The following is a 288,358-nucleotide window of genomic DNA, read 5'->3' on the forward strand; positions in this document are numbered from 1 at the left end:
CACGGTGCGACAACGTAGTAGCTGTCTCTGTTGTCTGCAGTTGGAAACTTTGAAGTTTTGAAAATGGCTGAGGGATGAGGGCATCGATAGCGAATTGCACATAAATGAAGTAGAAAAGAGGCCTGTATTGTTCAATAAAACTTTAAAAGATTATTCTGACGCTAATTTGAAAAGCAAACTATGGGAAGAAGTGTGTGTAAACGTGTGGAGTACGATCTGGTACAACTCCCCCCCCCCCCAAAAAAAGTAAGTTTTTATCCTACAAAGTTGCTTTTACTGGCATATTTTTAACATTGTTATTATATTACACTTCTTGGTAGTGTTTTGTGGATATAATAAGTAAGTTTTTCAATGTTGTTGAGTCATAGTGAAATCAGAGTCAATCGTAGTTACAGCGGCGCGGTTCCTTCCATCACTTTACGACGGACCTGCACCTACCTGTGAACATTGTCTCAGCAGATCATCAGTAGGGAAGCCGAGTGAAACCTACTGTACTTTGACGTGAACCAGGCTGCAATTAAAGTCACTAATCTACGTTTCGGGAGAAAGTTTTCACACGAAATGAAAGGTTGAAAATTTTGTCCTCGATTAATATATTCTGAAACTTAGGTGAACAAGTATCACTGCCAAGCCCGTGCTAGTCTTAACACAGTCACTCACAATCCCTTTCACTCACGTTAGCAAGTTTATGGTGTTGCATTTCCCGAAAACGTAATAGCTACAAAAATACGGATTGTTTTTGATTGAGAATGCTCGCCAAATATTAAGTCTGTCGGTACCAAATGCAGTCACAATTTTTAGCCAGCGACCTGCTCAATACGCCACGCGGAATTTATGTCTTTTCTTGTCACAAAATTCACTTAAAAACTCCGAAACTTTTACACACACATCGGAATAATTATGCCGTCACTTTCCAACACTTTTGATGTATGAAACACTGTTAGTTCCGGCAACTTATCATTTCCATCGGAACTACTACTGCACACGTCTGATCTCTTTCATGGCTAGGCTTCGATTCTTCTGTAGAACACTCTTAAGTCTTGAAACTTCCTGGCAGATTAAAACTGTGTGCCGGACCGAGACTCGAACTCGGGACCTTTGCCTTTCGCGGGCAAGTGCTCTACCAATTTTTTTTTTTTTTTAATCTCATTTTGTTCTCTTTCGTTCGTTGTATCTGCTCGGGACGGACGTCGTAAGACACCCGTTTTGGTTCGTTGTTGATAGGTTTTTTATTACAGAGGGCAGCTAACCCTCAGACCGGACACGCTGAGCTACTGTACTGGCATCAACTGAGCTACCCAAGCGCGACTCACGCCCGGTACTCACAGCTTCACTTCTGCCAGTACCTCGTCTCCTACCTTCCAAACTTTACAGAAGCTCTCCTGCGAACCTTGCAGAACTAGAACTCCTGAAAGAAAGGAGTCGTCTCTACCAGCAGAGAAAGGCGCGCGAAGAATATTGGTTTACCATTGGTCAGTTTACTCAACAGCCAATAGCAAAACAACATTCTCCCGCGTCAATCCGCGCTTTTCCTCAAAAACAAAGAGCAAAATACACTCCTGGAAATGGAAAAAAGAACACATTGACACCGGTGTGTCAGACCCACCATACTTGCTCCGGACACTGCGAGAGGGCTGTACAAGCAATGATCACACGCACGGCACAGCGGACACACCAGGAACCGCGGTGTTGGCCGTCGAATGGCGCTAGCTGCGCAGCATTTGTGCACCGCCGCCGTCAGTGTCAGCCAGTTTGCCGTGGCATACGGAGCTCCATCGCAGTCTTTAACACTGGTAGCATGCCGCGACAGCGTGGACGTGAACCGTATGTGCAGTTGACGGACTTTGAGCGAGGGCGTATAGTGGGCATGCGGGAGGCCGGGTGGACGTACCGCCGAATTGCTCAACACGTGGGGCGTGAGGTCTCCACAGTACATCGATGTTGTCGCCAGTGGTCGGCGGAAGGTGCACGTGCCCGTCGACCTGGGACCGGACCGCAGCGACGCACGGATGCATGCCAAGACCGTAGGATCCTACGCAGTGCCGTAGGGGACCGCACCGCCACTTCCCAGCAAATTAGGGACACTGTTGCTCCTGGGGTATCGGCGAGGACCATTCGCAACCGTCTCCATGAAGCTGGGCTACGGTCCCGCACACCGTTAGGCCGTCTTCCGCTCACGCCCCAACATCGTGCAGCCCGCCTCCAGTGGTGTCGCGACAGGCGTGAATGGAGGGACGAATGGAGACGTGTCGTCTTCAGCGATGAGAGTCGCTTCTGCCTTGGTGCCAATGATGGTCGTATGCCTGTTTGGCGCCGTGCAGGTGAGCGCCACAATCAGGACTGCATACGACCGAGGCACACAGGGCCAACACCCGGCATCATGGTGTGGGGAGCGATCTCCTACACTGGCCGTACACCACTGGTGATCGTCGAGGGGACACTGAATAGTGCACGGTACATCCAAACCGTCATCGAACCCATCGTTCTACCATTCCTAGACCGGCAAGGGAACTTGATGTTCCAACAGGACAATGCACGTCCGCATGTATCCCGTGCCACCCAACGTGCTCTAGAAGGTGTAAGTCAACTACCCTGGCCAGCAAGATCTCCGGATCTGTCCCCCATTGAGCATGTTTGGGACTGGATGAAGCGTCGTCTCACGCGGTCTGCACGTCCAGCACGAATGCTGGTCCAACTGAGGGGCCAGGTGGAAATGGCATGGCAAGCCGTTCCACAGGACTACATCCAGCATCTCTACGATCGTCTCCATGGGAGAATAGCAGCCTGCATGCTGCGAAAGGTGGATATACACTGTTCTAGTGCCGACATTTTGGTTGGTTTGGGGAAGGGGACCAGACAGCGAGGTCATCGGTCTCATCGGGTTAGGGAAGGACGGGGAAGGAAGGCGGCCGTGCCCTTTTGAAAGGAACCATCCCGGCATTTGCCTGGAGCGATTTAGGGAAATCACGGAAAACCTAAATCAGGATGGCCGGACGCGGGATTGAACCGTCGTCCTCCCGAATGCGAGTCCAGTGTCTAACCACTGCGCCACCTAGTGCCGACATTGTGCATGCTCTGTTGCCTGTGTCTATGTGCCTGTGGTTCTGTCAGTGTGATCATGTGATGTATCTGACCCCAGGAATGTGTCAATAAAGTTTCCCCTTCCTGGGACAATGAATTCACGGTGTTCTTATTTCAATTTCAAGGAGTGTAGTAAACCTAACGACTGCACTTTTTACCGACGTAATTATCTAGTATGCTGAAGTTTTGCTTATGCATAAAGTTATTTACTATTGTTATTTATACCTCAATTAACTTTCCCTTTACCATAAACTTACTTTACAATTCTATTCTACAAAAATCCCCTTTGTTCATATCCATACTTCTTCGAAATGTTCCCACACCAAATCCTACTACATAACTCGTTAAACAATTATCTTCATATTAACATTAATCCACACTCACGCATCATACATACTGCTAAAACACATTTGTAACATTTTACATACACAAAAAGACACAACAACACTTTACGAAAATACCAGAACAGTTTATGAAAAACATTCTATTATTTTAGTGCACCCTAGTGGGCACAATCGAAACTAAAATCACAGTCCCCCTATCCAGTACTGTCCTCTATCGGCTGACACATAAACTACGTGCGCGTCCAGTCTCGCGTCACCATCTGTCACTCTCCAGCTCTGCGACACATGTCCCACTTAACCGCCTCCAAGGCAGGATCGGTATACGGCGCTACGCCTCATACTGCCACAGAAGAGCTCCTCCAGGGGACGTAAAATAGGCTGCAAAATAGTTGCGTTTATTGATAGCAGACGAAGTTCTAGCCTGGTGTTCAATGTCTATACTCTGCAGTGGACATTCATAAGCCATATCTGTAAAGTTGATTCCACCTCTTCTGAGTACAAAATTGTGGAGCACACAACATACTTTGGTTACTGTATCGCAGAAATCGATGGTAACATCAAGAGGTCTATGGAAAATGCACCATTTGTTCGCCAGTATGCCAAATGCGCATTCAACCAAACGACGAGTACGGTAGTTGCATGCCCACGGTTGAAAATTTTCTTTAACGGGGTTAGCGTTTTTTTAGCAGCTGGGCGCAAAACGTGCCTCGACAAACCAAAAGCTTCATCAGCAACCAAACAAAAAGGAAACGGTTTACCTTTTGGGCCATTTGGCAATGATCGGTCGTTCGGCTTCTTCAGCAGGTCACGTTGCGATTTTTGTCCATATTCGAATTATTAAAAACTGAGGAATAACCACACATGTGAAGGACATCGATTTAATTAGTTTACATAAATTTTTTGTCAGTGTGGTGTTAGTGGTACAATAGATATGGGGAGGGGGTGGTCAGGTGGATCACATGGAGAAGAACAGCAGGTTAAGTGCAGAACGCTAGGTTAATCTGCATGTCTGTATGTAAAACGCGGTACAATAGTTTAAGGGGGCGGGGGTGGGTGATGAGCAGGAGTGCGCCAGAAATGGCGTTCAAAAGCGTGTGAAATTCGAAAAGTGTACCAGAAAATGGTGGGAAGACATAATTTGGTATCAAAGGCGGTACAATAGTTTAAGGAAATGGGGGTGACATGGAAAACCACTTAACAGAACAATAGGTTAAGTGCCAACAAAGGACCGAACATTAGGTTAAGACATCCAAAGGGCAGCGTCAAACATTAGATTATGCAACATGTTTGCCACATGTAATTACTTCTTACATGACCTACATCTTTCCAAACAGCAGAGAATGATGAGCAAGAGAAATCCAACCCCCGCAAACTGAATTTTTGATAAATGAACAACATACCCTTGAATTTGCTGTTATGAGATCCTTCCTCTCAACCACAGAGCCACCAATTTCCATATATTCCATACACTGCCATGAATACCATAAATTGTTTAAATAAACAATATTTCACATATTGTCTAAATTGTTTAAACAATATTCCATACACCGCAATCGATTTCCAGACAAATTCTTTAACTAAATAAATAATCTACGAGGCCTGTCTAAAAAGTGTCCGACCTTTGGCAAGAAAAAATATTTCGAATACCTGACGGGGTTGGGACCCTAATCCCCTTCAAAGTAGACCCCTTGTGCTTGCAAGTACTTCGTCCACCGCTCCTCCCACTGATGGAAACACCTCTGGAAGTCTTCTTTTCCAATGGTCTTCAGCTCCGTCGTCGTGTTCCGCATTATCTCTTCTCTACTCTCAAAATGGGATCCTTCAGTGCCGTCTTCAATTTTGGAAACTACCAGAAGACGCAAGGAGCCATGTCTGGAGAGTAGAAAGGTTGGCGAAAGGCTGTAATTCCATGTTTGGGCACGAAATTTTGGATCAAGTGGGATGAATGTGCGGGGCCGTTGTCGTGGAGCACTTGCCAGTTTTTTGCCGTCCACATGTCTGGTCTTTTGTGCTGAACCTGTCACCGAGTCGTTGGAGATAATCTTGATAGTACTCCTTTGTCACTGCTTGTCCTTCCGGTGCGTATTCGTGATGTACAGTTCCACAAACATCAAAGGAGACAGTCAGTATTACCTTGATTTTGCTTCGCAACTGCCACACTTTCTTCAGCCTTGAAGACTCGGGGTGCTTCCATTGTGACAACTGTCTTTTTGTTTCTGGGTCGTACCCGTACACCCATGACTCATCTCCAGTTATCACGGTGTTCAGAAACCCAGGGTCAGTGTTGATCTACATCGACATCTACATGATTACTCTGCAATTCACATTTAAGTGCTTGGCAGAGGGTTCGCCGAACCACAATCATACTATCTCTCTACCATTCCACTCCCGAACAGCGCGCGGGAAAAAGGAACACCTAAACCTTTCTGTTCGAGCTCTGATTTCTCTTATTTTACTTTGATGATCATTCCTACCTATGTAGGTTGGGCTCAACAAAATATTTTCGCATTCGGAAGAGAAGTTGGTGACTGAAATTTCGTAAATAGATCTCGCCGCGACGAAAAACGTCTTTGCTTTAATGACTTCCATCCCAACTCGCGTATCATATCTGCTACACTCTCTCCCCTATTACGCGATAATACAAAACGAGCTGCCCTTTTTTGCACCCTTTCGATGTCTCCCGTCAATCCCACCTGGTAAGGATCCCACACCGCGCAGCAAAATTCCAACAGAGGACGAACGAGTGTAGTGTAAGCTGTCTCTTTAGTGGACTTGTTGCATCTTCCTGCCAATGAAACGCAACCTTTGGCTCGCCTTCCCCACAATATTATCTATATGGTCTTTCCAACTGAAGTTGTTGGTAATTTTTATACCCAGGTACTTAGCTGAATTGATAGCTTTGAGAATAGTACTATTTATCGAGTAATCGAATTCCAACGGATTTCTTTTGGAACTCGTGTGGATCACCTCACACTTTTCGTTATTTAGCGTCAACTGCCACCTGCCACACCATACAGCAATCTTTTTTAAATCGCTTTGAAAGTGATACTGGTCTTCGGATGACCTTACTAGACGGTAAATTACAGCATCATCTGCGAACAACCTAAGAGAACTGCTCAGATTGTCACCCAGGTCATTTATATAGATCAGGAACAGCAGAGGTCCCAGGACGCTTCCCTGGGGAAGACCTGATATCACTTCAGTTTTACTCGATGATTTGCCGTCTATTACTACGAACTGCGACCTTCCTGACAGGAAATCACGAATCCAGTCGCACAACTGAGACGATACCCCATAGGCCCGCAGCTTGATTAGAAGTCGCTTGTGAGGAACGGTGTCAAAACCTTTCCGGAAATCTAGAATATGGAATCAACTTGAGATCCCCCGTCGATAGCGGCCATTACTTCGTGCGAATAAAGAGCTAGCTGCGTTGCACAAGAACGATGTTTTAATACAATATATGCTCCAAAACCCTACTGCAAACCGACGTCAATGATATAGGTCTGTATTTCGATGGATTACTCCTACTACCCTTCTTAAACACTGGTGCGACCTGCGCAATTTTCCAATCTGTAGGTACAGATCTATCGGTCAGCGAGCGGTTGTATATGATTGCTAAGTAGGCAGCTATTGTATCAGCGTAATCTGAAAGGAACCTAATCGGTATACAATCTGGAACTGAAGACTTGCCCGTATCAAGCGATATGAGTTGCTTCGCAACCCCTAAGGTATCTACTTCTAAGAAACTCATGCTAGCAGCTGTTCGTGTTTCAATTCTGGAATATTCCATTCGTCTTTCCTGGTGAAGGAATTTCGGAAAACTGCGTTCAATAACTCCGCTTTAGCGGCACAGTCGTCGGTAACAGTACCATCGGCACTGCGCAGCGAAGGTATTGACTGCGCCTTGCCGCTTGTGTACTTTACATACGACCAGAATTTCTTCGGATTTTCTACCAAATTTCGAGACAATGTTTCGTTGTGGAACCTATTAAAGGCATCTCGCATTGAAGTCCGTGCCAAATTTCGCGTGTCTGTAAATTTTAGCCAATCTGCGGGATTTCACGTTCTTCTGAACTTCGCATGCTTTTTCCGTTGCCTCTGCAACAGTGTTCGGACCTGTTTTGTGTACCATGGGGGATCAGTTCCATCTCTTACCAATTTATGAGGTATGAATCTCTCAATTGCTGTTGCTACTATATCTCTGAATTTGAGCCACATCTCGTCTACATTTGCATAGTCAGTTCGGAAGGAATGGAGATTGTCTCTTAGGAAGGCTTATAGTGACACTTTACCCGCTTTTTTAAATAAAATTATTTTGCGTTTGTTTCTGGTGGATTTGGAAGAAACGGTATTGAGCCTAGCTACAACGACCTTGTGATCACTAATCCCTGTATCGGTCATGACGCTCTCTATTAGCTCTGGATTGTCTGTGGCTAAGAGGTCAAGTGTGTTTTCGCAACCATTTACAATTCGCGTGGGTTCGTGGACTGCCGGCTGGAGTGGCCGAGCGGTTCTAGACGCTACAGTCTGGAACCGCGCGACCGCTACGGTCGCAGGTTCGAATCCTGCCTCGGGCATGGATGTGTGTGATGTCCTTAGGTTAGTTAGGTTTAAGTAGTTCTAAGTTCTAAGGGACTGATGGCCTCAGAAGTTAAGTCCCATAGTGCTCAGAGCCATTTGGGTTCGTGGACTAATTGCTCGAAATAATTTTCGGAGGAAGCATTTAGGACAATCTCGGAAGATGTTTTCTGCCTACCACCGGTTTTGAACAAGTATTTTGCCAACATATCGAGGGAAGGTTGAAGTCCCCATTAACTATAACCGTATGAGTGGGGTATTTATTTGTTACAACACTCAAATTTTCTCTGAACTGTTCAGCAACTATATCATCGGAGTCTGGGGGTCGGTAGAAGGAGCCACTTATTAACTTAGTTCGGCTGTTAAGTATAACCTCCACCCATACCATTTCGCACGGAGTATCAACTTCGACTTCACTACAAGATAAACCACTACTGACAGACACAAACACTCCACCACCAATTCTGCCTAATCTATCTTTCCTGAACAACGTCTGAGACTTCGTAAAAATTTCTGCAGAACTTATTTCAGGCTTTAGCCAGCTTTCTGTGCCTGCAACGATTTCAGCTTCTGTGCTTTCTATTAGCGCTTGAAGCTCAGGGACTTTACCAGCACAACTACAACAATTTACAACTACAATTCCAACTGTTCCTTGATCCAAGCACGTCCTATATTTGCCGTGCACCCTTTGAGATTGCAGCCCACCCCGTACTTTTCCGAGGCCTTCTAACCTAAAAAACCGCCCAGTCCACGCCACACACCCTCCGCTACCCGTGTAGCCGCCAGCTGAGTGTAGTGAACGCGTGACCTATTCAGCGGAACCCGAAACCCCACCACCCTATGGCGCAAGTCAAGGAATCTGCAGCCAACACGGTAGCAAAACCGTGTGAGCCTCTGATTCAGACCCTCCACCTGGCTCTGCACCAAAGGTCCGCAGTCGGTTCTGTCAACGATGCTGCAGATGGTGAGCTCTGCCTTCATCTCGTAAGCAAGACTGGCAGCCTTCACCAAATCAGATAGCCGCTGGAATCCAGTGAGAATTTCCTCAGATCCAAAGCGACACACGTCATTAGTGCCGACATGTGCCACCACCTGCAGCTGGCTGCACCCTGTGCTCTTCATGGCGTCCGGAAGAACCCTTTCCACATCAGGAATGACTCCACCCGGAATGCACACAGAGTGCACACTGGATTTCTTCCCCTCCTTAGCCGACATATCCCTAAGGGACCCCATTATGCGCCTAATATTGGAGCTCCCACCTACCAATAAGCCCACCATCTGCGATTGCCCGGACCTTGAAGACTGAGAATCATCCTCTGAAACAGGACAGGCAGCTGCATCTGGCTCAGCCAGAGACAGTGCCTGAAACCTGTTTGTCAGACGCACCGGGGAGGCTTTCTGATCAGCCTCCGGGGACGTCTTTCGCTGCCTGCCACGCCTTGGAACGACCTCCCAATCAACCACAGGCGAGGGCTCAGCCCCACTGCGGGCAGCAACCGGGGCAACCACAGCGGCAGACCGATCTGGGGACAGACGGGACGGGGTTGACATCCCGTGATACCCAAGTCCGGCCCCCCACAGTGGTGCCCATCGGCAACACCCTCAAGCTGCACGACCGAAATCAGCGCCGCCTGCAGGTGTGAGCGAAGGGATGCCTACTCAGCCCTCATCCGAATACAGCAATCACAGTCCCTGTCCATTCTAATCGATGTTGAACAACAGTTACTGAAACACGAGTCCGTGCCTAGATAACGCAAGGGAAACACGCAAAGAATGTATGAACTAACCTGTACAAATGCCTAACGACTGCGCTACAATTTGCCTGAATTTACGATTACACTAACTAAAACTCGAAATTACACCTCCTATACGAAACTATGTAACAAATAAGTGAGCTGGGAGTATACGACTTGCTGCTGGCAGCTGCTTATCCAAGGGCGGCAGGGAGCACACTGGCTGTGACAAACCGACACTGGCTGCTCAAAACAAAAACAGAAGCCACACGACTACGCGAATTTACACTATTCAGGTACTAAAACGCGATGCTACAACTCTCAAATACTATAATACGACCGAAATTTATGAATTAAACAATGCAAGTACCCAAAAAACACGCAAAGAAATTAAGAATTAAACTATGTAGCAAATAAGTAAGCTAGAAGTATGCGACTTGCTGCTGGCAGCTGCTTATCCAACGGCGGCAGGGAGCACAGAAGATCCTGTGCAACTTCAAACGGAGGTCATTTTGTTCCAGCGACAACTACTTGGGCACGAATTTCGGAGCCACTCGGTGCATGTTCAAATAATCATGCAAAATTGGATGTGCAGAATCTTTACGCACTCCATCCTTTTGGTCAATCTCCTGCACTGTCAAACGACCATCTGCCATCACCAAATTTTGCACCCTCTCAACAACAGCTGCACTCCGAGCAGTTTGGGGCTTGCCAGTACGCTGGTCACTCTCCACTGATGTGTGGCCATTTTTGAATCGGTTGAAACACTCCTCAATTTGTGTTACACCCATCGCATCTTCTCCAAACACCTGCTGAATTTTACGAATTGTTTCGCTTTGAGAATCACCAAGCTTTTGACAAAATTTGATGCAGTATCTTTCCTCAACACATTCAGTCCTCTTGAGAGAATCGGTAATCCGACGAACACGTTCTACATCTACATCCATAATCCGAAAGCCACCTGACGGTGTGTGGCGGAGGGTACCCTGAGTACCTCTATCGGTTCTCCCTTCTATTCCACTCACGTATTGTTCGTGGAGAGAAGGATTGTCGGTATGCTTCTGTGTGGGCTCTAATCTCTCTAATTTTATCCTCATGGTCTCTTCGCGAGATATACGTAGGAGGGAGCAATATACTGCTTGACTCTTCGGTGAAGGTATGTTCTCGAAACTTTAACAAAAGCCCGTACCGAGCTACTGAGCGTCTCTCCTGCAGAGTCTTCCACTGGAGTTTATCTATCATCTCCGTAACGCTTTCGCGATTACTAAATGATCCTGTAACGAAGCGCGCTGCTCTCCGATAGATCTTCTCTATCTCTTCTATCAATCCTATCTCGTACGGATCCCACACTGCTGAGCAGTATTCAAGCAGTAGGCGAACAAGCGTACTGTAACCTACTTCGTTTGTTTTCGGATTGAATTTCCTTAGGATTCTTCCAATGAATCTCCATCTGGCATCTGCTTTACCGACGATCAACTTTATATGATCACTCCATTTTAAATCACTCCTAATGTGTACTCCCAGATAATTTATGGAATTAACTGCTTCCAGTTGCTGACCTGCTATTTTGTAGCTAAATGATAAGGGATCTATCTTTCTATGTATTCGCAGCACATTACACTTGTCTACATTGAGATTGAATTGCCATTCCCTGCACCATGCGTCAATTCGCTGCAGATCCTCCTGCATTTCAGTACAATTTTTCATTGTTACAACCTCTTGATGCACCACACCATCATCTGCAAAAAGCCTCAGTGAACTTCCGATGTCACCCACAAGGTCATTTATGTATACTGTGAATAGCAACGGTCCTATGACACTGCCCTGCGGCACACCTGAAATCACTCTTACTTCGGAAGACTTCTCTCCATTGAGAATGACATGCTGCGTTCTGTTATCTAGGAACTCTTCAATGCACTTGTGTAGCACCTCACTCAGCGACCGACAGGCAGTGACTGATGCGCTGGAAACAATATTCCGTACACTATAATCGAATTCCCTCCAAATGACTAATCAACTGGTTCTTTTTCCCACCATTTCTGGGAGGGGGTGGGGTTTACCACAGGGGGAGGGTTTAATTAATTGATCCAATTAATTAAGTAGTCAATCAAATTGATGAGAGTGAGAGGGGCTATTCCAATAACTCAGACCTCAAAGTGTACCTGTAGCAGTGAGGGGAGAAGGAGTGAGTTGGAGGTTTCCTGAGGAGTGGGGGAAGGGGGAAGGGGCAGGGGAACAATACGTTAAGGACATGTCAATCAAGAGGAAGGATCCTTTTGGCAGAACACAAAGGAGAACAACGGGTTTGCCACTGAATGCGTACCTGCCCCTCATGTAGGCAACCTGCTCTAACAAAACGTGCTGTCATCCTTGTTGCCCTACTACTACTGTAAACTGCCTGTATTCCTTTTTCCGCCCAACATTGCTCGAAAATGAAGGCGCCGCTGAAAACCAAATTCACTCACTATACGTTGACACTGGCAGTCAGGCACTGGATCCAAAGATCATTGCAGGATGCGACGTTACTTGTCACTGGTCTCCATACAGATCACAACCTGCTGATGTGTGCCACATCACAACAATGCTGCTGGCTCTGTCAACTCCAGTGGCGTCTCATGCACAATTTCACCAAGGTGCTGCAATGTGGTGACCCATAGCCTTTTGAAATTGTGGTAAGTTCCTATGGGACGAAACTGCTGAGATCATCGGTCCCTAGGCTTACACACTACTTATCTAACTTAAACTAATTTATGCTAAGGACAACACACATCCAGGCCCGAGGGAGGACTCGAACCTCCGACGGGAGCAGCCATGCGAACCATAACAATATAGCCTTTTGGCTTACGAGGGTAGTAATTGTAATTATATTGAATATATTAATTTTACATACACAAATTGAACTGCTTAAATATATTTAAATTTTATAATTTGTTGTTTAACATTGTGAGGAATAAAATGAAGAAAAAAATATTAGTAGCAGCAGAAATCGAACCCAGGTCAACAAATTACCAAATATCGCTAACCACTCGATCACGGAGCTGTGACTTCATCCACTTATAAATAACGCCTCACAATCTGCACTTTCACAACACGTTACACACAATTTCAAAGAAAAATACTGACCTGGTGCTGTGGGCAACGAAGCACCCGTAATGCGGGAAACGATGCCCAACATCTGCGCATGTGCAGCTCAAAGCACACAGCTGCGTCCCTTCTCTGACTTGATCGTAGCGCAGCTGGCTTATCATTTCGGCATTCGACAATGTGATCCAGTTATCGTGGAGAAAGCGGTACAAAACACGTTTTCGTCCATTTTATTTGGATACCAGCATGCATTCAAAGAGAAATGGCGTAATATCGTTCGACTTCGTTTTGCATAATTTTGCATAATTTTCTTGCAATATGTACAGTGTGCTTATAACATTAACATGTGATAACCAGCCGCCTCTGGCATCTATTAACTACCCGCCGAATACGAAAACGTAAACTAACATGAACAGTTTGTTGAGAGTTTCGTTTTCCACAGAACTTACAAAAATACTTAGAGAGACAGCAATATTTTAAGATGTGCTTAATTTTAATTGACGTCGACGAATGCTGCTGTGACTTATGTAAAATTCTAAGTTCGCCACTTCCTTCTGGGACAGTGTGGCTACTACAGGGTTATTGGATGTGAGAGGGAGGAATGTTTTATTGTTAGTCTTCCAGCACTAGTAACTCACGAGCGTAGTGATCCGCCGCTGTGGAATAAATTTTGACACGGATTCGCGAATGCACGTTACAGATGATCATCTTCAAATGCGGTACTTATCACAGCAAGGAATCAAATTTAGGCTAAGTTTATGAAAACAGCCACAAGGAACACTTTGCATTTTTTATTGAACGGTTTCGTTCTTCAAATGAGCAAGAGCATTATCAGAATATAAACAGTAAAAGATTAAAACTGAGATAATACGGAAAACTTACACTGACATTATATAAAGTACATATTCTATGAGTAGTTCCAGTATGGTCATTTACGTCTAAAGTTCTGGCAGCATTAAAGATTGCACTTATAGTTGGCTGACACCCCTAAAGATTAACCTAGCTGCACTATAGTAATTAACTACGTTTAAAGAAGAATAGCAAATTGTGACATTTTAGATTTCTGTTTTTCATAACGTATTTTGTAAGATATTATAATTGTTAGAAAATGTACTCATATTTTTTGAAAGATAAGCAGATGTGTTCAGACATGAGATTTCTTTACACATGCCCATAAAAGAGGCGATTAAAATCTATATTTCGTTTTCTGTAGTAGTAAATTATCTTCAAATACACTATACTATGGACATTACAAGTACTGTAGTACAGTCACCTCCATCTTGGACGCTATCAATGTCATCATTTACTACTGTACTTCAAATGAAATGTAAGCACAACAGCACAACCAGTTTAATCTTTACAGCTATTAGCCACTATTGGGACAAGGGGGACGCTACCCCAAGTACGGTTATCCAAGATGACGGCGATTACGTCATCCAACATGGTGGCATGAAGACTTGGTAACAGCACATGACGTCAGCCAAGATGGCGGATTTTGGCGGGAAGCAACACACCTCTACTAACCTAAGAAAATGGCGGGAAAACAGGTCTTTCGGCTACCTCCACTAACATAAATCATCCGACCGCCTCCTCTTCCTAGGGGTTGGTGGGAAGTTTGAATTTTGGAGGGAAGATAGGTCAGTTAGGCTATGTCTACTAACCTAAGAAAATGGCAGGAAAGAAATGACACTTGGGCTACCTCCACTAACCTAAGCCATCCGACCGCCACCTCTTCCTAGAAAATGGTGAGGAGAGGCCTCAGACTGTGCTGGGATCCTGGAGAGAGGAAGGAATGTACTTTATTTATTTTGGAACAATTTATTTAGAGATGAATTTTGAGAGATAGTATATTTATCACAGTAATACAGAACACAGTCTCTGACACGCTTGGGGTGTCACGCCAAACAGCATGCAGACATGAAAACATCTCATTAATTAGCCATTTATAATGCTCTGCAGATGCATAATCCATCTAAAAGACTCTGCAACCATGCTTGCTAATCGTCAACTCTCTAAATCATGCACCAGTCTTTATTTAAACAATATGAGGCACTACAACCATCCAGTGTGGTCGCCATGGGGTCCAGAGCCCAACTGAGCTAGTACACAGTACTGCACCAGAGGGCACTGTTGTCCATTCCATGACATAATCCTAGATGGCGAGGGAAAATGGCGGGCAACAGAGTGGTCACCAAGGGGTCCAGAGTCCAACTGACCTAGTACACAGCACCGCCACCAGAGGGCGCTATATCTTGTTCCGTGATATAATCCAAGATGGCGGGCCCCAGGGGTGAGGGAAAATGGTGGGAAACAGTGTGTTCACCACAACGTCTGCAGTCCAACTGGCCACCAGAGGGTGCTGTCTCTGTTCCATGATATAACCCAAGATGGCTGTCTGGAGGGGAAAATGACTCAGCCTGTCCTGGGCTGCTGGAGAGAGGAAAGAGTGTGCTTTATTTATTTTGGAACAATTTACTTATGGGTGAATTTTGAGAGATATTATATTTATCACACTGATACAAAACACATGCTCTGACATCCTTTGGATCACGCCACACAGCCTACAGACCTGTATACCACTTGTAAATAACACTCTGCAGACATGCAAACAACTCCTAAATTAACGAAATAATTTCAGTACAGACATGCAAACTCCTCCTAAATAATGCAGTATACTGATGTGCAGACGTCAAATCTACTTGTAAACTGTCCAAATAATGCATAGCACAGCCCAGAGACCTGCTCACAAAATAATGCAACAGACACGCAATCAACATGCACACAAGCACCGCCTGCTGCCACCTGTGCACTGGACCGCACACAGGACGCTACCGACAGCCGCCCTTCCCCCCCCCCCCCCCCCCCCCTGTGAAGCTCCTTGGCTGTCAGCTGCCCCACGCCCGGGTTCCCGGGTTCGATTCCCGGCGGGGTCAGAGATTTTCTCTGCCTCGTGATGGCTGGGTGTTGTGTGCTGTCCTTAGGTTAGTTAGCTTTAAGTAGTTCTAAGTTCTAGGGGACTGATGACCATAGATGTTAAGTCCCATAGTGCTCAGAGCCATTTGTCAGCTGCCAAGCCACACACAGGTGCCCATTCAGCTCCCTCAAGCATGAGGTGGTGGCATCCCTTTCATACTTGACACCTGATAAATTCTTATCGAAATACGTGATCACCTAGACACCATTGCTGACATGACCAGGGGATGGAAGGGAAGACCTATTTGCAGAGCGAAGAGGCTCCAAGGGCGCACACACGTCGATGCCACTGCCAGACGCAAGCCAGCGTGAGCCATCACTCTCAAAAAATGGTTCAAATTGCTCTGAGCACTATGGGACTTAACAAAAATGGTTCAAATGGCTCTGAGCACTATGGGACTCAACTTCTGAGGTCATCAGTCCCCTAGAGCTTAGGACTACTTAAACCTAACTAACCTAGGTACATCACACACATCTATGCCCGAGGCAGGATTCGAACCTGCAACCGTAGAGGTCTCGCGGCTCCAGACTGTAGCGCCTAGAACTGCATGGCCACTTCGGCCGGCGGGACTTGACAGCTAAGGTCATCAGTCCCCTAGAACTTAGAACTACTTAAACCTAACTAACCTAAGGACATCACACACATCCATACCCGAGGCAGGATTCGAACCTGCGACTGTAGCGGTCTCGCGGCACTAGACTGACGCACGGCCACACCGGCCGGCCATCGCTCTCACGCTGCTGCTGTCTACAGCGAGCAGGTGAAAGTTGCTTCTATTTTTGGTTATACAGTTAGAGTTCTTCAAGTGTTGTACTGATGTCACAGAACTCCAAGGCACGCTCACGCCAGTCCCATATGCTAGATGCCTCTGGGCAACACGTGTGTTTACCATTGCTGGCGCAATACCTCTGGATACTGATGTCACAAAATAGCACAGGGCGCATTGACCCTAATGGAACATGCGAGCTGCATCTAGCCATGCACGCGTACCCATTGTGGTAGACGCTTCGTGCAAAATGTTCGTCCTGCTATCAATGTATGTCCTAGAAACATTAAACATTCTGACTGCTAAAAGCCTGTGCACATTCATGAAAACACCGTTAATCATAAAAGCATTCTTGTTGTTTGGAAAGGGAGCACAGACGAGGGGAAATCAGAACAATTACGGAAACAGAATTCGAAGCACTGTCTTACAGAAGAGAAAAACTGGCTGGAATTTTCGGTATCCTACAGCTACAGGTCTTGAGATGTACCAATGGCACAGTGTTGGATGAATGACGACATCCCCGCCAGAGATGGATGGTCTGCTTCAACTTGTATTTCAACACTTGCTTAATCAGAACTTTCCGTACATATCTTCCGCCCATTTTGTTCAAATCAGTTTGTAGACGCTCCTATGTCTTGGCACAAAGGAGTCTTGTGAATGAATAGAGCATTATGGTTGTATTCTGGACAGATCACCATGTTGCACCAACAATTAAACCCTGCAACATGCCCTAAGATCGTCAAATACGGAAAGACCCTTACTCAATTATACTGCTCTCTCACTTGAATATTAGCTTGAATATTAGAGCACAAAACAGTTCTCCAATCTAGTAATATATCACCGCGTACCATGTCGATGTAGTAAACATACAATTCGTATCCTGTGCCATACAAAATCAGTCCTTTTGCATAATTTGTACATACACCACGAAGACAAACAACACTGTATAAACTGCTCGCACCTCTAGACATTTCCCTGCGATGTCGGCAGTCATCCACCCCTGACGGGTGACCAGAATGCCCTCAGCAGACTCAAGTCACTCTCAAAACTGTGCTACAAATTTGGGCTCATCCGCCCTCTGCACAAACGTGTTATTGTTCTTGGTCCAGACCTGCTTGCTTGCTCTTCTACACCCATCTCCAGACACTGGGATTACAAGAACACATGTATTTTCACATGGTTTGTAAGTGGTGGGTCCTTGAGGTACAGCAAAACGCGAACACGAGATGTAAGTTTAAACAGTTTTATTAACAAAGGCGGATTATAAAACATGCACGGTACACGCTCCTATCATCACTGTGTCTGACATTTTAACACCGGCTAATTACGGTCATATCGAAAGGCTCCATGGTGAACTAAGAAAAGAGACATATTTGCGCCCGAGGCCATGCTAGTTAATACAGCCCGCTGCGGAAAGCGGCCAGTCGCATACTCCCTGTCTCAGTGTCGCCGGACGCTCGTCTACTGACCGAGCATATTGTCAGCGTTCCAGACAGGTCGGCTGGCTAGCGCGTGTTAATGTATGTATGGCTGCGCGCAGTCCGTAGACCCTTACAATTGTCTGCTTCCGTGATTCCCTTCACTTCCGTGTCGATGTTTTCTCGGATTCCTCTTCCTGCGGCATAGTTGTTCCCATGTACAAATTGTTCTATGTGAACCAGAAGATACACAAGTACTTCCTCAGTTTCCCCACATTTTGGTATATATTTGACCAATTTATACCTATCCTGCTGTCATTTTTCGCAATTCTATCGATTTTGTGTCAGATTTATCCACGTGATCATGACGTAACCTCTCGTTCTGTGTTCTAAAATTGTTTCTAAGTGTACCACACCTGCCAACACCTAGCCCAGATGCACTGATCGAGAGGTATAGTATAGCATTCTACTAGGCTGAGTCCAGTCACCTCCACATTTGGAGAGGGTTTGCTCTGTTCTCCATATGTCTGTGTGTGTATATGTATATGTGTCACGGAAGGCTCCCACAAGCCAGTCCCCCCGCCCCCTCTGGTGGACCAAACTTCAGACATAGAACTCGTTTTCATATGTAGCGCATGATTGATCCACCTGTGAGCCCTATCCAAGATGCGGTGTGTGGTGGTTCTGCCTCTGAACATCAGTCCGGATATATATACAGTGCATGGCAGATACACACTTGAACACCAACTCGGTTGTGGTATATTGTGGATCAGAACCCCAACACCGCTTCGTACACTGTGTGTGGCAGATCCACCTTCAAACCCTATTCCGTGTACAGCATGTTGTGGATCTGCATCCCAACATCCCTCCGAATATAACGCACAGCCGATTCACACTTGAACCCTAACTCAGGTCTACTATGTCTTGTGGATAGCTTTTGTGATTGCATGAAAATTTGAGAAGATTGAATATGGAGGTGTCTTTGTGCTGCACTGTTCTTACCTCCAATATAAATTGTTCAGTTGATTGCTTCTGCATATTTCGCACCTTTATTTAGCTGAGAGGAGATCGATTGTGGTGTGTGCATCTAGCATGTGGAAGACACATTTGCCTGTTCTGTAGACATGAGAAACACTTTAGTTGAATTTGTAAATTATAGGGATAATTTGGAATCTGCTACATCACCGATATCGGTATTGGCGAGTGGAAATACCAGTTTTCTCTGTTTTTTTTCGAGTTTCCCCGTAAATGTCTTCGCAGATGTGACAAGTTTCTAGTTAGTCAGTGGTCTACAGCCCGCCCCATATAACCAAAGTTGCACGAGCGATCAGTATGATTCTGCTGTGCGCTTTATATCGAGAAGTACCGTGAAAATGGTATAGTATTATGGCAAACCATGCGAAAATACATGTATTCTTGTAATCCCAGAGTCTGGAGATGATTGTAGAAGAGCAAGCAAACAGGTCTGGACAAAAAACAGTAACGTGTTTGTGCAGAGAGGGGATGAGCCCAATTTTGTAGAACAGTTTTGAGAGTGACTTCAGTCTGCTGAGAGCAATCTGGTCACCCATCGGGGGTGGATGACCGCCAACATCATGGGGAAATATCTAGTGCTGCGAGAAGTGTACACAGTGCTGCCTGTCTTCGCAGTATATGTACAAATGATGTAAAAGGACTGATTTTGTATGGCACAGGATACGAATTGTATGTTTACTACATCGACACGGTATGCGGTGATATACACTCCTGGAAATTGAAATAAGAACACCGTGAATTCATTGTCCCAGGAAGGGGAAACTTTATTGACACATTCCTGGGGTCAGATACATCACATGATCACACTGACAGAACCACAGGCACATAGACACAGGCAACAGAGCATGCACAATGTCGGCACTAGTACAGTGTATATCCACCTTTCGCAGCAATGCAGGCTGCTATTCTCCCATGGAGACGATCGTAGAGATGCTGGATGTAGTCCTGTGGAATGGCTTGCCATGCCATTTCCACCTGGCGCCTCAGTTGGACCAGCGTTCGTGCTGGACGTGCAGACCGCGTGAGACGACGCTTCATCCAGTCCCAAACATGCTCAATGGGGGACAGATCCGGAGATCTTGCTGGCCAGGGTAGTTGACTTACACCTTCTAGAGCACGTTGGGTGGCACGGGATACATGCGGACGTGCATTGTCCTGTTGGAACAGCAAGTTCCCTTGCCGGCCTAGGAATGGTAGAACGATGGGTTCGATGATGGTTTGGATGTACCGTGCACTATTCAGTGTCCCCTCGACGATCACCAGTGGTGTACAGCCAGTGTAGGAGATCACTCCCCACACCATGATGCCGGGTGTTGGCCCTGTGTGCCTCGGTCGTATGCAGTCCTGATTGTGGCGCTCACCTGCACGGCGCCAAACACGCATACGACCATCATTGGCACCAAGGCAGAAGCGACTCTCATCGCTGAAGACGACACGTCTCCATTCGTCCCTCCATTCACGCCTGTCGCGACACCACTGGAGGCGGGCTGCACGATGTTGGGGCGTGAGCGGAAGACGGCCTAACGGTGTGCGGGACCGTAGCCCAGCTTCATGGAGACGGTTGCGAATGGTCCTCGCCGATACCCCAGGAGCAACAGTGTCCCTAATTTGCTGGGAAGTGGCGGTGCGGTCCCCTACGGCACTGCGTAGGATCCTACGGTCTTGGCGTGCATCCGTGCGGCGCTGCGGTCCGGTCCCAGGTCGACGGGCACGTGCACCTTCCGCCGACCACTGGCTACAACATCGATGTACTGTGGAGACCTCACGCCCCACGTGTTGAGCAATTCGGTGGTACGTCCACCCGGCCTCCCGCATGCCCACTATACGCCCTCGCTCAAAGTCCGTCAACTGCACATACGGTTCACGTCCACGCTGTCGCGGCATGCTACCAGTGTTAAAGACTGCGATGGAGCTCCGTATGCCACGGCAAACTGGCTGACACTGACGGCGGCGGTGCACAAATGCTGCGCAGCTAGCGCCATTCGACGGCCAACACCGCGGTTCCTGGTGTGTCCGCTGTGCCGTGCGTGTGATCATTGCTTGTACAGCCCTCTCGCAGTGTCCGGAGCAAGTATGGTGGGTCTGACACACCGGTGTCAATGTGTTCTTTTTTCCATTTCCAGGAGTGTATTACTGGGCTGGAGATCAGTTTCGCACTCTAATATTAAAACTGCTGTCCTCAGTGGGCGAGAAGTGTAATTGAGTAAGAGTCTTTCCGTATTTGATGATCTGTAGGGCACATTGCAGGGTATAATTGTTGGTGCAATATGGTAATCTATGTAAAAATACAATCATAATGCTCTACTCATTTACAAAACAGACAGCCACCTTGGGTAACGTCATGGAATGGAGACAGCGCCCTCTGGTGATGGTACTGTGTACTACGCCAGTTGGACTCCAGACCTCTTGGTGAACACACTGTTTTCCACCAACGTCCCTCACTCTCCAGCCGCCATCTTGGATTACCTAACGGAACGGACGATAGTGCCCTCTGGTGACGGAACTGTCTACTAGGTCAGCTGGACTCTAGACTCCCTGGTGACCACACTGGATGGCTGTAGTGCCTCAAAGTTGTTTAGATATAGACTGGTGCATGACTTCAAGAGTTGACATCAGCATTTTTGCAGAGTCTTATAGATGGATTATTATTTCGACAATTTACAAGTTGTTTGGGTCTCTGGACATAAATGTATTTCATTATTTTACAAGTGGTTCGCAGGTCTGTAGGATGTGCAATGCATTATTTTCGGCTGTTTACAGTTACGAAGTGCATCTGTAGAGCATTATACATGGGTAATTTACGAGTTGTTTGCATGTTTGTATGCTATGTGGCGTGATTCCAAGCATGTCAGAGTATGCGTTCTGTATCACTGTGATAAATATACTATCTCTCAAAATCCATCCCTAAATAAATTGTTCCAAAATAAATAAAGTACACTACTTCCTCTCTCCAGGAGCCCAGCACAGGCTGAGTCCTCTCCCCATCATTTTCTAGGAAGAGGTGGCGGTTGGATGACTTAGGTTAGTGGAGGTAGCCCAAGTGCCCTTTCTTTCCCGGCATTTTCTTAGTTTAGTAGAGATAGCCCAATTGACCTATCTTCCCTCCAAAATTCAAACTTCCCACCAATCCCTAGGAAGAGGTGTGTTGCATTGTCCTGATGAAATTTGAACTTCTCGCCATTTTCTGGGGGAGGGGAGGGGGGATAGGTTAGTGGAGATAGTTCACTTGGATGACATCACGGCCGTCATATTAGATGGCGTCATGCACTGTTGTCAAGTCTACACACTGCCATATTGGATGACATCATCGCCGCCATCTTAGATATCGGTACTTGGGGTAGTGTCCCTCTTGTCCCGATACTTCAGCCAACTATAAACGCAATTTTTAATGGTGTCAGCCAACTTTAAATGTAAGTCACCACACTGGACTTTACGGGACATCAATGTAGTAAGTCTTCTGTATTATCTCAGATTGTACAGTGTGTATTCTGTTGACGCACTTGTTCATATAAAGAGTAGAACCGGGCAGTAAAAAATATGAAGTCTGACTTTCTATTGTTTTCAAAAACTTAGTTTTAACATTCACTCCCCCTGCAGGCAATACCTACTCATGCCAAATTTAGGCTGTTGTAATACACCGCAAGAAGTAGAAGAAAAATGACATTCAAAACATTGAGTCAACATTTGTGACCATGTCTTGTATTTCATAACGCAGTTAAATATAAGTAAAATTACTGATATTGCTCAATTAATCACCTGCTCGCATAGAAAAAAATTCCATGGCCGAGGTCGTTAACGCACGCTTCTGGGTTGGCACTTGACTTGCGGGTATCGAACCCTGCTAGTTGATAAAAATTTCACTACCAGCATTTGGCCGGCAAGGGATGAGCGGTGGTGGCGTGAAGTTCCTGATCACCAGACTTTCTCTTGGTTTATATTCCAAACCTTTCCACAATGTCTCTTGAGGTGAGGACGAACTGTTCCCAATGGTGCCAACTATTAACGAACGTTTCACATACACTCAGTACATCTTGGGGGCCGGCAGACAATTTATCACGCTCTTGCAATAGCTAATCTACTGGGAGCTCATAAAATACTAATTTATGTAGATTACCAATTAATAATAAGATCGGTACATATGTGGATGCCCCACAGTGTCAGTATCTGCTCTTAAGCAAAAAAGTTTGACGGTCAGGTCACTGCATTGAAATGTAACATTGTTAAACCCCTCTATAAGCAAAGCGATAGGAGAGATGCCAATAACTAGCGACTTGCTTCACTACTAGCATCATTTTCCAAAATTTTGAGGTCATTCATTTTAGAATAGAACACCACCTGAGCAACAGTTATATCCTCAGAAAATCATAGTTAGGGTTTAAGAAGGGCTACCCTACTGAAAATACCATTCACAAGTTCAGTCTCCAAATGTTTGCACTAAATAACAAAATAGCACCAATTGATGTTCTCTGTGGCCTATCTAGGGCATCTGACTGACATAATCACAATATTCTCCTAGATAAAATGAGGTTTTTGCAATTGATGGAACATCCTAACAATATACATACCTGACCAAAAGAAGGCAGAAAGTTGTAGTTAATAATTCAACCAATGTAATCAGGAGAGATTCTTTTGACTGGGGAGAAATAACACATGTGGTTCCCCCAAGGCACAAAATTAAGTCTGCCATTGTGTCATCTGCGTCTAACATATAAAAGCAGAATTAGTTATTTTTGCGGATGACACTAATATTGTAATCAATCCAAATGCACACACAGTAGCAGAAAAATGGTAAAAATCTTCACAACAATATCATTGACTTGCTCCCTGTGAGCGATCTCAGTGTCAATTTTAAAAAGGTGCTACATATTCAGTTCTCCGTGTACAGAAGTACTACACAAATGATAAGTAAAGCCTGTGTAGAAAAATAATAGATAGGATGGACACTTCATAATTTTTAGGTGAAGAGAAAAGACGTTTGTTACTACATCTTGCAGTTATCCTTGGCATAAAAAGGGGCATACAATGCAGCAACTCAAGTTTTTGATCACTTACCAAGTGATACAAAAAGTCTGATAGACAGCAAGGTACAATATGAAAATGAACTGAAAAGATTTCTTCTTGACAACTTCTCCTGCTCCACAGAAGAATTTCTATTATTGTTAAACGTTAAAGGTGGTGGTTAGGAATTACTAATTCAGATCTATACTTTTTTTTTAAAGAAAAAAAGGCAACTTCACAAATGTTCAGCATGTAGCCATATTTACAAATTAATAGGTCATGTGAATATAATACGACTCATTCCACATCATTACAGTTTATAATGCAAATGATCCCTGAAATATGAAACTAAACTAAACTCAGGGGTGCAGTCAGCCCTGACTTGACTTGTATGGTTGACAGTGTACAGCCGCTTTGAACAGTGCATGTGAAGGTGGAGCTCTTGGAATGAGAGAATATCTGGCAGTGGACTGGCCTATCCATTCCCCTGACTAACGTCCCGTCGAGCACATCTGGGATGCATCGGAGAGAAGTCCTGTACCACATCCACGTGCACTAATGAGTATCCAGCAGCCATCAACTCCACTGTCGGAGGAATGGAATACCCTGCCACAAGAACTCCTGACCAATATTGTCGCCAGCATGGGAGCGCACCACAGAGCACGAGCTGGCAATCGTAGTGATCGCACACCTTGTTAAAAACCAGGTCCCGGGGACCACCATGGATTGTGGTGACTTCAGTGTAATTACTGTCTTTGAATAAAAGTGCCATTTCTGTTCACCTCAAGCATGTGTCTTTCAGTTACCTTCTGTGCTATGCTGCAGCAGTTCTTTCTATGTACAGTCCCAGTTACATCGAGCTACATTACCTGGCAGTGACACGTCATGCAGCAGTTACTTCCATCCTTAAGTTTTGTACACCAGTGTATTAGGACTTAACCTAAATTTAAAAAAAGAACCTACTTCTCAGTCAAGTAGCTCCTCAATTTTCCTCTTAAGCCTGAATGTACAGTCTTCCAATAAAGGAAAAGTTGCTGGCAGGACAATTTAACCCGTATCCTCGATATGTCAGTCAGACATATTGAGCTCTTAGCTAAATATGACACATTCAAGTTAGCAGCAAAGCCATTAATTTGAAAAAGAAAAGTATTCTGTGGCTTCCCCAATAATTGCCCCTCTTATTGTCCTCATTTGCATACTTTTATGACACAACTGACTCCAGTTGTCTCATTACATATTATGAAGTCTACAACTTAATACTTCTCTATCTTAAGAGCTAGGTGCTAATCTTTACACCACACTAATATTTTGTCAAGATAGGATTCAGCATTACACAATAAAAGCTGTTGTAGTATATTCTCATAGATAATCATGTCATACCATAAACAATGAGATGTCAAGTAACACTTCATTCGATTATTAATGTGCTGTATGAATCAACACTCAAACGAAAATCACAGCAAAATTATGTGAGAAACTGTCTTTTAGATCCAAGAGTCACTTCAAACAATAAAAGAAAAAAAAAAAAACTTTATTTGACATCATAACAATATTAGGAACTGAGTACAACAGTCGGCCATTCAAGACAATGGCTGAAGGAAGAAACAATAGAAGAGAGTCAATGGACATTCAGCAAATGGTAGAAAGAAACGATATGTTTTCCTGTAACATTTAATTTTCAAGTCCCGTTTCATACACAGTTTTCTCTTATTTAAAAGGTACAGGATCACTTGCTGTGATAGCCAGCACCCCTGTCATATCTCATGTTTGTGCCAGCATATGTCACTACCTGGCTACCAGAAGCACCTCCCGACCTTCTTTCAACTGAAGATTCAATTAAAGGATGCAAATAATTCCAGTTTCAAGTCCAAAAAAACCTTGTGTTATATTTAAATTCATTTTGTTCTATTTACCTGAATATGAAGGAATATGGAACAAATCAAGATATAACTCATGGGCAAGTGCTTTAGTCACCAAGGGAAATGGAATTTTCCGTCGTGTCATATATCCAATGTTGCCAGGGGTTCTACTGGTTGTCTGCTGGTCATTTTAGTGCAGGATCAACAAGACTAACAATGTACAACATAAAACCCACCATTCCCTAATTGTGTCAGAGTAGTCCGAGGAATACATGTATGTGAGGCTATGAGAATGCTTACATGGCCACCATATCACCTGACTTAACTGTCACTGAACACACCCGTGACACCACACTTCTCGATGCACAGTCATGGTTGCAAATATGCATAGGGTGTGCTAGACATTACTTGGTAAGGATATCTAACTTCCTCAGAAGTGTACAACAAAGCGAAGCAGCAGTTAGAAACTAAACAAAGAATTAAATAATTGTTACACTCCTATCAGCCATGTGTACCTGTTGATGCTTTTCTAAATATAGTAAAAGTAACAGTAATGCTACAACTTTGAATAACTGATGCTTACCCACTTACATTAAATTGCTGTTATTTCCTCCATATTGCTGGCTTAATATTTGAACTAAATGATAAACTGAGAACTTATAACTGCATTAGTACCTTCGGCAAACACTTGGAAAAACTGCATTACCCAGGAGGAAACAGGAAGCTTTAAGCCCTAGATTACATAAAAGATATCATACATATCATTAGTACTACAAAATAGTTTATGAATTAACAGAATTTAGAGTGATGTAAGGAGGCACCTATGTAATGATCTCAGAGCCCTTAATGATAATTTGCACATTCCTTATTGCATATGACTGGTCATTGTCCTTGTGTAGCCTGGTACATGAGACATCTTGGGCTCTGGAAAGGCAACACAATAGCATGCATGCAACACATCTAGCTCACAGGAGACTACAATGAACTGTCTGTCTGAACAGGCCCCCTCTCCTTTTTGTGTTACAGTATCATTCCAACACTTGGTAAAGTTGTGTGTTTACGTTACAGCTTTCTTACTCACACAGAGCAGCCTCATCCCCCCTCCCCCCCACACACAGCTCCCCAGTTAAAAAATGTACCTGTGTGTGGGAGGGGGCAGGGGGAGGGGGCAGAAAAGAATTTGTCTGAATGCTAGTGAAGTTTTCAGTCCTGTTCATGGGTCTGTCGATGAACCAATGCCTCTACTATAGTGTGAGTTGTGAGTTTTACTCCTGAACTGTTTATATTCAACTAGAACTTTCCATGCCATATTTATATATTATCATAGCTTCTTATGGCTAATACCAGTCCTATTACTTACCAAATACTTTGGGTTTGTTTGGCAAATAAATGCAAACATCCTTTCAACATAGCTAAGGGAAAGCAGTTTCACCACTGGGTTTGATAATGGGCTGGAGAGGTGAAAGTAAAGCTCCTAAATATACAGGTGGAAAATGAGAAACTAGCATATAGTTGTAGTTCTTCCATATAAATGTTTTATTCATGCTTTATCTAAACTTAATACTCTCTTAAAAAAAATGACACACCATGAAGAAATAATCTGAATGGGATGGAAACTGGTCAATGGATGCACATGTGCAGACAAATTAATGCAATATCCCCAAGAAATTGGATGATTTATTCAAGAGAAAGAGCTTCATAAAATTGAGCAAGTCAGCAACACATTGGTCCAACTCTGGCAGTTTTGCAAGCAGTTATTCCACTTGGCACTGATTGACAGAATTGTTGGATTTGCTCCTGAGGGGATCTTGCCAAATTCAGTTCAATCAACACATTAGATCATCAAAAATCTTCAGCTGCTTGTAGGGCCCTGACTATAATGCTCCAAACTTTTTCAGTTGGGGAGAGATCCAACAACCTCATTGGACAATATAAAGTTGGCAAGCACAAAGACAAGCAATAAAACTCTAACCATTTGCAAGAGGGCATTATTTTGCTGACACATAAGCCCAGATTGGCCTGCCAAGATGTGCAACAAAATGGAGCATAGAACATAGACAACGTACTGGTAGTATGTCATGGATGAGGATCAAAGGAGTCCTGCTATGAACTGAAATGGCACCCCAGATAACCACTCCTGGTTAGAGGGCCATACGGTGGGAAACGGTCAGGTTGGGGTCCCACGACTGTTCGTGGATCTCCAGACACATCTTTGTTGGATATTGGGGCTCAGTTTGAAGTGGGACTAAGCACTGAAGGCAATTCTACTCCAGTCAATGAGATTGCAGGCTGAAGGTGCCCAGCACCACTGCAGACACACTTGTTGGTGTACGGAGGTCAATGGTAGTCAATCTGAGGGGCACTGTGAGCCAACTATTAATGGTACTTGTGGTCACTGAAGTACTAGCTGCATGTTAGTTCGATGACAATGATGAATCTGGGGCTCTGGCAATTGCTCATTCCTCACGTTCAATCATTTCTCTAGGTCGCCGTTTCCTTTTTGACGCTGTGTTTAGTCGTCGTTCATCCACTCCTGTCAACATTATCAAATAGTATAATTGTATATTAATGACCTTGCAGATAATATTAATGGCATGGAATGTTATCGGGAAGGCAACAAGAATGTGGTATGCAAATAGAATAACTAATTCACAGGATAAAGTTAAAACCACAGTCATTTGTGAAGGAAGTGTTTGGTCAGCAGCACAGGGTCAGTTCATAGTAAAATATTTATGTCACTGATAAGTCAGATATATGTACAATATTTAACAATCACTTTCTGAGAATTGCTGGTGAATTAAATAAAAACTTAGTTTCTACAGGAAATCACATAACTCTCTTGGAAAATGCCTTTCTGAGGCTGATGTTTGAAATACTCCCATGTGATACTGACTAGGGGAGATGGAGTCAATAATTAAATCACTGAAGACTAAGGATTTCCTACCTAGCAGAATATTAAAGTACTGTGCTGCACTTGTTACCTATGTACTTAGCCATATTTGTAGTTTTTCCATTAAGAATGGTCAGTTACCTGGACAATTAATGTACTCACTAGTAAAGACACTTTATAAAAAGGGAGAAAGGGATAATGTACACAATTTTATACCCATTTCTATGCCATCAGTGTTTTCTAAAGTAAATTGGTCATTTTATTTCACATAATTTGCTATCAAATATGCAGTTCGGTTTTAGATGTGGTTTAACAACTTAAAATGCTATATTCTCTTTTCTCTGTGAGTTACTGGATGGATTAAATAAAAGGTTTCGAATGCTAGATCTCTTTTTTGGTTTAATTAAGGCATTTGATCACAAAATTGCCCCAGAAGTTGGATCTTTATGGAATATGGAGAGTAGCTTACAATTGGTTAACCTCTTACTTTAACAACAGACAGAAAAAGGTCATTATCCACAGTGCCGAGGACGGCGATGATGTGGGGTCTGAGTGAAGCATGGTCAAATAGGAGTGCCCCAGGGATCAGTGCTGGAGCCTCTTCTGTTCCTTATTTATGTAAATGATATGCCCTCTAGTATTACAGGTGATTCTAAAATATTTCTGTTTGCTGATGACACTAGCATCTTAGTAAAGGATGTTGTGTGCAACATTGGCACTGTTTCAAATAGTGCAGTTAATGGCTTGTAGAAAATAAACTAATGCTAAATCACACTAAGACTCAGTTTTTACAGTTTCTAACACACAATTCAACAAAACCCGATGTTTTAATTTCACAGAATGGGTATATGATTAGTGAAGCAGAACAGCTCAAATTTCTTGGTGTTCAGATAGATAGTAAACTGTCATGGAAAGCCCACCTTATGGATCTTGATCAAAGACTTAATGCTGCCATTTTTACTATTCGAACAGTATCTGAAGTAAGTGAGAGCGCAACACAAAAAGTAGTCTACTTCACTTACTTTCACTCGCTTATGGCATATGGTATTGTATTTTGGGCAATCACAAAGGATATTTTTGGCTCATAAATGGGCAATAGGTGGTGCAAGTTCAGAAACGTCTTGTTGACCCCTGTTCACTAGTCTGGGTATTCTGACACTGGTCTCTAAATATATATATTCCTTACTATGTCTGCTTGTGTCTGTATGTGTGGATGGATATGTGCGTGTGTGCGAGTGTATACCTGTCCTTTTTTCCCCCTAAGGTAAGTCTTTCCGCTCCCGGGATTGGAATGACTCCTTACCCTCTCCTTTAAAACCCACTTCCTTTCGTCTTCCCCTCTCCTTCCCTCTTTCCTGATGAGGCAACAGTTTGTTGCGAAAGCTTGAATTTTGTGTGTATGTTTGTGCGTCTATCGACCTGCCAGCGCTTTTGTTCGGTAAGTCACCTCATCTTTGTTTTTATATATAATTACTGTAATTTCTTGTTAACAACATCAACTTATTCCCCAGAATTAGCAGCTTGCACTCAGTTAATACTAGGCAGAAATCCATTCTGCATTTGGATCACACTTCCTTGACTCTTGTGCAGATAGGTGTGCAGTATACTGCTGCACCCATTTTCAACAAACTGCCACATGAATTCAGAAATTTTAGCAGCAATCCACGCACTTTCAAATAAAATCTGGAAAGTTTCCTCATGGCTCACACCTTCTATTCTGTCAAGGAGTTTCTTGAAAAATTAAGCTGACTTCTGAGTTATATTGTTGATTGCATTTATATAAACCTATGGCTTGTCTTTGTTTGGGTTCATAATCATTATAGTTAATCTGTTATTACTTTTATGTTGAAATTTCATGTACTTGGACATTTGCTCCTCAATTTGGTCCTATGGAAATAGAAGTGTAAAATAAATACAACATCAGACATTTTGCAGATGATACAGTTACCTGTAATGAAGTACTATCTGAAAGAAGCCGCATAAATATTAACAGTCAGATCTTGATGAGATTTTAAAGTGGTGCAGAGATTGGCAACTTGCTTTAAATGTTCAGAAATGTAAAATTTCGCACTTCATAAACCAAAACAACATAGTATCCGATGACTATAATACCATTGAGTCACTGTTGGAATCAGCGAACTCATACAAATACCTGGGTATAACACTTTGTAGGGATACGAAATGGAATGATCACGTAGGTTCAGTTATCGGTAATGCAGGTGGCAGACTTCGGTATATTGGTGGAATATTGGAGACGTGCACTCAGTCTGCAAAAGGAGATTGCTTACAAATCAATCATGTGACCCATTCAAGAGTATTGCTAAAGTGTGGGGGGACCCATACCGAATAAGACTAACAGGAGATGTTGAATGTATACAGAGAAGAGCAGCATGAATGGTCACAGGTTTGTTTAATCTGTGGGAGAGTGTCACAGAGATGTGTCTCAGACAGAGCCCATCATCAAAACATCTGCCAAATAAAACTTAATCATCATAAAAATACAAAGTACACATGACACAAAGAGTAAAAATATAAAAACATTCACAAAAGCATACATCCCACACAACATGCATTAATACATAAATTTGTGTCATGTAATTACATTCTCAACATTGCTACTCAACTGACGGTGGGCTGCCACTTCAAAAACTGACTACCAGTACATGTGCCATCAGGAGGCATACTTATATGGTTGTAGTGGTATAAAAAGTGTACATAAAACGTAAACAGACAAATTAATAATAAATAGGAGCAAAAACCTATCAGGAAAATTATTAAGCAATAGTCAAACACGTATAAACAAAAATACATCAATGTATCATGTGATTCATTTGAGAGCCGGTGGGAAGGGTACGAAGGGAGTACCACGGAAGGGGAGGGAGTGGTAGGAGACAGCACACTGAAATAATCACAAACCAACTGTAATTCACATAGACGAGAGGAAAACCTACAACATATAGCAATCTTGAATCCAGTGTTATAGAAGAATGAATCACCTCAGTCCCTTTACAAGATGCCTGTAAACCAGACTGGGCACAGGAAGGAGAGGATACATAAAGTATAGAGAGAGGTGCTCTGTTACTAAAAAAAAATTACAAAACAATGAAATATTTGAAATTGCCAGATAGTGTATGGATTTACAAATTTCACTGAAAATCGCAAATAGTATTAAGCCTATAACTAAAGCACCAAGGAGACAGTCACTGTGGTTTTGTTAGGTAATGTACCATATGCACATACGATAAAAGTGAAATTAATGCAGTATCAGGATACGAGGCATGGAAGAGAACGCTCCACAAAACTGAGATGGGGGTGGCATAAGGCATGCAGTGAAAAACCTTTTTTGACTTAAATGCCATTGCAGCCACAAGGTTAATATACAGTATATTAATTTAAAAGTGGTGCAACAGACATCTGAACTGTATTCACTTCTTGCCAAGTATTTTGCAGCACTCATGAGAGGCTGGGGAAGAGGAGGGGGGGAGGTACAGATTGAGACAGTCACAATCCCACCATAATTCATATAGATGAGAGCCAGTAACGCAAAGCATAAAACTTTCTAACAGGTTAAACTGGTGTTTGGTACACTTGATTCTTGACACACACACACACACACACACACACACACACACACACACAATTCACGCGTAATGTCTACGCTTTTAGTGGGCCAAGCAATCAATGGACTACCCCCCCCCCCCCCACCCCCAATCCAGCGATCTGGGAACTTGAACTCATGATCCAATAACTGCTTAACCCAGACACCCCTTATGACTAAGCATTTAGCACCACAACAGGCTAACTAGACAGGATTAAGTAAAGCCTGACAGAAAAGGCAGTAACAAGTCAGAAAATGAGGAAAGCCACCTACATGATGAAACTTTGCCAAAATAGCAAGGCAGTACATCTCGGGACACTTTCCACAGCTGGCGGATCCCATGAGCTCGAGGGTTGAACAGTTACAGATACTCACACCAAATGTAAGCCTACCATGTCATCTCTTGGTCGGGTTAGTACCAGAACATGAGTCACTAGTTATGATAGACATTAACACTAACACAGGTCAGTCAGCATATGTACCACTGGTGAGGACACCAAGGGAGAGGATAGCAAAGATATTAAGCAAGCAATGTCAACTGGAGCCTGTTTGTTCATTGATAACACTCTCCATTCTGGTTTGTAGGGTTTTTGTAAATAACCATAACTGATTCTTCTATACTGCCAAATTTGACAGTGCTGTATGTACCCATAATATGTTCACTCTGCAGAAGTGTGTGTGTGTGCTGACTTGAAACTTCCTGGCAGATTAAAACTGAGTGCCGGGCCAGGATTTGAACGTGGAACCTAGTGCCAGTTTTGAGTCCTGACCTGGCACACAGTTTAACCTGTTAGGAAGTCTCATGCTTTATGTTACTGGCTGTCATCTGCATGAATTATGACTGGTTTGTGACTGTCTCGATCCCTACCTCCCCCCCCCCCCCCCCCCCCGCCCACCCATCACCCATTTCCCACCAACCCTAAAATGAATCACATGATTTATTGATGTATTTTTATTTACACATTTCATATGATTCATCATTATTTATTGCACATAAACAGGCCATTTAGGCCCATGGCAGAAGACAAAAATATACAAATACATGAATGTAAAATGTAATGAAATGACATACAATCCATGAATTGTATGTTTGCCCATTTACTTCTGTCTCCGTCATCCTCCAAACTAGCTGTTGGATCTGCTTCACCTCTTTGATGTCTACCAGCTGGCTGACATACTAATACTTTCTTAGGGAGAGTACCGTCTGCTCAGAGAACATTTCCTGCCCATTGTAGTCATCTAGGAATCACTTTTTCAGTATCAGCTTTCTTGAACTGTTGATACAGACCTTCATTGTGCCTTCTTTCCCTTGTTTCAGCTTCTGTATTCTATACCGGACCATAAGCTTTCTTTAACGATCTTCCTCTCAAATGGACAGATGTGCTCTTCCATTGTCTGTGTACTAGCTCATGTCACACAATCATACAACATAACTAGTTGCACTCGGGACATGTGCAGTTGTATCTTGCTTTCCTAGAATACAATGTGTGATGAGTATAGGTGGTTTAAACTGTAGTTCACCTGGTTCGGTTTTGATGTTTTTTGTCAAATTTCCTTCTCTATCTCACTTTTATTCAACAATGTTGACCCCAGTAGTAGTAGTAGTAGTAGTAGTAATCTATTTTGGCCATACACTTTTAATATAGCTACAACCATACAACTATGCCACTTGGCGGCATGTGTTGATACCATCAATTGAAAATATATGTTGAGAATGTAATTATGTGGCAATACTACTTGATGAGGCATTCTATGCTATATAAACTTAGTTGTGAGTTTTGTAAATATTTTTACTGTCAATGTCGTGTGCATTGTGCGTGGCTTTCATGGAAGTTAAGATTCATTTAGCAAATATTTTGATGACGGGCTACACCCAAAACACATCACCAAATATAATTTTTAACAGCTAGTAATCTGTTGATGATAGCCACCTAATAAAGCATTAATGTTAAGACATGCTCAAAAAATGGCTCTGAACACTATGCGACTTAACTTCTGAGGTCATCAGTCACCTAGAACTTAGAACTAATTAAACCTAACTAACCTAAGGACATCACACACATCCATGCCCAAGGCAGGATTCGAACCTGCGACCATAGCGATTGCTCGCCTCCAGACTGTAGTGCCTAGAACCGCACGGTCACTCCCGCCAGCTAAGACATGCTCAGAATTACCAACTGTTGCATCACACACTACAATGCCTGGAGGTGGTCCTTTATGCCATCCATTGTAGTAGTTGATGCTAACGTAGTAGAAGCTGCATTCATTCCTCCAGTTAGTCTTGCAATAGGCTAGCAGACTTAGGTTAAAAAGTGATGCGGTGAGAGTGGAAGCCTCAGACAGTAGCTTTGCTAATAGCCCAGCTTTCCCAATCCATCATTTACGGACATGCCTGGCTTCCTTCACACATTTGTTCCCATTTCCAACTAATAAGAGGGTCACTCCAATAGAAATGCACACTATTTTTGTAAAAATACAGTTTTCATTCTGCATGTGTGAAAGTTTTACAAGTTCAACCTGTTCCTGTGAGTGGCACCGTCACAGCAGGTCCTCAAGATGACTGCTACACTTGATGTTCGTCAGAAGCAACATGCTGTCATAGAATTCCTGTGCTGTGAAAACGAGACAGTGGGAAACATCCACAAGAGGTTGAAAAAGGTGAATGGAGACACTGCTGTTGATAGCAGTACACTCAGTCAGTGGGCAAGCAGGTTACGTGGTGAAACTGGGCACAGCAATATTGAGGATTGTCCTCGCAGCGGCAGGCCTCGTACTGCACACACTCCAGACAATGTGCAGAGACTTAAAAAATTGGTGACTGCTGACAGACGCATCACAGTGAACAAATTGTCACGCTACGTTGGGACAGGGGACGGAAGTGTTTGCAGAATAATGAAAGTGTTGGCGTTAAAAAAGGTTTGTGCCAGGTGGGTTCCCAGGATGTTGACAGTGGCTCACAAAGAAACAAGAAAAACGGTATGCAGCAAACTTTTGGAACAGTACGAGAATGGTGGAGATGAATTTCTTGGAAGAACTGTGACGGGTGATAAAACATGACTCCATCATTTTTCACCAGAGACGAAGAGGCAATCAATGGAGTAGCATCATGCAAATTCACCCAAGAAAAAAAATTCAAAACCACACCTTCTACTGGAAAAGTTATGGCTACAGTGCTTTTCGATTCCGAAGGACTCTTCCTTGTGGACATCATGCCAAGTGGAACCACCATAAATTCTGATGCATATGTGACGACACTGAAGAAACTTCAAGCTCGACTGAATCGTGTTCGACCACATCGGCAAAGGCAGGATGTTTTGCTGTTGCACGACAATGCATGGCCATATGTCAGTCAAAAAACCATGGAAGCGATCACAAAACTCAATGGACAACACCGAAACACCCGCCTTACAGTCCTGACCTGGCTCCATGTGACTATCATCTCTTTGGGAAACTGAAAGACACTCTTCGTGGAACAAGGTTTGAAGATGACTCCCTTGTGCACGCTGCCAAACGGTGGCTCCAACAGGTTGGTCCAGAATTTTACTGTGCAGGTATACAGGTGCTGGCTCTAAGATGGCATAGGGCAGTTGAGAGGGATGGAAATTATGTGGAGAAATGAAAATATTGTTCCTAAAGGATGTATCTACACACTGTAAAACTTTCAGACATCTAGAATAAAAGATGGATTTAAAAAAAAAATAGTGTGCATTTCTTTTGGAGTGACCCTTGTATAAAAGTTGTTCCACACTCAACTATAAAAATGATGTAAGTCATTTTTCTCTGAAAGAACCTCTTACAACAGGTCTTGCAAAGTAAAATTTATTTTTTTCTAATGAAGCAAACTTTGGGAAAGCAGTTATAAAATAGCAATCCAATGAAAACAAAAAACAAAGCTGTACCATTATGGTTTTGATTTTTTATACATAATCTTAGGACAATATAGAAAGAACAAAGTCAACAGAAATTGTACAATTGTTGCCCAGTGTAACTGTGTTTTGCAAAGATGCCCTTTTTATCAGTATATTCATGCATGCAGTAACTATAAAAATTGTACACTTTAAAATCTGGGCACCACTTTTCATTTTCGTGACACATTTGAATTAATACAAAATTTTGTTTTGCCTTAAATTTACACGTGAAGACACATTTGTTGTATATGTGCTTTACCGTGTTATGGCCATTTGAACTTTTTTGCTGCCCAAGTCTGCGTCTTTTACTTCTACATCTGTCAATGACACTCTATCCAAGATAACTTGCAGCATCCTCCCTATCAAAAAATCCTCAATCCAGTCACATACTTCACTTGATACACCATACAATCATACTTTTGACAATAAGCGTTGATGTGGTATTGATTCGAGTGCTTATTGGAAATTAAGGAATATTGCATTTACCCAACTCCTTTTATTCATGTCATGTGAGAAAAGTGCAAATTGTACTGCACATGATCAAGATTTTCAAAATCCACACTGGTTGTTGTGAAGGAGATCATTCTGTTAGAGAAACCTTATTACATTTGAGATCAGAATGTGCCAAGATTTACACAAATGGATGTTAGGGATGCTCAAAAGTAGTATTCTTGAAGATGAGTGTCTTCCACCTAGTAGGCACGGTTTTTTCTTCAAGCTGTCTACAGTAGATTAGAATTAAAAGAGGGGCTCATTCAGCTGCAAATTCTGTATAGAAACTGAAAGGGATTTCACCGACTTCTGGAGCTATGTTCAGTTTTAATGATTTCAGCAGTTTCTCAATGCCACTGGCACTAACATCTATTTCATCTTTTCAGTGGCATGAGTATTAAATTGGGGCAATACTCCTGCATTTTCCTTTGTAAAGGAACATTTGAAAATGGAATTAAGCATTTCTGGTTTTGTTTTGTTATGCTCAGTTTCAGTTTGTCTTGTTCATGACTGTCAGGACACTAACCTATATGACATTAACAGCCTTTAGTGAAGCCTTCAGCATACTTGGCAAGAGAATCTTCATCAATGTCCTCGTGTGACCTGGGGGAAGCATATGAGAGTGAAGATGCTAAGCCTATGGAGGAATGATGATAAGGTGTCTTAGCTCTAACTCCAGATCATAAATACCACTTATGAAGCTGAAGGCAAGGGGTTTGAGATGTTGGGAAGCTAGGAAGGTTTCCTCTAGATGGCCCATAAATGGCTTTATATAGATCAGGGTGTCCTGTAGACATTCACTGCCATACCATAAATTAGTTTCTGCAGCTTCCCCTCAAAGTAATATCTGTAAGTGAGGATGTAATTATATCTAAAAACAAAGATGATGTGACTTACCAAACGAAAGTGCTGGCAGGTCGATAGACACACAAACAAACAAACATACACACAAAATTCAAGCTTTCGCAACTAACGGTTGCTTCGTCAGGAAAGAGGGAAGGAGAGGGAAAGACAAAAGGATGTGGGTTTTAAGGGAGAGGGTAAGGAGTCATTCCAATCCCGAGAGCGGAAAGACTTACCTTAGGGGGAAAAAAGGACGGGTATACACTCGCACACCCACACATATCCATCCGCACATACACAGATGGATGTGTGTGTGTGTGTGTGTGTGTGTGTGTGTGTGTGTGTGTGTGTGTGTGTGTGTGCACGCACGCACGCGAGCGTATACCTGTCCTTTTTTTTCCCCCTAAGGTAAGTCTTTCCGCTCCCGGGATTGGAATGACTCCTTACCCTCTCCCTTAAAAACCACATCCTTCCTTTCGTCTTTCCCTCTCTCTCCCTCTTTCCTGATGAAGCAACCGTTGGTTGCGAAATCTTGAATTTTGTGTCTATGTTTGTATTTGTTTGTGTGTCTATCGACCTGCCAGCACTTTCGTTTGGTAAGTCACATCAACTTTGTTTTTAGATATATTTTTCCCACGTGGAATGTTTCCCTCTATTATATTCATGTCATTAATGAGGACGTAATTACATGGATCGGAAAAGATGCGGTAGATTTTAAGTCTGAAGTATGTCAGGAGAAGTAGCATTTGACCGCAGCAAGCGAGTGGGCATATGGGATGTCTGTGCACAGGGAAGTGGCATCAACAGTGACAAGTGGGGATTCAAGTGGTCAATGAGTCGGGACTGTTAATCTGCAAAAGAAATGGTTTGTATCTCCGATATGGGAGGCTAATTAGACCTACAGAGATTAGATTTTATCTGCAGGATTTTCTTTTTCTCATCATGGTTTTCTGACAATTTCTGTTCACTTCCTCACAAACATTCCAGAATTTATTTTTTTTTTTTCTTACAGTGGTAGCTCGTCAGGGAATCCTTTATTTTTAATCTGTTAGTGCTGGTCCCAAGGAATTGCACTGAAAGTCTCTGTTGGCTTTCGAAATGAAGCTGTCTGCTATTTTTAAAAGAAAATCCACCGATCATAATATTAATATGTGAACATGAAAACTGATATATCGATTTTTATTATTAATTAGGCAAGGATGCAAATGAAACTTACATAATTCGAAAGGTACTTTGCCACAGATGTGCACAAAGAAAAAAAAATCAAGTGTGTACGTAACCGTTAAGAGTGGCAAAAATCAATAGATGCTTTCATACTCATAACTGTGATAATACCTCTTTATCACGTGTTAAATTTCCAATAGGTAAACATCGAAAACTGAAGCACTACCACTACCCATCTGTCCCATGTACCAATCGGCAGACAAAACTAACATCATTTCATAAAATCGCATTCGAGACACTTTCGTGGTTACATGGTGCAGTTGCAGGAAAACATAAATACTGGGCACCAACAATGTAACAACTGATACATCAATAATGTTGTCAGTTGTAGAAATCAAAATATTGTAATAATGAAGTCTATAATCAATAATGTTGTCAGTCGTAGAAATCAAAATATTGTAATAATGAAGTCTATAAATAATGTTGTGTGTTGGTGTCCTTGTTTCGCTTACTTTTCTGTGAAAATAGCTTTGTGGTCATTTGCTGCCTTTACCAGAAAATCTGAAGTAATTTCCCAACTTTTAATTTATGTGTTTTGAATAACTATGACTTCCAACTTCCCTTATTATATGGCAACTATATTTTTTTAGTCTATGCCTTGAACGAGAATGCTAATGGGTCGGAGTGAAAGATGCACAGCTAAACAGACAAAATTTTTGAGAGGAGAAAATATAAGTAACAGGAATATGATTATTTCTAACGATAATGCAACTGTTTTATTTAACGTTACATTTAGAGGTGCACTAACCGTAATTCCATGTAATTTTGAAGTTACAACTGTGGTGTGATGAATCTACATTGCAGATTTTGTGATGCAAAACATTTCGCATCAGATGTTACTGTACATGACACAAAGGCATTTGCATTGTGATGTCGTAACGGAAAAATTAATTTGCTGGTGTTAATACAAAATTTATTTTTCAACACACTTTATCAAGGGCGCTCTTTGAATAAGCCAAGAATTGAAGATAAATCGAGAATTACTTCAGTGACACTGGTAGCTACTATCAGCATTTACTATGGTCAGTTCTGATACAAAAATTTTATGAAGAGTGTATGACAAACAAAGTTTCTTCATCATAGGTCAGGTCCAATGACTTCTACGTATGGTTATTTTCACCATTGTTATATGGGATTATATTCTCATGACAGGCACTTCTGTTCACAGCAGAGTACAGACTAAATGAACAATCAAACCACTTGTGCAGTAATAACAACAACAACAACAACAAAAATGTAATGCATGAAACTGCATTTGAGTTAGAAAGTTCTGATCATTTTGTGCGTTCTTTGACTGCAATGAATGATAACTGAATGAGTCTAAAATAAAAACAGAAAAATTTGTGTGGTTATACAGTTAATAAAAATTTAGATCTCTGGTGTTATACTGACACAATCAGACTGATGTGGCCTCTATTTTTAATACAGTTGATGGTGAGCCACCATTCTAAAGAAATATGGTGAGGTTTTTTTTTTAGGAACTCTGATATAGTCAAAAACATCTCTGTTTTAGACTTGTCACTGGATACATTAGCACATCCATTATTATTTTCTAATGGAGACACTGGGTGGTATGCTGATTTGTTCCACAACCCATCAGGTATGCCCACTGCAAGAGTGCATAAAAATGAAGTTATTATGTCGCGATTTGCATGCTGTCACCTCACAATTACAGCAGTGTTCAAGCAAGAACTAAGAACTTGCATATGAATAAATTTCTATTATTATACAAAAATTGGACTTGCGTAACTTCATAAACACAATTGGTCGAATATAGACCACAGGTGATTCTAGTGTGCATAATTTTCTTTAACTATGTTGGCAGTTTTTCAACACAGAATGTAGTGTGGGTGAAATTAAAACATGAAAAGAATATATTCTCCAGAACTTTAGATACTTCCGTTGAAAGTGTTAGTATGCTGTCATGTGACTAACTGCCCTGCAGGAAAACATAAATACTGGGCACCAACAATGTAACAACTGATACATCAATAATGTTGTCAGTTGTAGAAATCAAAATATTGTAATAATGAAGTCTATAATCAATAATGTTGTCAGTCGTAGAAATCAAAATATTGTAATAATGCTGCATGACGTTCATGGACTTCGGAAATCTGTTTAGTACCTTTGTTACTGGCATAGGCAATTTCTTTTGACTTAAATAATTTCACCTTTATTCAGTTTCTGTTTGCCACCAATATTTTTGGCAATCTCCTTTGTGTTTATTATACAGGCACTCAAAGCTGTTGAATATCAAATGCATATGCAATCACAAAGAACAAGTGAATTGTTGGAACGGGCATTAACTGCTGCAACCTGCCATCTCCTAAGCAGACCGAGCAAGGCTCTACTAAAATGTTAATATGCACATCCTGCTATGGCTGAATGTAGTATATCCCAGCCATTCCCAAATGCTACAACATATGAAGAGAGACCTAAATGACGTTAAGTCTACATTCTTCAAAACATTGGTTCACTGTGGTTACACAAAAGTAGGCCAGTAGAAAATAAGAATCGGGAACAGCCAGCAGCAAGAAAACTATGGAAATGTGATAAAGGCAAAGCAAGCATTGCCTTGCAAATATGCCACAGCCACTCTTTCCAGCACCTCCACTGACGACAGTTCTAACATACATGTCAGTCACTATACAACCCAATATAAGAACTCATACTTATCTTACAGGCAGCGGGACATTAAAGGTTGCCCCGAAACAACAGCCATTAAAAATTGTCTCTATTTCAATGGTACTTTAATGTTATCCGAATAAAAAGTTGTGCCAGTTATATAACACACCACAATGATTTTAATCCTGAGTGTACAGAAATGGTCCATTTTCTAAATTGAGCGGGTCCCTGTAGTAACCATCAGAGCAGAGGTAATTACTTCTTGTTTAATTTTTAGGATGAAAATTATTTTACAGTATTTGGCAGGAATAGCCTACACAGATAATCAGTCTAGTACCTAATTGAAACAGCAAAAAATTACCTTCAGTGGTGGTATCACGCAGTGCGTATCATTTTTTCCACAGGATCCAGAAATGATAACATTTTAAGAATCAATTACTTTTATTTACTTTCATATTTTATTGTTGTTACACATTTGACTGGAACAACCATTCTGCTGGCAGTGAGATCTGTAGTCGACATGATACCCAAACCATGCCGACAACGTGGCACAGTTTTTTCGAAGTATTAACACTGTAGATAATCTTAAAACTAACCGTTAAAAATGAACACACGGTACACTAAAAAGAATTGTAGGTAATGAAAAGTTCTCAAAATTTATGTAACAACAATTCTATTTTTAAAAAAATGCAGTTTTTCTTTGTAGGAATTATTATAAGCAAATTTACCATTTAAAGCTCATTTACACAAATAATTAAATTATATATATGTATATTTACAGACAGAAAGAAAAATATATACAACTTTCTACATCCTGCTGGTAGCCATTAACAGATTTTCTGAAGGGGAAAAAAAAACCCAACAACAATAACAACAACAGAAATTGACATAGCAAACCTTTTCTTTCAGGGTTAAGTTCACTCCAAAAGACCAAATAAATAAATAAAAAATAACTGTTTTATCAATACACTAGAAATTTTATGTCTTAAGCATTGCACGTATAATACACACATCTCAGGTATACTAAACAAATGCAATAACAATCATTGCTTCAGATTCTGCAATTCACCAATAAAATGGTGGCAAAATGTGAGTAAATTTCAAAGACTAGTGCGGAGTGCTTCAGTTAATGCAAAATATGAATGAAATTTTATGCTATTTCTTCATTCATCCATAATTTTTTCACGAAGGAATACATGTCGTTTCTGCAGCTAAAGTTCACTTTTAGCCTATTTACAATTAATTTCGAAGACTACAACTGTATGACAAATTGTGTATCATCACACACACACACACACACACACACACACACACACACACACACACACACACAGACAGTAAATTAATTGGACCTTACAAAAACAAGAGTAATCTTCACAAATGTACTAAGTTTTGAGGACCACTATTTATCAATGTGTTTGAGCAAATACTTTAACATCTGAGATTACTTTTTTACACTCTTGTTTACATATTGGGACACCATCTAACTGCAGTAAGTTTTGGAGTTATTGTGTACATTCTTTTTTCTCCTATGAATGATGGTAAGCAACTTACATTCCATTCCTGGAACACAAACCATTGACATTCAAGTAGTCCAAATTTGCAGCTGCCAAAAAGATTTTCCATTATAAGATTCTGTACATAAATATTTACACCTGTTTCTGTTTTTCTGCTTTCACTTTTTTGCGTGTATTTACAACAAACATTTTCATTACACAAAAAACACATGTAATAAAAAAGTTCTAAGCAATTTATTTACATTGTACAGCAGCAAAACACTGTCTGTATGGCATTCAGAGTTACCTCAACTATTCACAGATTTCTATATAAATACCACGGCACTATTTACAATAAAACATCCAGCAAGAGACGATGCATCAGTATCTACTTCCGAGTCAGTACAATACTCCCTGGTAAGCTGAATGGTCCCACACGAGAATGTATGTCAACAGCTCTCACAGCAAAGTGATATTTGTGTCCTTCGACAAACTGCAAAGAAAAAGAAATGTCTACAATAATGAAACAAATTTTTGTTACTTATAAAATTATTACTTTTCACCTATGAAATCAAGCATAGATCAAAAGCATAGACAGTGCATTTCAATCTACAAACCAAACGTGCACACCCAGCTACAACATACAGGCTTGTTGGCAACATTGACACAGAAAACGTTTTAAATCTGCTTGCAGCCTGTGTTAGTCAGATGTGCCCGATCCACATGGTGTTCACTTGGCTGTGGTGTGAAGGAAGGAGGGGGAGGGGAAGAATAAACTTCCCACAATCTGACTGCAGTTTCCCAAGCGCCACTGCACTTGCATAGTATTTACGGCCCTGCAGATCCCACTCTCTTGAACATAGATGCCAAAGTTGTATGCGCTATGTGCTCCCTTTACTTGCCACTACAACTGGAGCTGTGAAGGCTACACAGCTGTTGAGTTACAATCACCGAGTGCTCACTCACAAGGCAAGTGAGGCGAGCCGTGTGCATATCAAGTCACAGGGAAAAAATTCCATTCACACCACTTCACTATGCAGATGTAACGCTCTAAGTCTCGTGACATTATATTTGCTGAGAGAGGGATATTTCAGCATCAGCAACGGCTGATACAGATGTACTGTTTTCCTGGGTGTATTTGTAACTTTATACAGTGTTACTTATGGCACTTTATGAAACTGCTAGTGGTATTAATAGCTTCATGAACACTACTTGCATACAGCATGCCCATTTGGCCAAAAGTATAGTATGCCAGCCTTAGTTTGCACTCATACCTCAATAATTCTACATCTCTGAAAGTCTATTTTCTGGAAGTTACCCATTGTATTACAACTTCACTTACACCTACATTAATGTGTTTACAGTATTTGAGATCCATCATGATGCTATAATGCTCTTATCATCATTTTTCTTCTATCTCACTACACACAAAAGTAATACCTGAGTAAGACTAATAACAGTCCACAAAAATAAAAACAAACTATAGGAGCATCAAATTAAAACTAAACTTTTGTCATGTTTTCTTGACATTCCTAAAGTGCTAACTTTCAAATGTGGAAAATGGACGATATTCCAGCTAGTTACTGATTACTGTTTATCACATCAGCTGTCAGCATATTTTCATTTTTTACCTGATCTACAATATCTTTAATCTCAAAGTCTAACTACAGCCAACATTTTCAATCAAGTGTACCACAAAGCACAATATGTCATTTTTTCTGCACTTCCTATCCTTACCTATTACACTGATGTAGGCTGGTTCAAAAAATAAATTCTTTTCAGTCTACAAAGCCTCTTCCTATAATCTGCCCTGTCATTTCAAATTTTAGGCTGCATAGTCTTATTTAACACACAAGAAGACTGGATAAAGACAAATACATATGAGTCATGGCGTTTACAAATTATATGCAAACCTAACTCCATAAAACTGTACCTACACGTCACATGAAATTAATGTCAGGCAGATACATACCTGTGTCAACGTGCAAGCCATTGGCAATGGTAAAGCCTTGACATCTCCAACTTTTTTCCAATGTGCTGTACTTGGAGGTGATGAACTCTCCTGATACGCATACAGCTGGTAGCTGGCAATGGCTGCATATTCATTTGTCACAGGCATATTCCACGACAGAACAATACCTGCAAGACATTTAATATTAAAAACACGCAGTTGTGATTCGAAAGGAAGGTGAGAAGAAAGAAAAAGTTTGATTATGTATCATTAGAAAGAAAACTATCTTTTGGATACAGTTTGTAAGAGATCTGCATTAACCATTATTCAGGTAAACAGCTGTCTGAAAATTTCTCCCATTATTACATGTGCTTATGTACTCCAATTAATTTAAAAAGCAGATATTATTAAGGATCTAGTTCTACTTGTTCCAAAACTGTTGTTCTGCCTTAAATAATATCAATATATTCATGCTAGCCAAATTTATCCTCATACTTTGATCTCAGTGAAAATCCCTTCGAAAAACTACTTCAATAATATGGAGGCATAAACCAGAAATACAGGTAAGTACTGAAGTCTACGTCAGAGTCATCTTTATTGTTCTTCTGTCACTACTTTGTATTTTTATAAGAGTTTCAAAATAAGAAGTACCAATTCTCAAACATTATTTAATTGCATTCAAATAACATAACAGTAACTATCATGTCTTCAGTACATATTACTCCCTCATGAAAATCTATTATTTTTCCTTTTATGCAGTAGATTTGAAGCTACAAAATAATTATATAAGAAACTTCTGTGTCAGAATCCTAACTATATGTTAATCAATACTATTCTAGGACCATTCCATTCTAATGTAGCCTACTTAGTAATCCAGTCAAAAACAACCAACCATAGCACTTTTTTTCTTTATATTAATTTTGATGGGGGCTTAACTGAAAGATCTTGCTCTGTAGATGATGTAAATATGTTTCTGGTACCTGATACAGGATTTTTTTCCAAGAACTGTCTTAAAAACAAAAAGAAGGTTTCCCCAGTTGGTGCTAATAAGTTCAAAAGCAGTAAGCTTACAACAGTTCTCCCACTTCTCAATGACCATGAAAATTGACCTACTGAACTTTATAGAGTTAACATAAAAACTTACACAGAAGGGGAGCTTTTAAACAACAAGAAAACAGACAGAAACCTAGGAAGCTATAACTGAATTACCAGAAAAATTTACATATGCACAGAACAAGCAGCAGTGCACTAGTGCAAATCTCTAAATCTTGACAGGTGCTCTCCAAGTACTACGAGTACTGGTGGTACGAAGGAACATAAGTAACAAGCAGAGGTTCCAGTGGTGCAATTGACCTTTTTACAACCACCTATGTGGCGTTGCAGATTGAGAATCTGGGTATCACATCCTGAAGCCCTTCTTTACGAGTAAAAGCCGAAAAACAGTTTAGCCTACTCCACTAGAGCTTTAAATTAATACAACATTTTCAAATGACACCACAGCATAATGGATAGCGTTACAGATTGAGAAACTGAAGGAGACCGGTTCGAATCCTGTCACATGGTTACAAATTTTTTTGTTTAGTTATTTACTTCAAATGTAATGGTTTTCTAATTTTTTTCAAAGTGATTTTTAACCATTGTATTAAGTTTCTTATTTGTTCTCATTTCTCCATTGAGCTCAAAACCATTGATGGATTTGCAGTTACCAATAAGAAATTTGTGATTTTGTTGCATTTAAAATGCCTGACAACGTAAATTCATCAACCAGCAAATGTTATGACAAACGAACGGAGAAATTTGATGAAAAAGAAGGACAACTTTCACGAATTCCTTATGCAATGCATTGTCTATGTATAAGAAGAGGTTTCTCCTTTCTGCAAAACCCAATTTTAAAAATGAAAACACAGTAGCGATGAGTGAACAAATCACAGAGGAAACGATTCAACGCATGATGCAGAGTGTTATTGTTCAGGAACAGTGAGACTGATTAAGAGGGTTTGCATGATCAGGTAAGACTTTCCATAAATTTTTGGATTTCCTCATCCGCTATTAATATAACTGCAAATCCACCAATGATTCTGAGCCCATTGGAGGAATGAGAACCAATAAGGAAGTTAATACAATGGCTAAAATGACTTGGCAAAAGTTTATAAAATTCGAAACATTTCAATTCAAGCAAATAACAGAAGAAAAATAAAATTAAAAAAATAATAAATAAAAATTGTAAGCAAGTGACAGGATTCTAACCCGCCACCTTCAGTTTCCCAATCTGCTACGATATCCATTACACTATGGCAGCATTGGAAAATCTGGTATTGAATTAATACTCTAGTGGAACAAGCTGAATTGTTTTTCGGCTTCTACTCATAAATGAGGGCCCACCACGGTGAATGGCTTCACAGTGTGATACTTGGGTTCTTACCCTAAACCATCATACAGGTGGTTGCAAAAAGTCAGTTGCAACACTGGGTCCTCTCCTTTTAAGTCTTTAGCATTATTTTCAACATAGAATGCTTTCCTAAATCAAACGGGTACATTCATGATGGCCACACAAATAAAACACATCAACACGACCAGGTGGCTCACTGCTTCACAACATCAACTGCAATAGATGCCTGATGAAGCAGGCAACAGGTGAGTTGAGTGTACTGAGCAACATTTTTATGTAGCACAGCCACACAGAATCAGCTGGTGGTGTTATGGTTCTGGAACTGGCACAGTGTCATGCTTACAAAAATGTCATATAAGCCTTGTGGGCAAATGAAGGCTCAAGAGGTAGTGAGACTGAGGTCTTATCACCTTGCCCATACTATTCACCATCTACTCTCTGCTGCTTTTGTCTTGTTTGTTTAATTTTTTATCTTGTGTTCATCTCCTCTTTTCCTTATCTCAGTTGCTCCCTCCATTACCATCCCACTCTCTATTTGCCTGCATTATTTTCTCCTCAAATTTTGCAACTTGTAGTCCTTTTGCCATGCTGATATTATGTAGTTGGATGGATTAAAAAATCTACTCACCAAGCAGCGGCAGGAGCACACACATATACAAAAAGGTTTTACTTATGCAAGCTTTTGGAGCCAGTGGCTTCTCCTTCCAGCAGAGGGTTGAAAGGGATGGAAGAGGCAAAGAACTGGAGAGGTTTAGAAAAAGGGATAGAGCTCGGGAAAGTCACCCAGAACTGCGGGTTAGGGGAGACTTACCGGACAGTATTGGAAGGAAAGACACTGTTGGAAACTACAATGAACGAGATTTGAAAACATGAGAGCTTAAAGGTGTAAGACAGGGTAATATGCAAGACAGAGATTACTGCTAAAATATCATTCACAAGCCAAGAGTGAAATGCTCAGTGCATTCTATGTAACAAAGGTGGAAGCGGGCAACAAAAAATAGACAGGTCAGAAAATGAAAGACGTAGAACAGTTTCCTGACACCAGAGCCTTTTACTCAGCAGATCTGAACAGGTAAAAATTGGAACAATTCATGTTTATCTCCTGCTGGAGTGAAGGAAGGAGAAGTTACAGTGAAGAAATGCTGAGATGGAAGAAATTTGTGTAAAGTAATGCCAGGTGGGTGGCGAGAACCGAGGACATGTAGTAGCACTAGTTCTCACCTGTGAAGTTCTGAGACACTTGTGCCTGGGAGAAGAATCCAGATGGCATGTGTGGTAAAACAGGCACTGAGTTCATGACTATGTTGTAGAGCAAGTAAGTTATCAGTTAGACAAATGGGTATAGGCAGAAGGTGTATACCGGCAACACACAATATCGTGTTGCAGAGCAAGCTATACCCCAAGACATTCGTTACTTCAGTGGCTGTTTCACCACAGGCTGTAACTGGATGCTTCCCCCACACGCCAGTTTCTGAGAACTCCACATGTCCTTGGTTCTCGCCACCCACCTGGCCTTAATTTACGTTAATTTCTTCACAGTAACTACTCCTTTCTTCACTCTGTTTTAGTTTTCTACATCTTTCATTTTCTGACCTGTCTATTTTCCGCCAGTCCCCTACCTACCACTTCTGTTACAGAAAATGCACTTAGCTTTTCACTCTCTTATTAACTCATGCATGATGTTTTAGCAGTACTCTCTGTTTTGTATATTATTCTTTCTTCCATCTTGAAGCTCTCTCATTTTGAAATCTCATCCGGTGCAGTCCCCAACAGTCAGTCTTTCCTTCCCAGCCCGTCCAGTACGCCTCCCCTGACCCGGGGTTTGGGGGACTTTTCCAAACTACTCCTTTTCCTAAACCTCTTCAGTTGATTTCCCTTCACTCCTCTTCCTGCCCCTTCAACTGTTCTGGCGGAAGAAGGAGCCACTGGCTCTGTAAGATTGCACAAGGAAAACCTTTTTTTTTTATACGTGTATTCTCCTGCCGCCACTTGGTGAATAGATTTTTTATTTATCCAATTGCATTATATTGTCAAAAATTGATTATTTTCTTTTCCATGTTGAGTATCTTTACATAGTTTTATAAATTTCCCAGTTTAAATCCCCCATCCACCCTTTTACCTCACTATCTCCAAAATTAACAGTAAATCAATGAAGTCTAATACAGCTATTTCACTTTTACATTTCTGGAACTAAGGTTTTCCCAGTATTTATGACAATTATTACTGCTCCCTTCAAATTTCCTATCTTCACATTGGTAATTCTCACCCTATTTTGCATGAACATATTTATTATTATCCTGTGATTTATGCTTTACGAAAAACTGTTCGCGGAGAAAAACTGACAATTGATGTAAAATGACACTGGTATGGCACTGGATATCAAGTACTGTTTACAAATGTTACACAGTTAATGTTTCCTGACACCAGAGCCTTTTACTCAGCAGATCTGAACAGGTAAAAACTGGAACAATTCATGTTTATCTCCTGCTGTTGCCAAGCCCTATTCAGTACAGAGGCTGATGGGAGTAACTGGGTTTGTTCGAAAGAAGGTATCATGATCAAAACCATTTTCAAACTGTCTCTACTGTGTAAGTGCACATGCGGAGCTTTGTGACTTATCATCGTGACACCTTTGTTGAATCATATTAACATGTTTCGCTGTTTGGCTACTTGGAGTGCTGACACCTTTGCTCACTTTGCATTGTGCACGTTTTTGGTTTAAACATAACACTACTTCCATATTTTTTCTTGCTTAGCAAGACAGGACTACACAGAAAGAGATGCAGGACAACACATATGCAAACATCATACAAAATACTTACATAAATGCACTTGACAAGGAGAATAAATTTTTGAAATGCCTCTCGATAAGCATGAAAAAATATGTAACTGGTGCAATGTTTCACTATTTAAATAACGAATGACAGCTGCAGGATTTATGAAATTAAGTCAAATGTTTCTATTTTCCACACAGTTACCAGCAGTTTTTATTAGATAATAAACAAGCCCTTATGAGTATTTTGATGCCTATTATGTAAATATATCTTACACAAAATGTGAACATTGAAGAGAGGTACTACATGAAACGTTTACTGCTTCAAACATTATTTCCTACATTTCAGATTTTCCCACATTTCACATTTTCCCTCATTTTACACAATTTTTTTAAAAATGTACCCTGAAAAGTGAAAAAGTAGCATTTCACTGTATTTATTAACTGTGTACAATTTAATTCCAGTTATTAGCATAGTCATGCCATAAAAGTTATCATTACACATAACTATTGCAAATTTCAGAAAAAAAAATGGTTTTATACTTACGTGAATGAATATTATTTCCCTTTAGAATACACACAAATCATTAAAATGGAAAACAAAATTTAACAATAATATCTTAAAAAGTACCTACCTTGGTGCCTGCTCTGTTTTGATATTTTTAATTCGGGTCTTGGTGGCATCTTCTTTAAGTCTGGATTATTTAGATTCAAGTTTGGTGCCACAGGAAGAGGTGCAGGGTGCTGAAACGAAGAAGATTATATTGTAATCTATTTCGTAGCAGTTAAAAGTGCTAACAGGTGAAATACAGAGGCTGAAAAGATGGATGGTAATTTATATTCCAGTCTCTCTTTCTCTCAAGCACAAACTTGTTATCCTGGAGCCCTGAGCAAAACAAACTACGTAGAGTGTCAGTAAACTGAACAGTCAGTTCCTACTGAACCCAAGACAAGTATTCCGTTAGTATCTATCATTCATTTGGTAGACACCTCTTGTTCTGTGCAAGCTGCCTCCCAACTATCTCCACATGGAAGAAACATACATCTAAGCACCTGAGATTTAATACCAGTACTTGATTTATTTAAGTTTCTGTCATACGTACCAAGGTTTCCCAACTGATTTCTGAGAGTGGCAAATGGTTTCCATACTTGATTTTCTTATTTATTTTATAATAATGTACACTCTCAGTTTTAATTATTCAAACATTATCTCTAATCAAAACTGAGATTACATTTAATGCTATTCAATGTAAATACAATTTTTATCTGAAATGTACTTGCATCACAATGTTGAAAATTTCTTCAAGAGTTAGTACCCAATCTCTGTTTGAGGTCTGCATCAAATGCAATATGAAGTAGATATGTAAACAATGTTTCAATATCTTTAATGTAATGCTACCAACATATGACAATGTCTGCAACATGGGGACATAATGCACCACCCATTCAGAAATTTTGACATTTTCTTTTACTACAAATAAATGCAATAATGCACAAGTAGTCTCAGGAATGTAAGAACCTTTGGTTCAAATATGTTTGGCATTACATGCGTTGTTAAAGTTCTTACTTTAAATACTGTGCACATGCTGGAAAAACAGAAAATATCAGCTTTCATTTTTTCCAGTCATCGTCACTTTCTTCTCCCTTTTATCCAACATCAGGCCATGTTTGGACATTTATGGTACTTTTCCACTTTCCCTTGCCTATCCATAATAATTCTTCGGTAACTGCTTTTGTTCCAGTCCAGATTCCGTCCTCTTAAACTGGTCTTGAATTAGTGAATCCATCTAGCTCTGGGTCTCCTCCTTGCCCTCAGACATAATGGTGTTCTTGGTATTCTCCCATTTTCCATTTTCTTTACATGTCCAAACCTTTTAAACAACTCTTCTAAATTTTATCATTCAACTTTTACACTCCAATTTCCTTCCTAACATCATTTCCCACTCTGTCTCTCATTTCCTCTGGCACACTTCTTAGGAATTTCATTCACTGGCTTTGATTCTACTCTTCCGTCTTCGACTCATTGTCCAGGTCTCCAATGCATACATCAATTTGAGTGTAAAGTACGTTTTGTACAGCACTTTCTTGCACTTCATTGGTATCTCCCTTCCCCAGACATATTGCTGAAATGCACTGCTGTGTTGTATCCTTTTGCCAATTTCTTTCTCCATCCTTACGTCCTGCATTACCTCAGATCCTAAATATTTAATGTTGCCCACAATTTCACTTTCCGAAGAAAGAATAGAAAAATTATCAACAAAAGTTTATTAATTTATTGTAACCAAGTATCTAATTTCACTCTGTTCTTCTCCAATGGTAATGCACAGTTTCCAACTGACCGTTAACAGTAAGACGACACTTCCTTAAACACTCATTACATTCAAGTATGTATTTCATAACCACATCTCAAATGTGCATCCAATTCATATATCCAAATTATTGTTAGCAAAATACTTGTTATTTACTGTACCTGCTGCATTCAGACAGAAATATTGTGCTTTAAACACAGTGTCGAGACATTTGGCTTAAATAACTAAATTATTATTTTAACCTGACAAAAATCTGTGAGCAACCGATGAAAATGTGAGTATTGTATGACGATGAACAGTCAGTTTTCTCAGATGTGGAATACAAGCAGTCCATAAGGCTGCTTTATATTTTAACATTCCACTATTTTCCATCAGAAGCTCACAAACTAACAGGGACTCCACAAACACAGTCAGCTGTAATTAAGTAAGTAATTAGCACTTCTGCTTTCAACATTGATACTGCAGAACAGCATTTTCTTGTCAATGTCTCCACTTTTGACTACAGTATGATTCCTTGAAAGGTTACAAAACAGCTTTCTGCAAAACAGATCTGTATGTTAAAAATGGCTATATTAACAATGAACAATCTAAAGAATATAAAAAAAATTAAATGGCAAAATTTTATACTACTGTTTGTGGAGCAGATATGTTCTACAATATTATAAAGAGTTCCTGGACACACCTGAGCATGTTGAGGCAAAGACCGCGACTGAGGAGAAGCTGTTAACCCCTGTGCAGGACGAATTTGTGGCCTGCTCGGTGAACCTTGGGCTACTGATGGCTGCAAACCCGCAGGACGTGTCGATGTTGGAACCTGCTGGCCCACTGTTCCAGACCCTAGGGAAGAAAATTTAACAACACCTACAGACATACCCACAAATTACTCTAACTTTCTGTTTATCACACTTAAATCTAACGATATGGCTACATAATTCGGTGTGCACATTCCTGCACTAAAGCAATAACACATTCAAAAATGTGCACTAAAGCAATTACACATTCAAAAATGAGTACATAAAAGCTTTACATGATTACTGAAAACAGATTAGCACAATTTTTCAATGCCTTCAAGACTCTGACTGCCTTATTTCGAAATTTTTTTTTAGTTTATCTTGTCGGTTTTACACATTGTGCTGTAAGCTGTACAAGTAGTGAATACATATCCAGTCCAAGCTCTGTCTCATCAACAATCTTCATAAGGAGTGTATATGCCCATGAAAAATGACAAATAATGAGGCAAGTAGAGGAAAGTTCCCAAAACTGAATCCCCATTTCACTTTCGATTTTTAAAAATAGAAAATAGTAAGTTCATTTACATTTTACTTTCAGAAAATACACTGAAAAACAGTTGTCGAAATTGGACCCCTCAAAAAGAAATGAAAATGAAAGGTAGCAAATCGAATAAGACATAATACAGTTTCAAAGAATCATACAGTTTCAAAGCATCAATATAACTACGGATATTAGTTTTTTAGAAATATGTAAATGCATTAAAAATACAGAATAACAGTAATAAATATGTTTGGTGACAGTAATCAAACACATTCTTTAACTTTTACAGCTTCCAATTAGGCTGTTTAAGGTGTGTATGCAATTACAGTAGAACTTTACCTTTACTACGCATCAAAAGACGTAATCTTTTACTGATGTAAAATAGGCTATGACATCAAACAGTTTTGTTTTAGAACATGTAGAACCCTGAGGATGCTCAAATGTACCTGATGACCGACAAATACTCAGACCTGCCCAATATGTTTAAGACTGACGTGGGTCAAGCTCTACAGTCATTTGTGGTTCATCCCTATCACATTCTACTGTTATCTAGAAATCTCTGGTGATCTAGAAGTATCTGATTTCATACTATTTGTTTCTTTAACATTCATAGATGAAGGAATATCATTTTTTGTTTGCCTGTTCAATGCATTCAGCACCTGCAAACAGCTTCTCATTCAATGTGCTTGCACTTGTTACTTTAAACCCACAAGAGATTCACTTTGAAGTGAGGGGACAGGCAAGCCCTTTACAGTACTTCTAAACACACAATAATGAAAGAGATATAAAGATTGGACACTGATGACCAATTCCAAAGAAATGTAAATACAGAAGACTGATAACCAATTCTGCAATCTTGTACATACACATCCCTTACAGGCGCATATATGCTTAACAGATGACAAACCATTTAAGGATGAAAACCACTCAAACTGCATTTTGTCCCACTAATATACTGTATTTGTTCGACTATAAGGCAGCCCTTAACATAAGACAACCCCCTTGCTTAAGAAGTTCCTTGAGACATTTTTATTGTTAGCATACTCTGACTAATCAAAAATACAAGCTGTTTTGAAGTATCTGAAAAAAAAATTAACATACTTTTTGTAAACTTATGCAGTTTACTGACTTTTTATATTTTGATAATGCAAGCGGAAATAAAATAAAAAGAAATTGTTTACATTATTTTTTATTTTCATTTCCTTTTTCTAACTAGCTTTGTCTGTGTCGTCATAATCATCATCATCTGTAAGCCTACTAGCATTTCTTTAATCCTGACAGTCCCACATGTCACTTTCTGAACCATCCACAGCACTGGCTATAAAGCACTTTCTGAATCCTTTCATTACAGATTCACTTGAGATTCTGCACCATGCAGTAAGAATCTATTGGCCAAGTGTGGATATTGAAGGTTTCTTTAATTTCCCCCTGGAGTGGGGACATGGTCCCCTTGAACAGGCCAGCAGGTGAACCTTTAAAAAGGTCTATTCACAGTAACATATATTACTTGAAGTTGTGTGGTTATCCCACCAGTAATGGGCTAGGACTGCTGTCAGATCCTTAACTCTCTGGGTGAGGTGTCCCCTGAAAAAAATCGGATACCAATTATTTTCCTACTGTTAAGCAAAGAGCCTGGTATTCTGTTTGAAGCAACCCAATCTAACATCAGGCCTTTCTTGGCACCTAAAGTTAAGTCCTGCAGGCAGTTTTCCTATCTGTGTTACTTTCCTGCGAACGATCACATATGGGGGGTGAGCTTCCTTCCACTTGCTAACACACCCAGCATTGCTGCTATTCTGGCATTTTCATTGCTACAACTTCTTATAGGAACACTTAACACCCTTCATGTTGACAATAACATACCAAAATAAACATGCATTTGATCGGGATTGCCAACATGGCCCACAAAATACTCATGCCGTTTCCGAAAATGGATTATTTGTAGGGATGAAAATTTAACATCTTTTATTGTGTGTAAATGATTACACAAAAACATTTAGAAAGTTATCACACTACTTGACTACAAACTAGGCTTCAGTGATTTGAAATTGGCTGTTAAAAGTTGTTACTGTGGAGGCTTTTTCATTGGAATGTTTGCTTTTCCTAAAACTTCAACACTTTTTTTTATGGTCTTTGGCTCTATGTAAGATTCCAACAAATGACTTATACCTGTTGAGAAGCTGCAGCATTATCCTCTCAGTGAATGGAGTGTTTCTTGATGATTATAAAAAATTGGCAGAACATTGATCTTTACCTTTTGTGGGCATTCATAGCCACCTGACCTACACGTTGCGTCACAACAGATAGAACCGACAACGTACTTAGCAATGAAGTAGAACAGAGAATAACTAACTCTCTTCACATCATACGGGAAGATTTTCGGTGTGGCCTAAATATTGTTACATGTTTTGTGGTCTGCAGACACTATAAACTGGCACTCAGCTCGTGTGCGTAAAACTGGAATAAATAGCGCAATAGGGGAGAGGAGCAATACTGGGAAACAAGCCCCGCCTCCCTCTTGCAGGGCAACCAGCCTACACCCTTCTCAAGTGCTTTTGTAAAAGCAGAAATGGCACATGGCCATCGGGCTCACTGATCCCTTCTGCCGTAATAATCCAACTCTGATGGGACCAAGATGTACTTCACAATAAGAAAGGATAACAATGATCAACGCACAACCAAAACATTTGGTAATGGCTACTGAGCAATTGCTTGTTGAGATTGGCAGCGTCATAAACGAGGCAGTTCAACTATGACCTCTACCAGTATTTTAACTAAAGCTATCATTAATGCCCAAAATGTTAGGTCACGATAAGGCAGAAAATGTAAAATCCTGTGCTCATCGGTTTTGTTACATATCAAATATGTTGAAATATTTCGTAACTGCGTAGTAAAAATGTGTACAAAAAGAAGTTGAAATGGATAAATTACAATGCAGATGCTTGCCGCTGTATGAGAGAGATTTCAATATAAATATAACTTGAGAGCTAATTGCTAATATTACGTTCAGTTTGGCATGAATTATTATTATTATAGTTTTGGCTGTAGGGCATGTCGTTACATATTAGATAAGAGTGATGATAATCTAATTATAGCAGAACTATACAAGAGTAATAGAAGCAAAAACAGTACAGAATGAGCACATACGATAGTGAAGTATACAAGTTACACTGATGTACCACAGGGTGACGCATATAAAACCAGTACACCTCACGAACTGGTTTATCATCTCTAGCTGAATTGCTTGTGAAGTTTCAACACTTTCGAGAAAGTTGGCTGAACTGCATTTTATCAGAAAGTATATATATATAATGGAAGGAAACATTCCACGTGGGAAAAATTATATATAAAAACAAAGATGAGGTGACATACCGAACAAAAACGCTGGCAGGTCGATAGACACACAAACAAACACAAACATACACACAAAATTCAAGCTTTCGCAACAAATTGTTGCCTCATCAGGAAAGAGGGAAGGAGAGGGGAAGACGAAAGGAAGTGGGTTTTAAAGGAGAGGGTCTTTAAATATGTCTGCTTGTGTCTGTATGTGTGGATGGATATGTGCGTGTGTGCGAGTGTATACCTGTCCTTTTTTCCCCCTAAGGTAAGTCTTTCCGCTCCCGGGATTGGAATGACTCCTTACCCTCTCCTTTAAAACCCACTTCCTTTCGTCTTCCCCTCTCCTTCCCTCTTTCCTGATGAGGCAACAATTTGTTGCGAAAGCTTGAATTTTGTGTGTATGTTTGTGTTTGTTTGTGTGTCTATCGACCTGCCAGTATATATATATATATATATATATATATATATATATATATATATATATATATATATATATATATATATATAAATGGAAGGAAACATTCCACGTGGGAAAAATTATATATAAAAACAAAGATGAGGTGACTTACCGAACAAAAGCGCTGGCAGGTCGATAGACACACAAACAAACACACAAAATTCAAGCTTTCGCAACAAACTGTTGCCTCATCAGGAAAGAGGGAAGGAGCGAAGGAGAGGGGAAGACGAAAGGAAGTGGGTTTTAAGGGAGAGGGTAAGGAGTCATTCCAATCCCGGGAGCGGAAAGACTTACCTTAGGGGGAAAAAAGGACAGGTATACACTCGCACACACGCACATATCCATCCACACATACAGACACAAGCAGACATATTTAAAGACATGTCTGCTTGTGTCTGTATGTGTGGATGGATATGTGCGTGTGTGCGAGTGTATACCTGTCCTTTTTTCCCCCTAAGTCTTTCCGCTCCCGGGTTTGGAATGACTCCTTACCCTCTCCCTTAAAACCCACTTCCTTTCGTCTTCCCCTCTCCTTCCCTCTTTCCTGATGAGGCAACAGTTTGTTGCGAAAGCTTGAATTTTGTGTGTATGTTTGTGTGTCTATCGACCTGCCAGCGCTTTTGTTCGGTAAGTCACCTCATCTTTGTTTATATATATATATATATATATATATATATATATATATATATATATATATACATATATACAAAGATGATGTGACTTACCAAATGAAAGTGCTGGCAGGTCGACAGACACACAAACAAACACAAACATACACACAAAATTCAAGCTTTCGCAACAAACTGTTGCCTCATCAGGAAAGAGGGAAGGAGAGGGAAAGACGAAAGGATGTGGGTTTTAAGGGAGAGGGTAAGGAGTTATTCCAATCCCGGGAGTGGAAAGACTTACCTTAGGGGGGAAAAAAGGAAAAAAGGACGGGTATACACTCGCACGCGCGCGCACACACACACACACACACACACACACACACACATCCATCTGTGTATGTGCGGATGGATATGTGTGGGTGTGCGAGTGTATACCCGTCCTTTTTTCCCCCTAAGGTAAGTCTTTCCGCTCTCGGGATTGGAATGACTCCTTACCCTCTCCCTTAAAACCCACATCCTTTCGTCTTTCCCTCTCCTTCCCTCTTTCCTGATGAGGCAACAGTTTGTTGCGAAAGCTTGAATTTTGTGTGTATGTTTGTGTGTGTTTGTGTGTCTGTCGACCTGCCAGCACTTTCATTTGGTAAGTCACATCATCTTTGTTTTTAGAGATATATATATATCTGTTTGTGTGTGTGTGTCAGTTGTGAGAAACTCTTATAGTTAAGTTATTACAAAAATGGGGCAGTTTGCATTATAACAGCGAATTGATACTGTGCAGAATTACATAAAGACAGCCCCCAATTAAAGAATGTAAATAAAGTGAAGTATCCTGGTAAAAATTTATAAAAATAATAATAAAAAAAACCTCCTCATGAACAGAACTAGTCAAGATCTGTAAGAGAAATGGAGGGCTGTAGAACCCATTCAGAATGTGCAGAGAAATAGGCATCTGACAGTGAGGACCCCTGAAACTATAGACAGAATCCGCATGGACATTAAGAGAAGTCCCCATTAAGTCAGCAGGGAAGTTATCACAGCAGGCTGATGTATTTTGTACATCTTGTACTAAAATATATGAAATTAAAAGCCTTCCATATGACGGTGGTGCAAGACGTGAAATTTGAGGATCAGGAAAAAACAGTGCATTATTGTAACTGGATGTTAACATCAATTGCTAACAGTTACTTTGACATCTTGCTTTACACCATGTCAGATGAAGTCTGGTTGAATTTTTCACATTATGTAAATTCCTGGAATTGCAGATACTGGCCACAGGGAAACCCACATATCCTGTATGAAGAACCTCTCCACTTAGAGAAGATAGGAGTTTGGTGTGCATTGTCTGGCAGGCACTTATTGGCTCCATATTGTTCAATTATACCTTACACACACACACACACACACACACACACACACACACACACACACACACACACAAATCATTGTTCCATAGATCATGAATATGAAACGTGTCACTTCAACATAAGTTTTCTTTACAGAAAATAATTTATTCATTCATTTATTTATTTATTTACAGTTACTACTTCATATCTAAGAATTCATCTGTTGAGTAGAAGTAGTTGTAATTCAGAAATTCTTTTAATTTGCTTTTAAATGTTGGTTAGCTGACTGAAAGACTTAATACCATTTGGCAAACGACCAAAGATTTTTGTGGCACCATAATTAACTATTTCTATGAAAAAGTGAGATTTAACCCAGAATAGTGAAGATCATCCTTTCTTCTAGTGTTGAAGCTTTGCACTTCGCTGTTATTTTTGAATTGTGATGGGTTATTAATGACAAATTTCATAAGTGAATGTATGTACTGCGAAGGCACTGTAAATATCCCCGAGTTTCTTAAATAAATGTCTGCAAGATGATTTTGGGTGGGCTTCAGCTATTATTCTGATTACACTATTTTGTGCAATGAATACTTCCTCCCTTAATGACGAATTTCCCCAAAATATGCCGCCATATGAAAGCAGTGAATGAAAAGAGGCATAGTAGGCTAATTTATTGATATGTTTATCATCAAAATTTGCAATAACCCTAACAGCATAAGTAGCTGAACCTAACAGTTTCAGCAGATCATCTCAACATGTCTCTTCCAATTCAATTTCTCATCAATACACACACCAAGAAATTATGAGTATTCTGCCTTAGCAACAGACTTCTGTTCATAGCCTATATTTATCAATGGTGTTATGCCATTTACTATGCAGAATTGTATAAACTGTATTTTCTCAAAATTTAGTGAGAGTCCATTTGCAGATAACCACTTAATAATTTTCTGAAAGACATTATTTGAAATTTCCTCAGCTGATTCTTGCTTCTTGGGTGCGATTACTATACTTTTATCATCAGCAAAAAGAACTAGCTTTGCGTCTTCATGAATATAGAGTGGCAAGTCGTTAATATATATTAAGAACAATACGGGACCCAAGACTGAACCCTGTGGGATACTGTTCTTGATACCTCCCCAGTTAGAGGACTCTGTTGGTTTTTGCAGACTATCTGTATTGTTAATTTCAACCTTCTGCATTCTTCCAGTTATGTATGAATTAAACCATTTGTGCACTGTCCCACTCATACCACAATACTTAAGCTTATCTACAAGAATTTCATGATTCACACAATCAAAAGCCTTTGAGAGATCACAAAATATCCCAATGGGTGATGTTCAGTTACCCAATGCATTTAATATTTTCTGTTGAAAAGTCTATCTGAAAACCAAACTGACATTTTGTTAGTACTTCATTTCTACAAATGTGTTATGCTACTCTTGAATACATTACTTTTTCAAGAATTTTTGATAAAGCTGTCAGAGATGAGATTGGGCTGTAGTTGTTCGCATCAGATCTATCCCCCTTTTTGTGCGATGGTTTAACAATAATCTATTTCAGTCTCTCTGGAAAAATGTCCTGTTTCCGTGAGCTGCTACATATGTGGCTGAGAATCCTACTTATTTGTTGGGAACAAGCTTCTACTAATTTGTTGGAAATGCCACCATGCCATGTGAGCTTTTACTTTTGAGTGAATTTATTATTTTCCTAATTTCAGTAGGAGAGGTAGGTTGAATTTCTATTTTATGAAATTGCATAGGTACTGCCTCTTCAATATACTGCCTTGCATTTTCTAATGAATAGCTGGATCCTATTTTCTCTACAACACTTAAAACTTCTTTTAATACAATGCAGTAGTTTTTATAATGTTTCACTGTTTCAGGGTCATTACTCCTCCTAGCCATAAGATGCATTTCCCTTTTCTGTTTACAAGATTTTTTATCCCTATAGTAAGCCATGGCTTTTTACATGGTTTCTTTCAGTTATGTTTCACTGTTTTCTTAGGGAAACATTTCAAATATACTCACAAAGGTATCATGCAATAGGTTAAATTTTAAATTACCATCATGTTCCCTGTACACCTCATCCCAGTCTAGCTGTTGTAAGCTTTCCCTAAAATTTTGAATTGTTAAATCATTAAATGACCGCACTGATTTGGAGGACTGTTTTGCATTACTGTATGGAGCTACATCATATACCGTAAACTAGCTGTGCATCATGATCAGACAGACCATTCTTAACAGGGAAAGTTTTTAGAATGAGATTTTCACGCTGCAGTGGAGTGTGCACTGATATGAAACTTCCTGCCAGATTAAAACTGCATGCCGGACCGAGACTAACTCGGGACCTGCGAACCGCAGTAGAGCTTCTGTAAAGTTTGGAAGGTAGGAGATGAGGTACTGGCAGAAGTAAAGCTGGGCCGTCAGTCGTGCTTGGATAGCTCAGATGGTAGAGCACTTGCCCATGAAAGGCAAAGATCCCAAGTTCCAAGTCTCGGTCCGGCACACAGTTTTAATCTGCCAGGAAGTTTCAGGAAAATTTTTTATCTGAATAAATTTATCTTCGTCTATGAAAACATTATCAGTGTGCTGCTTTCCTGTACCACCCGAAGGATGCATTCTCCATAAATGCAATTCATGTCATTAAATCACAAATATTCATTATAAGTCCATTCATAATAATTAAATCATAATATGATACTTATTTCAGCCAGTCTTTTCTTCCTTTTGAGCCGACAGTTAGCTTCTGCACCTGCATGGGCACTTCCTAGTGGCAGTTCTCGAAACATATAAGGAAGGCGCTGTAGTTGACTCGACTCCCATTTGGCCATTTGTAATGTCACAGGAAGGATGCATGAACCATGGGCAGATGCATATGCAACAGGAAGATTGCATTCAGCATCTTTTCTCTTATGCTTCCTTGAACTCCAGGTGCATTAATGATGGATGAACAAAACATCTAATGTGTCAGAATGATATTTTAGCCATCAGTTTCAGACAACGAGTGACTGTAATAGTGATGTTATAGAGCAGCAAGTATTTTTATTAAACTTTCCACTAACAGTCATTCAGTGAAAAGTTGGAACTTGTTAAGAATGGTCAACCAACCCCATCTCAGCAATTTACAGACAGAGAACAAATCCAGGAATTTCACACAAACATTTAATCCTGATTACAACAAAAAAACAATCTGGTTATGCAGCCATGTTTGATTCTCGGAAAAGACAAATCTCCTCGTAAAAGTAAATATCATGGTTATGCGGACCTTAATAATCTACACACTGCAGGAAAAATCAGAATCTCTATTCATGCCTGGATAACCCTGGGAACACTTGGTAAAAGTAGGACTGATTTACAATTAGATGGACAAAAACATACGAGCATTTGAAAGCACAATGAACAAATGTAACAGAACCAGGAAATGCTTACGAGATTGACAGCAGCCATCCACTTTTTAAGACAATTAGAATTATACGCTACTGGCCATTAAAACTGCTACACCAAGAAGAAATGCAGATGATAAACGAGTATTCATTGGACAAATATATTATACTACAACTGACATGTGATTACATTTTCACGCAATTTGGGTGCATAGAGCCTGAGAAATCAGTACCCAGAACAACCACCTCTGGCTGTAATAACGGCCTTGATACGCCTGGGCATTGAGTCAAACAGTTTGGATGGCATGTACAGGTACAGCTGTCCATGCAGCTTCCACACGATACCACAGTTCATCATGAGCAGGGACTGGCATATTGTGACAAGCCAGTTGCTCGGCCACCACTGACCCGACATTTTCAATTGGTGAGAGATCTGGAGAATGTGCTGGCCAGGGCAGCAGTCCAACATTTTCTGTATCCTGAAAGGCCCGTACAGGACCTGCAACATGCGGTCGTGCATTATCCTGCTGAAATGTAGGGTTTCGCAGGGATCCAATGAAGGGTAGAGCCACGGGTCTTAACACATCTGAAATGTAATGTCCACTGTTCAAAGTGCCGTCAATGCGAACAAGATGTGACAAGAGACGTGTAACCAATGTAACCCCATACCATCACACCCGGTGATACACCAGTATGGCGATGATGAATACACGCTTCCAATGTGCGTTCACCACGATGTCGCCAAACACAGATGCAACCATCATGATGCTGTAAACAGAACCTGAATTCATCGGAAAAATGTTTTGCCATTAGTGAACCCAGGTTCATCACTGAGTACACCATCGCAGGCGCTCCTGTCTGTGATGCAGCGTCAAGGGTAACCGCAGCCACGGTCTCCGAGCTGATAGTCCATGCTGCTGCAAACGTCATTGAACTGTTCGTGCAGATGGTTGTTGTCCTGCAAACGTCCCCATCTGTTGACTCAGGGATCGAGACATGGCTGCACGATCCATTACAGCCATGCGGATAAGATGTCTGTCATCTCAACTGCTAGTGATACGATGAGACAAACAGCACATTGATGTGTTTGAGCTTTGAAGCTGGTGTAGGATGCTATGCATAAAATGGACCAAAAGAACAACACACCACCATTGGGATCCAGCACGGCGTTCCGTATTACCCTCCTGAACCCACCGATTCCATATCCTGCTAATAGTCATTGGATCTCGATCAACGCGATCAGCAATGTCGTAATACAATAAACCGCAATCATGATAGGCTACAATCCTACCTTTATCAAAGTCGGAAATGTGATGGTACGCATTTCTCCTCCTTACACGAGGCATCACAACAACGTTTCACCAGGCAACGCCAGTCAACTGCTGTTTGTGTATGAGAAATCGGTAGGAAACTTTCCTCTTGTCAGCATGTTGTAGGTGTCGCCACCGGTGCCAACCTTATGTGAATGGTCAGAAAAGCTAATCATTGCGTATCACAGCATCTTCTTCCTGTCGGTTAAATTTCGCGTCTGTAGTACGTCATCTTCTTGGTGTAGCAATTATATGGCCAGTAGCGTAATTTCGAGGATACTGGAAAAAGCTGTGTTTCTAACAATCGAGGCAACTACTTTGGAAAAATCACCAAAATTCGGATGCACCTGCTTTTAATAAAGCAAGGCGATTTCTCATTATGTTACGAGATTTTCAATTTAACTTCCTATAGTGTGTGTTTTGGAACTGGTTTCATGACAGCTGTTACATTTAACAGTGTGCAGTCAAATTCTTTGGAATTAAATTTGCAGCAAAGAAACTGAAGACTTGAAAGCTGTGCACGAGATACAATAGCTTTGACAATGGCTTTGAGAAAGTACAGTGCAAGACTGAAAGCAACCAGTATGTGATACTCCAAGAAAGAGAAGAACAGAAAATTGCACAGAAACATATGCAAAGGGTGAGAGAGGATTGATATTGAGATATTAGATACTATAACCAAGCACTTAAATCTCAGACTTGATTCACTGCCTGACTTAAAGTTTATTGAAATACTGAACTCAAAGAAGTTCGAGTTTTGCAGATGTGTTTCCTATGGAGCCATTTGAAAGTTTAGGAAAACATATGGGAAGTTGTTTCATATTGTTAGGTTGAAGTCTGAAGTGCAGGCCATGTTTATGTCACATCTTGTAGCCATGACTGTGAAGGAAATACAAAGTTTTCTGTATCGAAGTGAACTTCACACTAGACTTCCAGAACTCTATAAACTAAGTGAACTGACGTTAACGATACTGACTACACTATCATCAGTAGGACAATCATTTTCCTGCACTGAAAAGAATAAAGACCTTTACTGGGAATGCACAAGGGCAAAATCGTCTGTCTGTATTCTCCATCATGTCCATAGACAAGGAGCTATTAGTGTAGGTGAAAGTTTGAAACTCATTTTTCGATGACATTACTGAGGAGTTTCGCAAGAAGAACTGCAGAGTGGAGTTCCAGTACAGATAAAATCACAGTTGTGTACAACTGGCAAGTTTCATGCTGCATGCCTTACCACCATTTTCAGGATATGCCACTGATGTAAATACTTAAGAAACTCATTCTCCAAGGAGGAGGAAGGGAACAAGATTAGTGTTTAATGTCGCATCAACAGCAAAGCCAAGAAGCCATTAGGGAAGGAAACCTGTGTGCCCTTTCAAAGGAACCATCCTGACATTTGCCTGAAGCAATTTAGGGAAATCACAGAAAACATAAATGTGGATGACCGAACATGCGTTTGAACAGTCATCCTCCCACATTTAACTCCAGTATGCCGAGCACTGCGCCACCTCTCTCAGTCATTCTCTAATGAAATTCTGTGCACTGCACAAATAATATTGCAAAGAAAACTTACCCACAAGTGGTGACACAGAAACAACTGCTCCATTTTTAACATAAACAGCAGGTGCTGGATTTTTTTGTCCATTGGTCACAGTTACTACAGCATTTGGAACAACCTGTAGACAAAAATTATTTAACCCTTAGAAATCATATCCAGTTCAATTACTTCAAACACAATAACAAGCACAAATAATAAAAAAATATTTCAAAAAAATTGAAGAACAGGTAAACTAGAAATAAAATAACAAGTCTATAGTCTGTCTTTTTCTCATACTGAATTGCAAATTGTTTTAATAAATGAACTGTCCAAGAGTATAAACAGTATTGGGTTTCAACCTGTCAAAGCATGAATAACTGAAGAAAGGCATTGAAAAACCAGACAGCAGACCCAACACATTTTTAGCAACCCACTAATCTCTCATTTGGAGGATTTTTTACATTTTCTTAGCAACATCTGCAAATCCTCCCCTTTCTACATCTTATGTATGTTTCTCCTGAATAATCTAAAAGTAAAATACAAAGGAAAATTAGTTTTTAATATTCCATAAATAACAAGGTCATCAAACACTAATGGGGAAGGACTGGAAATGGCAATGACCTTTTCAAAGGAACTATCACAGCATTTGCCTTGAGCAGTAGGGAAATCCAGGCAATGTATATCTGGATGGGAATTTGAACTGCCCTCATCCTGATCAAAAGCACAGTATCTTATCGCTGCGACACTTTGCTACGTTTCCTTAAAGTTCCAATAACACAATTCACTATTTACTTGAGTCTTCTGGTTACAGTACAAATGTTTCTATGGCAGAAAAAACACTTCTGCACACAGCATTTATTATGAGTAAAGATTTTCAAAGAAGTACTTCACTCCAGTGCATCCCTTAACTAAGGTCACAGGATGTCACACTTTGAAATTAGTTAAGTGATGAAACCCTAGTGCAGCTTTTCAACATTTTAGGGCCATTGTAAACACATCACAGCCATATACAACCGTACTTTTGTTTGTGTGTGTGTGTGTGTGTGTGTGTGTGTGTGTGTGTTTGGGGGGGGGGGGGGGAGAAGAGAGAATACAACAGAAGAAGAAGAGTAATATGACAACGGAAATGATGCATCTGCAATCGGAAAATGGCCCAGAGCACCAAATGCTGTGCTAACACCAACAACTAACAATGTCATTCTACACCATGCAACTACCTACCTGAGATGGTAAATAAAACCCAGAAAAGTCACTTCAGACAGGTGTTGTCTGTATGTAAGGTTTTTATGTTTGTTCAATACCCAATATACAAAAATCTGTTTCACAGAAAAAGGCTTTTTTTCCGTTCTATAGAAAACAGGAGAACAGACCATGTATGTAGGAACTTCAGAAGTAAGTTATGTATGTTGTCCCACACTGAGATCACTACAAAACAACAGTGGTGCATTGTCAGAAAAAGAGTACATATTCTGGGCATCCTTCAAATAAATCTGCTGCCGCACATGTAATAGCTGCATCACAGTGTAACAGCAACTGGAAACATAATCCAAAGTTGAAGTACGTGACACAGTACAACTCCTGTGGGCAAAAGATCTACACTCCTGGAAATTGAAATAAGAACACCGTGAATTCATTGTCCCAGGAAGGGGAAACTTTATTGACACATTCCTGGGGTCAGATACATCACATGATCACACTGACAGAACCACAGGCACATAGACACAGGCAACAGAGCATGCACAATGTCGGCACTAGTACAGCGTATATCCACCTTTCACAGCAATGCAGGCTGCTATTCTCCCATGGAGACGATCGTAGAGATGCTGGATGTAGTCCTGTGGAACGGCTTGCCATGCCATTTCCACCTGGCGCCTCAGTTGGACCAGCGTTCGTGCTGGACGTGCAGACCGCGTGAGACGACGCTTCATCCAGTCCCAAACATGCTCAATGGGGGACAGATCCGGAGATCTTGCTGGCCAGGGTAGTTGACTTACACCTTCTAGAGCACGTTGGGTGGCACGGGATACATGCGGACGTGCATTGTCCTGTTGGAACAGCAAGTTCCCTTGCCGGTCTAGGAATGGTAGAACGATGGGTTCGATGACGGTTTGGATGTACCGTGCACTATTCAGTGTCCCCTCGACGATCACCAGTGGTGTACAGCCAGTGTAGGAGATCGCTCCCCACACCATGATGCCGTGTGTTGGCCCTGTGTGCCTCGGTCGTATGCAGTCCTGATTGTGGCGCTCACCTGCACGGTGCCAAACACGCATACGACCATCATTGGCACCAAGGCAGAAGCGACTCTCATCGCTGAAGACGACACGTCTCCATTTGTCCCTCCATTCACGCCTGTCGCGACACCACTGGAGGCGGGCTGCACGATGTTGGGGCGTGAGCGGAAGACGGCCTAACGGTGTGCGGGACCGTAGCCCAGCTTCATGGAGACGGTTGCGAATGGTCCTCGCCGATACCCCAGGAGCAACAGTGTCCCTAATTTGCTGGGAAGTGGCGGTGCGGTCCCCTACGGCACTGCGTAGGATCCTACGGTCTTGGCGTGCATCCGTGCGTCGCTGCGGTCCGGTCCCAGGTCGACGGGCATGTGCACCTTCCGCCGACCACTGGCAACAACATCGATGTACTGTGGAGACCTCACGCCCCACGTGTTGAGCAATTCGGCGGTACGTCCACCCGGCCTCCCGCATGCCCACTATACGCCCTCGCTCAAAGTCCGTCAACTGCACATACGGTTCACGTCCACGCTGTCGCGGCATGCTACCAGTGTTAAAGACTGCGATGGAGCTCCGTATGCCACGGCAAACTGGCTGACACTGACGGCGGCGGTGCACAAATGCTGCGCAGCTAGCGCCATTCGACGGCCAACACCGCGGTTCCTGGTGTGTCCGCTGTGCCGTGCGTGTGATCATTGCTTGTACAGCCCTCTCGCAGTGTCCGGAGCAAGTATGGTGGGTCTGACACACCGGTGTCAATGTGTTCTTTTTTCCATTTCCAGGAGTGTACATTGCAAATAGATTCACCTCGAAATTCTGGCAGTATATTCAATGTCATGACCAACTTGGATACTGTGGAGGTTTGGTGAGTGGCGGAATATCACTGTGAAAGCGGTGAGAAGGATAGTGGGTAGAAAATTCCTCCTTTAAGGGTATGGTGAGAGGTAGTCGAAATCCTGGCAGAGAATGTGATTTAATTGCTCCAGTCCTGGATGGTACTGAGTTATGAGGGAAACGCTCCTTTGTGACTGGATAGTGGGAATGTGTTAGGTGATAGGTGGCTGGATAGAAAGAACATAGGACACCTGCTTCTGTACAAGGCTGGGAGAGTAATTTCTGTCTGTGATGGCCTCAGTGAGAACCTTGGGATATTTGGAGAGAGACTGCTCATCATTTCAAATGTGACAGCCACATGTCGCTAGGCTATGTGGATGGATGTCTCGGTGGGGAATGAGTGGCAACTGTTAAAGTGATTGCTGGTGGTGCTGGTGATTGGCAGGTATGATACGGACTGAAGTACTGCTGTAGCTATTTTTGAGGTGTAAGCCAACATTGAGGAAGGTGGCTTGTTGGGTTGAGAAGAACCAGGTATGCGAATGGGGGACAAGGTGGTGTGGTTCTGAAGGAATATAAATAGGGTTTCTTCACCCACAGTCCACATCTCAAAGATGTCATCGACAAATTTGAACCATGTGAGGCACTTGGGATTCTGGGTGGTTAGGAAGGTTTCCTCTTGATGGCCCATGAGTAAGTTGGCATAGGATGGTGTCATGCAGGTCCACACTGCTGAAACAGATTTGTTTGTAGACGATGCACCCAAAAGCGAAGTAATTGCGGGTGATGATATAGTTGGTCATGGAGACCAGGGAGGTCAGGTTTATCAAAAATGTATGGACTATCTTGGCACACTCCCCGGCCGACCCACATTCCCACCCACACTAGGTGGAAATGTGGATTGGCTGGGGAGCATGCCGAGATAATCCACGCATTTGCAATAAACAATGTGTCCAGATGGCACAATGGTTAATGCAACTGCCTAGTAAGTGGAAGATCCCAGGTTCGAGTCCCAGTCAGGCACACATTTTCACTAGGCGCCACCAGTTTCGCACAAAGTCCCAATGCAGATGAAGGCACACATTTTCATTAGGCGCGACCAGTTCCGCACAAAGTCCCAATGCAGATGACATCTCCCTTTCCCTTTTCCCCTCCTCCAAATTCAGTTTATATAATATGTATCACAGCTGCAGATTCTGCTTCGTGTCTTTCTTCCAGGTGTGTCCACAAAAACAGATAGCATGCATTCGTATAAAATCTGTTACCATTCATGCTGCACTTCTTTCTATATGTTCTATATCACCTGTTAGTCTGATTCGGTAGGCATCCCACACACTTGAGGAACAATCTAGGAAGGGTTGCCCGAGTGCTTCATAACAAATCTCCAATGTAGACGACTGCACTTTCCTACCAGTGAAGCGAAGACTGCCACCTGCTTTACCTACAATCTGGTCATATCATCTCATATCACTACAGATAGTTATACCCAGGTATTTGTATGAGCTGACTGATTCCACTTGTGAGTCACCAATATTGTAGTCAAATAGTACTATATTATATCATTTTGTGAAGTGAACGATTTTACATTTATTAACATTAAAGTTAGTTGTCAACCTTAAAAGATTTTATTGAATATTTCTTCACCCCCTCCCTCCCCCTATCCCTCTCAAAGGCGTGTCTACATTTCCCTGAGGCACTCCTGACATTATTTCTTCATCTGGTGATGATGCTCAACCCAATATCACATGATGCAACCTCATTACCAAGATACTGTCAACAGTTCCAAAATTTCGTTTGACACTCATATAATTGTATTTCATTAATAAGTGCTAGAGTGGTAATGAGTAACTTTTTTTCACCCAATTGACCGCCTTGATCTGTAGCTTTCAGGAGATTACACGAAAAAGTGAGAGTTGGGTTTCACGTGAACAATGTTTTGGGAATTCACACTGGTTGGCAGGGAGGTCATTCTGTTTGAACTCCGAGTATATCCCAAGATTCAACAGAAATCAAGTTAGTTTCATGTTCCTTTCAGTCTGCTTTTAAATTTTAATTTGCAGTCCCTCAAATATTTTATATCACTGGGTAAGTTATCAAAAATTTTAGCTGCAGCACTGTGCATGTCTTTCTGTGCTAAAGAGAACGTTAATGTGGAGTAAATAATGCTATTTTTCCTGCTGGTACTGTAATTATGTACATCACTGTTCATTTTGAATTTTAGTGAATAATTTACAACAAGCTTCATGGCGGAATAAATATAATGTGTTGCAGTAGTCAGTATGCCCAACTCCTTAAATAGGCTTCTACACGATGGTTTCAGGTGAACATCACACATTATTCTTACCGTATTTCTTTGAGCAACAAAGACTTTCTTTCCTAAAGATTAGCTACCCCACAACATTATTCCGTACAAATTATTGAATTACAATACGTAAAATACGTCAACTTACTGATTTCTCTCCCACCAAGATTTGCAATGATGGGGCAAACAGGGCCGAACTAAGTTGTTTTACGAGTTCCAATAAGTGCTTTTTCCAATTTAGATTCTCATCAATACGTGCACTTAAGAATTTTGTAGTTTCCACTAAACTTAATATTTCTTCACCATGTGCTACATTTATCATTGCTTTAGTGCACCTAGATGTGCAGAACTGAATGTTTTGTCTTTTAAAAATTGAAGATGGGACCATTCACAAAAAACCAATCAATGATAGTTTTAAAAAGACTGTTTAACATTCCTTCTGTTGGATGTCAATGATATTGGAAAGTAGTATTGTATAACACTTCCACATACACTTTTGTAAATGGGTGTGAGCTGTGTTTTCTTCCAATAGAGGGCACTGTTTTTTGTTGAAAGGATCTGTGATATGTTATTGTTAAAAGAAGGACTAACTCAGACACAATGGTTGCGAAGGATCACTGTGAGGAGTAGGTTTGGTAGAAGTCACAATGTTTGTATAGAATCTGATATGATTAACAGTGATCACTCTCTTGTCTGATAAATGTTTAGCAAGTCAGTTCCAGTTGTACTGGACAGTCCATCCCCCCCCCCCCACTCCCTCCCTCCCCACATCTTTTTTGCAGCATGCATATTATTATTTCTGGCAACCAAGTATTGTAGTAGGCGAGAAAGGTTGGATAGGATCACTGGGATTGTGGTATAATGAAATACAGAAAAATCTCCATGTAGGGGCTTTACCAGTTCTGCCAACTACTATGCTCTGAAGAATAATGCAAGTTCATAATGTACTGCATATCATATATCATCCTAAGTTGTCATGCTCAGTTGTCATGCTCAGTGCTGAGCGTCGTGACCCCATGAACCAAAGGTCTCCATCCCGGACAGTTGCCAGCTTCTCTTAGTGCCTGAGAAGACGTAGACCTGCAATGATCTTGATTTGATCTATCCATCTACTCACTGCTCTTCCTCTTGGTCTCGTGCCCTTGATCTTTCCTTGCAAAATTATTTTCTCTTCTCACAATATGGCCAAAGAACTGGAGACTTTTATCGGTGACTCAGAAAGAAAGGTGTCTTGAGGTATTGAGTTGTTTAATAATGGACACATTTGTTGTTCTTTTGGTCCATTTTATGCATAGCATCCTACACCAGCACCAAAGCTCAAACACATCAATGTGCTGTTTGTCTCTGGCCTTGAGTGCCTATGTTTCGCAACCATAAAAGAAAACAGAAAACACGAGTGTTTCAACTAGCCGGATCTTTGTGCTGTTCGTTACTGCTCTGCTCTGCTCTGCTCTGCCTGATCTCGGTGAGCTGCCTCACAGCCACTCGCCCTAGCGTGATCCGTCTTCTTATCTTATCTTCACAGCTTCCCATGCTGCAGATGGTTGACCCAAGATAGATGAAGGAATGCATGAATTCCAGTTCCTTTAATCGACCTGTGAGCTGCATCTGTTCTCCTCTATCAATTATCATGAGTTTGGACTTGCTGAGGTTGATGTCTAATCCATATGGTAGACTAATGTCCTTTATTCTTGTTAGTAGCTCAGCAAGTTCATCTTCGATGTTGGCTAAAAGCACAGTGTCACCAACAAAATGAAGGAAGTTGATAGTTATCCCACCGATTGAGATGCCTTTGGTCCAACCATCAAGAGCTTTCCTAATGACATGTTCTGCATAGATGTTGACCAGTTGTGGGGATATGACACAACCCTGTATCACACCTTTCGATACTCTGAAGGAATCTGATGTGCCAGCACTTGTCTTTAGAGCTGTGAAGTGATTATTGTATAGACTTTTGATCAATTCTATCAAGTGGGGTGACACACCGAACTCGGCAAGCAACTGCCACAGCTTTTCCAAGTGCACACACTCAAAGGCTTTCCTATAGTCAAGGTAGCACATGAAAACAGGAACACCAAACTCTCGCAATTTTTCTATTATTTTTCTTATGTTGAGGATCTGTTCACAAGTTCCTTTCTCTTCAACAAAACCCTGCTTGTTCTGTGGATATGAGAGGCTGAATGTACAGCTTCAGATGTGGGTTCAGGACGTGGAGAAAAATTTCACTTGTGCGAGATATGAGGGCAATAGTCCAGTAGCTGGAGCAGTTCCTTATAGTCCCTCCCTTGGGTAAGGGGATGAAGAAAGACTGACCAGTCATCCAGTCACTCCCCAGTTTCCCATATTCTTTTACATAAGGAATGCAGCACATCAATACCTTCCTGTCCCATTTCTTTGATCATTTCTGCAGATATACCGTCCAAAATCCTGAAAACACAGAAACAATCAAGCAAAATTCATTCGCAGTGAAAAACAACAGTATGATAAACAGTGACTGACGGAGATCGAATCGGACTTCATGAAGAACAATACAAGAAACTTCTATAGAACGTTCAGAGAAAATATGACTAGATATCAACCACCCAACTTGTGCTTCAGAAGACCGGATGGAACGCTAGAAACCAATACCAAAAACAATTGTGACATTCTGGCAAAGTACTTCGAAAAACTCCTCAACACGGACCCCGCTATGAAAGAAATAATAACAGAAACGAGCACGTACAATCCACAAAGTGAACCTCCAACTCTAAAAGAAGTTAAAGAAATAATCAAATCACTCAAGAATCGTAGAGCACCAGCAGAAGACAGCATCATCATAGAAATGTGGAAGTTACAAGACCCAGAACTCACCAATGACATCCACAGGATCTTGGAAGATATTTGGAAGACCATGAAAATTCCTGAAGACTATAAAACTGCCCTGATACACCCACTACACAAAAAAGGTGACAAGACTGACCCGAAAAACTACTGAGGAAAATCCCTACTATCGGTCACATACAAGATTCTCTCTAAAGCTTTACTAAACAGACTAGAATGCCAGACCGACCACTTGATTGGGGAATACCAAGCAGGCTTCCGTAAAGGGCAGTCTTGTGCGGAACAAATTTGGAACCTGAAAATGATTTTACAACACAAACAGAACCTGATCATTACCTTTGTCGACTTCAAAAAGGCGTACGACTCTATCGACCGGAAAACTCACTTCAAAATTCTAGCAGAATACAAAGTAGACAACAAAACACAGGCTATCATAGAGCAAACTTTGACCAACACAACCTCCAAAGTAAAGTTCTGTGGGGAACTATCAGAGTCCTTTGAAATTCGCACAGGTGTCTGACAAAGCGATGGCCTGTAACCTCTACTTTTCAATTTAGTGTTAGATAAGGTAATAAAAGAATGGGAAACATCACAACAGGGGATAACCTTAGGAAACCTACAGATTACATGGCTGGCTTTTGCAGACAATTTGGCGATTGTCACGAAAGGTATAAACTAAACTAAAGACGCTATTGAAAAACTACATGAAATCTCTTCCAAAACTGGACTACAGATCTCTTATGAAAAGACACAGTTTGTCAGCACGATGAAACTCTCATCTCTGAACACAAAGAACGGCACGATTTACAGAAGGGCAAACTTCAAATACCTTGGTGAAACACTAAAAATTAGTGGACATAACAGAGCCTCAAGCGAAGAAAGAAAAACTAAGCTGGACAAGGCATACAAAGTAGTGTGGAATCATTACAACAAGAAGTCTATTTCCCAAAATCCCAAATTACGCCACTATGACACGGTGGTGCTCCCCGAAGCACTGTATGCAGCAGAGACCACACTAACACTAGGGCATACACATATCAGACAACTAGAAAAACTAGAATGGAAAATACTTAGGAAAATATTTGGCGCAACTAACAACAATGGAATATAGAGCAAGAAACCTACAGATGAACTATACAAACATATGGACACAATCACAGAAAAGATTAGAAAACGCAGACTACAATTCTATGGACACCTGTACAGAATGCCATCACACAGACTGATCAAACAGATCTTTGACTGGGTAACCACTAGAAACAACAACTGGGTGGCAGAGGTAAAAACCGACCTGAACCAAGTCAACATAACAGCAGACACAATGAACGACAGAATAAAATTCAGAAACATCATTAAGAAAATTAAACTACATTAGATACACTGTGACAAACGAACAGGCGTAAAATTGAGCGAAGAATGCAAGCAAGATCACAGCCGGAAGATGAAAGAAATATGGGCAAACCAAAAAGGCAATCAAGATGAAGCCGAAGACACAAAGCCGACAAGAAGCGTGGACAGAGGACCGGAAAAAGAAACACAGCGAGCGAATGAGGGAAGTTTGGGCAGCAAGGAACTGGCCGTGTAGTTTAGTCCAGCTGTGCTCTAAGGGCAAAACACCATGGCACATCTGTCATGGGTGATCATCAAGTTTGATCTATTTCTATCTTAACCACATAACTTAGTAAAATAACGTGGCTAGAGTGAGGTAATAATCATTAATGCTCTTCATTTAGTTCTCCAACCTCATGAAAACTGGATACACCAAACACATTCATAATCCACATGGAAGAACTTTTACAAGTGAAATTCACACATTTTGAATGCAAACATGTTATGTTAGACCCAAATATGACTTATGAATATAACTGAAATAAGAATACTCTTTAATTTGTCACTTATTCTATGAATTCACACTGAGTTTGGAGGATGTATCTCCGTCACATGAATTCTGTTAAAAATTTAACATAAATATTGATTTTTTGTGTTTATTATTTTATGTGCGATATGTAGCTCTTGGCTTTCAACGGTCAGAAGTTTATTTTCAGAATCATATATGCTCTGCATGCCTCACACTTAAAATTCTTAACGAATTCACCTAATGAAGAAAGTTATGATATCCCGAAATGTGTCTCAGAAAAGCAAGTGACTTGATATATAAATAGATGTTTGTACTTCACATGCATTTCTAATCATCTACTGAACAGATACTGCTCTACAAGAACCTAATTCCATACAAAGTAAAGGAGTGGTGTGTGTGTGTGTGTGTGTGTGTGTGTGTGTGTGTGTGTGTGTGTGTGTGTGTGGGCGCGCGCGCACTGACCTGTGACGGGGAGCTTGCCAATAGAACAGGTCGCTGCTGCAGCTGATTTGTAGCTGGTACAAGGTATGTTAATCTAGGCACATTGCTGTTGGTTGTAACGCCCTAAAAAATTTCACACACATCTTTAAATATAAATAAAAGAAAATATTTTGAGTATTAACCTAAAACTTAGCTAGTTTGTATCAGATGACCTACAGTCATTACAGATTTTTAGTAAGTGAGTAATCACCACCTATCAGGAGAAAGAACTGGAAAAATGGAATTATAAATAAATATACCAGAAAAATTTTCTATTTAGTAAACATCAGCAGAAAGAAGCACATAGTGATATGTTCATCAATTTTTAAAATAGGAGATTCTATCAAACAAAACAGCAGATAGTGTTCAAGGAAACAAATGAAATCAAAGAACATACTGAGTAAAAAAAAGTAGGTATCAATGAGCAGAGTATCAGATTACATATACAAGGGAGACACTTAAAATACAATTGGAAGCATCTCATATCTGGTTAAATATGTGCACCCATTCCACTGACCACAGAAATTACGTCTGTTTTTGTTTACATTAGACTGACAAATTACTTTCACTTAAAAGACAATCAAAAATTACAGTGAAAGCATTCATCTGTAAACGTTTTTATTTATTTCACACCTCTCTGTCCTCCCCCCCCCCCCCCCACACACACACACACACACACACACACACACACACACACCATCCAACAGTTACATGTTCTACGATGCAGAATGAGTCAGATTTCTCAATGGGAAATATTGCTGCATACAGTGATTTATATTGAGTGTGTTCAGTCCATCTCCCCTTCTATTTTTTCTTCTTTTCTTTTTACACAAGATTATTTATGTTTACTTGTAGATGGATGAGCAATGTCACCATACACAGAAATTTGCAAAAATTCTGAACCAGAAACGTCGGATATATTTTTCTTCCTGTCCTAATAACTTCCTCACATCATTACATTGATGTGATTTATAGATTTTCCAGTTCATGTGTTTTAAAAACCAATCAGCCACTTGAAATATGACATTTTATACAGAATCAAAATTCGCTTCTGTTGTATTGAAGGCTTATATAAAATCTACTGCAGTGCAGATTTGTAGTTGGCGAAAGTTTGTTTCTTGTGAGGATGAGCAATGGAGATCACTATTTTTTCCAGAGTAAGTTGCCCATACATCAGGGTTAGTGAAGAGACTTTGAAGGCTGAAGATTCCTGAAGTTAGCTATTATTCATCCAGCTGACTGACATATATTCTCAAAATAACACAGCTAACTACAGGACCGAAACAGTGACCAAAGGACAATTCAGCGCTGATTCTGAACACAGCTTTTGTTCTCTCTTGGTTTGGGCACACTGATCCATTTCTGAGATCACTTCAGATTCATTGCCTGCAACATGCTTTTTTACAAAAAGACAAAATTCTTATCAATAATTAATGCACTTTAGGTAACTACTCGTTCTTTCACTTAACACTCGACAGACAAATATAAAGGTTGGTTGTTAATAGTTTGCTTACACTGTAACAGGATATCCCACTATGGACTGAAATACCTGTGTAGTATATTACAGCTTCTGCTCATTTCAATGCCTCATGTCGTAGGCTTCTTTACTACTACCTATGTGTGTTGTAAAGGTAAATACAGACTGGTATCTCGACTTCAGAGGCCCAACATTAAACAAGCCGGCTTTTACACATGCAGTTATTTGAAGCCCACATCTGCAATGCCAGCATAAAACTGTGGAAGTTTGGAACCATCCAGCTATGGAAGGCAGCTAGAGAATATGGACCTTCCCCCTCCCCTGAAGTATATACTTGTGTCTCCAACCGCTATTGAAGGGCACACACACAGAGAGAGAGAGAGAGAGAGAGAGAGAGAGAGAGATGAATATCATTTGCTCAAGGAGAAAACCTAGGAATACTTACAATATATGACATTAAGCATGTCATATTTCAATAGCAAACCAGGTTTCATTTGAATTTTTGACATGGTGACAATTCTAACTCAATTTTGTAAGACAACAACACACTCCCATTTCTTGTTAACTTTGTGACAATTCTCATTCAATTTTACAAGACTATAAGGTGTGATCAAGCTTACTATAATATGTGTGATCAAGCTTCTGCAAATAGATATTACCGTAGCCAATATGTTTGCACCAGCAGCTACAGCAGTTGCAGTCACCGGTTGTGGAAGTATTCTGATGGAGCTTGTGGGAGTCATGGTTGTGGCCGCACCGACAGAGTTATTGGCTGGGGCTGTATTTGTATTGACAGAGGTCATTACAGCTGTTGTCCTTGGTTGTGCTGCAATGAGAAGTTTTTCCATGATTGTTTAAGGCTTCATTGGAAGATCATGAGTAACATGGTACATATCTGCATATTAATACTGAAAGACACCTCAATGCATAAATAATTATAACAGAAAAGTAGATCATATTTATTTGGCAACAGAACAATCCCTACAGTCTCTACAGCAGGACAGTGTAAATGTGTCAGTTGCTTTACTTAATGCCATGAAATATACATCAAGCATTTTTTAAAAGCATGAATCCCATGAGTAGTACTTATCCACAAAGAAAGTTAAAAAGTCAAATCAATGCAATAATTCTTCCTGTCTTCTACAAATATTCTGTGCATTCCCTGGCTATTTCTCGAAACTGGATTTGCACTTACTGGCACAGAAACTGCAACACATAATAAATGATATGTAAACAACCGTTTAATCGAAGCGTAGCTCTTTATCCTGTACTTTCTGACTGAATATGGTAGGGACTAGAAAAATTCACATATTGCAATAAATGCGAAATAGATGCAAATTCTGCCTCAAAATTCAAAAATGCGAAATTACTTAGAAGACACTATTTCACAGTGAATTGTATCCATATGAACGATTTTATCAGAATAGTCTGAAATACCTTTAATGTCTGCATATAAATATTGAGAATGATCTGGCACATGCCAATTGTGGGCGGCTGAATCGTCTGTTTAAGATACACGCCAAATAGTGCAACATAGTAGTACTCAGCCGTGGGACCTAGCATTTTACAACAAAGAAATGCATATGTTTGCTTGTTAGCCAATGATCAAAAGATGGTTAATGGTGGTGGTGGTGGTGGTGGTTAGTGTTTAACGTCCCGTCGACAAAGAGGTCATTAGAGACGAAGTGCAAGCTCGGGTTAGGGAAGGATTTGGAAGGAAATTGGCCATGTCCTTTCAAAGGAACCATCCCGGCATTTGCCTGAAACGATTTAGGGAAATCACGGAAAACCTAAATCAGGATGGCCGGAGACGGGATTGAACAGTCGTCCTTCCGAATGCGAGTCCAGTGTGCTAACCACTGCGAAAAGATGGTTAATGCGAAAACTTTTAACATGGGAAATTATGTGGCTGATGTATTTAACTGTGATCGCATCAAATACCACTAAAGGGAAGGGAAGGCATGAACTATGTCATTAACAATACTCTGCCAAACTCAACAAGCAACTGCGCAGTTGCTTGTTGAGTTTGGCGTCCCCGAATGCCGTGTGTTGTGAGTTGTTCGTGGTTTTCTTTTCTTACTTTGAAAAAAGTGAAGCAACTAATCCTGGACATCATGGATTTTGATTACCACCCTTACAATACCAGAAGAGCTCAGCGATCCCTGTAACTGTGTCAGTCCTGCTGTAGGCTGCTCTCCTGCTAAAGGGAGGCAGGGCTTGTTTCCCTACACCTCTCCTCTCCTCTCCCATCTGGCAGTCAAACTTCTAGTACATTTACACTCATGGCTCTCTGTTACTATAGCCAATAGTGCCTGCATTCTATGCAATAGCGACTGGAAAACAAAATTCTACGTTTTTCGACTGCGCTGAAATCCTTCCCCTAACCATAAAGCCAAATTACCGTACATTCTGTTCTACTTCTATGTTAAATAGTGTCTGTTCAATTTATAGTGTTGTGAAGCATGGATCGCATTGTTATGAAAGCCCACGAAAGCTCGAAATAGTCTACAGATTTTGTAATCATCGAATTGGGTGGAAAAAGACAAATAATGTCCAGAAACACCGTAATTCGGTGACACATTTGGTTTACTGATGGGAAAATGCTGCTGCTTTTAAACAGACAGTCATTCTTGAAAGCTTAAATACTGCCAAACCAAGAAAACAAAGGCCATTTTGGAACTAAAAGTGTTGAAGGTTTTACAAATGCAAACAATCCAGTAAAAAAGTTCCTATCAAGACTTTTTTTTAAAAGCCAATTTCAAAGAACTAAGGCTTTGTTCATCTTCACTCATGTAGCACAATAACCTTTTATGTTAGTGCATATAATAGTTTACAAATAAAAAAAAGTGAATTTTGCCAAAAATAGATGCTACAGGCTCCGGTTCCTAGTTATTGGTCTTGCTTTGTGAGCAATCAACGAAGTTTCAATCGTTTATTGCACTAGCCTTGTTTTAGGCTGTGTAACCTTAAAAACAGATTACTGGATACTCTTGTTGCACTTATCATTGTATCTTGTGTTGTTCTCCTTTCAATCACATGTTTTTGTGATATCTTTCTGTGATCATTATCAGCTTCGTAGAGTAAACATGCCATGATGCCCTGAAGACGTTGCTCTGGTGGAAAATGCTCAGAGCATGTATTACATTGCAGAGTGTTAAGAACTACATCTTCCACAATTTCCAGAATTGTAAGAAGGTACAGGGAAACACGAGCACATGTAAGGACAAAAGAGTCAGGCTTGAGAAGAGCAACGTTGGCAAGAGATTACCACTTCTTACAACTTCGAGTTCTCTCCAACTGAAACAACAACTGACATTTGAGACGGGCGAAAGTAGAATTGTTGTCATCTTGAGAAAAACCGTAGCACAACTCAATTAGAGATTGATGGTAAGCAACTGATTTCTTGCTAGTATGATTTTTTTTTGAAGTACATAGTGTTATAGATGAATAAAGAGAGAGGAGCTGAGTGAATGCAGATGCTGATGTGCAACATCGAAGAGGAAACTCCTTGGCAGAAAACCATAATCTGCAGCAGAGAAGCTAGCCACATGGAGATGATATGACACCATCTGCTTAAGCAGAACTGCTGTTAAAAGTTTGAAAAATGGCATTGTTTTGTCAATTGTAAATGGTTCCATAGTATTTTAATATGGGCTTCGTGGTTCTGAGGCTGAGCTTTCATCCTGAGCTGACCACAGTTTCAGTCAAGCTATTGATCCATCTGAATGAAGCAACAAATGCCTAAGGGGTGGATCTTGGAGCCTTAGCAGAACAGTGATTGAGTCTGTTCTAGGTAGTATTTTCAATTATAATTTAACGGAGTTCCCTTCACTAGCAATTTTCAGTAATTTTATTGAAGTGTAAAACAAGAAAACTTGTCTAATCTCGTAGCATTTGAACCCAGGATTAGGGAAGAAATAAAGGTTGAATTAACTTTAACAAGCACTTATGGATTATAGTTTTATGAGCAGCTCAATTCTGGGTTTTAGAGTGGGGTCGAAGAAAGATTATCTGAAATTGGAGGAATATCCAATTGTTATCTTGTACAGAATGGTCTGCATTGCAGAGTCTTGCCTACAAAGAGCAGTGTCTCCTTGTCTTATGACTGCAGGCTTGTGTGATTTGCCTTGAGGGCTTTTAATATTCTGAAGTGCTTTGCTGTGGGAGTAACCGGTGCTATTGTTTAGTACTGGACACTGAGTTACGGCCAGAATGATTAGATACCTTTCCTAAGAACTCATTTAGTCACATCTTTGTATGCATTTATGGAACCACTGGAAACTGAAGAACCGTTTTTAGTCACTTTGTTGAAACTGGATTGATTTTTCACAACCTTCTACACCAAATCATTGCGATAAGTCCGGTAGATAGTATCCAACACCTCAGAAAAATGAGTTTTGCTAAATTCAATAATTATACATAAAGACAGGGTAGTTATTTCAAGAGGAAATATTAACAACAACATCTGAGCTAAAATGATTAAGAATATCATTTGAAAAAGGGTAGGAATATGTATTGCTTCATGAATATCTATTCTATAGCAGCTAAAGTCAGAGACTACTAATACAGTGTAATAGTGTAACTGTTAATTATTCATCTAAAATCATATGCTTACAGTTATGCATTTTTAAGAATATGTATTCCTTGCTTTTGAATATGAATATACATAAAATTAATGATCAAAACCACAAGCAGTTCCTCCTATCAAGATAAGTGTAATACCAGTTTTGCAACCATCATCTCCAGTTAATCAGGGGCGAGGTGCACATCGAAGCATGAAATCTATTTCACCAAGTCTGAGCGGTTAATGTTAGTGAGAGAACCATCCAAAGAAGTGTGAAAGAAGCCAATCTTCAATCCAGAAGAAATGCTATGGGCCTAGAACTGGCCAGAGCATCACACAGCTTGACTACATCCCACAAGAGCAAGCAGACCACCTGTGCATCTATAAAAGCAATATATTATTTTCTGTTGCAGCAATCACAGCACTCAACACTTCAGGCATGCTCCCGAGTAGTGCTGCAGTGTCCTCTGGAGGAATCATCTCCCATTCTTTCAGGAGGGCCTCTCATAGGTCCTCTAGGATCTCTGAAGGATGCTGTGGGCCTGGCTTCCTAGCTGATCCCACAATGGGAGCAAGTGTTGTTCACTGATGAGCTGTGATTTGACCTGCAGTCATCTGATGGTAAATTGGGGTCTGAAGGAGGATTGGAGAAACGGATACCCCTTGCACATTCTCACCCAGGACAATTTTCAAGGGTAGTTCTCTGATGATGTGTGTGGGAATCAGTATGACTGCAAGAACAGATTTGATCTTTGAGGAGCATGGGAGCCCATTGTACTTGTACACTGGTATGTAGATGAAATCCTTTTGGAGGGTGTTGTGCCGTTCCCTCTCTTTACTAATGACAGTTTAACATTAAACTGAGCACATATGGGATCAGCTAGGGAGGAAGGCCCATCAGCATTCTTCAGAGACAACAGGGGAAATACATGAAGCATCCTTGAAGGAGTGGGAAACATTCCACTAGAGGACATTGCAGCACTAATCAGTGGCTTGTCTGAAAGGTTGCATGCCATGATTGGTGCAACAGGAGGTATATGCTTTTAAAGATGCGAAGGATGCCTGCCTGTGAAGTGACATGTTAAGTGTAGAAAACCAAAACAGAGGTGCATCACCTTATTGAACTTTGTCAAAATTTGCTGTAAATGTGAATCAGAATCTTTGGCACAAGAGCCATGGCATATTTAACATTATATCATCATACACTACGTGATCAGAAGTATCCGGACACCCCCCAAAACATAAGTTTTTCATATTAGGTGCATAGTGCAGCCACCTAATGCCAGGTACTCCATATCAGCGACCTCAGCAGTCATTCGACATGGAGATAGAGCGGAATGGGAAGCTCCACAGAACTCACAGACTTCGAACGTGCTCAGATGATTGGGTGTCATTTGTGTCGTACGTCTGTATGCGAGATTTACACACTCCTGACCATCCCTAGGTCCACTGCTTTCGATGTGATGGTGATGTGGAAACGTGAGGGGGACATGTACAGCACACAAGCATACAGGTTGACTGACAGACTGCAGGCAGTTGAAGAGGGTCAATAATGTGTAATAGGCAGACATCTATCCAGACCATCACACAAGAATTCCAAACTACATCATGATCCACTGCAAATACTATAACAGTTAGGCAGGAGGTGAGAAAAGTTGGATTTCATAGTTGAGCGGCTGCTCATAAGCCACACATCGCACTGGTAAATGCCAAACAATGCCTCACTTGGTGTAAGAAGCGTAAACATTGGACAATTGAACAGGGGAAAAATTGAGTGTAGAGTGACAAATCACAGTACACAATGTGGCTATCCAATGGCAGGGTGTGGATATGGTGAATGCCTGACGAGAGTGTCATCTGCCAGCACGTGTAGTTACAACAGTAAAATTCGGAGGCAGTGGTGGTGTGGTGTGGTCATGTTTGTCATGGAGGGGGCTTGCACTATAACAGCACAGGCCTACATTGATGTTTTAAGCACCTTCTTGCTTTCCCCTGTTGAAGAGCAATTCGGGGATGGCACCTGCATCTTTCAACACGATCGAGCACCTGTTCATAAGGCACAGCCTGTGGTGGATTGGTTACACGACAATAATATCCCTGTAATGAACTGGCCTGCATAGAGTCCTGACCTGACTCCTATAGAACACCTTTGGGATGCTTTGGAATGCCAACTTCGTGCCAGGCCTCACCGACAGACATCGATACCTGTCCTCGGTGCAGTGCTCCGTGAAGAATGGGCTGCGATTCCCCAAAAAACCTTCCAGCACCTGATTGAATGTATGCCTGTGAAAGTGGAAGCTGTCATTAACGCTATGGGTGGGCCAACACCATACTGAATTCCCGCATTACTGATGGAGTGTGCCATGAATTTTTAAGTCATTTTCAACCAGGTACCTGGATACTTTTAATCACATAATATATGAAGTCACATCGCAATGTCTGGCATGAGATAGCATTGGAAACACTTCTCATTACTACAGCATAGAAGAGACCAATAAGCAAAACCTATGTCTGCCACGCAGGTTACATCCTATTCCAAAATGGGAATACATGACCAGAACAGTTTAACTAAATTGTGAACCTTTCCTAGAAACCACAAGTGTTACTTGCTTAAATAGCAGGACACCCAAAGCAAAAATTTTTTACCGACACAAATAAAATGTCTTCTCACCTGAACGCCCGCGATCTCCGTCATCAGTTAAATCTATTACTTGACGTGAACTTTTGTTGACAGTCCCAACAGGACTGTTACCTGCAGTGCTCGCAACCTTTGAACGTGTCATTTGTTGGACACGTGAATTGTTTGCTGAGGATGGGCTAGTGGTAGATGTATTGGTGTTTACACTGACTGACTGCTGCCTAGGCATCAAAGTCTGAAATAAGAATACACAATAGGCATTAAAATTTGTGTAAAAGCATGACAACCTGATCTGTAACTCACTCTCCCCCCCCCCCCTCCCCCAAAACACACACACACACACACACACACACACACACACACACACAAACAAAATTTCTTACGGTTAAAAATACGCTTAAGACCTAAGCCCATCATTACCACCACTGATATGTATTTCCATCTTACTTTTAAGCCACTATTTGGTTTCGGTGGTACACGAGTGCCTGCCACTGGCACATTTGTCTGATTGTTCGTACTTGTTGCTGTTCTAGAGTACTGAGGTGATGACGTAGTTCCACGTGTAGAAACTGAAGCACTCTGTGTTGTGGGCACAGTAGAAATATTCGATGCAATAGGAGACTGAGGGCTTTGCCTCTGCACCGTATTCTGTAACACAAAAGAAATGCAAATTAAAGCCACCAAACCTTGCATTTCAACATCAGATATATATTTATGACATCAAAAGCAGACAAAATGCATTGCTCATTAGTCACGAGAAGAGTTCAAGGCCAGATACAACAGGGTGACAGCAACCAGATGGAGAAAGGCATAAACAGGTGCACTGAGGACTAAGAAGAGGAACTTAGGAGAGCTACTTAAAGGAGGAGGAAGAGCACAAAGCATCAAGATGACTGGAGGGGAATGGTAGGAGCTTAGGGAGAAAGATAAGTACTGCAGAAGAAAGAAGTCCTTGGTGCCAAAAGACGCTGTGCAGGAAAGCGGTTAGTCAGTTTGTTAAATGTTCCATAAGCCATTTGAATGATTCTTTTATCAAAATGATGTGTAATGAGTCAATTTACAAGATAATTATGTATACATGATTAATGTTAACATTAATGAACACATAATTGTGTTTAGTCCTACACAAGCACCTACATCTCATATTTTAAATTAGATTTAAAGCTGGCTTCAAACGGCCTACCCGACGGGAGGCATTTCCATACCACCCGTCACACATTTTATGTTACTGGCCAAATGACCAAAAATTTTTGTTGGTGCGTGTTGAGCTCCTTTCTGAGCCACTGACAGCTTCTCCTTGAACAGGTACCTATATGATGTCCGTGAGTGAACACCACATAATACTCTTACTGCTCATTTTTGTAGAATCAGTATTTTCTTGCTATATGATGAATAGCCCCAGATAAATACTGTAGAAGAAATTACTGAGTGGAAATGTGGAAAATGTGTCAGACAACTGATTTGCTTGTTTCAGATAGTTGATTTGTTTGTTTCAAAACTAGCAATTACATGAAGAGCAAAAGTAGCTAATTTAACTGTTTGAGCTCACTAATTGCTTCTTACAGTTCAAGTTTTCATCAATATGTACACCCAAAAATTTGGAGGATTCTACCATATTTACTGGACATGTACTACATCAATTGTTGGTATAATTCTATTTGTTATCCAGAATTGCATATAGTGTTTTTCTCCAAATTTTGGAGTCAATCAATTTCCAGAGAAACACTAAATTATTTGTAAATAGTCATTAACAATCACTTCTGTGTTTTGTTCTCTAATGGGATTTATTGTAACACTACTATCAACCACATAAAGTACACATTTTGCTTGTTGAATGTTAAGTGGAAGGTCATTCACATATATATAAGAGGAATAGGACTGGACCCAAAATTGAATCCTGTGGAACTCTTTGTGAACTGCAGTGCTCAGAGACCATAACTTCAACAGAGGGAGGCTGAAGCAGACAGCTCATCACCATGTGGAGCTCATTCCCTACATTGTCAATAGCCAGGAAAGAACAGGTGTTGGGTGTTGTGTTTATCTCAAGCAATGCGAACAAACCTATCAAAGCCACTGGGTCAGTGTCTTTTAAATTGCCAGGGCAGCAATGCAATCATATGGAAGAAGTAGGTGATCTGGATTACTTTCTGAGAACATTTTACTTGATACAAGATTTGGTATGTATTCAAGAGGCAAATACCTGATTGCAGACAATTTTGTTTCACACTTGGATTTTAGTGACAGTCAATGGACAACGCTAAGGATGGGCTTTTGATACCATACGATGAACGATGCAAGAAAATTCCTTATGGAGAGGAGTGATATTGTTGCTTCATGGCCTGTATTTTTAAGAAGAATGCAGGAGATTCGAGACAGCATGACATGTCACTCATTACTTGGACAAAATCTATACGAACCAGAATCATGCAAGGACATTGTGCTGAGAAATGAATGATGGGGTGTGGTGGTCTTACAGTTGCAATATTCAATGGTAATTGCTTTACTATTGTACTTGCAGGGTCAGGAAAGAGAAGATTTATTCGCAAAAATGAACTAATATTTAAGGCTTCAGAGTCAAACAGTTCTGTGGATTACAAGAGTGAGACGACATACAGTGTATTTAAACAATGGCTTATAAATCAGTTATTGCCATACCTCAACCAAATTCAGTTATTGTGAGGGATAACGCGAATGTCCACTCAGTGCAACTGAATGAAGTCCCATACCAGGAAATCTGGTATTATCGTTTGGATATTGGGCAATAACATCCTTCACAATCCATCTGAACTAGAGCAGAATTGATGCTGCCTGTCAATGCAAGTACCTATGAGATAGGAAAGATCGCTGAACAACATGGGCACCAAGGAATTAGCCCACCACCGTAACACTGCTATTACAATCCCATCATGATGAAATGTGGCCCATTTGAAAGTTTATGATGCATAGAATAACAATACTTTTAAAACTGCAGATGTCGGGAGTCTTATGCATGCAGTGATTGAGAGCATGGGCATGGGCAGATTGTGTAAGACACGCAGAAAAATTACAGGCCAAGGACTATTAACAGTAATTAGTAGGGACTGTATTATGGAGCCTTTTGTAATAAACCTTTGTGGGACATACTCATTACAATCTGACAGCGAAGACAATGGCATCAATTTATTGGCTTGAACTTGGTAAGTATTAAATTTCTCATTGCCTTGTCTATGTGGATGATGAATCCATGATTGCATTACATAGTTTTAATAGCAATGAACCCATCTCTGAACCAATGATGATGGAATTTTACATTTACACTTTAATCCAAGCACTTCGTTCTTGGTTTTCTGCTCTTCTTATCCCCTCTTGGCTCTTGTATATTACCTGTCTCTCCTGTAAGCTTGCCCCATATTTTCCTCAGAATTTCAACCATCTTCCACTATTTGATACTGTAGAATGCTTTTTCCAGGTCGACAATTTGTTTCTTTAGTCTTGCTTCCATTATTAAACGCAACGTCAGAATTGCCTCTCTCGTACCTTTCCTGAAGCCACACTGATCATCTAACAGTGCCTCTAGTTTCTTTTCCATTTTTATCTATATTGTTCTTGTCAGAAATTTGGGATGCATGAATTGCTAAACTGATTGTGCAATAATTCTCGCACTTGACAGCTATCGCAGTCTTCGGAATCGTGGGGACAGTGTTTTTCCAAAAGTCAGATGGTATATCACCATACTCATACATTCTACACGCCAACGTGAATAGTCTATCTGCTGCCACTTCCCCGAAATGATTTTAGATATTCTGATGGAATATTATCCATCCCTTGTGCCTTATTTGAGCTTTTAAGTCTTCCAAAGCTCTTTCAAATTCTGATTCTAATACTGGATCCCCTCTCTCTTCTAAATCTACTTCTGTTTTTCCTTCTATTATATCAGGTAAATCTTCTCACTCATAGAGGCCATCAATGTACTCCCCACCTATCAGCTCCCGCCTCCACACTTAAAAGTGGAATTCCAGTTGCACTCTTAACATTACTACCATTTCAACAAAGGTTGTATTGACTTTTCTATATGCTGAACGAGTCCTTCCGGCAATCATTTCTTTTTATATTTCTTCACATTTTTCATGCAGCAATTTTGTCTTGGCTTCCTTCTTTGTATCTATGTTTTCTTTCCACCTTTTGTCATTGACCTTTTTAGACATGTCCATCCCTCTTCAACTGTACTGTCTACTGAGTTATTCCTTATTGCAGTATCTAAAAACTTATGAGAACTTCTATCACATCTCTTCATTCCTTAGTACTTCCATATGCCACTTTTTTGTGTATTGATCCTTCCTGACCAATCTCTTAAACTTCAGCCTATTCTTCATCACTACTATATTGTGATCTGAGTCTATATCTTTTCCTGGGTATGCCTTACAATCCAGTACATGATTTCGTAATATGTCCGACCATGGTGTATCTAACTGATATCTTCCTGCATCTCCCAGTCTATTCCAAGTGCACCTTCTCATCTTGTGATTCTTGAACAAAGTACTCACTTCTACTTGCTGGAATTTATTACAAAACTCAGTCTTTCTCCTCTCTCATTCCTATCACCAAGCCAATATTGTCCCATAAGCATTCCTTCTACTCCTTCCTTTACAACAACATTCCAGTCCCCTACAGCTATTAGATTTTCATTTCCCTTTATGTACTAATTACCCACTCAATACCATCATATACTTTCCCTCTCTCTTCGTCTTCATCTACAGTTTGCAACGTCGGCATGAATACCTGAACTTTCATTGTCAGTATTGGTTTGCTGTCAATTCTGATGAGAACAACCCAACCACTGGACTGTTCACAGTAACACACGCTCTCTCATCTCCTATACACAACAAATCCTACATCCATAATAACATTTTCTGCTGCTGTTGCTATTACTGTATACTCATCTGACCAGAAATTCTTCTCTTCTTTCCATTTCACTTCACTCATCCCCACTATATGTAGAGTGAGCCTTTGCATTTCCCTTTTCAGGTTTTCCAGCTTCCCTGCCATGTTCAAGCTTCTGACATTCAATGCCACGACTCTTAGAACATTGCCCTTTTGTTGGTTATTCAATTTTTCTCATAGTCACCTCCCCCCTTGGGTGCCACCTCCCGGAGATCGTTATGACACTTTTTCAATTACAGGCCGCATGTCCTGTGGATACACATTATGTGTCTTAAATATAATAGTTTACATTGCCTTCTACATCCTCAAGCCATTGCTCATTTCCTTTTAGGGGGCATAGGGGCAGTTTCTCACCCAGTAGCCAGAGACTGCAATCGTGTGCTTGTGTCTGTATGTGTGGATGGATATGTGCGTGTGTGCGAGTGTATACCTGTCCTTTTTTCCCCCCTAAGGTAAGTCTTTCCGCTCCCGGGATTGGAATGACTCCTTACCCTCTCCCTTAAAACCCACTTCCTTTCGTCTTCCCCTCTCCTTCCCTCTTTCCTGATGAGGCAACAGTCTGTTGCGAAAGCTTGAATTTTGTGTGTATGTTTGTGTTTGTTTGTGTGTCTATCGACCTGCCAGCGCTTTTGTTCGGTAAGTCACCTCATCTTTGTTTTTATATGTAAACAAAAATTTTATTGTGACTCGTTGGAATAGCCAGTTTGGAGCTGTATTTTATTTGGAAAATTACTTCCATGAGGTTGTCAGTTTTTCCAGTTGCCAGATATGAGACACACTAGCAATAGTGGTGTGAATTTCAAAAAAAAAAAAAAAAAAAAAAAAAAAAAAAAAAAAAAAAAAAAAAAAAAAAAAAAAAAAAAAAAAATTGGCACAGAGATGTGAACACAATTCAAACACACATGGTGTTTGTTCATAATCATGCCAGGTTTGTGGATCTGCTAACATTACTTGAGGGACCAAAATATCCACATCACATGCTGTATCTTAAATTAAACAACCTAGAATTAAACTCTGCAGACACATGTGAGGGACAATATTCATACTCAACAAAAAATGCCGTGCAAATTGATTTGGGAGCAAACCGTTTGTAAAGATCTCTCTTTTCAAGTCAAATAACTTTGCCAAAAGTAAGTTTACAGCATTCTGAAGCAAGGAAAACAACTGTAAGGAACTTGGGGCTTTGGCACATGCATTTTATCTTAGAAATGTCATTTTGAATAGTGCTAAAGTTTCTCAAACTGAGACACTTCTGAGTTTCTCAACTGTAGGAACACACACACAGTGCCTAGTGGGTATGCGTGTCTCAAAAGAGACTGTTGAGAAGGAGCTGAAGGAATGTAACAGAGTTGATGTGATCAATGTTTTTATGATCATTCAAACAGAAGTGAATACAGAATGTTTGCTAAACATTGTTTGGATTTATTGTGGACACCACAAACAATGGTGACAGTGAAAGAATTCAGTCCCACTATAATACGGTTGTTTTTCATTCCTCAAACTCACTGATGATACAGTAGTATTAAATGAAGCAGTTGCCAAGAATAGGATGTAACTGTGGGTAATCAGATCATCATTCTAATTATAGCTAGAAAAATAGATGCCCATTTGGCAGAACTCTGGCACTGGTATTTACACCAAATTGTAAATATTCTTGACTTCCACAGAAGTGCTTTGCTCATGGACTTGGCTGCCTTCATAAGGAGACAAATATATAGCAGCCATCTTTGGAAGTTGGAAAATCCTAATGCAACTCATTTGTTTCACTGCTAACAGATTTGCTATAAATGTGCTGGCTAAAATTGTTCATGACGACCTGAGTGGGCCATATCTTATGCCTAACACGTTCTGTGGAGGAAATTACTGTATCTTTCTCCATAAGTACTACCAGAGATGTTGGGGAATGTCAGGTAACCCTTGTACGGCCTTGTTAGTATGCAAAACAGACATTTTGAATGCAGGAATATTCACAATTTGGTGTGGGTACCATTGGTGGGATTCATGTAACCATTGTGATTCCAGCCTGACGGGGCTCCATTACACTCACAAACTGTTGAAGTGGGAAGGATGGGGAAGTACCATGGCCATCACCATGTTCTCCCAACCTCACTCCTATGGATTTCTTTCTATAGTAGGGGATGAAGCATATGGCTGAAGCGGCAGCAGTCGTTTATGAAAACATTTGGTAGTTTTGAGTGTGTTAGAGAAGTATTAGCGCACAGGTGCCAGCTGTATATTTACGCAAATGGATGCAGTTTTCAGCAAAATCTCTAAAACAATATTCATCCACAGTAGTTTCAACAGCACCACCTACCACTGCTAGTGCCAGAAACCTGCACAGACACCTAGCAGAGAAACAGTGCACCTGTGATATTTTTGTCTCACAGAAAATATTTTTATCTCCTCTAAATGCACTAAAATTCTGTGTATGTAGCTTTTTAACATCTAGTACATACAGATACTCAGGAGGATTCAGTCTGTGTTGGATGCAAAAAAATGGGCCCGCACCATGGATTAATGTTCATACTGCACACCGACAAGTAGTACCACACAAACAGCACAACAAATCTACAATAAAACTTAATTACACAGGACAAATATTGACATTTGCTTACAGGAACTTATATCCATGATGAATATATACTAACATCACTCCCAGAACATAACATATACAATGCAACACTCGAAATGCTGTTAATAGACTTACATTCTCAGAATTTTACACTATCCCCCCCCCCCCTTCATCAATGTATCATAGCATTCTTCCAGAACTTCCATTCTACACATCTCTTCAGAAGGCTACAGAAAACTTACCACTGACGAAACTTGCTGTTCCATTCTTTTTCTTTTGTGGAGGAGGGCCCTTGAAGGGTCAGACGCTACATCCTAAAAACACAAAAAATTAAGAAGTCAATATCCATTATGTTTTCCTTTCTTCTTTCCTAAACACTACAATAAACTACCAAGTGATGAAATAACTAAACCTCCCTGACAAAAAATGAAAAATTTTAACAGTAAATGTGAAATGTTAGCCATTCAAAATGGATACGAAAGCAGAATTAGCTCCTTGTCACTGGGAAATGCCCACAAAGATACCTAATGCTAAGTGTTTAATACGGTAACAACTATCTTACAGTTACAATACCGAAATTCTTCCCATTTATGGGCATGAAAACACAGTACATATACTCACATGTACTTGGAGTCCTACTGATCTAGTCACCTTCACAGGAATCACAGGTCGATCTTTCCGTGTCTTCATATCATTCTGGTACCTTTTCATTACCAGCTCCATGTCTCTAACCTTGTAATTAGAATGAAGGCCATATTGTGTAAGTAGAGACACTTCAAACAATCTGTACAATTTTTTTTTTCAATTAGATTACAAGAGATTTTTGATACTTGTTCTCACACAGTGTTTTGAAAGGACCAGTCACAAACTCATGATACAAATAATAATAATAACAATAATAATAATAATAATATCAAACAACGGAAAATTCAGGATGGAATGTAACAATATTATGAACAGGGAAGTTGCTACTCACCATACAGCAGAGATGCTGAGTCACAGATAGGCAAAAAAAAAAAAAAAAAAACTTTCAGCCATTAAGGCCTATGTCAAAAACAGACACGCACGCAATAGCGCAGGCGTGCAATGCACACACACAAACACAACTCACACCACACAACTGTGTGTGTGTGTGTGTGTGTGTGTGTGTGTGTGTGTGTGTGTGTTATTGTTGACGAAGGCCTTATTGACCAAAAGCTTTATTTGTGACAACCTTTTTGTTGTGCCTATCCATGACTCAGCATCTCCGTTATATAATAATAATAATAATGCATGATTAACTATTACATGGTTAACAGTTTTAATGCTCACATGCCCAAAGAGGTCTGTCAACATCTTTCCAAGCAATGTTATGTATGGACAGAATTTTTTAACAATTATACAAGTTTTAAGTCACAGACAGGCACCATAATAAGACTACTAGGCATTAGAGCTTTCGGCAAAAAGGCCTTCTCCTAAAGTATGAAAACCGCACACATATTAAGTAATTGGGCTACTAATGAAGATATGTCACAAATGCAATTCAAAGTGGGCTAAAGTGCAGTGAATTTAAAAGAAGAATTCTTGAAATTCAAACACAGCATTTCCGACAAGACAACTGACACAGAGGAAACACTCTCCTCATACTGAAGACAGCAGAAAATTTGAAGAAATAGGGGGTTATTCCATACCATTGATTATTCTTTTTAAATCCATGAGGAAAAAACCCTGTCAATTTCCAAATATTTTAAGACGGGCAAACATCTCTATGAAAGTCGCCACGGGATATCTACGTAATAAGTTTATTGCAGCACATTTTCATTTTCCAAAGAATGAATTATTAAATTTAAATCTTACTGTTTACATTCAAGCAAACAATTAAGTATTGTTATTTCTGATGCAAATCAGTTACTGTTCAGATTAGATAATAAAGGACAGTTTCTTGCATAGTACCTACACTCACATTTCAGTATCTATGTCATACAGCGCACAAGAAATCAAGTTACTTCATTATGCTGTTCCACTGCAGTTTTAATATTAAGGAACTGCTTTCCAGTAGCACGCAGATTGTAGCATTAATTCTCCAGGAAACATGTTTTTACCTGCTTACACATTGCTAAACTCTTCTTTCGCCATAGCTCCATTTGATTTTCAACAGCTTGCTGCTTCTGACGCAGTAAGCCTATTTCGTGACGATAGGCTAGAGCTTCACAGATTTTTTCCACAAAAAATTCCTCCAGTTCCTGTAAAACGAGAAGTCAATTTTTAGCTGATAAGCCTTTATGTTCTTCAGTACAACACTCATGTGCATAATGCAGCATAACTGACTTTCATACTAACTTTTATGGTCTAATAATAGTATGAAACATCTTTCAATACATATAAAGAATATATAAAGAATAATTCCAAGACCTAGCCCTCATTTATGCCTGTGAATAAGCATTTAATACAGTAATTACTAATTTCACTTATGCCATACTCTCATTTTTTTCAGTAACTGACTGTTTAAAACATAAATAAAAAATGTGATGCTGTCACTAATCTTTAAGTTTTGATTTACGATACATTTCAGAGGCTTTGCTCTACCAGGTGGCAGTTCCGGTGTTTAGATCAGGTGCATTGTTCCCACGAAAACCAATTATGTCTTATCTGCAGATTCTGTGCACCTTCATTTGGTACTTACCTCAAGAGCCCTGCATTCGACCTTTACACATTCATTGTACAATACAGTTTGTAAATAATGAATGTGTAAAGGTCGAACACCAAGCTCGAGAGGAGAGCACACTACAAAAACACATAGGACTGCAGATATGTCAAAATCATTTGTTTTTCAGGGAACAAAACGTCTTGTGGTACTGCCACATGACTAAGCAAAGCTACCTAAACACAATGAAAATCTAAACTTAAATGAAAGTAAACAATTTATGAAAATACAATTGGATAGGTAAAACAATCCACTCAGGAAACAGTGGCAGAGAAAACATATATGGAAATTAAGGAAATTTCCAAGCTTTTGGAGTGTCTTGGGAGAAGGGCTTAAAAGGAATGAAGAGGGGAAAATACTGGCAAGGTTTAGGAAATGAGGAGAATTGCAGAAAGGTTACCCAAGGCCCCAGGTCAGGGGAGACTTACTGGATGGGACGAGAAGAAAACACTTTTCTTCTCATCTTCTGCCAGTAGAAAATGCCACTGGCTCCAAAAGCTTGTACATTTTCCTAACTTTTGTGTGTGTGTTCTCCTGCTGCCACTTGGTGAGCAGATTTTTTACCCATCCAATGACGACATTAAAAGTTAAACGAGTAATATTTGTACACATAATTCAACGTTTTCACTAATTATCGTAAATTTTTCCCATTTTGTGTGTACTGTACATTTATTATTTGGTATGGGCCATAGTACACATCTTTAATACTCAATAACATTGTTATACAGTGTTCTGTCAGAAAACCTGCGGTGGTATGATCATGAAATGGATACTCCGTGGAAGTAATAGAAATACCACTTCATCGCCAGGATAAAAGATATTCATTCTTCAATAGTAAGTTACCCTCTATTGTCTAAAGACAAATTTGTAGATAAAAAACTAAATGAGGCTCATAGGAGGTTTGGACCAGATTTATTTAGGACACATGCAGGGCAAAGTGGTGGACAGAAGTAGGAGGCAGCAGATGCCAACAATGAGGATTCTTTAGGGATAAAGGGATACCAGAGTTCAGCACCCCATTGGTGACAAGGTCAACAGAGATGCTGTGTGCTAATTATCTATAAAAAGTTTTAGTGCTGTTGTGAGCTGTCAATTCCTACTCATCTCCTTTTACACAATACAAAATTATAAATTATTTTACAGAGTAGAATGAGTAGTCAAGGACAAACTTAGTTTGTTTTCATATTAACTTTGCTGTCTGTTATACATTTTGATTGTGTAAGTGATCAAAAATTTTGGTGGCAGCATTGTGCACCCCCTTTTTTGTATTAAATATAATCTTAATGTGGAGTAATGAGAACAATATTTCTTCAAGTATTTTAATTATGTACATCACTGTTCCCTTTGAACTGCAGTCAATTACATAAACTTCAAGAGTGAATAAATATACAGTACTGTGAAGCAGTAGTCAAAATGCCCAACTCCTTAAACAGATGTCTACAAGATGATCATGGGTGAGCACCATATATTACTCTTACAGCATGTTCTTCAGCAATGAACACTTAGTTTTTTAAAAAAGATGTGTTACCCCAGTATATTAATCTGTATGACATTACTGAATGAAAATACATAAAATATTTGAACTTACTGATTTTTCCCCTCCCCAAGATTTACTATTTTAAGTGCACATGTGGCTAAACTAAGTTGTTTTAGAAGTTCTACAATATATTTTTTCAAGTTTAATTTCTCATTAATATGGATACCTAAATTTTGGACACATCCATGTTAGTTGTTATTTGCTCACCATGTGTTAAACTTATCACTGATGTAGTACCTCTAGATATACAGGACTGAACGTGTTGTCTCTTTCTGAAATTGAGAACGAGACTATTTGCAAAAACTCACTAAATAATACTTTTAAGAACATCATTTACCATTTTTTCTGTTGCTTTATCTATGTTTGGACTGATTCAAATACTAGTGACATTCGCAAAAAGAACTAATGTTGCCTGTTGTGTGTTAGATGAAAGATTGTTTATGAACAGCGTATTTCTTATAACGTTTAAAAATCTCCGAAGTGACTTACATGACGCTGAGGCAAGTAATATAATATAAGACACATGGGCTTGCAAATGTGAGGATATACCCCTAAAATGGATGAGAAATGTTGAACATGTGACATCACCAGATGATGTACCTTGCTGTACATGCTGTGATTAAGCCTACTCGTCTGTTGCACTTGATCATTCCAACACAAGTAAGTATTCATGTTGGTGTGGCCTTGGACCCAAGTGTGCGACTATAGCACACTGGGCTCAGGGTTCGTATGCCTGTTCAGTAAGCAACTTGGATGTGTCTAGTTTAGGAACCTTTGCCCATTTTACTTTACCACTTCTCTAACAACAAGATTATAACACAGTCACTAAAAGTATACATTGAGGACCTTAATGTACATACTAACAATACTTACAGCTACAGTTAAATTCTTTAGGTCTTTGGCTCTAATTTTCTCCAAAAATATTCGGCGATTTCCTATCTCTCCAGTGACCACACCATTTGCAACTACCGTTCGTTCAATTTTTTTCACAACTTTATTGTAATCTTCATTCAACCGCACTCTTTTTGCATCCTCTTCTGTAGATGAATCTAAGACAGGTCTCTTTGCAGATTCAGCACTTGTTTGGGTTAGTTTTTCAGGGCTGTTAGCTCCAGAACTGCTGGCCAATGAAGCTCCACGTGTACGTTTTGATATTCTATCTGGCACCACATCTTCAATTGAACGCTTCCGTCTGCGTCTCACAGCTGCATAGATAAAGGTAGAAATCATACAAAAGTCAGAAAAATGTGGTAGTGCTACTGAAACTACTTTCTTATCATAGTTAAAATCTAATTTTGCTATGAAATAAATATGAGCTACAGTGATGAAAATTTTTGTTGTATTTTCTCTCTCTCTCTCTCTCTCTCTCTCTCTCTCTCTCTCTCTCTCTGTGTGTCTGTGTCTGTGTGGTTTTTACAGAAAACAGCTCATATTTTTAAGTTTATATGTTTCAACTGAATGCATCATGCAATGCAAAATATAGTGACTGTAAAATTAGCTCTAATTAACACTCACATTCATGCAGCTTATACTAAATTTGTAGAGCATTGTAACTTAACAATTTAAAATTGTATTTTCATTTACTTAGGAATACTCAAACGAAACTACTACTTTTTCATTTCTGCATTCATAATCAGTGACTCCTCTTGTGGTGATAACTTAACACATTTAAACCACAGCTGACAAGGACTAATAGCTGGATACAAATAATTTATGGACTGATATACTAACTAGACTGTGGCTAAAATGACACAAATACCAGTGAGCACAGAACCTATGTCATTAAATGCAAAAAAGGCCGCAGTACTGGATGGGATACTAGTGAGGTTCCGAGCCAACCATATGGAACAACTGGCCTCTTTTATTATTGTCCACTGGAACAATAAAAGATCTCACATTACTTGGAAAGCTTTCAGGTTATTCCAGTCTACAAAAAGGGCTGCAGTACATATAAGCAAGTAAAGAACTAGAAAGAAACAGAATCAAAGAATCGGAAATAGAATTTTTGGAGACAACATGGATAGCAGAAAGTTAAGGGCAACACAAGAAGACGACAAAGGAATACAGGAAAAATAGGAAATGACCAAAATTGGAGAGTCAGAAGTAATGTTATTCTAGTTGGTCAATACGAAGATAAAAGAGCAAAATCAAATGTTACCACAATTTCTCAGTATTTATGAAGTTGACATACTGCCTGATAATAAAAATGTGAACAGTTTATGAGGAATTATTATTCAGTTTTTGCTTTATTCTTGGCTAACACTTCAAACATAAACTTTGTTATAAATTACTCAACAAGTTGCCTGCCACTGTAAGAGGTTACATTCCTCGACATAAATGAATATGAAGAACACAATATATAATGCAACTCTGATGACATGACAAGAAATGTATCTGTTTCTAGTAGTTTAGTGATACGTACAACATTTTATATGCTGCATAAATGCTGAACCTAATGAACAGAAACAGACTCTACCAAATTGCATGTGGGTGAGAATTCCTATGATTTCTGCAAACTATTGTGTACATGAGGTTTAACATTGCTGCCATGAGCATCACGCATACTTAAAAGATAGAACTAATGACAAGTGGGAGTACCTAAAAATAAGTACCAATTGTCAACTGGGATGAACAGCTTCCATAGTATACATTAAAAACCACCATTAAAGGTGACAGCATATGTTTGTCAAAGGAGCTTCCCATACTTTACTCCAGGTGTAATAAAACTCCAAATTATGGGTGCTTGCCACACATTCTTCTCTAGCAACACCAACAGGAGCCAGAAATATTGAACATTACAGACTTCATTAATATCAGTCCAATTACAAACTTACAAGTAATGTCGAAGTTCTTGGCTACAGAGTGAACAGTTCTACAGCCATGCACTACTATACAGGTGGCGGAGGAAGACAAAATTGTAGCTCAATAGCTAAACATTTTGGAAAGATCACATAGACTTAACATCTGGCAACCACGAAATTAATCCCTTCTGCATTTGCCACATAAGGTGAACAAGCAATGACATATATTTTCATTACGATGACAACTGTGACAGGTTTTCAAAGAATAAGCACACACAGAATCTGAGAAGATTTGAGAATACTCTGGGAACTCCGATTATGATACCATGTTTTACTACTTCTGCCTATTGAATTAAAGAAGCATTTCCATATTCTGGAATGTATTCAACTTCAATAAATGATACATTCACAATTGAATGAGGTTTAATCACTAAAAAAGTCATTGTCCATAAATTTAGCCATCTCTAAACAATTAGTAAAGGAGCTGATGTACACAGACAGAAATCTTCATAAAACTCATGTCACTGTTAGTCAACTAAGAACTGAGTGAGCCCTACGCAACATCTTTGAAGATTACAGGGTCTTAATGGGGTAAACCTCAATGTCCAAGCCACGTGTTCAGATCCACGGGAGTTACTACTATGGTGGTTTGCAGAGTACAGAGGTAGATGTACAAGACAGCCATCTTGATGGACCACTAAGTATACCAAATATGTGGTGGCTGCTCAACAAACTGAAGTGCAGATAACAGAGTAAATCAGTGTTTGTAACTATTTAGACAAATTCATTTCAGTCCAATAAAAAACTGGTAATATTGACTTGAGCTCTCTTCTGACACAATCAGAGCATGAAATGTGCATGCCGATACCAAGCTTTGAGATTCAGAAGTTTTCTGCTCAGTTTTGGGACTGCTGTGAGCATTGGTCTGTAGAGAATTACCATTATCAGCTTGTCTTGTGAAACTCTTCAATATTTGGCAAGTTAGTGTGTCACATTTATTGTTCTCAGACAACCTACTGCTATGTGCAAGTTAATGTGACATATTAAGGTCCAAGTGAAGGAATATAAACAGCCTTGGGAAAACATCCAACTACTACTAAGCCTCAATCATACTACACACAAGTCTTGCTAAATGGGTAATAATATAGAGCTTAGTAATACAACCAATTTTACTTTCTATTTAGGAGCAAATTACAGAACCCTAGGCTCCAGATAAGCTAGTGGAATTGAAAGAAGAGTTGAGTAAAATCAAAAGCTATATGTAGTTACCAGAAGTATGACAAAAGAACAAAGACCAAACTGAATCAAAATACATAATGTCATGTTCTACAACAGAGGGACAGAGCACGGAGGAAACTATGGTATATACTTTATTTAATCCAGATTATTAACAGTAACAAGATGCGCACTAAAACTGTCACAGACTACCTACACTTTTACAGGTATCTTCTTCTGAAATCATTCAAATCTATTCACCAATGTGTTCTTATTATAAAGAACAGCAAGAAACCTCTGAAGAATTAAAATGTGTTACCCAAACGCCACAGCAAGAAAACTATAGGGAATTTAACTAAAAAGGACAAAAACTAATGAACATTTGTTCAAGGGAAAACTGGATATATCAGTCACACATAACTAGAAAATGTACTTGACAAGAACTAAATGGAACCAAAAATGAAACTGCATATTTTAACACATAAAAACTAAATGTATAGGATGTGAGAGTCCTAAATTAGTACAATGCAGAGCATTCATGTACAAAGTAAAAAAGAAAAAAAAATCATCATGAAGAAAATTAGATACGCACGTTATTAAAATTAATTTAACAACAAATTATATTACACAAAATGTTCAGAATGCTACAAAATTAATATGATACATAGACAAAGATTTGCATACAAACATCCTAAAGATGTTGTAGGTACAAAGAAGGCAAACTAGAAGGAAATCTAAAATGGAACAAGGCAATTATTAGAGAGAAGACAAAAATTTCAACAAAATAATATTAGTGTCATCATAGAATATGGTTAATCAAACAAAACAATTTCTAAATGACTGGGAGGATGTGGGGTGATACAATAAGAATTTGCTAATAGAAATAAGCTAAAATAATGAGTATCAACAAAATAAAACTTTTACTGGGTAGACACTACACATCAGTGACAATGGTAGATGAAAACTCTCAAAAACAAAGCAAAATCATTTGAAGATTTTTTAAACATCTGTTCTGGATATGAAGGTGCAAATCATTACATGCTATTGCACTCTCATGAAATCGTGGAGTACATATAAATATTCACAAACCGCGAGATTACATTTTGTTTCGCGTACGATCTTTGGAGTTAATTAACAGTTAAACAAAACTTCTCTTTTATTGTATACAAACACATAAAATTCCCTTTGTGGTAGCAGAGCATGGCTGGGAGTGGTTACATCCGTTTTTGCAGTTACCATTGCACCAAGTATTTAAAAAGCCCCTAGCATGTTGTCTTTCGAGTTCATGCAAACAATATCAGAGCTATGACAGGAACAAACAACAGACAATTATGCAAACCGCAATTTGCTGAGGCAATACTGACCTTACGACTTATCTTAGAAGAAAGATTAAGGAAAGGCAAACCTACATTTTTAGCATTTGTAGACTTAGAGAAAGCTTTTGACAATGTTGACTGGAATACTCTCTTTAAAATTCTAAAGGTAGCAGGGGTAAAATACAGGGAGCGAAAGGCTATTTACAATTTGTACAGAAACCAGATGACAGTTGTAAGAGTCGAGGGGCATTAAAGGGAAGCAGTGGTTGGGAAGGGAGTAAGACAGGGTTGTAGCCTCTCCCTGATGTTATTCAATCTGTATATTCAGCAAGCAGTAAAGGAAACAAAAGAAAAATTCAGAGTAGGTATTAAAATCCATGAAGAAGAAATAAAAATGTTGAGGTTCGCCGATGACATTGTAATTCTGTCAGAGACAGCAAAGGACTTGAAAGAGCAGTTGAACGGAATGGATGGTGTCTTGAAGGGAGGATATAAGATGAACATCAACAAAAGCAAAACGAGGATAATGGAATGTAGTCGAATGAAGTCGGGTGATGCTGAGGGAATTACATTAGGAAATGAGACACTTAAAGTAGTGAAGGAGTTCTGATATTTGGGGAGCAAAATAACTGATGATGGTCGAAGTAGAGAGGATATAAAATGTAGACTGGCAATGGCAAGGAAAGCGTTTCTGAAGAAGAGAAATTTGTTAACATCGAGTATAGATTTAAGTGTCAGGAAGTCATTTCTGAAAGTATTTGTATGGAGTGTAGCCATGTATGGAAGTGAAACACGGACGGTAAATAGTTTGGATAAGAAGAGAATAGAAGCTTTCGAAATGTGGTGCTACAGAAGATTGCTGAAGATTAGATGGGTAGATCACATAACTAATGAGGAAGTATTGAATAGGATTGGGGAGAAGAGAAGTTTGTGGCACAACTCGACTAGAAGAAGGGATCGGTTGGTAGGACATGTTCTGAGGCATCAAGGGATCACCAATTTAGTATTGGAGGGCAGTGTGGAGGGTAAAAATCATAGGGGGAGACCAAGAGATGAATACTCTAAGCAGATTCAGAAGGATGTAGGTTGCAGTAGATACTGGGAGATGAAGCAGCTTGCACAGGATAGAGTAGCATGGAGAGCTGCATCAAACCAGTCTCAGGACTGAAGACCACAACAACAACAACTATTTGCAAGCCTTGACTTATTGACAATTCACATTATTTGAAAATACTCCGTATTACATTGCTTTGAAGCTTAGAAATAAAATACAGCCAGAGATCAAGGACTGCAAGCTAGAACCAACAGGAGTAAACCTTGAAATAGGTTTCAAAAGGAAATGTCACTAAAGTGTGGTTGATTTTATAAATGAGGAAGACAAGGAGGAGGTATTAAGTTTGGTTTGTTCTATGCGCATGCGTGTGTTCTTTTAATGAAGATGTAGTGTATGTTGTTCTTGTGTGTGTCCATGCTTATAAAACATGTACGGTATGTGTGTAAACTATGTATATAAGTACCCAGGTGTATAGAAATGTCCCCTTTTTATGGAGTATGTGTTTTTTTACGTGTCAGTGTCATCATAGACACACAGATTGTATGTCCATATTTATGAACAACAGAAACAATCATGAAAATTACTTAAAAAGAAAAAAAGTTTAAAACATTGCGAAAATTTTCAAAAAAGAACATGAAGAAATATAACATGTATTTATCTTTTTCTGTTGTAATGTGCTTCTGGGTACACGTGTATGCTTTCTTTTAATGTATCTTTCTTTATGTATACCTACGGAGGCATAGAATTACTCATTGATGAGTCACCAATGTTTCAATCAAATAACTGCATATAACATGTCACATGACAATAAAGATTCTATTTATTCTCTTCTATTCAATATAACCACAGCTACTGTGTATGTGGACTGTTACTGTTTTTGCATGCTTTTAACACAAGAAGACAAGTCCAAATCAAAACCAATTTTACACTGACAAACTCACCAGATGTGATAATTGTGAGAGTTGGAAGTTCACTCAGTACCAGCATATTTAGGAACATGTTGAATACTTGGACTGTTTGTGTGGGACCAACACTAAGAAAAAGAAAAAAAAAGTCAAGGCGAGATCAAGACTAATTTTATTATTAGATCCATTCAATTACGTGCCCATACCAGATGCATCTAAAAACCAAAGAATTCTGGGGAAAAATGGAGCAAGCTTTTGATGACAGCAGTTGAAACAGGTGAGTAGTATTAGCAATGGTGAGTAACCTTATTACCACTGCTTTGGAATCATCAAAAGTGTATAAGTTTACGTGAACAATATTATGTCCACTGTTCATAAATTAAGAAACATTAAATTGTATCTCCATAATGAGAGGCTTGGGAACATACGCTGGCTGGCTTGTCTGAAACTTAGAAACCAACGATAATCTGAACTGAAGGCTTGACAATAAGACTGGGACAGACCTTACAAAAACAAAGCTTTTATTAGAAGTAACAGACTGTAAGAGTTTAGCACTCTTCACAGGAAAAAGGTGTGTTCAAGAAAAACAAGTGCAAGCGCAAAACATAAAGAAAGGTAACAAAAGGCCATGGTGCTTCAATCACAATAAATGTGGCCACACTGCCAGACAGTACCATGTAACAAAGAGAAACACAGCAAGCGAATCTGAGGAAGATAAAACTTTTGTCAGAAGTTTTACAGCTACCACACTTCAATTTTGATGAATCCAGACATACAGTATGTCGACTCAGGTGCCTCAATGCACGTGACAAATCTATGTGACTTGATATATTGTAATGGCCTAAAGACAATAAAATCTTTATTATTATTATTATCTTATGTACGGAGCCCACCAATAACTACTGTAACACAATAAATACACCAAAACTTGCTACTAATATTGTCAGTTCCTGCAATGGTCACAAATGGATGCTAAGTACATTTTTCGCAAGATGGTTGTGATGATATATGTAGCAGGGGTTGAACATTTGTATTGTGCATTTAGCAACACTGATAAATAGAATAAAATTTTCACTCTGCGGCAAAGAGTATGCCGATATGAAACTTTCTGGCAGATTAAAATTGTGTGCCGACCCGAGATTCCAACTCAGGACCTTGGCGTTTCATGGGCAAGTGCTCTAACTAACTGAGCTACCCAAGCACAGCTCACGACCCATCCTCACAACTTTACTTCCGCCAGTACCTCGCCTCCTACCTTCCAAACTTTACAGAAGCTCTACTGCAAAACTTGCAGAAATAGCACTCCTGGAAGGAAGGATATTGCAGAGACGTGGCTTTGCCACAGCATGGGGTATGTTTCCACAGAAATTGAACACTGTTAAATAATTTACATTTACTAAACACACACAGAAGAGACTGCTAATCTAACATTTTCCTGTGGCATCGATGCAAAAGGCATTTGAATTTTACAGATGTAAATAAATTATCAGATTTGTCTGCTATTGGTACTTTCACATGCACAACATGTCTTGAAGTTAAGCAAACCAAATGGCCATTCAATAATGCTCAATCAAAAGCATCACAACTATCACAGTTATTTCACACTGACATGTGGTCCCATGGGAGCAGGATCACTCTGAGGTGTGGGATATTTAATTATTTTCATTAATGACTACTCCAGAAGAAATTTTACAAGTATTTTCTGAAGGCAAACTCTGTATACTGGGAGCTTTCAAAAACCTACTGGAAAATACTATGGACAAGTAATTGTATGGAGTATTCAAAGGAAAGGGGAAAAAATTCAATGTAACAATGAAACCAGTTGAAATTTTCATATGCCATTTTGGGATAACACAGTGAGATGTGTACAGGGATGCGAATGCAGAGCTGTCACCTCTGCCTAAGAAATCAATGCTGTGCCTGCAGCAGGCAAGATGGTGCTCACCATCTTTCGATGTCTGAAGTCTGATATTCATCGAATTCCTTGAGCACGGAAAAACCATTAAACATGTACTGAAAGACATTGAGTACCCTATGCATGTCCATCAAGATCATACGACCTGGGCTGCTCATGGAGGGGGTGATTCTGCTCGAAGATAATGTATATCCCCACATACCAAAGTTCACATGAAGTGTTATGGTCAAGTTCAAGTGGGGACAGCTTTAGCATCAACCCTACAGCCCAGACATGTCTCTTGTGACTTAAATGTGTTTGGTCTATTAAAGAAATAAAAAATCCCAAAGGGACGCACTTCCACTCAGACAATGAGCTGAAGGACACAGTCAAGGACTGGCTCCTGTCACAGCCACAGGAATACTGAAAACAGGGAATCATTAGACTTGTGAAACACTGGAATAGTTGTGAACTGGCCTCTGGAGATTACTATTGAGTACAGACTTCACTTAAACCCACAATGTTGCTTTGTACTTTTTCCTCTTCCCTCATAAAAATCATTTGTTCAGACAATGGTAAAGGGTATTTTACCAAGGACTTTGACATCATCTTAAACAAAAACAATATAAAGCATCAGATGATTTCTCCATATTTCCTCAACAGGATGGGTTCACATAGCTTTTTCCACAAGTGTTCTGTTCATGTGATAAGTGTATGTTATTTGATGCTGGTTTACGTAAACAATTCTGAGCAGAGGCAACAGTGACTGCAGCCTATATTATTAATTAGACACCTACCAAAGTGATTGACGGATAAGTGAATCTTTGGCTCCTAAATTATGACTAATTTTCAAGGAAAAAAGCCAAAAATGAGACTCCTATTCCAGAAAGCTTATATCTCTCAGCTAATTAAAGTCTACAAAGGGCATCATCAGACTGATTTTGACTCATACGTCATTATAAGAAGAAATTAAACACAAGAAATGAGAAGAGATGATATAAAAACAAAGACAGCTTGTAAATATACAGATGATATTTTCACCACAAGCATTAGCAATGATGATGAATGTCACTCAGAGATGATGGGAGGATAAGACATACTCTTATGAGTCCACAAAAATGTGTGTGTTTAGTACAGAGAGAAAATAAGAGAGAGACCTCAGTTTATTTTGTCCAGTTCCATATATGAATGAACCTCAAGCTGTTGAAGCTTTATTGTCTGCTCATGATCAGTGGACAAATGCGATGGATGAACAATACACCTTCTCGATGATAAATAAAATGTAGTTATTGGTAGATATTCCTCAAAGAAAAAGGTTTCACTTTTTACGTGGGTATTTAAAATTAAGTTTTGGACTCCCACTGAAGTGATTGCAAAATCTGATGAAGTCCTACTGAAAGAAGAGAGAGCATATCCCACAGACAAGCAGTAGGATATCCGCTGTATCTTGTAGAAGTGACGAGACCGGGTATTTCATATGCAGTGAAAAGTCAATACTCCAGTGATCCACCTACACTGACTCAGTATGACACTAGTTCCCAGGTAGCTTCAGGAACCGAAGGATCTACCCACTGTGTTTCACTAAAGAAAATTCTGTAGAAATAACTGGATGTTATCATGCTGACTGGGCCAATGATCCTGCAGATAGAAGGTCCTGTACTGGATAGCGAGCTGCAGCACTTTCTACGGCAGAGGCAATTTGTATTCATGGTTCTGTGGCTTCAACAGCTACAAACTGAACTCTATCAATGAGGAAATAACGCAGTAGTCACACACCGCAATAATCAAAGTTCAATAAGATGCTGTCTACAGACAGCTATAATCCTAGAATGAAACTTAAAACAATGGAAAATCGAGGATGCAATGTAACATCATTACTAAAAGGATAGCTGCTACTCACCACACAGCAGAGATGCTGAGTCACAGAGAGGCAAATCAGAAAGACCATCAGAAAGTGACCTTTCGGCCAAGAAGGCTTTTTTGATACAACATTACAAGGTCAAAAATCAAGTTTGTGCTCATGAAAGGGGGTGACATGGTCATGTAAGTCATACATTTTTATTGTAATTAACACAATGGGTATGCATTTTGGTAGGATTTTTAAGACATTAGAATGCAAATCATTACGTGATTTTAGTGTCTCATGAATTGCGGAGTATATACACGTATTCAGAGACTCCGATATTTTCAGTTCTCTGTTGGAGTAGATAAAGTTGTGTGTTTCTGCAATTACATTCAACAGTTAGAAAATGGCTTTTCTTTTATTGCACTAACTGCTTAAAATTACCTTCAGTGTGCATATTGCAAGAAACTACTAAGAATATTGTGAAGTTAACACAGAGACAGAATGGCAGCCAGTAATTCCTTTCATGAGGAGAAATTCTGAGTAGTCGTTGAGAGGGCCCCCACTTGCGACGTGTTTGTTGGCAGTACTTGGAATTTTCCCTCCTGAACGTAAGTAATGGCTAGTCATGCTGCCTACTTTTCATTTTATAACTGCCATGTGGTTTTTGTATTCTGATAATATAAATGAAAGGCAGCAAGAAAAAAGTAAAACTGTAAATTAATTTGATATTTTAAGAAAGGAAATGTGCCTAGAGATAATGGTAACTGAAAATAAATGACTAAATTTGGAAGAAATACAAAAAGAACTTGGAAAAAAACGGCTGCCGAGGAATAAAATTTCTCAAAATTATAAGCATTCCTCCACTTCACATTAAAAGCACCGGCCAGAATAAAATTACCCTTAATATGAAAGATTTATTTTCACTAACTGCTTAGGGAAAAACTAGATGGGTAAATAAACACGGATGGCAGATGCACCAGTTGTGGTGGTTAGATGACATTAGAATACGTCAGGTGGAACACTGATGCATATGTATGGAAAGTGTAGCACATGGAAAAGTTTGTACATGTTCTACATCCAGTGATGGGAGCTTAATGGCTGGTGGTTGTTGTTGTTGTTGTTGTTGTTATGGACAGCCAGTGATAAATCAATTAAGCAATCTTCTTAGATGAATAAGCACACTGTGCAAATGATAGGGACATTTTTGTTACACTGTAAGCACAGTACCTGTTCATGCAAAAGTAGGTGGAAACACAACAGACTTTCAGACTTTGCTGCTTCCCAAGTAGTTTCTTACTAAAGTTTGAAATTATGCCAAAAAATATTATGCACCACTAAATTATTTAAAAATTGAACCTGATGAAAAAAGCTCAAAGTAGTGCATCAGAAAATGTCTCCATTTCCTACTACTATGCCTACCATAGAAAGTAGACACTGAATCAGTAATTCACTGCCTATTTCCAGTCCCTACCCCTGTGACTACCTAAAAGCCTTTCTTTTCTCCCAGTTTTCAATTGTTCTGCACATCCACCTCCACCAACCACTGCCAACCAAGGAAATTCGGTTCAATTCTGGGCACCCTATCTATTGTCACTGGACAGTGATAACTGATCTTATCCACAAAAAAACTACCTTCCAGTAGCAATGTAATTTCATTTTGTGTGTGTGTGTGTGTGTGTGTGTGTGTGTGTGTACACTTTAATGTGTTTAGAGTAGTTTTGTACAAAAAAAAAAAAAAAAAAAGCACATTTGTAATTTCAATGGTGCAAATGAAGACAAGTGGTCCCTTTTTAGCTGTAGTTATAAATGCCTACAGATGCTGCCAATTTTCAAAATGGCCATACAGTAAAATAAAAATACCAATACTTTGTCAAACAAAAGCAGCATAGGGTTCACAATTTCTCTCAATTTGGGGTCAATTTACTTTGTTTTAAATTTATGTATACTGCAGCATGCTGTAGAACTGAAAGGGGTTAACCAAATAACACTTATCATCATCTTAAAAAACTCTGTACCATTTAACAAAGGATATTTTAAGGGTAACATACATGCAGAATTTGTTTCTTAAATACATCCAATTAAACAACGGCAATACAGTGAAACTTTAAAACCTCTTACACCTCTTTTCCATCACATGTCATTTTAACAGTTTAGAACACAAGAAACAATTTTAACATCCAGAAAGCAAATGCACAGTGCTATAAAAGAAGGAATACAGTGACTTAATGTTATATACTAGCCACAATAATCCAAGGAAGGAGCACATGCTAGAAGCACAATGAGAAGCTAATGCAACTGTGAATGCCATGCCGTGTTATGTTACGTATACTTCAGCAGTTCAGAATCAAAAACATGTTGCTCTATGAAAATATGTAGCTGGAAGCATTGTTTAAGGAATTAACTGCATTCCATATAGATAAAAATCAGGCCATACCAAAAGTGGCAATAAGAATAATGCATGCACAGTAAAACACACATATGCAACTCCTTCACCCCCAGAAGCTATCAACCGTCTGCCCCTACCTTCTGCTATGCCTGGAGCTTCCTGAACATTCTCAGGCTGCACTTCTTGGTCTGCCACATGAACTAAGGCAGATGTGTTGTCAGAACTCAGCATATCAGATGGTGGCAAGTTATGCACTTCCGATGGGAGTGGTGGTACTGAAGCCTCACAACCAGTGAAAGGGACACTCTCCCCATCTTGCAAAGTAACTGTATCAACAGCATCTTTTAAAGCATTAGCAACATCTGACAACGTCAGCGGTTCTTCATCTTCACAAGTACCTGATGTAACAATAGTGTCATCGGAGGTCCTTTCTGTGATACTACTATCTAGCTCAGAGTCTGTTATTTTTTGTGTGTTGTTACCTGCTACATCAGTTTCTGGTAATCGGACATGGCTTTCCACTTCAGCTTCGGTTGCTCTTGATGTCTCACAGCCTTTCACTTCATCTGTAGTTTTATTTTCCAGGTCCAACACTTTATTCGTAACACCGACTAGTTCACTTTTAGAATCCACATATTTCTCTTCCTCCACAGATCCTTCAACTTTCAACTCATCATCTACCACTTCATTTGTTTCACTCGTGTTAACATTTACATCATCAACAAGAACAGACGACTTGCTCTCTTTCATCTCCAGTTCACTCTCTCCAGCACCTAGCTCAACGGTTTGATTTATCGTCAGCACATTCTCATTATTATCTGCCATCTTATCACATTCAGAAGAACAACTTTCCTGTGCTCGCAACCCCTCTCTCTCAATTACATCTCCTATCCTGTTATCCACTGTACCATTACAAACCACTTCCTTCCCACTGACATGTATGTCACTAGTTTTTTTATCACTATTACTTTCAGAAATTGCACTGAGCATCTCCCCATCTGCTTGTTTATCTTCCAATACATTTTTACTAACAGCTTCTAAGCAATTCGACATCAGTTCTGAATTCTCTTGAGAAACATCAGTACAAGAGGAAGCAGAACCATCAAGAACAGAGACAGAGTTTGTTATAGCAATAGAGTTTTGAGGGGCAGCTGATTTGCTTTCTGCCAAGGGTAATACCATCTCACGTTCTTTCGTGTCATCGTTCCCTTCCTTGGGAACAGTGTCAGAGTTTTGAGAGAAAGCTAATTTACTTTCTGCCAAGGGTAACACTGCCTCACTGTCTTTTGGATCATCACTCCCTTTCTCAAGAACAGTGGTACTGTTTGTTATAGCAACCAAGTTTTGAGAGGCAGCTAATTTGCTTTCTGCTAAGGGTAATACTGTATCAATGTCTTTTGTATCATCACTCCCTTCCTCAGAAACATCAACAGCGTTATTTGTAGTAACCGAGTTTTGAGAAGCAGCTAATTCGCTTTCTGCCAAAGGTAAAACTGTCTCACTCTCTTTAATATCATTGTTCTCTTCCCCTGGAAAAGTGACAGACTTTGTTATAGTAATCGAGTTTTGAGATGAGGCTGATTCGCTTTCTGCCAGGGGTAATACTGTCTCACTGTCTTTCATATCATCACTTTGTTGCTCAGGAACAGTGACAGAGAAAGATTCCATTATACTAATGGAGTTTTGAGAGGCACCTAAGTTGCTTTCTGTCATAGGTAATATTGTCTCACTCTCTTTCATATCAACACACCCTTCCCTTTCATTTTTCACACAAACCTCACTTACATTAACATCACTATCAGGCTTCATATCATGGTTGTTAACAGAAGACACATTTTCCCTGTAATTAATATCTTCATCTGCAGTGCTTAACTCATTTATGTCTTCACTTTTTACTGAAAATGCTTCCAATGTCCTTGTATTATCAACAGGCTCTACCCCATACGATCTGCAGTCTTTATCTTTAGAAGTTAAATCTTCATCCTCACCATTACTACCAACTCTACTGAAAAAATCACTCTCAGCACTTGTTCTAACAACTAATACGTCTGTAACTGACTTGGCATTTTCCCCAATTACAGGACAAACTATTTTTGCAATAGAAGATGGCGCATCCTCCTCTGTGTTTGTAACAGCCACGTCCCCTGCAGTTTTCAGATCTGTTACTGATTCCTCAGAAGTATTTTCTTTACCTACAGAAGAATTCTGTGTTATATCAGAGGCCTCCTCACTTTCAGAAACTTTCGGCTCACTCACTGGCAAAACGTTATTGGTTGAGCAATCCTCTGGAAAACCAGTCTCACTATTACTGCTATTCTCTCTCTCACTTATATGACTATCTGAGGTACTTAAATTACCACTTTGTTCTCCACTATGAGTAACTGAATGTTCTGTAGTAAATTTGTCTAACTCCAATGAAATATCTGACTCAGTATGAGGTTTCAGTTTACTACCAATTTCCTGTTTTGAAACAGAAGTAGAACAAGTACTAGAACACACACCATCACAAGAACATTTCACAGTATCAGTTTCACTTGCAACATCACAGCACAGCTCAGATCTTTCTGGCTCAAGTTCTGTTGAATAACAGTCATCACTACCAGGAGATTCAGCATGTGTGTTGTTACAGTCCTTCTCCTGCATACAAGTTGTATCTGATCCACATTCTTCGTCACTTCTGAGCAGCTTCCCTGAAAATAATTAAAAAAACACGAAGTTAAGATGTAGAAAGATTGGGAAATTTCAGAAGTTAACTAGGGACTTGATGTAGAATTTATCCCAGCATATAAACTGTTTAAACAACTCTCAGCAATGCAGACGGGAGGATGCCTTCGACAACTGTGATATTTCAGCAGGTGCACATGCTGTTGCTTTTACGGCACAAATGCCATGAGAGAGTGCTGTGCCACGACTTGCATTTGTGTCTCGAAAACACCTGCCGAAATATCTGCTGCTGTTGAAGATGTCACTCGACAAGGTTTATGTAAGCTGTTTGACAAGGACTTAATACTCATTTCAGATAAATATCACTTGCAGGAGGGAGGTAAGTTTAAGTAATATAGGTAACCAGAATTTATTAGATTTTATAACTCAACAGACAGCCTCCACAAGAAAGGAATATTAAGAGTTTAACACAATGATAGTAGTAACATCATCAGAGACAGATCACAAGGAATCCCTTGAGTACGAGGACAGAAATTAAATCTTTAATAAGCCTCATTTGCAAGTGTTGTGCTAACAATTACGACAGGGAAAATAATAGCAGTTAATGACTCACCATTTGCGTCAATCAGGAGGATGAAAGAAAATGAATGTCCAGGAAAAAGAGGTGATGAGGACTTACGGAATGTGATGGCATGCAACTGAATGCAAAACAGTATGTCATGGAGCTTATTGTTAAAGCAGCTATCCTTTAAGGCATCACTGCAGATAGTGAGATAATATGTTTTATAGGAATGGAAAAACAAACATCCAGAGGCTGATTCCACGTGGTATGAACTGCAATGTCACACTTTTCAGGAGGGATAGTTTGCTCTAAAGGAGTAGGATTTTTATACGTGGACCAGGAACAGTGCAAAAGCAAGTTATTTTGATCAGCTATTGGCCGAAACAGTGCTGATGCCATAGTTTCAGTTCTCTTATGCCCATTTTCCTGCTCTTGCTTGCTATGACGTAAATGTTCCGCACTGCCCTTACAAGGTCATGCACAAAAGAAGATAAATTTCCAGCCAATTTACCATCCAGGTTTACAGTCAGCATAATTTTATGTGAATGTATTAAGCACTTAAGTTACTGATCTGGTTAAAATTCTCTTGGTACCTCTACTTTTTTGGGTTCCTTTCATATATATTTCCTCTTCAACTCCTTATAGTCTATAGAGTTTCACAAATTTCTTAGTGAATGAAGGGGTAAGTTTGTTTATCTCATCTACAAATTTTCAGCCCAATTCCGCAGTCTGCTATGCATTTTCAATTTGACACTTTGTTTGAAATTTCATTAGCTTGCACTGTCCAGTTCTGTAGCACTGTTTGAGTTATGCAACCATCCACTGATTCCCTTCAAATCACTAATCCATATCATACACACATTTTGTTGTGCCTAACATAGGAGGTGAATATCAAGCACATTCTGTAAATTATATCAAGTGTCCTTGACACATGCAAACACCAGTTTTTAAAACAAGTGCGTCTTGTCCTCCCTCAAATATCCGTAATGCACTACAAATCATATTTTTGCAGACTTATCCGAAATCTGTTCATGATTGTTTTTTACTATGCTGCAGATGACCTTCCATGTATGTAATTATATTTAGCACCTCCTCCTTGGACAAAGATTGTCCTTTACAACATTTCACTGGAAATGGGATCTGTGGCTCCCTGTCCAACAAGTATGACGAAATACATGGCTCGATGCTTGTTTCGATATCACTTTCACTTACTAACCACGTACTGTCAGACTAAGCAGTTCAACCATGCTCCATAGATGCATGCTGGGTTCATCACTGGATACCTCCAGTCTTGTTCCATTGCCACTAACAACCAATATTTTTGTGGAATGGCAGACACAATGTGGGGCATCAAATGCCATAAGCAACATTTTTCTTTTGCAACCTCACACTCAAGACGTTCCTTGTCAGACTGGACTATAATGTGCACAGGAATGATAGGTGAAACAAAATAAACTCAAGGGTAGAAAAGTAAAAGCACATTCTTGCTCTGTTACAAAAGCAAGTGATATTAATGATTTCAGCAGTTTCTTATTGCCAGTAACACAAACTGAACAAGGCCCTAAGGCCTCGTGGGACTCCTATGAACTTCTCAACAGAGTTTACAGCTGAGTTAACACCTGTTTTATCATACTACAGCCACTGATCACTAACAAAAAACTGTGTCCAGTAGCTCGAAGAAAGCTCAAGCCACATTCATCTACAAAAAAGGGTAACAGGAGTGATCCAAAAAAACTACTGTCCAATATCACTGACATCCATATGTTCTCATGTGTTCTTGAATCTTCGAAAATATTCTGAGCTCAAGCACAGTGACATATCTACAATCTCCATGCCCACCCACATCGATTTGAAAATATCCGTCACGTGAACCTAACATGACATCCTAAAAGGTACAGATCAAGGTCATCAGGTGGATGTATCACTTCTTAGGCTAAAAAGTACTTTCAACTCAGTGTCACATGAAAGCTTGTTAATGGAAGAAAGATCATGAGGGGTGGCAAAAAGAATATTTGTAAGGACTGAGGATTTCTTGGTAAGGAGGATGCAACATGTCATCTCACATGAAGCATAACAAAGATGCTGTAGTTATTTCCAGTGTTCCCCAGAGAAGGGAGTTGGGAACATTGCGTTTCATTTTGTAAACTGATGACCTGGTGTAAAATATTAATAGAGACATCACACTCTCTGCAGATGATGCAGTTGTTATTCCACGAAAGTGTGCTTACAAAGCTTCAGAAACCAATATTAAAAGAGGTATCTAGGAATATACTATGGCCTCCTATTAATCACTCCTACAGAGCTGTAGGAAGAGCAGGACAAGACTTCAGACATGGAAAGGTAAGAAACCCTTATAAATTGTGTGCAATGGCAACTACTATACCCCCATGCACTTCAAAGTGTTTTCCAGAATACGTATGTGGATGTTCAATTTACCTCAATTTTTCACAAGACACCATGCAGTGTGTAGCACTGCTTGCTTGTGCTGCTTAAAAGTAATTCCTAGCATTTGTGTGAATTTATTTAAGAAAATATCATTATCTTCAGATACCACACTACAATCTCTCTCTCTCTCTCTCTCTCTCTCTCTCTCTCTCTCTCTCTCTCTCTCTCTCTCTCTCTCTCTCTCTCTCTGTGTGTGTGTGTGTGTGTGTGTGTGTGTGTGTGTGTGTATTCGTAATATATATTTGAAGGACAATGAACAGTAAAGACAAGAATGGTATAGACTCTCTTGCAATGTGGTGTTCCACAAGAAAAATTAAAACGCGATTGATACACTGGGCAATCAATGAATAGCTGCCTAATCGAGTTGAGAGAGAGGATCTTTATAGCACGACTTGACTAAATAGGTTGACAGGAAACGTCCTGAGGCATTATGGAATAGTTAGTATGGTAACAGAGAGGAAGATGCATGTGAAAATTATCAAGAGCACTAAGTAGGTTCAAACTGATGCAGGGTGCAATAGTTATGCAGAGATGTAAAGACATCCATAGGATGGACTAGAAAGGATAACAACACTGCAGGTGCAAGAAGCATATTAAGGAAGCTTGCCTCCTCCCCCCCCCCATACATAGGTTTCTATGGAGGGACATTGTTTTAACATGGACACTCAACTATTGACAGTATGCAAAAGTGGCAAGTTTTTGCTGAATGCTTAATAATCACAAGTGAATCTACATAGATACTTAAGCAACTATGGTTCTTGATGAAAAATGTGCTCTTTCGAATAGCAACAGCTCATGAGGTACCATGCCTTCTAGAACTGACCTTACATTTAGCAAAATAGTTTACAATTACTACTACTACTACTACTACTATTATTATTATTTTGCAAAGTGATGCTGTGTATTTTGCCAATTTTGGATCTGTGTTTTTGCCACAAACTGTAAATAATCTACAACTTCTGCTCAGCCCTAATTACAACTCAAAATGTTATATACAACATCATACACAATGACAAGTGGAGGTGACCAGAGAGTGGTGCAGGAATGCCGTCATAGGAAATCTGAGCGCAGAAATTGTTAGTGAACAAGTTAACACAATAAACAGATGGTTTACTAAACTTTTATTTCTCCAAACGTACAAAGACTCATTACCAGTAGCGCAGCTAGAAACTATCACAATGTCTACGAGGATGAGGCACAAACAAAGGTGTCATAGTGAGGTGGCTCCGAGTGCAAGTGAGCCAAATCGCTGCCGTCGGGCATCCTACATCATGGCGGCAGAGGGCGCTTGTAGCCCAGAGCCAGTGGAGGGATGACTCAGTGAGTGTGTTCCAGTGGGTCTGCTGGGTCCCGGACAACCGCTATTGGCATTGGACAGAAACTTGCCATTCCATTACCTACATAACAATGCCCGTGGAGTGGTACAGATACATAACACCACACAATATTACTCATTATTCCCTTGCCATATAATTTATCCACGGTCTAAGTTGTTCTCTTTCTTCATTTTTTATAAATTATAGAGTGCAGCAATCAGTTGTCCTTTTTTTAGATTTTATTATGCAAATCTAAATTTCTGCTAGTGGCTAACCATTCTCAATGCACTATTTTCTATTCTCCCTGTTGTGACTGATACCTGAACATTTCTTTGACTACTACTTTCTCCACTGTTTCACGAAAATAAAAACTACATAACAAATCCAGTGCCTCTACTTCGATATCTTTCTCCCGGTGTTTTCCTTCTCTTATTTGTGTTGGATCTCTGTTAATTTTGTAACCACATTTCTCATGCACATATTTTATTTCTCCATTCCTCGCAATGATGGCTTCTTCAATTTTGTAAGAATCATCTTACTTTACACTTACCTTCTTCAGTTAAAATTACACCTATAGTGCCTTATAACGCTTGCATCGTTTTTGACTTCTCAAACGTTATCCATCAATAACTAAGAAGTCTGATGCGTTAGTCATCAGAGTTCTGTTTTTACAATTACCTATCTCCCTATTGACAGAGAAAAATCTCTTACCAGAAATTTAACTGAGACATATTAAAACTTTTCTAAAGATAGTGTTCCTCATTTTGTCACTTTTATATTCCCATTCGTCTGATTTCTGTGCCACGTAACGGGATGCCACGTAACGGGAATTACCAGCTTCCTCATAGTTATTCCATACTGAATAATGATTTCCCTGTCTTATATTTGAATAAATAGCCTTTTTCTCTAGTTTTGCGCATCATTTTACAACAGTATCATCCATGGCTGTTCGTGTTTTATTTAAACTTATTCACACTATATCTACTAAAATGTGGTTTTAATTGTATTTTCATCTGCTCTTGTGTAATACATTTTTGATGTCCACATATCTGTACTATGTAATAAATAAATCTTATCTCTTTCAAGGTTTTCTTCCCGATTTGTTATGAAGTATATCCTGCACTATTACACTTATCTTACTATTTGATATTTAGAAATTTTTCATACTTAAAGTTAGATTCTCCACTTACTCTGAATACATCTAATGGTCTCCTTTCACCTTTACAAGAAATTACAAATGCTCACCTGTTAGTAGTAAATATTGGTTTAATTCTGTTACTAGTGAGTGTGTCCCTGTCCTGTTTGTTGTAACCAACTACTTAGACTTTCCCATCTACACACATGCAACTAACATTTTACCATTTCTTAGTGATGAGCTTAATCTGTGACAATTACCTATCAAAAAGTAATTTCATCCTATAACAAAACTTACCTTCAATGGAATTATCCTTTTTCTCAGTTTAGCAGTATTCCATTGCGAAAATATGTAATGCGTCTTTTCTATTTATGACGGAGAGAATTCTGTCTCTCTATTGCGCACTGTTTCCTAGTCAACCTGTGATCACATATTTACACTCTTTGATATCAGTGCTTCATAATATGATTATTTTATATCAAACCAATGTTCAAATTTAGAGAGATTAAGCCACCAATTACATATCTGACAAGCATGGCCATTACAACTACGAAGATAGAATATTAAAAGATATTTAATCTCTCTGTGGACAAATTTGACTGTTACTTTTAGTTTAGAAAAATTCCAATTACCGCTGTCTGTATTCTTGTTTAAGTAAGAGGCATTTCCCATTTCACTGTTATAAAGTTTTAACCTTTTCCCCCAAAATCCTCAACATTATATGAACGATGTATGGAAACAAACAACCATTTGTTCAGACAATTATCAAGTAAAGAACCTAACCATTCAAATACATGAACACAGAAATATACACTTTGATGATGGAGTTATAACTTTAAAATATTATAATTCAATAAAAAGAATTTGTAGGCCTGCTTTGAACATGGGTCCTGCATCTATATCCACATCTTATTATGCACAGAGCAGGAGTAGTATTCTGCTTAAAAACCTCTGTGCACACCATAATTAGACTAATCTTCAATACAATACTTTGGGGGCCGAAGAAAAAATAAATATTTATTTTCTTCACTTAATACTGGTTATTTTAAACTTTGTAAGTAGACATTGTCAGCTATCTTCAAATGCCTGCCAATTTTCAGTGTTTCTGTGACACTCTCCAGTAACTCAAAACATGTGATCATTCATGCTGCCCTTCTTTGTATACATTCAACATCCCTCGTTAGTCCTATTTTGTATAGGTCCCACACACCTGAGCAGTATTCTTGGATGAGTTGTGCAAGTAGTTTGTAAGCAATCTCCACTGTAGAGAGAATGTGTTTTCTCATTATCTTACAAATGAAGTTAAGTCTGCCACCTACTATATCTACAATTGAAGCTACGAGATCATTCCATTACAAATTGCCAGAAATTGTTACATACAGGTAATTGTCCAAGTTGACTGATTCTAGCTGTGAACTGATGATGTAGTCACATGATACTATATGTCAGTGTTCTGTGAAATGTACAATATTGCATTTATAAACAGTTTAATCAGGTGCCCAATCTTTTCACCATTTCAAAATCTTTTAATCAGAATGAGTATTTGTGCAGTTTTTTTTTTCCTTCAAATAATACTTCATGAAAAATATTTCCTCACCTGCAGTTTACTATTAATACTTAACACACAACATGTATTGGGTTCCTCACTGTGCATTTCATTTCACTCAAGACACCATTAAGTTACTTTTACTTATGTTAATCTAAAATAATCAACATTCTACATGTCAAGGTATTCTCATTCAGTCACAGATTTCGTGTGATAGGCCATATGATCATACTTTCATTGATACGCATTTGTGTGGTTCTGTGCCTGATGCTTTTCAGAAGTGAAGAAACACAGTACCCACCCGATTCCCTTGATTCATGACTTTCAGATATCATGTGATAAAAACACAAGTTGAGTTTTGCATGACAAATGTATTTGGAATCCATGCCAGTTGGCATGTAGGAGGTCATTCTTCTTCAGTTAGCTCATTATGTTTGAGCTCAGTACATATTCTAGGATTCTACAACAGATGGACATCAAAGGCATTCAACAATTGTTTTATGGGTAATTTCTACCAGCCCTTTAGATAAGTATGATCTGTCCTTTCCTCCAACTATTGGGCAAAGCTTTTTCTTTAAAGGATCTATGACAGATTATGGTTACCAACATAGTCCAATTCAATCCCAAATTCTGTATAAAATCTGGTGATGACTGGGCCCCGACACTTCTACAGTTTCAGATGTTTCGTCTATTTCTCAACACCACTGAGACTCATATCACTCACCTTTGCAGTGGTGCAAGACAAAAGTGGAGCAGTGTCCCTTTACCCCTGCTTTGTAAAGGAACATTTGAAAATTGGGCTCAGCATATCTTTTTTTTTTCTTGTTTTATTAATTTCAGTTCCTGTGTCATCTGTAGTACAAACTTTATTTGTGTGATCAAATAAATTAATTGGGTAGATAAATCTACTCACCAAGCGGCAGCAGAACACACACAAAATACGTTTATAATCACGCAAACTTTCGGAGTCGTGTCTCTTCCTTCAGGCAAAAGGGTTAAAGTGGGAGGAAGAGGTGTGAAGGAAAAGGACTGGAAGAGGTCTAGAAAAAAGGGGGAGATTTCGGGAAAGTCACACAGAAATGCAGGTCAGGGGCCCATCCTTTTTTTCGCCCCTCTGCCTTGCCCTTCTGTCTGAATGAGCCACTGGCTCCGAAACGTTGCCTAATGATAACCTTTTAAGTGTGTGTTCTGCAGCCACTTTGTGATGATTTTTTATCTATCCAATTAACTTATTTTGTCAAAAATAGATTGTTTTAGTTTTTACATATGATCAGAATTTCTTTGGGTTTCTGAGAAACCTTTAAATTTCTTTCCCTGGTGCAGGACTGTAATTAATAACGATTGTAAGCACTATGTGATGAATATTTTGGACTATGGCATAAGGATGTAGACAATGTGAGAAATGGAGATTATGATTGGTCTGGAGAGTATGCACAGGTAGCCAAAATTATTTTTAGACGGCCACTCAGGATAAGCTGGAAATCTGGGTTCGAGTCCCAGTTTGGCACAAATTTTCACATGTCACTAATAGGTTGTATATGCCAAAGAATTTGCAGTCAGCAAATAAATTATGGACTATGCCATACGGCTGTGAATAGTCAACAAGGTCTGCTCTTTCAGACAAAGTCAAGTATTATGCAGCAGTTGCTGTGTCAGAGTGTTTGCAATAAAGCATCCCTCCCATCACAAACTGTTCTACTAGGTACATATATATCCAGTGCATGATCACCTATTCTTCTAAGCTTGAGCCAGACTACTTCTATATGCTCCTCCCCAAGTATAATTGTTTTTTTGAGTTCATATTTGCAATACGACAGAATGTTTCATTATCTAGCTCATTGAACATTAAGCATTTATAACTTATCAGGATGGCTGGTCATGCACACTACTTGTGAAACTAAAATGATCCAAGCATTTACTGAATCACCCTCAAACATATAGGACTTCAGCTATAATAGTAAGGCAATAGACAATGTCTTGAAGGAAAACTGCTAATGGGCACTAACTATTACAAGTTGTATTCTAATTCATACAAAGTGTGTGTTTACACAACCAAAACTTTTCCTTGGACGAAGTATTCTACTTGCTTATAGCCCAACTGTTTTGAAAATTTAAGTTTCAGTGCCTGTGAAAGTTCTTGTTGCAAAGTGATATACTAAGACCACATACTCTTGTCTTGTATCACAAGCACATGTTACATAGTAAACCAACTAATATCTAATGCAGGAAAGAGGTATTAACTTTATCCACCAGTAAACTCGCAATACAAACCTATAGCTGAATTACTCTTTTAGTAATGAATATAAAATATTAATATAATGTGTAATATTAATATATGTAATATTAAAATTTTAAGTACAGTCATTGTTGTTCCCCAATGACATAAAATATTATCCTGCTTTGGGTAATGAACATTTTTCCAATGTTGAATACTGTATATGTTTAGAAAGTTTATTAAGATAACTATTATTTCATATAAATCTGTAGTTCACAAGATACTCTATGCATTACACAAGGTAGTTCTTACTGTACCATGTATTAGGGTTTCTTTCTGTTCCATGTGCCAGTGGAGCAGAGACAGAACGACTGCTCAGTGTACAATGTAATTAGTCTTCTCTTGTTTTCATGGTCACTATGATGGCAATATTGACGACCATATAATTTAATACAAAAGAGGGAATTTTATTTCCTGACTTCATAGTAAGAAATCTACAATTACCCTTAAGCTTTTAATTGAACATGCTAATTCACGATTCACGGAAACACCCTTTCCTTTGCATTAGAAAGCCTGTAATAACATTTACACGGTCTTGTGGTGTGGCAGTTAAGCTTTTTTATTACAGAATAAAATACTGGAAATGATGTGTACAATCGCGATTTAGATTGGGTGTTGGGCTATCTATGCTCATCGGATGGAAAGGGGGGGGGGGGGGGGGGCAGTAAACTATCCGCGCTGCTTTATTTGCCCACAGCATCCGAAACTATTTTAATAAATTATTAACGAAGCCCAATAACGACTGCACCTCCCAGTAATGTTTCTACGTTTGAGCAATTGTCACAATATTATCAAACAGAAGTTTCTCACAATGCATCAAAACTTTGTTTATTTTATTATATAGAAGAAAGTGTCGCCGTCCCAATCAACCCTCTTAAGACTCAAGCCGGCTACTGTTATGTCAAGTATTAATGAACTTCCAAAATGCTTCCCACTAGTCATTCCATTTTTGATTTGGGATAATTAACAATTTTCTGTTCTAAATTCTACGATATGTGTCAACAGTCGCCAGTATTCATTGCACTGGTATTAAATTCACCCCCATTTAAAGTTGTGACAAAATGATTGTACCATTTAGAAATGAACGCTTTCCTTGCACGACGACGACGAATCAAGACTGCAATATTTTATTTGGTTTCGCCTTTCTATTCTATTTCATTTCGCTTTCATAGTGCGGTTCGGATAAATTTGAGACAACGCACATATGCAATGCACGGACAATGGTGGAATATGTTGTGTTCCCTTACATTTGAAATACGCAACCTGTAGCATTCTATTCTGCAACTCTTTCGGCACTGACATTTACCAATAACTTTTTAGTTGCCGCAAAGTTGACTGACGGCTGGCTGGAATACGCGAGACACTCGGCAACGTTGCAACGTTGCCACGCACAAGCACATCCAATGCAGTTTTCTTATCCCTGAGGAAATACATTACATACTTCAGCAACAAATAAATACGTTGCGATATTTCGCTTCTATGTAAGTTGTTTAAAAACTGCACAGTGACACGGAGGGGGGGGGGGGGGGGTTGTACCTGCACAACAGACTTTGAACAAATCGATATGGCAGGGCTGGCAAGAGTTTTCAGCAATTGGTTCCAACTCCGAGGTACATTAAAACTGACACGTCAAAATTAGCACTGTCATCAACCTGAAGATTGGTTTGAACACCACATTACCTTAATACGCATGGTCCTATTTAGAGGTAAGGTAAAGTGCGGTTGTTCCTCCGACCTCTGAACTGGCTGTCCTCACCAGGTATAGGGAGACCTACAGTTTAATGTGGACTGCGGCGTAACTCTGCATTTTTTTCAAATCAACAAAAATGCAAGAGATGAAAGAAGTCATAAGTGACCGTTCAAAATCTCAGACATGGCCGGGGATCGAACTATAAACCTCTCCTTTCGTAGTCTGCCATTTTACAACTAAGCCAAATCGTCACATAAATCAGTGTGTTCGAGTTTCATCACATGTAATGAGCTACAACTGCTGTTGGTGCCAAGATCAGCTAGCTAATGGCACGTAACAAACGCGACAGTTTCTATTGTCAAGGAATAGAAACAGACGTCGACACATTCTGCAGTTATCTCAACAGAGTTTGTAGTCCCTTTTTAATTCCCAACTGGTACTCCAACAAACTGTAATGCATAAGGTACACCTGGATTCTCAGGACCCATTTGCGTTTTGAGTATGTTTTGGGAAAAAAGGAAAGCAGTTGGATGGAATTTAAATATTAAACATCTATTAAAGATTTTTTAAAATTACATTCATCATTTTTGGGCATATCTTACGTTTAAAAAAGAGAAAGTAGAAAGACACTGTAGTGCATGAAATGCAGAATGTGAAACACATGCTTTTCCCAAGTCCTACACAACGGCTACAAGTACTAAACTACACAGCTGAAACTTCACATTTAAATACAGAATAGACTATGCTTCAAAACTTAAACCAAAAGGAAAGTTCAAATCCAGTACAAAAATTTCTTTAGGTACAATTTATGGGGGGATTTTATAATAATATTTTCAGCTGAATGACAACCTCATTTCAGAAAATAATACATAATAGCAATTGCTATACAACAATAGATTCTGGTCATTCATTCAATGTCTTCACTAATCAATTTCAATATTTTGATTCATCTAAACTACTGAAACCGATTGGCCACAATCGCTGTAACTTTCACTTATGTCATTGATATCACTGCCCAGTGATTCGTTTAGGGTATCTGTAATATCTTCCTCGTTCATTTTTCTGACATATGGTAGCGCAAATTCAAAGTACTGAAAAAAAACTTTCACTAAAGATACATCTGGGTCCTGGTGCCCCAATCACCTTCATATAAGCAAAATTGGCAAAGCCACGACTTCATCGATGTTGTGGGCTGCAACCAACTGAATTGTAGGGAAGGACAGAGAGAGGCAAGGTCCGTGTTACCACACAAAAAAGGGATTTCCCTCGGGTCCCTAAGATCCAGGTGTATCAGTAAAATGTTAAAATTTACTACATTGAGTGAGCAGTTCTTTGCTGACGACTAATGAAAAGGAAAGCTAAAGTGTTTGAAGTCCCATCGACATGGACGTCATTTGCGTTTGATTCCGTCAAGTTTGAGGAAAAGATTAGACAACGTATCATTGCGGCTTTCTCAAGATATGTATATAAGCAAACGGCATCATAAATGTTGATGGCAGGATGGGAATTTGGAAGTCTTAAGCTACATATACTCTACAAGCCACTGTTAAGTGAGTGCGTCCTATTAGGGCATTCTTCAGTTCCATTCAAGTATGGATCATGGAAAGAATACTTAAAAGTGCGTGTGCGTGACCCCATCTCACGGAAGCGACATGTAGGCGGTTGTAATATATACGTAGATTCATAACCGAGTTGGTTCTACAAACCGAAGTAAGTTTTCACGGGGCAGTTCCTGTCTACTTCAAGTCTCTGACAGATCATTTCTTTCAGCATCTTCGTGACACTCTCCTTTTGATCACACAAACCTGTAATCACTTGTGCGGCCCTTCTTCGTATCCGTTCAATATCCCCTGTTAGTACCATTCGGTACTGATCCCACGTATCTGAGCAATATTGTAGGCTGGGTCAACTTGAATGCAGCGTCCTTTGTACCATGACTGCATTTCCGTAGTATTCTACCAATGAACCGCAGTCTGCCGCCAGATTTACCTACAACTGAGACTATGTGATCATTCCATTTCGTATCCCTCCAAACTGTTACATACAGGTATTTGTATGAATTGACCGAGTCCATAACCGTGACTCTGGTACTGCATTCATAGCGAACGACGTTTTACCGTTTTGTGAAGCGCACAATTTTACATTTCTGAACGTTTAAAACGCATGGATAATATCTGCATGATTTTGAAATTTTATAAAAATATGACAAAATTTGCACAGCTTCCTTCAGACAGCACTTCATTATAGACAAATATCTAGGAATACTGCAACTACCTTACTGCCTTGATCCATTGCTTTCAGTATGTCTTGAGAGTTGGTTTTCCCATGATCTACGTTTTGGGAATCCATGCCGGATGGCATGAAGGTCATTCTCTTCAAGAAACTTTAGTATGTTTGAGCTCAGAGTATGTTCTTAGATGCTGCAACAAATGGATGTCGAGGTTATTGGACGGCAGTTTTCTGGATCACTTCTGCTACCCTTCCCGTAGACGGCTGTCATCACATACCATGTGCTACAAAGCCACTCTCTTTGTGCAAAGATCAGCTAGCTGGGCACGGTATTTTGTTCGAGGCATCTATTGTAGATTATTAGATTATAGTTAAAAGTTGGACTAACTCGCTCGCGCATTTAGTATATAATTGATAAACATTCCATTAAGCCTTGGAGCTTTTTAAAATTTCGGCTGTTTCTCAACACCACTGACATCTATTTCTCTCAGTTCTGGAGTGGTACGATAAATTGGGCAATACTCCTGAAGGAACATCTGAAAAAGGAGTTAAGCACTTCTGGTTTCTCTTTGCTACCTCGGTTTAATCTCTTGTCTCGGTCATAAGAGACGACACAACTTCAGTGTCACTAACAGCCCTTACATACGACCAGAATTTCTTTGAGTTTTGAGAGAGATCCTACGATAATACTCTGTTTCGATAGTGCTGAAGGCTTCTCGCAGTTATCACTTGATAGGCAAATGCGTTTCATTCAGCTTTCACACTTATTCTACAGTAATCTATTTCTTTAGAAATTTCCTTCTTTATAGTGACTGTATATCATGGAGGGTACCTCCCGTCATTAACTGTTCTACTAAACACACATCTACAGGTGAAAGGTCAACTATTCTTCTAAACCTGAGCCACAGTAGTTCTACATGCTCCTCTGCTGAATTCCTTTTTGAGATATAACACTTTGACCTCTCATCTAGTTAGCTGGAAATATAAGTTGTTCTACTTGTTTCAGTTTCCCTTTGTTACTTTCATGATCACTGTTGTTACAACTGCCTGATGGTCACTCATACCAGTTTCCATGTGGACATCCTCGAAGAGGTCAGATCTATTTGTTGACTTTAAAGCTTAAATATTTCCATCATGAGTAGGGTTACTAACAATCTATTTTTGGTAGTTTTCAGAGAAGGCATTTAGTGATGATTCACATGAAGTCTTGCCCCGCCCACCAATAACTAAACTATACTTTTCCCAATTGACTGTTGGGTAATGAAAGTCTCCAGTATTATTGGGGAACCTAAGTGCAAGCGAACTGAGGTTTTCGCAAAAGTTTTCAGTTACATCAAGAGGCGATTCTGGTGGGCGATAGAAGGATGCAATAGTAAGTTTATGCCCACCCCTAATGCTGATTCTTGCTCAATCTCGCATGCAGCTTCAATTTCTACATAAGAAAATTCTCTCTTCTCGAATACGACTCAAATGTGGCAACAACTCGCTCAAAGACATAAAAAAATGGTACCGGCAGAAAGTGAATGAGCTGTTCGTCAGAACGTCGTTTATTTTAATATCTGGCGCTACAAAATTTCACACGCACACATTTTCCTCTACCATCACTGAAATCAACGGACAACCCAAACTAGACTATCAATGGCTAAATAGAAGGCTTTCCTAAACCCAAAAGTTGATACCAATACACTAGTTCTGTATTTGGTGCTACCATATTAAGGATGGTATGTCCTTTTTCTACCATCTGAACTGACATAACCAGTCATCTATCAATTTCACGACATCCTGTTTCTTTCTTCTGTTTTCTCCCCTTTGAAGTATGTAAACGTTCAAGTACAACTAATGAACATTCCGTTATAAGCTTCCACATAAACTTTATTTTACACTACTTATTTAACGTCTTATTCTTGCATGATTTCAATGGGTTCTTCACATTTTGCTTAATTTCCTCTACTGGTACATAGTATAACTACTCGAAAAACTGAACTGACACAGGAACCTATTTTTGCTCATGTCTCTCAAATGGTGAATTTGTCCTACTTTGTATCATCTAATTGCAGACAAACATTTTAGAAACTCTTCTGTTTTATTCCAAGCACCAAAATCGTTCAATTTAAAGTGACTTCTTGTTGCACCTACTCTTGCTTTTATAATTTTTGTTGTGGTCTAGATGAATTAGAATAAGTCAAACTATAGTTTATTCATGACCTCCATTCCTGCGCTTTATTCAGAACGATTTAACTGTTTATGATCAATAACACTGCTGGCCTCTCCCAATTCCGTTCATCTTACAAGCTTCTCTTTCCCTACATCCAACCTGTCTCAGTTTACAAAACTGTGAGACCACATGTAGCAAGTAAATTTTCGTCACTCTTTTTGTGTTTGTATTTGTTACTTCCATACCTTAGTCTTATGAAGTGAAAAAATCTCTTCATCCGTCGAAACCAACCAAGTGAGCACTTGCTCCTCGACGTGACTTCTAGCTGATTAATTCAACGCAGTATATTTGGAGTTATTCAGACACAGAAAATGCTATTTTTCCAATAGTCTCTCCATTTGTGGCAAAAATAAGGAAAACTGAACAAAAATCGAAGAGACGTGTTGTAAGTATGGACTATACGGAGACAGAAATACTTAAGATTTAGGAGGTGGTACTTTTCTGAATATGAATAGGGAATGTAATTCATTTCTTATAATTAGTAGAAAGTTTCTAGGGAATCCTGCGATGCTCTCCTCCATTACAGCTACAGCGATTCCAGTTTCTATACCACTGGGGCTTCACTCAGTTCAACTGATCTCAGCTCAAGTTTAGTTGAGAAATCATTATCAGCGATTACTGCAGCTTTGTTTGGATGGTCAAAGTTTGCTATTTGTGTTACCTTTCACAGACACTTCAAATCATCAATAGCAATACTCCGCCCAACAGGCAAACAGTTTCCTTTATATTCATTTTTCAACAATATTCTTTGTAACATCTTTTAAGGTTTCTTGTAGGTGTTACAAAATGAATCTGCAACGACATACACGGCAGTCTCTTGATACCTTGGAAATTTGCTTAAAACCTACGTTTTATTCAAACTTGAAATCACATTTTGTGTGACTAATTCTTCAAAAAGCACGAGAAATTATGTTTAAAATTTTCAAATATACCAGGACTAAAGTTTTCTTCTACCCTCAGGATTACGTCTTTTCACGTTTTCCGGTTATTACAGAAGGTATAAGTTTCTGTATTAAAATGCTATCTGACACTTGATCAGCACAATAGGAGGCAATAAATTATTGCTTACCATATTTGTCATTTATTCCGTATCACAAACGTAGAAGTTCTAAGACGCTTTCTTTGCTGCAAAAATATTGAAATGAAGCCAACTAGTGCTGCCTCCAAGAGCAATCTCCCTGAAGCGCAAATGTTTATATCAATGTGGCCACCACGTTTTCTAAAACAGATGGCAGCCCAGGAAAGATTCCTCACAAATTCTGTCGGGAAAAAATATATTTAAAACTACAAAAAATATCAGAAAGTATCCAATTGTCCAAGGGCCAATTTCAAGAGATGACTGTATTCTTTAGGTTAATGTCTGTTTTACGTTCACTGAACTTGGCGCAACGTTCCTCGCGTCTGTTGTTTTCACTAGACCAGTAACCTTAATTCTCATTATTACGAGTTTTTATTCAGGGTTCAATAAATCTTATAATAAAGCCAATCTCTGCTGCCCCCTCCACCTCTCTCTCTCTCTCTCTCTCTCTCTCTCTCTCTCTCTCTCTCTCTGAAAGAATGACGTTAGATATATGGACACATCATACTATCACGCAGCACGGTTCTTAAAAATGACGCAATCCTCTTATTAATGTCACTATTTATTTCACCACGGAATCAGAAAGAGACTTCGAACTCCAAAAACAACCTCGATACACCAACTCTTGGAAGCAGAGATCATCCACCACTGTTCATGCCACTTATCAAGATGGCGGCGCAGTGGCTTTCAACCTTGCTGTCCAAACCGGTAGTAGAGGATACTTGGCAATTATCGCCATAATTACCAACTAAAAGAAGAACGCTAGTATAATAATATATGGAGAAAATTTTCAGAATAAACCAATAAATCTCAGCAGAGCTTCTTCGTAACACCTAATTGTGCCCCACAGCAACCACCACCCTGTTCGACTGCAGTAGTAGTTTCATGACAGACGGCGCGGATCCAACCAACGAACTTCGTTAACAGACAATGCTACCTTTTAAAGTTAGTCTTCACAAGTGGCATTTGCAAAGCTAGCCATCTTTTGTGTTTGTACATTGTGCGAAATATGGTCAGAATATAGTGCAGTGATCAACTTATTTACTGCCATAGTATTTACGGTTTCCTATGAGCATCATGATTTTATGAAGAATACATTTCCGAAACGGTGCTACAGAAATCACGAGGCAATTTAGCTGAAAGCGGATCACTGGTTAGGCCGAGATCGGCTAGGACAACACAATTTACTTATGTGAGAAAACCACAAAACGTACACGAGGAAACCATAACATACTAGGAGCCTGAGCAAATGAAACTGAAGAGAAACCCTTAACATTCGGTGTGGCCACTCCTCAACTGACTGCTTTCATCAGAAGTTTCTTATACTCGACGTCTGTTGGCCTACTCCAACATGTACAGAGAACATAACAGAATGTATAAAAATTTGTCAAAAAAATGACAGCAAGTCCAGCAGGAGTTCGTCGCAGGCTGCTAGGTCTATCATTCGACAGTTTCAAGTGTGTCGAACACATGCAGCATACTACTCCAAGATCCAAAATTATTTGTAAAATGTACAAGTGTCTACCGAGCAAGTAATATCCAAAGTTATAATACGAGTAGAATCTTAGGGCACAAATGTTTTTCAACTATCACGTACTTAAGATACAATACTGAGACACACACAATACATTCTGATCTTCACACGATTTCCTAGACTCTACTAAAAGCCACGTGACGTACGACTCACCCGGACGGTACGTTCGAAGAATGGCCGTTCTAAATAGTTCGTCGCTTTAGAGTGAATTTCTGCATTCCTCGGCACCAACAACATAGGACTGCGAAGCAAACGTAGAAACCGCCGTTGCTTCTCCCCTCAAAACAGGGAGCGCTGCCACGAATGCAGCGAAACAGGCTGCTCAGCGCGAAGGGTCCCGTCACGTGACAACATGGCCGCCGCACAACATGCATTATATCGTGCTGCCCCGTTCAATTACAAATCTCTAAAGACAATCTTCGCTCTTCATTTGAAACATATTGGCAGTTTCCCGAACTGCGATGTGCACATCAACAGCTATTAAGTATGCTAGCTGGTGACCAAGAGCTTAACACTGTGGACACATTGATTATCAAGTTTACATGCCCACATAAGATGCAAAGCAAATGGAAGTGGACAAAATAATGTATTATATGTGCAGTTTGTGGAAGTCTGTGCGACAAAAATGGGAAAGGACAAGTAAGAAGTGTAATCATGGAAGATTGGCAAAATGGAAAAGGCACATGAAACAACGCAGCTAGCGACTATGGACTAATCGGAGACTGGAATTGTGAGAAAGGGCAGAAGAAACACCGTAGGTGGAGACTGGACTGAGAAGGGCAATGAAAGGGGAGAAAAATGGCAGCCTTCTGTGGAGTTTAATACCTGGATTTCTAATTCTTGCTTTAGGCATCATCAACGACGATTATATACATGGAAAGCTCCGAGTGATATTGCTAGGGTGTCAAATACACTTTTTCATAATCAACCTGAGATTCAAAAACACTAACGAAAACTAAGTCTACACAGTCACTATGTCGATGATAATTTTGAACAAGTACGTGTAGTAGTAGTCACTCAATAGTGTAATGTCATTAGCAACACAATGCTGGAAGGAGATATAAATTGAAGAAAAGCACAAGGCATATGAAAGGGTGGATAAAAGGAAGTGTATTGGATAAAATGGATGAACTTGTGAAACGAAAAAACGGCAAGGCTGAAAAGGTAGAAGATAATATAGAAAAAGCAATGAACTAAGAAGGTTAACCGAACTGGTTACAGAGAACTGGATGAGGAACCAAGGTGAAGAATTAGAAGAATTGGGAGAAAAGGAGAAAACGAATAAATATACAGAACAGTGAAGACGGTCAGTAGAGGAGTACCGAAAATAAGCAAACAAGGGCGTTATATCGTGTCATGTTACACAGGCTGCAACAAGAGTCATGCAGCAAGAAAAGGAAGATACTGGGGAAGACCAGTTCCGGTTCAGAAAGGGTAAAGGAACTACAGAAGGTGCAGGTTATCTGAAGTAGATTGGATAATAAATGACAGAAATTAACATGGTGATGTACATTTGTTTTATCGACTGAGAAATGGCAATCGATGGAGTCAGCTGGAGAATAATGCTGAGAAGAGACTGGAAAGACAGAAGGATAATAGAGATGTGTCCACAGCACAATGTAATAGAGTACGGAACGAGGAGACTGAACAGACGAGCATTGGAAGGGGTCTACGGCAAAAATGCTTACCGTCGCCTAAACTATTTAACATGGACAAGAACGGATAGGTGAGTACGCAGTAGGTGACGACGCAGGAGGTATTGCAATTGGAGAGAGAGGATAAAGGGTATAAAAAAAAAACGCGGATGCTCAAGCAGTGCTGGTGGAATCAAAAGCAGCTACAGGAGTGACATCTTTGATATTCGGGAATCCAGCCGGATGTTAGCGTCGTTCTCGCACGATATTTCAACAGCGTGCCTCGCTGTCTTCTTCAGGTGCTACCTGAGACTGAGGCACGCTGTTGAAATATCGTGCGAGAACGACGCCAACATCCGGCTGGATTCCCGAATATCCAAGATGTCAACAGATCGCCGGGAAAGCATGAAGAATTACAGCTACATGAGTGTTTACTGAAGGAAAGGGGTGATGAGTATGGTATGACGATAAATATACGAAAGACAAAACAGAGGATATCTATAAAAAAACAGAGCATTCGAGAAAGCGAAGCAGTTACGAACAGTTACAAGGATTCCAATGCAGCCAAGAAAATTTGCTAAATGATATGTCTGGAGTGTTGTATTACACGGCAGTGAATCATAGACAGTTAATAAGAAAGATACTTAGAAAATTCTTGAAATATGGCTATGGAGAAGAATGCCAAAGGCGAAGAGGCCTGCCAGACTTAAGAATGAAAAAGCAATGAAGAAAACGGGAGGATAAAGAAGATTATTGGAAGTAATTAGAGAGAGGGCATTATACTGCCTGGGAACTGTCTGTAACAAAGAATTATAGAGGTAATGGTAGCAAGAGAAACGTGATGGACCACATTAGAAATGGACGAACATACAGTTGAAAGAAGATGCTCAGAACACTACACAATCGAGAGCCTCCAGTTGAAAACTGTTATAAGACGGAAAAAAGAAGAACCGAGAGCGTACTCGTGTCTGGGCTGGTGCGGGAGGAGGAAGCGGGTCAAGTCAGTTGAATAGTTTTGAAATTTAACGACGGATGGCTCTGTCAATACCCACAGCACACACTGGTTTTCTTCAAACTGTTACACTGAACTGATACGTCTGTGTTTGGTGGGGCAGTTTGGGTGCTCGTTTGACGAAGATTTTTTCCTATGGGCGGGGTAGTTACCCTCCACTGGGTACGAGACTGACGGCAACACCGAAACATGAGAACAGTTTAATCAGCATGTCTTCCGGTATAACAATAAAAAATATGCTCGTCAAACGGCTCTCATGATTACTGGACTGCCACCAATGGCCAGGATGGTAGTTGGCAAGGCGCTATTACACAATGGTGTAGGCAAAGTACGTCAAATATTTGACACAGAATGAAGTCGTCCAAAAATCTCTAGACAGAAGAATTGGTAACGTTACCATATTTCACTTGTAGGACACAAGGGAAGATACAGGTTGCGAATTATCAGCGCGCACATTAAAACAGCTTTCACTGTGTCAAACCCTTCTTCAGAAACTATAATCACGTCTGTATAAAAAGTGCAAATCTTCGGTACCTGTGTAAAAAGTCGGGCGTACTAACGGTCTCGGGAAAACATCTAGTGCACGTTTCTAAGTGCACAGCGGTGTCAGGTAAAATGACTACTTCCCAATCAAGCATTAAAAACATTTTGTGGGTGTACACTGATGGATCAAAACATAATGACCACCTCCTCACTAGCTTGTTTGTCCGTCTTTGGAACGAAATACATCACTGAATCTGTGTCTCAGAGATCCGATAGTTTGTTGGTAGGTTTGTACAGGTATGTGGCATTAGATGTCTACGCAGTGGTCTTTTAATTCCCGTAAATAACTGGCAGCTGATCTGCGTTCGCGGTGATGGTGCCCGATGGCGACCCCGCAGGTGGGTCCTATAGGATTTACATCAGGCGAATTTGGTCGCCGGAACATCAACTCGAGTTCGTTATAATTCTTCTCAAACTACTGTAGCACGGTTCTGGCTCCGAGACACGGGCAATAATACTGCTGAAAGATGACAACGCCGTCGGGGAAGATATCAAGCATGAAGGAAATCAGGTGGTTCGCAGCTGTCAGCGTGTCTTGCACTACTACCACAGTTCCCATGCAAGCGCAGATGTCCCCCATCGCATTATAATGGTCCCAGCAGCCCGCATCCATGGCGCGCTGCTCGTTTCGCCGCCATTCACGTCGATGACGGCGATTGCGGAGACGACCAGCGGCCTAGTATAGCAAAAATGTGATTCACCATTGATCGACGGTCAAAGTCCCTACGGTTCCGTGCCTACTGCAGTCGTAATTGATGTCATTAGGTCAGCATACGAACACGTACGGGTGGTCTGCTGCGGAGCTCCACGTTCAACAATGTACGATGAAGGGTGTGCTCCGAAACACCTGTGCGTGCAACAGCATTGTGCTCTTTCGGCAGAAACGACACAGATCACCATCTTACTACTTACAGAGCAGACAAGCCTCCGAACCCCAGGTTCTATGAAGAGTGGTGGACGTCCAACCATTTAGCACCTAGAGGCAGTTTCACCGTCCTATCTATTTCCGCAGATGCTCATGACAATAGTACATGAACATTCAACCAGATTCATGGTTTTCGAGATACTCGTTCAGAGGCTCTGCTTATCACAATGGATTTCCTTATTTCCAATCCGCATCTTCGCTAGGTTGATCCCCCGCCCTTGTCTGCTCCGCTAATTTAACCCTTTCGTTCATCATCTTGTCAATTGACACATGTTCACCGACTGCACAGTGGAAAAACAGAAAGTCTACATTTCTTCACGCTGGTGGAAGATGGCAACTATCTAGTACAGGGCGTGTGCCAAATGGAGATCTTTCGTCTCCTTTGAATAGGAAAGTCAACAGCCGAATGTTTGTCGTGCTGTGTTACGTGTGCTGTAGTGTGTGAAACGTGCTTCACATTTTATCCTTTCTGTTTCGAGCCTGTCGAAGATTTGTAGAAGACAAAGGTGTTACAAGTTTCTTAAAGGTAAGGTTATTGTATATGTGTTATTTTGGTTGATGTTTTTGTTTCACTGTTAGCTACATTTTTTTCAAATCTGGTTGTCGTCGTTTGACATCATTGTGACGACGCACGTTCATGTTGGCATGGACATTCCCATTTTTATAGGTAAAATTTTTGATGTTCAGTTGAAAAAAAATTAGAAAGCTAATCATTCTCAATATATTTAATGGATATTCCGATTATTTTCACATATCACATAGCTGATTTCAGTAAATAATTTAATTTTCAGACTGATATGGCGAAACTTTCTGACATGGAAACTGAGCACATTCTGCTAGAGCTCAATGGTAGTATGAGCTTTCAGAGTTCTCAGACACTGAAGAGGCTGGACCTGAAACTTTTAGAGGTACCGCAGATACGAGGAATGAACAATGGGAGTGCCGGACCTCACAGCATGAAAGATACACTCTAGAACCTGAAAAAGAAGTTTCACAAGCAGAACATGAACAGCCACAAGGTAATTTCAAATGAAAAAAAAAATGCTTTTCAGACGCCTTGGCACTACTTTCAGTGGTCCAGATATTACAGGTGAAGTAGTAAGAAGTCCTGATGAATATTTTTAAGAATACTTGACAATGATATTTCAGTAATTACTTTCGGAACAAACAAATTTGCATTCAGTGCAGAAAAATGGGGGTGCCAGTGAAATGTACCAGCGATGAAATATGAAAACTGACTGGAGTACATATTTTGATGGGCACATTATGATTTCCCAGATTGCGTATGTATTGGGAGCCTCAGACAAGAATACAGGATTCTGTAATCAGGGAAACTTGTCTCAGTCTGAAACATGAAGAAAGAAAGTATTGACTAGCAAATGATCCCTTCAAACTTTTGTCTAAAAAATTTTGTTCGTTGTGGAGTTTCCGGAATTGTGTATGATATTGAAACATATCAGGGTAAAAATACAGGAATTTGAAGTGAGCAGAAGCACCTTGGCCTTGGTTGTTCCGTTGTGATGCGACTGAGTGAACACATTCCACAAGGCTGCGGGTACAAACTAAATTTAGACAATTATTTTACGTCTATGTCACTGGTATGCGAACTGCTCAAAAAGATCTTTTCCATTGGGACCATCAGAGCTAACCGGTTACAAAAGTGCCCACTTTAAATCCGAGTCTGAACTGAACAATGACGGAAGAGGATCTGTCGATGTTTGTGTGACCACCGAAGATCTCTGGTCTCGTTCGCTGGCTCGATAATAATGCTGTCACTCTCACTTCCTCATACGTGGGTGCAGACATTATCGATAAAGTAAAGCGGTTGAGTGCAGCACAGAAGCAACATCTGGAGCTCACAAGACCAGCCATCGTACAGCATTACCGTGCATTTATGGGCGGCGTTGACACACCTGATTTTTTCATCTCTCTTTACAGAATACACATAGAAACTAAGAAGTTGTCTGTAAAAGTAATTTTTCACATAGTCGGTCTCTCCATATGCAACTCATGGCTACAATAGCTAAGAGATCTGGTTGCCAAGGAAATCGGCGTAAACAGAAAATGGATCTGCTGAAATTCAAAAATCTGGTAGCTGAAGCTTTAATTCTACTGGAGAAGGAAAACAGCTCCACTTTGAGGACAAGAGGACGTCCGCGATTGACTGAGGATGGGTTTGGAGATGAAGAACCCACATCGGATGCGGTAAAAACATCGCAAAGAGAGGTGAGGCCAGTTTCATAGGCCAGATATGACGGGGTTCCTCATTAAATTGAAGGGAGAGAGCAATGATGCAAATTAGAAAAATGCAATGGCAGAACCCGAGTTCAACGTTCCAAATACCATGTAACACTTTGTTTGAACGAAAGTAATAGTTTTGTTAAATTTCATATTAAATAATTTGTTCCAATAATTTTGTTACTCGAATGGTATACTAATTATTTCTGTACCAACAAGTTGTTGACCGCATTCTTTAGTTATAAGTACCCATAGCGACACAATAGTGTCAAATGACATTTTTCAAAAACCATTTTCAAATTTTTTCAGGAAACATGTTGATTAGTCAGCGATTTATTTTCGAATATAATTGGGTTACACCTAATGTTAACAGAAAATGCAGTCGTTAAAATGTAGCGTCTGGCTCTGACATTTCAAATAATGTGAATAATGTGCTCCATTCGTCTAGTGAATTGACACCGAATTGGAAAAATAAGGTTAATATTTTATTCTGTCTAACGCCCTAATGTTTTTGTTGCGTTAGTGATTAAATGTCATCGTTACTGTGACTCTCAGTTTATTTCGGAATCTGTCTTCCAATGTAACTACGCACCAACAGTGTGGCACCCAGTTCTCCTTTCTGTTCAAGTGACATGTTGAAGCAGTTCCCAAAACGCTTGTAGCACTGCTTTGCGAACATGGCGTCAGGCAAACATGCCCAACTATTGTAGGATATATATGAGTAGTTTGGTGGGAGTGTTTACAAACACCAAATCACACACAACCGATACAGTATTTGGTTGCAATTTCAAATCTTGCTTCAATGGCAATGTGATAGTTATCTTAATAGTTGTGAATCCAATCCAGACACTTTCACATCCTGAAGTAATGTTCACATTCGAATTGTCTTCACGTGAGAGAGGGCTGATTCGCAACGACTGTCACCTGTAAGTGACGTGGAAGGTCATCCTTTTCTTAACAAGATTTAGCGTGTTATGAAACTTGGGTTCATCATTACAAACCAGAGTCCGAAAGGCAAAGCTTGGAATGGACGCACACTACCTCGCCTTTCCGAAAGGAATTCGGAACGCAACAGGGAGAGCGCTACGGAAGTATGCGACAAGTTGGAATTTGGGATGGACGGGAAGCGTGCTCTATGAGCAGAAACGCTTAAATCCAGGTTACAGTCCCGGTCCGGTATAAATTTTCACTTAGTCACTTCAGTGCCCTCATGTGGCTCACGACGGTATCTTTCTTTCCTCATCAGCGGGGAAAGTCACGTTGACCGTCTTTTGGGATTATTTGGAAGATCAGCGTATAAAGCAAAGACAGCAATGTGAGAAAAAAACGTGACAGATCTCAAAGAAATGGCATGATATTGCTACATGAGAGTGCTCGCCTTCACGTTGCCCAGCTGACCCAACAAACCACTGAAAACAATATATTGGGAGATACTTCCCCATTCTCCCTACAGCCTAGATTTGGTTCCCTCGTATTTTCATTTGTTTCATCCACCCAAGTAGGCACTACGTGGGAAAAGGAGATGGTCAAAGAATTTGTGGCAAAGTGGCTCAAACGCCAAGACAAACTTCTTTGCATCAGAAATTAAAAAAATTAGTTCATCGTAAGGACATGTGTGTACTAGCAGTGGTGGGGATTAAGTTGTGAAGTAGAATGTCGCATTTCGTAAAAATACCGTTTGGTTTTCTACATACATTTGTCTCTTTAATAACAATGTCCTTCGGGCTATCGTTTTTCTGACAGAACCATCAGCATGTAACTATAAGCAGCCTAAATCATAATTTTCAAACTGAAATCTGTATCTGCGCAACCAAATATCCGAACTGTAAACCTGTTATCCGTCGGTTCCAGAGTTCCTCGTGAATGTAACAGAAAATGTCGCATACTGTGTGTCCAACATCGCTGCTCTCGTTTACAATGTGACAGCGTCATGGTTGCAGCGTATTTCCTGTAAGCTATCTTCCAAATCTGTAGTCATACTCTGCAAGGCCCGCCAATCTTTCGATTTCTTCATTCGGCATACAGGGGTTACACAAAAATATGGAAACGCCAAAACACAACACATTGCCATATCTAACACGGTATAGGAAACCAGTTGGCTTTCAAAAAAGCTTCCAGTCGCCTCAGAATGGACAAACAGGTTCTGTTTGGTTTTCAAGGAAATATAACATCCTTCCTGCAAAATGGCGGAAAGTTCAGATAATGATGGCGGTAGGTAGCAACCACATACCCTTCTCTCCAAAGTCGACAACAAAGGCTGAGATACGGCTGAAATCCGATGACTTGGAGGGTGGGGGGGGGGGGGGGGTGGAGGGGGGGGGGGGAGATGCGACAATTCCTTCCCGTGCTCACAAAACCAATCCTGGACGATCTGAGCTCTGAACTGGTGCCCTGTCGTCTTTGAATACAGCATCGCCATTGGGGAACAAACACTGTGCCTTGGGATGGACCTGATCACCCAAAATAGTCATATAATCCATGGTAGTAATGGGACCTTGTAAAGTAGCCGTGGAGCCCATGGAATACCATGACGTGGCTCTCCAAACCATCGCTGGATCCCCGCCATGTTTCATTCCTGGGACATAAACTCGGCATGAAGTCGGAAACAGTGAGGGACATGACTTTCTTCCATTGCTCCATAGACTAGCTTTCATGTCTGCGGCTCCATGTTCTCCCCTGTTATGGACATTTGCATCCAGCTGAGTGGTTTTGAAATTCCAGCTCGCCCTGCAGTTCTCTGCTTATGGAGCTTTGGTGCCGGCAGCGATCCAGAGCGAGCGATTCGGTTCAGCAGTGACTTTTGCAGCCGTCGTTCAAAAATTTTTCGTTATAGTCCGCTTCGGTGACTGTCACGATCACTAAACGCTGTTTCGCCCGCGGTGCGACTTGACGGACGATATCTTTAGTAAGTCACGGGTGCAAAATACTAACGCGAATTCTTTAAGACGAATGGAAAAACTGGTAGGAGCCGACCTCGGGGAAGATCAGTTTGGATTCCGTAGAAATACTGGAACACGTGAGGCAATACTGGCCCTACGTCTTATCTTATAAGGTAGATTAAGGAAAGGCAAATCTACGTTTCTAGCATTTGTAGACTTGGAGAAAGCTTTTGACAATGATGACTGGAATATTCTCTTTCAAATTCTGATGGTGGCAGGGGTAAAATACAGGGAGCGAAAGGCTATTTACAATTTGTACAGAAACCAGATGGCAGTTGTAAGAGTCGAGGGGCATGAAAGGGAAGCAGTGGTTGGGAAGGGAGTGAGACAGGGTTGTAGCCTCTCCGCGTTGTTATTCAATCAGTATATTGAGCAAGCAGTAAAGGAAACAAATGAAAAATTCGGAGTAGGTATCAAAATCCATGGAGAATAAATAAAAACTGGACTTGGAAAAGCAGTTGAACGGAATGGACAGTGTCTTGAAGGGAGGATATAAGATGAACATCAACAAAAGCAAAACGGGGATAATGGAATGTAGTCGAATTAAGTCGGGTGATGCTGAGAGAATTAGATTAGGAAATGAGACACTGAAAGTAGTAAGAAGTTTTGCTATTTGGGGAGCAATATAACCGATGATGGTCGAAGTACAGAGGATATAAAATGTGGACTGGCAATGGCAAGGAAAGCGTTTCTGAAGAGAAATTTGTTAACATCGAGTATAGATCTAGGTGTCAGGAAGTCGTTTCTGAAGGTATTTGCATGGAGTGTAGCTATGTATGGAAGTGAAACATGGACGATAAATAGTTTGGACAAGAAGAGAATAGAAGCTTTTGAAATGTGGTGCTACAGAAGAATGCTGAAGATCAGACGGGTAGATCACATCACTAATGAGGAGGTATTGAACAGAATTGGGGAGAAGAGGAATTTGTGGCACAACTTGACCAGAAGAATGGATCGGTTGGTAGCACATGTTCTGAGGCATCAAGGGATCACCAGTTTAGTACTGGAGGGGAGCGTGGAGGGTGAAAACCGTAGAGGGAGACAAAGAGACGAATACTCCAAGCAGGTTCAGAAGGATGTAGGTTGCAATAGGTACTGTGAGATGATGAAGCTGCTCTCCATGCTACTCTATCCTGTGCAAGCATCAAACCAGTCTCAGGACTGAAGACCACAACAACAACAACAACAACAACAACATATTTCCGCTGCCTGTATGCGGTATAAATCTTGCCGCTTGAAACACCACACACTTGGCTACCTTAGCTATGGAAGCATCCACCACACGGGCACTAACAATGTGACCAAGTTCGATTGCACAGAATTCTGACATGCTGCACTCACGACCACGAGCGACACATTGGGTACATAGCACAGGTCGCGTTCGTCGTTAAATATGACAGCCTAACCTGCAGGCTTGGCAGCATCTGCATTTATGTTTAAGCATACGTCTCTCGCGGTGTTTCCATATCTTTGTCCTATCCTAGTATTTTCGACTCCCAGTTTTCTTTTGCGTCTTTTCTACTTGACTGTATTTTGTTCTTGAAGGGCCATTCGAAACTCACTTGTTGATTAAAAACCACGTTGACATACATCAAACTTTTTAAATGTTGCTATACACGGAGTTCGCAATAGGTAAGGTGAGGCTGCCAAAGCTTTCCGAGATGGACACAACACTGATAGACGTCCGGTATTATCTTTGGCCACAATCCTAGAGATAGCATTCACCCGATTATATAAATGTAAAGTATCATTTTCTGAAAAACAGAACCACATGTTTTTGCCGATGTTCCTTTTATTATTTCTTTGCTCGAAGAGTACTGAAATTATTGACACAGAAGATACATATTTCATGCACCATCTCATGATTGTTTCAATTTTATGGCCTTCTAGAAACTTTAGTCTAAAGACAAAAGAATACACAACAATGCCAACACAGAATGACAATGGGGAATAGCCGAGACACGAAAGATACGTCATAAAATAATGAGTCTGTTCAGAGCGTTGCCAACAAGTGGAAAAGCACTGGTAACTTACCTGTAACACGGACCAGATATAAGGCAGAGAAAAGATATCAGAATATGGAATGGGCCCAACAACTATAATAGACTGCTTGAAACATAGGGACTAACAAGGGCCTCAGAAATGTGACTTCTCAGAAACCTTTCAGAGACCTGAGGAGAAGTACGAAAGAACTACTTTTCAAAATTACAATAACATAAGAATTACAGAATCCTCAACAATATTTTACAGAAAGTAAAACATTGTTCCGACATAAAAAGGGATATTTAGTAAAATAATCTATTTCTCAAGAATTAACTGGCTCCATAAGCGCTGAAAATACACCATTGAGAAAAAACGAAGGTCCCAGAAGACATGGTCAGATGCTCATATAACTTCATAGACGTACACACTATAGGTAGATATGTAAATGATTTTTATTCCATTTCTTCCTTGGTTGAATGTCTACTGAATGTTTTAATTCCTCTGTTATCTGTATAGTTGTCTGTATATTTATTCATTTTGTTTTTACTTTTGGTAAACCATTTATCTTTAACCGCAGATCAATAATAATAATAATTCACTCTGCTTCTTTGTTAACAATTTAAACGCTGAAAGTGAATTCTGTAGATAATAATGAAATGTAAGACACAAAGAAGTGTTTTGCACTTTGGAGTAAGTGAGTGAATAACTACACTTGGGCACGTAACCCATAGGACTGTAGCTGAAAATGGAATAAAATATACCCAGTTAGTGTTCCCAAGAGGCAATTTCACAGAACTATGGATCATTTATCATATTTTGTGTAGTTGTATGGAAAATCGGATTTTTTTCCTTTAGTGGTGTTAGTCTTATTCATCCGTTAGTCGCATATTGGACAGATCTTGGTATTACTATTAAATATTACGTAAATAAAGTATACTCGTAGAAATGTAGATCAATGCGCGGTTCTGTAAAGCTGTCATCATACACGGTGTCTACTTGAATGGACGACGTTCAAATACAAACCCAGCTCTATTTGTTGTACTCATTACGGGTGCACACTACATAATGGGAACGGGTGTGCTACAAAACGCATGCCTAATTTTGAGTGTTTTCCAGTGGAGTGAAGCTACGCATCGTATTCATAGTGGGGTCCATTGATGTTCGGCTCTGATTTATCGGCAAGATCTTCAGAGTAAAACAATGTAAGAACACTGGAATAAGAACCCTATTTAACGCTGTGGAATTCGACGTGTGTACTTTGAAAGGATCAATACCAATGTTGCTCAGGACGACTAGTCTCATCCGCCTGTGGATTGCCCGCAGGTCGTCGAATCCACGCAGCTGGTACTAGCATTCTGTGCTCCCGAGTACCTCGGCCACCTTTGTTCAAGGCGATGCCCCGGTAACTGCTGTCGCAGGTAGGCGGCACCCGACTGCACACGTTGGCTGATATCTTCAGCTACATTACGTAACTGAGCGCGCAACGGAAAAAGCCTGCTCAGTCATCCAACATGGCTCCCAATGGAGAAACCGAGCGGTTCAGGCAGCACTCAACCGGGAGGACCGATATTTAAATACCCACCTGGCCACCCAGATTTAGGTTCTGCAGTCATTTCCATACATCACTTCAGACGGACGTCGCGAGGATTCCTTTGAGACTCGGCCTATTGCTTTCGCGATCCTTGATTAATGCAAATATGCCCTTACTCCGAGTTTAATAACAACATAATGAACCTCTAGTGTTACGTTACAGTGCCATATCTCTTCTGTTTTTGGGCTACCTAATTTCGAAACCGAATAGATGGAAATTATAACATTGGTTGGCTGGTATGACTGGTTGTTGATGTTGATCATCCGTACGTCGGGTGTGGGCGTCAAGCTCGGCGACCGCTCGGTATGATTCACGAGAAGTAGGGTATGAATCAGCACCGCGTTTAAGTTCCTTGAAATCGTCAGCAGCACATAATAACGCTAGTTCACACAGTATCCAATGGGCACAATACCAAAAACTTTTTCCAGTTTAAACATCTGAAACCCTAACGGACATCCAAATGGGCAAGGGCGTTCACCGACGCCACCGAAAAACACATTTATGGTAACTATCGAGTTTCCATTGCACTCCAAAATTAGAGACACAACGAAGAAGTGTCAGGTATACGACTGATTGGGAAACACCAAACGGAGAAAGAATGGGAACAACCTTTTAGCGCATATAGTTAACTCCCCAAACCTGCACACTAACCTGAAACAAACATGTGACTGTTTCTAGCGAAGTGCCATCACTATTATGACTTTGGGAAAGGTTATTCCCGAGTGTCCAAAAGAATAATGGCGATGATATCCCGAGATTTGGTAATAGCTTCCCAAACTACTGACATTAGGGAAACAAGAAATAGATCCCAGAGGGTTTCCATGAGTCGTAAACGAACATAAATAACATGTCTAACGGGGCTTCTAATCAGGATAGTTGCGATGACTCACGAATGATTGCCTACTTGACATGGGTTATCCTCCGGTCCTAAAGACAACCAATCTGCGAATTGTGCCAACTATTACTAACATTGGAAACAGTGGATGTGTTTAACATTCAGATATTACATGTCTGGACAGCCAGATAAGGAGCAGGCTGGCTGCTGTGGTACTTCGGGGAGAACGGACCTTGACATTCACGGGCCAAGCTAATCGATCGGCTACATACTGGGAGGCTAGGTGCACATACACACATCCACACATCCATTTATCTTAATTCTACCAGTAATGGTTACCATATGTAACTTACACATTCTCTGTTAACTGGAGTCAAATGTGGACTATTAATGGCGGCAGCGAGCTTACTGCACGGTTCAGAAACGTGGTAACGTTGCCAGCGCGTTGCGGCACGCTGCGCGGAGACGTGGCAACAGCGCGCCAGCGGCGGCTGCGGCTCCCGCCCAGCTTGCCTGGGCTGCGCTCAGAGCTGGTTGCCACTCAACGCGTCGCTCCGGCCACGTCGGCCCCAACGTTGACGCTCGCCTTTGCTGCCCAACCACTGCGAAATGCCTGCTTTGTCGCGCCAGTCGCACTGCTGCAGTCTCGGGCTACAGTTCGCTCGTCTTTCGTAAAAATTATCGTACAAGTGAACGAAATACCCTGAAAACTGACTACCAAGCGAACACGATCCCACAATGATGTTTGTTGTTCTTTGCGGTGGTCGTGCGACGATCTTTTCGCCAATTCCAACTCCCATCGTAATCTTAACCCACGAGTCAGTTACCACTTTCGCTTCGGAATGGGTCGTTTTGTTCCTCACAATCTCATACGTACAAATTACTGTTTTGCAATCTAAATTTTTGATAAGTAGCAAAACTTAGTAAGTCCAACAAGTATCCCTATGCGACTTTAGAAAATACGCATCCGTTTCAGTGGTAATATGTGGAACAGTAACCGAATGAAGTACTTTTCGGATGGGATACCCATTACGCCCACTTTGGAACGATCACTACGTCACGTAGGTAGAACAACGTTAGTTATCTTCCACACGAAAATAATTGTAATGCTATAATTTTTTATCTTGCTTTTGTTTACGTAAGAGTTTACTTGGCGTCTGAGATAACGCCACCAAATCAGTAGAATAGGTTAAGAAATATTTCAGAAGGCCGCATCAGTGTCCCATGTTCGAAGAACTATCGCTTCATGATAAATTAGGGGAAAATGAAGAAACATCGATCACAATGGTCTCACGAGGATTTAAACCCCGTCCCCTCAGGTCGTTACATTGACTGTGCACTCTACAACAGAAGTTTATCACAAAACGTTCGTGTCAGTTGACTGCGACTGTAAGCACGTGACTTACGATGGATAGTGTTTAAAAAATTAAAAAACACACGAAAAGTAGAACCGTTTAACAACAGTCGTAGGCCATAGATAAAGTTCCAAAGACCTGGGATGTCTTATCCTCATGTAGAAGGAAGGCAAATCACAAATCCTTTCAAGTACAAGCAGTAGTGGGGGGCTAGTCACTTCATTCGTCCAGCATTCTCTCTCTCTCTCTCTCTCTCTCTCTCTCTCTCTCTATCTATCTATCTATGCGCGTGTCTTGTGTAGTCAGATCTAAGCACACTCATTTCTTCTTCCCCTCTGAACTATCATCATCAGACAACCTAAGATTGCGATAATCTGTCAGGTACTTTCTCTAGCCACTGCTTTTAGACCCCCTTTCCTTCTCCTCTCACAGCCCTCCCTACTTCTAGCTCCCCCCCTCCTTGCTCCTCCTCCGCCCTCCCCCCTTGTAAGTACGATCTATCGCAGGCACGGACAGCAGACGCCAGCAGCTGACGCTGTTAAAGTTATCTGCTCGGCTGGCAAATATGCTTGGTATCCGATGCCTCCACACAACCAAATTTGGATTAGTTTAGCAAACTTTTATAAGTTTGCAACGGGCACAGTGGTCAGTTCCACATAAGCTGATACCTATCAAACAGTAGCTATTTTAGATTTACAGTGAACAACACAACAGGTTATGCCTACAACATCAAATTCTCAAACACTCATCCTATTCGGTTATCCTCTCTGCTAATTCTTCAAAGAATACTAAAGGTGTGAACTCAACCACGTTCTGTGATCAAACTCAACTGTCATGCCACGTCATTTCGACTTGTTTACACCGTCAACACGAGGCGCGATAAATGCTGAACGACGCACAACACTTCTGTAACCAAGTCAGGCAGATACATAGTATGGATGGGGGTTGCATCTGTTAGAAGCTAGTATAGGAACGCTATGGAAATCAAATAATATAGGTTAATAACTTTAAAGCTTATCCCTTAATATATAAATAAGTTAATATTATGCTGGGCTAATCCTTCCTGGATATCTGAAAAGTAATGTTATGCAAATCTTGACCATACAATATACTGATCCTCCATTCCGTCCACATTGTCAATAGTATTCAATATGCCTACTTTTGGAACGACTGAAAATTTCTTCCGCAATAGGTACAAGAGTCGAAAGCATCTCTGAGGTCTTATGTTCCATAGAATGCAATGGAGATGGCTGATAATAAGCAAATACATGTTTTTAACAGAAAACATGGGCTCTCAATTAAAAAAAAATTGGTGTCCCCATAAGTTTCAGTAGGTACTCGCATTGTGTGTAAAAACTTGAAATGGGTTAATCTGAAGCATAAGAGACACACAAAAGAAAAAAAATGCACTTTGCTTGCTATGACTATCTTCCACCAAACACTCATAATAAACGATAGGTAAAGTGGAACAGGATTAAAAGAACGGAACGGAATACTGAGGTTCAGTCTTGACTGTTCTGCTGTTGGTCAGTACGAAATTATTTTCATATATAACGGTCAAGAGGCCACGTTACTGTATTAATACTTTCTCAACATATATAGCGTGAGGCAGCTAAGAGAGACCACCGCAAATATATCGAGAACGAATCAATATATTGAGGTGCGGTCTTCTCCAAGTTATAGCGGACAATATGGCGAATCTCCCGACGTAGGCAAGTGATTTTTATCGTTTATAGTCGCCGAATTACGCCACCGACTTGTTTGTAATGGAACTACATGCCTATTACTGAAGCTTCTAACAGGAGTTCAACGATATAACATGTATGGGACTCGATCAAATAGTTATCAGAGTAACAACGCGGCCAACTACTGTCCCCGTCGTCAGAAGATGTTCCACAAACGCTGCCCCATTATACCAAATGTAAGCAAGCGCTTAACTGAGGTATGGTTCGTAGTTTATCATCACGGCTGTCATAGCAAGCATTCAAAGTGCTGACCTTGAGCTGCTAAACGCTATAGAGTGATTCTGGAGAAACAATGCTGCAGGTTGTATTTCATTTGGAGTTAACGGCATCAGAGGCCCTTGTTACTAGGCACTGACTTCTAGGCATGACTTCTGAGTCATCTGCGTGTCCTGAAAAGACCTCTTGTTTCAGTTTTCGCTACAGATGAAATTACGCAAGTATTAAGTTTGGTGCGAGTGCAGGTCATTTCGCATTTCCTGAATGGCCGTTCCAATGCTCTCCAAATGTTCTCTTTAAGAGCCTGTTATTACAAGTGCGGAATGGGAGCGACTTCCGTCCAGTGAGACGTCGTCTAATAATTACGAGAGCATATCTGAAGAAAGAGAGATACCAGGGTATGTACATTCCCATCCATGAAACAAGGACAAATGATACATGTCTTGAAAACAAGCACCAGACGGTGAGACACCAAGAGCATTGTTCTTATCCACTTCGAGTCAGGGAGCTGCAGATTTACCGAAATGTAAAGTGTTGAAATGCGATGGGATGTAGTGTTTGCAGAACACACTGGCTGATCCCTCTCAGACTTCCGACATGCCTCATTCGCATTGTGTTAGTACTGTTGAAATGTTAGTTTCATTTCTTCATTCAGTTGCTATTTTTTCCCTTGATGTATTTTATTCTCCACACTACCAGTTTCTGGAACTTTTTTCACAATGTTTTGATAAGACAGATCGTTAAGTACTTGGCAATGATCTGGATACTCTTCGGCTTAACAACCGCACTGCCGCTCAAATAGTTGGCGGCGTTCGCCACAAACAATATTCACTTTTTCGACTGTCGTATACATTGAGGATGTCTCAATAGCTTTACGAGTAAGTTACCTGATTGCTACAACAGCAGAACACAGACTGATGGGCTTCAAGCGTATAGGTAAACACAATAACCACACCTGAGTTACATGTTTACTGTTATTTGGTATAATAGGTCAAGCCCTTTGCGGAACCTCTCCAGGTGTGGATCCTCTTCTCCTGACTGCGGAACAGTGGTTTGCGCCGCTGTTATCTTGATACTACGTGATCTAGTCCAGTGCCTGTTACGTCGCTTTAGTTCTCTTGGAAGCTTGTTTGAAATGCCATAGGGAGAAGTATATAGTTCCACTGAAAAAATAGGTGGTGTACGCCTGTCTCAGCTGCCTCACCCTGTATTAAGCCAAAATGTGACATTTTCACATAAGCTCTCTTGTGATGAATCGAAAAACAATTATACATTCTTACCATTAGAAAAAGCCGCGATTCGCTTGCCTTTATTTTCATTCGTTTTCTGAAAACATTCCAGATAACTCGAGAACGTTGTAAAAATGGACATTTAAGAAATCGATATTAAATCCGCGTAAATATTCAATCATACTCTAATTTGAAATAATGTACTGTCACTCATTCATATACGGAACACCGAGAACATTTCAAATCACTCCGTTAAAGCAAACAAACCATCTATAACATTCTAAGACATTCAAGAACATTCGAAAACGTCAATGAACACTCTGGGATAATACAGAACGCACTGGAGTATTCAAAAACGTTCGACAATATTTTAGAACGCAAACTGTTCACTACGTTAAGCAATTCTCTTCAATTTATTTCACTTTCCGTCACTTCCGGTTTTCCGTGATCCGCCCAAATCAATTTTCTACGTATGTTGACGCATGGGGCTCGCCATCGACTATATGAATCCTCCTGAACACGGACGCTTCCTTACCCAACCCAACCCCTTCAGTTTCAAACCGAATGTCGTCGGTGGTATGGGGACAAAGGGCTACCAATCATAAAATCCCCATGGAGCTGCAGGGGGGGAGGGGGAGGGGGCGGCGGCGGATGATACGAAGAAATATTTCCACTGATTATAAAAGCTCTTGCCTAAACATTGTAAAAGAGAACTGTCATTATGGTTTAATGTGGAAAAAATCTGGCTTATTATTCTGCGCCATATTCTCAAAACTATTCAAAATAGATTAAGATACCGCTCGGCACGTCGTCTCTGCTTTGTGCTTAAAAACTAAGTACCTCTTATTTCTTTTTACCTTTTGATCCAGATCAGCTTTGGAGCTTTGGTGAAGCTCTTCCTCGTAACACCATCATATACATTCGCAGATTATTCTTTCTCCAGATATTTCCCTCAGCACTCATACTCTGCAGTACTGATAATCGGAATGTCAGTATTAATATTTTTGTCTTGCCTTATATTATTGATTTATGAGAACTCCGTGCTTTGCTTCTGCGAGTAAGGCAGTCGTGACCTGCATACTTCACATTTTGTTGTACCTTGCTGGTTCTGAAAATTTCTGAATTATCGAAATGGGGAGCGTATGTAACAAATTTTGACACTTAATTACGAAATCTCTCTTCTTTTCCTGCAAAGAATGGTGAACCGTATGGGAATAAAAACCCATACGGGCGCGATACAACAGCAATAATCTCTCAACCATATGCGATGTCCACTAAAGTTAAGAAGTACTCATTCTCCATGCACGCGCTAAGGTACGTTCAGATTTGGGATATACACTGCTCAACCAGATAATTATGACCACCCACCCGTATGTCCACCTTCGGCACGGATGACAGAAACATGGAAGAAATGAGGCCTTGGCTGGCCGCTGGAGGGAGTTGGCGCCACATCTGCACACCCAAGTCATTTAATTCCCTTAAATTCCGGGGAGGGGGCGACGAGCTCTGACGCGACGATCAGTCACATCCCAGATGTGTTCGACTGGGTTCAATTTGCGGGGACCAGCACATCAATTGGAACTCGCCACTGTATTCCTCGAACCACTCCATCACACTCCTGGCCTTGTGACACGGCGCATTATCTTGTTGAAAACCGCCACTGTCGGCGAGAAACATGATTGTCATGAAGAGGTGTAGTAGTCTGCAACCAGTATACGGTACTCCTTGGCCGTCACGGTGCCTTGCGCGAACTCCACTGGACCAACTGATGCCCACGTGAATGTTCCCCACAGCGTAATGGAGCCGCCGCTAGCTTGTCTCCGTCGACAGTACAGGTGTAAAGGAGATGTTCCCATGGAAGACGAGAGATTCGCACACTCCCACCGGCATGATGATGAATGTATAGGGGTTCATCAGAGCATGCAACGCGCTGCCACTGTGCCAACGTCCAGAGCCGATGGTCACGTGCCCATTTCAGTCGTAGTTGCCGTTGTCGTGGTGTTAACATTGGAACATGCATTGGTCGTCGGCTGCGGAGGCCATAGTTGGGAGTGGTCGGTGCACTCAGTATTCAGACACACTTGTACTCTGCCCAGCATTAAAGTCTGACGTTAGTTCCACCAGTTCGCTGCCTGTCCTGTTTCATCCGTCTGCCCAGCTTACGACGTCCACCATCTATATAACGAGCAGTGGTCACCCAACGGCACGACGCCTGGACGTGGTTTGGTTGGTTGTTTGGTTGGTTGGTTGTTTGAGGTTTAAGGGGCAAACAGCAAGGTCATCAGTCCCTTCTGGACGTGGTTTCAAAAAAATGGTTCAAATGGCTCCGAGCACTATGGGGCTTAACATCTGAGGTCATCAGTCCCCTAGAACTTAGAACTACTTAAACCTAACTAACCTAAGGACATCACACACATCCGTGCCCGAGGCAGGATTCGAACCTGGGACCGTAGCGGTCGCGCGGTTCCAGACTGAAGCGCCTAAAACCGCACGGCCACACCGGCCGGCGGACGTGGTTTCACCTCTGTTTCGCCACGTGTTGAAGACTCACCACAACATTCCTCGAACACACAACAATCGTGCACTTTCCGAAACGCTCGTGCCGAGCCTCCGGGACATCACAATCTGCCCTCAGTCAAACTCAGATCGCTCGCCTTCCCCATTCTCCACACGGGCAGCACGCTCACCGATACTACAGCCCTCTGACCAGCAGTCATTCCTCGCCAGATGCTCCTGCTACGCATGGACAGATTTAGATCGATAGGACGGTCGTCACAATGTTCTAGCGGATCAGTGTATCTGTGTGTTCTGTAGACGATAAGCAATTGCAATAAGAAGAGAAAGAATAGATTCTTTTGGAATGTTGTGCAGCAAAACACTTCTAAAGATTAGTCAGTTACATCGAGTAACTAACGAGGTGGTTCTGAATTAAACTAGGAAGAAAAAAAAATCCGTGCACGACGTCATTAAAAGAAGGGATCGGTTGGTAGGACTTATCCTGAGGCATCAAAGACTCAGATTTGTCCATGGGAGGATGTGAATAGTTGTAGAGGAAGACTAAGGGATGACTACAGTAGGCAGGTTCGAACTGATGTAGGATGCAGTAGTTATGCAGAGATGAGACGTCCACAGGATGGAAAACTATGGGAAAACTGCATCAAACCAGTCTTCACACAGGAGGAGGGGGAAAAAAATGATAAGTACTGCCAACTTGAAAAATCTAATGGAATTAAATATATTTATTACATACCTGCCACACTGTTTCTACCTGCGCTTTTGGTAAGGAACCTCTTATGTTAACATTCAACAACAGATTCGCTGAAAAGATACAAATCAGCTTCCAAAGTTTGGGCCACTCAAGAGTAGTACTACGAGGTGAGGATAGCAATCAACAGCTGCAGTTATCGTACAAATTGGACTTTTGGGGACAGGGACGATCCTGCAAGCTTTCCTCTGAACACTAGCAATGTCTTACTGTACGGAAGGAAGATACAAGGTTTAGCGTTCCACAGACAACAAGACTTTTACAAACTGAGCCACGTTCGGACTGGTCAAGGATGGAGGACACTGGCCCCGAGACTTCCAAAGAAACCCACCTAGCATTCGCCTTAATTTACGGAAACCACCGAAAATCTAAATCTGAATGGGCGGAAAGGGAATTCAATCCTTGCGATTCAGAACGTATTGTGCTTAAACCAACGCGTCACTTTGATCGTTTACCGAACTGTTCGAAAGCATGCGCTTTTGTGGTGTGCTGATCACAAAAAAACACGAATGGGAGTCGTCTGCGGCGGAAGAACAGTGGGAGTGGCAGCTCTTGACCCACGCGCACCTTGGGCCCAACAGCCTGCTCGTTTTTACCTGCTCCTGAGCATCTGCCTGCCCTCTTAGCCGCCCTTCGGGTGCTGCAACGAGCGGCCGAGCAGCAGGAAGCGTCTCTTACCCTGCACCGAACAAACGCCTTTTCACCTACAAGATTTATTTATTTATTTTTTATTTCGTGAACTGCTGTTGCATGAACTAGCGACAGTAGATTTTCTGTATACTTCTAAGCTAAGGATTCGACAACAGAAAAACTACTGATGATCTATTTCATGGTGAGGGCTGGTCTGATGAAAAAGTCTTTGAAACAGATATGACCGACCAGCGTGTTACACAAATGTGTAATCAGTTTGTGAAATACACAGTTCCAGAGGAAATTGTGTATGTGTTTCTAGAATACTATTAAGTGTGTCATCCAAACGACAGACGCAGTTAAGTGGTTTTCACTTTTTTTTAATAAAAGCAGCGGTAATCAAACGTTTCAGAACGTGAAATTTGAAATATTTAACAGACTTCGCACATTGCGTACTGTATTCTCCTAATTGTAAGATGAAGAGAGGAGCGTTGTGAGTATTTGAAAATTTACAAGTGATAAGTGAGAGTCTTCCCTAAACACTGTAGACATTTCTCGAAACAATAATCCACTGTTAACTGACGTTAATAACTGTACCGTGCAACTGCTTGCCATTTTTTCTCACAGTGCAACGTATGGACGCTAACTGAGAAGTACATACGGTAACATTTAAATGCAATGTTCACTATTTTAGCTACACTGGACTATTGGATCAGATTAAAGAGCTCAGAAATACGTCTTAGGATGTTGACTTGGAGTATCTAATTGCAATAATAGTCCAGGCCTTGCATATAATGTCAATAGGGTCTCACTGAAGATGGTATGGTTCAGAAAACTGTAGACAGTATCTGTACGACTTGTATAGCGTTGCGAACAATAATCTCTGTTGTGTGTTCGGCATCTGTAGCACAATAAGTGAAAATATGGTCTCCAACCCGATTGCATCACCCACCCAGACATACTGTTTTAACCACTTGTCACGAATACTCGGCTACCACGATGGAGTGAGAAACATTAGGTAACCCAATGCGTGACATATAAAACCAGTATCGTCCTTTGAATACAATGCACAGTTCACTCATGTAGCAAGTATATAGGCATTTCCATAGCTCTTTCCAATATCCGAACTTTTCATCAGTCGAGCTTTTCCTTTCCATCAAAAGCATGTACTTTAATGGGGATGCTTTAACATGGTACAGTGTGATCACTGAACTACTATAGTGTTCTGTGATCCAAATTTCAGTACTCTCAGACAAATTACCCAAGACGTTAAAGGCAGAAATAAATGGCTACTGGCAGAAGTATATACACACGAGCCGATTCCGCCAGACTAGGCGAACTTTATGAAAAGCTTCCATACGTGCGAGTCTCCTGTCAGCACAGGGGCTCTGTTGAGGCAACAGTAATTCGTCCATTCCGTCAATAAGTTTTGTGTTTCCTCTTCAAAATGTACCGTATCCACAGTCAAGTTTATGCCTGAGTTACCATGGCTTGTACTGAAAAGCAAAACAAAAGATTGACACGCCAGTTATTTCAGCTACAATATATTTACTTACGCAGCTCCATTTTGAAGCAGGCACCACTCTCGAACTGCATGTTAATTTTCCATTTAACACCCATGTCAAATAACTGTGACAATAATATAACTGATACTAATATTAAACTGTTTTGGCAAAGCCAGTCATTGGAAGTGGATTGTGTGCTTTTTTTTCCAGTTCTGAACTCGCGTGATAATCCTGATTACACCCCCTCCCTCCACTTCCACACTCACATGACAGACCACGAGCAGGTATGCAAATATTGTTAGGGGGGAGGGGGAGAATGTTGCGGTCTTGTACTGCTTACCTGATGGATAACGGCAGAGAAGCGTCTACTAAGTATAAATTAGGATTTGTACTCTCTGTGTGCTCGGCAGAATTAAGGTCAACAGACCAGGGGCATTCAGTGGGCATTGTGATGTAGTAGTCATATACATCTGCTCCGTAAGAACGAACGTTATATTACTCCAAATTGCTTTATCCTCTCCCTCCTTGAGAGCAACAGATAACTCTGCATTCAAATATGACCTCTAAAAGTTTGAGCAATCATCTGTAAGAAATCCATTTTCATCGGTCGCCACTCCTCACAAGTGCATACCACCATTTCGGTTCCTTCCATAATACCAGATGGACGGTAACGGGTCCCTCGTTTATTTCCAGCAGAACCACGACCGTGAAAGAAAATGGGTAACTAGCTGTAAACAGTACAAATTATCAAGTCTTCCAAGGCGTTACTAGCTTTCCCCTTTGCGATAATCGGTAAGTGCATAGCATTCACTATGTGGCCTGCAGTTTTACTGGTGCCCAACTGAAAGCACTACGTGACGTCATGCTCAGCATTAAGCAATTAGTGCAGTCACGACGCGTCAAAACTCTGTAAATGTTTTCTGTCGAAGTGAAATTTCACAGATATAAAAGAAGTTACTCATGTTCAGGTCCACTATTTGGAATTTTAAAGTGAAACGGATACGTGACTGAGCAACTGTCAGACTAGGATCGCATAATGTAGTGCAGTGGTCGTCAAACTGCGGCCTGGGTCAAGAATTCGTACGGCCCGCAACTGGCAGGCGGCCAACTGATCATGCCCTTAATATAGCTTGCCTACTGCGGGTTCATAACATACTAATTTGTCTAGGTTACCAATTATTAATAATAATGTGCACCCTAAAGGCCGCTTCACACTGTCAATACTGGCTCTTGAACGAAGTCTGGTGACGACTGATTTAACGCGTAATGCATGGGCCAGTCTTCAGACATCAGGGTGGTCACTTATTGCAGAGGATTTCAGCTGTAGCTACGTTATTAAGGCCCGTGACATAGTGCGTCCGCAGGACCTGTTTTCCGTCTTCCTGCTAACAATGCCGTATTTGGCCTGTGGAACAGTGAAATAAGGTTTATGTTGTGAGAAGTCAGCATTCACGACTTGTCTTTCAGTGTTCGGGGCACGTGAAGCTCACCTGGCAAACAGTATTCACTGGAGTGTGTAATGTTGACCGCGAAATTCGGAAGGCGATATGCGATTACTGGCAGTCATTTATCCTATTTCGAGCTGGGATTCGTAGTTTTGGCCTATGGCAAACTGAACGGCAGTTGTTAAACAACATTTTGGAGAACCGCAAACTTTGAGATATATTTGGAATGTCCTTTAAGTGAATCAGCATGCTAATATCACATTCCACAAAACAAAAACGAGTACAACCTGGTTTTAAGATACAGGACTGATTCGTGTATGGACCACCAATCCCCATCTGAATCTTACCGAATGTTCCCAATGAACTAAAGCGTTGTTTACATGCTAGACCAACTGCTCACGAAACGAACGCTTCAGGAACAAAGTCCCATTCAGTATCTCTGAACTTAGTGGAAAAGCTTCCCCGAAATTCAAATGCAATAACACTAATAACAGGAGGTCGTACGCGGTGTCAGTTACGTAGTTTTGTATCATTGGAACTAACAGAAATGCCCATCCGAAATATTTTCGTCACAGGGATACGTTGTTAACTATACTTACAGGGTCAGGTCAGCAAACACTAGCCACATAGGCTACAGGTAAGAATGATGAACGCGTTCTTCTTCAGTTCCCTTATGCATCAAGCATTGTGGTAGCCTCGTTCTATCCATTCTTCCATTCTACTCTATTCTCGCGCTCTCTCTTAATTCAGAAGATTTTTTATCCCACCGCTTTGGCCCAGTTTCTCGAGACCTCTTCCCACGGGATGCGGAATCTTCCTCGTCCAGCTCCTCTCTACAAACGCATCTCAAATACTTATTTAGCTTTTCTTTCGTCTTCCATTCTCTCAACATGCATGCGCATACCACCTCAACTGAAGCTCCTCAAACTTCACACTCATTGCTTTCAGGTCCAATCTCTTCCAAATTCTTTCATTTCTAGATCTCTCTCTTCTGATCTTTCCTGTTCTGTTCACAAACTTCATTTCTGTGGTATTAATCATAGTTTTAATGCCAAACCCTTCATACCAAACGCCATAATTTATTGTAAACGACGATCACACAAGAAACTGAGGTTTAACATCTCACATTACTTTTCCTACTACGCTGGACATTGCTTTGAACGGCCTCAACTGATCAGATAGTTCTAGCAGCGGTTTCACTACCGACCGACCATATGATCAACTTTTTTTCAACTCTTATGCTGTTCCGCCAAAGGAAGGTGTACTGAAGGTTGTACTTTGGTTTTATCAACAAGCAACGAATTGGGATCTAGCAACTCTGTCACTTTTTGCTGATGGTACAAGCATAGTCATCGAGCTGCAACAGAAGGATCAACGAATGAATCATTCAGACATATCCGTAAATGACGTGTCACCAGAAGAGGGGAAAACCATCTTTAATTCAGTACAATTCAGATATAAAACGTAAGTATCAACAGAAATATCAGAGGTAAAGGGAGGTATTTGCATGATACCGGTAACTTCGTGATCAGTTTGTTAGTTCACTCACTGCGACCACACCTGTACGAGACGCAACGCGCCAATCCGCTTGTAGCTTCTTAGGACATCATCATTGTTCGCAGCACAAGTTGTTATTGATTTTAGCTCCAAATGCCCAGTAGAGAGAGAGAGATTTTACTTGTTTCGCTTTTCGTATAGGATTCAGTAGTTTCAGTAGTGTCCACTAGATAAACCAATGTAAAGGCAAAAACTACATATTTTCTTCACCAGGAATGTAGCTAATTCGTTACGTATTGCACTTAGTTTTGTTATTTACGGGACAAAATCTACTAAAGTTTGAAGAATTTCTTTATACTTTACGTGTGCAGTGTACTAACAAGGCAACTCCCCATCGTACCTTCACATTTAGTGGTAAAATGGCCCGTCAAAAAGTGTACACATATCAACCATGAAAACTGCAAGGAGGTACACCGAACTCTGGGAAAAGAAAACTGGAAACAGCGAACGATACAAGATCAAGATATGGAATATCGAGTGAAGTACAATAGTTGCGACGTCGTGGTTGGGCTTCGGTCCGTGTTCAAATCTCCCTCGAGCCCTTTTTCGCAAAATTATGAACTGCCCGTCCGTCACGTGTGTGTATTCAAATTACTGTCGAGTTGCGTTCCGTTTTGGAAGTTTTGACTCTTGAATTGAATTGTTGTAACATAGTTCACATCCCATTATTTGTTGTTTTCATTTCAGTGGGAGGTCTATACGACATCTAGTCTTCTCTCACTATTCATCACATTAACTAATCTATTCTTACCACATTACTCATATTCTATAACCAATGTCCATTATGACAATCGTCAAGACTATAATGCTAGAGTTGCTGAACGAAACGCGTCTGGCTGTCAGGAGATCAATGCGTGATGCCCTCAATGACCACCGCAGCAGACTGTCATTTGATCTTCCACAGAACCCAAAGAAATATTGGACGTATGTTAATGGCACCAGAATTAGTGTTTAGTCCCTTCCAAATAAGACAGGAACTGAAATTGGGGCTAGCAAAGCAAACGCTGAAATGCTTAACTCCGTTTTCAAATGTTCTTTAACAAAGGAGAATTCCGCCAATTTACTCCTCGCACTACTGAAACGATGAATGAAGTACGTATTAGTATCAGTGGTGCTAAAAAATTGCGGAAATGGTTAAAATTGCACAAAGCTCCAGGGACCGATGCAATCCCTTTCAGATTCTGTACTGAATTTGCTCCTCCTCTAACTATATTCTAGCGTAGATACGTCTTACAAAAACCGTACCCAGTCCTTTGAAAAACACACAGGTCACACCCGTCTACAAGAAGCGCAGCAGAAGTGATTCGCAAAACTATCGTCCAATATCTTTGACATCGATTGAGTGTAGAATCTCCGAACATATTATGATCTCAAACACAATGAGATATCTTAAACAGAATGACTTCCTCAACGGCAACCAGCATGAATTTCGAGATCGATCATGCGAAACCCAACTCGCACTTTTCTCACAAGACATCGTGAAAGCTCCGCATCAAGGCAACATTGTAGATACAGCCCTCATCGACTTCTAAAAGCACTTGACTCATTACCATACCTATGCTTATTGTCAAAAGTAGGATCATATGCGGTACCAAGTGAAATTTGTGACTGGACTCAAGACTTTTTGGTAGGGAGGACATAGCATGTTATCTTGGATGCAGAGTCACTGTCAGATGCAAAAGTAACTTCGATTGAGCATCGGGTAATGACCTTGCCGACAATATTACTGGTAAAATCAGGCATTTTGCAGATGATGCAGCTGTCTATAACTTACTACCTGAGAGAAGCTGCATAAATATTCAGCAAGACCTTGATAAGATTTCAAAGTGGTGCAGAGACTGGCAACTTGATCTAAATGTTCAGAAATGTGAACTTTTGCACTACACAAAACGAAAAAACTTCCTATGACTATAATATCAATGAGTCACTGTTGCAATCTGCCAACTCATACAAATACCTGGGTGTAACACTTTGTAGGGATATGAAATGGAATGATCACATAGGATCAGTCGTGGTTAAAGCAGGTGGTAGACTTCACTTTATTGATAGAATACTGTGGAAGTGCAGTCAGATTAATAGTGGATACTGAACGCATACAGAGAAGGGCAGCACGAATGGTCACAAGTTTGATTAACCCGCGGAAGAGTCTACAGAGAGAATGAAGGAACTGAACTGGCAGACTCTTGCAGACAGACGTAAACTATTCCCAGAAAGTCTGTTAAAAGTTTGAAGAACCGGTGTTAAATGATTACCCCAGCGACCTACGACAACCCCCTTTGTATCGCTCAGACGGGGATCGTGAGGATAAGATTAGAATTATTTGTGCACGCACAGAGGCATTCAATCCATTTTTCCTGCGCTCCATACGTGAACGGAACAGGAAAAAACATAACTGGTACAACGGGACGTACCTTCAACCATGCACCTCACGGTGGTAGATGATGTGGACTACAGAAGGCGAACGGACATCAGTGACCTCACGGAAAGTTCATAATTTTGTAAAGATATATGAGTCGCGAGGGAGATCTCAACACAGCTCCCGCTCTGCAGTCCCAACACTGTGACCACACAACCACGAGGCCGTGATTCTTGCAATGCGGTTGATATTGCACATCTTGATTTTGGACCGTTCACTGTTTCTACTTAGCTTCTTTTTTCACAGTTCATTACACCACCTTCTTGTTTTCATGCCTGAACTGTGTTCAGTTTCTGAAGGGCTATCCAGTGGCCCATTTTACCACTATACCTGAGGAGGGTGAGATGGGGAGTTTCCCTTGTAAGCAAAACAAATCGAGTATAATTCGCTCCAGGTTCCTGTAAATCCATCTTCCGTTTCGTATATCAGGTCACAAAATGCCAAAAGGAATGACCAAATATCGAGAGTTGTTGTTGTGGTCTTCAGCCCAGAGACTGGTTTGATGCAGCTCTCCATGCTACTCTATCCTGTGCAAGCTTCTTCATCTCCCAGTACCTACTGCAACCTACATCCTTCTGAATCTGCTTAGTGTATTCATCTCTTGATCTCCCTCTACGATTTTTACCCTCCACGCTGCCCTCCAGTACTAAATTGGTGATCCCTTGATGCCCCAGAACGTGTCCTACCAACCGATCCCTTCTTCTAGTCAAGTTGTGCCACAAACTCCTCTTCTCCCCAATTCTATTCAATACTTCCTCATTAGTTATGTGATCTACCCATCTAATCTTCAGCATTATTCTGCAACACCACATTTCAAAAGCTTATATTCTCTTCTTGTCTAAACTATTTATCGTCCACGTTTCACTTCCATAAATGGCTACACTCCACACACACTTTCAGAAACGACTTCCTGACAAATCTATACTCGATGTTAACAAATTTCTCTTCTTCAGAAACGCTTTCCTTGCCATTTCCAGTCTACATTTTATAACCTCTCTACTTCAACCATCATCAGTTATTTTGCTCCCCAAATAGCAAAACTCATTTACTGCACTCCTGGAAATTGAAATAAGAACACCGTGAATTCATTGTCCCAGGAAGGGGACACTTTATTGACACATTCCTGGGGTCAGATACATCACATGATCACACTGACAGAACCACAGGCACATAGACACAGGCAACAGAGCATGCACAATGTCGGCACTAGTACAGTGTATATCCACCTTTCGCAGCAATGCAGGCTGCTATTCTCCCATGGAGACGATCGTAGAGATGCTGGATGTAGTCCTGTGGAACGGCTTGCCATGCCATTTCCACCTGGCGCCTCAGTTGGACCAGCGTTCGTGCTGGACGTGCAGACCGCGTGAGACGACGCTTCATCCAGTCCCAAACATGCTCAATGGGGGACAGATCCGGAGATCTTGCTGGCCAGGGTAATTGACTTACACCTTCTAGAGCACGTTGGGTGGCACGGGATACATGCGGACGTGCATTGTCCTGTTGGAACAGCAAGTTCCCTTGCCGGTCTAGGAATGGTAGAACGATGGGTTCGATGACGCTTTGGATGTACCGTGCACTATTCAGTGTCCCCTCGACGATCACCAGTGGTGTACGCCCAGTATAGGAGATCGCTCCCCACACCATGATGCCGGGTGTTGGCTCTGTGTGCCTCGGTCGTATGCAGTCCCGATTGTGGCGCTCACCTGCACGGCGCCAAACACGCATACGACCATCATTGGCACCAAGGCAGAAGCGACTCTCATCGCTGAAGACGACACGTCTCCATTCGTCTCTCCATTCACGCCTGTCGCGACACCACTGGAGGCGGGCTGCACGATGTTGGGGCGTGAGCGGAAGACGGCCTAACGGTGTGCGGGACCGTAGCCCAGCTTCATGGAGACGGTTGCGAATGGTCCTCGCCGATACCCCAGGAGCAACAGTGTCCCTAATTTGCTGGGAAGTGGCGGTGCGGTCCCCTACGGCACTGCGTAGGATCCTACGGTCTTGGCGTGCATCCGTGCGTCGCTGCGGTCCGGTCCCAGGTCGACGGGCACGTGCACCTTCCGCCGACCACTGGCGACAACATCGATGTACTGTGGAGACCTCACGCCCCACGTGTTGAGCAATTCGGCGGTACGTCCACCCGGCCTCCCGCATGCCCACTATACGCCCTCGCTCAAAGTCCGTCAACTGCACATACGGTTCACACCAACGCTGTCGCGGCATGCTGCCAGTGTTAAAGACTGCGATGGAGCTCCGTATGCCACGGCAAACTGGCTGACACTGACGGCGGCGGTGCACAAATGCTGCGCAGCTAGCGCCATTCGACGGCCAACACCGCGGTTCCTGGTGTGTCCGCTGTGCCGTGCGTGTGATCATTGCTTGTACAGCCCTCTCGCAGTGTCCGGAGCAAGTATGGTGGGTCTGACACACCGGTGTCAATGTGTTCTTTTTTCCATTTCCAGGAGTGTACTTTAAGCGTCCCATTTTCTAATCTAATTTCCGCAGCATCACCCGATTTAATTCGACTACATTCCATTATCCTCGTTTTCCTTCTGTTGAGGTTCATCTTATATCCTCCTTTCAAGACACTGTCCATTCCGTTCAGCTGCTCTTCCAGGTCCTTTGCTGTCTGACAGAATTACAATGTCATCGGCGAACCTCAAAGTTTTTATTTCTTCTCCGTGGATTTTAATTCCTACTCCCAATTTTTCTTTTGTTTCCTTTACTGCTTGCTCAATATACAGATTGAATAACATCGGGGATAGGCTACAACCCTGTCTCACTCCCTTTCCAATCACTGCTTCCCTTTCATGTCCCTCGACTCTTATAAGTGCCATCTGGTTTCTGTGCAAATTGTAAATAGCCTTTTCCTCCCTGTGTTTTACCCCTGCCACCTTCAGAATTTGATATCGAGAGTATCGGACGTTAATTAACAGAAGCAGTGAATCCGGCAAAAAATTATGAGATGATGAGTTTATGCAGCTGCAAAAATGACAATTCCATAGAGTTCAATAACAGACGCTCTTTCTCAACATTAAGATAAGGATGAGTTTCTAAATTTTTAAGTTAGGAAAACCATTTGCACCACGGGAGTCCATATCCTAGGGCAAGTTGGTGCCGCACATCGCCCGGCTTTCAGGAAATGGAAGAATGTAGTTTGGACAGGTGGTGTTTTTAAACAAAATTATTTTAAAGTTGGTATTCGGAGGTTTTTAACAGTGTCGGAACAAACTTTTTATGGCTATTTACAAGTCGCCATTCGTCTTCCAGAATATTAAAAAATATTCCATACCCCCTTGGGTTGGCTCCACCCCACCTCCGCCCCCTACAAACTATCGTACGGGCGCTCGTGATTTGCACCGACATCGGATATGGAAATTCAGCTCTTTGATAATATTAAAATGGTTCAAATGGCTCTGAGCACTATGGGACTCAACTGCTGTGGTCATAAGTCCCCTAGAATTTAGAACTACTTAAACTTAACTAACGTAAGGACAGTACACAACACCCAGCCATCACGAGGCAGAGAAAATCCCTGACCCCGCCGGGAATCGAACCCGGGCGTGGGAAGCGAGAACGCTACCGCACGACCACGAGATGCGGGCGATAATATTATAAGGATGAAAAAAACTGGGCTTTGGCTTGACAGTTAAGCCACGGTAAGGAAACTTTCAGACAGCAAAGACTGCCATAGTCCGATCCACGAACGATGGCGCTTCGCGCTTGTCATGGCACGGACATGGATTGCGTTGTTCACGATTACCAGTGAAAGTTGCGGAATGCGCATGCTTTCCGTTTGAAGAAAGCGTATATCCTGCAAATTATGCCTCTCGCTTGCTTATGCAGAATTCATCACTTGCCACCACAATCAGCGATGACAACTCGCAACAAATGGAATTAAAATTCACTGAACAACTCGCTACAATCACGTTTAATACTCGCATTAGCTACGGCATTTACAGCACAGCGCTCAGAACATCATGAAAGCTCACTGGCTGCCGTAGAATACGTGACATAGGTAAGCAGAACAAGCCTAAAATCGATCGCCATGGTTCGTGACTGTACTCAACAGAAATTCCTAAATCCACACAGGGATTTCAAGAGAAGAAACACACTCACTCACTGGATTCCAGAGAATCTTGCTGCCTACAGACCTTCAACTGGCAATACGAAAATTAATGAAGAAATTAGAGGAGTTTCTAATGAAATTCAACATCAAGGCCAATCTGGAACTGTGACGAAACTTGAGTGTTGTTAAACCCAGGACAGTAGTAAAAACAATAAGAAACTCTTACTTTAGTTCGACATGTGTGCGCAAATGGGATATGGGTACTCTATATTTAATGCGGTTTCCATTTTTAATGCCATCTGATGCAATGAACAGCTAAGAATGGATTGTTTACCAAACATTTTTGCGTAACTTTCCATAATGGGATGGATCGCCAGTGAGCTAGCAATTGTTCCAGTTTGTCAGCAAGTCCATCCCACCCATAGGGCCAGTTGTATTGATTATGGGCTCCCAATCATTGCACACCAATTCAAATATGATCAAAGATGTCAGAACAGCATCATCTTACTGTACCTGTGTGTACTACACACTACTGCAGCCTCTCGATGTAGGAATTTAAAAGTGTCTCAAATCTCACTGGGCAGACAATATGAGTTCTCACATGAAAGAAAACAGAACCAGAGAAAACCAATAGAACTAACTTCAATAGAATCCTTAATCCAGCTTTTGATAAGGCGTTTACAAGGTATCACTAGCTTTCAGAAACACCATAGATTCTAGACTACAGTAACTGAAACATCACATCAATACATCCCTAAGGAACCAGAGGCAGTGAAGAAAACAAAGGGAACTATCAGGAGTAGAAAGAGGTGGGAAGGCAAAATGTCTCACCCCTATCTAAGAAAACTAATAAAAACCATCATTTCCATCTACATCTCAGAGAGATGTAGCCAGAAGACGCAACCTGTGGAGATGTCACTGATGTTGGTGTACTTGGAGGCCTCCATATAGATAATGTGAGAGATCAGATTAGTGCAAAATGGGTGCAGTGTGTCATTTGTATAGTTCCACATGATTTCTTGTGTCAGTCTTCATACACTAAAGAAGAAATGTTCATGTGTGATATGGCTACTGCATTAAATGCTAATTCTGATTAAATTTGGCATTTATTTTATCAGGATAGCACCAAGTCACAAGCAGTATTTTTTGGTTGGTTGGCTTGTGGGGGTTGAAGGGCCCTGGCAGTAGGTTTTATTTTTACTTGTTTTGCTCCATATTTTTACATGATCACCATTAGGAACCCTGGAATTTAATATATCAAGTGCAACAATATGATATCTTACACTGGTATTAAAGAGAAAATTTCATTTACCATATAGTAGCCTAAATTCAAAATACAACAGTTGGCAAGATTACATTGCCATCATCACATATGACAACAGCTGTACAACAGTGGTTGCAAAGTCTACGGCAATGTGTGTTCAAGGCTAATGTATTTGTTATATTGAATTCATAAGTTTCTGATGCTGCTCTTGTAAAATTATACAGCAGAACCAGTAAAAATAATACTTACTCATTACGATTTATGGCTGTCCTGACAAACTCAATTTCAACAGTCACTATTTCCCCTGCAGAAAATCCCTATCTCCCTAAAAATAAGTTACACCTAATGGCATACATCATTCACTCTACTAATCATATTACTATCATGAAATTACCCACCAATGCCTATTGTACTTGACCATCATTCAAAATTCCATTTGAACTTCTAACATACAACTTCTTGTAGTTTTATTTGTAGTTGATCTTATCAATATCATCTGCATAAATTGATGAGATACTTTCATGTTAGACTGTGAAAAAAGGTAAAAGCAAATGCATCACAAACATACCTCCCTCTACCTTATAAATGAATATTCGAAATTCCTAAGTGTGCCTCGTGATCAGAGTTTGGAACTGGAAATCATGTATTGGACATAGTCTCAATACATCCGTTCAGGATTATTTGCTTCAAGAGTAACAGCTAATTTTGGAATCCGAAGCATCAGAAAGTGAGCATAATTTGCTCATATCAATTCATTAATGTAAATATTGAATAATTTTCTTGAGTAATTTCACAACAAGACTGAACATTTATTCACAGGACATAAATGTAAGGATAATATGAAACATCCACCTTAAACAATCATGTAGCTAATTAAACATCCGCAATACACAAAAACATTAAATTTGTTGTGAATAAACAGTCATCACTTTTAAATTAATACAACATTCACAAATCAACACTAGGGAGACAAATTATCCATAATTTTACTCATACACACAAAGAAACAAAGTATGTAGCCATAAAAGTATCTCTCTTGAGAAATTAAAGTGCAGACAGATAATGAAAACAGTTTTAAAATCGCATTGATATTATTTCTATATTACAGCTCTTACTTCGTAAATTTCTGACAGTGTGTGTTGTTGAGGTATTATTATTAGTTTCTGTTTTAATCTTGCTGTAAGAAATCCAAGTTATATAAATGACTAGCATGTCGCCATATTTTCACCGAGAAAATGTAGCTTCTTTGTAAACCTACTGCTATGTTCCTCACCACAGATACAGTAGTTATTGCAAATAGGTTCCACAAAGTATGCAAATAACGAACGCCAATACTTTTCAGGTGACACTGAAAAGCACTATGCCATAAAATTTCTTTATGTAAGACTGGGAATTGTTCTATGAACACAATTTTCTTAAATATTGTTATCCGTATGCTACCTTTGTTTATTCGGAAGTATAATATGATAAGCTGTTACTGTGTTTGTGATTTTCCTAGGCAAACTCAATTCAGAATCCAACTGCCCTATGCTTTTAGTTTGTGTAAGAACTATAAATTGCAAGAGTGCCCATGTTTGAAATCTTTCACTTCTCTGTCTCTAAAATATAACTAAACATTGCCAATACTTAAGAGCACAACTCAACGAAGCAATTATTCACGTTTACCTTCCTGAAGCAATTTCTAGCCTATATAGCCGAGGTCATTTGTTATTCACGTAACTGAGATACTATAGCAGTTATATTCTAATACGTATTTTGTAAGGTTTACTGGTATCTTGTTTGGTATTCTTTCTAGCTGATCACAAAAAAATTGGAAATCTCTAAACTCCGAGTGAATCTCCAAAGACCCAATGCAAAATTTCTGAGGATATACAAATAATACTATTGGTTTATCATATTACATTTCTATATTATCTTGTTTCCTATCTGAGAACGTATAATCATCGTTCAACATTCTAACGCACAGTTATCGCCGTGGTGCTGAACGTTCGGATGTGCAAATCGAGCACAAACAATGTGTTCCCAATTTCTTACGCCAAAAAGAGGAAATCAAATGGGATACGAAAACATCATTATCATCACCATCGTCGTCATGCCATTTGACGTCCACTTCTGAATATGGGCACTTCTAGATTTTTCCATTCATTTTCATTAGTCACTATGTCTTCTTCCCCCTGGATCCCAGAACCATTTGCTTGTTTAGATGTCTCTCATAGTAACTAACAACATGCATCTTTCAACTGCTCGCTGAAGAACCCTCCCTTTTCAAATCGTTTCCATCTGCATAAAGTCTATGTCTCTGCTGTCTGAAAAAACTAGTAACAGACACAGAAAATAAATTTTCAGTTTCAGACACAATCTAAACTAGTTTGGAAAACTTTATTTAGCTCACCAAAAGCGTTTCTTGTATGCACAAAGTGATAGTTTCCTATTTACCGAGTGAAGGATGTTTGCATCTTCTAAGATAAAACGGTGTTTTCGTTTGTCTCATCTTAACACATTCCTGATCGCTTAATCCATCATGTAGACATTTTTGTCGTCTCTAATCTAGGTCAGGGACATCATTTATGGTGTATACTGTAAGGAAATATATCACACGATGTACTGGAAAAGAAAAGTATAGAACATTGGGAACTAAATGATTGCAGCTTGGAGAGAGACAGAATGGTATCTGTCGCTTCTAGGTTTAGTTGCAAATCCCATTCAATGTTTTAAAACATGACGACAAAGCACAATACCCAATCAAATGTCTCGACGTATGCGCGGGTGCTTAATGGTATTTCGACTGAGCTTTATAAGCTAGAAGCTCTGTGGTAGCAAACCGACACTCAGCATAATCTCTCAGTTAAGAGTACCAAAATAATCCCAACGGACTGACAGGAAATTTAGTTTCCAACTTAAAATTTGGCAGCCTTCGTCCTGCAAGTCATCACAGACTAACACTTGAAAATGCAATCTTCACCAACTGATTTTTATTTTTAATGGGCGTATTGAGAAAACTAGTGTAAAAAGCTGATCCACTGCCACTGGGAATCGTGTTAAGTAACTCTGAAACATGACCCAGCTAGTGTCCTTGAAAAATTGTTCATCAAAATAACTACGCGCCAAAGCAGTAGCGCAAGTAAGGTGAATCTCTTGTCATGTGAGATGTTGCCAGCACTTCTGGTGCTTGCTGATGGAAGTAGTCCAGAAAGAACTTTGAACGTCACTTGTCTTAATGCTGGGTTTCGATTGAAGCAGCTGGTTTGCCAAAGATGAGCTCATACACCCACATGAAGTTCTGGGAGAAGAATGTGACGATATCCATATGTCTGAAGAATTATACCACAGATCTTCGTCAATCTCAGGACAAGGATGACAAATAATGCTACAGTACGCTTTAACTTTTGTGTCATCGCTTCTTTCCTCTAGCACCTACAATAGAACACACTCTTCTACTCATCTGCAAATGAAATAGTTAAAAGTAATGGCTCTGGCAGAGAAAAGTTTCGTGAAGCAATAAACTCAGTATCGATTTACACATATACTTAATTCCTATAACGGTTAGCCACACTGCCACCAGCTACTGGGCATTTAAACCCGAATCAGACACGATGGGCAAAAACATCACTTCCTGCACTAGTTCAAATGGCTCTGAGCACTATGCGACTTAACTTCTGAGGTCATCAGTCGCCTAGAACTTAGAACTAATTAAACCTAACTAACCTAAGGACATCACACACATCCATGCCCGAGGCAGGATTCGAACCTGCGACCGTAGCGGTCGCTCGGTTCCAGACTGTAGTGCCTAGAACCGCACGGCCACACCGGCCAACCCTGCACTAGTAGTTTCACATAACCTGAACTGCGGATCTTATATAAACGCCACTTTGTGTCAAATGCTGGATTCGCGAATGTAAAGTACATCATACATTTGTGAACAACATATGAAAATGGGCGCAGTCTTGAATAATCTGTTTCGCACCTTTGTCGCCAGTTAGTCGTTCCCACTGCCTGTAGGAAGGAAATTTGGGTGTTTAGTCGAAAACAGTGTAGTTAGAGGTAGAACACAAACATCAGATCTGGCAGGAAACCTTATTAGTACGCTGTAAGAAGAATCCATGTACGGTTTCGTTTTTGTCGTACAATTTGGATCGTGAATTAGCCATCGATTTTTTCTCAGCTTTCCGGTTGTCACACTTACTGAGACGTACACTGCAACAGGGCATACCATGCAGATACCAGATCTCAGTATTCCCCTATGCTGCCAGACAACACCACCTGTACACCTCACTCAGACGAGCCGCGTTACTCTGCAACTAAATTTTCAACAGTCAACTCAATAGTCTCTGCCGTATATTGCCGTCTGTGGCCTTCAAGTCAAAAATAGCACGAAGCCATGCCAGGAAAGTAGACTCATTACACACTGACCTGCAGTATGGAAAGACTACATTTTGCCCGCTTTCCCAGTGAATCTTCCACGAGCCAGTTACAGCGTCTCTCTCTCACTATCGATCACGCGTCAAATCAGTGTCGTCATTATACACTGATAACAAAGATAAAGACAACAAACAGCTATAGGGCTCCTTTGGATCCTTATGTTGTGTGAGAAAGTGAAAGGTAAGCTTTACTTTTCGCAATAAAATTATGAGCAAGTGCCGATAGTGAGCCTACAGAAATTACGCGAAAGAAATATGGCGGCTGGGATAGAACTAAACGGTTGCGGCCCCCACTCCCCAGTCCAAGCAGTTGGACGAGTCCAAACCGGCGATGCGGCCCCGACCGGAGGGGAGGCCGCCTGCCTCCCGTCAGCTTCCTTCACTGCCCCCTCAGCTCATCTTTCCTCGCTCACTTTCTGCCGATCTATTCATGTGAACTAAGAATTACCTTAATTTCAATCTCTCATTACAGCTGTTTTGCGAATTTACCGTGATGTATAAGATCTCAACACTGTTCTCGCCAATTGCACGTTCTTGGTACGCTACTAAAATTGAAATCACATAACAAAAGGAGATAATAGCATTTACTACTACGCGATCATCGCTGCTAACTGATTCATATGTTTTATGCTACGCTTCGATAAAGAGCGCGTGAGAACTTCAAACACTAGTGAAATGTCATTAAGAATCATTCTTAACAAGATGAAAAATTGGTGTGCAGAGACATGACTGGGAAAGTTGCAGCAGGCCCCTGAGAAGGTATCAGTATAATTTTGTGAATGGATAAAAGGCTGAAAAAAAAAAACTAACGTGCATTTACAGTTGTATAGATCTACCGTCAACCTAAAAAAAATAGGCATTATAAACTGGAATGAATCTAAAATAGCAAATCTGTATAAAGATCATCACATATTCCAGTTTATAGTGCCTATTTTTAGGTTGACGGTGTAGCTATGCACAACTGTAAATGCACGTTACTCTTTTTCAGCGTTTTACCCAATTACAAAACTATAAGAGCTTGGTGCAACTTTCTCATACCATCGTGAATAACTGTCTCTTCCGTCAACTGCTACACAGTTCTTACGGTTTATAGTATTGCAGCTATGACAAGACAATACAGCAGTTCAGGATAAGGCTTCATCAACACGAAGGTTGGTTTAAACACCGCAGCCTTTTCTAGACATGGCCTTCATCCGAGCTCTGAACAGACTTACACATCTAGTTAAAGGGAACCTACAGTTATCGTGGAACGCAACAGGGCACTTTCAAATCAACAAGCGTTGCCGGGAACGAAAGATGGGAAACGCTGCGTAAGAATCCTAGAATTAACTGAGGATCGAACACGATGTATTGTACCCATAGTTTGTTACATTACGACAGACACCGAGCCACACAACGTAACATTATTTAGTCGTGAAGGGTACGCCAATGTACTATCTAAAAATTGGGTCTTACTTGATTAAATGAGAAGTGCTTTTTGTAAGGAACTTCATATTTCTTAAGATGTATGCATAATACAAATAATTTGAGCCCAGAAATGCAGGTAGGAATTAAATGCTTAGTATTAAACTGCCACTTGTTTTATTGGGGATTACTGACAGTCTCCAGGTATGTGCTTAAGCAACTGGTAAAGCGTTATTTGTTATTATCTTATGCTGAACAGTCTGTAATGATGAAGATATGTAAGCCCAAATGCAAAGCATTTCCCGCCTTCTTTATTTAAATCACAAACAACGTAAAAATTAAAGTTAGTAATATACACCCACTCACAAAATTACGATGCATATCCTGGGCGCTGAAGTCATAGTACGTTGTCTGAACTTCATACATACTTTTACAAATGCGTTATTCACATTAGTTGATAAGTGAAGACGAATTACGGATCTCGAGCTAGCCAACACCCACATTTACCAACGTCCGTCTTGTAGCCTTTAATCTTGGCAAGACTTAGATCGCACATCGAGTCGACTTCTGAGTATCCATGCAATTTTTGATACGAGGATACTCTTAACAAGAATGAAACTAGGTACGATCATAGTCTGTGTTGAAAGTGCTACTCAATTTGTGATGAGATGAAAGAGTTTCAAAATACGACTGGGACCAATTGTCTTTACCTCTCAAATTTTCCCATAGTCTTTTCTACATGAGCGCTCCTGTGTCACTCATAAAACTGTTCATAAATCTGGAGTATCCAACATTCACAGCAAAGCAATCTACAACTGCTACTTATGTAATTACGAGAAAAATAAGGAAGACCATAGAAATGCTAAGCAGTGAAATAAGAACTAAGATGTATGCAGTAATTGTTGTCATATGGTAATAAACTTCTACTACGGCAAGGAATTGGATGTTACTACTCGACGCTTTTTTCTGAGAAAAGTTTAACTCCATTATCTAACGTACACATAGAAGAAAAGGAACTGTTAATAGCAATTTTCTACAAATAACCTCCGTGCTCCACAATATCGCACGAAATTCCAACGAAAATGGTTTTGTAGATAAAATACAGCGTTAGGTAGAGGGGAAAATACTTAACCAATATGGTGTCTCCACGGCGAATACTCCCGGCTACTACATGCTATTGAATACACGAACTCAAGAGGGACAACGTGAGTAACTACAACTGTCAATCAAAATTACTGGACTTTAAGTGGTCCGTAACATCACTTACTGAACTGTATTTCACAACAGTTTACCAGTCTCTTGTTATGACGATGAGAATAGAATTTCTTATACATGTACCACCGGCCAATGTTTTGTTCATGATGAACGCGTAAACCAAGACATAGATATCTATGTTACACATATTTTAATCAAGACTATGGATACCTTTATAATACTCAGTAATCGCGCAACAATTTCTGAAAATAATGATCATACCAGCAAGATACCTTAATGTATTGCATGTATGAATGCCACAACCAAACTAGTCTCAAAAAACATTAAAACCAATTTTTTGTTTCTCCTATTTTTCGAAATACTGTAACTAAGGCCATCGTCCTTGACGTCGCGCTGGTGCCCTGAAAACATTTTTACACTGAATTTGGTCGGAAACACGACTGCAACTATATTTTCAAAGAGTATTCTATATTTTGATCATGTTGCAATCCATACGTTTCACAATTTGTAGATATGCCCTACGACGAATTCTGATATTTCAGGCTCTGAAAACATGATTCACTGCAATGGATTGAAACAATATTAATTTCCGTTCCAGTCTAAACTTGTCTTCCAAATTAGTTCGATTAAAATAGTTTTGTTACATGGTGACAAATTTAGCGTGGATTGGAGCAACTATATCCTTTCTTATAATTTGTTTCTTCCAACACTATAATTTATGGCATCTGATTTTTTTCGTGTATTTAAAGTGAAGTTTGTAATTTCTAGAGCTCCCTATGTACCAGCCAGCATAAGTGCCTGTTTAGTTAGTTTCATTGTACAGCAGCCATATTAACTACAAAATAGCACTTAAAACATTCGCTTCGCGGCAGCCATCTTCCTCATGCGCACGAAACACAAGGAACTGGCAGAAGAAATCGATGAGCAAAGAACAAAACACAAACGCTAAAATTTGCAGCACAAGAATCGTTTACGGAACGTAAATGTATTTTTGTACTAAGTTACGGCTTATGTAATGGAACAAAGTTACTTACACGATAGAAAACAACCACCTTGAAAGGAGTTGGTAGGATTGAACATGAAATTTAGCTTTAATCAAAACAATAGTTCTAATTCAAATTTATTACAAGAACAGAAGGCACATCAAAATTGTCTGACACCAGCAATGGAGAATCAGACTTTGACATCGCCAGCCACTCATGCTGGCGAAAAGCCATAAAAATCGTCTAACAAACGTCGGCCGAAGATTCAGATACAAAAGCCATGAGGCAATACCTAAGAAAGCGGAACGTTTCAAAATTTGCAACCGTCGACAACAGCTGAAGGAACACAAACAGAAGATATCTGAGCAAATTTCCAAGATCACTTGTATTTTCTTTGAAAAATACTGGGATGATTAATGTGAACAGCAACGTCCTTTGCTTAATTTTTCACATGGGACCTAACGTTTAACTACAGTGTTTACTCTGTTTCTTCAACAGAGCATCCTCTGAGTAATGACAAGTCTAAAAACTAACACAACGACAATAAATTTATGTTCCGACAAGCTTTACGATTCATAGTTCCCAATAGCTTGGTGTTCTATTTGGAATGAGGTGAAATACTGGTTTTCTTTTTACCTTTTATTTTCCTGTTGCCGGAAGAACTGGCCATGTAAGAACGCATAACATCACGGAAGATCCACATAGTATACTATTTACTACACATTCAACTAAATTATTTGAAGAGCTTCAATAATATCGTTCTAGTCCATTTAGACTATCCTGCAGTCCCTGTTCGCACCAAGACATGCTGGTTTCCCATTGGTTGATGAAATGACGTAAGCACCAAAGCACTGCATCGGCTGAAGGAAGACCTGAAACTTCGCAACCGCCAACAATACTCAACTAAACAAAGAACACAGTTTCCCTCATAACGTTTAGTACTCGTATCAGAGTCCAGTACAACTCTCTTCGTAGTTCCTTCAGCACACAAATCGTGTCAGATTCAACAGACAAAGGACATTACGCAACTTTATAGTTACTAATGGCCTGCACAAGAATGTGGAGTTTACGATTGATCATCTTGTGAAAGGAGTTCTCTCATATTGTTTACGTTTTAACACAACTCGGAGGTAAGTATCACAGCAAAGAATGTTAATATTTTCAGTGACGATCGAGTGTGACTAACATTATTTGAAGAACGTCGCAGAGGTGACGTACGATTTAAGTTCAGAGTAATTTTGTTTACAACGCGACTAGCTGAATTACACATGTTTTACAATGTTGCTAATGTACTCGTATTTTATTTCAGTATATTTGATGCCATTAATATGAAGACAAAAGGCTACAAAGGCTATTGCGACTTAAGTCAAAAGAAGAGAGCCGCTTCCAGGATCCTTTCGTCTCATAACTGAGTTTGTGGGTTCAAATGTACCTTTGTATTTTTCATCTAAAGCTTAGATATTAAGTTAATTTTCATACACCAATTTTGGTAGTTCAGGATTTTTCCTATCTGCTACTCCATATACAGAGTGTTCCCAAATTCCCATTACGACCTTCTAGGACTCGTCGAGGGGAGTGAGTACGTAATATTTTGAATAGGAACCAATGTCAGCCGTTTGAAAACATGTTTGCTATGTAGGTGGATGACACGGCAGTCCTGGTGTGGGCAGCTGTGTCGCATCGACTGATGGCATTTAACGTCTATCCAACCTCTTTGACCTATTTCGAGCTTCATTCACGTCTCTGTTAGTGTTAAACCAACATGGTTGACTACACGTTTGACGAATACACCGACATGATCCTTCTGAATGGCGAAGCTCACGGTAATGAAAGAGCTGCTCGTCGCCTTTATTAAATTCGTTCTCCATAAGGTAGGACTCTACCGCATGGATTTTTCGCCACAATTACGCGACGGGTTCGAGAAAGGGTACACTCACCGTCAGCAGGCGTGACTGAAGTGGTCTACGGAGACGCCGCACAACCGAACTGGAAGAAGCCGTACAGTGCCACGTCAAAAAGAACCCGTTAACGAGGACATGAGCAATGTATTTGGCTATTAAAGAGTGCAATTGGAAAACAAGTGATGTACTGGGTCACGCCTAATCAGTTACTTGTAATAGTGGTCGCGTTACCAACATGTTTTCAAATGGTTCCGGACATCGAATCAATTCACAACATTATCTACTCGCACCCCTCTACAAGTATTAGAAGTCTGTAACAGTAAGTTCCGAATACCCTGTATTTGCTCTACATTGGCCAAATTGTCTATTATGAAGTGTGCACTAAGCAATACTTTGTGGCAGGAAAAAAATTTACAGTTACTAATAGTATTTTCATCTTTAAACTCATATTACTTAATGCTCGCCTACACTATTAAACACACTCCTGCACTGATGAGGTATGGACTATTCAAAGCTCGAATCTGTGACCTGACCTCCATAATTCTTCTACCAACGTTTTATTCTCGACTGTTTTCACTCGCGCACTGCCCCCTCTTTAAAGCGGTGCTTTCTTGTACGTTACTTTGTAACTTCTAAAAAGCATTTATCAGATGACAAGGGTCACTGACTATCCACAATGGCATGCCGAATTACAACGGTACCTATTTTACCCCTGATGGAAAACAATACCACCGTCCTTTTTCTTATTACTACAAGAAAAGTAAACTATTTGGAACTCCGTGCAAAGCAATAACGCACGTTCAGCCGGGCATCTGTCTGAAACCAGACATCAGGAAGAAATAAATTTGATCGTATATATGTCCTAGGATTCTGTCTGTTCCTTTCGAGGCACCACAGGGGCATTCAGAAGGAGGTTCTCAAGCGATCACATTTAGTTAATTTGAGAACCACATTAAAAATTCAATATACCAGTCCGCGAAATGTGCCCCCACTTTCAAACTGCGTCCACCAACCGCAGCCATCAACACGTAAAACTTATATAAGAGTGCTGCAAATCTCCGTCGCCATTTTACTCTTCGCCTGGAACCACATAACGCCCACATTCATCAAATGGCAAGAGACATGCTTCCGACCAAAGCAAGTTTCCAGCTGCTACTTCGGCGACTATGCGAAGCATGTAGAAGCAGCCAAATGCAGTATCTTTGAGATTACGAGTATGAAAACGAGATGCTGATTGAGTTCCATCCGAAAACAGGTATCCTCGTTAGAGCGCCAACCTGTAGGTGCAGGTATGACGATCGAGTGAAACTTCGCGCTCACTTTAACAGCCACCGTCTACGAGGCTTTCGATAAAAGTACTGAAATTTCGTCGGAGTTTTAAAATCCGCAGTCCACCAATGAATCCAACAGATAGACCTGTTCAGAGTATAATGTTTTCCTGTAGCAGATGAAAGTGACAAAGACATCACAGGTTATTTAAGAGCTATCATTAAAAAAAAGCGTGTTATAAAACTTTTGATACATCTTGCACAGTTTTAGGAAGCTTCAACGGTGCAACGTGGTGCATTCACAACGAACTAATACACTAGAGAAAATTGAGTAGACATTTTTTTCGCAAACTAACATTCAAGCTGATCAGTGCCAACACAATGTTACCGATATGTTAGATAAACGTACCGAACAATCTGCAACTGAGCACACTGGCCGAATGGGATGTGAGGTCTTGTTTAAGCTTCCAGAAATTTCTCAAACTCAGAATTCTGATTTTGGAAGATAATTAGTATGACGTCTTTCTTTGGTCCTGTCGATCGACAGTATTTTTCACGATCCCACCCACCTCAGTCAAGCATATTCTACAAGGTAACTGCATTTCTAAAATACTTGTCAGTTAGTTTTCTTGTGAATTATTTCCTGCAAAAACAGTGACTCGTTTTTTATGTAATACGTTTATCTATGTGTGTGCTCAGTTCTATTCCAGATTTTCTGCTTTGGACTGAACTGGGACATTAATGCCTTGCATCAGTCTGTTGGTGACTAGTTCATCATCCACACGGGACTCAATGAGGAAACAGCATCCACTGGATTCCAAAGTTCTCAAGATGCTATTTTGAAACCAACAGACAATGTACTGAAGCAAGGACAATATGCATATCAAGCCTTATTTTCATTTGGTAAGCCCAGTGGCCATGAAGCTTAACGCACTATCCAGTTGAATTGGGTTCGAAGTGTGGACAGAGTTCGTAGTCGTGTGGCTAGGCGGAGAATGGTTTGAGTTCGGCAGTTTTGCGCACTCAAGGGTGGGGGGGAGGGGGGGGGGGGGAGCAGGAAGGGTTCCTTCGCCTGCATTGCTGGAGGTCAATGCCACTTTGCCACGCATGCGCAGTAGTCACTAATCGCAACAGACCTGGGGTGCGAACAGATGTGGGGTGCGATCGACCCATAGAACGATGACATTGGCGTGTGATCATCGCTGAACTTTCAAGTTTTTGAAACCGCGTGTTCGAACGTGTGACGAATCATCACCTGTATGCAAAAGAATTTCGTATTATTCTACAGTGACATGTCATAAAATTTTGTTTCCAGTCTGATTTGGCGAATGATGGAAAAAATATGTATATTACTGGCGCCAAAAAACTGAATTTTGCCGACTGATACCTCAAGTGATTACACGTCATGCACTGCCACTACACCGATAATAAACAGAATTACCATGATAATGACGTAAATTAGTAGCTGGTCTGAAACGTTTTCATGGGTCACACAACAAATCTATAAACTTATTAAACTGATTTATTCATCAACTAACGGAAAAATAAGATCGCAGTTGTAACGGATTTTAGATCGACGGTAGGTGTTCTCATACTAGCGTATGATATGTGTAGTGCGTTGACAAAGCTACGTACCTTGTTATTTAAACTCCATACCATGTTCCACAATAAACCCCTTTAAATTTTAAACCCAAACGTCTTATTCGTAAACCACTTCACAGGGGTTGCGAAATGATGGATTATGTGAGCTATCGACAGTGGTATATCATTACACACATCAAACACTTTTTTTTTTAAATCATTTATTACCAAGTGGCAAGTGGGTATTCAGTATTCTATACGTAGGAGGGCCACGTTTTGGGTTGAAGAAAATTCTAAACCACGTTTTTGAGAAATGTTGAATGATTCAAGACTACCTGTGACTAACTGACCCTATTACTACGAATAGCTATTATTTATTGGCAAGAAATAGGCGAATATTGTGGATCCTGAAGTTTCACGCAGTGTCAGTTCAATATGTTTCGCTTCGTATTGCAATACAGAGTACTGATTTGTGGTGATTAAAGCAATTTCATTTCTACTGTGAAATCTATACCGCAATGCCCAAGTCACCATTCAAGTTCGCACGAAAGTTCAGTGTGGCCACAGTGCAGTGCGACCTCTGTTGCTGTATTCCACAGACTGAAGTTTTATCTACGGGTCGTAATGGTGCACCCACGTTTCGTCTTCTGTCGCAGGTCAGATGTTCCCGCCTCAACACCTTTAAACTTACTCGCCCAACGATGCAGAGTACTCATATCAAAAAAAGTTGCTCGAAAAGTGCCTAATGATATGCCATCAACACCAACAATCGGCGTTTGGTAAAATCCATTTTCCTGGTGTCATCGATTGTTGATATACTGGGGCGTGCAGGGAGTTAATCTACAACGTCTTTCGACCCACTTTGAAAACTTTGTACCCATTATAAACGCTTCTTAATGTCCTCAAGATTCGACTAGAGCAATATCCATCATTCCCAGAGCACTGTTAATATTTATTACATTTTTAACACAAAATTCAATGGAAATCCTTTGTTCCATTTGCCCACAAGTTAAAAAGGGCCAAACATGCCAAAACACGCAACGCGTGTCAGAAACACGAATTCAAATGCAAAAATATTATGAGATAGTCACCTACGTGGTAAACAGTCCCTGAACCTACCGCAAAACGCGCTGCGTCATCAGGCTATGCATCCCATGGTGTACATACACGCAGGCACTATGTGATTACATTATAGATGTGTTTTGTTAGAATGATCAACGCGGATACTTTTTGAACTCTTGAAGTGACATGGATATAGGAATTTCACGAAAACTTCCATTATCAGCCAACGTACACAGTGACGTTATAAAACAGCATCATCAGTGAAGCACTATATCCGATCATCGCTCTAGCATTCATTGAAAACCAGCAAATAGAGTTAACCGAACTACAAATATCACCACACGAAACAAACCAGGTCAACTCGTCCTGATGCAACTGACAAATACGGGAGTTCTCGCTCATGCGTCAGCCGAGAATCCACTCAGACAGTACAAACTCACAGCTTTGTTGGAGAGATCCCGTCATTTGTCTGTGGATCAATGGCAGGTTTTACGAAATACCATAACAAGGTACATTGTGTGGCGAACAACTGGTCGCATACGATTTAGGCATTCCCTACCACACCTTGAATAGCCTGCTAAATAATCCGATCTTAGGTCCACAGAAAAGTTTGGGCCTAACTAGATCAGCAATTGATACGCAGAAATCAATCAACATCCTTGCAATCTGATAGCTCAACAGGATCTAATCATCAATTATTGGTATCAGCTAGATATGGCACGTCTGTCGTAATTTGTGGACAATTTCTAGAGGACCTGAGATCATCATCAAATCTAGAGGCAGTGTTACACGTCACTGGAGACAGTTAAACGAGGACAATTAAGTTTTAAAACACGCCTTCTTTCTAGCGTGTGTTCTTGACACAGTTAGTGAGAAAAATACCCCAAATAACTGACTAATGCCATGAAGGAAGCGGTTTCCTTCAAGTAGAGCTTTTAACGGAATTAATGAAGGGAATGCAGCCGGGTGACGTCGACGACAACTGCCGATATTTGGACAGGAACACACCCGGCAATTTTAAAGGAAAAACTGGGCAGTTTTGTCTTGAAAATGGCAGGGCGTACCCCTGTGGAAATATCGGCAGTTGTCGACCAAGTCACCCGGTGCATTACCTGAACACTGCACACGTCGGGACACACTCGGGTCTCAAACTGTGGACTCGTGGTACTGACGGCGACGTCTAACTACCGTCGAGCAACAATGACCGCAGCATGCAAAACTTACAGGCTGGGCGACAGTGACTCTGTAAAGTAGGATAACGGCTGCTTATCGTAGTTTTAAATGTAGACCTGCCGCGTCAGTCGGGGACGAGAGATCCTTTCACCGAGGTGAAAGAACAAAGTGCAACGGCTGGACTAATGTTTAATGTCAAGACAACGAAAATTTGACAAATACACCTATCACTAAAGCATGTAGATGTCGTTTCTAGATTCATTTATCTCGGATCCCAGATTTCTGTCTATGGTGACTGAAGTCACGAAATCAAGAGACTGCTTGTTATTTGGTAGAAAGGCAATATCTAACCTTGACAATGTTTTAAGGAGTAGGGACGTAAATTTAACAACAAACGTCAGTGCAGTAAGGGCTATAGTCTTCCTAATTGTGATGTACGAATACGAGAACTGGATTCCTTTGAATAGATCCTTTGAACTGAGATTTGGAGGAAGCGCCTTAAAAGTTCCATGCACTGCAAAGAGGGTTGGTGTTGCAGCAATCAAAACCAGAGTGTTCCTTGGAAAGTCTGATACTGAATCAGAAACTGAGCTGCTTTGGGCACATCATCAGAATACATCGAAGGCACACGGAAAAGGGGATGGCGAAGGATGAGATGGCATCACAGAAGTAATGGATTCCAACCTGGAAAGCCTTCGAGTGATAACACAGGCTACCAGAAATTAGCTTACAAAAGTTTATTCGGTCATGGACAGATGGAACTGATTAAACGAGCAGAGAGAGAGAGAGAGAGAGAGAGAGAGAGAGAGATATGCGTCTGTGCATTATACACCAGGCAAGTTATGTGGGGCGAGGCAGCCACAGGGCAAACATTGTGATCGGCGCTGTCCCGAAGGCGGAAGGTTGACTACAAGTCCACAGAATATGGTTCCGAATGACGGTGGGCACGTCCAAAGTTTCCAAATGTCATACATACCTCGTTTTAGTAGGTATCAGCCTTAATTAGCTTATACATAAGTATATTACAGCGACGATACATTCATAAAAAAATCATTACGTGTCCTCAGGAAGCATCTGTAGCCAGAAGGTCTTGGAGGTCAACCCCAAAGGGGCATTACGAAATCTTTGCAGTGCTGCCTCGTTTATTTTACATTCACAGCGTTTCTAGTGACAACACATTTCATAATCTGTCAAAACGGCTCTGTAAACGCCAGTTTTTCACCATAATGTGCTCTTGGTGAATAGCATGAGGAGAGAGGATCAACGTTGCATCCATAAGGTGGGGTTATATTCACGAAGCGTTCTGCCCCGTTTTCCAATCTGCAGCAACTTTTCCCTTTCCCCTGAGTGGACTATAACAACAATCAACTTGAATGCGCAGCATTCTCTAAGCTGAAGATGCCCTATAAACTTAATGAATATCAAGTCAGAGACGCAGATAGTCTTCTCTAAATACCGGAGGCATTTCCGCCAAGCAGCAGCACACTGTCGATTTACAAGAAAATTTGTGCCTCAAAACCATTTGTCAGTCCCCTTTCTTCAACTGCGATGACTGTTTATGAGTAGCGACGGACATTACGACAAAATTCGTTAAAACATTGGCAGCTTTTGTGTGGGCAGTTACATCAGCACTTATTTCTTACATCAAGAAAAACGAACTACAGTGCGACAAGTCCAATTGAGATAACTCCACCTATGTACTCCGATATTTCACACCGGCGGCCATTCGGAGGCGTAGGAACAGTGATGGTTAATTTTCATCAGGCCGACTAACATCTCCGTTGCAGCATACCGGATGGCTCTTACCCTTCTTTCTGACAGAGGTTCTCAACGTAATTCAACAGCACCTACTGCCTTGTAGCTTCCATTTATGATATTTACAATTATGCCAAATTTGAATTAACAGTAAACAACGAGTGAACCGTTCGCAAACTCTGTCGTTTCAAACATACTGTCATCCAAGGATCGATCAAATCCGAACACGGCATGTAGCGTAATTTACGGGCTATGCGTTTGCCCAAAATATACGAGGGTTGGAACTTAAATAGTGGCAACTATTTATTCACAACCGATAAAAAAAAGAGTTACACGTTTGCACCTGTTACTGTCCTTCAAAGCAGTCACCAGCGTTGTGTAGAACCCGTTGCCAGTGAGTGGAAGGCGTAGTATACCGTTAGCTGGCCTGTTCTGTTGATGGTGCGAATGGAGCGGTCTGCTGCCTGTCGATTCTCTCTAACAGTTCTGAAGCGAATGCCACGAAGTGGTTCCTTCATCTTCGGAATCAAATCAAAGTCACAAGGACTTAAGTCCGGCGAGTATGGTGGACGGTACAGTACTTCCCAGTCCCATCGACCGAACGGAGCAGCCACAGCTTGCGCCGTATGCGCCCGCGCATTGTCGTGCAAAATGATGGGTGGGTTGCCTGAAAGCATCGCCGCTTCTTTCGCAAAGCTGGTAGCAGGTGATGCTAAAAAATCGAAAAGTCTGCCGTGGAGGAACGTAATGCGTTATGATAACACCATTACAGTCACACACGAGAATCGCCATAACTTTAGACCGCTCCATTCGCACCAACAACAGAACAGGTTCTGCTAACGGTGTACTACGCCTTCCACATCGCTGCAATGGGTTCTACACAACGCTGGTGACTACTTTGAAGGACAGTAACAGGTGAAAACCTGTAACTATTTGTATCGGTTGTGAATTAGAGTTCCAACGCTCGTAATTAGTAATATGTACAGGTTATCTTGTGGCATGACAAAGACTATTTCTGGAAAGTCCCATGTCACAAATTGCAGTGCGACATGGGTACAGGTATCTACCTTCGACGTCAACAACATCACGATTTACTTACATCTGAAGCGCCAGCTGAGTTCTCGATAATATTAAACCACTTGCAGCAATAGGCGCTTGAGCATACTACTAAATACTGTGCATACATAAGGCTGAAGAATGTTGGGAAGGGAGTTTAACTGACTTAGCGATCTTTAAGAAACGGATCAGAAGTTTCGATTGGCCACGGATCCAGGAAGAGGATATGACGTGGCCTTTCCGGGTTGTAGGGGGGATAAATATATTCCCTTTAGGTGGATAAGGGGGACGCCGTGGAAACCTAAAGCAGGATGGCAGTTTGGGAATGGCACCGTTTCTCCTGAGTCCGAGGGTACAGCCTCAGTCACTCGCTATCTCCCTGGTACCTTCCTTATTCTGGAGCCCGCCCTATCCCAACTGCTCAGTTGCCCATCAGCACACAGACCGAAACCCTGTTAGCAACCACAAGCCTGCATATATATATCTGTGTGTGTGTGTGTGTGTGTGTGTGTGTGTGTGTGTGTGCGTGTGCGAGGGGGAGGTTTGAGACCACGATTCCGTTATCTTCGCCTTGCGATGCAGCACAGGAAACAGCAACGGGAATCCTAGCGATGACTCACGACGAATGAATGCCGAGTTATGACAAATCTAACGGTCCACGACAAAGCACCAGTAGAATACCTCAAGATCAGTTCGGCTGAATAAGCGGATAATCAAGTTCACTGCTTCAGTCACACTTAAAAGAACCAAGGCTTCTTGCCCAATTTTACCTTAGGTGCTATTTGGAAGAAAGTGGTACACATTTCGGCACTGAAGTGCCCGTTTGAACTTATTTCGCACTTTTTTCTTCTTTACTCTCTGCCTCTCCATTATTTCACACTTTCTTCTTGCGTTATGTAGTCCAGACTGTTTATTTAATGTGTATCCATCCCTAGCACCAGATACAGTTACCCCAAATCGTGCTTCTTAAGTTTCTTCTGAAACAATCCATAGCTAACCAGAACTCTCGCTTGGTTACAAATACCAACAATCTTTATAAGACATGTAAGCGAAAATTGACGATCGAATATCACCATAATTCATACAAGCCGATTATAAATATACCTATTTTTGCTAAAGCTTGTTACAATTGACGCAAGAGGCTGAAAACAGGGTTGTTTACGGGATATTCTCACAGTTTTAGCACATTGGCGCCATGAAACCACTGGCCTGACGACTATAATCACCAAAGGGCTTCTGAGGAAGCTCTTCCCATTATTAACTGGATTACCTCCATCACTGGAATACTACTCGCAGGCAGAAACGCTACAGATACGATTTCTCATTCTGGTGAGCGTTCATTGACAGCTGGTGAAAGGTGTTCCACTCTCTTCATACCTCCTGGCATTTTCTAGTCAAACACACACACACACACACACACACACACACACACACACACACACACACACACACACACACACACAGAGAGAGAGAGAGAGAGAGAGAGAGAGAGAGAGAGAGAGAGAGAGTAAATTGCTCCAGACGGCTAGAGGTCTACCATCGCGACGCTACACCGCCACTGCCGCTCCCAAGATCGGGGCCCCAATCTCAAGGGCGCAGCCCCGAATCCTCCCGAAACCAGGTAGGTAAGCAGGTAACAGGACCGAAGCCTCCGAAACTGACACAATGCTACACAGCATTGTGTGCGCTAATGACCACAGCTGCCTGCGGCCACTTCGAAGATCGCGGCAGTTGCCATAGAAGATATTTGTGAGAGACCGTCAAAAATAATTTACCAGAAGTTAAGAGGAGAAGATACGCAAGATATAACTACGAGAACAATTTCCGTAACTCTATTTACAAAGCTAGGCGCAAAATTCTGCCAAAACTGCCAACGATGTTAAAAAAAATAATTATGAAATCAAGGCTATAAATGATCCCAGTTCCCAAAAATAAATATTTAAATAAGATAAAAGATAAAACTTTTAAACATACAATACACGCGAAACATGTTTACGTCTTCTACTGTAACTTCATATGCTTTCCTTTGCCTGCTTGGAGTATTCATAACGTTTAGAACTGCTACCTGCTTCAAACGGGAGGGTTCGGTCCCATCGTTTTTCAGATCCTTGCGCGCTTGGGAGGATTCGGAACCTTTTTGCTGACCGCGGGAGGATTCGAGGCTGCACCCAATCTCAAGTGATGGGGATGGAGGAGGGAGGGGGGGGGGGGCAGGAGGAGGAGTAGTAACATCTTCGTAAGAAACGTGGGTCAATCTGTCTCCCCAAATATAAGCAACTAGTAAGGTCCCCTGCCTAGGGTTACAAGTGACGCCCGGCCGATGGTCTTTAAGGCGGAAAAGGAATTTGACTTCCCCAGAAAGCAGAAGAGCCATCGAAATATATCAGGTAGCGGCAGTACACCATGTTAGGGCTGGCCACCACAGGCGTCTGATTACCCAACTCAGGGGCGGCCTGGACTCTTGTTCTGGGCCCAACAAACTCGGACACGAGCCGTTCCATTAAACGTTTCTGAAGGCTCATGTTATGGACATTTGAATGGATGTTATATCAGGGGGCCAATTCCCAGTCGACCAAGGTTGTCCCAAGTAGGAAGTCGGATTCTGGAGGACCAGCCGAAAAAATGCGTAAGGGAAGAGCCGGAGCTCCCAAGAACCTACACAAGGATTAAAATTAAAAGGATTTTCAGAATTGAGACCATATGTGTACGGACAATTACCGAGACTGGTAAACTTAAAACAGGTAATAGCTGAGATGAAAACACCGGAATACTAGTCATATAAGAACCAAGGTACAATGGGGCCTGAAGATTCCCTATAGTGCTAAAAGGAAAAGCAGGAATCAGAGTAGGGAAAGAAAAATGCGTATCGTGCTTATGTATGGGTTTTACAGTAGACAAAGAGATACGAGGGTGGCATGACTAGAGTGAAGAGTAGGTTAGAAAGGATATGAACGCTGACAGTCGACACAAGGAACAAAATGTACACAACAGTGAATGGACACGCGCCTATTAATGACAAGAACGCGAAAGATGAAGTAATAGTTTCTGGAAGAATCTAAATGACTATGAAAACCATCCCCACAGACAAGTAAACATCGTCTTAGGCGATTATAACGTGCAGACTGGAAGGGAGAACCAACATAATGGAATATTAAGTAAGAACCCAGTACACCATAGTACAAACAAAAAAGGGGAAAGGTTAACTGAGCTGTGTCGAGGAAACCCTTCAGAATTACACAGAGATTGACCATGTAGCAACCAGTCCGATAGAAACTAAGAGATCATGAACAACTTCATGAAGAGGTTAAGCATAGAATCAGAACTAATTTACAGTAATCTTGTGTCACTGGATTTCAAACAGGGGAAGATGGCAACAGACGAATAGAGCATGAGGAACGATGAAGACAGGGACAAATAAGATGCAATCAAGCCAACTGCAACGAAGTTCAAGAAAACAAACTGGAAGACAGTGAAGTTGAAATTGGGGAAGCTGTCTGAACTTTGGGGAAAGAAAAAGGTTCTGTTAGCGAAACAAGGACAGTAAAGAGTTGGGGCACACAAGAGAAAGTGTCGCATCTTCCAACAACGGATGAAGTTGCATTGGCCAGAATTAATCTAACAAATAAGGCAACTGGAGAAGATGGGATAGGAACCGAGATAAGTGAGGACGTGACACGGTGGTACACAACATGAACAAGATTTGAAGGTAAAGGAAGTTACCAGAGGTTGGAAGAATGCGATCATAGTGCTAATACATACTAAGGCTCTGCTGAAACTTCTCTTCACGAGATTAGAAGAATGGATAGGAAGAACAGTTGGAGACTATAAAGCGTTATTTAGGAAGAGAGTGCACAGAATAGATATTTATCCTGTAACAACCGACAGAGCATAGGCCCTTAAAGAACAAAAAGGCGGTAGTAACCTTCGAGGACTTAACGATGGCATTTGATTTCATCAACAGACAGGCTCTAGAAAAGATCCTGAAGAACAGAGAACTAGACGACATTACACGAGAATTAGCAACGGAAATTCTGACACACAACCCATAGGAAGAGATTCAGAGAAGTACTATCAGGAGAGTTTGAGATCAAGTCTGGTGTCAAGCAGGGAGATGGATTGTCGCCAACTTTGTTCAACTTAGCATTAGATGAAGTGATCGGACAATGGAGAAGAAACAAGAAAAAAGGGATACCAAAGACGCACGTGTGAGTCAAAAGGACAATCGGTCCAATAGGACTGCATAGCGGCATAGCATTTTGCGGTCGACGTAGGCAGTGAGACGGAAGAAGACCCAAAGACACAACTCAACAAGATAGCCATGAAGGGCGAAACTGAGGATCACCTACAAGATAAAGGCATCATGCAAAAGCTGGACATACTTAAATACCTGGAAATTCATAACAAGAAAAAAACAGGAGCAATGAGGGGAAAAAATAGAGAAGACGAAGAATATGAAATCAGCCTTCTGTACGACGAGACACACACCCAATTAAAAAAATTATCTACAGGCGAAGATCTGACAGTGGAAGGCAACAGTGAGCATTGCGATTCTGTAAGCGACTGAGATGATAACCCTACAAAGAATTGGTGCAAAACAAAAGAAAAATCCTGAGGAAACGACCCCAAAAGAATTGGCGCGAGATGGATGCGAAGACCTAGGAAATAACTGTGTTTGAGCAAGAGGACAATATAAGGAGAAATCAAATGAAAAAGAGCAAGGTTTTCAGAAATGTAATCACGATAAGTGTGGTCAGAATGACGAATGGAGTATGAGAAACAAAAGGGAGGACAAGAGGAAAGACAGGAACTCCGGAAGGATCGGTCGGAACTGGAGATCAAGGTGGAAGGGAAGGAAAATGGGAGAAGCAGTGCACACCGACCAAGATGATGGAGGCCGACGACAGAAGGATACGGGAAAAAAATACGGTCACCATGGAGAAGACAAGAGATGGGGAATACTGAAGAAATCCGAAAATGAGAGGGACAGACAAAGAAAACGGAAAAAGAGAGATTCTGTGAGAAGAGTAAATTGCAATCAATGAAGAGCTACCCGTGGTCCTACATCGACATTGCTAAGACATAATTACCGAACGTATCTTCATCTCTTGCCTAAAATCTGTTTCGTACATTGCTGAGAGATGATAGTGAGAATTCAGATAATTTCTAATAAAATAACCAGCTAGCAGTTGCTCCTGAAATATTTCTTTTTTTCTATGAGGCAGCTACCAACTGCGTCATTCGAATGGCTATTAGAGAATTTAATGCTGAATTTCTTGAAAAATCTCCAGCGACGGACCTCTCTGCCCAAATAAGCGTTCTTTAATAACAATCATTTCCATGATTGTATCACGCACATACCAGTGCTTGTATTTCAAGAGTGCATTTGAAACAGGGATGCTCTTCGTTAGTTTTAATTCGACTGCGTTGGTGCTACCGCTCAATTAGTTCTCCTCAGGAAAGTTTTATTTAAGCGTTGACATCACCTACTGGCAAGACTAGATAGTGTTAGAAAGTCTCCTCACTGCTGAGGAGACTATAAATTAGAGGGTAACTCTTATACTGTTCATACAGTGGACGACGAAAAAAACTGAAGCACCTAGAAGGGAAGGAGGAAACGAAATGATACTTCACGAATTGAGAAAGTGTGTGATATTATTTCAGTGATTACAAAATTGAATCAAATTTACAAGGACTGTCGCAGTGAGTCCACTTAACAGTATGAAGTTGCACCCCCTCTGTCCTGGATGGAGGCACTGGTGCTGTTGGGAAAGGTGTCCTAAAATCCTTGTATTCTGAGGCATACTCACCCAATACCGTTTTAACTGGTCCGTGATATCCCGGATAGTGGCAATGGGATGGAGTTGAGGTATGAGCTGGTACCACACGTGTTCCACTGGGGTATGATCCGGGGATCTTGCTGGCGACAGCAGTACCTCAACATCATGCAGACCGTTCATAGAGACACGTGCCATATTTGGATGAGGAGCACTGGCCTGTTTAAATATGGCAGCGCGATACAGTTGGACGAGAGGTAGCAATGGACACAGGCTGTGCCGTCAGCGTTCCCTACGTCACTACCAGCCATGCCCTGAAATCACAGTAGATGGGTCCCTACAACATGACGCCAGCAGTAACGAACTGCTGGACCTCTTCAAAAGTTGGGAAAAGAATGGGAACGCTCCCCAGTCGCCGTCATACTTATAGGCGAAGGTCGCCAAGGTTACTGCAGAACCACAATTCATCGTTGAACACTTATGTTGAACCATTTCATCAGCATGCCAGTCACAGCCCCACTCCAGAGGCAATCATTTGTGTTGTGGTGTTAATTTCACCCTACGCACAGTAAGGTAATCCCCCAGTCCGACTGCTGCTAGTCTCCGACTATTGGTGCGGGGTGGCAAGAGTGGTACAGGAAGTCCATTACTCGTTCTCAGATGGCTAGCCCAGATGTAAAGGGGTTACGATGTGCCTCGTGCAAAATATGGCGAGCCTGCCTTGTGGTGATCAGATGTGGTCGACCGCATCCGTGCTGAATATGCATGCCCTCACGTCGTAAAGTAGTCCAACATCATGCCACTGTCACATCTGAATGCCACACAAATTTGGATACTGATTCAACCAAGCGGCCCCTTTCAAATTCGGTCAGATGCTGATACTGCTGTGTCACAGGAGTACGTAGCACCTCCGTGTCCTTCACATTTCAAGTCTGACGCTGCTCACATTCCTTACATATCCCACCAGCAATGGTAACAACACTAATGCAATTCTGATCATTTACAAACCCGCCAATTGTGTGCACGAATTTACACAGACATACAACCTTGTCTTTGAGTGCGTCACTTTTTTTTTCAGGCAATGCATCTTTCAGCTGTCAGAACAGATAGCAGGATGCATTTCTTCTGCAGTTGTCTTAAATATCATTTCACAAGCCTAGACCTATATTCAACTGAGAACCTATCTCAAACTTTATTCTGAAAATGTTATTAATGTAATCAACGATTAAATAAAGTTAAGGTTCCTTTTTATCGAGCCACTAATTTTGTAATATTTCATCTAGCCAAAGGATACAGTTTCAAGCTTTATAATCTCGATACTTTCTTTTGCTACTTTTCTACTAAATTAGATATTTGACTACCAAATAGTATATTACTAACAAACATAACAAATTAATGGAATGTAGTCGAATTAAGTCGGGTGATGTTGAGGGTATTAGATTAGGAAGTGAGACACTTAAAGTAGTAAAGGAGTTTTGCTATTTGGGGAGCAAAATTACTGATGATGGTCGAAGTAGAGAGGATATAAAATGTAGACTGGCAATGGCAAGGGAAGCGTTTCTGAAGAAGAGAAATTTGTTAACATCGAGTATAGATTTAAGTGTCAGGAAGTCATTTCTGAAAGTATTTGTATGGAGTGTAGCCATGTATGGAAGTGAAACATGGACGGTAAATAGTTTGGACAAGAAGAGAATAGAAGCTTTCGAAATGTGGTGCTACAGAAGAATGCTCAAGATTAGATGGGTAGATCACATAACTAATGAAGTATTGAATAGGATTGGGGAGAAAAGTTTGTGGCACAACTTGACCAGAAGAAGGGATCGGTTGGTAGGACATGTTCTGAGGCATGAAAGGATCACCAATTTAGTATTGGAGGGCAGCGTGGAAGGTAAAAATCGTAGGGGGAGACAAATAGATGAATACACTAAGCAGATTCAGAAGGATGTAGGTTGCAGTAGGTACTGGGAGATGAAGAAGCTTGCACAGGATAGAGTAGCATGGAGAGCTGCATCAAACCAGTCTCAGGACTGAAGACCACAACAACAACAACAAATATACACTGAAGCGCCAAAGAAAATGGTATAGGCACGCGTATTCAAATACAGAGATACGTAAACAGGCAGAATACTGCCCTGCGGCCGGCAATGCCTATATGAGACAAGTGTCTGGCGCAGTTGTTAGATCGGTTGCTGCTGCTACAATGGCAGGTTATCAAGATCTAAGTGAGTTTGAACGTAGTGTTACAGTTGGCGCACGAGCGATGGAATACAGCATCTCCGAAGTAGTGATGAAGTGGGGTTTTCCCGTACGACAATGTCACGAGTGTACCGTGAATATCAGGAATCCGGTAAAACATCAAATCTCCGACATCGCTGCGGCCGGAAAAAGACCCTGCAAGAACGGGACCAACGATGACTGAAGAGAATCGGTCAACGTGACAGAAGTGCAACTCTTCCGCGAATTGCTGCAGATTTCAATGCTGGGCCATCAAGTGTCAGCGCGAAAACGATTGAACGAAACGTCATCGATGGGCTATCGGAGCCGAAGGCCCACTCATGTACCCTTGATAGCTGCACGACACAAAAGCTTTACGCCTCGCCTGGGCCCGTCAACACCGACATCGGACTTTTTAGACTGCAAACATGTTTCCTCGTCGTGCTTGTCTCGTTTCAAATTGCATCCAGTGAATGGACGTGTACGGGTATGGAGACAACCTCATGAATCCATGGACCCTGCATTTCAGCAGGCGACTGTCAAGCTGGGGGTTGGGTTGTTTGGGGAAGACCAGACAGCGAGGTCATCGGTCTCATCGAATTATGGAAGGATGGGGAAGGAAGTCGGCCGTGCCCTTTCAAAGGAACCATCCCGGCATTTGCCCGGAGAGAATTAGGGAAATCACGGAAAACTTAAATCAGGATGACCGGACGCGGGATTGAACCGTCGTCCTCCCGAATGCGAGTCCAGTGTGCTAGCCACTGCGCCATCTCGCTCGGTGCCTGTCAAGCTGGAGGCGGCTCTGTAGTGGTGTGGGGCGTGTGCAGTTGGAGTGATCTGGGTCCCCTGATACGTCTAGATACGACTGACAGGTGACACGTACGTAAGCATCCTGTCTGACCTGCATCCATTCATGTGCGTTGTGCATTCCGACGGACTTGGACAATTCCTCCAGGACAATGCGACACGCCCAGAACTGCTACAGAGTGGCTCCAGGAACACTCTTCCGAGTATACACACTTCCGCTGGCCACCAAACTCCCCGGATATGAACATTATTGAGCATATCTGGGATGCCTTGCAACGTGCTGCACAGAAGAGATCTCGACCCCCTCGTACTCTTACGGATTTATGAACAGCCCTGCAGGGTTCATGGCGTCAGTTCCCTCTAACACCATTTCAGACATTCGTGACAAAAAATAAAAAGACCTACAGCCGTCCTTATATTTTATTTTGTCGCTGCCAGTTTCGACGCTTCGTTGCGTCCTCTTCAGGCTGTTTTGGTGCATCCCCATGCATAACCCATCAGTTGCCAGCATTACTGTTAATGTGTCAACACCCCAACCATCAACTGTCAAATCAGCGCTGACAGATTATCTGCGAATCCAGTAATGCTGGCAACTGATGGGTTATGCATGGGGGTCGTATCAACCTGTATCGCATCAAAACAGCCTGAAGATGACGCAATGACGCGTCGAAATTGGTAGCGACAAAATAAAACCATAAGGACGGCTGTAGGTGTTTTTATTTTTTGTCACGATAGTAAACGGCCGTCGTCCCAGAGACGTCCTGCTAAAAGGATGGCCATACAAAAGATTTCAGACATTAGTCGAGTCCATGTCACGTCGTGTTGCGGCAGTTCTACACGATATTAGGAAAGTATCAGTTTCTTTGGCTCTTCAGTGTATTTGAATAGCATGAAATCAGAAGTTGATGTTTTAGAAGAACTATGAAACCTGGCAACTACTAAGACACATTGTAAATAACAAACCAAAAAATAATTTCTAATTAATAAATGATTATATTCCAGGCCAAACGTCTCGGGAGAGACGCAGTCACAATAACACAAAGGTTTAGAAGATCTTTTTGAAGTAACTGCTGAACTGTTAGGGATTAATGTACAGATAAAACCACCACAGATCGCAAATAATTTTATTTATTACTATTTTCACTCATGAGACAGGAGCACCTTCACTGTCTTGATGGAAACAATGGTTTAACTTTTTTGAAATCTTTAATGTGTCGCCATCAGAGCAATAAATACCTGAGCGAAACCAGAGGGAGAGCAAAGTACGAAGATTGTTTCCTAAGTCTGGTAAATTTCCGTGAAAGAATGGAACATTTTTGTTGTGCCTTGATGGTTAGTATATTTGTTAGTCCATGCATCGTATAAACAATGTCAACAATATACAGTATACAGTCTATTGTTGACAGCCGTATGGATTGGTAAGAATGTCGACTGCTACTGAAAATGGAGGAAACAGTTTGGTGCTGTTATTAAACATTTGCATTTGAAGGGTTGGACTGCCGCACAAATCTAAACAGGATTGGATGGAGCTCACGCGGGCTCTACACCATCAATGAAGGCCATTTAATTTTGGATTAGTGAGAACCTGAAGGTGGTCGGACAAGCACAGAAGGCGAAACGCTCTCCGGCAATCCAGCTGACGTCACCACAAAGGAAACTACCAACAAAATCGATGATACGGTAAAGGAAAACCGCCGAATAAAAATTCGTGGGATTGCAGAGACGGTAGGAATCTCGACTGAGCGAGTGCATAGCATTCTGCATAGGAAACTGGCTACGAAAAAACAGTCGATCAGAAGAGCATCCAGTACAACATTTGAACACAATATCTGGCTACGTTTAATCGCAATTCACAGGACATTTTGCGGTGATTTGTGAGTATTAATGAAACCTGGATCCATAACTACATATCAGTCAAAACGGCGGTCAACACAATGGACAGAAGCTGCTGACCATTTTGTCAGCTGGGATCCCAAGGACTATTTGGAAAAAGGCAGAACCATAACTGTATCCTATTACACTTCATTGTTGGATCGTCTGAAACTTGAGTTGGCTGAAACAAGATCAAGGGTGCTGCGCAAAATAGTACGCATTCACCAGGATAATGCATCTTCCCACACAACAGCGATAACCACACTTGGGATCAAATGACTTCTTCCTGTTCCGTAATATGAAATTTGGCTTGCTGGAAGCTGGAGGATCTCCGGAACATGTGTACATCGCTCAAATGAGACTGTGTCGAGAAGTAAAATCAGAGGTTAGGAAACGAACTTTTTTTTTACTTTTTTACCACAATTAGCAAAGTACACTTGTAATACTGGCCCGGAAAATATTTGTAAGACTGACATGAAATTATCCATGTTCATCGACATAACTGTCGATCTTAGGGAATGCCGAAAACCGTGATTTCGTTGCTGTCACATCTCTGCACATGCGCATCTCCCGCATGCTCTGTCCGAGTACTTCGCTGCGTTGTTACGTCTGAGTGAGTGAGTGAGAGGAGTAGACGTGTTTAGTGACCAGTTGGATGCAACACATTATGCTGTCCCTATCAAACAGCGCGTGTTCAATGTACAAATCCGGATGAAATCTCAACGCCCTTTATCTGTGCAAGCAGGAATTCAGAGACCTATGTCGACACATTGCCGAAAATGATATGTATTCCTAGAAATTTTACTGTTGTGCCCTAGTTAAAGCGTCCAGATGAGTTCTGACGAGAAGTGGGATCAGGACTTTTGGATGCTGTTTTTGATTTCTTTAAATGAGGTCTGGTCCGATCTGCCAGGGTATGTGAACCCACAGAAAATGCGCAATTATGCGTCACAAAATGGGTCAATTCCACATCAGGCTTATTGTAAATATTTTTCGGGCCATTTTTATTTTGCCCATCCAGTAGTGATCAATAAAATGTGAGCTGTGGTCATCTGAACATAAAGAACGTCTTTTGGAAGAGAAATCAGAGACCGCACGGAACGATTTTCTCACACGCTATTCGAAGGTGGGACGGTTAAGAAATAGTGTGAAATTGGTTCTATGAATCCTTTGTACGAATCCTTTGTCAAACACTTGTGCGTAAACTGCAGAGTAATCGTGTAGATGTAGGAGCTGATACCTTCCTACGGGATTAGAAAAATATGTTCCTATTAAATAACTGTGTACATAAATAATCACAAGCTCGCTAAATATCTCAAGTACCAACAAATAACTGTCCTAAATCAAGTAGGAAGATAAAGGGCGACAGGGATAGTAACTACGTCTGTTTTTACCCTTCGGTGCTATACAGCCTATTTTTCTCCTGTATGGGAAACCGAAACATTTATGCAACATTTCGTGTTCCTTTGTTACAAGTTCCGTGACGTACTCTTGATACCAAGGGCACTACAGGCAAAATAAACTTTCTATGTGAACATGTTTTCTCTACGCCACAAGTCGTATTCAACAATGAACGCTCATCTACTACCTTGAAATATGGATGTCCATGGTCCGATGGCCGCGCCTGGAAGTCCATTGCAGCAGCGTCTAAATTTTAACATCGTCGAGCAACTGCGAAAAAAAGAGCACTCGACATGGGCTACACCTGCTACACAGTTGTCTCGCCACCAATACCTACTGGATAGAAATCACGGTTCTAAGCCTTAACAACAATGCTCAATCACTCTTATGCAAACGACTGAGATCATTTAAGATCTATGGTCTGCGGTTATCAGTAATTCTCCCTGGTAGTCGAATGAAACAGCTGAAAGCGCAGTACGTTCAGTCGCCAAGATTCCCTAGAAAGTCAACGCTATACGTCAATACGAGACATGAAATACCAAAGTTCGGCGTTGCATCCTTGGAATTTTAAGGCGTATGATTGGGCAAGTATAACATTCAGCGCGTTCGTAATGTGCACAGAAAAATTCGACACTTCAGAGATCCTAGCGTGAAGAGAAAGAATGTGTGAAGCAACCACATCTCGATACACTCACATGGCTGTCTCTGGAAACAGAAGAGTATCAGTCATATACATTCGTTGTCAGATGTGAGAGTATACATTCTCCTTTATCTACATGTGTAGTCGAATTAAAAACGACTAATAAGCTTCTTTATTGGGAAAGGTGAAATGCACCATGCATGTTAAGGTACGGAATTCAGTTTTTCTGATGTACCAAAAGACTCTTTCGTTGAATGGTTTACTATCGAATCCATCCGTTTCTCTAATAGTAAGCATGTATGCATCCGCCGGGAGCACGCGCCTAAATGGTGACAATGATTGCTATGCGTCACAGACAACTCTTTTTCCCTATTTCGCATTAATTTTCTGGAGACTGTACCCGCAAACACTGAGCACTTCTACAGATGTCGAGTATCAGTATAGTGCCACTGGCAACTTACAGTAGCGACCCACTGGCGGAATTCCAATTGATTTTGTGAACATTTTATGATGGCCAACGACTAGACAATAGGTAGAGTTAAATCCGTCGCTATAGCCTCCAGAATGTAGCAGATTCAGCCATGGATCACATGATCAAACCATCAGGTCAGTGCTTCCATAGTGATTCTTAATTATCTGATTATACTGACAAATGAAATTTTACTACATACTACGTTCACGACCCGCGTTGTCTAAATTGTGATGCCTTTTTTTTTTTAAGGAAATCGTCCCTCTGCTTCACAATAGTGTAAGTGTATTGAATGTTTCTCTGTCAGCGTGGTCTTTATGTGACGTATCACTCCGATAATGTCGCCGAGCATAAGAATGTCCACTGATCTCACAAATTCTGTACTTTTGTTCCCGCTCCAAATGTCTATACAATAGGCCTTTCCATAATAAATATTTCCATGTTCTACAGAAGTGAGCTTGCCACGTACGTTCAGTTCACAGTATGACTGCTTTACTCATGGTCGTGCCACACTTATGATGGACTTATCTTACTCTCGTAGGCACGCTGGAGTGCGGTGTGCGGTATTTTTGGGGTCATAAGTAAAGCGAGAATTAATACAAAACCGCCCAGATACTGCAGACTCACGCGCGCCTCCCGAAGAGGTTTCATGTGAGCAAGTCCACAGAACGAATTTCTTACAGCCATCAGTTCAAGTGATTACAAAACACTAGATACAGTCAATACTGGTATAAGAGCATTTCCCAGTTAGTTCATACTTCAGTCCCGCATTTTGTCTGTGATATTTATCACAATATGTTACCAAATGTAATACGATTCTGGAGGCTGACAAGAATCCTAACGTCGTAAAAAGAATACCAGGAGTTCCACTATTTGTGGTGAATAATCGTTCAGAAAAAGGCAGTTTTATCGTTCCGAAGTACTGTACCTGAAGGCGCTTCTCAAACAATAATTCACTGAATCTTGTTTGTACAACTAACAGCGCGAGACAAAAGGTTTCTTACTGTGTGTCGTGAACAGGCTGCCACTACATATCTTTATTTAATTGTACTTAAAGATCGTTGATCGAGTGTGTCTACCAACTTTCAAGTTGAAACTGCTGAAGTTTCTTTAACACATGCCAATTGCATTTTGTAAGGAATTCTTGTACCTCGTGTAAGCTGATCAATTAGTGACTATACACGCTGCCTGTACAATGCATTAGCCTCTTCCTTAAGGGGCTAATACCTGAATATATGTCAAGAAATCATTTTTTTTTAATTTGTGTCTCAAAAATTCTCTGTAGCTTTCTAAACAAGTAAAAGTTTGCGTCCAGGAAACTGAACCGAATAAAAGACCCAAAATTAGAAGAATTTAAAAGTGGTTGCACATATGATGGACGCTCCCATGTCAGACAGCTGTGTTTGGTAACTCTGTTCTCACCATTAGCATTCTTTGCCATTTGACACAAGATTATTAGAGAAGTGTTTACATGGTAAGACTCAAAACTCGAATGAGAGTTTTAACAACTGAATATAGGAAATGTTCTGGTAGGATTAAATATTTCGAAAATGTGTGTGCTAGATGCTCTGCTAGGTTTCAATGATGGTGCAGTGTCAAGGTTTAAGACTATCGAATTGGTGGACTAAATATGCAGAGAACTTTAATCGCAATTAACCACAGGACTCTTCCATGCAGAGAAATCAGTATTGGAAGACAGCAAAGAAGCAAGAATAAGAAGTAGTGTGAAAAAGAAAAGTGAGGGAGAACACCAGAAACAAGATGAATATGAACATGGGATGTATTAGTGTTTTGCAGATAGAGAACCAAGTTTTAACTTGAATTTCCGAAAGTTCACATTTTTTATGTTCTGGTACAACGGTTAAAACTATCAAAGACATAGGGTTGAAATTTTGTATTCTTATGACTTAAATTTGAAACTTGAGGACACACTGAAGAAAACCTAAGAGTTAAATACTGAAACTTTTGATAATCATTTAAAAACTTTTAACCGTAATTTATGACAGCAACATCTTTCTAAAAAGTCTAACTTAAAGATAATAGTATAAAGAACTTCTAGGGAAAAAAAAGAAAAATCGAGCTTCTACTTCGTTTTTATTTCAAGGTATGTATACCTACGCCGTACGTAAGTAACATGCTTTATTTCACTTGCAACACTGAATGCAATTTACAAAAAAAGTATGAGACCAAAAGCTGTGGTTTGTACATCAAAAGGTCCCAATACAGATCTGTTAAAACACGATAAGCATTACATGCGCTCATAACTTACTTTTTGAACTATACTATTTAAAAAAAAAGACTTTTTTGAAAGATTTCCCCGTGTTTCCCCTTAAAATCAATTTCAATTTCTCAGTATCCTAACACTGAAGCGATGCGCGAAACATGTGTTACCTATAGTTGAGCTGATACGAAAGGCGCAACGATCCCGTCGAAAAAAAGTTGCGTACCGGGAATTATATTTTGTTGTTTGCAGGTACATAATTGCAGCCTGTTACACACTGAAACCTCAGCGCAACTGTACCGTCACACTCTGCCATTGGAGCCAAAACAAAATGGCACAGCCCGCTGAAAAAAAATGGCGTACTTCGGTAATTCGTTTTCGGCAGCAGCGGAAATGTTGCAGCTGTCGTAGCCCACTTCAGGTGACGTCTCCACCGTCTCCATTACTCTGACACAGCTAAAACATTTCCGCTGCTGCCGAAAACAAGTACCGCACGATATACCTTTTTTTTCAATGGGCTTTGCCATTTTGTTTTGATGATCTAGCAGCGTGCTATTGTACTGTGACGCGGAGATTGCAAGGTGTTCCAAGACTGCGGACAGATAGCTACAAACAAAGAAATAATTAACAGCGTAACTCTTTATTTTCCGAAGTGATAATTAAAACTTTACGACTACCATCGTACATATAATCACCCAAATATTGTTCTCTGTATTTTCAATTGACTTGTTGCGTCTACATCTATATTCTGCAAACCACCGTTAAGTGCATGGCAGAGGGTACATGCCATTGTACCAGTTCTTAGGGTTTCTTCCCGTCCGATTCACTTTGGAGTGCGGGAAGAATGACTGAATGATAGAGTGATCATTTAAAGCCGATTCTTGATACGTTGTTACTGGACTTTCTCGGGATGGTTTTCCTCTATCTTCAAGAGTCTTCCAATTCAGTTCCTTCAATACCTCTGTGACAATTTACGAAGGATCAAAGAAACCTGTGACTATTCGTGCTGCCCTTCTCTGTGTACGTTCAATATCCCCTTTTAGTCCTATTTGGTACGAGTCCACATACTTTAGCATCATTCTAGAACCGGCCGCATTAGTGATTTGTAAACAATCTCCTCCGTAGGCTGATTGCACTTCCTCCTCAGTATTCTACCAATAAACAGAAGGCTACCACCTGCTTTACCCACGACTGAGACAATGAGATTATTACATTTGATATCCCACAAAGTGTTACACGTAGGTGTTTGCACGAGTTGGCCGATTCCAAGAGTGACTCGCTGATATTATAGTTACAGGACACTACTTTGTCTTTTTCTGGAATGCTCTACTTTACATTTCTGAACATTTAAAGCAAGTTATCAATCTTTGCACTACTTCGAAATCTTATCAAGATCTGACTGAATATTTATGTAGCTTCTTTCAGAGAATACTTTATTATAGATAACTATATTACCTGCAAGAAGTCTGAGGTTCCTATTAATATTGTCCACTAGTTCATTAATTAACAGCAACAGTCCGAACACACTTCCCCGGAGCACACCCGAAGTTGCTGGACATTGGCTACTTCCGCAAAATCTATAGTTTACGCCACAATGTTGAAGTGCGAACCAGGTTGTTACTTCTACATTTGACGATGACTCTCCATCCAAGACAACATGCTGTGTCCTCCCTACCAAAAAGTCCTCAATCCAGTCACAGATTTCACTTGAGACCCCATGTGATCATACGTTTGAAAGTAAGCGTAGGAGTGGTACTGAGTCAAACGCTTTTCGGAAATCAAGAAATACTGTATTACCTGGCTGCCTTGATCCAAAGCTTTCAGTATATCACGTGAGGAAACTGCGAAATGGGTTTCACACTATCGATTTTTCGGAATCCACGCTGGTTGCCATGTTCGAGATACTTCATTATGTTTGAGGTCATAATGTGTGCTAAGATTCTAGAACAAATCGATGTCAAGGATATTGGACGGTAGTTCAATAATTTCGTAATTAATGTTACTAACAATCTTAGTTGGTTGATTTTGGTACTTACCAGATCGTCCGATTTGGAACCAGTGATTATCATCTTGTCTTACCTAGTACGTGAAGCTTTTCATCCCAACTGTTTATTAGAATTTGTGGCAATCCTAGCGATGCACAATCGTGGAGCTTTGGAAACTTCTGTAGTTGATACGGCCGTCAGAAAGATGTTTCTCCTCGCGGCTGCTACAGTGGGGATGCTACGACTTCAAAAACTGTCTGTCGGATTTCTTTTCTCGCTGAAGTTTCTAATCTTCGTCCTCTCTTCTTTTGCTTCTCCATTAATGTACGTATGGTAGCCTCAAAACCCAGTATCTTCTTCAGGTTACTGGCATAAGCCCTTTACAATATGCCGGTCTGTCCAATTTTCTTTGCCCTCATGGTTTGTAGCTTTCGCGTTACAAAGGTAGTTTCGACTATCATTTTCATTTTCTCTTCAATTACATTGTACATTGGTATCCTAATTATGTACTCGCAACCCATATACTCCATATACATTGTTTTTACAACTTGTAAATGTCATTAAAATCCGTAAGGTGGATATAGTAACATTGTACAAACAAGGGCAAAATGGGTTAGTGATACTATAAAAATTTAGCAGTTTTCTTTATTCCACACTGAAAACAATACGTCTTCTACGGCATCAAACCATTAGGAATTAGATGGGAAAGGAATCTTGGACAAGAATCTTTGATAAGTTTCGCAAAATATTTCCTTCCACTATACGAGGAATTTCATTTACCATTTGCAATATAATTTTTTTGCATCACTGTCTCATTCTACTATCACAAAAAAACTAGGTAAGTAGTATATGCTACTATTGCACGAGATTCTTGATTGTGAAGCTTTGAACTCGTGTTGACATTCAGCACATTATTATAGGTCCCTCTTTAAACAATCGCCTAACATACGAGCCTCGCTGTCACTGTTGTGGGCATTCCCAACACGTACGGTAATGATTTGCGATGTACACTCGAGAATTAAATCTCACTTCGGAAATATGAAGTAGGTAATGTAACAAATAACATCTGTCAGCCATTGAGCCCACGAATGATTTGACTACCATTAGCCAAGAAAGGAAGTTATCGTTGGGGCTACTAACACGAAGAAAATGAAGACGCTTTAAAACATTTACTGGAAACGCTACAGAAATCGTTGAACTACTTCTCAACAAATACGCCACTGCAAATGTTACATCTTTATGTCAACAAGCAGTAAAGGAAACAAAAGAAAATTTTGGCGAAGAAATTAATGCTTAGGGAGAAGTAATAAAAACTCTTCAGGTTTGTCAATGACATCATTGCCAGAGGCAGCGAAGGACTTGGTAGAACAGCTGAATGGCATGGTTTTTGTCTCGAAAGAAGAATACAAGATGCACAACAAAAAAAGCTGAACAAGAGTAATGGAATTAGTCGAATTACACCACGCAATGTTGATGGAATTAGGTTAGGAGACGAAAAAATGGGGTTGAGTTCTTCTATTTGAACAGTAAAGTGGATATAATACGAGGGTAGGAAATTTAATAGTGGCAACTATTTATTTTCAGCTCGTACAAAATAGATACGTGTTTCAAAGTTTTACTGAGCTACAAAGTAGTCACCAGCATAGTGTATAACCCGTTGCCAGCGATGTGGAAGTCTTAGGATACTCTTAGCAGTGCCAGTTGTGTTGACAGCTGGAGCGGCGCGGTCTATTGCCTGACGAGTTGACGAGTTTGTAGCAGTTCTGAAGCGAATGCCGTGAAGTATTTCCTTCAGTTTAGAAATCGAGTTGAACTCACGAGAGCTTATGTCAGTGGAGTGCAGTAGGTGGTATAGCACTTAGCAGCCCCATCAGTCAAACAAATCAGTAACAGCTTGCACTGTACGTGCTTGAGCATTGTCCTGCACAATGATGGTCAGGTCATGCAGAAAATGTCATCTACTCTGTCTCTACGCTGTTCATTTTTGGAACACAACCTACGACCAGCTTAGAGACAGAAGTGATGACACTATCTGCATGACCTGACCATCATCTTGCAGGTCAATGCTCAAGCACGTACAGTGCAAGCTGTGACATACGTTTGACTGATGTGGCTGCAAAGTGCTATACCACCTACTGCACTCCCCTGACCTAAGCCCTCGTAAGTTCAACTCGATTTCGCGTCAGAACTGCAACAAATTCGTCGAGCAATGGACCGCGCCGCTCGAACTGTCTACACAACCGGCACTGCTGAGAATATCATACGCCTTCCACATCGCTGGCAACGGGTTATACACATTGCTGGTGACTACTTTGAAGGTCAGTAAAACTTTGAGACACGCATCTATTTTGTACGAGCTGTAAATAAATACTTGCCACTATTAAAGTTCCAACCCTCGTATGTAGGGCTGCAATGACAAGAAAAGAATTTCTGGCGAAGAGAAATTTGGTAACATCGAGTATAGATTTAAGTGTTAAGAACTCTTTCCTGAATGTATTTGAAATGTAGTCTTGTCTGGAAGTGAAGCGTGGGCAGTGAACATTTCAATTCAGACAATAAGAGAGTAGAAGCTTTTAAATTGTGATGATACCGAAGAATACTGAAGTTTGGTTGGAGAGATCACATCTCTAATGAGGTGGTCCTGAAGAGCATTGGGGTGAAAGACATTTGTGGAACCATTTGACTAAAAGGGATCTGCTCATCGGACGTTATGAGACATCAAGCGATCTCCAATTCAGTATTAGAGGGAAAGTGAGAGGTAAAAACTGGGAGGGAGACCAAGAGATGAATACAGCAACCAGGTTCAAATGATGTAGGTTGCAGTTATTTGGAGATGACGAGGCTTGCATAGGATATAGTAGTATAGAGAGCTGCATCAAACCAGTATTCGGCCTGAAGATGGCAACAACAGGGTCATCTTTAGAAACCGGCAGCACCTTTTAGGCGTTGCGAGAACGGCATCGAAGAAATCCCGTCAGATGTGGGAAAAGACGGAATTCTCTGGAAGAAATATCAGGACCATAAAATAAATCGTCGAACACCTCAAAATATCAACATAGGAAATACGTTGTGTTAAGAGTCAATGTGTGAGACCACTGCCGTGGAACTGCAAAACTTTTACACATCTAGTCTACATGGTCCTCAGTTTCTAAGACAGAAATAAGTGCGTGAATGGCTGCTAAGTTCTGTAACTGTACAGCGTCGAACTGATGTCATTCATTGACGAGGGGCGGCTGCCCACTCGGCTCTTCAACATGAGATTTCTGACAACCTCTTAAAACCTGTGACGGGCATACCTGTACACTACACAGGGCTGGCGCCGAATTTTGAGCGGTGCTGCATTCTGCGGGTCGAATGCTGTCAAATATCTGTTCTCGCCGTTGTCAACGCGAGACAAAGCGATCTGGAAGTGCCAACTACTACGTCCTACATACTTCACGCATAAGCATTTGCTTATGGCAGTATATTGCCTGAAAATCTTCGTCTCTGTGGTGGCCGTATCGCCTAGATAAACATTCCGAAAAGCCTACCCACTGTGTAGGAGAATTTAAGACTCGTTTTACACATTGAGTAAATTCACTATTTTTGTTCATTTCTAGGAGCTACACTACTGATGGCATAAAACAGTAAATAATCATAATGCCTGTAACAAAGAGCTCCCAACCAATCTCTATATCTGGAGGATGCTGTAATGCTGCAGATGCACGAAGCGAGTATCCGCACATGGATAACAACCTAAAAATTCATTCGAAATATACCTACGTATTTTACGAATAAAATAAGATGTTCAGCAAACGGTGCCCAGTCACAATGTTAACAGCTAGCAGTATCAATCTCTCTTATGAAGATTTTCTTGTCGCCAGTTTTTCAACAGGTCTGATGTAGCCCGCCGCCTATTCCTTTCTTGTGTCAACCTCTTCATCTCAAAGCAGCACTTGCAGCCTACGTTTTGCTTTCAATTATTTGTTGAATTTATTCCAATCTGCCTCCTCCAACAGTTTTTACCCTCAACAGCTCCCTCACATACCACTGAAGTTATTCCGCAATGTCTTGACACATCCCATATCATCTTGTCTCTTTTTTCTGTCAGTTTTCCACATGTTCCTCTTCTTGTCAATTCTGCAGAGAACCTCATTTCTTCTCAGTCAATCTAATGTTCAACATCATTCTACACCAGAACATCACTAACGTTTCGATTCTCTTTTTTCTGTTCTTCCAGTTCATGGTTCATTTGAATACAATGCTGTGTTCCAAATGTACAGTCTCAGAAAATCCTTCCTCAAATCAAGATGCTCCAGAACACCACACTGGACTTTCAGTTTGTTATTAATCATACATGTGAGTAGTTCAGTTCTTTACCTGCAGGTTTACTTCGTGAGCCCGTCCTCCAAGGACCATGTACCACATGAATGGGTATGCAAACATGATGACGCGAACAGTGTTCATTCGTAACAAGTCCATGCGCCTCCCCTGTCACGAGATACCTCGCAGAACGATGTCTAAGACTTAACAAGAGTATATCGTTCAGCACTAGCCAACCGGTATATTGATTCACAATGCACCCTCTACTCAAAATGTCACTGGAGGCCACACAGTTTGCCATGGATAATTATTTCACAGAATGCATTTTCCCTGTCCGCCAGCATTCAACACCACACGGAACGTCTCTTTGCATATGTTCGTGCGACTTAAGACTCGTGAATAAAAGCAATTAGATTCCGATGAAAGCGGATATCCTGTGTGGGAACGGCGACGAACGAGTATCTGCTTCTCACACCATTCTTCCTGAAAGCACTAGGATCTCTCGGGACCTAACGCGCGGCCAGTGGCTGCTTTTCTCACTTACCGATGACGTATGAAATATCTTATCTAAGCATGTGTGTGTGTGTGTGTGTGTGTGTGTGTGTGTGTGTGTGTGTGAACGGGTTCATCACCTGTCACACCCATTAACTGGCCGACGGTAGGAGTCCATCAGCTCTGCGTAGGCCCATTTTACCATCACAATGTCTCGGTGCGAATACTAGCTACGCACTTGTTCGATGCTGCAAGTAACCTCACAGCACACAATAATTTTCTGTAGCAGCGTATGGAAGCTTCTGACTGCAATAGCTAAAAGTTCGCAGGAAAGAGTCCAGTTTAAGCATTCATTTACAATATTCAGCAAAACTTTTAACCAGGCTCTTAAAACCAAAATTACATTTTCACTGAATACAAAACGGCACTATTTGTTAAAGGTAAAACACTAAGCGTTGAGAGACAGCGAACGCGTATGTAAAAAAGTCTCGTTTGACCCATATCCAACATGTCAGTTTTCGTCAAGTGATTGTGAAATTTGATATGAAGTTAACAGTCGCAAGTTTCTAAGTATTTAATGTGAAGACTGTGACTTCATTTGTATTTTAACTATCTATCGCGCTGTGCAAAAAGTTAGTAACTACATTTGATAATACTTTGACAAAAATATTTCAAGAAGACTAAACTAGAGGGCAAATCTGACCGGGGAACAAAAATACCTCAGTTAAGAGTTTTTTTCCATTAGCTTGCGTCCACATTCAGTGAGTTCCATTACTTATGTACATCCATGAACAGTACGCCCACACTATCTGCAATGAGAATACCATTTTACAAGTTCTCGCGTTTACTTGGAGCCAAAAATCAGTAGATGGGGATTTTAGGTCACCATACGAGGGGAAGATCAGCCAACACTTAAAAAGTCGCGAAAGAAACTAATCTACAATGTTTGTTTGGGCATCAAGCGCAAAAGCAAGGGCATTCACAAGACGTTTTTCTGGTAGTTTCCAGTACAGTCTGGTTCAGAGCCAGCCGTCCCTGATGTTGCAATACCGGCGAATGAAACACGAGGAGAAATATTTTGTGATGTCTGCACAACAGTTACTGCTACATGCAAGCGAGAGGTATCAATTACAACAAAGTTAGTGAAATAATAGCTCACAAATGTTTTCAGATTGGGAGCGCAATGTATTAGCGTTGAACTGTCGCTTGCATGTGGTATCGATGTTTTACGTGGATTTGAAAAATGGTTCCGTAAGTTCTCAAGTGCTCAAACTGCTTACACTCGCATGATTTACCAAAATCCCCGACGACACGTGAGATTGAAATGAAGGAGTGGTTCCACTTGTGTTCCAAAATATGGCCTTATAAAAACTCCCTGACATGCAAAATGTGTGTGTGAATTAGTCTTGAACACGCACTTCGCCTTGCGCGGCCAACACTTCAGCAGCTGTCAGTAGCACATGCGTCATGGCTGCCTACACACCATTCTTCCGGTTTCTTACTCTCCAAAGCTCCACGAAAGCCCTCCCTCAGTCTTTGCTGCACTAGCATTCGAGGCAAAAAGGATGGTGCAAAGGTTGTCCCAAACACAGCCTAGAGGCTGTTTCCTAGTCGATACGCCTCTTCCCATCTGTAAGAGGCTAGCTTGGCTACAGGGGCTTTCTACAAGGTTTACAAGTTAGCTAGCCGACTTCAACAGCTAAGCGTTTGGAGTCGAGCCATCTCAAAAATCCCCGACAGATAACTGCCTGCCGGGAATGTTACGGCGCAGATGACATGATTTGTACAAGAAACGTTGCGTCTCATCGAAGTTTCAACACGGTTGAAACCCTGAGAACTATTCATCAATTCCGGCTCATCTCGTATTCTCCCTAAGCCGAGCGAACGGACCCCCCTATGCATCGCTCAAGCAACAAGCTATACGGGTCCGCTGACGCCAACGAGACCTGTCACGCCACGTTGCCACATCACATGCAGCGTCGCACTCTGGGCTTCCGCTGAAACGGGGCCATCACTGCCGCAATTGCAAGACGAATGTTGAAACATGGACTGCGAATCTGATACTTCAAGCAGCTAGCACAAACGAGCTAACAGTCAGATTAATTGTTTTGGCATTAATTTCTAGTTGAATCTCTTCCGAATGATCCACATTACTAGCTTTCCACACTGAAGTATAATTATGTAACTACCAAGCTGTAACGTTGGGAGCTGATGACGTGAATTAAATTTTATGCTGCAGCCAGGACTCAACCCGAGGTCTTATTGCTTACTAGGCAGATATGCTGACCATTACACTACCACAGCTTTATGGTCAACATAGCTTCACGCACTACCCAAGTCAAATACTCTCCCCAACACAAACTCCTGGCTGCAGCATAAATTTTGATTCATTACTTCAGCTTCCAACGCTATCGTAGATAAATTAGAGACTTAAATGTCTCACGGAAACTTCACTTTAAGATCTGCACCAAAGTTGTGTTCCAAATCTGCGTACAACTGGCGTCTGAGCGGAGGAAACAGCATTTGTCATCACTGCCAACGAAGGACTCTCCCCCACACACACCATTGCAACGGCAGTGTGTGTGTGTGTGTGTGTGTGTGTGTGTGTGTGTGTGTGTGTGAGAGAGAGAGAGAGAGAGAGAGAGAGAGAGAGAGACGAATCGCCAGTCACGTGTTTTATTCATGTATCCCTTACAGTTATTCTGCCGAAAAGTAATTTTAGCTTGAAGCAAAAGATAACTGGATGTTTCTTATCTAAATCATGTGGGCAACTAAATTTCGTTCTAATATCCATTTTATTGATATTCACAGACGGAAAAAATAGCAACACCAAAAAATAATTAATACTGAGTAATGAAATTTTGGGAATATATTTGTTTAGGTACTATATTTAAGAGATTAACACTGCAAGATCAGAGGTTAATGTACACGCGAGATAACACTATTGCAACTATACATTGCTGGTACATAAATACCCTGTGTAACAGCCAGAATGTTGAATGCGAACATGCAAACGTGCATGGATTGTGATGTACGGGTGCCTGACGTCAGTTTGTAGAATGGAGTTACATGCCTGTAGCACTTTTGTCGGTCAATGCTGTTTGTGGATGTCCCAAGGGCAGATCTGTTGATACAGCACGATAAGGCAAAATGTCGACACCTATAGGGCATGTTGGGTTACAACAGCGGTATGTGGCTGAGCGTTATCCCGTAGGAAAACAACCCTAGCGTGCTGTTCATGAATGGCAGCACAACAGGTCGAATCACAAGACTGGCGTACAAGTTTGCAGTCAGGGTGCTGCGTGGGATAACCACGCGAGTGCTCCTACTGTCATACGAAATCGCACTTCAGACCGTACCTCCAGACTCAGCTTTCAGTAGAAAGACCTCTCTACCCTGCCCTCTAATGAAACACCGAAGTCGCAAATGCCAGTGGTTTGAGGTATGTGGAATGCACGCCACAGGGCGTCTGGCTCGGGGTTGTTCTTGACGTAACCGATTTATAATGTTTCGTTGTGTCATCGTGGTGCCGACTGCTGCTGCAGATGCGGTAGGATGCGCCAGAGACAAGCGCTTCCTTCGCGATAGTGACCGTACATTCTCTGACCACCAACCATTTACAGTGGCTACATTCCTGCCAAGTGCTGCAATATTCTCGAAGGAAATTCCAGCTTCTCATAGCCCTGTTGCACGACCTCAGTGACGTGTTGATAATAACGTCTTAGTCACCTTGGAGGCATTCCTGACCAACTACTCACGACGTCAAATCTCAAAAGTAATCTGAAAGGTAACTAACGCTCAAGACCGTTACCAGTATTTAAAGCACAACTGATTTGCATCCTCATCAGTGGCGCTACTACCAACTCTGTGTTAAGATTTTTTTCCGCCACTGTATTTTTAACGAATCACTCACCAATTTTCTGACTAAACACTAACCACAGATGAAACAAAATACAGAACCCACATGTTCTTTCTCAATATATTGAATTCCAGTCACATTCTGCTGACAACTTGAGTTATATACTCAAAATAAAGTTTATAAATGCAATCTGTGGATATAATTAATAGTTTTCGTCACATACACCAGAACATGAGTGAAGGAGGAACAAAACTAAGTTCTTGTACACTCCAGCTTTTCTTTCAGTGTTAAGTACACAACCAATGAACAGATCTGACATGCTATTTCTACTGTAATCCAAAACAGCATGAGAATATTAAACTATGCATGAGTGCAGTAATAATTCTATTCTAGAAAATGACACACAGTTCTACAGGTAAACCAACTGGCAATGAATTAATCGCATTGTCTGATTCTCATGGATGCTATCATTCATGAAGAAAAAAAAAAAAAAAAAATATATATATATATATATATATATATACAAATTAATTATACACACAACAAAATTTTAGTTAGCTCAATACAATTCATAACTCAGTCTGACTTGCGCACACTTAGTATTATTCTCAAAACATGCAGGCTCTCCCCCCCCCCCCCCCCCCACACACACACACCATTGCAACTTGCCCAACTTATGTATATGAGATGCTACAAGCCCATCACACAGGGAAAGCTTTGCCTAATCAAGCAGACTAAATTTGTATTGGAAATTCAAAGGATGGATGAAATTTTCCCAGAGGTACCTGGTCAAGACAACCAACATACTGTTAATGTGAATCTTCAAGTAATACAAGTTTAGCTCACATATATGAATACCACATTCCACATTTTTAAAAACAGTTTGCGCTGTCACAGGTACATATTATACTTTAGTCAAAGATGTCCATCACGGAAATGGAAACTAGCTCAAGTAACGGGAATCCAATTATCCAGCATTTAGCTTTCAACCAATATTTACAGAATTACAGCTCTCCATTGTCTTCAGGTTGCTTTTGCAAGTCATGGATGGGGCTAGGAGCACACTTCAGCATGAAGCATGCCACTTCAGTCTTCAGAAGACAATACAGAGGGACATCAACAGAGTGAATACTTTCTAGCATCTAGTACTAACAAGTTGTTACCCCAAGGATGACACCAGGTCTCATGTCTCTACAGGTTGGTAGGTGAGAGCACGTAGCATTATTTCTTGCTCTTGTCTCCACAACAAACTATATTATTGGCATAATTTTGAAAACAGATGTCTGATCTGGCCAGGAAACATAATGGAGTTTCTTCATACTCCAAAGACGAATTTTTGAACAATTATAGCCGAGTGTTCTCCACACCATCATCTTCATCTTCAAGCATTTTTCAGTGCTGAGGGACATCTCTGTCAAAAGGTGCAATGTATAAGATGCCTTCTGAAGTACTTGCGGAAATTTTTCCATTGAGAGGAGCTCCACCTCCTCCCCCCACCCCCCCTCCCAGCATTGTAGATTCGCCACTTGTAATAACACGGGCCTGTCAAATATTAGCCACAGTGGTATTTTTCCACATAAAAATACTTATCGTCCAGAAAAAACGACAACCAACTTTTATTTCTTTCCTTTTTGTGTTATCTTAGGTTCAACTGCACCATTTTCATGAACTGTTGTGTAGTCCTCTACAGCCACACAATTAGAAACTACGCAACTACCTTCCACATTCAGCTCAAGTGCTCATCAGATATGTATATCTTCAATCGTTGTCTTGCAGTAATTTTGACAGTTTCGTTGCGTCCAGTAATGCTTTCTACGCTGCTCTCTTTTCATAATGTACGTTATTCGCAATTTTCGAAACTGTAGACCACCACATACGAAGTTGAGCGTTTTGTTCCACCAAATGTAAGTACATGCCACAAAACTAATGTTTGATGAACAGTATTCTGTGCGAAGCGTCGGGGTGTACTTGGAAGAAACGCGATATATTTTAAAACCACTGGAGGTGACTTATGTCCATCATGTCTTTGTTCCATATTTTAGTACCTTCCTTCCCCAAATCTACACACATACTCTATACACCACTGAAGTGCATGAGAAAGGGCACTTGTCATTGCATATTAATACAATAATACGAATGTCCAAATGTTATACACTTCGTTGTAGTTTTATTAACATTGGATGCGCGTATATGTTCACCTATTTCTCTCACATGGCAGCTTTGTTTTGCTTTATGGCGCAAAAAAGCTGGGGTCTTACACGCGCCCACTCACATAAGTGCTCTCCTGTAGCTAGGAATTAACCTACACCTTCCTTGGCCGAGCGGCGCATTCTTCTTGACTCTGGTGATTACATATTTACTACGCGACTTCATGGATTAGTGGTAAAGTGTCAAATTAGAAATCCACAAGTCATGCTTACTCCTGCGACTCTGATTTGTCACTTATCAATTCCCCCAGTTCTGGCAATGCCGGTTAATGTGGAAAATGCCGAGTTGCAATGTGGCTCCCTCTACGTTAAAAAGTACTCAGGTTGGTAAAACAGTTCGGAGATCCGACAGAGCTGTAGGCATACTACCTCCAACAGAACCATGCCTTGTAAACTACTCTCGTGTTCAAAACCAATCTCTGTAAACTACTCTCGTGTTCAAAACCAATCTCCAGACTGATGACTGCTTAACTTACGGGTCATGCAGTGGTAAGATATGCCATTCGCTTTAACGATAATGTTGATCGGCTGGAAAGAATAAAATAACGGAAGAACAGAATAGCTTCAGTGTAGCCCCTTGCCAACAAAAAATATGAATTATGTATGATTTTAAGGAGCACCTACGAAAATATTGTTAAGCTTTCTATACCTCCGGTCCTATCACAGCATCAGTAAAAAATCTCAAAGTATTTTTTCACGTACATTTCAAGCAAAGATCCGCTGTTTTACATCGATAAGAGTTAATTCCTGGAAAATTATGTCCGTGAACTGTATGAAAGTCTGCAGATCAGGGCGAACTACAATTTACCGACCAGAAAGTAGTGCATGTCTACAACAAAACACCTGACTCGACAACAAATGTTTACAAATGATCGTTCAATATTGAGAAATATGTATCGACTCTTGCTGTCCCCACGAGCAACAGCGCTTAGAAGCACTGGACTTTTTCTGATACGATATTGTTTCACTGTACGACACTAAAGGCAGCTCTATGTCTGTACTGCAATCGTAACTGGCTGGATCTAAACCATCAGCCACATGCGACAAATCACCCGTACACTGTGATGCTATTTGTACGCTGGTCTTTGACCTTGCCAGTGACGCAACTAGTTGCACGCTCAAACTCCACTGCGTCTTCTCAAACTCGCCTCCTCCTTTCAGTGTCACATTTGTTCAGTTTTCTTTTAGTTATCACCGGTGCACACATTCGTGGTAAGTAGACTTATTACTCACGTAAATATTACATACTTGAGCCAGGTACTGCTTCATGTGCAGGAATGATGTGACTTCCAAAAAGGAATCACAGAACGATCATAGTGATTTATACTTTTCCCTGCCGGTGTAGTAATAGAGTCCCCGGACTTTGCAGGAGAACAGGACGCGTGTCACATGAGTATTCACTCCAGTTCCACGAAAATAGCATCAATCGGATGGTGTAAGAACAAAGGTACATCATACAAGCTACCTTACTGACAAACTGTCAGAAACGATCCTAAATAAAATCTATAGGTGACTAGCAAAACTTCCTTCACGGCATTTTGAATGCCATCGGTCTTCCTTTGATATCCACCCTCACTTCTTGGAAAGTCGAGAACCTACGACGAGTTGGTAGCTCTGGAGTGTTACATACATCGACATCAACAGCGAATCAACTTGAAACAGAGACGTTATTCGTGACGTTCTGAGACTGGCGATTCAGCTTCAATTCGGTACCAATCACTCGTAATTTGAGAATGAGATACAAATGATGCTTTCTGAAAGCGAACAGTTCGATCCCTGCCCAGCCATTAAGAGGTCGTAACGCCTTTGGAAAACAGCATGACCCATCCTGCTAAAACAAACTTGGGGAATTATATGAAGGGTTAGCTGTTCGTTACTCAAGGGATGTTACTTTTCCACGATGGGTCTTAAGGTACTAACATAAAACTGATTATAGTCATCACTGTACTTGTTCGGAAAACAGTTTATTTGGGGCTTTAAAAAGGGACCATTCTTGTCCAGCAATAGAATCTGTGAGGGGACGCCCTTTAAGTTACACTGGATGCCGACATATATATGCATACTCAAACTAAAGAAAATATACCGCCAATATTAATCGCACATTACAGTGATACGCTGCAGACATCTGAAATGCCATTTACTTTTCATAATGCAGTTTCTCATGAAGGAGAAACTATTCGCTCATATCACCTCAGGTTTAAAATACTTTTACAAAATTTTCATGGTTTACAGTCATCTTTTCAGGAAACGCCGTAAATTATTCTGCCAACCTCGGTGGAATTCAATGAAGCAATACTTTGCTTACATCAAAATATTTGGTGTTTAATTACTGTCATCTGGGGTTACATTGCCTACTGGCGAAATTGTGTCAACTTGTTACGAAGCAAACCAGTGGTAGTACCTTAAGATGACGAGTCAAGAAACCACACCACGGACTTTTCTAGACGGCGGATGACACCAGATTTTCACGTAAAACAAAACTTGTGCACCTATAGTATCCCGACATTCCCTCAGTTTCCACATCAATTCGACAAGAGCCCATCACTTGGACAATACTAGCAGCACCCGAAAAATACATTTTAATTAAAATCAAGAAGGCTCGTTCCTCTCGTTCCAATGGCTACCAGCCTGTTGAACACAATCTCTGAAAAGATGCTGAACTTCGCGACCTTCGCACGGGATCTGGCACCAACAAACCGCTAAACAGGAGCACTCTATTCAGGTCTTAAAGAATGTCATTTATTTGAAACAACTTCACATTTTGGCACACACAAACAACTTATGCAGTTCTTTGCAATGAGAAGCACCATCTGTTGCTTTATGAGCAATCGATGTCTTATGTCAACAGCGTTCAACCATGCCGACTGTTCATCGATTCATCGAAGCCAAGAAATGGCACAAAGGAAACTTATGCGTCACGACCGGTCGGATACTGTGAATATGCGACGATTTGAAAGTGATATCATCTACATGGGGTCGCAGACAATGTCCGCCAGATACTTCCGTTTGACCGACGAGCGGCGCATCAGAGCTAGAAAGGACCATTACATAAAGAAAATGCAAATCGGGAATAGAATGCAGCTAGGAAATGAAAACGCTCTTCGTGTGTCGTTTGGGAATTTCTTAAGGAAATTTGTCAAAGAAACCGATGTTTTAGACACCTGTGCAACTAGTTTCCAGTGTTACGTTACGTGGAAGTGAAAGGTGTGTTAATGTGTCCATCATTGCTGACAGCTATTTCCAAGAGTTACTGTGCGATTCTGAAATATATGCACGGCTGGCATTCAAGTAAATCCACTCCTTGGAAATTATAAATCTGCCGACTGAGTGGATGTAGTGTAAAGAAAACTAGTTTGCGCAAACAGCTGGGTTCCAACACAATCCACCAAAACAAGGGTGCACAAACGAATGTTTGTTAGGAGTTGGCGGAGGGGGGGGGGGGGGGGGGGGGGGAGGGTGCGCACGTTCTGGGGGCGTGGAGTATTTTTTTTAATATTTTGGAAGGCGAATGGCAGCCATAAAAAAAGTTCCAGTCCCGACACTGTTAAGAACCTATACAATACGGACGATTAAATCTTAAGGAAACACCTGACTACACTACACTTTTCCTTTTCCCTAGGAGCAACCCTTCCCCCCTTCCTCGGGGTAATGGGTGCCCTTGCTCTAAATTCATCTCCTCGACTCCTCTTAAATCTTTCCTGAGAACCGAGGATCATTCAGCGATATACATGGCAAATGTTCTCATCAAAGCACATCTATGATGGAGTCACGCTGTCAGAGAACAGCGATGATGTTTTACCGCAACTGGACGCTTGAATGTGCCGAGCCAAATGTTCTGAACAACCCAAAGTCTATAGTCAGGAAATTAAAACTCACGCGGTAACTAAAGAAATGCGTTGCATATCAATAAGTATGTATTTTCTACATGCATTATACATGCAGGCATATCCCTTAGTACTTCCACACAGTGATTTAATGTTCTAATAAAGCGACAGCCTATGTACCATTTGCCGTAATAATATACGGCTAATGCCGCACACAATAATAATATGGGCAACAGTAACAAATGATTTACATAATGAATCAAATTTCAACTGTCTTAGAGGGGATGCCAGGTACCAACATACTTACCCATTCTTATTTTGTCAGTAAGCTGAGACGAGACCACAGTGTGTTCTAGTCATTTATCAGCGACTTTGCTCCCACTAATAAAATCAGCAAAAACGGTCAAGACAAAGATTTTAACATACACCTGTTAGACCTTACATTAGTTTGATCCTCGTCCACGCCTACCTATAAAATTACAGTTGCCTATTACTAACTGCACAATATTCGCTTTTATTTTCAATACACAAGCGGTTTTTTCTAGGCTAATGCCTGAATGAACATAAGAACTTGTGGAAGAAAAATTTTAGTTTTTACGAGACATCTCGACTGTAATGTTCACACATCGTAACGATGTACGTCGCTTTTGCACAAGTTTTATCTATGCAACAAGTTAATAATATGATCTTGTTAGTATCGCCTGGATGGTATTGGATCTCCTCCATTCCAAAAGAATTTTCGATATATATTACAAAGGACCAAAATTACTACAAACCACCGGAATAATATAAAGACTGCAAAAAGAATTACTAACGTGAAGCAGAAAGAAGAAGAAAATATACGAAGAAACTATGAACCATTTTCTAAACCTGAAACTCAAACCAGAACACTACACCAGAGATAGGGGGGGAGCACCACGTCGACTACTAGTCATATGATGTACCATCACCTGCCCCTTTGATGATAACAGAGGGAGTGAATCAGAGAAAACAAACCTTACTCACCTGGTATTTCACTGTCTTCATCTTTAACTACCGGGCTCGCGTCGTCTGCTTCTGTAGCTTCGTTCCCCTGCTCTTCATTGTCATAGTTTTGTTCAATGTCTTCAGGCACGCCGTTAATGCCATCACGATCTTCAGTCTCAGGCAATATTTGTTCGCTGGTGTCGTGATCCATGTCTTCAAATGGGCTAGTAGCTCTCGGAGACATCTCGCCTTCGTCTTCACTCTCAGTAATGCGAAGTTTCAAACTTGCTTCGGAACCCCCGTCATCAAACACGTAATTTTCTTTTTCGCTCGACGAATCGTTATCGCCGACTGGTGTTCTGCATGAAATTCTTTCCAAATCATCTGACGAAGCACCATCACCATTATTTAGCGACAATGGTTCTAACGTTTTCTTTAAATCAGCTTTTACATCGCTGTCTCCGTTTAATAAATCCGAAACTGGTGCCGACTGAACGTCTTTTATCTTTGGTTTACTTGGCGACAAATCGAAAGAGTCCGCAGAATCAGGTGCGAGCAACGCACCAGACTGATCCGACTTTTCACCATCTTGCGAACACTTCACAACGGGAGTTTCACTTGAGCTTTCAAACATGCTTGTTAGTTTCATAGCTCCTCCTCAGCACGAATGTGTCATTTCTGTTGTAAATATGTCGAGCCCTGGAAAAGAAATGGAATTCATTGACATTTAACAACTTACCAATTACCACCCACAGTAGTGCTGTGTAAAACTGTGGGGGCGGAAGAGGTGGGCGGGGGAAATAAGTAAGGGAGAGGAAGTAAGCAGAGAGGGGTGGGGGAGGGGAGAGGAAGAGCCGGAGGCGGCCCTAAAACACACACACACACACACACACACACACACACAGAGAGAGAATAAAATATGTTGACCACCGCAGATAGGGTCAAATCGATCACTTTGGGCGTTTGTATTCGTTACTTGTACCATCTGCTACGAAAATAATTGACTGCAAATCAAGAGTAAATACAATCAACATTCTTTGGGTACATCTAAGAACCATTACTATTTTAATTTGCTTTCAAGGCTCAGTTCCTTGATAAATGACAGTTGCCATAATTGACGACGCCGTTAAACCCCATGTTAGTCTTAAGGTATCTACATTTCGAAAGCGAGAACACTCAAACCACATAGTTTAACCTGACTTATGGAAATATTAGTGCTTCCCGTTTCCACTGCGTGACTATTCAGAGGCAAGCTGAACGACCTAACTTCATAATGTGAGACAGAACCAGAGTCACGATCGCGGAAAAGATTTTACTCGTCCGACGTCCAACTGGCGTGATGCCACGTCGCTACTGTGCAAACCTCAGTCCTATAGTACACCCACTATCGAGATTCCTCTTACAGATTTCGCCTCCAGTCTACGCTTAGTTGATATTAGTACATTACGTGTATTGAACAGATGAGTATCCCTACGCGAAACAGTGCAAAGGGCTCTACGCCTAAATGGACTGGAAATAGTATCACATTCTACACAGCATACTACTCGAAACGTACTTAAAATACCATCTTTTAGGATGGGTGACTTATGTATTGAAACTATAATACTGACACTCAAGTGAAAGCCACAGCTGCGGTTTCTGAACGCTGCCTATCGCCTGACTGAAGTCCACACTGCCCTGCTAGTGTGACGTATCGTGCTGCGAGGCAATTCCAATATGGCGGATGGCCTTGACTAAATACGAAGTTCCCCTAAATAAAATTCATAGCCGGGTTAAATAAACCTTATAAAGATTATAAAGGCGATACATCGCAATAAAACCTAAATCTGCTATCAACTGTAAGAAAATGAGAAATAACAGCCCTTTTTCAATGCTTCCATTTGAAATTGCTGTTACGTATGAACTGAATACAAGGGAACTACTTTAGAATCCAAGACTATCAGCTTCAGAGGACAAACCAATTAACAATTATTAATAAGCAACCCTACAAGAAGTCACATCTTATACCATATCCATAGTCCTCTAACAATGCTAAAGATTTATTTACTAATCCTCATTTGTAACCAACTAGCATCGAACTACGTCTAACCACCTCGTTACCATAATGACGAAGGTTGCTCGACAGTTTACATAATTCCATATTGTACTAATTATCTCCACGGGTATGTTAAATCTTAGGTAAAGCTACATTAACGAACCAGTTCAGAAAAAAATTATACCAGCCGTTCCACCTATAGAAATCGTGGACTGTAGCAAACACTCCAAAATTTTCGATGTGGGCAACAAGATCCAATTTCGTAAAAGAGTTGCTACTATACTGCCATCAGGTGGAGAGGACAGCAGTTATGCGACTGTCAACCTTTTAATTAAACTGACCGAAGGGATGTAAAGCGCTCACATCTTACACCCCAAATAATACTACCCTGTCTTGTGATCTGTTAAGTGGTAGTTACTCCAAATCCTTTGTGCAGTAGTTTGGTCTAAATTAGTTTGCCGATGAGCACTCGTTCCCGTACCTAGTTATAAGTAAAAACATAGCGTTATTGGCAAATTTTGGAAAAAAGTGTAAATTTTCTCTGGGACACTGCTGCAGTCATTGATCGACTTCAGGCCATCAAATCATAATATCTAGCTTCCATTAACGTGTGTTGGTCCATCTGGGCCGTATTACATCACCTGCAATTCTAGGCAGCTTCCATGACTTGACCGTGACCACATCTATGTCATCATGAATATTGCTGTGCCATTTTTGGACATCGCGTGTATACTAACACGGCCTGTGCTTTTGCATTTCAGTAAATTTTTCTTTATAACTCTACATTACGGCTTATTCACGTTCTCCCGACAGTTCCAACTAAAAAAAAAAAATTTTGAGGGTTCTGAAATACTATCAACCAGAACAAGATCTTTGAAAAGTCTCATTTTAGGTACTTCGCAACAATTTATTTCTGAACGTCTCAGAAAAATAAAGTTTGACGCACCCTTAAGAATTAGTGAGCGGAAGCTTACAGGCTGATCTACATCTGCAAAAGCCTTAACATTTCTCCTACGAGTAGCCTTATGCCAGTGTTCGTGAAAATGCTGCTTCATTACTTCAGCCAAGGTTGTGCCCATTGCAAGCCAAGAATTCTAACTGATCACAACTGTGTGCACCAAATTCCCCTACATCAACCAACCTCTTAATTTAGTGTATTAACAACGTCATTAGAATCCAAGTATAAGCTCAAGATGGCGAGTGCTTGGGACTAGGATATGTAACTTGCCTTCCTCAGGAATCATCCCAGCATTCAAGTGTTTATAACAACCAATGCAGAACCTAATTGAAATGGCGCCAAGATGTGGACTTCGGCCCTTTTCCTCCCGAATATTTCAGCGTCTTAACCAATGGGCTGCCCCGCTTAGTAGCACGTCGATACCAACTTTATGGGACAATTAGCGTGGGTTCTAGTAGTAAACCTCTGGATATCGGGCTACGTTAAAAGGAACAATTTTCGTGTCCTGTTAGACAAATACAAGGTATTTGCGATAATTTTTCTGGACAGGAAAGTATGCACACAAGCACTGTGCCCACAAAATCAATCCCACTGCGAAACCTTCCATTCATCGGCGAGTCCTGCTTGTCGTTCAGGTGCTGCCCGGGCTAGCCGTAAGCGCTGTTGCCACATGTATCAGTCTTCCGAGAGGAGAGAGACAAGAACATTACTAAATGTTAATCAGCCAGAGCTGACTTGACCCACCCGCAGTCGCGACTCATTTGATACTCCTTACAACCAAACCAGTTTGTACAGACAAAATTATATATGCAGGATGAGAAATGTTGCAATCTGCAGTTCAACTCGCTTTAATCACTTATCTTCCGAGTCTCAGAAAAATTTCCCAGACCTACAACTGGGCCAGTAGAACAATGCAATAACAGAAGCTAATTACAAGGATACCGTTTTACTCATTATTACATAGGCCTACCGAACCTCATGGCTTAGAGAGGGCCCGTAGTAACAAACTGAACACCGACGGTCAGATTTTCAGGGTGCGAGGAGTGTACCTCCATTTCTAAACTCGTGCCTAACAATCGCCAGTGATGAGCAATAATTTATTGATTTTTGAATCGCCGGAAATGCATATAATGCGCATGCGCGAGTAGCTATGGTGCTAGGGAAAGTGCTGCTCGAAAGTAGGCGAACTGGAGAATGTACAGACAGAGTCAAATGAAGAAGAATCTTCTTACAGACTTTTGAGGTATGCTTATTGTGTGCCCTCTGATGGGACCAAATAGTTCTGTTCGGTATTATACCTCGTCCTGGAAGACTTAAGTTACAGGAGAGTCTAGAACGATATCATCGTGAAAACTACAAACTTTGGTGTAGGACGCTGCGGATGTAAAGCAAATGCCATTGTGCATATGCACAGTTTTGCATAAAGACACACAACTGATGCCTCCTAATTCAGGCGAGACAACCATCTATATAAATACATTTTCAAACACAATCACAATTTGTCTAACACTTCCGGCAACAAACTACCACACGCCTGCATATACACTTCCCTGCTACGTTTCAAACCATGCACACAACTAGCTCAACAAAACAGGTTCGGGAAATAAAACATTTTTGTTTACGTGTTATATGTAAGATTTATTTCCTGAAGCCACCTAGTTACTAAGAACCAAACAATGTGTTTCACCTCGAAACAACAAATCCTTTCCAATGCCCCGTGAAAGGTAAACGATGTACACGATAATCATAGACTGGTTCATACTTTTACTTACGTGATGATAATATGACAAGGTCGAAACAACCACTAGCCACTATGCTTTGAAACTGAAAATCTGCAGTCAATGCTGATGACGTGAACAAGTACTAGACGTTGACAAATTTTAGTCATCGTGGGACTCTCACCAAACATGACGAATAGCAGAAAGGAAACTTCTGCTGGCACATAAACATTGCCCTATCAGTCCAATTCACTGAGGATCAGTGACCCCATACTCTCGTGTTAGCCACTGTCTTACAAACACGGCGATCTTTTCCAACGTCAGAGAACTAAAACTCGAAACACTGCGGACACATCGAAACACAAGAGTTCTTCGTACTGAGAGGTCAACATTAATATTATACCTAAATAACCGCCACTCTCAACGAACTCGTTATTTACACCTTTCGTGTACCGACGACTAAAACACATTATATCAAACGTTCATTGCGTTATGATTATTACAGTGGGCATGTTTGTTGTTAAGGACACGGATAGGTTCCACTTCGTAAGCCCTTCAGAGTCTACGAACTACTTAATACAACAAAATCTCACTCACCAAAGTATCTCTGTGTACACCGCCTGTGTTTTCCCAATGCATATGGCTAGCGTGCGCATGCGCACAGGTTTCGCACGGCCGACGCTGACTGCAGCGCCATCTCTTGGCACTGCTGGTAACTACGTGAAGCCCTATTGATATTTGGTTCGCAGTTAAAACTTCTCTGATTTTCGAAACTAACGCTACAAAAACCTTTACGAGACACAGAGCTTCCGTAATACAACGGTACCATCCTGGAGGAATCTCACAATTTCTGTCAACTGCAATCAATATCGCTGCGGAAGATTATGTGTCGGTCCCAGCCAAACGGTAGCATTTACTTGCTTCCAATGTGCGACTGACGAGCAAAAGATCGTCATGAATATGTTGGCGTCTTTGGAGATGGCATTGTAACCCATTGTTGTTCTAGGCGCCAATTAATCAAGAAAATATGTTCCGATTAAGAACCAAGATGTACTTCATACAGTTACGGTACGGTATTATGACGCCATTAATGGAAGCAATTTCTGCGTTGCCCTTATAAACGATCGGTAGCGCTTGTCTACGATGATAAGTCGGACCTAGGTCCAAAGTGTTCAGAGCTCTTTCCATATTCTTACTAGAAATCAAGACACTCATCGAACAAAAAGTTAATATTTTATACCACTTTATTCTAAAGGTGATTTTCATTTTTCCGGTAGAAATACATCGCCCCCTACGACAATTAACATCTTACTACCGTTGTCAAAGAATTTTTATACATTTTAAAGTATTTCGTACCTGAAACTTGTACTTGTCAGAGGTTATGTGTACATGTGACATCTAGTATTATTTTACGGTAGCTAACGGAACTACGTGTATTTTTTTCCTTGTTTTGTACAGAAGTTGTTATCTGTTTAATGTAATATTGTAAGCAGCTGAATAATCATGTTCTTGAAAGCTAAATTTGAGAAAGAAATAGGAACCGCGACATTCCCGGCGGAGATATTGAGATAAAATTTTAAAGGAAACCTGTCTTAAAGTAAATAACGTGCTTTGTGCCCGTAAGTTATTTCTGGTTTAGGTTTATATTCGTTACTGAGATTGCTAGGGCTACCGTACGATGCCCTTGGGCCATTTACCTAGGATCAACGTCATCTCAGAATATCATCAATGCGAACCTCGGTATGTTGATGTGCCTTCAAATTCTAAAATGAACCCAAATACTTCAATAATTATTTTAATACCGGTAACATCCCGAACAGGTTCACTGATATGAAATACCTGAAGTAAGGAATCATGATCAGTTCATGAAACAGATTTCAATATGTGACAATTTCATCATTCATTCTTTGTGGTTTCAGAGGCGCTACCACTTACGATTTCCATTAGTCTAAACTTTTGTGCTCATTACAACTGTTCCCTGACTGCTATAAATATGTTATATTAGTGAGAGCCAGGTCTATTTCGCAAGTTAGTCACTTCTTTACCAGTAATTTTATTCACACAGTTTGCATGATTTTTACATCGCTTTATACTTCCTTTTCGACATCGCAGATTTAAAAAATTTCTTTTAGTTAACTACCAGTTACAAATCTTTTGTTGATTTGCTTAAATTATTTAATAAAGCAATATGTTTCTAGGTACAAATCTCATCCTTAGGCGACAATAAAAATAAAAAAATTAACTAAAGCACACATAAACACTGGATTAGTTCTGGGCAATCTTGGCATGTACTGTGGCTATCTTTGTTCATAGGAAATGGCCGTCTTCTTGTGGTTTTGTCTAATACATCCATTACAATCGTTCCTTGTATCTTGTTAACCACTGTTTATAAATTGCAAGATAATACAGGAAGGGAATACGGTAATGATATTATCTTAGAAAACATAATATCTGCGGTTAGTGTTACAGAATCAAATATTTTATTAAACTTTGAAGTGGTTCAGTGGTTTTATGATAACAAAGAGGTGGCTATCTAATCATTCAAAGCATCGGAATTCAATTCTTGCTCGGTCTTAGGATTTCTCTTCTGATTTTGTTTATTCATAACATGGCTTATCTCTGCATTCGTCTTTTATAGGGATATGTCAGAAACTTTTAGAACAGTTTATTAAATTCGTTTGTAGTGAGAAAATTAAAACAGTAAATTTCTATTTTATGGGACAAGATAATAGATGACTGTCAATCCCACGGAACGAGTGATAAGTATAAAACTGTGTTACTGTTATAAGCGTTTGAAGATTCCACAACGGAATCATATTAAACTGGACAAACAGGGACATCGAGTATATGTCAAGGAATGCAGTGGAAATTGACACAGGCATTATCCGACTCGTGGAAGCGTGAGACAGAAACGCTGACTTGGTATGTCAGATATTTGAAGTAAAACGCCACGTGCCCGTGGGAATATTTTCAGACAATGCCAAGCACTAGTTCTTTGGATATGCGAATAGTCCTAACACATCATGACTAAAATCAGTCTGACGACCCACCCGTCTGTGAATTTTAAGTATTTATTATTCTGTAACTGAAACGACAGGAAACTCAAATATAGTACAATGAAAAGTACCCTCTACCACGCATGTTTCGCTAATCTGCAGTGCATACTTGTAGATGCGGCTGCACTATTGATGAGTCAAAATGTGGTTATTTCCGAAAAATGTGTACAAGGAACCTATGTATATATTACGTACATTCATATTTCGAGTGTTGCATAGATGAGAAAAATGTTTACGATTGAACAATCTGATGAAACTCAAATTTCTTCTACTGAAAATATTTTAGATGAACCGTCGAAAGTTCTCGTCTTTTAGGTGAAACTGCAGGGCACTGGTTTGTGATTAGAGGGAAAATGAAGCAATACCAGTCCATATTGCGCGCCAGATTAATAATACTTCCTCTATTGGGCATTAACTCTTTTTTTCCCTTTTTTTCTACACTCGTCTTGGCAAATGCGAGGCGGAATAACCAAGTGTGCCTCAGAAACATTATACAGATAAACAAGATGCGCAGAGATGTAACACTTCTGTGTAACACACTTTCCCCTGTCTGCGTAAGTGATAGCTATAGCGAGAGGGTGGCGGTTAGGCAGTAGAAATGAAATAAAGTAATTGCCATATCAGAGGAGGAAGACCAAGTGAATGCGAAAACTAGATGGAAAATGCATCAGTGATCATCCATTCTCTAGTTTTTCGACTCATCTGGCAGCTTCAAAGACATTTAAATCTAAACATCTTGATATATTCGCGCTTTTTTTATCTGTTAATATTAGTACCCATGTCATGTAATATGCATCGCGCCAAGCAAAGTAACATGATACATGCTGTCGTCCCCCAGGAACACATCCACATATTTTATCCTCCCCAGAAGAACTTTGGTCTTCAGCCATATGATACTATATGTTGTTTACTACAGTTGGGGAAACTTTTGAATTTTTGGCACAGGATCAAGGACTTTGCCTATAATTTGCAAGACGCAGGTGTGCCAACACCTTGCACCTAAGAGAGCTCGCTGTACGGGGGAAGTAGGGTTAACTCGAGCGAATCTCAAAATGTTATCTCTACCAGATAAACTCAAAAGCTAGTTCCCTTCTTTTGCATCCGCAACTCCGCTCAGGGCATATATGCCTTTTTTGTGTCATGATAGGAGCATTTTTCATTCTGGTTTCCAAATTTTACTCTGCCGTAATTTGGACATTAGACCGCCGTAGCTTAGCAACCGATGTAGGATTTTCTTTTTTTTTTTTTTTTCACTCGGGCAACGACTGCGCCGATACATGTCTCTTGCTGTCTTTTCGTACCATGCTGCTTATATCGTGGCAGCAAATAAAGCTTTAACAAAGCAACGAGGCCATTAATTACGAGTAATTGTCTACGTTCTTACAAAATTTCAACCGATTCCTATAAGTTTCATCGTAGCAATGGCGCGCGTAAAAAAACTCAAAATTTCGCACGTCAAATTCGTAGATTTTTGAAAGCAAATTTTTTAATTTTATCGTAATAATACGTAACTTTATTTATCAGAATCACTTTAAACCGTTTCGGCGCATTCAATTAACGTAAGAACTAATTTCACGTGTTGTTTTTAGCTGCCGGCCGATGTGGCAGTTCTAGGCGCTTCAGTCTGGAACCGTGCGATCGCCACGGTCGCAGGTTCGAATCCTGCCACGAGCATGGATGTGTGTGATGTCCTTAGGTTAGTTAAATTTAAGTAGTTCTAAGTTCTAGGGGACTGATGACCTCAGCTGTTAAGTCCCATAGTGCTCAGAGCCAATTGAACCATTTTTTTTTTTTTTTGTTTTTAGCTCGACTTTTAATACATTGCATCTTGACAACGGCTAAAGATCATTGGATTGAAAAATTTCATTTTGATATCTACCTTCGTGCAAAGCTTGAACCGATTCGTACAGGTTTAAATTACAGAAGTGGCACGCTTAAAGAACCTCCCAGAAAAACGAGTTTTTCGCACCTAAAATCCAGACGTAGCAAGATTTTTTCAAACGTTTAAAATTTATCTTATACCACGGTATGATACACCTGGGGACCAAATTTAAACCACCGGTCTTGCTCCAATCCGGAGTTATTTAAGGATCACTGTTTTTACACGTAAAATGTAAACAGTGCACACACAAAAATGTTGCCATTACCTGAGCATTAATTTCAGCCCAATTAAAATCTTTTGCAAAAGGAATTAATCGGATTTGCACCATTTGCCTTGCGCCTGCTCCCGTTCGTTGTTCAAACCTTGTTTAATACACTGTAACAGAGCTACAGTAAAACAGACGAATGACTATACAGATGGCCGCTGGTCCGGACTAAACCAACAACTTTTTACCATGTTCCTAGTTCAAATAGGAACCGAACACCAAGATTCCGGCAAAACCGCGATTCTGCATCCGATATTTTCGAACATATTTGTTACAGCGTTACGGCTACAGCGCGATATATCGTGGATGCACACCTTTTGCCCATTTTTTGCCTGCCATGGCTTCTACTGCGTTGAAATTATGGGGACATCCGTTTCCTTCTACACGTTTTCTTACGTTGTACATGATTAAATCGAACATTACCGCTTCAAATGTAACGACATGCTCTTCCAATTCATTTCCAGCTTCATCGGTAAGCATGTTACTACGGCCAAAAAATTTACATCTCAGTTTGTTGCTTAGAATTTGTTTTCAGCATGACTTAATTTTTGGCTTCGGCGTATTTCACGGGCGTGCAGATTCATTTAATCCATGCTCCCCATTTACAAACACTGTTACAGTTAAATGCATATCATCTGTGCTTCACTGTCCATAACGCCTTCCTGTTGCCATAATGTAGTAGAAAATAATTTTTTAATTAATAACTCAGGATAAAGAACGCATGAGAAACTTCACCTCATCATTTCTAAACATTACGTTGCAATAATAACGCTGAAAGCATGCAGGCAACGTCTACATTGTCTACAAACCAATCACAACAAATACAGTTTCATTACTGTCTGAAAACTAAAATTATTTCATGTATGTTCACCCATAAATACATCATTACGTTGCCACTTACCTTATAACAGCAATTCTCAATACGACAAAAAGTTAAATGAAAAATACAATATATTCAACGCTATCTTCACACGATCTGCTCTGCATCACACAGAGCTTATAGCTGACAATATGGCTCCGAAGGACACGTAGTTCATGCTGACCTCACAAATTTCGGTTAGTACAAGAGGTACGAATTTTCCAGCAGTGATAAAATTAAAGAGACGGTACAATGCAAGCAAGTCTCCCCTGTGTGGGCCTCTGCCCCTCATAAATTTTATGACTCCTTCCAAAACCTTGAACGGTCTGGATTCTGCTTAGCTTTTCGCACCAGATTACCTTCTCCCACAGAAACGTTCCTTTCGTCAGCTGTCGGAGTTGGCGGCCTCGCGAATTTCTGTTTCCACCTAGATCATAATCTGCCCATTCTTTGGCAATGGACAGCTTGCGAGACGATCCACGCCATGTATTGCTCGCCAGACTTATCCAGAAACTTTTTTTTTTCTTTTTTGCTGGACCAGGACTAATCCTCTGAACTGTTCCAATATTAAATCAGTCTGAATGCGGGTCGCCAGCGACTTCTGGATCCGCGAAATAGGGTTACAAATGTCACCATTCCTGTAACGCGCAGAACTGTCCTGTAGCGATCCAAAAATTTGCAGAAAACTTTCGGATCCAGCTACTCGATCGGAAAAAGTACACCGCAAGACAGAGAAGAATGGAAAACATGCCAGAGGCAGACCTCGGACAAGACAAGATGGTTTCGGTGAAATGTACGAACACGTCGGGCAATACTCATCCTACGGATTATCTTACAAGATTTACGATTCAACGGGCCCGCAGCATGGAAGATATCTCTTAGAGACAGTATGTAATAAAATCCAGATTGTTACTATGACCGTTTAATGGAATCAGCACTGAAAATTTTACAGATAGTACCTAAAGGTTTAACAGTGAATGTATTTGAAGAGATGGAACCCTACTTACACACATACAACGCCCTGATCACATTTTGAATCAAAACGGTTTCAAACATAAGCATTCCATAGAAAATTTCATTGCATTACTAACCAACGATAAGTGATAGACACAAATTAACCACCCGCGGACACACTGATCACAAAGATCATACATACAACCCGAAGTGATAACTGCAACACACCGTAGCAACAATGTAACTATATAGCATCTTTGGTCAAGTGTCACAACCATCAATTCGTCTAATCTGACGATAGAACGCTAATTATGTAAAAAAAATGCAAGAAAATACTGTTAATAACAGGAGCAAACCACAAACCGGATTATAGCATAAGAGTCTTTAACCTACACCATGTTGCTATACAATACGGAACGACAGCGAGCACTGATGATATACGGACGTAAGTACCAAATTCGTATATATGTAAAAACGATTGACCGAAATCATAATAAAATAAAAATGTTATGTAACTTTCGCAGATGGTCTGAAAATGGCATTCTAGCCGTAATAGATCCATCACAATAAATCGTCATTAAAATACCATAGCAGCAATCTGGATTGTATTACTTAATATCTTACAACAGTTGTTCCCAACCTGCAAGTAATCACCTCCAGAGCGGTAACATGAAACTTTGTGAGGTGTGAAAACGAAATGGGTTCGATAAAGATTTAGTAACCAATTTAATTATTTTCTTTTCTTAAATAATCACTGTTATGGTGGGCTCAAAAATATAATAGATCATCATAGTCAGGCTTGTGACATATACTGCAGGATAAAAGCGTCCTTTAGATATATCCACGCATCACGATCTTCGTCAGTTGGAATCCGCGTTGCTCCTGCATATTTTACCGAGCGAGGTGGCGCAGTGAGTAGTACACTAGACTCGCATGCGGGAGAACAGCTATTCAAATCTGCGTCCCGCCATCCAGATTTAGGTTTTCCGTGATTTTCCTAAATCGCTCCAGAAAAATACCGGGATGGTTCCCTTGCAGAAGGCACGGCCGATTTGCTGTCCTGTCCTTGAAACATTCCGAGCGCGTGCTTCGTCTCTAAGGACCTCGATGTCGACGGGACGTTAAACCTTAATCTCCCACCCTCGCTTCTCCTGCATATTTTAATATTTTACCCACCTACGTCTTCTAAGTTTCCTTTTATTTCTTACGATATTTTACTACCACCCTCGGAAATGTCCCACTGTCCCTGGCCTTGATTTAGCTGCGCTTGTTTCTTCGCGTTTCCAGTTCACAATCACAGTCGACTTGAGCAGCTTTAGAAAGACTGAAATAGCCCCAATGGGTTTGTTACTCAGGTGACGACCGATGACTAGTCCACGTGTGAAGTCACTGACATCTGCTGACGAAACCATTCTTCTGTTACTGCTCTCTATTGACGACACAGTATACCATATTTCCCAGCCGTTTTTATACTGGCGGGTCCGTCTCTTGTGCCATCTAGTAGTCAATTCCGCATTACATAGAGGTGTCCGGATACTTTCGAACAGATAGTGTGTGTTGCACCAATTGTGTCCTGAACCGGATCATAAGATTGCCATATGTGTCATAACATTTAGAATAACTTCATGATCCGTACGCTTGAATCCCTACACCTTATTGTAGCCCTTACTCTTGAGAACACATCTACATGTGAGAACACATCCTATTTGTTTAGCTCGATCTACCTCTGGGGCTATTACTGGACCAGAAACTAAGTTTATAGGAGGAGTTGCAGGTAAAGATCACAACGGACCGGAACATCTACATCTACATCTACATACATACTCCGCAATCCACCATAGGGTGCGTGGCGGAGGGTACCTCGTACCACAACTAGCATCTTCTCTCCCTGTTCCACTCCCAAACAGAACGAGGGAAAAATGACTGCCTATATGCCTCTGTAAGAGCCCTAATCTCTCTTATCTTATCTTTGTGGTCTTTCCGCGAAATGTAAGTTGGCGGCAGTAAAATTGTACACTAATGTACTGCCGCGCCTTTTCCAGGGCAATGACAGTCACTTTCCTCTCCTCGACCGCAATGTAATCGTTGAGATCCACCCGTCACTCCATCTGTACCCTACCACACCTCTCACATCCGAAACGGAAGTTCCAATCCGAAATGTCCAAAAATGTATCTTATTATGGATGTTGAATCTGTGATTGTTGTAAAAATAGCGGAAGCTTTGTATTAACACTGTTACCAGTTGCTTCACCATTATTTTTTAAAAGAAATATTCTTCCACTAACTAGTTTAGGATCTACTGAAGGCCCATCTACAAATGGTATTTGCAGGCACTTCACATCTTACATCACGTGCGGCTAATCGCTGGGACCGCGCCGACGTTATGTAATTCCTGAAGTTGCAAGTGCAGCACTTCAAAGCGATCCATTACAGAGAAATCTGTAGAACACAGCACTTAGATGCACTTGGTTTAACAACTTCTGGAAGTATCAAACAAGTGAAGATGAGCTTTCAGTGACTCCAAAACAAACTTATGGAAGATTAAGATTAAATGTTTTTGAAAACCATTATGAAGTGGCTGGTCGCATTTTTAATACAAAAACTCCGCTATTTCATCCTCTTCCTGTCTAAGTCCCACGGTGTCAGAATTTCTACATCGTGACAACTAGGTTGTTTCCCAACATACATATTACATCCTTTTCCATATTACAACGTTTCCGACTCCTTCCTTGTCTATTTTCTTTGGTTCACAGTTACTAGGAAGTCTACAACCACCACCACTACCATCACCACCATCACCATCATCATCACTTCGTGGGAAAGGGCACGCCACCAGTATCACATCATGCACATTATATTTGCTGTAAGCTCATGAAATTCATTTTTCTGCATTTTTATACGCAAACCAAAGGCTGAAGAGCAGTAATTATGTCGCTGCCAACCCACTATGAACAGAGGGAATGTAAAAATAAATAAATAAAAAGAAAACCACACACTCGTCAAGAGTGATCAAGACGATCTCGCGTCCGTCGGCCGTCGTAATTTAATATATTATTATTGTTATTATTATTTTTGATTGTTGTCGACTTACGTGGTGGGCCTTAATAAAAACGATATTCCATTTAATTATAATTAATTAATAAATAAATAAATAAATAATTAATAATTTAATTTACGATTAAATGCTTTCCTGAAGTTCTCCTTTTTAACAATATTAATCTCAAATTATTTGTTACGTTAATGAATGTTAGACTCGCTGCATCTTAAAACATGAGCATACAAGCTGAACAATGTAATAAACTTTTCATATTAATTTCCTCGGCTAGTCAGTTCACTATAAAGCAAAAGATCTTTAGTTATTAATTAAAATTGCGGCCCACACACGCGCGAGAGTATTTTTCTTACCTCCCTTAACCATTGTATTGTAGTCGGAGTCCTGGCTCTGGCTCTCGGCTATGGTACTGAAAATAAGAATCTTAAAGCTAAGTATTTTCTGCAACGTCGGGCGGCTGTGGAGAAAAATTAATATTATGCTAATAGCGGGCGAGTTTAACACTTCCGCAAATTTTTCATAAGTTAATATCGCCACGTAATGGCGTCTTTGGCTGCATCGGCCGCTGCGATTGTTGGGCTGTAAATTACTTGAATGCAGGTTAATTCAAGGAAGGCGGACATGAAATCGGGATCAACTCTTACAAATTAAAAGTGCACAATAATATTAAATCATTATATTATATGTTTAACTCATACAAATATGCTTACATTTGCCAGCACTCGAAAGATGTCCTTCGATGCACAATAAAGACAAGAGAAGAAGTAATGAAGACGACTAAAAAATTAACAAAAGAGTGTATCTTGTCGTCTCTTTAGATCATTCTGTCATAAATTATTTCTTTGCAATCTAAACCTACACAGAGAAATTATTATTTTACGGCTACATGATAAAAATTTGGCACTGGGGACGCTATAACGATAAGGACATTCGTGAAGCTTCGTAACACGTCGGAGGAAGGCAATGGCGAACCACATCGACAGGGATCTAAACAGTGCTCAGAACCGAAACAGTGATTCATTCGGTCATTTTATAACGGATGCAGGGAAGAAGATATACCAGTGACTTTGCGACTAAATAACAAAGCAGGTCCACTAGTACGTTCATTATCATACTGCCATCATTGGAGGAATCTTTGATCATCCAACAGTCAACCACGCGGCTGCTACGGTCGCAGATTCGAATCCTGCCTCGGGCATGGATGTGTGTGCTGTCCTTAGGTTAGTCAGGTTCAAGTAGTTCTAAGTCTAGGGGACTGATGACCTCAGATGTTAAGTCCCATAGTGCTTAGGGCCATTTGAACCATCCAACAGTCAACTGGGAAAATTTCAATGGTTTAAATGTTCAGCATGACATCCTGCGAAACATAATTAAGTATGTTCTCAGTGAACTACCTATAACAGATTGTTCGGAAGCCTCCTCCTGATATATTGCATCTAACAGCAAACAAAGACAATTGATATCCACATAGAAACGGGTATCAGTGGCGACGAGGCAGTGGTAGCGACAATGATTACCAAAGTACAGAGTACAACTAAAACAAGTTCACGCAGTCATATGTTCAGCAAACTAGATAAAGAGGCAGTAGTGTCGTATCTCACTAACGAACCCGAAAGACTTAGCTCTGCAGAGGAGCATGTAGAAGAACTGTGGCTCAGATTAAAAGAATAGTTGACCTTGCACTGGATAGACATCTACCTACCAGTACGGTTCATGATGCCAGGGACGCTCCATGGCAGACAGTCACTGAAAATAACATCCAAAGAACAGAAACCACCCCATAAAACGTTTTTTACCGGTAATCCGTTAGAATTAAAACCTAGTTGTCCCAAAAGGCAGCGGCCATTAACTTCACATGCGAAAAATTATCTTTATGTTCTTTGATGAACTACCACAAGAGGTTGGCACAGATTTGATTGTCGCTGTGACTCACGATTGTAATGATGCACCCACCTTTCGTCCACGTTCTCGAATTGTGCATAAAATCCTCTGGAGTACGCTACATTGCAATATTTTATGTTGAAATCGACTTCTGCATTCTTTGTTAGTCAAAAATAAGCAAAAGTGGAACCGAGTACACACAGTGCATTTTGATGGCCAGTTTTCCTCAGTTGCAATACATCAACTAACTCGATACACGCATTTTTGCGATTTTCCTTTACCTTGGTACACTCCGTTTCAATGCTTTGCATGGCAAACGTCCCAACATCCATTTCAGATGGGTACTACCTAGAACTGGCATGTACCTTAGAACAATGAGTAAGAAGAGTCTTGCTTACCAACAGTACCAGACTCATTGGCGCCTTTTACTGTACAAATTCAGTGGTTGGACGTCTTTCAAGTTCATTAGAAAGTACATATAAAATTTACTCGCAGCAGCAGAAGTCCAGCGAGTAAAATATTTACGTTTTTGATAGGATATTGCACACCACAGAATTTCTGGAACGGTTGCAATCAAGTTATGCGGTAACTAAATACTATTACCTTCTTAACTACAGACCTACGTAATTTATAAGTGTTCTAAGGTTATTTTAAATGGCGCATGTAATAGGATGTTCTTAATCGTGACAAAGCACAAACTGACAGCCTAATGTGAAAACTGCGCAAAAGACTGCACAAAAGATGTGTACAAAGACTTTAATCATAGTCGAGCAACATAGTGAAAAGAATGAAACGCCATTTCCTTCACGTGGAAACCAAATTGAGAGAGTATGGCCTGCTGGAGAAGAAGCTACCAGTGTTCAATCAGCACAATTTTCGAAGACTGCTTGGCGTGTTACACATATAAACGCCTACTGGATTGTTTTAAGCCAAAACTTACGAACAATAGCTGGCTTGTGACAATGCAAGGCTGTTTTGGTAGCAGAATAACCAGGGCTGCCTGTGCTGGGTAGAGGAAAGATCAATACGCATTGGCCCATTTCTGCCAATGGCTGCGGAGGCGACGTTATCAAGGCACGCTCTCAATTCCACGCAGACGGGTTCGTGTTCCTTCGAGATTCCCGTATGTTCTCTAGGGTGACCATTGTTTACAGGTAGCACGCATGCGCCTTCCAATCTTTTCTTACTGGGACAGTCCCTATTCTCAACTGAATGTACTCATTTCCCCTAAAAATCGAAACATCCAGAAATTTCGTTTTATTATTTCCGTTATTTTCGTGTCTATTTTTTCGATTTATACAGTTTCGCTACAGTGATAGTAAGTATACTACTAGGATACTGGATCAAATTCTCTTCATGCATGATTCTGAGGAACACAAGCATCTCGCATACAACACTTCGTATTGGGTCTTTGGTGGAGACTATGCTTCGGCGGAGTTTGGTTGATGGAGACGTATTACGGCGTGTATACACTATATAGTGACAGATTACTAATTGCTTCGGGTACTTGCAGCAGTGATTTTGGTTAGTTGTATCGGTATATTAGCTGTATTAATCATGCTGGAACGTAAGAAAAAATTAACCGTAAGCTTTTTGCAGGATTCCCTGCTCATTTTAAGAATGGATTAGATAGTTCGTGGTGCGAATTTTAACATCGATTCCATGTCAAGTGGTCTAAGGGCCTCCGTCTCATATTTTGTTCAAATTTTGCGTTCAAGTTTGCTAAACAATCAAAGCAAGGTAAATAAATTTCCACATTGTGAGCGGAAGCCTCGTAAGCGATGTTTCAAACTTTTTGACCGAGTTTGAGGTGCCCCATTTCAGAATATAATTGACGTAAAATTGGGAAAATGGGCAAGGACATTTTGCAGTGTGTACATTCAACAAGTGTGCTGTAATTTGATTTACTATTTGTAATGTGAGTGACACTCAAATTCGTCAATAATTTTGTCGCAACGAAATTCCTCTTTACGCAGTTGGTTTGCGTAGCGTTCCTTTTGTGATCTTGTCGTGCAGTAGCTTTTATTTAAAATGAATCAGGTAAGTTTCAACTCTTTTGGGTTTACAGCTTTTAAGACGTATATGGAAATGAAGGATCGGATACAGCGCGTATTTAGCCTGTATGTAGCGCAATATTGAAGAAAAAACAGATTATAGCAATTTAAACTTCAGTGCAAGTACCAGTTGGTAAAATTACAGACATGCTGTGAAACATCACTAAATCCTTTCTCTGAAAACTATCTAGATCCGATAGTTCGGAACCCCACTCATGATGGAAATGTACTGATCCAATGGCAACAGACACACGCGACAGCTTTGAGGATGTCTACATCGAAACTGGTACCAGTGAGCATGCCATGGTTGTGGCAACAATGATTACCGAAGTACAAAGGACAACTAAAACAAGCAGTAAACTAGAGAAAAAATCAGTAGTGTCATGTCTCAATGAGGAATATGAAACTTTCAGCACAGGACAGGAGCAAGTAGAGGAACTATGTCTCAAGTTTAAGAGAATCGTTCACCAGACACTGGATAGATATGTAACCAATGGAAGATTTATAGTGGCAGGGACCCTCCATGGTGTACAGTAAAGAAATTTCTTAAGAAACAGGCACTACAACATAAGAGGTGTAAACAAAGCATAGGGCTAAAGATAGAGACGCTAACTGAAATGCGTTTGCTTGTCAACAATGTGTGAAGTTTTCGAGGACTACCGTATCAGAATATTGTCAAACGATCTTTCACAAAACTCAAATAAATTCTGGTCGTATATAGAAGCTATTAGTTGCACCAAAGTTAGTGTCCCGTCACTAGCGGATGAGACAGGAACTGAAATAGAGGGTTTCAAAGCAAAAGCTGAAATGCTTCACTCTTTTTGCAAATGTTCCTTTACAAAGTAAAGCCCAGGAGAACTGCCCCAATTTAACCCTCGTACCACTGAAAAGGTGAGTGAAATAGGTATTAGTATCAGTGTGTCGATAAAGAGCTAAAATAATTAAAACCGAACAAAGCTCCAGTGCCCGATGGAATCCCTACCAGATTCTATACTGAATTCGCGGCTGAGTTGGTCCCTCTTCTAACTATAATCTGTCGTAGATCTCTCGAGCAGAAAACCAAGTAATTGGAAGAAACCACACGTCACGCCAGTCTACAAGAAGGGAAGTAGAAGCGACCCACAAAAGTAGCGTCCAATATCCTTGACATCGATTAGTTGTAAAAATTTAGAACATATTCTGAGCTAGAACGTAATGAAATATGTCGAACAGAATCCAGCATGGATTCCGAAAACATCGATCATGTGAATCCAACTCACACTTTCTCTCATGACATACTGAAAGCTTTGGATCGTGGCAGTCAGGTAAATGCGGTATTCCTTGATTTCCGAAAAACATTTCACTCAGTACCACCATTACGCTTATTGTCAAAAGTACGATCATATGGGGTATGAAGTGAAACTTCTGAGTGGATTGAGGCCTTTCTGGTTGGAAGGGCGCAGCATGTTACCTTGGATGGGGAATCATTGTCAGATGTAGAAGTAGCAACCTGGTTCGCACTTAAGCGCTGTGGCGAAAATTATAGATTTTTCGGAACTAGCCAAGTCCCAGCAGGAATACCAGTAGCTAAAAACTTTCATCAATGACACCACTTCAGGGTCCTACCGACCACGTGCGCCGACAAGTTTTCGATAATGTTCACAACCGGTCCAACCTGGAGCGCGTCCAACTTTCGTCTAGTTTCGCAATGCTTTACATGCGTCGCGATCTAGACAGCTGTTCACACGTAAAGCTCCGGACGGACGAGGTCAAGCTATAATTGCAACGCCCTTACACCGGCCATATCACGTCTTAAGAAGAGATACGAAGACGCTGGACATTGCTGTAAACGAGAAGTCCGCAACCGTGTCAATAAACCGCGTGTGAAGCCTGCGTACATTTCCCTCAATGCACCACCAACAAGTGCAACATTAAGACCACAGCGTCACCAAGAACCAGCGCCACCGATTCCACCGGAGTTGCAATGATCGGCCACTACAGAACAACAAAAGGCCCGCAAGACCCAGTTCGGTCGACATGTGCATTTCTGGCCCGCGAAGGGGCTGATGTACACTACTGTCCATTAAAATTGCTACACCAAGAAGAAATGCAGATGATAAACGGGTATTCATTGGACAAATATATTACACTAGAACTGACACGTGATTACATTTTCACGCAATTTGGGTGCATAGATTCTGAGAAATCAGTACCCAGAACAACCACCTCTGGCCGTAATAACGGCCTTGATACGAATGGGCATTGAGTCAAACAGAGCTTGGATGGCGTGTACAGGTACAGCTACCCATGCAGCTTCAACACGATACCACAGTTCATCAAGAGTAGTGATTGGCGTATTGTGGTAAGCCAGTTGCTCGGCCACCATTGACCAGACGTTTTCAATTGGTGAGAGATCTGGAGAATGTGCTGGCCAGGGCAGCAGTCGAACATTTTCTGTATCCAGAAAGGCCGTAGAAGACCTGCAACATGTGATCGTGCATTATCCTGCTGAAATGCAGTGTTTCGCTGGGATCGAATGAAGGGTAGAGCTACGGGTCGGAACACGTCTGAAATGTAACGTCCACTGTTCAAAGTGCCGTCAATGCGAACAAGAGTTGACCGAGACGTGTAACGAGTGGCACCCCATATCATCACGCCACGTGATACGCTAGTATGGCGATGACGAATACACGCTTCCAATGTGCGTTCACCACGATGTCGCCAAACACGGATGCGACCATCATGATGGTGTATACAGAACCTGGATTCGTCCGAAAAAATGACGTTTTGCCATTCGTGCACCCGGGTTCGTCGTTGAGTACACCATCGCAGGCGCTCCTGTCTGTGTTGCAGCGTCAAGGGTAACCGCAGCCATGGTCTCCGAGTTGATAGTCCATGCTGCTGGAAATATCGTCGAACTGTTCGTGCTGATGGTTGTTGTCTTTCAGACGTCCCAATCTGTTTACTCAGGGATCGAGAGGTGGCTGCACGATCCGTTACAGCCATGCGGATAAGATGCCTGTCATCTCGACTGCTAGTGATACGAGGCCGTTGGGATCCAGCACGGCGTTCCGTATTACCCTCCTGAACCCAGCGATTCCATATGCTACTAACAGTCATTTGATCTCTACCAACGCGAGCAGCAGTGTCGCGCTACGATAAACCGCAATCGCGACAGGATACAATCCGACCTTCATCAAAGTCGGAAACGTGATGGTACGCATTTCTCCTCCTTACACAAGGCATCACAACAACGTTGGGAACGCCGGTCAACTGCTGTTTGTGTCTGAGAAATCGGTTGGAAACTTTCCTCATGTCAGCACGTTGTAGGTGTCGCCACCGGCGCCAACCTTGTGTGAGTGCTCTGAAAAGCTAATCATTTGCGTATCACAGCGTCTTCTTCCTGTAGGTTAAATTTCGCGTCTGTAGCACATCTTCGTGGTGTAGCAATTTTAATGGCCAGTAGTGTAGTACCTACTGCACGTGTCGCGACATCAATGTAGATTCGTGCCGAGCAGTGACATTATGTGTATTCAGAGCTGTAGTGTCACGTGTGCGTGGCGACAAATGAATCGTAGCTGTGATGTTTGTACACTAGTCGCCAGTCGCGCTGTGTCTTGTATATGTTCTGACGGTACCTGAGTGTTTACTCCTTGGCGTGTGAATTTTGATATGATTGTGTGTGTTCCATATTTGGTTGCTCTGTGCTTACGGTTGCTCCTGGTTAAAACAGTAATGAGTATCATGCTGTTCATGAAATACGAGGGGCGTTTGAAAAGTCCGTGCAAAAAAAAACCTACTTACGCGTTTGGGGTAAACCTTTTTTTTTATTTATCGACATAGTCTCCTTGTATACTTATACACTTCGTCTAACGCTGTTCTAATTTGTTGATCCCTTCCGAATAATAGGAATTGTCCAAGTCTGCAAAATAGCTATTAGTTGCTGCAATCTCCTCCTCGTTTCAATAAAACCTTTGTCCCGCCAGCCATTTCTTCAAATTGGGGAACAAACAGTAGTCCGAGGGAGCCAAGTCTGGAGAATAGGGGGGATGTGAAACGAGTTAGAATCCTATTTACATTAATTTTGCGACCACAACTGCTGAAGTGTGTGCTGGTGCATTGTCGTGATGGAAAGGACCTTTTTTGAGGTCCAATCGCCAACGTTTTTCTTGCAGCTCGGTTTTCACACAGTCCAATAACGATTAATAATATGCACCTGTAATAGTTTTATCCTTTTCCAGATAGTCAATGAGGATTATCCCTTGCGAATCCCAAAAGACAGTCGCCATAACCTTTCTGGCCGAAGGAATGGTCTTCGCCTTTTTTGGTGCAGATTCTCCCTTGGTAACCGGTTGTTTAGATTGTTCTTTGGTCACATCAGTGTAGTAATGTATCCATGTTTCATCCACAGTTACGAAACGACGCTTAAAGTCCTGCGGATTCTCCCTGAACAGCTGCAAACCATCCTTGCAACACTTCACACGATTCCGTTTCTGGTCAAGCGTGAGCAGTCGCGGAACCCATCTTGCGGACAGCTTTCTCATGTCCAAATGTTTATGCAAAATATTATGTACCCGTTCACTCGAGATGCCCACAGCACTAGCAATCTCACGCACCTTAACTCTTCTGTCATCCATCACCATATCAATGATTTCTGGAGTCGTAACCTCCACAGGGCGTCCAGAATGCTCAGCATCACTTGTGCCCATATAGCCACTCCGAAAATTTTTAAGCCACTTATTAACTGTTCTAATCGAAGGTGCAGAGTCACCGCAATGTTTATCAAGCTTCTCTTTAGTCTCCTGACCCGTTTTGCCTTTCATAAAGTAATGTTTAATCACCACATGAAATTCTTTTTCGTCCATTTTTTGACAATCGCTCGACGTCCTTGGTTCACTCGAATGCCAAACACAAAAAAATAGACCAATATGGCTGAAACTTGGTGTGCGTCCTTCTCAAACAAAGATGCTACTAACTAAACATGACCTCGATACGCACCGGTCTTGCCATTTCGTGGACTTTGCACGCTCAGACTGAATATGTTGTTGCAAATGTCGGACAGCCCAAATTATGCTGAATCCGACAATGTAAAGTGTAGGTATACCATACACACAATGTGAAACTAGAAGAAAATATGTGTACGTACTGAGGCTCCTCCAAGTCTTCCATCTTACGTTATCGCCGCTCGGAATCTCCTGTAATGAAGTGTAGTCGCTTGCAGGCTCGGTAAATTCCTTGCCGGATTTGAGTCTTTCTCATCCGCAGGAAGCTCAAAATGAGTGACGTCCATAGAAGGTATGCTTAAGCTGCTTGCTGTGTTTCTCGTTTCGCTTTGATTTACTGTTGCGGAAAAAATTAGTCGCTGCTGAGAGTTGGAATATCTATGTCTGTATCATACTCTTCAAACCACCTAACGGTATGTGGTGGAGGGTAACTCTGGTACCACTAATCGAGCCCCCCTTCAATGTTCCACTCGCCAATGGCGCGTGGGAAGAATTATCGTCTGTAAACATCCGTGTTATCTCTAACTTCTCGAATTTTCTAATCGTGGTCACTTCGCGAGAAGTATGTGCGAGGAAGGGATATGTGACCCGACCTCTCTCGGAAAGCGCTCTCTCGAAATTTCAGTAGTAAGCCGTAAAACGTCTCCATGTGAGCCGTTCCACTGATCTTGTAAAGCAATCTTCGGTTTTGTATAAACTCTTATAGACTCAAATGGTCGGTACAGCTATGCCTAGAGAGGAAGATGGACGAGAGAATGCATGATATTGCAGCGGTATTTTTCACCAGCATTTCAACGTCTTTATCAGTTTCAAATTCATAACTTTGCTCCCTATGTATCTCTGTAATCCATTATCATATATTCATGTCATACCTTCCCTGTCCCCACTGTCGTCTGCTAGAATGAATATATGGTTTGTCTGTATATGGCTTTTCGGGTTTTCTTTGTTTCCTTTGTTTCCAAACCTGGCAGAAAATCCAAAGAGGTTCTGATCGTATGTGAAGTATTTATTTATTTTTTTAAATTTATTTATTGATTTATTTAACCTGGCAAGATTAGGGCCATCAGGCCCTCTCTTACATCTAACCAGGCATTCTACTTATTTTACATTCATATGTTTTAGTAGGCATGTTAAACTATATCTAGTACAAAAAGTGAAATAAACAATTTGAAAGGTACACCTGGAAAAATACATACATATAGAGTTTATATTCTTAGGTCACAAGTACTGTTATAATTAGACATTATTGAAGAGACAGATTCTAGATAGGAGTGCTGGCAGCAGGGAGTATGAGGGAGACTCATGGTGAAGGGAGGAGAAGAATAGAGACATGATGAAACATAATTAAGGAAATATAAAGGAAAAGAAGATTGCGTGGCTAATAGAGATAGATGAAGAGGAAGGCATCTCAGGAGCAAGATAGGAGACGCTAGCTTTGCTATTTGACAGATAAGGGGATTGTCCTTGTACATTAATTTTGTGGAGAACTTTGTGAGGATGATAGTAGGAAATGCTTCAACTTCTTCTTAAAAGCAGCAGGAGATCGAATTTTGCGCAAGGTAAGGGGCAGTTTGTTCCAGAGGCGGACAGCGGCAACTGAGAAAGAGTTTGCAAAAGTTTTTGCTTTGTGAGTGGGCACCGTTAGCATACAAAATAAGAGTGACCTCGTGTTTCGATTATGATGACATGACAGGTTTTTAATCTCTGAAGCAAGGTACTGGGGTGCTTGCGCGACGAGGAGTCAGTGGAGTAGACATAGAGTGTGGTAGTCACGCAATTTGTCCGGCCGCAGCCACCCTAGCTCGGAGTATGAAGCACTAACATGACCATATCGGCGAATGTTGCAGGTGTAACGCACACAGACATTCATGGTTAGCTCTAGCCGTCTTTTGTTTTCACTACTCATGCCTTGTTGAATCACATCACAATAGTGGAGGTTCGGTAGAACGAGTGCTTGCACGAGCTGGCGTTTCAAGTCCTGTGGAAATATGTTCCGAAACTTTTTGAGAGCATAGAGACAAGCAGACGTCTTTCGGCACACTGCGACTGTTTTCTCCGCCCAGTTGAGATTCTCATCCAAAGTTAGACCCAGGTTCTTCACTGTTTTCTGATATGGTATTGGAGTACCGTCGAGCAGAATAGGAGGTAGCCGTACGCGGAAATCTGAACTTATTAATTTCTGATGGGCTATTAAGATTACTTGCGTCTTTTTTGCATTTAGTTTAAGCCCCAGGTTTTTCGCCCATGTCACTACTGAAGACAGATCATCATTCATCTGAGCGATTGCAGTGTTTACATCTTCAGGTCTGACGCTTAGGTAGAGCTGGAGGTCGTCGGCATAGAAATGATATTTACAGGAGGACAGAACCGACGAAATATCGTTGACATATAAAGAAAACAAAAGTGGTCCTAAGACTGATCCTTGTGGCACTCCCGAGGAAACATGTTTCCAGGAAGATTTTTCATTTACGCAGACAACACATTGCTGTCTGTCTTTTAAGTAGCTTTCAAACCATCTCATTGCACTATGTTAGCGGCAAGAAATAATCAATGTCTTCTCTGCATGATAGCAATGGAGATACTGTCAAGGACAGTGCTGCCAAAGCAGAGTTACTAAACACACCCTTCCGAAATGCCTTCACAAAAGAAGATGGAGTAAAAAATCCATAATTCGAACCGAGAACAGCTGCCAACATGAGCAACGTAGAAGTAAATATCGTCGGAGTAGTGAAGCAACTAAAATCACTTAATAGAAAGCAAGTCTTCTGGTCCAGACTGTATACCAATTAGGTTTCTTTTGGAGTATGCTGATGCATTAGCTCCATACTTGACAATCATATACAACCGTTCGCTCGACGAAAGATCCGTACCCTAAGACTGGAAAGTTGCACAGGTCATACCAATATTCAAGAAAGGTCGAAGGAGTAATCCACTAAATTACAGGCCCATATCGTTAACGACGATATGCGGCAGGATTTTAGAACATATATTGTGTTCGAAAATTATGAATTACCTCTAAGAAAACGGTTTATTGACACACAGTCAACATGGGTTTAGAAAATATCGTTCCTGTGAACACAACTAACTCTTTATTCACATGATGTGTTGAGTGCTGTTGACAAGGGATTTCAGATCGATTCCGTATTTCTGGATTTCCGGAAGGCTTTTCACATTGTATCACATAAGCGGCTCGTAGTGAAATTGTGTGCTCATGGAATATCGTCGCAGTTATGTGACTGGATTTGTGATTTCCTGCCAGAGAAGTCACAGTTCGTAGTAATTGACGGAAAGTCATCGAGCAAAACAGAAGTGATTTCTGGCGTTCCCCAAGGTAGTGTTACAGGCCCTTTGCTGTTTCTTATCTATATAAAAGATTTGGGAGACAATCTGAGCAGCCGTCTTAGGTTCTTTGCAGATGAAGCTGTCGTTTATCGACTAATAAAGTCATCAGAAGATGAAAACAAACTGCAAAATGATTTAGAAAAGATATCTGAATGGTGTGAAAATTGGCAATTGGCCCTAAATAACGAAAAGTGTGAGGTCATCCACATGACTGATAAAAGGATCTCGTTAAACTTCGGTTACAAGATAAATCAGTCTAATCTAAAAGCCGTAAATTCAACTAAGTACCTAGGTATTACAATTACGAACAACTTAAATTGGAAGGAACACATAGAAAATGTTGTGGGGAAGGCTAACCGAAGACTGCGTTTTATTGGCAGGACACTTAGATTTCGTGACAGACCTACTAAGGAGACTGCCTACACTGCGCTTGTCCGTCCTATTTTAGAATACTGCTTGCGCGGTGTGGGGTTCTTACCAGATAGGACTGACGGAGTACATCGAAAAAGTTCAAAGAAAGGCAGCACGTTTTGTATTGTCGCGAAATATGGGAGAGAGTGTCACAGAAATGATACAGGATTTGGGTTGGACATCATTAAAAGAAAGGCGTTTTTCGTTGCGACGGAATCTTCTCACGGAATTCCAGTCACCAGCTTTCTCCTCCGAATGCGAAAATATTTTGTTGACACCGTCCTACATAGGTAGGAACGATCACCACGATAAAATAAGGGAAATCAGAGCTCGTATGGAAAGATACAGGTGTTCATTCTTTCCGCGCACTATACGAGATTGGAATAATAGAGAATTAATTGTGAAGGTGGTTCGATAAACCCTCTGCCAGGCACTTACATGTGATTTGCAGAGTATCCATGTAGATGTAGATGGGAACTTTAGCGAGCCTTTGTGTAGAGCTTTCAATACTGCTACGTTTGGTCAGAGAGGCATTAGTGGCCACTGGTCAGCATCCATTGTGAGGCTGGTATAGGCACAAACCGCTTACGCTCTCTGAGCCTTTCCGGGTTGCTGTGTAGACTCCGACGACGGGGTAGGTTTGTTTTCTGCTTCCCTAACACGCCAGTGAGCGACAATGCTGTGTGTAGCATCTCTAGTTGCTAAGTTGAAACGCGCAAGAGTTAGCTTTGTTCGAGTTTCCGGTAGTCATCCTGGTGTGCACCATTGATAACCATGCCACGCCAACTAATTCAGCCAGGAAACGGTATTAATTCCATTACTATTCAGTTTATTCGATGAGATATTTTGTGCAGCTGCAACTTGACGTGGACGAACGGTACCAACGCTTGATGTACAGTTTTAGTTAGTTTCGTGTATCATGTATGAATGTGTCATGTGCTTTGTCGAATGCTTGTGTTAAATTTTATTTTTTAATTTAACGTCCAATTTGTGTTTATTTCCCACGGACTTAGTAGCTTGTTCTCTGCTTCACCACATGCGCTTATTTGTAAATTCGACGTAATCACCTCGTTTTAGAATTGAATTAGTAGATGTGCATGGTAAATTTATTTACAAAACTACTGCGTTGTACGGAATTTCGGAAGTGGGCTTTTTTCTGTGAAATTGACCGTTAAAACCAGTCGCGCTCTGACCCTGTGAGCTTCATGTGGAGTAGGAAAGCTTTCTTCTAAATACTATCCTTTGTTGTGTGAGTGATCAGTGTTAACGAGTGTGTGTGACCCTGATTAACTGTCGCCAGTAATTTAGAAGACTTGCCCCCACATGTGGGTGTTCAGTTGTTGCGTTGTATAATGTACCATGTGACGAGATCCACGCGTCAGCATTCCAAGTAATTGGTTTAACTTAACACCTACGTGTGTGTTACTTCTAAGGAGCAAATAAATGTTAATTATTGCTAAATTCTTGGCTACTATATCTCACAGCGCCATTCCGCTTCCTAATCAGGATCCTTAAAATCAGTCCGTTTGCATCTCCCCTTAATAACATGGCAATGAAATTTATCATGATTATTCGATATCCAATATATGGATTGATATTTTATTAGATCGCCAAATGATCTGTGAGGTGGCGCTTTTTTATCAGTTTAATTAATTAATATTTAAATAAAATTGGCGCACTAAACAGAAATTTTATGTTTGGTACTTGTTCGAGACAAACTAACGTACGAGGAGCATTTGAAAAGTCCGTGCAAGCATAGAAACTACTTACGTGTTTGGGGTAAACCTTTTTTATTTTTTGATATAGTCTCCTTTTAGACTTACACACTTCGTCCAATGCTGTTCTAATTTGTTGATCCCTTCCGAATAATAGGAATTGTCCAAGTCTGCAACATAGCTATTAGTTGCTGCAATCACCTCCTCGTTTGAATGAAATCTTTGTCCCGCCAGCCATTTCTTCAAATTGAGGAACAAATAGTAGTCCGAGGGAGCCAAGTCTGGAGAATAGGGAGGATGTGAAAATAGTTGGAATCCTATTTCCATTAATTTTGCGACCACAACTGCTGAGGTGTGTGCTGGTGCATTGTCGTCATGGAAAAGGACATTTTGCGGTCCAATTCTGGCGTTTTTCTTGCAGCTCGATTTTCACACAGTCCAGTAACGATGAATAATATGCGCCTGTAATAGTTTTACCCTTTTCCAGATAGTCGATAAGGATTATCCCCTGCGAATCCCAAAAGACGGTCGCCATACCTTTTATCATGTACCCAAAATTTATACGATTTCTTTTAGTACCCATGTACACTTTTCTCTGTTTAGTGCCAATTGCCACTCTTCGCACCATACAGTAATTCTCTCTAGATCATTTTATAATTGGAATTGATCGTCTGATGATTTTAGTAGACGATAAATTACAGTGTCATCTGCAAACAATCTAAGGGCGTTGCTCAGATTATCACCTAGATCATTTATATAACTCAGAAACAGCAGCAGGCCCATGACACTACCTTGTGGAATGCCAGATATAACTTCTGTCCTGTTCGATTCTTTACCGTCTTTATTTACTCGTTCGGCAATCACTACGAACTGTGACCTCTCTGAGAGGAAATCACGAATGAAGTCAGACAAATGGGACGATACTCCATATGACCGCAATTTGATTAATAGTCGCTTGTGAGGAACGGTATCAAAAGCTTTCTGGAAATCTAGGAATATGGAATCGATCTGAGATTCCTTGTCGACAGCACTCATTACTTCATGGGAATAAAGAGCTAGCTGTGTTGCACAAGAACGATATTTTCTGAATCCGTGTTGGTTATGTATCAATAAGTCATTTTCTCCAAGGCGATTCATAATGTTCGAGTACAGTATATGCTCAAAAATCCTACTGGAAATTGAGGTCAGTGATACAGGTCTGTAATTCAGTGGGTTACTTCTATTTCCTTTCTTGAACTTAAGGGCGCTCTGGGTAGGTACCCACATATACTTTGCGGTGGCTACTGTTTTCAGCAATGTCATCAGTAGTGTAGTTATACGGTAGTGGATTTATTTCCTTATGTATACGCAATATGTTTATTTATTTATGTTCATGGTTAACTGCCAGAGGCTACACCATTCATCAACCATTTGCAAGTCTTCTTTCTTCTGGCGCTGCTACATTCTTATAGATAACCGCATCATCATCGTACAGTGTCAAAGAGTTTTGGACGCTTTCTACTAGATCATTATACAGGGTGATTCAAAAAGAATACCACAACTTTAGGAATTTAAAACTCTGCAACGACAAAAGGCAGAGCTAAGCACTATCTGTCGGCGAATTAAGGGAGCTATAAAGTTTCATTTAGTTGTACATTTGTTCGCTTGAGGCGCTGTTGACTAGGCGTCAGCGTCAGTTGATGCTAAGATGGCGACAGCTCAACAGAAAGCTTTTTGTGTTATTGAGTACGGCAGAAGTGAATGGACGACAGTTGTTCAGCGTGCATTTCGAACGAAGTATGGTGTTAAACCTCCTGATAGGTGGTGTATTAAACGTTGGTATAAACAGTTTACAGAGAATGGGTGTTTGTGCAAAGGGAAAAGTTCTGGACGGCCGAGAACGAGTGATGAAAATGTAGCACGCATCCAGCAAGCATTTGTTCGCAGCCCAGGAAAATCGACTCGCAGAGCTAGCAGAGAGCTGCAAATTCCACAATCAACTGTATGGAGAGTCCTACGAAAAAGGTTAGTTATGAAACCTGAACGTCAACTACCCGAGGCGATGGATCGGCCGCCAGGCAGCCCGTGACAGAGCACTTCATCACTGGCCTCCAAGAAGCCCTGATCTTACCCGATGCGATTTTTGTTATGGGGGTATGTTAAGGATATGGTGTTTCGGCCAGCTCTCCCAGCCACCATTGATGATTTGAAACGAGAAATAACAGCAGCTATCCAAACTGTTACGCCTGATATGCTACAGAGAGTGTGGAACGGGTTGGAGTATCGGGTTGATATTGCTCGTGTGTCTGGAGGGGGCCATATTGAACATCTCTGAACTTGTTTTTGAGTGAAAAAAACCTTTTTAAATACTCTTTGTAATGATGTATAACAGAAGGTTATATTATGTTTCTTTCATTAAATTCACATTTTTAAAGTTGTGGTATTCTTTTTGAAGCACCCTGTATTATGTTGAGAATAGTAACGGTCCTGTCACTCTTCTTTGGACTATTCCGGAAACTACATTTACTCTTGTCATATTCCCCCCCCCCCCCCCTAAACGGCAGTGCGGAACAGTTTCAGATGCCTTCTAGAACGAGGCAGCAACCTGAGCGCCGTTGTATACAGTGCTATGGGTGTCACGGAGGAACAGTACGTGCCGAGTTTCACAAGATCTCTATTTGTCGAATCAATGTTGATTTTTAGAGAGGAGATTATCGTGCTCCAGAAACGTCATAATTCTTGACCATCAAACTTGTTCCGTAATTCGACAACAAACTGACAGATAGGCCTATGATTATGTGCATCTGCCCTACGATCCTTCTTGGGAACTGGAATGACCTGCGCATTTTCCCCGTCGTTACTCCGGCGGTGTACGATAAACTGCTGCTAGAAGGGGAGCCAGTTTCTTCGCATAATCTTTGTAGAATCAGGTATCTCTTCCGGTCCCGATGCCCTTCCACAACTAAGCGATTGTAGCTGCTTCTCTATTCCACTATCTGTTACCTCAATATCTGCCATTTCGGCGTTCGCACGATGATTGAATGGATAATAGAATCAGATGTGGCTCTGCTTTTAGATAAGAGGGGAGCAGAGGCGTCTGCAAAAAAAGGTGAAAAAGGGGGGGGGAGGGAGGAGGGCAGTAGAGGCAGCTGCCCGTAGTGAGAATATTAATTTAGTTTATGAATAATATGACAAAGGAACTGCAACCACAGGGTCCGAATTTTTATGACCTAATATACCTGCAAACGTATCGCTGAAATGACCTGAAAATATCGATAAAATTATATAAAACGGCCTATGTAAAATGAGTTGTAAAATGAACTAGAGTAATCAAAAATCTTATAGGGCGATGGACCTGAAATTACAAAATAGATAATTAATTTGAAATCGCTACGCTTTTCTTAAAGAAATCTCATTCTTTGAAGATATATGAAAATTGTTGTACAACTATCCTAGAACTATCGAAGAGTATGACAGTCAGCATACAGAGGTCCTCAGATTAGATTAGATTTACTTTCATTCCAATTTATCCGTAGTGAGGAGGTCCTCCAGGATGTAGAACATGTCAGAAAAACAACAATACACGACAAATATTTGCAACTCAAACAAATAAGCTAATGTACCATTCCACAGGTCCCAAGTGGAATGATCGTCATTTTAAATGAACACTATATGAAAGAATCATTTTGCAAATATTAATGCACTGAATTTAAAATAAAAAAGTTTATTTATTTATTTATAAGGCAATAAATGTGTAATACAAGTACTAAATACTTATTTACAATGAACACATTACTGCACTGAAATTGTGCAGAAGTTATATCGTACTTATATATATACACACACAAATCAATTGGTTCTACTGAGAAATTCATCAATGGAGTAGAAGGAGTTGGCCACCAATAAATCCTTTAGGCTTCTCTTAAACTGAATTTCATTGGTTGTTAAGCTTTTTATGGCTGCTGGCAAGTTATTGAAAATGTGTGTTCCTGAATAATGTACACCTTTTTGTACAAGACTAAGTGACTTTAAATCCTTGTGAAGATTATTCTTATTTCCCTCACACGTGAGGGAACGTCTGTTGTTGGACGATACATGATTGTAGTCTAGAAAACTTTCTACATTTACTGAAGCAACTTGAGTGTGCACTGGCGGCCGAGGTGGCCGAGCAGTTCTAGGCGCTACAGTCTGGAACCGCGCGACCACTACGGTCGCAGGTTCGAATCCTGCCTCGGGCATGGATGTGTGTGATGTCCTTAGGTTAGTTAGGTTTAAGTAGTTCTAAGTTATAGGGGACCGATGACCTCAGAAGTTAAGTCCTATAGTGCTCACAGCCATTTGAACCATTTTTTGAGTGTGCACTCCGGTATTTTCCTTTAGTTTCAAAAACGAATCCAAAAGAATCGACACAGGAATATCGATTTTTCACTTACGTACGTTATCTATGTTACAGTATCGATAAAAAATATCGATAGTTTTGTTTTATACCCATGCCTGGTACAAGTTGACAACAGTAATAACCTCGCCAATGATAGTAAATAGATGAACCATTAATTTATTTTCAAAAGGTACGATAGGTGCTTGAGCAACATTGCTGCGTTTTTCTTACAGGCACGCTAAGTTTACGTCCTTGGAAACATTAAAAGACTGAATCGAAGTAAAATCTTGGAAATGTGCTGTTTTATGCTACGAATTACCCTACAGGTTGTGCATGAGTGGGAACATGATGTTGTTTCTGTTTAAGGTTGATTTGAAAATCGATGCTGAAGTAGTGGTTCAAAAGCGCAAAATTGGGGAATGTTATCCATACGAAATTTTTAATGGCAGGAAAGCAATTTATTGGGGGAATAGGGCTTACAATGGGACCACCAGAAAATAGCGTAAGTGGCAGGAAAATGTGAAATCTGGGAGTGTAAAAACAGATTTTACTATAATTTTACTGTCAGCTTGTGTACATGCACATGTGGGATGGTTAGGAAGTGTGGTTTGATAAAGGATATGGCCCATTCGTTGACAAGATGCTTAAAGTGCACTGCAGAAATTAACAGGATAAAATGATGAGCAGATAACAATGTCCTCAAAAATTTCTATATCACATGTATGGGGAATCTTTCCCCTGTTGACATGAAAAACTGTGGGTCCCCCTGAAGGAGATCGAGAGCAGGAGGGTAGCAGATGCTGGGTATAGTGGGATGGTTATGGGATTAGATAAAGATAAAATGACGAGAGAAAGTGGAATGATAGTGGTTCTGGAAATTTGTGCTGTGAAATGTGGGATGGCCGGCAAGTGTGACTAGATAAACGATACGGTCCATTCATAAAATGGAAGAGGACTGGAGTTTGGTGCTCTGTCTGCATGCACTGGAAAACACTCGTAGACATTTGAATTAGAGGTAGCAGATGTGTTGGGGAGAGTTTGCTCCCACTGACATAACAAATGTGTTCAGAGTCTAATTCGACTGAGACACCGTTAGACATCGTTTTTGCCGTCGATGTGACAGTCAGGCGTAGAGTGGGCGCTTTTCACCACCCCTGTTGGATAGGTGGCTGACATATACAGAAGTGACGTCAAAATGACTGTCGCTCAGTGCGAACTCAAAAGTCGATAGCAGTCGACAAATGAACAACTTTGGAGACGCCGTTTTGGATTTCGTCGTGTTTCTTTGTTTTATTATTTGGTAATATGACAGTATGTTATTTCAAACGGTCCATTGAAGATTTATCAGAAACACATCACTCTTGGTACCATTTTTTATAATTAAATGTCAGTTAATGAGACATCAGTGATAGATGCCTTCAGGAGACCCTAAGACGAAAATTAGTAGCGTTGAGCGTTGTAAGTGCTTACCGTAGTTGTGTGGCTAGATACGAAGATTTAATCAGTTGAACCATGTAATTTTCCGTCCTATTATACACTAATTACTGTCACCTTTAATTTGTGACAGATTCTGGGACTTCCTTATTAATGTAATAGAAGTCTTTTGTGTAGTATTCGATGTTATGTACAAACAAGAGCACACTCCCTTAGGAACGAATTCTTCGATTTTGGGACTTCGTTATTGTTGTTGTGCTCTTCAGTCCTGAGTCTGGTTTGATGCAGCTCTCCATGCTACCCTATTCTGTCCAAGCTGCTTCATCTCCCAGTACTTACTGCAACATACATCCTTCTGAATCTGCTTAGTGTATTCATCTCTTGGTCTCCCTCTACGATTTTTCCCCTCCACGCTGCCCTCCAATGCTAAATTTGTGATCCCTTGATGCCTCAGAACATGTCCTACCAACCGGTCCCTTCTTCTTGTCAAGTTGTGCCACAAATTTCTCTTCTCCCCAATCCTATTCAATACCTCCTCAATAGTTATGTGATCTACCCATCTAATCTTCAGCATTCTTCTGTAGCACCACATTTCAAAAGCTTCAATTCTCTTCTTGTCCAAACTATTTATCGTCCATGTTTCACTTCCATACATGGCTACACTCACACAAATACTTAATGACATTTAAATCTATACTCGATGTTAACTAAATCCTCTTCTTCAGAAGCGCTTTTCTTGCCATTGCCAGTCTACATTTTATATCCTCTCTACTACTTTAGGTGTCTCATTTCCTAATCTAATTCCCTCAGCCTCACCTGACTTAATTCGACTACATTCCATTATGCTCGTTTTGCTTTTGTTGATATTCATCTTATATCCTCCTTTCAAGACACTGTCCATTCCGTTCAACTGCTCTTCCAAGTCCTTTGCTGTCTCTGACAGAATTACAATGTCATCGGCGAACCTCAAAGTTTTTATTTCTTCTCCATGGATTTTAATACCTACTCCAAATTTTTCTTTTGCTTTCTTTACTGCTTGCTCAATATACAAATTGAATAACATCGGGGAGAGGCTACAACCCTGTCTCACTCCCTTTCCAACCAGTGCTTCCCTTTCATGCCCCTCGGCTCTTATAACTGCCATCTGGTTTCTGAACAAATTGTCAATAGCCTTTCGCTCCCTGTATTTTACCCCTGCCACCTTCAGAATTTGAAAGAGAGTATTCCAGTCAACATTGTCAAAAGCTTTCTCCAAGTCTACAAATGCTAGAAACGTAGGTTTGCCTTACTTAATCTTTCTTCTAAGATAAGTCGTAACGTCAGTATTGTCTCACGTGTTCCAATATTTCTACTGATCTTCCCCGAGGTCGGCTTCTACCAGTTTATCCATTCGTCTGCAAAGAATCCGTGTTAGTATTTTGCAGCTGTAACTTATTAAACCGATAGTTCGGTAATTTTCACATCTGTCAACACCTGCTTTCTTTGAGATTGGAATTATTATATTCTTCTTGAAGTCTAACGGTATTTCGCCTGTCTCATACATCTTGCTCACCAGATGGTAGAGTTTTGTCAGGACTGGCTCTCCCAAGGCCATGAGTAGTTCTAATGGAATGTTGTCTACTCCCGTGGCCTTGTTTCGACTTAGGTCTTTCAGTGCTCTGTCAAACTCTTCACGCAGTATCGTATCTCCCATTTCATCTTCATCTACATCCTCTTCCATTTCCATAATATTGTCCTCAAGTACATTGTCCTTGTATAGACCCTCTATATACTCCTTCCACCTTTCTGCTTTCCCTTCTTTGCTTAGAACTGGGTTTCCATCTGAGCTCTTGATATTCATACAAGTGGTTCCCTTTTCTCCAAAGGTCTCTTTAATTTTCGTGTAGGCAGTATCTATGTTACCCCTAGTGAGATAAGCCTCTACATCCTTGTGACTTCATCCTGATTTAAAAAACGATGGATGAAATTGCAGCTGGTGAAATGACCATAACGACGTTTCTATTCTTCTTGTCACAAATATTTTGCTGTTCACTTCCGGATATGACAGTATTTCCGACTCTGTGGTTAGGCAGGAATGAGAGAGCGCTGCTTAAATTGCTGCGAGTGAAACAAGGAAAACCACCAATGTTTTTCTTGCTCGTCACAAATATTTAGCTGTTTCTGCCCATCACAATTTCTGAGGGTGCGCTCACACACCGGAGAAGCTAATATTAATCGCGGCTTATTGGTTCGACTGCATCCGACTTTCGTAGTGTTATGTCATTGTGGCGTCCCTTCTGTACAAGATTCTAGTGACATCAGCTTCTCTTAATGTAGGTGAGGTGGCGCTCGCACTTAAGAACTTTTGTCGCTACTGCAGTGCCTTGCTACAACTGGTCAGCAGCCATACCCACCAGAACAACCTTTCCCTTATGGGTTAGAGATGTCACAGCCACATCGTGTGCCTCTTCTTAGTGCACGTAACAGGCATCGCTTGTTTGACAACATTTTGCCACAGAAGTAACATATCAGTTGGCTCTCCCCCTTCAGTTGTTTTCCCTTGGGCTTATGGGCTTACCCTTAATAATGAATCTCAATTTAGTGATTGAGGAAATCGGTTGCCCTTTTATCAAAAAATATGTACTACACTATGTGACCAAAAGTAACCGGACACCTAGCTGAAAATGACTGACAAGTTCGTGGCGCCCTCCATCGGTAATGCTGGAATTCAGTATGGTGTTGGGCCACCCTTAGTCTTCATGACAGCTTCCACTCTCGCAGGCATACGTTCAATCAGTTGCTGGACAGGTTTCTTCGGGAATGGCAGCCCATTCTTCACGGAGTGCTGCACTGAGGAGAGGTATCGATGTCGTTCGGTGAGGCCGTGGCACGAAGTCGGCGTTCCAAAACATCCCAAAGCTGTTCTATGGGATTCGGGTCAGGACTCTGTGCAGGCCAGTCCATTACAGGGATGTTATTGTCGCGTAACCACTCCGCCACAGGCTGTGCATTATGAAAAATTGCTCGATCGTGTTGAAAGATGCAATCACCATCTCCGAATTGCTCTTCAACAGTGGGAACCAAGAAGATGCTTAAAACATCAGTGTAGGCCTGTGCTGTGATAGTGCCACGCAAAACAACAAGGGGTGCAAGACCCCTCGATGAAAAACACGACCACACCCAAACAGTACCGCCTCCGAATTTTACAGTTGGCACTACACACGCTGGCAAGATGACCTTCACCGGGCATTCGCCATACGCACACACTGCCATCTGATCGCCACTTTGTGTACCGTTATTCGTCACTCCACACAACGTTTTTCCACTGTTCATTCGTCCAATGTTTACGCTCCTTACACCAAGCGAGGCATCATTTAGCATTTACCGGCGTGATGTGTGGCTTATGACGATGAAATCCAAGTTTTCTCCACAGTACTTACAGTGCACCCTGATGAAGTATTGAATATATATACACTACCTAATTTCTAGCATACCAAAGCCTAAGTAAGATGAAAATCAGTGTTAGTTAAAGAATGATACTGTCATCTGTTAAAAAAGTGTGGAATTGTGTGGCACAGCTGGTTGATAGTCTATCTGAATCCATGGTATGAATCTACTACTCCTACTCCTGCTCCCCCTCCTCCTACTACTACTGTTACTATTACTAATGCTACTATTACAGTTAATTGGGAATCTGCTTTCAGTGTATGGTATGAATCTACTACTACCTTGCCAAATGTGCACTGTCATAACTAGGGCTAGGATTTTTGCATATTTGTATGATAGTGTATATAAATGCGTATTTAAGGGGCTATTTCGTATATAAATAACTTTTGCAGATTTATGAATATATTTTACTTTTGCCGCAATGATTCTTGAAATACAAGTATTTCACCACAATAGTTTAAGAGGAAGAGTAAGACCTGAGCAAATTTCTCTTTTATTGCTCTGTTTGTGTAGAATTACTTCTCTGTCATATTTACAAATCCATAAAAGGGCGCCTAAAAATGAGGCGAACATAGAATCAGCAATGAGCGGTTCCTGTACTATAAAAATATGCCTCTCGACAGCTTAACAAAAACTAAATAGCGATCAACAATCATGCGGCAAGCCTTTAAAGTTCGGTCGGCCATCGCGTCATAAAAGTCAGTATGGTTTGTATTGTGTAACAAACGAAGCCGCCGGCGTCAACAGTGACATTTCCAAGAATGGAAAAGTTCCATTGTCAGCTACCTATAAACCAGTAACTAGTGTGCTGTTCTCGTGATTTCTGAAGTGTGCGCAGGAGGAGACCATATTACCACAATGCTGAAGGAGAAGAACAGTAAAGCTTATTTACTGCGACAGTGGATTGCTGGAAGTCCTACTCTAACAACAAATGGAAACGTAGTATTGTGCCAAGTGTGTGAGAAGCGCGTAAGTTCTATTTTTGCTTTCTCAAAGTTAAAAATCAATCTGATTTTCGAGTTAGGTTTTTACTTAATGAAAATAAACTTACTTTATTTTTATACCATTGTTATAGGTGCCCAGTAATAAAAAATTCCACATTACACAACATTTACAAACAGCTGCTCACATAAATGCTGCTAATAAAAATATCTCCAACATGCAGACAACCTTACCAGCAGCATTTTCTGCAAGCAGAAGTGGAAATGAGGGCAACTATAACGTTTCGAAAGATCTCTGCAAAGCTTTAGTTTCAGCCAACATCCCTTTCAATAAATTAAATAATGTAGAATTTCGAGGGTTCCTCGAAAAATATACCAAAAGTAAAGTTCATGATGAATCAACAATAAGGAAAAACAATCTTGACAAAGTTTATTTAATCATATAAGTTTGCATGTCAGCTACCCCCATATCTCCCACCCTCCATTTAAGTTTCATTAAAACTTCAATTTTTTAAAGAATTTTAAATCTATTACACGAAAATATTTTAAAATCGAAACACAAAATTTCGTATGGCCTATAGAGTCAATGAGTTTACGATCAAGAAACATTTTTTGTTATACTTAACCCCCCCCCCCCCCCCCCCGCTCCCCGCATTTTACACTTGTGCTCCCCCCCCCCCCCCCCCCAAATAAAAAGTGAGACCAATATTACCATGGCTGTTCTTTACAAATTTTCAATAAAATAATTCTTTTCAGGTAATACAAGAGATCAGAGATGATATTGGGGATTCAAACGTGTGGTTATCTGTAGATGAAACGACTGACTCATGTGGGAGACATATTGCCAACGTTGTCGTCGGAAAAATGGCGGAATCTGAACCAGGAACACCTCATCTCATTGTCTCCAGAGTACTGGAAAAAATAAATCATTCTACTATTGCTAGGGTTGTTCGTGATGCATCACGCGTTTTGTGGCCCGCTGAAGAAAACGAGGAAAGACTCCTGGTGATAGTTACAGATGCAGCAGCATATATGATTAAGGCTGCTAAAGCTTTGTAGGTATTTTATCCCAAGGCGGTTCACATAATTTGTTTAGCACATGCTCTTCACCGACTGGCTGAAGAAATTCGAGCGTATTTTCCAGAAGTAAATGCCTTAATTTCCTCTGTAAAAAAAGTGTTTGTGAAGGCGCCATCAAGAGTAAAATTATTTATTGTAATGATGCCAGGTATTCGATTACCCCCACAGCCGATCATCACGAGGTGGGGAACATGGATAGAAGCAGTTCTGTATTACAGTGAGCATTTAGAAGATATGAAAAGGGTGCTGGACGTGATGGACAGAAACGAAGCAGCACGTTGTCTTGTGACAGCCAGAGCGAGAGCACCAGCAGCAGCGAGTACTGTTTGTATAAAGCGTTTATTTTGCATTTTGTTTACGACCTTCCACTAAGGAAGGGATTATATTTGTGTTTATCTGCTCTGCATAGTAACTAACAGTTCTTGATAAAACTTTACGTAGTTTTCGTGTTAGATTTCTTAGTGTTTTCTTGATCGTTTAGAACAGAAAGCGCCCTAAAACCGTCTTTTGTTTGTTTCGCGGCCGTTAGCCACTAGTCACTTGAATCAGCAGTTGTCTTGTGACAGCCAGAGCGAGAGCACCAGCAGCAGCGAGTACTGTTTGTATAAAGCGTTTTTGTACTTATTTGCTGCGCTTAGCTTTTAAATAGTTTTTCTGGGAAAACCTAGCGTAGTTTTCGCGTCTCGTATTTCAGTGAGTGTTTCTTGATTATCAGAGTAGCTCATCAGAAGATTATCTTGGGAATTTGTCACCGTATAGAGTAGGGTAAACATAGTCATGTGTAGGGACTGTGGTTGTTGTGAGCGGACGCAAGGAGAATTGGCCACTCTTCGGGGGCAGGTGGAGGCTTTGTCTGTTAGGCTCATCGAGCTCGAGGCGCAGGCGTCGGCTCGTAGTGGCGTTGGGGCAACTGTGGTGAGACCTATGCCTACTTCGGTGGCCTTGGAATCACATGGAACCCCTGATGTCGCTGCGTCTTCCGGCAGTGAGCATCTTACCGGTCAGCCATCACTCCAGGGTGAATGGCGGACAGTGGTGGGCTCGCGCGTGCCTGGCCGAAAGGCGAAGGTGGGATCTGGCCGCGTGGCAGCTGCCTTACCCCTTTCCAACAGGTACGGGGTGCTTCCTAGTGGTGATGACATCGTTTCCGAGCCACCACAGGATGCCTCGCCTGTTGGGCCAGTGGCCGATTCTCCGGCAAGGTCCCGACAGTCACAGAGGGCGGGCCTATTAGTTATAGGGAGCTCCAACGTTAGGCGGGTTATGGAGCCCCTTAGGAAAATAGCGGGTAGGTCGGGGAAGAATGCCAGTGTGCACTCGGTGTGCTTGCCGGGGGGTCTCGTCCGTAATGTGGAGGAGGCCCTTCCGGCAGCTATTGAACGCACTGGGTGTGACCGGCTGCAGATAGTAGCACATGTCGGAACGAATGACGCCTGCCGCTTGGGTTCTGAGGCCATCCTTGGTTCCTTCCGGCGGCTGGCTGATTTGGTGAAGACAACCAGCATCGCTCGCGGAGTGCAAGCTGAGCTTAATATCTGCAGCATAGTGCCCAGAGTCGATCGGGGTCCTCTGGTTTGGAGCCGTGTGGAGGGTCTAAATCAGAGGCTCAGACGACTCTGCGACTATAATGGTTGCAAATTCATCGACCTCCGTTATTGGGTGGAGAACTGTAGGGCCCCCCTAGACAGGTCAGGCGTGCACTACACACCGGAAGCAGCTACTAGGGTAGCAGAGTACGTGTGGCGTGCACACGGGGGTTTTTTAGGTTAGAGGGACCCCCCCTTGGGCGAAACGATAAAATACCTGACGGCTTACCAGAGAGGACATTATCATCGTTGATAAAGAACGTCCGTCCTCAGAGACCAAAAACAGGAAAAGTTAACGTAATATTGGTAAACTGCAGGAGTATCCAGGGCAAGGTTCCTGAATTAGTATCTCTTATTGAAGGAAATAGTGCGCATATAGTATTAGGAACGGAAAGTTGGTTAAAACCGGAAGTGAACAGTAACGAAATCCTAGACACAGAATGGAATATATACCGCAAGGATAGGATAAACGCCAATGGTGGAGGAGTATTTATAGCAGTAAAGAATTCAATAATATCCAGTGAAGTTATTAGCGAATGCGAATGTGAAATAATCTGGGTTAAGTATCAAAGGTGGGTCAGATATGATAGTCGGATGCTTCTATAGACCACCTGCATCAGCAACCGTAGTAGTTGAGCGCCTCAGAGAGAACCTGCAGAACGTCGTGAAGAAGTTTCGTGATCATACTATTGTAATAGGGGGAGACTTCAATCTACCAGGTATAGAATGGGATAGTCACACAATCAGAACTGGAGCCAGGGACAGAGACTCTTGTGACATTATCCTGACTGCCTTGTCCGAGAATTACTTCGAGCAGATAGTTAGAGAACCAACTCGTGAAGCTAACGTTTTAGACCTCATAGCAACAAATAGACCGGAACTTTTCGACTCCGTGAATGTAGAAGAGGGTATCAGTGATCATAAGTCAGTGGTTGCATCAATGACTACAAGTGTAATAAGAAATGCCAAGAAAGGAAGGAAAATATATTTGCTTAACAAGAGTGATAGGGCACAAATCGCAGAATATCTGAGTGACCACCATCAAACGTTCATTTCTGAGGAAGAGGATGTGGAACAAAAATGGAAAAAATTCAGAAACATCGTCCAGTACGCCTTAGATAAGTTCGTACCGACTAAGGTCCAAAGCGAGGGGAAAGATCCACCGTTGTATAACAATCATGTACGAAAGGTACTACGGAAACAAAGAAACCTTCATCATAGGTTTAAGAGTAGTCGAATCATAGCTGATAAGGAAAAGCTGAACGTAGCGAAAAAGAGCGTAAAGAGAGCAATGAGAGAAGCATTCAACGAATTCGAACATAAAACATTGGCAAACAATCTAAACAAGAACCCTAAAAAGTTTTGGTCATATGTAAAATCGGTAAGCGGATCTAAATCCCCTATTCAGTCACTCGTTGACCACGATGGCACCGAAACAGAGGACGACCGAAGAAAGGCAGAAATACTGAATTCAGTGTTCCGAAACTGTTTCACTGCGGAAAATCGTAACACGGTCCCTGACTTCAGCCGTCGCACGGACGCCAAAATGGAAAATATTGAAATAAACGATATCGGAATTGAAAAACAACTGCTATCACTTAGTAGCGGAAAAGCATCCGGACCAGACGAGATACCCTTAAGATTCTACAGTGATTATGCTAAAGAACTTGCCCCCTTTCTATCAGCAATTTATCGTAGATCGCTGGAAGAACGTAAAGTACCTAGCGACTGGAAGAAAGCGCAGGTCGTTCCCATTTTCAAGAAGGGTCATAAATCAGATGCGAATAATTATAGGCCTATTTCGCTTACGTCAATCTGTTGTAGAATAATGGAACATGTTTTGTGTTCTCGTATTATGACGTTCTTAGATAATACAAATCTCCTTCATCATAACCAACATGGATTCCGCAAACAGAGATCATGTGAAACTCAGCTCGCCCTATTTGCCCAAGAAATTCACAGTGCCGTAGACACTGGCGAGCAGATTGATGCCGTATTCCTGGACTTCAGGAAGGCATTTGATACGGTTCCGCACTTACGTTTAGTGAAAAAAATACGAGCTTACGGAATATCGGACCAGGTTTGTGATTGGATTCAGGATTTCCTAGAAGAAAGAACACAACATGTCATTCTTAACGGTTCAAAATCTGCAGATGTAGAGGTAATTTCGGGAGTACCGCAGGGAAGCGTGATAGGACCTTTATTGTTTACAATATACATAAATGACTTAGTTGACAACATCGGTAGCTCCGTGAGGCTATTTGGAGATGACACGGTTGTCTACAAGAAAGTAGCAACATCAGAAGACTCGTACGTACTCCAGGAGGACCTGCAGAGGATTAATGCATGGTGCGACAGCTGGAAGCTTTCCCTAAACGTAGATAAATCTAATATAATGCGCATACATAGGGGCAGAAATCCATTCCAGTACGATTATGCCATAGGTGGTAAATCATTGGAAGCGGTGACGACCGTAAAATACTTAGGAGTTACTATCCGGAGCGATCTGAAGTGGAATGATCACATAAAACAAATAGTGGGAAAAGCAGGCGCCAGGTTGAGATTCATAGGAAGAATTCTAAGAAAATGTGACTCATCGACGAAAGAAGTAGCTTACAAAACGCTTGTTCGTCCGATTCTTGAGTATTGCTCATCAGTATGGGACCCTTACCAGGTTGGATTAATAGAAGAGATAGACATGATCCAGCGAAAAGCAGCGCGATTCGTCATGGGGACATTTAGTCAGCGCGAGAGCGTTACGGAGATGCTGAACAAGCTCCAGTGGCGGACACTTCAAGAAAGGCGTTACGCAATACGGAGAGGTTTATTATCGAAATTACGAGAGAGCACATTCCGGGAAGAGATGGGCAACATATTACTACCGCCCACATATATCTCGCGTAATGATCACAACGAAAAGATCCGAGAAATTAGAGCAAATACGGAGACTTACAAGCAGTCGTTCTTCCCACGCACAATTCGTGAATGGAACAGGGAAGGGGGGATCAGATAGTGGTACAATAAGTACCCTCCGCCACACACCGTAAGGTGGCTCGCGGAGTATAGATGTAGATGTAGATGTATCCCAGCTGCAATTAGTGCTTGCAATGAGGAGAGTCTCCAGACTAAATTGATGTTTATTAGGACCTATTTCAGTAAACTCCCAACCACCATCACACGTTTGGAAAAAAGGCAATGCCTCTATTTTCTGCCCTTGAGATCTACGAAACAGCTGTCGTCAGAGACATACCAGGAGAAATAGGAAAGTCTCTTCGCAACAGAACTGAGAAAACTGAAGCAAAAAGGAGAAATAGGAAAGTCTCTTCGCAACAGAACTGAGAAAACTGAAGCAAAGAATCCAGGTTTAATGTTTCTTCAGGATGTGAATAAGGTGTTACAAGGATAATCTGAAAAACAGCTTAATGGTTATTCTGTAAGTAACATAGCCTCTTTTCGGTACTGTCCTGTGACTTCGTGTGATGTAGAGAGATCTTTCTCTTCGTATAAAAACATTTAAAGTGACAGAAGGAAATCATTTCTTCCAGAACACTGTGAAAAATATTTAATTGTTTATTGCAATAAAAGCAACTGATGCTAAAATAGACTAAGAGAAAGTGACAAACAGACAGTAATAAATATTAACTTTATTAATTAATGTTTTAAGAATAACTGTATAATCAGATTACTTTAGGAGGATTAAATGATGTGAGAAAGTTTAAATAATGAATTTTATTTATTATGCATATTTTAAAGTTTTTAGAGCATATTTATCAGATTTTTAAAGCATAGACGCATGCATATATTTGTACTTTTCAGTGCATATAAATCCGAGCACTAGTCATAACATGTCTTTATGAAGCTTTAAGAGCATGTTTCCCCCAAATGACTATTGTAGTGGTGGTTTAAAAATGCATTATGAAATACACAGATATATCACTATTTTTTATGTAAGACAGTCGATTTCAGTCCAACATGAGACCGTCTTCAAATACCAAAACCAAATCAGCTATGCATTCACCACCTACATAAAATATCGTACTGGAGTTTCATTCCTCTAATGTTACATCTTGTTCTACTATACGTGTTGCCCCACAACATACTTTTCAGTGATAAACATTCTCCAACTTTCGAAGTTACTATGCATTCTATCGGAATGATTTAAAATTGCAGCTGTTGAACAGGAATTGGACAGGTTTGGTAACATTTAATGTCAATGTAGGGAGCAGTGTTGACGCAAAATTCGTTGGTTTTGGTACAAAATCTAGTGGCTTTGGTACAATGTTCGCTGATTTCGGTATAAATTGACTGAGTTCGACGAAAATTCAATGATTTGCAGTAAGTATGCTGTTACGGCACAGAGTAGTATGGGCTAGAAGCCAGAAATATGTTATTCAAACTCACTCACATTGCCTCAGGCAAATTCAAGTCATGACAGAGACAGACGCGGAAAGCAGGAAGGGAGTCATTATGTCGCAAGTGAGTCACTGCCTGCCGACTAAGCACACGCATTCAGCAGAAAGTAGACTGCGACTGAAAACCAAAGAAAGCGAGAAAAGCATATTCGTCAGCTCGTGAGACATGTTGCAAGAGACTCTATCTCTTTCATAAGAGTACATAGAGGGGAACCAACACAGCAGTTAACTCCCTATTAAGTGAAAGAGCAGAGTAAAGAGGAAAAATTCAATCATTACGAACAGAGCCTTGGATAGTAGCAAGTCAGCTCCCTTTAAACACCCCGCTCTCCAGCTCTCGTCATGAGTTAATAACTGGGATCGGTGGAATTCACAATAATAGCACTCGATTCCATAATTACGAGGGTCACTTCAAAAGAAATGCACACTATTTTTGTGAAAACACAGTTTGCATTCTGCATGTGTGAAAGTTTTACAGTGTGTAGATACATCCTTCCCGCTTGTTTTCAAACTTAGTTCAACCTGTTCCCGTGAGTGGCGCCGTCACAGTATGTCTTCAAGATGATTGCTACACTTGGCGTTCGTCAGAAGCAACGTGCTGTCATAGAATTCCTGTGCTGTGAAAACGAGACAGCGGGAAACATCCATAATAGGTTGAAAAAGGTATATGGAGATGCTGCTGTCGATCGCAGTACAGTTAGTCGGTGGGCAAGCAGGTTACGTGATGAAAGCGGGCACGGCAATATTGAGGATTGTCCTCGCAGCGGCAGGCCTCGTACTGCGCACACTCCAGACAATGTGCAGAGAGTTAACGAATTGGTGACTGCTGACAGACGCATCACAGTGAACGAATTGTCAAGCTACCTTGGGATAGGGGATGGAAGTGTTTGCAGAATACTGAAAGTGTTGGCGTTAAAAAAGGTTTGTGCCAGATGGGTTCCCAGGATGTTGTCAGTGGCTCACAAAGAAACAAGAAAAACGGTATGCAGCGAACTTTTGGAACAGTACGAGGCTGGTGGAGATGAATTTCTTGGAAGAATTGTGACAGGTGATGAAACATGGCTCCATCATTTTTCACCAGAGACGAAGAGACAATGAATGGAGTGGCATCATGCAAATTCACCCAAGAAAAAAAAATTCAAAACCACACCTTCTGCTGGAAAAGTTATGGCTACGGTGTTTTTCGATTCAGAAGGACTCTTGCTTGTGGACATTATGCCAAGTGGAACCACCATAAATTCTGATGCATATGTGACGACACTGAAGAAACTTCAAGTTCGACTGAGTCGTGTTCGACCACGCAGGATGTTTTGCTGTTGCACGACAATGCACGGCCAAATGTCAGTCAAAAAACCAAGGAAGTGATCACAAAACTCGGATGGACAACACTGAAACACCCGCCTCACAGCCCTGACCTGGCTCCATGTGACTATCATCTCTTTGGGAAACTGAAAGACTCTCTTCGTGGAACAAGGTTTGAAGATGATGACTCCCTTGTGCACGCTGCCAAACAGTGGCTCCAACAGGTTGGTCCAGAATTTTATCCTGTGGGTATACAGGCGCTGGTTCCAAGATGGCGTAAGGCAGTTGAGAGGGATGGAAATTATGTGGAGAAATGAAAATATTGTTCCTAAAGGATGTATCTACACACTGTAAAACTTTCAAACATGTAGAATAAAAGATGGATTTAAAAAAAAATAGTGTGCATTTCTTTTGGAGTGACTCTTGTATGATACTGTAGTGAATCTGTGCCCTAGATGCTACAGGGTAGTCTATGAACTAGCCGAAGGTGTACTTAAGATGGTGGCCTTCACTTGATGAACTTCATGCTGCTCGCCACCTACCTTCGACTAATGGAGAAACTGTTTTCCGACAACACCACATCGCAGAGCGCTGCCACCAGCAGTCTTCAACACGGAAGCCAGCAACACGTTCCTGTTTAACACTCAGTCTCCGTCGGTTGCTGACACCTACCAAGGATAGGGAGGAGACCAACCGACCACGTGACTACCGATACCAGGCACGTCGCGGACAGATCATCAGGGGTCAGCGTAGAATTCGGAGTGGGTCCAAGTGGACTCCAGCGGCCAGCCGGAAAAAGCCGTGCCTGGTCGCTGGGACTCCACCGTGGCGCCAGGGTAGCTGACGTCATGTCCTGGGCGCGCAACCACTGAGCTGACTCTGTAATATGATCCACTACAATCCAACAAGCAGCTGAATGAGCTACAGCCGAGGCTGGTGCGGAAGAACGACGACTTGTAAACATTAAATGCCTGAACCCTAATAATGTTTTATTAGCGTCGAAGACACTTCACAGTTTCCCAACAGCTATCCTGACTTCACACAAAGGCGTCTCTGTTTGACCCTCTGTAATGCATAATACCCTGTAGGTCCATTTGGTCTTCTGTCATTGTGCAATAGCTGTTCATAACTGTCTTTGATTCAAGGACAGAATCGTGCTAAAGTGGTTGTTGAGAGCACACAATGAAGTCAAGAAAGTCTTACATGTGTGCCTGGTATGTACGCTCATCAGAAACACTTGCTAGCAACCAGGTGTACCACTCCACACAAATCGACTACCAGCATGAAAACCTGTCACAATCAAAGACATTGGGCTTCATTCGCGATGCTATGTGGTGCTGTGACCTTTCTGTAGCCTAACGTATAAGACGACCGGCTGTATACACGTGACTAGCTGAAGCTGCAGACTGTCGCCTCAGCATCCACCGTCTACATGGCACTGGAGTCTGGAGTCTACCGCTCCTGGCAGTGTTCTCGTCTTGAAATGGTGTGCACAGGAAGCCTATCGACTACTACTATCGTAGGCCCGCCCAGTTAGCCGTGTGGTCTGATGCACGGCTTTCCGTATTGGGAAGGAGCGACTGGTCCCCAGCACGAATCTGCCCGGCGGACTTGTGTCGACGTGCAGTGAGCCGGCCAGTCTGTGGATGGTTTTTAGGCGGTTTTCCATCGACCGCGGCGAATGCGGGCTGGTTCCCCTTATTCCGCCTCAGCTACACTGTGTCGGCGATTGCTGCGCAAACAAGTTCTCCACGTAGGCATACACCACCATTACTCTACCATGCAAACATAGGGTTACACTTGTCTGGTGTGAGACGTTCCCTGGGGGGGGATCACCAGGGGCCGAACCGCACAATAACCCTGATAGAGCGGTTCAGTGTGGGGTGGCGGAGAAGTGAAGTGGACTGCAGTAGTCGTCGTGGGGTCCACTGCGGCTGCGGTGAGGGGGGAGCCTCTCTGTCGTTTCTAGGCCCCTGGTTAACATACAATACAACACATGCCGTTCTTTTTCGTCATCAGTATTTGTATCATTCTTTGATGCTCGCAGCTCAACTTTCCACTTTGTACAAACCGATTGCATTCATGGCTATGGAGTGAACATTTATGTAGCATATATGTGTGTTTTGACTGATCTGCAGAGGATGGTTATTGATGGGGCTAACTAGTGCTTCTTTAATAGCAGCCACCCATCTTACACATTAACTTTTCGTGGTAAATGGAAATGCCGTGTGGCTAGGGCCTCCCGTCGGGTACACCGGTCGCCTGGTGCAAGTCTTTCGAGTTGACGCCACTTCGGCGACTTGGATGTCGATGCGGGTGAAATGATGATGATAAGGACAACACAACACCCAGTCCCTGAGCAGAGGAAATCTCCGACCTAGCCGGGAATTGAACCTGGACCGTTAGGTATGACATTCCATCGCACTGATCACTCAGCTACCACGGGTGGACATTTTTCGTGGTGAATGATAAAAGCATATTACCGGGACATTCCATTACATGAGTCGTACTCAAGGAATAAGTCTGCATCTTCTGATTTTTGAATTTCTCTCTGAGATACTTGAACTAACAAAATGTTGTTGAACGTATATATACACTGATCAGCAGAACATTATGGCCACCGACCTACTATCGATATAAACCCATCCAGGCGGTAGCAGCGTCACCTGGCGAGGAATGACTGCTAGTCAGACACACACACGCTGCATGTGAGCCTGCTGTCCGTGTGTAGAATGGGGAAGGCGCGCCATCTGTCTGAGACTGACAGATGGCAGAGTGTGACGGCCCGGAGGCTCGGTACGAGCATTTCGGAAGCTGTACTACTTGTTTGGTGTTCGATGAGTGCTGTGGTGAGTGTGTTCAACACGTGGCGAAACCAAGCAAGTTGAAACCACATCCACACGTCGTGGGGCTGAGCAGCCACCTCTCATTATAGATGTCGGATGTCGTAGGCTGGGCAGACTGTTAAAACAGGGCAGCCAGCGAACTGTGATGAAACTAACATTAGATTTTAATGCTGGCCAGAGTAAAAGTGTATCTCACACAGTGCACCGAACGCTCCTAACGATGTGCCTCTGTGGGTGATGACCCATGCATTGCCATGTTAACACCATAGCATCAACAACTATAACTGAAACGGGCTGGTGAGAATCTGACATTGGCACAGTGGCTCTGCGACCTATGGTCTCCTGAATCCCAACACCTTCTTCATCAAGCCGATGAGAGAGCGCGAATTCGTTATATTCCAGGGAAACAGCTCTTGACACCTTGCATGGGGGCTTAATTAAATATGATTGAAAATACTTTTTAGTTTTTAGTAGCTGTATGTCCGATTACGCTGTTTCTCGTAATCGGTTGGCCCTGACTAGTATTATTACGCTATCTGACTGCAAAGAACAACAACAAAGAATGAAATGAAAATTTTCGTTAACACAGTTAATTAATTAAGTCCCCAGCAACTATAAAACCTACAAAACCAAAGCACAAATGTAATTGTTCTGTGTGTGGGAGTGTGACTCAACGCACACATCTGGCACGGTTCTTCTTCAACAAGACAAGAATTTTTAAATACCATTTATACTGACGTGATAAAAGAAAATTACAAATACTATAATTGCTCAAGGAAAGTAGAATTACACTCTAATACAAGAACACACGCCAGATGCTTTGTTGACTGAACCTGTAATGACGCATTATTTAGGACACTAAAATAAAAACAAACTGAGTTAATTACCTCATTTATATTGATGAAAATCATTCTAATCCTTACATTATATCTCAACCACAACTCTCCAATATCACATCTCAGCAAGCACTGCCTAATAGCACATCTCAACAAACACTCTCTGCTACAACATCTCAGCACAGACTACCACGAGACCTCGACAGGCACTGACTTCCACGAGTTCTTAACAGGCACTGACTTCCACGAGCTCTCGACAAGCACTGACTTCCACGCGCTCTCAACAAGCACTGTGGAGGCGGCTTAATAATACTCTTTGGCGCAATCTCTGGCGCAGTGGCTCAGTGTAGCCACCTTTCAACCTGTACTGTGGGATGGAGACAAACTGACATCGGTTCCACGATGCTGTGGTGAACATTCACTTAGCCATCTATGAGTCCAGTGGAGCTTGTGCAAGGAACCATGTTGGCAAAGGATTATCGTACACTGGTTGCAGACCACGTACACCCCTTTATAATGACCATGTCTCCCGATGGAAGTGACATTTTTCAATAGCTAATGCTCCATGTCCCAAGGCCGAGGCCAGGACTGTGACAGAATGGTACAAGGAATATGCCAGATCTGAACCTTATAGAACACCTCTGGGATGTGACTGAACATGGTGTCAGAGCTCATCACCCCTTCCCCAGAATTTACAGGATTAGATGACTTGTGTGGCAGATGTGGTGCCAATTACTTCCAAGGACCTACCAAGGCCTCATTGCTTCTATGTCATAATGTGTCACTGTTGTTATTCATGCTAAAGGTGCCCATACTAGCTGTTGGGTAGGTGGTCATAATTTGGGCTGAAGAGGCTATATGTATGGACTATTGTTCAACTGACATCGTTTTCAACTTAGGGGATCTAGTTTTGGCGGAGTCTGGTTGGGTTTTTTGAATTTCCCGCCATTTTAAACATAGGACACATGGGCTCTTGGCTTTTTAACTTGAAACTCAAAAAATGGTTCACATGGCTCTAAGCACTATGGGACTTGACATCTGAGGTCATCAGTCCCCTAGACTTAGAACTACTTAAACCTAACTAACCTATGGACATCACACACATCCATGCCCGAGGCAGGATTTGAACCTGTGACGGTAGCGGCAGCACAGTTCCAGACTGAAGCGCCTAAACCCACTCGGCCACAACGCCCAACTTGAAACTCAGTGCCTGTGGTCTGTGGCTGAGATGGAGATGGTGCAGGATGTAACATCTGGGAGGAGGACAACTGCGTCAGTTGCACTATTTTAGATTTGCATTTTCTGCTGGTATGTAGGGTCTTGGATTCTAAACTTGAGAGTTGGTGCACATGGTCTGTTGCAGGGTAATTGGATTCGGTTGTTGCAGTCTACCACTGTGTGGGGGCAGCTGAACTTGGCTAGTGGCCCTGTGGTGTCAATGGAAGCCCAGAAACTATCTTACCTTACTGTAAATGTTTAAGCAGTGCAAATGGGGTAGCAACTGGTGGGGGGTTAGTGGTTTACAGCACAGTGGGATTTTGAATTTCCCGCCATTTTAAACGGAGTCTTGGATTTGTCAAGTGGCCTGTGATATCAGGGAAAACTCTAGTAGCGATCTTCGATCACTGTCTTGGATTCTGACATCACAGGACTGGGGAAATCTGCTGCCTTGCAAGCAGGCCTCATATCCCGAGTTCCACAACCTTGGGTTCTGGTGTCATAGGGCTGGGGAAAACCCAGTGGCCATCTCAGATTCTGACATCAAACAGCTGGAGAAATTTGATAACCATGCAGGCTGGGCCCATATCCACAGCTCCGCCATCTTGGATTCTATACTGACAGACATGCAACCTGTTCCCATTTGCATCCCTCAGACCACGATTTTTTTATTTCCCGCCAGTTTGCACTCACGGCAAAAAAAAAAAAAAAATGGCTCTGAGCACTATGGGACTTAACATCTTAGGTCATCAGTCCCCTAGAACTTAGAACTAGTTAAACCTAACTAACCTAAGGACATCACACACATCCATGCCCGAGGCAGGATTCGAACCTGCGACCGTAGCAGTCGCGCGGTTCCGGACTGCGCGCCTAGAACCGCGAGACCACCGCGGCCGGCCACTCACGGCAATTGGACTCTTAGCACAAGTGAGATGTGATGTCATAGAAGTGGGAGAAAACCCTGTAGCACAACTGGGCTATCGAATTTCCCCTAATTTTTGAACTTCCTGTCATTTCAAACATGGAACAATTGGGTTATGATGGCAGTGGGGTTTGGGGAGGAGTGTATGGGTATGATGTTATAGATGAACGCACAACCATATTACTGATGAGGACTTAACCAAAAAATTGCATTTCAAGTACGTTTATACCAACTAGGACAACAGATACTGAAGTCAAAAAAAATGGCTCTGAGCACTATGGGACTCAACTGCTGTGGTCATCAGTCCCCTAGAACTTAGAACTACTTAAACCTAACTAACCTAAGGACATCACACACATCCATGCCCGAGGCAGGATTCGAACCTGCGGCCGTAGCAGTCGCACGGTTCCGGACTGCACGCCTAGAACCGCGAGACCACCGCTGCCGGCTACTGAAGTCAGTGGCAGCTCATAACTACACATTTGTAAGTACCTCACAAACAGCTCGTTACCCTTGTTTTTTGAAACGTTTTTCCTTCTGTCATGATATAGTTTCGCTCAGTCAGTTATCATTACTAACTGTGATAAATCCTGTATACAAGTCTCAGTTTGGGGCCCCAAGTGGCTGTCTGGGCCTTAAACCCGCCCTGCTCATAGGGCACACAGATTAGCACGGGTTCAGGAACAGTGGAATTGGACATTTTAAGCATAGAAAAAGGTCGCCTGGACTGATGAGCTGCAGCATGTGTTGATACAGGGTGAGGCGAGCATACGAGTGCGTCCCAACTCCAGCACATAGAGTCGCAACACTCCTGCTTATTTCTGTTCGCCCCGATAGCTGAGTGGGCAGCGTGATGGCTTGCCGGCTCATAGGCCCGGGTTCGATTCCCGGCTGGGTCGGGGATTTTCTCCACTCAAGGACTGGGTGTTGTCTTCATCATCATTTCATCACCATCCGGCGCGCAGGTCACCCAATGTGGCGTCGAATATAATAACACCTGCACCAAGGCGGCCGGAGCTGCCCCGTAAGGGGCCTCCCGGCTAATGATGCCAAACGCTCATTTCCATTTCTGTACCGAGCGAGGTGGCGCAGTGGTAGCACACTGGACTCACATTCGAGAGGACGACGGTTCAATCCCGCGTCCGGCCATCCTGATTTAGGTTTTCCGTGATTTTCCCTAAATCGCTCCAGGCAAATGCTGGGATGGTTCCTTTGAAAGGGCACGGTCGACTTCCTTCCTATCCTTCCCTAATCCAACGAAACCGATGACCTCGCTGTTTGGTCTCTTCCCCCGAACAACCCAACCCTCCATTTCTGTTACACACCGCGATGGCAGTGCCGTGTGCAGTCAGTAAGGAACAGTTGGATATACGATATCCGTTGACCGTGAATAGTATATTTTTAAATTGTTCTGTAACAAAATTTTTACAAAAAGTTGTGTATGTAGAGCAATGTACTGCAGCAATAAAAAAAGACTTCACATTTGTCATTCTTTATGTTTTCTTATAATCTTGAATGGTATGAAAGGTAACACGGCTCTTAAGTTACAGTACTCTTATACGACGTCATATACCTACACAACAGTAGAAGTTTTGTTCGCTAGACTTTGAGACAAACCAGCTTACGAACCAGGAAATAAAACGCTGGATCCGAATGCAATATCTGCACCGTTTAAGCTACCAACACGCTATCACAACAATCGCTAAAGAGCAAATGGTTCCATAGCTCTGATATTCAAACAGAAAACTCATTAAAACTGTTTCTTGACTATGCAAATCATTTTACCTCCTCATCGCTACAAACCAGAATGAAACGACAAACGGCGTGCCATTCGTTTTTACATGTAATCGTGCATGTTGTTCTTATGCTTGAAATATTGCTTTTATATTACATTGCCTTCAGGGGGTTAAGTAGCAGTCATATGCAATTTCGAAAGCATTTCTTCGTGATATATTGTAGCTTATGTTACTCGATTCATGTGGTTTGGCTATGTTAATATTTATTTTATAATTTATGTCTGTTTATATTTTGCTAATGTTTGGGATTCAGATGTATAACTATTTTGCAAACTGCGTAAAAAATAAATACAGATACAAAAAGATGGAGATCAGGCATAGAACAGATCTGGAACGTGAGAACACTTTTGAAAGTCAGACAGACAAGAAACACCGTAGTTGCCTTTGTTGACTTTAAAAAAGGATACGACTCCACAGAGCGACAAACGCTCTTTGACATACAGGGAGAACATTGCATCGACAAAAAAACCAGGGCAATTATACAACAGACGCTCATAGATACCACCTCGAGGATTAAGTTCATGGGAGAAATTTCGGAACCCTTCCAGATACACACAGGTGTCCGACAAGGAGATGGGCTTTCACCAGTCCCGTTTAATATAGTCTTAGACAAAAGTGTCAAACAATGGGAAGAACAAATTAAAGGGATACAGCTAGGAAGAACACGTGAAACCAATCATAAAATGTCTGGCATTTGCAGATGACATAGCCATATTTACTAATAACACATAGGAGACAAAGGAGGCACTGGAACACCTACATAAAATAGCTGCGAAAACAGGTCAACAAATATGCGCGAAGACTCGATAAATGGAACGACAAACCAACAATGTACACATCATGCAACGATGTATGGATCCGTAAAAAGAGTCGAAAAATGATATATTTAGGGGAATACATACAAATAGCAGGATCAAACAAGGCGTCCAACATAGAACGAACAGAAAGACTCCAGAAAGCATACAAACTCACATGGTCACGTTATAATAAGAAAAGCATATAAAGACAGGTCAAAATTAGACAATACAAAACAGTTGTGCTACCGGAAGGACTATGTGCGTCAGAAACGACCACAGTTGGAGCATCAGGCATTATAGAGACAGAAAAAATAGAAAGCAAAATTCTCAGGAAAATATTCGGACCAATACACAAAGATGGCATATGAATGAAAATACCTACCAATGAGTTATACCAACACACTGACAGACTGACAGACATGATCAGAAAACGCAGACTAAATTTCTACGGACACATACAGAGAATGGACAACACTAGACTTACAAAGAGAATCTTTGAAGTAGTAAAACACTCAAGCCTTAAAACAAATTGCTACCATGAAATAGAGGAAGTCATAAGGCAACTGGGGATCAACAAACAAATGATAAAAGGCAGAAAGGAATTCGGGAACAAAATTAGGAACGCAAAATTTATGGTAAATGAGACGAGGAAGACGGGAGCATTATGGATGGAACAAAGGAAACAAGGGCATAGTCAAAGGATGAAGAGATTTTGGGAAGAGAAAAGGGGGAAAGGAAATAAGTGAAAATTGTGTCATCATGAGATATTTGAGTTCAAACACTGTCCATAAGGGCAAAAATGATATGAACAAATGAAATACAAATACTGTATGATTCGTCTGCAGAACCGACATGGACATTACTAAAAACACGCATTATTCTTACGATATACATGACGTTAAGCCTTCTACCGCATTGGGCGCTAGTGTCGGTCCGCCTGTCGGACGGTAACAATGGCGACTGTGGTACGTCGAAAACCAAATCCTGCTTGGTAAGAGGCAGCTGGTACTGCCATACATGTATTCTCGTCACGGGGATGTTTACACGGGATGAATTAGGACCACTGTTAGTCTGCCGCCAACTCTCACTATAATCTGATTCACGAACGATGGCGGTTCGCGCAGGTTGAGGCACGATCGGTGATTGCATTGTTGCTGGTTCCGAGTGACGGGTGCGGTACCAACATACACGTGCTTTGCACCTGAAGAAACGTGTATCCTGCAAATTATGTCTCTCGCTTGCTTATTTCTCGCTTACCAACTAATAGCATAAAAATCCATTAAATAACACGCTGCGATCACGTTTAATGCTCGCATTGGCTATATTCACAGCAGAGCGCTCAGAACACTACTTAACACCCATTGGCTGTCGGAGAATGAGTGACGTAGGTGCGCAGAACAAGCGTATAGTCGACCTACATTGTTCGAGAATCGAGCAGTAGCATATGGTAGGTGTGCATCTCTGTGCTCGCCCACGCCAACTCCAGGTGGCTGAACTTCGAGTGAAGCAATGCATCATCCTGTAGTAGTTCCCATGTCCCATGAGAGTGGTTTATTGTCTGATTGAAACGCCCCGAACTTGAGTGTATTTGTGTGACCTAATTACAGGTCTACAGAATACACCTACGACACCAGCGAGTGATATGTGCGCAACTTTACGCAGGTCTCTCGAAACTCTCGAGTTCAGGGAAGCGGTTAAGCAGTTACGCACCAGGATGGCCCCCCAGTGCTGTTGATGTCTCGTGGAGACCATGCCACGGCGTGCTGTTGGTATGATCTGGCCCCAAATGGAGATACTACATCTCTACCAGGTAGATATCGCTAATTCACTTGTTCATAAGGATGCTCGCTGAAGTGGATGCCAAGGAATACGAGGGAACCATGCCGGCACTCGCGTGACGTGATTTAGAGATCACACGACAACTAAACCTAGACCGGAGGACATGAATTTTAACACCGCTCCTCTCAAATTATCCACATATGATTGATTATAAAGATTGCAACACAGCTTCACTGAGCCTTTCAGTCAACTTTCGCTGTATGTTTTTATCAAGTGTTAAACTTTGGATGTATTTCTGAATACATAATTCTTATGTTTGCTTAACGCATACATCAGCGCCAAATACAGTAAACTGCTGAATCCTTACATAGTGAGAACCATAACAGCTAAGTGCAACGTAGATGATATCCTAACGGCATTCCAAAAGTTCATGTCGTGACCCCTAACTTAAGATCAGCAAACCTAAAACTCTGTTTTTGTTGGCTTCATACTCTGAAAGTACTTTCTTGAGAAATCAAACCTATAACTCTGTGTTTTCTTGTTGTACAGGCTTAAATGGAAACTATTTTACTATCCAGCAGCAGAATGAAAAACAGTGAAGTGTGAGCAGTAACGAAGTACCTCTAACTGTAAGTATTTAAGCTGCAGCAAAGCCACAATTGTATGACACAGGTAATTAGTTGGGAATCTCGTTGCGTACTTCACTGTTATGAAATGCCATCGAGAATTTGTGACAACAGTCTTATAACGATATGGAATACGCTGGTAATCCCTCAACTGAGCCGCTGTGCTTCAGATCACAATGAAACTGTCATCTGCCATATACGTCGAACTAGATCTGATATCACCATTCACAGAATTCTTTCCCTCAGACTCAGCTCCTGCAAATTCTTTTCCTGGATTTATTCACTCGTTCTCTCTATTGCGTGTCCACAGTACAACAAATAAACATTCTGAAAATTAAAGTGTGCTGAAGATTTGCAGACGAACTTAGATCTTTTCCCTTCGACATCAGGAAAGACTCAATGATCCTTGAGAAATTTCTGAGCCATCTCCGGGCCAAATTCTCCTTTGCCGAAAACGTAACCTCGCGTCAGTAGGTAAATGTTCTAGTCGAGATAATGATCTTGTCTCAAGGTCAGTGATAATGACTGCTACATATATTCAACGTCATCCCTACTTCCCTGCCGCTCCCTCCCAGGGAATACCTGCTGTTCATCAATGTCATCTCAAACCTTCCCCTTCCCCCTCACTATCGCCGCCCCTCACCCGTGGGCCAACAAGATTCAAGGCCCTCCCCCTCCTCATCTTGATTAACTGGAGGTCTTGAATGGGCAGTTCATTGTGGAGCTGTGCACCATAGACAGAGGATTAGGGGTAGGGGGTGGTTATTGGTTAAGAATAAATTAAATTTCACTCGAGGTCTAGGATGTTGGAATTTGATAACAACAAATTAATTTCTATATTATGCCCCCCCCCCCCCCCCATGAACCATGGACCTTGCCGTTGGTGGGGAGGCTTGCGTGCCTCAGCGATACAGATAGCCATACCGTAGATGCAACCACAACGGAGGGATATCTGTTGAGAGGCCAGACAAACGTGTGGTTCCTGAAGAGGGGCAGCAGTCTTTTCAGTAGTTGCAGGGGCAACAGTCTGGATGATTGACTGATCTGGCCTTATAACACTAAATAAAACGGCCTTGCTGCTCTGGTACTGCAAACGGCTGAAAGCAAGGGGAAACTGCAGCCGTAATTTTTCCCGAGGCCATGCAGCTTTACTGGATTCAGACTTCAAGAAGAATATAATAATTCCAATTCCAAAGAAAGCAAGTTTTGACAGATGTGAAAATTACCGAACTATCAGTTTAATAAGCCATGGATGCAAAATACTAACCCGAATTCTTTACAGACGAATGGAAAACTGGTAGAAGCCGACCTCGGGGAAGATCAGTTTGGATTCCGTAGAAATGTTGGCACATGTGAGGCAATACTGACCCTACGAGTTATCTTAGAAAAAGATTACAGAAAGCAAACCTACGTTTCTAGCATTTGTAGACTTAGAGAAAGCTTTTGACAATGTTGACTGGAATACTCTCTTTCAAATTCTGAAGGTGGCAGGGGTAAAATACAGGGAGCGAAAGCCTATTTACAATTTGTACTGAAACCAGATGGCAGTTATAAGAGTCGAGGGGCATGAAAGGGAAGCAGTGGTTGGGAAGGGAGTGAGACAGGGTTGTAGCCTATCCCCGATGTTATTCAATCTGCATATTGAGCAAGCAGTGAAGGAAACAAAAGAAAAATCCGGAGTAGGTATTAAAATCCATGGAGAAGAAATAAAACCTTTGAGGTTCGCCGATGACAGTGTAATTATGTCAGAGACAGCAAAGGACCTGGAAGAGCAGCTGAACGGAATGGACAGTGTCTTGAAAGGAGAATATACGATGAACATCAACAAAAGCAAAACGAGGATAATGGAATGCCGCGCGGGATTAGCCGAGCGGTCTCAGGCACTGCAGTCATGGACTGTGGGGCTGGTCCCGGCGGAGTTTCGAGTCCTACCTCGGGCATGGGTGTGTGTATTCGTCCTTAGGTTAATTAGGTTAAGTAGTGTGTAAGCTTAGGGAATGATGACCTATGCAGTTAAGTCCCATAAGATATTACACACATTTGAACATTTTTGATAATGGAATGTAGTCGAATTAAATCGGGTGATGCTGACGGAATCATCCTTTCTTTGTATTATAACTGTCACAAATGGCATTCTATCTTCGGAAGACTTAAACGCTGCAGAAACATTCATATCCACATTGCACCCAGACTGTTTGCACATGCGTTTCCTTTGTATCCCAGTAAGTGTATAAAATTGTCACTGAGAACTTTTCCCTTTTCTGGAAGTAATTGTGTCCGCCTCAAATGGTCGTAAACAAGCTTTTCGAGGACACAGTTCGTCCGGTCATGGATTTAATGTACCTCGGTGCTCAGTGGGTAAATCTCAGAGATCATGGATTTGTGATTTAAGAGGTACAGCACTGTATACAACTTACAGAACATAGTTCAGAAGTGATGGTAGTAGATAAGCAATGTATGTTCTAAGCTGTAGAGGTTTATACACGCAAAAACAACTTCAACAGGAGAAGGACTGAAATGGGTAGCGCTATATAAAATAAAGAAAACCAACTCAGTGTCGAATATGCTACGCAACACGTTGATGCGACCCTGCGATCTTTTGCAACTGTCGGATGACATCGTATTTTGACCGTTGCGTGGATACGAATGAAGTGTCGCAGCTTCAGCCATTTAGCCATTTCGTAAACAATGCATTATCCTAGTACGATAATGCTTTGTTCACCAAATGGCACCTATGGCATACTGTACCTTAATCGGAAGATGGGTATGCATAGCCGAAATTGGTAATGTCTGTGAGCCAAACTCCTGCCGCATCATGCATGACTTTTAAATGTATTACTTTTGCATTATTTCTCTACATGTGACACTGAATGCACCTACAAAAGCATATCATGGTACCACACGCAGTTCAGGAGATATGACGTCACAAACACTGAGTTGTGTGAAAAACTGCCGATCGTGCACGACATTTAACTTCCTTGCTTCTTTTCTGCTAGCTCTATTCGCAACATATTTCGCTGACGGTATCCACATACACCGATCAATGTACCTACACAAACACATTGTGCCACACATAGCTCAAGAGATATGACTTTATAAACACTGAGACACGTGATAAAATGCCGCAACATTCATGATGTTTTAACACATTTATTCTTTACTGCTAAGACAGTCCTACAATCTAGTCAACGCAAGGAAGTCCCTGACATCTCGCAGAGCTTTTTACAGCTTCCATCTGCAAACGGTTGTAGGTGAGAACGATTGCCGCCTATAGAGCCATGAAGAGGCATTGCCATAGAGACGTTTACAAAATCGCGCTGTTAACACGAGAAGCATCTGCGCCCAGAGTACAGAAACTATCCGGGATCATGTTTCTTAGTTTGCATTCTGTACATACACATTTGTAGAATATGCATACTTCTTTGTACGACTGTTTCGTGATATCAAAGGTCTTTCCACGAATATATGGAAATGATATTTCTTCGGTACGTCACTACAAACACAATTCATTTTTAGTTTTCTTTCGTAATAGAAAATTGTCTACAGGCACATTCGAGCAATGTCAGTATTGTCAGCTAGTCATATTGTAATCATTAAAACATGAGCAAGAATTTTAGATATGTTATTTGTCCAGAATGAGATTTTCACTCTGCAGCGGAGTATGCGTTGATGTGAAAGTTCGTGGCAGATTAAAACTGTGTGCCGGACCGAGACTCGAACTCGGGACCTTTACCTTTCGGGGGCAAGTGCTCTACCACTGAGCTACCCAAGCACGACTCACGGTCCGTCCTCACAGTGTTAATTCTGCCAGCATCTCGTCTCCTACCTTCCAAACTTTACAGAAGCTCTCCTGCGAACCCTGCAGAACCAACACTCCTGAAAGGTTGGAGACGAGGTACTGGCAGAAGTAAAGCTGTGAGGACCGGGCGTGAGTCGTGTTTCGGTAGCTCAGATGGTAGAGCACTTGCCCGCGAAAGGCAAAGGTCCCGAGTTCGAGTCTCGGTCCGGCACACAGTTTTAATCTGCCAGGAGTTTCATGTTACCTGTCACTCATGGCATCAGACAAGGACGCAGTTTAGCACCGACGTTATTTGGTTTATACACTGACGACGTCTTGAGAAGATCGGAACAAGAAGTACGTACTGGGTTACAGGTGTCACACATGTGTTTTTGCAGAAAACAAGTTTACTGTGTTTGACGATGAAAATCAATCACAGATAATCATAAGTAAGTTGTACGTCCTGAGCAAACAATACAATATAGAAATCTTAATTAATATATTGAAGCTAAAAGCATTTGAAGAAGTTGAGCCAATGAGATCAAAAATTATTATCAATAACCGGGTAACTGAAGAGGTTGTAGCGATTAGAGCAGGCATGGTACCTCGTCCGTCGTCACAACTGTAGTGACAGTGGGGAATGTACTGCCTGTCACTGTTTTCCTATCACCCACGACGTTGCACTAACTCGGTAACCTTCTATCCCCCGACGGTGGCGACATCATCATTCTTGGCCCACTACAGGTATTTCGTAGCAAAAGTTGATGACACAATCCAAGAAAAGGGGAGCGTGGGGAAGTTATATATCAGTAATAGCCAGCGAATGAAATTAACTCCAAGTATGCTGAAAAATAAGACACAAATGTAATGTAGTTCTGTCACGGTGTTTTATAGGGTCCACACGCAATTCTGAGTGGCTTGGCAAGCGGCCACCTTGCTGTAGGACAAGTAATGAAATAGAAGCTATATCAAGACACAATGGAAACTAGACAATAATATACAGGGTGTTACAAAAAGGTAAGGCCAAACTTTTAGGAAACATTCCTGACACACAAAGAAAGAAAATGGCGTATTGTATCACAGCCGTCCACAATACGAGCACGAAGAGTCTCTACATTTGGTACCGGGGTTGCGTAGACAAGAGCTTTCAGATGCCCCCATAAATGAAAGTCAAGAGGGTTGAGGTCAGGAGAGCGTGGAGGCCATGGAATTGGTCCCCCTCTACCAATCCACCGGTCACCGAATCTGTTGTTGAGAAGCGTACGAACACTTCGACAGAAATGTGCAGGAGCTCCATCGTGCATGAACCAGACGTTGTGTCGTACTTGTAAAGGCACATGTTCTAGCGGCACAGGTAGAGTATCCCGTATGAAATCATGAAACGTGCTCCATTGAGCGTAGGTGGAAGAACATGGGGCCCAATCAAGACATCACCAGCAATGCCTGCGCAAACGTTCACAGAAAATCTGTGTTGATGACGTGATTGCACAACTGCGTGCGGATTCTCGTCAGCCCACACATGTTGATTGTGAAAATTTACAATTTGATCACGTTGGAATGAAGCCCCATCCGTAAAGAGAACATTTGCACTGAAATGAGGATTGACACACTGTTGGATGAACCATTCGCAGAAGTGTACCCGTGGAGCCCAGTCAGCTGCTGATAGTGCCTGCACACGCTGTACATGGTACGGAAACAACTGGGTCTCCCGTAGCACTCTCCATACAGTGACGTGGTCAACGTTACCTTGTACAGCAGCAACTTCTCTGACGCTGACATTAGGGTTATCGTCAACTGCACGAAGAACTGCCTCGTCCATTGCAGGTGTCCTCGTCGTTCTAGGTCTTCCCCAGCCGCGTGTCATAGGCTGGAATGTTCCGTGCTCCCTAAGACGCCGATCAGTTGCTTCGAACGTCTTGCTGTCGGGACACCTTCGTTCTGGAAATCTGTCTCGATACAAACGTACCGCGCCACGGCTGTTGCCCCGTGCTAATCCATACATCAAATGGGCATCTGCCAACTCCGCATTTGTAAACATTGCACTGACTGCAAAACCACGTTCGTGATGAACACTAACCTGTTGACGCTATGTACTGATGTGCTTGATGCTAGTACTGTAGAGCAATGAGTCGCATGTCAACACAAGCACCGAAGTCAACATTACCTTCCTTCAATCGGGCCAACTGGCGGTGAATCGAGGAAGTACAGTACATACTGACGAAACTAAAATGAGCTCTAACATGGAAATTAAGCGTTTCCGGACACATGTCCACGTAACATCTTTTCTTTATTTGTGTGTCAGGAATGTTGCCTGAAAGTTTGGCCGTACCTTTTTGTAACACCCTGTATAAAGGCCCAGCAGAGAATAAGAATTGCTTAACCGAGATGACTCAAGAAAAGGAAAGATGTTAACCATGAGTTGCAAAATACTATCACAAAGACCGAGGCAGTACAACAAAGCCTCCTTTAATAGTCACATACAGGGGATAGGCAAAATAATGTGAACAGTGGTAGTAATGGGAGGGTCGTGTTTGACGGTCAACAACGCAGGCACATGTCGCACTAGACTGTGCGTGTTCAGTACGGACTAGGCATCAGTGCAGGTTGTTTACGAGTAGTGCACACTTCGTATTTGCATTCAGAGGCCGAGGTCGACGTGCAATGAAAGACCTAATAGAGTTGCAAAGAGGGCATATTGTGGGGGTCCGATTAGCTGGAGCATCAGTAACCAAGGCAGCCAACTTATTGAATGTATCAAGAGCAACTGTTTCAACAGTCATGACAGCCTACACAAAACATGGAAAGACATCATCCTGTCAATGTAATAGTGGGCGCAAATCAAAACTAAATGACAGAGATCGTCGTACGCAAACACGAACTGTGTCAAAACAACACAAAACTACGGCGTCTCAATAACCATCTTCGAGACGCCATTTTTGTCGACACTGTCCGCCGAGAACTCCATAAAGCGAATATTCATGGACGAGCTGTTATACCGAAACCATTAGTGACGACAACCAACGCAAGGAAGCGTAAAACATGGTGTCAGGAGCATAAATCCTGGACGGCTTGTTAGTGGAAGCACGTCATATGGTCCGACGAGTGAACGGTTTCGCTATTTCCAAAGTCGGACCAGGTTTACGTCTGGAGAACACCAAAAGAAGCCTACAAACCTGATTGCTTGATTCCAGCGATTAAGCATGGAGGCAGAAGTGTGATGGTGTGGGCAGCCATGTCATGGTATTCTGCTGGTCCCATCATTACTCTCAAAGGCCGTGTTACAGCCAAAGATTGTGTGAACATTTTAGGTGATCAGGTGCACCCCATGATTCAAATGTTGTTCCCCAGCACTGATGCCATATTTCAGGACGATAATGCACCCATTCAGACAGCCAGGGCAGTATAATCATGATATGAGGAGCATGAAACTGAACTGCCGCGTCTTTCTTGGCCACCACAGTCCCAGGACATTATCGAACCCTTGTGGGCAGTATTGGAGTGCAGACTCCGAAGCAGACTTCCGCTTCCCTTGTCACTACAGGAGTTAGAAGAGATTCTGATCGAATAGTGGCGTAATATTTCAATGGGGGCTATACAATCATTATATGTCAGTATTCCAAGAAGAATGGTGGTCCAACCTTTATTAATAAACCATTCCCAAGTATGTACAGGTGCTCACATTATTTTGCCCTTCCCCTGGGATCGCGGTGCGTTGCGGGTCAAAAGGCGTGTTGGACTGTAGCAACTAAAGTAGTTCCTGCAAGCGTCCTACCAAGAAACATGCTATTCAAATTTGAATGCCTTTGCACGAGGCTGCTCCCAGAATGGTGGAAGACAATGCCCATTTACCGAAATGACGTTAACTTCCCCACTACTACTATCCACCATGTGAAGACTTTCAGGATCTGCAGCGAAATGGGCTCCGAGATCACCTCGTATCGAAGTGGGCCGCTTCCTCCTTCCGTGGGGTTCTGAGAGGTGTCCGCTCACACTGAGCTGTTGTTGCTCTGAACTATTCAGGCCGTGTCAGCTTTCTGAGTCACTGCACTCCCTGAATACGACGCCCGTGACACACACGCCAGTCATCTCCCAGGTGCCAGCATAGAAGTAACTTCTACCTTCTGTGACTGTACCAGGTCACTCCTCAGTGGTTTCGGAAGCTTGTCATTACAGAGGTCTCACTATCTCTTCATCTCTGTTCACATATTGGACCAACCAGGAACTAGATAAATTACTATATTAATGTTGATAATGAAGACAAAACACCCTGAACTTACACAAAACATAACATTTACAGAACAATCTCGCTCTTATACCACAACATGATGAAAAGCCAACTGGTCATGCAATTTCCATAATAATTACCCTTGTAAAGCAAAACTGAAATACTAATCTAAAGGTGTGGCTGATGAACAGTTTAACGCTCCCAAAATTATGGACGCCTTTCTTGATACTGTTATCAGGGTAGACAACTACCAATCAAGTGAAACTTGGCTCCAGAATGAGATTTTGACTGTGCAGCGGAGTGTGCGCTGATATGAAACTTCCTGGCAGATTAAGACTGTGTAAGTAGGCTATTTAGGTTTTTTTATTGGTAACGCCACGTAGCGCTCTCTATGAAAATCACTGGCTGTGCTGTGTGCAGTCTGTGGCTGGTTTGCATTGTTGTTTGCTATTGTAGTGTTGGGCAGCTGGATGTTAACAGCGCGTAGCGTTGCGCAGTTGGAGGTGAGCCGCCAGTAGTGGTGGATGTGGGGAGAGAGATGGCGGAATTTTGAGAGCGGACGATCTGGACGTGTGTCCATCAGAAAGAGTAAATTTGTAATATTGGATATCATGGACTGATATATATTATGACTTTCGATCACTATTAAGGTAAATATATTGTTTGTTCTCTATCAAAATGTTTCATTTGCTAACTATGCCTCTCAGTAGTTAGTGCCTTCCGTAGTTTGAATCTTTTGTTTAGCTGGCAGTAATGGCGCTCGCTGTACTGCAGTAGTTCGAGTAACTAAGATTTTTGTGAGGTAAGTGATTTGTGAAACGTATAGGTTAATGTTAGTCAGGGCCATTCTTTTGTAGGGATTATTGAAAGTCAGATTGCGTTGCGCTGAAAATATTGTGTGTCAGTTTAAGCACAGTCATTTATAATTTTTCTTACGGGACGTTTCAACTGTGTGCCGGACCGAGACTCGAACTCGGGACCTTTGCCTTCGCAGGAGAGCTTCTGTAAAGTCTGGAAGGTAGGAGACGAGGTACTGGTAGAAGTAAAACTGTGAGGAGGGGGCGTGAGTCGTGCTTGGGTAGCTCAGTTGGTAGAGCACTTGCCCGCGGAAGGCAAAGGTTCCGAGTTCGAGTCTCGGTCCAGCACACAGTTTTAATCTGTCAGAAAGTTTTAAAACTTGGCTATTTTTTTTTCTCAGTCAGGTCGGCTTGGTTTGTGACCAGTACCAGATCTACTTCTTTGATCATCAGTTTCTTAGCGGTACGATCGTCCCATGCTTTTTTTTAAAGCACCCTTCTGTATAATCTTTCTCAGGGCAACTGAAAATTTCGTCCATACACTGATGTCACAAAATTCATGGGATTCCGTGACAAAAGCCATGGGATAACGGTGACAAAAGTCATTGGATATTTCCTTATACCGTGTTGGACCTCAATTTGTCCACCACAGTGCAGCGGCTCCACATGGTATGGACTCAATATATCGTTGGAAATCCCCTGCAGAAATACTGAGCTATGCTGTCTCTATAGCTGTGCATAATTGCGAAAAGGATTTTGAGCATGAACTGATCTCCCGATTGTGTCCCATAAATGTTTGATGGGATTCATGTCGGGCGGTCTGAGTGGCCAGACCATTCGGTCGAACTGTCCGGAATGTTCACTAACAATTGTGGCCGAGTGTCATGCCGCATTGTCATCCATAAAATTTCGATCGTTATTTGGGAACTTTAAGTCCATATATGGCTGTAGGTGGTCTCCAAGTAGCCGAACATAACAATTTCCAGTCGAATATCGGTTCAATTGGACCAGAGGACCCAGTCTATTCCATGTAAACACAGCCAACACCATTATGGAGCCAGTTTGAAGAGCCTTATTGACAAACTGGATCCATGACTTCATGGGGTCTGAGCCACACTCGAACCCTACCATCATCTCATACCAAGTGAAATCGAGACTCATGTGAACACGGCATGGTTACCCAGTCATCTAGCGTCCAACTGATATGGTCACGACCCCAGGAGAGGTGCTGTTTACGATGTCATGCTCTTAGCAAAGCCATTTATGTCGGTCATCTATTGCCATAGCTGATTAACGCCAAATTTCGACACATTTTCCAAATGGGTACATTCTTCGTACATCCCACATTGATTTCTGTGGTTATTTCACGTACTTGTCTATGCAAACTGGCAACTCTATGCGAACGCCGCTGTTCTCGGTTGTTAAAAGAGGGCTGTCAGCCACTGCATTGTCTTTGGCGAGAGGTAATACCTCAAATGTTTTCTCGGTACGCTCTTGACGTTTATGTCAAAATGTTGAATTCCCTAGCGTTTTCCGAAATGGAATGTCTCATGCGTCTAGCTGCAACTACCATTCCGCATTCAAAGCCTGTTAATTCCCGCGTGCAGTCATAATCGTGTTGGGAAACTTTTCACATCAGTGACCTGAGTACAAATGATCGGTCTGCCAATGCGCTGCCATTGTATACCTTGTGTACGCGATGCTATGCGATCTGTATATGTGCACATCGCTGTCCCACGACTTTTTCTCAGCTCAGCATTAAAGGTGGCAACCCTTCAAGCACACTGTCTTTCACCCCTTGTTAATTACGTAGTCCCTGCAGAGACATTGCAGCCACTTCAGCTACGTGGCGAGCCATCAGAACGAGTAATTATAGGCAGGACAGGGAATGACAGAGTTTGTTCCCGCTAGCAATAACAGTTGTAGTGTTAGATTTTTCTCTGTGTCGTTGAGGACGGCAAGGAGATGTGGCCAGAGCGGCGGAAGTGAAAAAATCAGCCACAGGCTCTTCCAGGAAAGCATCCGGGCTTCTACGAGGTGCATTCAAGTTCTAAGGCCTCCGATTTTTTTTCTCCGGACTGGAAAGAGATAGAAACATGCGCATTGTTTTAAAATGAGGCCGCATTCATTGTCAATACGTCCCAGAGATGACAGCACCGTACGGCAGATGGAATTTTACCGCCAGCGGCGAGAATGAGAACTGTTTTAAATACTTAAAATGGCGACGTTTTCCTTACTTGAACAGCGTGCAATCATTCGTTTTCTGAATTTGCGTGGTGTGAAACCAATTGAAATTCATCGACAGTTGAAGGAGACATGTGGTGATGGAGTTATGGATGTGTCGAAAGTGCGTTCGTGGGTGCGACAGTTTAATGAAGGCAGAACATCGTGTGACAACAAACCGAAACAACCTCGGGCTCGCACAAGCCGGTCTGACGACACAATCGAGAAAGTGGAGAGAATTGTTTTGGGGGATCAGCGAATGACTGTTCAACAGATCGCCTCCAGAGTTGGCATTTCTGTGGGTTCTGTGCACACAATCCTGCATGACGACCTGAAAATGCGAAAACTGTCATCCAGGTGGGTGCCACGAATGCTGACGGACGACCACACGGCTGCCCGTGTGGCATGTTGCCGAGCAATGTTGACGCGCAACGACAGCATGAATGGGACTTTCTTTTCGTCGGTTGTGACAATGGATGATACATGGATGCCATTTTTCAACCCAGAAACAAAGCGCCAGTCAGCTCAATGGAAGCACACAGATTCACCGCCACCAAAAAAATTTCGGGTAACCGCCAGTGCTGAAAAAATGATGGTGTCCATGTTCTGGGACAGCGAGGGCGTAATCCTTACCCATTGTGTTCCAAAGGGCACTACGGTAACAGGTGCATCCTACGAAAATGTTTTGAAGAACAAATTCCTTCCTGCACTGCAACAAAAACGTCCGGGAAGCGCTGCGCATGTGCTGTTTCACCAAGACAACACACCCGCACATCGAGCTAACGTTACGCAACAGTTTCTTCGTGATAACAACTTTGAAGTGATTCCTCATGCTCCCTACTCACCTGACCTGGCTCCTAGTGACTTTTGGCTTTTTCCCACAATGAAAGACACTCTCCGTGGCCGCACATTCACCAGCCGTGCTGCTATTGCCTCAGCGATTTTCCAGTGGTCAAAACAGACTCCTAAAGAAGCCTTCGTCAGCGTTGTGAAAAATGTGTACGTCTGCAGGGCGATTACGTCGAGAAGTAACGCCAATTTCATCGATTTCGGGTGAGTAGTTAATTAGAAAAAAAATCGAAGGCCTTAGAACTTGAATGCACCTCGTACAAAAGTGTGATGGCTTTGTTTGCGGACGCAGGGTGCATCTCAGCACCAATCGGCCCACGGCGGCGGCCCGGTCTTCAGCAGGACAACGGCCAGTGGCCTGAATTCTAGAGGCGTATTGTCCACTTTGGGTGTGTGACCGACAGAGCTTTATGGATTGGCGCTGGGGAGGCATTGTCCGCCACAGGTGTGGAATGTACAGGCGTTTCTCTGGCGCCAAATTTACCAGGGGAGAACATAGATTTTGGCACCAAACTTCCTCATTGAAGGAGGACCGCTATACCGTGTCTAGACGGGAGTTCCGGAACGGTGTCATAAGTAGCCATTGGCCCAATTAGCGCGGGCAGCTTGGCCATTGGAGGGGACAATTTTTGCCGACACCACAAGGATTTGATGTCGAGGAGGGAGTAGAGCAGAGATTCTGTAAGCATTTGGTGGACGTCCACCAAGAGGACGGTCTGGGCAGTTCGTCCGAGGTACGTTGTACGTTCGGCAAATTGGCAGAGAACCGCCACAGAGGACAGTCAAGGTTCTTTCGGCGCGCCAGCCGTTATTCTCTGCACATCTCGGCGAGAGGGTACGCCAGCCGCAGCGTTATTTGTCTGTGGACTCAGTCTTCACTGCAGCGTATCCATCTGACCTGCAACCCTGTTTTTCAACCAACCTATGTCGTACTGATGTTCAACTAGCGGTTTACAATCTCGATCAGTACCTCACGTACAGTCAGAAAGCGTTGTTACTGTTACCCTCAGGGAGACATTGTTTTAGCTTGATCCCCTTCCCCTTTAATAACTTTGGCGGCCATCAGACATCATCTGTCACCATGTGTTTTATTTCTTGTTCTTTTGTTTGTTTCTTTTCTTTTTTTTTGTAATTTGATCTATATGCTAACTCTAGGAATGCACGTGTGGGATTTGTAATAAACTAAGTCTGGGCAGTGTTTTGAAAGGAGGGTATAAGATGAACATCAACAAAAGCAAAACGAGGATAATGGAATGTAGTCGAATTAAGTCGGGTGATGCTGAGGGAATTACATTAGGAAATGAGACACTTAAAGTAGTAAAGGAGTTTTGCTATTTGAGGAGCAAAATAACTGATGATGGTCGAAGTAGAGAGGATATAAAATGTAGACTGGCAATGGCAAGGAAAGCGTTTCTGAAGAAGAGAAATTTGTTAACATCGAGTATAGATTTAAATGTCAGGAAGTCGTTTCTGAAAGTATTTGTATGGAGCGTAGCCATGTATGGAAGTGAAACGTGGACGATGAATAGTGTAGACAAGAAGAGAATAGAAGCTTTCGAAATGTGGTGCTACAGAAGAATGCTGAAGATTAGATGAGTAGATCACATAACTAATGAGGAGGTATTGAATAGAATTTGGGACAAGAGGAGCTTGTGGTAGAACTTGACTAGAAGAAGGGATCGGTTGGTAGGACATGCTCTGAGACATCGAGGGATCATCAATTTAGTACTGGAGGGCAGCATGGAGGGTAAAAATCGTAGAGGGAGACCAAGAGATGAATACACTAAGCACATTCAGAAGGATGTAGGCTGCAGTAGCTACTGGGAGATGAAGAAGCTTGCACGGGATAGAGTAGCATGGAGAGCTATATGAAACCAGTCTCAGGACTGAAGACCACAACAACAACAAGTCTGAAAAGAGCAATATTTCATTTCAGTACCCTATTTATTCTGACCATTCGAATAATGGTTCAAATGGCTCCGAGCACTATGGGACTTAACATCTGAGGTCATCAGTCCCCCTAGAACTTAGAACTACTGAAACCTAGCTAACCTAAGGACATCACACACATC

General features: G+C 41.2%; 1 protein-coding gene across 2 annotated transcripts; it reads right to left on the bottom strand.

The window, feature by feature from the left end:
* Nucleotides 1-42,304: 42,304 nt before the first annotated feature.
* Nucleotides 42,305-221,235, bottom strand: LOC124607458 (activating transcription factor 7-interacting protein 1). 2 transcript variants are annotated; one of them, XM_047139793.1, is made up of 16 exons: nt 221,201-221,235; nt 215,932-216,591; nt 110,090-112,642; nt 97,409-97,740; nt 94,397-94,537; nt 92,937-93,047; nt 92,558-92,629; nt 85,271-85,471; nt 84,857-85,058; nt 78,281-78,447; nt 76,127-76,228; nt 65,656-65,758; nt 53,051-53,205; nt 50,695-50,803; nt 44,919-45,085; nt 42,305-43,439 (listed from the first exon to the last, which is right to left on the bottom strand). In XM_047139793.1, the coding sequence occupies exons 2-16, from the start codon at nt 216,539-216,541 to the stop codon at nt 43,335-43,337; spliced, it is 5,130 nt and encodes a 1,709-aa protein (XP_046995749.1). In that variant the 5' UTR covers nt 216,542-216,591; nt 221,201-221,235; the 3' UTR covers nt 42,305-43,334. The 2 variants fall into 2 exon arrangements, with proteins under 2 accessions (XP_046995749.1, XP_046995751.1); XM_047139795.1 differs by lacking the exon at nt 221,201-221,235 and adding an exon at nt 217,503-217,583.
* Nucleotides 221,236-288,358: the final 67,123 nt, after the last annotated feature.

This window comes from Schistocerca americana, chromosome 3, assembly GCF_021461395.2.
Source record: "Schistocerca americana isolate TAMUIC-IGC-003095 chromosome 3, iqSchAmer2.1, whole genome shotgun sequence".
Lineage (NCBI taxonomy): Eukaryota > Metazoa > Arthropoda > Insecta > Orthoptera > Acrididae > Schistocerca > Schistocerca americana.

Coding starts and splice junctions, on each gene's coding strand:
- LOC124607458 (XM_047139793.1), bottom strand. CDS start 216,541: ATGAAACTAACAAGCATGTTTGAAAGCTCAAGTGAAACTCCCGTTGTG. Junction 65,759..76,126: donor TGGCAAGCTCCCCGTCACAG/GTCAGTGCGCGC, acceptor TTTTGTCTACAG/GTTGTTCCAAATGCTGTAGT. Junction 45,086..50,694: donor AAAACAGAGCAGGCACCAAG/GTAGGTACTTTT, acceptor AATGTCTTGCAG/GTATTGTTCTGTCGTGGAAT.